Source organism: Mustela lutreola, chromosome 8 (assembly GCF_030435805.1).
Source record: "Mustela lutreola isolate mMusLut2 chromosome 8, mMusLut2.pri, whole genome shotgun sequence".
Classification (NCBI taxonomy): domain Eukaryota; kingdom Metazoa; phylum Chordata; class Mammalia; order Carnivora; family Mustelidae; genus Mustela; species Mustela lutreola.
Window position 1 is genome coordinate 13,984,785 of NC_081297.1, and position 252,075 is coordinate 14,236,859.

At 38.1% G+C, this 252,075-nt stretch overlaps 1 protein-coding gene across 2 annotated transcripts; it reads left to right on the forward strand.

Moving 5' to 3' along the window:
• Positions 1-1,844: 1,844 nt before the first annotated feature.
• ODAD2 (outer dynein arm docking complex subunit 2) lies at positions 1,845-188,868 on the forward strand. Of its 2 annotated transcripts, XM_059183830.1 has the most exons (20): positions 1,845-1,922; positions 5,598-5,860; positions 11,862-12,019; positions 14,167-14,359; positions 15,205-15,311; positions 15,493-15,629; positions 18,154-18,270; positions 31,153-31,355; positions 32,904-33,002; positions 35,880-36,027; positions 53,564-53,710; positions 54,110-54,319; positions 57,713-57,955; positions 58,284-58,394; positions 60,406-60,560; positions 62,127-62,369; positions 103,922-104,036; positions 136,453-136,641; positions 137,940-138,161; positions 188,398-188,868. In XM_059183830.1, the coding sequence occupies exons 2-20, from the start codon at positions 5,637-5,639 to the stop codon at positions 188,509-188,511; spliced, it is 3,135 nt and encodes a 1,044-aa protein (XP_059039813.1). In that variant the 5' UTR covers positions 1,845-1,922; positions 5,598-5,636; the 3' UTR covers positions 188,512-188,868. The 2 variants fall into 2 exon arrangements, with proteins under 2 accessions (XP_059039813.1, XP_059039814.1); XM_059183831.1 differs by lacking the exons at positions 1,845-1,922; positions 5,598-5,860; positions 11,862-12,019; ... (1 more) ...; positions 15,205-15,311; positions 15,493-15,629 and adding an exon at positions 17,854-17,934.
• The last annotated feature ends 63,207 nt before the right edge of the window (positions 188,869-252,075 follow it).

A 252,075-nucleotide genomic window follows, 5' to 3' on the forward strand; every position in this document is an offset into this window, starting at 1 on the left:
GAGGTAGCAAACGGGCAGTAAGACAGACTAGTCAAGACAAATCCTACTGGGAGACTTCTTTAGTTTGGGTGGTCAGCACTCTCTGAGAAGTAGTCATTTAAGCCCAGAGCATGGAGGAGGGGGATGGTTGGTGGTTGGGGTCTAGGCAGTCCACAGCCTCCAGAACTGAGGCATGCCCACTTAGAACTCCAACGAGGCAAGGTAAAACTGGAAGAAGCCAGCTGGGAATTCTACAGATATTATTACATGATCTTTCCTTCTTGCACAACTCAGGATTAATAAATTAAAATTTTGCCATCAGATTAAGCAATGGTAGATCATAACACCTGGCCTGAATTTGACAAATGAGGACATGGCTACTCAGATCTTGGTGGGTCTGGCTTTCTCCAGCTTTGCAAATCAAGGTCAGGTGTCCTGAATTTGTAGATCTCTGACTAATTTCTACGTCGGGCTCAGTAATGCTCTCTCACATAATACAGCTGGTTAAAATGTGCAAGTGACAGAAAACATCCAGAGAAATTTCTCTGCTCCAGGACTGTTTCAGCAACCCTCTGAAGGGTGGATTCTGACCCTCACCAATGTGTGACCTGCCTCATTCTATAAATACGGTGTTGCAGCTGTCTCAGAGTGTCATCTGTTCATTTCTGGAAGGGCTCCCTTCAGATTGTATACCTATTAGCATATAATCTTCCCTTCTGATTCACTGCAAGTCTAGGCTTTGTTGGAGGCAGAGGCTACTTTAGGCAAAATGATTCCACTTCCAACAAGTTTTACACTCAAAAAAGAAGAAGAAGAAGAAGAGGAGGAGGAGGAAGAAGACAACAAAAAAGAAAAGAAAGAAAGAAAACAAAAGAAAAAAGAAAACTCCAAACAAAAGCCTAATCTATTTCATTTCTCTGTGTGTCTGTGCAAAGGCTCTGCTTTTAAGCCAGGACAATACCCTAACATGTAATAACTTAAAATCATTTGTATCTGTGTCTTTGACTTTAGAAAAAGAATCTAGTTCTAGTTCCTAAACACACGAGCACCCTAAACGATCCAGGACACGTCTCTAAACACTCTACCCCTGAAGACAGTATACTGTTCTTGCTCGCTTTTATTTATTTATTTTTTTCTCCAAATAGTTTCTTTTTTCCACTCCTTCAGCCCCTTCTGGTTTTTCAGAGCTGGGACTCTTGTTGGGAGAAGTGTCTACAGGTGAGGCTAAGGCCATCTTGGTAAAAGGCATTTAAAAACAGGGGGAACCGTTCTCATTTCGGGTCAGTTCCCTGATCTTCCCTGAAGATCAGTTTCTGCTTCTGCAGGGAGTCTCGCGTCTGTCTACCGCAGGTGCTTTCCGGAGGAGCCCACTGAGGCCCCAGACGTCCGGCGAGAGCCCCTGCGTTACTCTGCGAACTCAGTGAAGGTTTAGGGTACACAGAACCCCGTATGGAACACGGCAGAACCCCTGTCCAGAAACGCGGGGACGCACATAAAACGGTGTTTCTACCGAACGCTATTTGCTTTCCGTCGCGTTCATCTGCGGCTCAAGCCCCTCGCCGCGGGGGGGCCTTCGCGAAGGTAAACGTTTCCCACCTGGTGGCGCGAGTCAGGACGCGTCCTGGAAGGAGGAGGTCGGAAGCACGGTTCCCAGGGGGGCGCCAGCGGGGAGCAGCGGCTGCGGGCGTCGGTGGAACCCCGCGCGGCAGCGCGTCCCCCGGGCCGGCGGCGGGGCGTGCGGGAGCGCGGGGCGGCCGGGGCGCACGCGGCTGCGGGCGGGGCGGGCTCTGGGCGCAGCTGCGCGGCGGGCGCGGCGCGCGCGGCGCGGTGGGCGGGCTCGGAGCTTCCCTCCGCGGGGCGGCGACGCGCGGCGCCACCGGGTGTTTACCTGGCGTCCTAGCAACGGGCCGCGCGCGGAGGGGGCGCGGAGCCTGGCGCTGCAGGTGAGTGCGGCGGGTGGGCGCAGGGCGGCCGCCCGGGGGGGGACTCGCCGCTGCTCCTGCGGCCCCGGGCCCCGCAGCTCGCGCTCGCCCCGCGCTGGGGTCCTTGCAGCCTAACGCGTGGTTCGAGAGATGGGGGCGTCTCCTCCGCCTCTTCGCTTTTTTCCCCTCGGGCCCGAGATCCGTCCCCTCGCCTTCTCTTTCCCTCCCGCACGGAGCCCCTGCCTCCCCGCCGACACCTGGCCCCTGCCGGGCCACGTCCTGCTCCTTCGCCCCCGAGCCCCCTCCCACCCTCGATCCCCCTGCAGCACCCCATCTCCTCCTTATCCGTTCTCTCTGCTTCTCAGGTCCACTCCCTGCCTCTCTTCCCCTTTCTCCTCCGCCCTTGCGCCTGTGCCTCCTTCTAGCTGTCCCGTCTTCGTGGCCTGCCCCTTCCTGCCCGTCCTCCTCACCCCTCATCCCTAGACACGGAGTCTCAGTTCTAACGCTCGTCACCCGCCTGGTGGCTGCCATCAGCGCGGGTTTCCCCATAGGGGCTGAGTGTACTTTGATTAAGAGCGCTCTTCATGCCAGTTCCTGAAATGTCACTTTTTCTGTAGCTTCATCATTCTCGCAAGGCCAGGGTGCGCCCTGACGCCCGGCCCATGTTACCAGCCGCATTTCTAGATCTCAGAGTGGAGGCTCACATTCCCTCGAGCCTCATAAAGAATTCGGGTTTGCTTCTGCTCAAATGTTACAGAAATTATTCACGGACGGGTTTCATTTTATTAAGGATAACAGGAAGCTTGCCACTAGCCCTTGAAAAAGAAAAATTCTTTACAGCGATTTGATTAGTACAGAAAATGAGAATTCGTAGAGAAAATGAATGTAAGTGATTTTCAATTTATGCAAACACATGCATAAAAACTTTTTTCCTGTTAATCATTAAACTTTTAACAATCGCACCTGAAAGATATGTACTATGTATTCACATGTTTTCGTTGCAACCATGGTTCTTGGGCCAAAAGGACACCTGGGTTGAAACCGGGGAACAACCCGTTTTGATAAAAAGTGTTTTGTATTTTTACCTGAATTATACTGACCATTTTTTAACACCTCTGGAATTAGTGGAATAAATGTTGTAGTTCTGGTTCTTTGGTAAATGAAACCATTAGAAATTTCCTAGACTTAGCATGAAAAACACTAGATTACCCTTTTTTCTTTTTAAAATTTATTCAGTTAAGCCTACAAAGTATTTTTTTTAAGCCTTTTTTTTTTTTAAACCTATCTTGTCTTGTTTGGGATTTTGTTCTATCCCCCCCGCCCCCGATAATATTTTATATGCCTTCTGGATTCTCCTAGGCCCCCCTGAAATTTTCTTGGAGCTTCTGCTAAACTGCCTTCTCAAATCAAACTGGTTCATTTTTGCAGCTCCTGGTTTACCAGATTTAGAGAAACAGTTTGAAATGATTCAAAAGTGCTACAGTTTTTTTACAGTTACTTTTGTATAAAAATTTATCATGATGAAAAGACCTTTTTGCATTTCTTAGCTCTTTTTAAAGTTCTCCCAGGAAGTTGCTGTCTGAGATGTTCACTGCTACATTCTTGGGTAATCTGTGTACGTCCACATTTTCCTTTAAGATAGTACAAGAAGGAAATGATACACACGCCATAGTTTTACAAAACCATTGAAACAAATGGTATAGTTAAGATTAAAAACAGAACTGTGCACCCAGGACTTTCTTACACAATAAACTTATTTGTACTTACCTTGCACTCTCATAATATTGGGCAAATCAACAGTGTTACGTATAAGATCAATATATGCTTTTGTGTTCTGAATCAAGCAGTAGAAACAAACTACTGGAATACTAGAATAAATGCACAAAAAAGTTTGTATTCTAGTTGTATACATCTTATTTTACTAGCAATATATACAGACATAAATATATATATATATATACAGATATAAAAATATATGCATATTTATATACACATATGTCAGCCATTCTCAGCCCTGAGGAGTATCATTTTTTATAACAAATGTCTTGTAATGCCTACTTTGCTACTCCAAAATCAAAATCCTAGATAATAATTCTACATACATGCACAGTTTTAAATGCTGTTAGTGTGCTGACTGTAAAATAAAGGAAAATTAAAAGGTAAATCATCATAATACAGTAGCAGCATGGAAATGCTCAGGTACCACTATACTAGAATATGCAATGAAGTAGTCAGAGGCTCCCTCCTTACATAGAATTACCTACTGTGAATGCAGTGGCTCCAGATGTAGGCTGATACAAACATGTCATTGAAACTTAAATGGCGTGATCAGCGTGGCCATCAATGGCATGCTTTTCCAAAACACTGAGCTCTTGGTAGACTTCCATATAAAACAAAGTGTGTACAACCTTCCTTTGACTTACATGATAGTGGCAATCCGGAAAATTCAGTGTATATCAAAACTATGGGGAAAATACTTTGTGATTATCTGTAAAGTGGAGCTAGGTTCTAAGCACAGGTATTACTTACCTGAAGTTTTTCACCTGCTAGATGCCTGGAGATTGTGGCATAATTCTTTCTGTCGTGCACATTGCTGGACGTCTTACATGCTTGGTCCTCATCATTAATGTCAATGATGTCCCCTTCTTATCACTTTGAAAATGAAATGTCTTTTATAACACTTCTGTATTATGAGTACTGCTTCCCTGGGAACCACTGATCTAGGTGTCCTGTTACTGGATATCAAGATTGAATACAGTGCAAACCCCATAATCTCCAAGTTATTTCTGTAGAGTCTTGGTACTTCTAAGCTTTAGTCATAATGACGGGGGGGCGGGTGTGTGAGGCAGGGGGGGACGGCTAATTCTATTCTATATTTGACTTTATAAGTGGTCTGATATTCGGGAAGGAGGGCTTTAATGATTCCTAAAGAGCAAAAAGTATAGACTATCAAGGAACAAAGCATTGAATGTTCACAGTGAGAACTTGCTTTCTAACTTGGCTCTTATTTAATGTTACAGATACTATTTTCTTTTTAAAGGAAAGTCAGTGCTGGAGGTGGGAGGGGTGGGGGGTGAGGTAACTGGAGGATAGACATTAAGGAGGGCCGGTGATGTAATGCGCCCTGGGTTTTATAGAAGACTGCTGAATCACTGACCTCTACCTCTGAAAGCAATAATACATTATATGTTAATTGAATTTAAATAAAAATGAGTTTTTTTAAAAAGTCAGAATAACAAAGTTCAGTTTAACAGCATGGTTCTCAACGATGAGCAGCCCTGGCTCGGAGGAGTGCTGTTCACCACCTCCGGCTCCCACACACCTACGGACCAAAGGCCTCCAGGCGACCACCCTCCAGTTCTTCCTTCCACCCTTGGAGTTCTCTAGTTCTGTTTGCTGCCCAGTGACTTGGATTTCCCCTCTTAGGCCCAGGGAAATGAGAAAGTAACTTAACTTCAGGGCAGACAGATATTGGAAAACCCAAGCGCCCCGCCCATCACTTTTCCTTAGATCTGGCTCAGTAACAAGGAACTATTTTATTGCATTAAAGAGCAATTCGAAGATTAAAAAATCAGCCACTACAATTAATAAGCAGAATGTGGGTTGGATGGCTTGAAAATAAAAGGCTTGAAAATGAGAACCGTTCTGGGGAAAAGGGGCTTGCGATCCTCTGTTTCTCTTTCCATTCCCCTGCAGTGTGTGTGCTAAGCTCAGATCGGAGCCTTGACGGATCCCATGGGTGTGGCTCTGAGGAAATCCGCGCAGTGGACTGCTGCAGGTTACGGAACCAGAACCTTGGAAATCACTCCTCTCAATGAGGCGATACTGAAAGAAATTATGATCTTCGTGGAGAGTTTTATCTACAAACATCCCCAAGAGGCAAAATATGTTTTTGTAGAACCACTTGAATGGAAAACAAACTTGGACCCCTCAGCGTTTGAATCGGGATATATAGTCAGGTAAGCCGGTGAATCGCTTCTAGCAACTAGTATCGTCATTGTACATATTTCTGTTAATGGGTTTGTAGGTTTCCGGCAAGTTATTTAACATCTGTGAATCTAAGAAATATTCTGACCCAGGGATGGTGGATGAGAGGCACTCAGGTGAATCTGAGGATATTTTGTTTGGCCAACACAGTATTCATCTAATTTTTAAATTTTTATCTGAATTTCTTTTGATATGGGATGCATTTCCCCAGGTCACCACACTCCCAGAATTAGCTTCTGCTTCATATTTGGGCGTTCTGCTCACCCATTCCACCCTCCAGGTGCAAGTAGCCATTGGTTTTGTGATCTCGGATAGAGACAAAATCCCCTCTGGTATTTAAATCTCCTAATTCCTGGGGCGGTGGAGAGAGAGTGGTAAATTCTGCTCACTACTACAAATTTTTGACAATTAGTATTGTCCTCAAATGAGAACCTTCCAACTCTGAGATTTTAAAAAAGATCCTACCTCTACCTCAAACAGGGGGCTGTCAACTTAGCTCTTGCAAAGAACATAGGTAAAATATATATGTATTTATGTAAATGTAATCATAATTATAAAAGACTGATTTGCATATGCATATGTAAATCTTTTCTGTTGTTCTGGTCAGCTTCAGTTTATTTTCTACTTTCAGACACTAGGAGCTTCTTTTCTGTCACCGTGTTCCTCCCTGGTTTTGCATGTGAGCTTTTATTTATTTTTTTAAAAGATTTTATTTATTTATTTGACAAATACAGTTCACAAGTAGGCAGAGAGGCAGGCAGAGAGAGAGGAGGAAGCAGGCCCCCTGCTGAGCAGAGAGCCCGATGTGGGACTGTATCCCAGGACCCTGGAATCATGACCCAGGCCGAAGGCAGAGGCTTTAACCCAAGGAGCCATCCAGGCGCCCCCCACATGTGAGCTTTTAAAGCCTGACCTTATCCAAGACCGGTCACTAACCAGCCTCAGCTCCCTAGAAATGCCTTTTCCATTTTTTCCCTTTGGGGTTATTTGTGAGAATAAACTCTGAATTTCATTCTTAGAACTGAAAAGCCATTCTTGAATTGCATTTCAAGAGCACTTTGGTTCTGCCCTAATGATTACCTTCTCTCTGAATTTCCTGGTGTCTTTTTTTTTTTTTTTTAATTGTATTTTATATCTATCTGTGCCTACGGTCACTTCCTCCCAAAGTGCTTGCCATTATTTAATGCTCCTACTTCAGTTCAGTCTAGTGTCACACATCGTTTTTCCTGACCTTTGAAAGATGAACTCATCTGCAAAACCCTGTAGTTCAAAAACATAGGAACTACTTAACACAAAGATGGATTTAAAGCAGATGTCAGAGGAATATCATGACTGTCATTGTATCTTGCCTCTGTCCTTATTTTGCATTGCAAGTACATGTATGACCATATCTATGACCTACTTAGGTGGTTATTACACACACCTCAGTTAAATCACTATTTCTCTTTTTTTGTCCTTGTCTGATTTTTTTTTTTTTTTTTTGCTCTATTTCCATTCTTATAATTCTGCATCCAGTCTTCACACACACTGGTCCCTATTAAGCAGGATGTCTCCACATTTTGGCACCATGTGTGTTTTGAACCAGCTGCCCCTTGATTATCTTCCTTCTGTCAAATTGGCAGGGCAACTTTTCCTTGTGCCTATATATCCATTTTCTATCCATTGTTCTTGTTTCTGGCCTTTATGGTTGATATCTCTGATGTTAGAAGGGAAAAGAAGGATCTTAGAGTAACACTTGTTGTATTTGAAGGAAACCATTCCTTTGTGGCTTGATGAAAACAGGTAGGTACTGATTGTCCCGAAGAAAGCAAAGGATACAGCTGAAATTTCGATACTAGTAGAAAATACCAAATGTTTACACATCCAAGTCTTGACCATTCTCCTTGCTCTACTCCCCAAATCAAAGAACTGTTAGCAACCCATAGCCACTTGGTATGTTGTGTCTAGTAATATAACAAGTGATATAGACCAGAGATGCCTTCAATGGCTGGAAGAATGTATGATTATTATTTTTTTAAATTTTTAAATTTTTTAATAAACATATAATGTATTATTAGCCCCAGGGGTACAGGTCTGTGAATTGCCAGGTTTACACACTTCACAGCACTCACCATAGCTCATACCCTCCCCAATGTCCATAACCCCACCACCCTCTCCTGATGCCCCAAGAATGTATTATTAAAAGAGCCCCAGCTGCCTCATTCTTTGCCCACATGCACTCTTCTTGCTTAGCTGTTGGTCCTTAGAACACTTTATATTCACTTATTTAAAGCAGGGAAACTGCTATCCTTTCAAATAAGATTCAGGTCTATAAGTCCACATAGATACAGATACCTTAGTCATCATAAAAGCTTTGAGCTTGGAGTCCCTGGGTATGTTTCTCCCAAAGCCAGAATGTTCTTGGGTATTTTAGAATATTTAGGCCAATTCTTCTTCTTGGGAATAGATATTCTCTCAGCTTCTTGTTCTAAAACAAGTTGGTTATATCTGCTTGGAAATTCTGTTGAAAGAAGCAAGCTACGCCCTTCTGTTGATGTCTTTTGTATTTATACGTATGGCCTGATTTCTCATTTGATGTTGTGCATCTCCAGATGCACTCTTTGTAACAGTCAGTAAAAGTGTGATCAGCCTTCTCCTGAATTAGTCTAACAAGCATCTAACGTCGAAACCAATCCACTCATCCGGCACTGGAAAGGTTTTATATTTCATTGCCCATCTTCTTTTGTGAGGGTCATTGTTGAGTAGATAGACACGTCACTTTCCACACGTTAGATGACGCGTTGTTTTCCTTTAAAATCATTTCCAATGTACAGCTCTTTGTCATTTAATAACACTTGTCATCGTCTTTATTCAATGTTTTGGGGAAAATAGCTCCACTTTCATTTTGATGGAAATCTTAGGTCTCCTTGTATTACCATTTTCAATTGCTTTTGTTCTCATCAGACAGGATGAGATTACTGATCTTTCTAAGGTACCTTAGAATGAAGCCTAAGTCCCTCTAAGCTAAGGACAGATGACACCCTCCAATGATTGACACGATCTGTTGGTGGCACACAGAGTTGAGTTGCTTTGACTCATTAGACTGGACCTTGGGAAATTTAGAAACCGTGTAAGTGTTCAGAATCACTCAGTGAAAATGTTACTACCTGTATTCTTCTCTCCTTCTTTGGGAGAACTATGATTTTTGAATCATATCGGCTTTAATCTTGTGGTATTTCAGACAGCTGAGGTCTCTCTCCTGTCTCAGTGATTTCTGAGTTGGGATAAAGTCCCCTTCTGGTAGGACTTCTGGGTGGATGAGAAGTCAGGCCCTGAGCACTGGCCCTGGTCCTGCCCACTTCCCTCTCAATTCGTGCCTTTCTGGTTTCTAGTTTTCTTTTTTTATTCTTCTGTAAATTTCCACAGGCATCTCTTTTAATGCTTATTTCCCATACTCCTTGGTAATGGGCATTGTTTGATCTTTTTGCCTTTTTGTTCTAGTTCTCTTATCAATGTCACGAAGGCTCAGTTACATGATCTCCGATCTTAAAACTGTATCAATAATTATTATGTCTTGGTAAAACTTCTTTTTAAAAGATTTTATGTATTTATTGGAGAGAGAAAGAGAATGAGCAAGCAGGGGAAAAGCAGAGGGAGAGGGACAAGTAGACTGCACTCAGCGCGGAGCCTGACAGGACTTATGACCCTGAGACCACGCCCTCAGCCAAAACCAAGAGTCAGACACAAGCAACTGAGCCACCCAGATGCCCCATATTGTGATGATACTTCTATGTCATGCTGTTAAGATCAATGGCCATAACTTTAGTTAGCTGAGCTCTTTGTCTTTCATTCCTGAGAATTACTAACTAGTTTCTCAACGATAGCTTCATTTCCCTTGTTACTATTTAGACTCATTTATTGAGTAATTACCATATTCTGGACACTAAAGTAGGCACTGGGGATGAAATAAATGAGACATTCTCCTCCTCTCTCGCTTTATAGTATGAGCTCTAGTATTTTCAGCGCCTTCCCCAATTCCAGTTTAAACGTCTTTTGGTCAGGTCAGTGGATTTCATTTACAGCACATTCATCTTGACCTCACGAGGCAGGTGCTGTATTTTTCTTTCCAGAGTGCTTTCTTCGGGCATTAGAAACTGTGAGCCCAGAAACAAACCTGCTCTTCCGTATCCTTATAGCTGGCGTTCAGGTCCTAGTGCTCTGCGAGCTACAGGTTTCAAGCAGTGGGAGCAATGAAATCTGTGTCCTGTGCCCTTGACTTCTCCCATTTCTCACCAGGAGTTTCACCTTCTCGGGTTCAGTGGCTTAATATTGTTGGCATTCAGTCGGCTTATAACTTAGTCTTGTCATCATCCACTTAGCATGCATGGCCAGCCCGGTACAAACCTTTAAGAAATCGCCTCGGTCCTCTAGACATTTTTCCAAAAGCTTCATTTTAGAGAAAACACACATTCTGTATCCAACACACAGCACTGGTCAGTCTAGAAATCTTTTACTCATTTATTCCTCTTCTTTTTATTGAGCTCCTTCTATGTGCAGTTACTATGTAAGTTACTGCACATACAGCAGTGGGTAAAAGTCCCTGTCTCAGCCTCCTTTTGCTGCTGTAATAAATTATCACACACTCAGTGGTTTAAAACAACGCAGATCTAATCACTCATGGTTCTGGAGGCGAAAGACTAAAATGAATCTATAGGGTTAACATCAAGGTGTCCACGGGGCTGTGTTCCTTCTGGGGGCTAGAGGAAAATCCATTCTTGCCTTTTCCAGCTTCTGGAGGCTACCTACGTTCCCAGGCTCCTGGGTCTGTGTAACTCTGACCTCTGCTTCCATGTCACGTGGGCTCTTCTGACTTGACCCTCCTGCATATTTCAGAATCTTCCCACCTCAAGCTCCTTAACTTAACCCATTTTCATAGGCCCTTTTGCCACATGAGGCAACACATTTATGGGTTTCGGGTTTAGGACATGGACGTCTTTGGGGAGCCACCATTCTGCACCCCACATTCTCTATGCTCTAGTTCCGTTTCTAGTGAAATAGTGCTCTTAGTAGATCTGAGTCTAAGCCTGTCAGGCTTACTGTTTCTGATGAACCGGCAAAATTCCACATCTGCTTATCTGCATTACACTGTGAAGTATGTTAGGTCAGGTCTTAAGATGAGAACAGTTTTGCCAGGGATATCCATATATAATAAAAACTTAGGCAGTTTAGTTAATGTTGCAAGTGGTAGAAACCTACAAAAATATGACTGCCATAAAAACATTTAATACCTTTTAAATGCCGACCTAAAAAATAATTAAAATGGACAGAAACACAAATCCAGGGGACTCAGTAACTTCTGATCAGGACAAGTCCATTTAGAAAAACTGCTTATTATCCTAAAGTAAACCAAATGAGGGGGTTTAGAGTAGGAAAAGCAGTCCACAGAGGGAATCTAGTTTGTTTCCTCTTTTTTTTTTTTTATAGCTTTTTTTTCATAAACACAGAGTAGCCAAGAAAATTCCTGACCACTAATTACTGCGGTGTAAATTTTATAAATAATATAACATTAGAAATCCCCAAAACATGAATGGTCCTGTAGAACCAGTGATTTTTTTTTTTTTTACAAGATCTCCAACACATTGTTAGAAAAACAAAAAACAAAAACTGTGATTGAGTTCATGTAAGTATTCCAGAAACTTGCTGAAGTTTTCCTTCCTGGATATCTTGTATGGCTCTCTGTGGTCACCAGTAAGGCTGAGAACTTAAGGGTCTGAGTGTGGCCAAGGTAGGAAGAGATGGGTTTCTCACCAGAAGTATTTATATTTTGTGTTTTTTAATGAGATCTGGGAATAATCTGTCAAAATGTCTTGCATTTAACTTCACTAGCATCTAGGTAAAGATTACCTAATCTTAAGCTTTCAATACACATTTATTTATTAATTTGTGTATGTATGTATATATGTATGCATGTATTTTTTTAATTTATTTTCCTAGTGAAACAACAGTCAAATCAGAAGAAGTTGACAAAGATGGGCAGCCCTTGCTGTTCCTCTCTGTGCCTCACATTAAGATCAGGAGCTTCGGGCAGCTGTCCCGCTTCTTGCTTACTGCCAAAGATACAAAACTGAAGGAAGCACAGGCCTGTATCGAAGGTGATATCTCCGCTCCTGTCTGTGATTTGATTTGATTTCTTTTAGAAACACAAACTTGGGAGGAGTTGTCATTTGTTACAGCCTCTTAGAAAAAGTTCCGTGACCTAAAAGGTTAAAAGTCCTATGTTCGACTTCATAAACATGTCATTCATTTTTCTTGGCTGAAGGTCCTACTCATATCCAGTTTCCACTTTAAAACAAAAAGGGCTAATACTTTGCCACTAGCAAGCTTCTAGATTTCTCTAATTTTAGCATGTGGTTTAAAGAGAGGCTTCCTAGCTTCTGTGAAGGACCGGTGGCCTGTAGCCTTTGAGGTCCACATGGGAAAGAAGGCAGATTAGCAAGGGCATCCCCGGAGGACCCCCTCTACTCTGCTCGGAGGGATGGTGCTGTGTTTCTTCTCCAGTGAATGTAGCAGAGATAGTGCAGAATAATCCCACTTTTCATTGGTCTCACTCCCGTTCCACTGTGGGCTACATAGGCTTCTGTGAATAGTTTCTTTCACTCAATGGGAAGTGTTTTTCCTCTTAATTAAAGATGTAGATTTCATTATTGTCTAAGCATCTAACATGAAAAAGGAATTGATCAATTGCCTGCTGTAATGAGACTCTCAATTTTTCTTATGATTAGAAATACCTAACGGTAGATAATGATGTCATCTACATGTTTTGCTTCTTTGGAATCGTGTGACTAGAAAGTCCCAAACATGAGGTGCCTGGGTCCCGCCTCCCCTCATTCTTCGCTGTGTCTATTCCTGTGACATGGCAAGATGATCCTTTAAAAAAAAAAAAATTAAGATGTGAACCTCAGGACACCACCCTTTTCTTATCTCTTGCCTACTCTTCTTTATTAGGCTATCTATACATCATAGCTACTCTGCTGAGGAGGAATGAAATCTTAAAAGTAAAGCTGAATTCAAAGGGATTGTTATTAGCATCAAATTCAATTTTAAATATGAAACTAATACATAGACTGGCTGTTATAGATCTGGTTTGGCTAAATGTGTATCCACTGCTGTGTTTTGTCCTTTAAGAGTTCTAGGTCCAACTCTCAGTTTTGGGTCTAAATTCCATGGTACATGGTAATTTGGAGGTCAGGTTTCTGTCTTTCCCCCAAATAATTCCATTTCCTTTTTCATGAGTCTTTAGGAAATGATTGCTGTAAGGGTAAGTTGAGATGCTCAGTAAGTGGGTGATTCCTAGATCTCCTTCCCCCGACCCTCCCCTCCTGTGAGCTTTTCTAAGAGGCCCTACGTCTTTTCTGCTATTTCCTGGTGCCACAGTCCCCTTCCTGTTGCAGGGCTAATGCACTTCTCTTCATATCAATCAGATTGAGTTTTCTGGACTAGTCCCATAGGCCCTTTCTCCCTCCCTGTCCAAATGCACACATACTTTATCTTACCTGAATTCCCCCTTCCCAAATAAGGCTTTGCTCCCTTCTTCCCCTGCCCTTCTTCCTCACTTGCAACGTCATGATTCTTTGGCTTTTACCAAATTCTGTTTTCAGCCTCTCTAGGGTGGACTTTCACACCTATGTCAGCCTCAATCATGAGTTAGGATTGAAGTTTTTCAGTGTAACTTGGTATGTGTGTAAGTACTGGCCAGACTTGTTTTTCCAACTCGAACATCAAAAGGCACTGAAAATATAAGCAGTTTGAACAGGTGGGAAAGGCTGGCAGTAGATCTGTTGACTGAAAGAAACACGCAGTTTTGGAAAGAAAGCATTTGTGAACACTGAGCACTGGTGCACGTGCACACACACGTGTATGTACACTCACACACACAGTTCTACTGATGATTCTCCTAAGACTAGTATTTCTCTATCTTCAGATCAATCCTGAATATGTTAATTGAATGCCCATTCTGCACAGTGTTCCATAGTCAACTAAAAAAAAAGGATGTCTTGTTCTCTGTCTCGTTAGATGATAGTTGGTGCTGCAGTAGGAGGCAGGGCCTCTCCAGGACTACAAAAAAGCTCCTAAATAGAGCAGAATCTGAAAAGTAGAGTTGAATTCAAAGTGGACCCATCAGAGAAAAGCTTAATGAAAGATGTACATTTGGGTGGGCTTCCGAGGATGTTGTAGTCTTTATGTTTCTTGCAACAGAAGACAAAGAGGGTCATTTTTATTTATTTACTTATTTGATCAGCTAACAGAGATCCCGTAACAAAAATCCTGGGTTTGGATTATAATGCGATGAAAGATGACACATCCGTAGTGAATATTCTTGATAAAATCACCAAAGATGGAGATCCCGAAAGTGAGATTAAGATGAAGCTTGGCGTACTGCTCAAGCACCTGGATCTGCACCTACTGAATCATTCTCTGAAACATATTTCATTGTGAGTCTTTTAGAGAAAAGAAACCTCTAACAACTAGTTACAAAGAATGCTTTCAGATTTGTTTTTTTTTTTTTAAACACACAAAAAATAAAGTATGGAAGTTATTGTGACTGATTTAACATTAATCTCTTCTTAAGATTTCTTTGAGAGAGAGAAAGAACATGCTCGTGTGCATGCGGGGGGCGGGGGATGAGAAGGAGACAGAGAATTTACATGAACTCCCTGCTAAGCTCGGAGCCTGATGCAGGGCAGGATCTCAGGACCCTGAGATCATGATTTGAGCCAAAATCAAGTCGAACACTTCACCAACTGAGCCACCAGGTGCCCCTTAACATTAAATACTATTGGAATAAGATTTTAGTTTATTGCATGGGTATCTCTAATTCGAAAACTTAAACATTTGCAGTTAGCATTGCTAAAACTTTCTGTGGGCGTTTACCTGATTTTGAGGACATGAAATAGCCTTGGTATTTTCAGACTACCAGATAAATGATTAAATAGTAATGCAGATATCACGTAGAGTTTGTAAATTTTAAAACTTGTTCATTTTTCTAATTTTTTCCCCTAGTATTCTAGTATTACCACTAAGAAATCAGGTGAATATTTAAATGAGTATATTTAATGTTGTGTTAAATATGAATCACTGATCTCTTGATGTTTTGAGAGTGTTGTAAGATTATAACACTGCTTAAAGCTAACTGCAATCTTTTAGTTGTTGTATAATTTTGACTACAGTTTTAATTATAAAAAATAATACACCCCCTCCCCAAAATGAAATATTTTCATGTGTTTTCTGGGGATTCTCTTGTAGAGTGTTAAAATGAATTTCTTACTGTTCATTTCAGAGAAATATGTTTAAACCCAGCAATTGTTAAGAACGATATAGAACAGCTGAAACATCTCTCAGGGAAAGGAGAACAAACCGTCTTGGAATCTATCGACTACACCTCAGGTTCATATTATTCTCATAATTTGTTGTGTGTTATGTACAGTAATGATCATTTATAAATGCTTCACTGGCTACATTAGGATTGAATATTTGAAAAAAATGAAAATATAATCATATTTATTTTTTTAAAGCCAACGTATTTTATTTTTGGAGCTCCTCTTAACTCATCGATGATTGGTTTCAGATTATGAATTTTCAAATGGATGCCGAGCCCCACCTTGGAGACAGATTCACGGGGAAATTTGTTATGTGGTGGTGAAACCACATGATGTTGAAACTCTCTGCATTACCTGTAGTGCCGAAGGAGTATTTTTAAATGGTGTAAGTAATTTTTTAAGAACCGTGTTGACTTTGGTGCTTAGCTCTGTCTCTGTTAAACGCAGGCCCGTCTCCAGCACTGAATCCCAACGACCACAGAAAATGCGATACTGTTCTGTGGGATTGACGCAGATCCCTTTGCTCTGTGTTTGCTGAGCAAATCCAAAATAGTTTGAGAATTAGTGCCAGTGTTCTCCATTGTAGGTCATTAAATCGGTCTTCTAAGAAATGCCTTTCAGAGGGACCCACGCCACTTTATAAAATGAAAACCTCCTTAACAGTCAGTTCACTGATTAGTTATATGAGTATTAGGGGAAAGAAAAGGAGGCCCGAGGTAACACAGGAGCCATAACCATAGCTTTTACCCTAAGAGTGGAGGGACAAAGGGAAGGGGAAGCATTACATTGTGGGAGTTTGGAGAAAGTGCCCTCTGAAGCTGGGACCCAGATGTCTAGTGAGGCGGCGTCACTGGGCTGTGCTGGAACCTTAGGATCTCAGAAGATGGACCTTGCAGAGCTGGGACTTAGACCTCTGAGCCGTAGACCCTGATTACATTGGTGATGGTCCCTTGGGAGATGGCCCTCCCTTCCCTACAGAACTGGGACCCATATCTGTGAGGAACGGTCACTTCCAGGCTGTGCTGGTCCCCTTGGAGCTCTGCAGGTCTCCATGAGCCCGGCACGCAGACCTCTGAGGAGAGCAGTGCCCCATTAGCGCTCCTGCCTTCGGGGCTCACAGGAAGATCTTTGCAGAACTGGCAGAGCTGAGACCCAGACCTTTGAAGATGGAGCCCCGGTCAGCTTATAGTGGTATTTCTGAGGGACCTTAATGAGGCAGGTTCTGGGAGTGTAGGGAAAAAACCCTGGGAACTTGAGCCAGCTATTGCTACTGGAAGCAGCAGCTGCCACTGCCAGGGCGGAAGAGCCGCTGCTGGGTTGAGGCTAACAGGAACAGTAGGCAAGAAGGAGGCAGCATGTCCCTTTCCTCCTCCTCCAGGTTTTCAGTCTCCCTTTTACTTCCTGCTGACCTAAGCTGGCAAAGGGGAAACAGCGCGACAGATTCCCAGCCCTGGGCAGCACTAAGCAGAGTGAGAGCCTTCTGAACCTTCTACATTAAAAAGTTTAATTTTGAGGCTCATACTTGCTCACTGAACTTAACTAGGAGCCTGGCTTTCTCCTTGGCCACACCCTGCCCTTGGTGTCTTCAGTGTAATTTGGGGCCGCATAGGCAACATCTGCAGGGAGAACCCAAATCCTGAATGGGGACCCTTTATCACAGAGGACTGTTTGGAGCATGGCTACCTCGTGGTTTGGTTTGTCGTCAAAATACTGGTGCCACTTTCTTTTTTTTTTTTTTTAAAGATTTTATTTATTTATTTGACAGAGATCACAAGCAGACAGAGAGGCAGGCAGAGAGAGAGGAGGAAGCGGGCTCCCTGCTGAGCAGAGAGCCCGATGCGGGACTCGATCCCAGGACCCTGAGATCCTGACCTGAGCCAAAGGCAGCGGCTTAACCCACTGAGCCACCCAGGCGCCCCCTGGTGCCACTTTCTTAATGACCAGCAGGCATCTCTTGTGACATGCCTTGTGCTTTTCTTCTCAGAAGGACACTGTGCCTTATGTCTGCACAGAGAAGGGAGACAACCTCAATCTGATTTTGCTTCCAGTTTGTTTTGATAGTCTAAGAAAGTGAAATTTCAGTTTAGAAAATCAGAGACTTTGACTTTCTAGAGTGGGGCAAGGAGACTTCGTTTCTATCAAAGTCTATTGACCTACGTATAACTGTGTTTCGGAAATCTCTAAGCGCTCCTCTTATTTTCAAAAATGAAAGGAACACAAAACTATTCAGTAATTACAACAAAATGTGTAACACGTGAGAGTTACATGGGTATGTATGATGTTTTGTATATATGTGGTTATGTATACAGAGAGTAGACTACAGTTTTTTATATATGCATTTGATTAAGGCAGAACCAAACCTTCCCTGTTAGGGTGGGCAAGCAAATGAAAATGAGGAAAGGAAAGAGACAAAAAGAAAGAGGTACAGACACAAAGGGTGGAGGGACAGATGGTTACATGGAGGCTCTAAGTCTAGAAAATACACCTACAGCAATGGCATTGCATACAGAGCAAGAGCAGAGTGTGACAAACAGAGGCTTTTCTGTGGTGGCATTCTAACCTTGGGGTCTTTTATGACTTCATCAGAGGTTCTTGAAGTCAGAATGCTTTTTTTGCACGAGGGGAGTACAGAGGGAAGAAAGCTCTTGATTCTTTGCTAACTAGCAAAGTGCCCTACATGCATATAGGAGGTACTCAGTAAAGGCATGCTGGATGGAGGGATGGATGGTTGGATGGATGGACAGACAGATGGATAATTTTAAAAGGGAAGGGTTTTGCCTGTATTTTTGATGTATAAAGACTACCACATGGATTGTTCATAGAAGAAAACAGTATGTGGGCTTGGGTTGTGATGTATTGATCAGGTTCAGTAAATAACTAATGATAGCACCAAAATTTCTCTCCCAAAGGGCAAAACAGATGATGAGGGGGGAATTAATTATGAAAGAAAAAGTGAAATTTATAAAGACCTTGTCACATTTTTAAAAGAAAAATCAGCAAAATTCTTGGAAAATATGTCTAAACAGGTAAGTTTATAGTCTTTTGAAATTTCATAGCATAGTGTCACTTGACTAAACTTTCTGTTGAGAGTAATTCTGGTTTTTTTTTTTTTTTTTTTTTGGCCTCTGCTTCTAATTTTTAGAATGTTTTCACAGTAGTTTACAAAATAAGAAATATTTTAAGTGGAGTACTTCCAGAAAATTTCTGATTCTCTTTAGGTAATAGGTGTAAAATATTTCAGATTGCTTCCTAAGTAGCACTTTTCATCTTCCCTTTTGAATTAATAACACTGAGAACAAAGGAGTCAGCCCCATTAATGAAGCCTAGATGTTTTGATTATTTTTGACCCTTTCTGGGCATCCCATGATCACTACCTAATTGGATTGTCTCAATAAGTGTGTCAACTGCATATACATAAGAACTGGGCTTCCTTTGTATCTTTCATGGTTTTTGAATCCGTGTTGGATGAAGAAATCAGCTAATATAGTTGTGAAATAAAATTTTGATTGGAGTTGATGTGGGTAAGAAACAATATGGAAGAAATACTAATGTGATACACTTAAGCTCCAGGCTGATTGTCAAGACGTGTCAGTTCCACAAACCCCGCATGAGATAATCTGCCCAGTCCATTGCTTTCCTTCTGACCCTGCCACTTCCAGAGCATTCTATTTTCTTACTATACTGCTGCTGCTCTTGTACTAAAACTTCTCTTTGTCATTGTGCTGTGACCTTTTTTTTTTTTTTTTTTTTTTTTTTTTTTTAATTTTCTGATGTTTGATCACCTATTTCCTGGACTCCAGTTTTTCTTTGTTGTTGTCATACAATACCTATACAAAACTAAATTTGCCATTTTGACCACTTTGTATATCACCAAGTGCCATTAATTATGTTCATAATGTGCAACAAATACTACTATTTCCAATTTTTTTTCATCATCTCAAACTAAAACTCTGTTCTGATTAAGCAGTAACTTCCTCCTTCCCCAGCTCCTAGGAACCTCTAGTCTCATTGCCTTTTCTAGGTATCTCAAGAAGTGGAATCATACAATATTTGTCCTTTGGTGTTTTGCTTATTTTATTTAGCATAATGTTTTCCAGGTCCATCTTTGTAGCATGTGTCAGAACTTCATTCCTTGGGGATATGACCACATTTTGTTTATCTATTCATTTACAGTGGACGCTTGCTTTGTTTCCACTTTTTGATTACAGTGAAAAATGCTATAAATATTGGCGTACAAGGATCTGAGTTCCTGTTTCAGTTTTGGAGGGTATATACCTAGAGGTGGAATTTCTGGGTCATATGGTAATTCTGTGTTTAACTCTTAGAGGAACTGCGAAACTGTTTCTGCCTAGACTGGACCATTTTATATTCCTGTACAAGGATTCCAGTTTCTCCACATTCTCACCAATACTTGTTATTATCTGTATGTGTCTTTGTGTGTTTATTATAGACCTCTTAGTAAGTATGAAGTGTGGTATCCTATTGTACTTTTGACTTGCGTTTCCCTAATGATTAGTGATGTTAAGCATATTTTCATGTGCTTATTAAGCATTTGTGGGTTTTTCTTTTTTTTAAGAAATGCCTATTTACCTCCTTTGCCCATTTTAAAAAATGGGTTGTCTTTTCATTGTTGAGTTGTAGGAATTCTTTATGTATTGTGAATATCAATCCCTTATCAGATAGAATATTTGCAAATATTTTCTCCCATTCTGTGGGTTGTCTTTTCACTCATCTTGATAGTGTCCTTTGACCCACAAACATTTTTAAGTTTGATGAAGTCCAATGAAAATATTTTTGTTGCCTGAATTTCTGGTACAGTACTTAGGAAACCATTGTCAAATCCAATGTCATGAAGATTTGTCCCTGGTGTTTTGTTGTTTTTTTTTTTTAAATTTCATGGTTTTTGCTCTTAAATTTAGGTCTTTGATTTATTCTGAGTTAAGTTTTGTAGATGGTATGAGTATAGTAAGGATAGAGTTTCATTCTTTTGCTTATAGATATTTTGTTTTCCTAGCATCATTTGTTGAAGGGATTGTTCTTTTCCCCATTGAATGGTCTTGGCAACCATGTTGCAAATCAATTTACCACAGATGTAGGGGATTATATTTGGACTCTCAGTTCTCTTCTATCTTGTCTATCCTTATACAAGTCCCATACTATTTTGACTACTATATCTTTGTGGTAGTTTTGAAATTGATAAGTATAAATCCTCAGACTTTGTTGGTGTTTTTTAAGACTGTTTTAGCTATTTGGGCTCCGTTTACTTCCTATATAAATCTTAGGTTTGGTTTTACCATTTCTGCACAAAACAGCATTGGGATTTTGATAAGAGATTATATTGAATTTGTAGAATGCTTTGTATAGCATTGTCATCTTAATATTAATTTTTCCAGTCATGAACATGGAGTGTCTTTCCATTTGTTTTTGTCTCCTTTCATTTTTTTTTCAGCAGTATTTTATAGTTTTGTGTCAAGCCTTTGCCTCCTTGGTTAAATTTATTTCTAAACATTTCATTCTTTTTGATGCTATTATAAATAGAATTGTTTCCTTAATTTCTGTTCTAATTGTTCACAGCTAGTGTGGAGAAAGAGAAATGATTTTTGAGTGTTTAAATCAGATCTGGCTTTTTTGAAAGTGAAATTCAAAATCAAATCTTGCAGGTTAATCATTGATTAACTCATTTTTTTAAATCTTTAAGTCTTTCTTTTTATTTACTCTTTTTCTTTTTTGGGGCTCCTGGCCGGCTCAGTTGGTTAAGCATCTGCCTTTGGCTCAGGTCATGATCTCAGAGTCCTGGGATCAAGTCCCACATTGGGCTCTCTGCTCAGTGCAGATTTTGCTTCACCCCCTCCCTCTCATGCACTCTCTCTCTTTCTCAATCTCTCTCTCAAATAAATAAATATGATCTTTAAAATAATATTTTTTTTAACGTGGACTCCACATGGAGCCCAACCCAGGACTTGAACTTATAACTGAGATCAGGGGTCAGACACTTGACTGAACCACCCATGTACCCCAGTCTTCAGTTCTTTCTATCTATAAGATCATGTCATCTGCAAACAGAGATAGTTTTACTTCTTCTTTTTCAATTTGGATATTTTTAGAATTTTTTCTTGCCTAATTACTATACCTTTTAGGCCTGTGTTGAATAGAAGCAGTGAAAGCTAGCTCCTTGTCTTATTCCTGATATTAGGGGAAAAATCTTTCAGGCTTTTGCCACTAAATGTGATGTTATCTGTGGGCTTTTCATATATGACCTTTATTATTTTGAGGAGGTTCCCTTCCATTTAGTTTTCCTTTTGTTGGTGTACCCCATAATTTTTGGTTATGCTTCCTGAGTGAAGAAGGCATATAACAGGGAAAAAATTGAAGGTTAACATGTGAAATATTTTTATTTCTCTCTCTCAGTTATTGTTTCTATAATGATAGTTCAAAAATAACTTTTACTTAGAATTTTAAAGGCATTTTTTCCCCACGTGGCCTGTCTGTTTTGACTTTTCTCATCTAAAAGTCTTTAGGATCTTCTCTTATTCAGGATGTTCTGTACTTTTCATGATGATATGGTTGGTGCTGGTTTTGTTGGTTTTTCATTAATGACGACATATGTCCTTCAGAACTAGAAAAATACTTTTTTTGGTATCACATTTTTAATCATTCTTTCCTTTCTGTTCTCTTTGCTCTCTTTTTGAAACTTACTAATTGAATGTTGGGCCTCTGAGACTCATTCTCTGATTTTCTTTTCTGTTGCCCACATTTTGTAAATATTCTTTTACCTTATCTTCAGAACATTGTATGTATCTTTAAAATTTAAGCTCTCATATTTTCAACATTTTGTTTTTGGGTGTTTTTCTCTACCTATCCTATGTTTTCCTTTCTCTTGGGTAAAAGCTAGGAGTTAAACAGCAAGGTCATAGGGTAGCTGTATCTTTAACTTCTTAAGCAATTCATAAACGGTTTTCCAAAGCGGTTGTATTATTTTACATACATACTGGCAATGTATGAGAACTCCAGTTCTTCTACATATTTGTCAATAATTGGTATGGTCAGTCCTCCGATTTAGACATTCTAATAGGTGTGTGTACTGGTATTCCACTGGGTTTTATTTTTTATTTATTTTTTTTTTTTAAAGATTTTATTTATTCATTTGACAGAGAGAGATCACAAGTAGGCAGAGAGGCAGGCAGAGAGAGAGAGAGGAGGAAGCAGGCTCCCTGCTGAGCAGAGAGCCCGATGCGGGACTCAATCCCAGGACCCTGAGATCATGACCTGAGCCGAAGGCAGCGGCTTAACCCACTGAGCCACCCAGGCGCCCTCCACTGGGTTTTAATTTGTATTTCTTGAATGCATTCTTTCATATGCTTATTTTGCCACTCTTATATTATATGTGATAATGTGTCTATTACAATTTTTTGCCCAGTTTTTTATTAGGTTGTTTGATAGTTGTGGAAGATCTTTATATATACTCTTGGCTTACATATTCTGTCAGATATATGACTTGTAAGTATTTTCTTCCAATTTGTGGCTTGTCATTTAATTCTCTAACCCATGTCTTCCAAAAAGCCAGTGTCCTTAATTTTGATGAAGTCCAACTTACTAATTTTTTCTTTATAACATTGTACCTGATAAAGCTTTGCCAAACTCAGAGTCACAAAGGTTTTCTCCAATTTTTTTTTCTAGACGTTTTCAAATATTAGGTTTTACATTTAGGCTTTTTAAAATTTATTTTTTGTACATGATATAAGGCATGGATCAAAGTTTTTTTCTTTTACATATTAATATCAAGTTTTTCCAATGCCATTTGTTGAAAAAAAAAATCCTTTCTCCATTGAATTACCTTTATGCCTTTCTCAAAAATCAGTTGTCTATTTGTGTGGGTGTATTTCTGTTCCAGTGATTTGTCTATTTTTATGCCAGTACCACAATGTCTGATTACTGTAGCTTTATAATAAATCTTGAAGTCAGGTAGTATAAATTCTCCAATGTTCTCCTTTTTCAAACTTGTTTGGGTATTTTACATCTTTTGTAACTCCATTAGAATGTTAGGGTCAGTTTGTCAATTTCTTCATGAAAAGCCTGAAAGAATTATGGTTGAGACTATGATTAGTCTATAGTTTAATTTGGAAAGAGCTAATGTCTTGACAGCACTGAGGTTTCCAATCTATGAGCAGAGTATGTCTTCCCATCTGTTTAGGTCTTTAATTTTCTCAGCAATATTTTGTAACTTTCAGTGCACAGCTCTTGCACATCCCTTATGAAACCTACCTGTAAGTATTTCATATTTTAGAGGCGTTAAAAAGAAAACTACAGGCTCAAAATGGCATCACTTAGGCCAAGTCAACATCCAAGAATTATATTATATTTTATAATATATATATTATTATATTATTTATACCTAAATAACTGCAGTTTCAGCCACCCAGGAGTATAACCCATAACCAACCAACTGCAGCTGCCTGGTCCATACGAAGAAATTTACTGATTTATCCCTTCTGCTTTTTGTAGGAGGGTACCCTTGCCTACCCTTGCCTAAACAATACATTCCTTGCTAATAAATTCCTTTTTTTTAATGCTCTCTGCCTTTAAAAACCTTTCTTTTGTTTAGTTCTGTGAAGCATTTCTTTGCTTGCTAGACAGGATGCTGCTGGATTCATGAATCAATTCATAAAACCCATTAAGTCTTCAAACTTACTCTGTTGAATGTTTATTTAACAAGGGCTATGAGTAATGGTAGTTTTAAAAATTTCAATTTGTGATATGTTTGTATTAAATAAAAATACACTCGATTTTTATATATTGCTTTCATATTCTGAAACACTTATTAATTCTAGTGTCTGCTTTGTGGATCCCAGAGGGTTTCCTATGTAGATGATCATATTGTCTGTGTATAAAGATCATTTTGCCTCTTCCTTTCCAAACTCAGTTCCTTTTTTTTTTTTTTTTCTTTCCTTAATGCACTAGCTGGAACCTCCAGTACAGAATTATATAGAAGTAGTCTCTTGTTCCCAGTGGAAAAGGGAAACCTTTCGGTTTCTTACTATTAAGCATGATGTTAACTATAGCTTTCTCACAGACGAAATTATTATTTGATCTATTTGATATTTGATATTGTTGAGAACTTTTATTAGGAATGTATATTGGATAAAAACAGAGAAGGAGACAAATCCTAAGAGTATCTGAACTGCAGAAAACAAATTGAGGGTTGCTGGAGGGGAGACTGGTGTGGGAATGGGGTAGCTGGGCGATGGCATTAAGGAGCGCACCGGGTGTTACATGCAACTGATGAATCACCTATTTCTACCCTGACATCAGTAAGACACTATATGTTAACTAACTTGAATTTAAATAAAGCCCCAAAAGAGTAATGAATATTGGATTTTATTGAGTGATTACCTATTGAGATAATAGTGTTTTTTTTCTTTTTTAGTTTATGTAGTAAATTACATTGATGAGTTTTCAAACATAAACTAACCTTATCTTCCCAGAATAAATCTCATTTGTTCAGGATATAGTATCCTTCTTATATTTTATGGGATCTAACTTGCTAAGATTTTAAGTTTCACATCTACGTAAGGTTATTTGTTTGTAATTTTCCTTAATATCTTTGGTTTTGCTTATCAGAGTGATACCGGCCTTCTAGAATGAGTTGGGTAGTTTTTTATCCTCTGCAATTTCTGGTAGAGATTGTGCAGAATTGATATTGTTTCTTTCTTACATGTTTGGTAGTGAAGCCATCAGGGCCTGGAGTGTCCTTTGTAGATAAGTTTTTAAGCAACAAATTTCAATGTCTTTAATAGTGAGAGCCATGCTGTTATCTGTTTCTTCTCGAGGGTGTTTTGATAGATTGTCGTTGTTTATTTTTTTGTACTGGGATAAAATACCCATAACCTTTGCTATGTTAACAATTCTGTTTTTTAATTTAAGTAATCTCTACCCCCCAGTGTGAGACCCCCAGTGTGGACATAAAACTCCAATATTAAGAGCAATGTGCTCTACCATCTGAGTCAGCCAGGCACCCTGGTCTTCTTTAAAGGAAATTCTCCATTTCATCTAAGTTGTCAAATTTATGGCCATAACCTTGTTCTAGTTATCCTTTCATTTTTGGCAGCTATTATTACCTCTCTCATTTGTGATACTGGTCGATACTGGTCATTGGTGTGTGTGGGGTTTTTTTTTGATCCATTTGGATAGAGGTATCTTGATTTTCTCAATTTCCTCGAGAGACTTAGCTTTTAGTTTCATTGATTCCCCCCCCCACTTCACTTTGATATTTATTATTTCTTCTCTTATTTTTACTTTGTAGATTAAAACGTGGTTTTTGATGTTAAGGTCTCCCACATTTTTGCTGATTTTCTAGCAGTTGTTGGAGAGAGGTTTTGAAACGTTTCAACTGTAATTGTGGATTTGTAGGATTTTTCTTTTAGTTCTGTTTTTGTTTTTCCAGCTCTGTATATGCATTTAAGATTGCTATATCTTCTTGATAGACGGATCACTCTATCATTATGTGATGTCCCTTTCTCTCCTTGGTAATTTTTCTTTATCTGAAGTCTACTTTTATTGGATATTTTTATAGCCACTCCACCTTGCTTTTAACTACTGTTTGCATGTTATATCTTTCTCCTCCTATTACTTTCAAGCTACCAATATTGTTATACTTGAAGTGAGTTTCTGGTAGACCACATTCAGTTCAGTTGTTTATAAAATAAATTTGTGGGGTGCCTGGGTGGCTCAGCTGGTTAAGCTTCTGCCTTCAGCTCAGGTCATGATCTCAGGGTCCTGGGATTGAGTCCTGCATCGGGCTCTCTGCTCAGCTTCCCCCTCTCTCTCTCTGCCTGCCTCTCTGCCTAGTTGTGATCTCTGTCAAATAAATAAATAAAATCTTAAAAATAAAATAAATTTGTGAAATTCTATTTATGTATCTGCTGGTGTATTTAGATCATTTATATTTAATTATTGATATGTTAGGGTTTACACTTGCTAGTTTACTTTGGTTTCTGTTCCATTTAGTTTTTGTTTTTGTTTTGTTTTGTTTTTTCCCTGCATTTCAGTAGATTACTTGAACATTTTTTAGAATTCTACTTTAATTTATCCATAGTGTCTTGGTATACCTCTCTGTATAGATTTTGTGCCTTTGTTTATTGTGGATATTGTACCATATCATGCAAACATAATTAATTATAATCTGCTGTTTGACATTATACGAGTTTGAGTGAAGCATAGAAACCATGTCTCCTTCAAATAGTAATTGCATGACTCAATCCCTTGCAACTCCTGATATGTCACAAAAAGAAAAAATGTCAACATACTCTTCCTTTGCAAATATACTCCGTGAGAATTTGTCATTTCTCTTTCAACATAAACTTGTTGCAAAAGCTCTAATACTATTATACTGATGAGACTGAAAAAAATACAATTTTAGTACCAATAAAAGGAAATCATATCTCCTTTTAAATCCTCTTACCCAGGGCGTTTGGGTGGCTCAGTGGGTTAAGCCTCTGCCTTCGGCTCAGGTCATGGTCCCAAGGTCCTGGGATCGAGCCCCATGTTGGACTCTCTGCTCAACGGGGAGCCTGCTTCCTCCTCTCTCTCTGCCTGCCTCTCTGCCTACTTGTGATCTCTCTCTGTCAAATAAATAAATAAAAATCTTTAAATCCTCTTACCCTCTCTTGTAATTGTCTTTATTTCTTCTATATACATTGATAACTGTATGAGACATTGTTTTGCTTTAACCATCAAACTTAGAAAATTCAAGAGCAGAGTGAAAGAATTTAGCACACTTTTATTCTTTTCCATTGTTCTTTTCTGCTGTTGTAGTTTTTCTTTTATCATCATGCGTCTTGGCATGGATTTCTTTGAGTTCATTTGTTTAGGATTTCCTCAGCTTCTTGCATCTTAGATTTATGTCTTTTACCAAGGTTGAGAAAATTTCAAATCTTGTTAGAATACATTTTTAGTCTGACTCTTTCCCTCCTTTCTTTCTGTTACTCTGATGACATGAATTTTGGAATTTTTGTTATAGTCTCACAGATCTTGAGGCTCTTTTCATTTTTTTTCCAATGAATTTCCCCCTTTTTATTCATACTGGGTAATTTCATGAAAGCTCATGGATTCTTCCCCTTTGTCTTCTCCATCATATTGCTAGGCCTATCCCAGTGAGTTTTATTTTAGCTTATACATTTCAGAAATTTCTTTTTGGTTGTTTTTCATATCTTCTGTTTAATTGTTGAGGCTTTCTAGTTTTTTATTTGTTTCAAGTCTTCATAATTGCTCACTGAAGCATATAAAATATGATGGCTGCTTTAAATTCTTATCAGATTTTTCCAACATCTATTTCATCTTGGTATAAGCTTTAACCTGTGCATCATCCTTTCTCCTTCAAGTTGTGATCTTCCTGGTTCTTAGTAGGATGAATGATCTTTTATTATCTTGGACATTTGGGGCCTTATGTTGTGAAATTCTGGTTTTTATTTAAATCTTTTAACAGGCCTTCTTAGGCACTTCACTGGCGGCGGAGTCTGGAGGTTCTGTGAAGTCTGAGTTCTTCACTTATTTTCCATTGACAACTCTGGTGGTGTAGGGTGCCTCATCACCATTGGAGAGGGGTGGAAATTCAGTTTCCATGAAACCTACTCTGACTCTACCCTGGCTGGGAGGGAGCGAGTGCCTTCTTACATTTTTTTCCATGGGGTTTCCACTTAACCCATGGGAGATGAACCCATTGCTACTTGGAGGTGATGACTTTATTGCATCTCTTGAGATGATCACATGATTATCCTTTTGTCTGTTGATGACCATTTACATTGATTTTTGTGTCTTGAAGTAACATTCAACCCTGGGATATTCAATCAATATCCCACTTGATCTTTATGGCTTACCCTGCTTGGTATTGCTGGATGAAATTTGGTAATATTTTACTGAGGATATTTGCATCTATAATCATGAAGGATATGGGTTAGTAGTTATCTTCTAATACCTTTGTCTGGTTTTGGTATCTGGGCAATGTGGCCTCAAAAAATGAACTGGGAAATAATTTATTTATTTTTCTTCTTTTTGGAATTCTTTGTGTAGATTGGGTATTATTTTTCTTAAATGTTTGATAGAATTTGCCAGTCAACCCATCTGTATCTGGAGCTTTCCTTGTTGGAGTATTTTTATACAGAGAATTTGATTTCTTTGATATATAACTATTCAGATTTCCTTTTTTTTTTTTTTTTGTTAAGCTTTGGTAGTTTGTGTGTTTTGATGAATTCATACATTTTACCTAAGTTATCTAATTTATTGGCCTCAAATACAACATTCCATTATTATCCTTTAATGTCTGGGAGATCTTTTGTGATGACCCCTCTTTCATTTCTAGTATGGGTCATTTGAGTTTTCTCTCTTTTTATTTTTGATTAGTCTGCAAAGAAGTGATTGATCTTTTAAAAAAGATTTTATTTATTTATTTGACAGAGGCAGAGAGACAGAGAAGGAACACAAGCAGGGGGAGTGGGAGAGAGAGAAAAATGTTCCCTGCTGAGCAGGGAGCCCGATGGGGGGCTGATCCCAGGACCCTGAGATCATGACCTGAGTCCGAGGCAGAAGCCTAACAACTGAGCCACCCAAGCACCTGAAGTGATCAATTTTATTAAAAGAACAGCTATTTGTTTCATTGATTGCCTTTATGTTTGGCTGCTTTCCTTTTTATTTCTGGTCTTTATGATTTTTTCCTTCTGATTTTTTTAGGTTTAATTTGCTCTTCTTATTTAACTGCTTAATTTTTAAGCTCTTAATTAGCCATTGACTTGAGATCTTTATTTTTTCTTATATAAAGTTTTATTCTGTAAATTTCCTTATAAATACTACCTAAACTACATCCTACAGATTTTGATATGTTTTCATGCAAATTAATGTATCTGAAGATTTTCCAGTTACCTTTCTTTTACTGATTTCTAGTTTAATTCCATTGTATTAAGAGAAGATGTTTTGTATGATTTTAGTTGTTTTAGCTTTGTGAATGTTTATTTTATACCCAGAATGTGGTCATTTTGGGTGATTCATTTTTTGTGTGCATTTGAGAAGAATGGAAGTTCTGTTGCTGTTGTGTAGTACATTGTATAACTATTTTGTCAATTTGGTTGATAGTATTACTCAGGTATTCTATATTATTAATTTTTTATGTACTTATTTTGTTGATTACTGAGCAAGGAGTTTTGAAGTCTCATAATTCTGGATTTACTTTTGCTTTATGTATTTTGAAATTCTATTGTTTGGTGAATACACAAAGTTGTGTTGACTCTGTCGTTATGTATCTCCCTCTTCAGGTCTGATAGTAATTGTTTTGAAGTCCATTTTGTTTGATTTTTAATGTAGTCACTCCTGCATTTTTTGATTGTTGGTTGCATGAAAAGTGGGTTTTTTAATACCACAAATACTTGGTTTTCCTTTTTCATCCAGTCTGATGATTTAACTGAAGTTTTAAAATCATTTTTATTTAATGTAATTAGTGATAGTTGAATTTATTTTATTTTTTATTTATTTTTTCTTAAAGATTTTATTTATTCGATAGACAGAAATCACCAGTAGGCAGAGAGGCAGGCAGAGAGAGAGAGGGAAACAGTCTCCCTGCGAGCAGAGAGCCCAATGCGGGGCTCGATCCCAGGACCCCAAGATCATGATCTGAGCTGAAGGCAGAGGCTTTAACCCACTGAGCCGCCCAGGTGCCCTGATAGAATTGGATTTAAATTTACTGTCTTCTTGTTTCTTATTTGTCCCATTTGTTCTTTGTTCTTTTTTCCTCTTTTTTTACCCTTTTTGTATTAATTGAGCTTTTAGAAATGATTCTATTTTATTTATGTTTTTTGTCAGTTATATTCTTAAAAGTTTCATGGTTGCTTCCCTCAGTTATTTAATGTATATCTCTAGTTTATCCTGTCCAACTTTAAATGCTATCTTACCGTTTCATGACTGGTTTAAGAACCTTACGCGGTGCACCTTCAATGCCTCTCCCTTCCCTTGCCATTATTGTCATGCATTTTACTTTTGCATGGTATTAACTCCTCAACACATTGATACGACTTTTTTATTATTATGTTCAATTAGCCAACATAAAACACATCGTTAGTTTTTGATGTAGTGTTCGACGATTCATTAGTTGCATATAACACCTAGTGCTCATCACAACACAGGTCCTCACTATTTTCGCATTAGAGAGTCAATTGTATTTTAGAATGATCAAAAACAGCTCAAAGAATTTCTACAGATATTCATTTCTCTGTGTAGATGTGGCATGATATTCCTTCTGAATGAAGAACTTCATGGATATTTCTCTAGGATGGGCCTTCTGGCAGTGAATTCTCTGCTTTTGTTCATCAATGAAAGTCTTATTTTGTCTTTATTTTTGAAAGCTTTTTTTTTTTATTTTTTTGTCTCTGTTTAGAATTTTGAGTTGACAGGTCTTTTGTTTTAATACTTTAAAGGTCTTATTCTCTTTTCTTTTGACTTGCATTGTTTTGGATACGTCTCTTTTAATTGTTTTGTTTCTCCCTCTGTGTTTTCTGTCTCTGGCAAGATATTCTCTTTATCCTTGGTTTCAACCATTTGTACGTGATGTGTCCCCTTCAATACACTGAGTTTAGATTTTTCTGGTGGTGGTGAGCAGGAATAGGTCCAGCCCTGCTGTTGTACCCTTATGTGCTGCAGCAGGGGGAGGGAGAGGCAAGCTTAGGAACATGACATTTCTGTCAGACTAGCTCCAACAGGAACCAGTATCCTAAGGTGGCCGTTCCCCAGTGTATGTCTTAAACAGCACAAGTTAGATGCGTCAATGACTTCCTTTTCTGAAGTTATCACCAGTGTTAATTTTCAGATAGTACCAGATAATTCAGAAGCGATATCACTGTAAAAATTATTTTTGTTTTTTGTACATAAAGGATGTTAGATTCAGTGAAGAATGGGACAAAGAAAAGGAGCTTAATGAGGCACCTAAAAAGGAAGAAGAACCCACCCTTCAGAAAGCTCTTCCTGCTTCAGCCAAGAGTGCGCTGGAGAAGAACCAAATTAATTTTGGGAAGAGTCAAATGACCAAAAGATTAGAGCCAAGTTTAAACTGGAAGGCCACTGTCGATTTCAAAGAGTATGTAGAAATTTGCACGAGGGGTTTTCAGATACATCCTCAGTAACCATGTTTGCCTAACTTTTAGCTTAGATTCATGTCAGAACAATAGCATACAGAGGAGATACTGACATCTCTGTCCAAAATACAGGTTGATCCCTCCCTGCTTCTCTTCATATTCCAGGTAGAAGGACTTGGCACGAAGAGGGTCACATGTGGGCACCAGAACCCAGTTCACTCAGGGCAAATGTCACGTGAAAAAGATGATAAAAGACACGGAGAAATCTCACAGGCCATGTAAACACAGCAGTAGGGACCTGATTAAGTAAGTTCTAGGAGAATTTAGAATGATTAAAATTATGTGAAGTTAATCAGGGAAGTCTTGAGAGAGACAGTGTCTTTTAACAGAACTTTTAAGTAAATACCATGGAAAAGCTAGAGCCTCCAAAAATCAACAGGCCTAAGAGAAGTGGACACTGATTTGATGAATGTCTGACAGATACAAGACTAGGTCCATTTAGGCCCTCTATAAATAGGCGCCAACGCACAGATTAACACCCAGTGTGACATCAAGAGCACTTTTTAAATTAGCAGAGAGGCTTACAAGTTTCAGCCCATTTTTAATGTTCCATGCAGTCACCTGATTGGGTTAAGAAAGAACCGTCTTTGGGGCGCCTGGGTGGCTCAGTGGGTTGAGCCGCTGCCTTCGGCTTGGGTCATGATCTCAGGGTCCTGGGATCGAGTCCCGCATCGGGCTCTCTGCTCAGCAGGGAGCCTGCTTCCCTCCCTGCCTGCCTCTCCGTCTACTTGTGATTTCTCTCTGTCAAATAAATAAATAAAATTAAAAAAAAGAAAGAAAGAAAGAAAGAAAGAAAGAACTGCCTTCCAGCTGGTCACAGGGGACCCTCACCTGCAGGGATTGAGAACCGCAAGCTGATCATGTTTTGCAAGCAAACCCAGAGAGCAGGCTTGAAGAAGTTCCGAGGAGAGAGATGCTCTCGCTCCTCTAATTCTCATAATCTTGAACTGTTTTATCTTTGTGACTCTATTTGAAGGAGTGGGAAAATGACACATAAATGGGCTGCTCTGTTACCTGGGAGGTGAATTTTTAAAATACCCTTTCCCAGGTGCTGACATTTTTCAATTATGAATTTACCTAATGGCGATGTACCAAGGCCTGTGCTAAACCTGGGAACAGCTGGACAACCAGATCCAGGCACTGCCGCGGAGTTGGTTGGAGACGGGAAGAGACCAGGCAGCTCTCTCCCAGGGCAGGAAGCACTGAGAGTAGAAGGCTCAGAGTGGCGGATCTGCACAGTGACAGCCGCCTGTTCCTCATAAAAGAAATGGGGGGCGAAAAGTTCCTCCACTATAGAAAGTACATGGCTGTGCTGGAAAGACAGAAGGGGCCTCACAGGTGTCAGATGGGGCTGGAACTTGTGTAGTTTTCTGTATTAGGAAAACACATCCTTGGGGTGCATGAAAACAGTGGGATCTTTGTATATATTTCTATGTTTAATTTCCTATTACTCCACATAAATTAATTTTAAAAAGTTAATATATTTGCAGTCACAAAAACGTACTGAGAGACACCCAAGAAGAAAGACACGGGGGAAAACTTGAAAGGTCTGGACCAATTGTTTCCGCAGGAAGAACACAGTTAGTCCGGTAAGTGTCTGTTAACATGAGCCCTTCTTTAAAGCCTGGCCTAGTTCACATGCACAAGACTAGTGTTCTTTCCATTAGAGCAGGATCCTCAGACACCTGTACTGACAGCTACTGGTTATAAAAATGATAATGTTGAAAATCTTTAAATGAACTTATAAGATAACCTCTTAGTGAAGAGTTCTTTGAAAGACAGGGAGCTATGGATATAACCCGGTGCTGTTGGAGTGTTCTAGAAGTGTGAATTAAATCACATTGCTTGGTGGTGTTGGTTTCTTCTATCTCCTAGCTTATTTTCAGTCTAATTGTTCCATAAATTAATGAGAGAGTAGTATTGAAGTCTCCAACTATAATGGCAATTTTTCTGTTTCTCCTTTTAGTTCTATTTTAGCTTCATGCATTTTGCAACTCTGTTGTTTGGTGTGTACATGCTTGGGATTGATACGTCTCCATGATTATGTAATTTCCCTCTATGTCCCTTGTCGTTTTTCTTTTTATTGATGTCGACTTACTCCAATATTATATAGCCACTTCTGCTTTCTTTGATTGCTTGCATGGTCTTTTTTTTTTTTCTCCTTTTCTTCAAACTAATAATATCATTATATTTGAAATGAGTTCCCTGTAGGTAGCATTTGGTTGGTTCCCTTTTTCTTTTTGGTTTATTAAGCTAAACTCTATCAACTGGTGTATTTAGATCATTTACCTTCAATGTCATTATTATTTTAGGGCTTGAATTTGTCATTATATATATATTTTTTTTTCTGTTCATTCTTTGTTTTTCATTCTGTGATTTTCTTTTTCTCCCTCCATTCTCTCTAACCCCCTCTTCCATGAAAGTCTTTTTAAATCTATTCCATTTTGGAGCATGGTAAGAGAATGGGTAATTTTTAACAATTTTTGAGATTCTATCATTCTCTTAGTTCTTCTAGATCTTATTGAAATCTTGGGTTTTAGCAGGCCTTCTGGGATACCACATTGGTGGGATAAGGTGTGTGCTGCCTCCTCAGGTGAGACAAGGAATTACAAGTTTTCAAGTAGGCCTTCATTGACACTTGGGGAGGTGGGTGAGGGGCTCCTTATTATTTCTTAGTGGTAAGGAAGTTCAAGCTCTGTTGTTACCACCCTGTCTGTGAGAGGGAGGAACACCCTGTTAATTTGTCAGTGGGGGTTGGGGTTGGTGAAAGTCCTGACTCGGCATTAGGCCTCCTCTGATACCACCCAACATGGGGATTAGAGAGCTTTGCTGTAGTCTGACAAAGTTAGAACACCAAGCTCTCTGCTTGGCCATTGCTCGCAGAAGTGGGGTTAGGCCACCGTGTTTTCTGTGGTGTTGACTAGAATAGATCATTTGTTGCCTAAAAGTTTTCTTATTAAGTTGCTCTTTTTCTGGTCCTCTGAGAAGAAAGAGCAGGCTTTTCTTAGGTCGTTTTTTTCCTGTGCCCACTGGTGTTTCTGCATCACCCTCTTCTCCAGGACCCAATCTGGGATACATGAGACAAAAAGAAAATCCAAGTAACTCACCATTGTGTTGCTCCTCCAGTCTGCAGATCTCGATAGAGTCTTTCTTCTTCTTTCTACCTGTTAGAGCCCTCTCATGTTTGTTTTATATGCAATATCCAGGATTTTTATGTACTTAGTGGGAGGATTAAGGAAAAGTATATCTACTTCATCTTTTCTGAAATAAATGTTTGGCCATAAGTGTTTCAATTTTAAATCAAATTTTAGTGAGTCAGAGAAGCCTAGAGTGATAGATAAGGGTAAAGGGGTAGTATATCCAAGCAACAACCATGACTCTGACAAAAATTAGAACTTCTCCATGTTTCTTCTTGCTTGAGGGGATATAATTATGTGGTAGAGAAGTATTTCTTAAGGTGGAGTCGCTAGCTCAAAGAAATATTGAGGTTTGCTTCTTTTTACCTCCTGAATGTATGGTTGCTGTGGGGCAGGACAGGATGGGAACCTTATAAAATAGGGAAAGCCATTTAAAGTTATAGGTCAACAGATTCATCAATGGAAAAAGAGAACAGCTTTCCTCTGGGGTACTGATTTTTTTTAATGTGATGTGGGGGTAAGGGGGGTAAACTCAGTGCACTCTGCTCTTAACTCCAGAAGCTTTTTAGTCTAAGGGAAAGTACATTTACAGATTCTCCAGGGAATACAGGTTAATTTAGAATATATTTCTATCTCATACCTTTGAATTACGTTACACTGATTCTTAAGTCAGCCTTATCTACCAGATTTTGCTCTCTAACCGATTTCCTGCCATTTGTTGAACCAGAGAATACATTACCCCGACACCCATCACATAGCTTGCTGAATTGAACAGGCACTTCAGTTCGGGACTGCAATTTCTCCCCGCTGTAGCCCAGACGGCACAACAGTGCCATTCTGCCTGACTCTCTCTGCCACAGCACCTTTGAGAAATTTTTTAAAAATCAGAGAATGTTAAAAACTGGTGAAACTCAATATTTAATTGTATTGTTTCAATTCAGTAAGCAAACGTCAATAAATACAAATACAATTCAATAACTAAATTTAAGTAAATATAAACACAAATAACCCAGGTTATTTAGCCACTATGTCTGGTGCTGCCCTTTTGTACAGCACAGCCATTGGACAAATACTTGATGCCCTTGTACATTTCTTACTATTTTCCTTACAGTTATTGCATGCAAAGCGATAATAATGACCTGTACTTGATATAGAGACAGGGGTTCATTTATCTCCTCACTTAGATCTTACCAAAGATCTTCTAGAACTCAGATGTTGGTATCTTTTTCATTGCTTATGTTCATATTGCTGAAATATTAATGATTATAACTACATCCATGTTGTAGCATAAATATATTTATTACATGTGGTGGTTGTTATTGCTCTTAGTAAGAGTGCTGAGAAGATTGAGGAGATTATCAGTGAGAGCTCCTCAGAGAGTGAGGAAGATGAAGAACCACCTGATCATCGTCAGGAAGCAAATGCAGATTTGCCATCGGAATATTGGCAAATTCAGAAGCTGGTGAAATATTTAAAGGTAAGACAGACCTTTCGTATTGTGTTTACAATGATTATTTTAATTCTTCTGCCAAAAATGTATATTCTGCTCCCAAGTTTATTATGTTTCTTTCAAATAAGGTGCATGGGGGAAGGTCCAATTACCCTGAAGATAGCAAGGTTAGTTCTCATGTTGCAGCCAGGCTGCCTGGTACCAGCCCTCTCCCCTGGGCCACAGTAGTGAGCAGATACTGACTTAACCACCATTTTACAACTTGTAGTATAGTGTGGCGGCAAGAGCTTGAATTTTTTTGAAGCTGGACTACAACTAAATTCTAGGCTGTGTCACTTACTAGCAGTATGGCTATTGGTTGTGGTTTTGAGCCTTATTTTTCTTAACCTATGGAATAAAGTTAATACCTGCCCTATAGGAATTCTTTAGGGTTGGAAACATATTTGAAAGATGTGGCATAATGTTTGGTACATTGTAGGTGCTTAAGATATGTATCAGTTCCATTTCATTTCTCTCAATGTAACATGTATGAAAACATGTTATATAATAATGGCCTATATAATGTATTTAAGACTTGAATATGAGCAGGGCAAGGGAAATGATTTGCCAAAACCCAGATTAATATTAATGGATAACTGATACTGGTGGTGTCTAAGGTAGGCCAAGTCTAAAGCTGTAGTTGAGAAGTACTTGTAAAGACAACATTTTTAGTTACCTCATAATTCCTCCAGCTTTTCTACGTCTTTGATCAAATGAACCAAGGGCATTTGCCAGTGGCTTTGCATATGTAAAGATATTATGTGGCTCTTAAATTACTGAAGGGTACTTTTCTGATGCCTTTGAGGTCCTTCAAAGCTGACAGGTAAAATAGTTTATATGCACATTTTTGTGAATTCAACAAACACCCTCTGCAGGGGACACAGCCTAGCTGAGAAAAATTCCTTTTGCAAGAAAAATATGCCCCCTTTCTTAGCATGACCCCAGCTGCAATTCCCTGCATTTCTCAGAAAAAAATTCTGTTTTCCTGAATCTTGAATCCAAGAAAAATTAGTCAAAAAATTGGGAAATTGGGAAAAGGTATTCTAATTCTCCATGGTGACATAGTCAATGGCCAAACCAGAACCTGAGCAAGCAAATAAAATATTTACATTGTTGGGCGCCTGGGTGGCTCAGTGGGTTGAGCCGCTGCCTTCGGCTCAGGTCATGATCTCAGGGTCCTGGGATCGAGTCCCGCATCGGGCTCTCTGCTCAGTGGGGAGCCTGGCTTCCTCCTCTCTCTGTCTGCCTCTCTGCCTACTTGTGATCTCTCTCTGTCAAATAAATAAATAAAATCTTAAAAAAATATATTTACATTGTTAAAAAAGGACAGGAGCTTCTATGAAGCAAATCCTAATGCCCCCCTTGGCTATACTTTTGAAAGCTTCTTAACAATTTGACCAATGTCAGTGCAAAATAAAAGAAATTTTTTGTGTGTGTTTGGAATATTTGTCGTGAAACAAAAATCAAGACCATTGGGATAGTTAATGTTTTGTTTTAAAATTTCATCTTATAATAATAATATCTTATAAATAGTAAATATTTTTAGATCATCTTTCAATTTTAAAATGGCTTTGACTTGGGATTTTGTGGTCATCTTGCCCTGTTTTAGTATTGTCAGATATCAGGTAGAGTTCATTTTTACATGTTATTGCAAATGATACATTTAAGGGTTTTTTTTATTTTTAATAGAAAATCTCTGAAATTTTTAGCATCTTGATCACAAAAAAATGATTTACTTTTTATTATTATGGAAAATGTTCACTATTATGGTCATCATTATTACCTAAAAGCATACAAATAAAATTTGAGAAAAGACATGGAATTAATTATTTCAAGAATTCCTGAGAATTTGGGGGAATTTTGATTTCTTATTCCAGGAGCTTGAATATTCATACCTATCAGGAATTTGGAAATTCTAGCAGGAGCACAAGCTGCAGTTCAGGCCCCATGGTCAGACACAGCCCCCTGGTAGGCATCTTCTCCTACAAACCATGCAGTCAAAACACTGGCCGAACCCACCACACCTATCACCAATGTCCAGACTCAGGAGACCTTCCCAATGGTACCCCTGCTCCTTCACTGAACAGTGGATCTTCCCATTCTCTCTTTTCTCATAAAGCACATGTCACTCTGGCAAGAAATGGCACTAGAAAACTTTGCCACCCAGCCTTGGAACACCTTGAGCCAGATGGGTGCTGCAGCTCAGACATCACCTTTTGGAAGAAGATTGTTAAGAGCCCTGGTGTTTATCCAAAGAATTCTGGTCTCTTAACTCTATTCCATTAGTCACAGGAAATAGTCAATGGGGGAAGAAGCAGGGATGGGCCAGGCGGCAGACTAACAGAGCAGTTAGAAGCATGACCTTCCATGCTAGAAACACTCTGCTTGAGTCCGTGGTCTGGCCTCTTACTGGCTCAGCAGCCTTGGGGCAGTTCACTGACCTCTCAAAGCTTCAGTCTTCTCACTGGTCAAGGTGGCAAAAATAAAAGTTCTCATGTTTTAGGATTATTATGAATTTCAAATAAAATCCAACACACGTTAAGTGCTTTGCAGAAAGTACTCAAGACTTGTTAGCAATAACTATGACTTCTATTACAAATTATTACTGTAGACAACATATGGCGTGGAGTCTTCTTGACTTGCACATCTGGCCCTCAATTTTTGCTTTAAATTTTCTAGTAACCAATAAAAGGAGGGAACTGTAGTGAGTTAATACAGTGAGGGAAAGGCTCTTACCCTCATAAGGTAAAAATAGCCCAGTTGGCAACGCATGTAACTGATCCTGGGACTAAGAGCAGAAAGAATTTTCTCCCCGAGGACTTAATGAAGCAGACAGTGAGTGTGGTAGTGAATGACCTCCTTAATAAGATCCTCCCAGCAAACATGGCAATGAGAGTTTCTCATAATAGCCTAACTATTGAATAACTGTCTTGAGTTTTTCAACTATTTAGGATAAGTCCATTTAATATGAAGCCAAAAAGGGATGCACTATTTCTGTCCCAGGACAGCTAAGGAAAACATTTATTGATGAAGTGCTACTTAAGCTTGCACAAGTTACTCATCAATAAATCATGTGCAAATGTGATACTTTTGGCCAGACAGTAAATTGCTTGGAATTATTATAGTTCCCACAGGTAGATATTCTTAACATAGCCAATAAAAGAAAAAGTATATCTACAAATGATTTCAAGCTTATTTGACACAGATAAATGTTTTATGTGGGGACACGAAAGGATATTAAAAGTCTATGAAATGCAAAATTCAATGTCTCCAGGTAATCTCAAAATAAATACACCTGACATTTTAATTTGCAAACTTGTGCCTTAAATGTAGGCTTATACTAGCAGAGAAATGTTAATGTTGACCTGACTTTCTACTTACCATTTTCCAAGTACAGCAATGTCTGATTGTTTAAAAAAAAAAAAAAATTGATGAGCTCATTAATACCCAAATAGGTCAACGAACTATAGCTTGTTATTTATCCAAAGCTATGAGCTCAGATCTTGGCATGTAAGTAAAGGGAGTTTGTATTTAATTATTTGGCTTTGACATACATTCATTTCAACTTACAAGTTTTATATACATATATATTCTTTTAATCTGGATTTTTAGAACACAGTTTAATTTTTAAACTAATGAAGACCTTGCATTTTTACTCACCAATCTTCCAACTTCTGTTCCCCCAAATGACTGGTGACACTGTGCCCTAATTCTAAATGAAGCAATAAACCACCTTTTCAACTTCCTTAGCGAGAAACACTTAGATTCTGCCTTCTGCTATCTTTATGTTTCAGTTTGTCTGTCCCGTCAGCTACGTGAATAGAAGGACCATATTAAACTCATTTCTGTGTCTTGCGGGGTGTCTAGCCAGTGAGCACAGGCCTACTTCTCCATCCTCTGCTCAGAATGTGTGAGGGGGAGAGAGTAGGTTCCTAAGGGGTGAGGCTGAGCTGTTCTTCATGCTCAGCTCCTAGAGAACTGTTTTTCCTCCCTCTGAGCCAGAGTCTTTCCTTCTGCTGTTGACGTCTTCCCCACTTTCTCTTACTCTTTCTCCTCCTCTCCTGTTCCCTTTCTCTTGTAGATATGCCGTTTTGTTGCTATATTTGCTAGCTTTCTGTGAATATTATTTTCTCCCCCTGGCCAGGGCTGCTTTAAATTCTCGCAATTAAAAATGTTTTGCTCTGGATCGATTCCAGTGATCGGGGAAGATAGTTTGTTAAGATGTATGCCCTACACTAATTCTGTGAGTTTTTGTAAAAACGCAGACATTTTACTCATTACTCAACCAATTATGTGGAGAATGCCTTTGTGAAATCAGAGAGTTGCAGAATTTTATTTTGTTTGGAAATGTAGATTAGTCACAAGTATTATAGTATTCTAAATTAGTACAAATAGGTTCTGTTCAGTAGAGTGAGAGAAAATGTTGAGAGGCTGTAACTCTAAGTAGATCTGCCTTTCAATCACAGCGCGTACACAGTGTACATGTCATTAAACTGAAGAATGAATTTCCGGACACAAGGTTGCAAGCCTACTGAAATCCATTTCTATGGAGGTTGAAGGAGGGTTGGGGATGGAACTTAATACTGTAGGATAAATAAATCCGAGAGAAAATTGAGGAGATTATAGAGTGATGCCCAGAATGCAGTTGGTCAAGATTTTAGGTAGTTTGGAGGGATGGCAGAGCGTGGGTCTAGAATCATGCCTTATCTCCCTTGTAGGCATTTCCTTGTCACTTGAGGATAAGGTGTCAGTCCTATCCTGACATCAGCTCCAGGCTCAGATGGGAGATTACTAGCCAGCAGCTTGTAGCTGTCTGGCCCTGAAGTGCTTCATTCAGCCACTCTTCTACCTGACTCCTTGCTGCAATAATGGAAGAATCTAGGGTTAATCCCCAGGGCTGTGTTCCCAGGTGTGTCTCCTCCCTGCAGGAGGCCTATTTCTACACCTGGGATTTTCATCAGACCTCAGCCAGGGGTCAGGACGATGAAAGCAGAGTCCAGCAGCAGGTGGTATGCAGAATGAGTCAGAGTGGGAAGAGACAGAAAGCCAGCAAGGGGAGGGGGTGAGGGGGTTGCACTGGGTCCTGGAATAGGATGATGTCCTTGGAAGCAGCAAAGAAATGGCTAGCAAAGAAAACAGGCCAGTTTATGAGGAGGCTTTGGTTTGGGGCAGATTAAGTTTGAAGAGAGTGAAATACCCAAAGAGAAACGCCCGTGCTGTAGGTAGAAATCAAGGACTGAGTATATGAGGCATGAATTATGCATAATGAAGAATAGGAGCAGGGTCTTCATTAGAAACCGAAGGACTGCTTCAGAAGCAGGGAAATGAATGAGGGGGTGGAGCCTCTGGGCTTGTTTTTGTCTTTTTATTCATGACCGAATATGACCTCTTTATACCACTTCGGACAGCGGCTGTCTCCCATTCGAGTTAGTGCAACCAAGGTAGTATTTTTAGATCAGAATTCCAGTGTTATCCCGAAGGCAGTCTTTCCTTAAGTATTCGTTTGCCATCTTACAGACTGCTTCATCAGCCTTAAAAAAAAAAAAAAAAAAAAAAAAAAAAAAAAAAAAAAAAAAAAAAAAAAAAATCTTAGCGAAAGTAACACTTTATTTGGTAATTTTATGCAACTAGCCAGTAGATAAAAAAAACTGATTAGAAAAAATTAAGCTAGAAAGTTTGAAGCAAAAAAAAAAAAAAAAAGTTCATTTTTAGTTTCCTTCCAGCTGAAAGCTCCTACACACTAAGACCCTAAGGATCTAGCTATGAAATCGGGAAACGATGCGCTGCTTACTGCCAATTCCCAGATGTGATTTCGTTCCTGAGTCTGTGATCTCTGCGATTTTCATCCCCGAGCCCCGGGGGATGGTGATGATGATGTCCGGACCCGGACCCGTGTCACTCAGTGGAGAAGGGCTAATGTAGGCTGCTGAGTGGCGGCGGGTGACCGCAGCTGGGCGTCGACACACGTTTATCCTCTTCCTGCACCCACCGTGTGTTGGTGAGGGGCAGTGCCTAATTGTGTTGTCGTATTTGACCAAACTCATGAAACACTGGTGTTGATTTCACCTTGCATGCGTGCCAGGAGTCTTGCTAGTTATTCTTCTGTTAGGGATCTACAAATTCAGATTTCTCAGGCCACGAAAAGTGAAGGTACCTGATGGCTTCCCCAGCAACCTCTCCCACCCCCCGCTTAGCTGTGACATCTACTTCATGACATCTCAAAGGCGCACATCAGAAATTCCACAAGACTTCCCAAGAGACACTGTGGGCTCTGTCCTTGGCATGTTTTGGATGTCCCCTCTGGAAAGGGATTCACCACAGAGACATTTTGAAACTTTAAAACCTTTGACTACTTTTGTGGTGTTCAGTTCCTTAATGATCTTTCAGGAACTGATTAAACACACACACACACACACACACACACACACACAACCATCTTAATTGGTTAAGGAGTTCTTCTAAGTGGTAACTGGGAGTTATAGGATTTTTCACTGCAGGAATTTGATGTACTTTGCAATCAATTACAGTTAATTAAATTCCTTTCCCATTACTCGGGTTTTGGGTATGGAGGAGCAGGTAGTGTGATCCTTGTTTCATTGGTGGAAAAGCTGAGAAATAGTTCACTCTGGGCCACACAGAAGGCGAGGCGGCTGTGGGCCAGGCTGGTGTCCAGGCTTCTATCTTTACTGCCTGTTGCCTGGTTATTCTGTCCCTCTGTCAAGAAACTCAGGGCCCAGAGGGCCTGCAGGCTTGGCTGTTGTGTGCTCCTATTTTCTCTCTCACTTGGTTTTCTTCATTTGAGTGAGAGACTAATTATACAGGGAGCATTTCTTTCTTTCTTTCTTTTCTTTTCTTTTTTTAAGATTTTGTTTATTTGTCAGAGAGAGCACACAAGCAGGCATAGTGGCAGGCAGAGGCAGAGAGAGAAGCAGGCTCCCCTCTGAGCAAGGAGCCCGATATGGGACTCTATCCAAGGACCCTGGGATCATGACCTGAGCTGAAGGCAGATGCTTAACCAACTGAGCCACCCAGGCGTCCCAAAAGGGAGCATTTCTTAACAAAGGACTTCAATGTTCATTTCTGGAAGGCAGTATGAGAATCTGCTCTTTTGCTAAATGAAAGAGTTGGAGAAGACGGTGATAGGACCGTGTTAGTCGTGTTCAGCAGACTCTTTCAAAAATGGAAAATAGTGGTCACTGTTTATATATTCAAATAAACGCCAGTAGTTAGAAAGGAAAATTACTCCCACCTTCGTGAGAAACAATGAAACAATGCACTGATGTGGGTTAACTTTAAAAGAAAATGTCTCCATGACAAAAAAGAGTTTTGTATTAAAAAGAAAAAAAAAAAAAAGATCCAAAAAACCACTGCCTGTCAGAAATCGTAAGATATTTTAAATTGCATCATCTAAAAAATTTCTTAGTAGAGTTTGCATTTATGCAAATGTACTCTTAAATTCTGCAGTGTATGTCATGAACACGTTTTAAGAATTTGGATTACTTGAGATGTGTGTAACTTGTGTGTTTATATATGGCCCAAAAGAAAATTATCCCTTTTTTTTTTTATGACAAAGGAGGTAATGGAAGTGATGGAGAGGCTCCTCATCTCCACAGAGGAATCTATACTCCACAGATAAACTAATAAGCTTTTTAGTCTTTGAGATATAAACTATTTTTGCCCTGTGGCTCTCATAAACAAGAGTGGAGAAAGGCAAAGAGAATTGGCTAAGTATGATAAAGTAACACTACTGAATCGTAACAGCTTATACTACCGTTAGCTAGCATTGTACAACCACATCAACTTACCTACAGAAAAATGACATTAAAAATCTCAAGGGAGGTTTCTGAAGCTTTAACTCATTCATTCATTCATTCATAAATGCATATTGTGGGCTCGTCCAGCTAGAGTATAGTGAGATGATATTGTCTATCCAGCTATTCATATGATTTTTGGTTGCAAAGAATTTTGCTATCTAAGTTTTATGTGGCATTCTGTTCAGTTTTATGTACTCTGAAAATGTATTCAATCTTTTGGGGGAATTTGTTCCCTGATGTGTTGGCAGCTACACTATAGTTTGTTCCTCAAAGTATGCTTTCCCCCAAATTTATTTGAGAGGCTAAATAAATTGTAGGAAAGGCGCATTGCCTAGTCCCAGTTTACATAATGCTCTAGTCTGCTTTACTTTTTATTTTAAAAACACATATTCATTTCCTCTTCTAGAAGCCTAAGCACACTGAAGAATTTATAAATATAAGAGTTCAGGAGTAAAAGGTACCAGATTTGGTATAAGTGATCTTTTCATTTTATATTACTTCCTGCATATACTTCTCTTGTACTCATTATTAGAAGTTGTGTATTTGTAGGAAAAGTATTAAGCTCCAGGTTCCTTTTTGGTCCACTAGCCTGTGCTACTCCACACAAGCAAGGGCTGCAGTTTCTTTCCCAGCTCCTACCCTCTGGGTGGATGTGGCTGGCTGTGGCCTCCTGATATTTCTGCGACATGCAGGGCTTAGCAGAAGCATGTGTTCCTCTTCTAGTCCTTCCTGTATTTAAATCAGTAAAATCTTATAAAAATAATACATTAATATATGCCCTTGGTAAAATTTAAGCCGTGCAGAAGAATAACAGGGAAAGCCCCCTTCCAGATGTTTCTGTGTATATACATACACATATATAATTATTATACACAAAATGAAGTCATACTACTTATGCGACATTTTGATTTTTGTATGTCTTATTGTATTGTATATACGTGTCTTCTCAGTGATCTTCCATATCCGCCTCAGTCCTTTTAATTACCACGTAGTAGGCTACTATATGTATCTGTCAATAACTCTTGTAACAGTTCCCTTACTGGTAACATTTTGCCTTGTCCCCCAAATTGACTTTTATTATTACAACATAGCTGCTGCAGATATTTTTTACATATTCTTTGGATATGTAGCCTATTTCTGTATGAGAGATTCTCTGAAGTGGAATTGCCTGGGTCAAATATGGGCATTCAAATTTTGATAGTTCTAATGGGGGGGGTGTTGTTAAATAGGTGCAAAGTTTTAGTTTCACAAGCTCTGGAAAGCTGCACAGCATAGTTAACAATATTGAATTGTATGTTTGAAATATGTAAGAGGGTATTTGATCTCATGGTAAGTGTAAATACTGCAAAAAGGAGGAAGCATAAGAAAACTTTTGGAGGTAATGGATGCGTCTGTTACCTTGATTGTGGAGATGGTTTCACAGGTGTATGCAGATGCTCAAGCTCATTAAATTGGTTACATAAATATGTAAATTTTTGTGTATCAATTCCACCTTAGTAAAGGGATTTTATTTTTTATTTATTTTTTTATTTTTTAAAGATTTTATTTATTTATTTAACAGACAGAGATCACAAGTAGGCAGAGAGGCAAGCAGAAAGAGAGAGAGGAGGAAGCAGGCTATCCGCGGAGCGGACAGCCCGATGCGGGGCTCAATCCCAGGACCCTGGGATCATGACCTGAGCCGAAGGCAGAGGCTTTAACCCACTGAGCCACCCAGGCGCCCCAGTAAAGGGATTTTAAACAAAAAAAAATATACGCACACCGAAGTTTGAGTACTCCACCAAAATCTTTTAAATTGAAAGGGAAATAATGAAAAGTAATCAACCAACCAACTTGGTTTGTATAAAAAGTTTTTGATGGCTCCTTACACAAAGTAAATGTCGATTTATACTTAATAAATATCAGTGATTTTCAACCTTGAATGCAGAGTGAAATCAGTCAGGTTCCTAAAAACAAAACAAAACAAAGACCCTGATGCCCAGGTAACATTCATGGAGGTTTTAAACAAATTGGTCTGAAATGAGGTCTAGGCATCGATGGTCTTTAAAATCTTTCCAGAGTATTAAAATTGTTTGTCTAGAAATAAGATTCACTGTTACAAATTCTCACTAACCTACAGTCTTTTTTTATTTTGGTCAATTTCAACTGGGGGGGGGGAATGTATCTTGTGTGAATTTGCATATTCCTGATTACTAGTGAGGTTGGTAAATATTTTTATGTGTCTAATAGCCATTGTATTGTATACCTCGCTTATTTTTCTGTGGTTGTCTTTTGATTCTTAATGCAAATTAATCCTTTGTTATATTATTTGCAAATATTTTCTCTTAGTTTGTCATGTCTTTTTATCTACTCTTCTCTTTGAAAACTTTTAAATTGTACATTGTACAACTGTACATTGTACTATACTGACTTTCCTTCATGGCTATATTATAAAGTTTTATGTCTTAGGAGCTAAGGAAGGTTTTTCTGAAGTCATTCTAAGATAACAAAAAATTTTCTATTTCTTCCTGGTAGGTTTATAGCTTAAAAAAAAAAATGTTCAGATCCTGAATCCATCTTGATGTTATTTCATAGGGACAGTGTGAGGTTGGGATCGAATTTTACTTCTTCTTATTCTTTTTTTTTTTTTTCTTTTTTGATGGGGAGTCCATTGTTTCAACACAGATTATTCATTCCTCCACTTTTTCAGTGATCTGAGATATTACCCTTATCAAGTATTGTCATCTCGTATGTGAGAGTTTGTTTCTGGATCTTTATTACATTGAGTTATTTGAATGCTCCCCATGCCAGTTCCATGCTGTTTTAATTACTGTAACTTCGGTGTATTTTATATTTGATTGGCCAGAGAGCTTTCTTAAATTTTTAAAACTACTTTTTGCATATTTTCCATTCCAGGTCATTTTTAGAAAAGTTGCAAATTGAATTAAAAAAAAAAAAACCCTCAAAAATGCTGTTGGGGATTTTGGTCAGTCTATATGAATTTATAAATTACTTTTAGGTAAATTGTAATATTTTTCAAGTTTTTATTTAAATTCCAGTTAGTTAACCATGGTGTAATATTAGTTTCAGGTGTACTACTTAAGTGAATCAACACTTACATACAACACCAGTAGCTCATCGCAACATGCTCATCCCCCACTCAACCCTTCTCTCCCTCCCACTGCCCTCGGTTAACCGTAAGTTTATTCTCTTAGTTAAGGCTCTGTTTCTTAGTTTTCCCTTCTTTTCCCTCCCCTATGTTCATTTGTTTTGTTCTCAAATTGCTTATATGAGTGAAATCACATGGTATTTATCTTTCTCTGACTTATTTCATTATACACACACACACACACCATGTCTTTATTCATTAATCAATGGACATTTGGGCTCTTTCCATAATTTGCCTGTTGTTGATAATGGAGAGCATGTACCCCTTTGGATCATATTTTTGTATCCTTTGGGTAAGTATCTAGTAGGGCAGTTGCTGGATCATAGGGTAGTTCTATTTATAACTTTCTGAGGACCTCCCATACTGTTTTCCAGAGTGGCTGCACCAACTTGCATTCTCACCAACAGTGTAAGAGGGTTCTCCTTTCTCCACATCTTCGCCAACATCTGTTGTTTCCTGTGTTGTTAATTTTACCCATTCTGACAGGTGTGAGGTGGTATTTCATTGTAGTTTTGATTTGTATTTCCTGATGATGAGTGATGTTGAGCACCTTTTCATGTGTCTATTGGCCATCTGGATGTCTTCTTGGAGAAATGCCTGTCTGTATCTTCTGCCCATTTTTAAATTGGGTTATTTGTTTTTTGGGTGTTGAGTTTTATAAGTTCTTTATAGATTTTGGATACTAACTCTATCAGATATGTCACTTACAAAAATCTTCTTCCATTCCATAGGTTGACTTCTAGTTTTATTGACTATTTCTTTTGCTGTGCAGAAACTTTTTATGAAATTCCAATAGTTTATTTTTGCTTTTCTTTCCCTTTCCTGGGGAGACATATCTAGTAAGAAGTTCCTACAGTTGATGTCAAAGATGTTGCTGTCTGTGTTCTCCTCTAGGATTTTTAATGGTTTCCTGCCTCACATTTAGGTCTTTAATCCATTTGAATTTATTTCTGTGGATGGTGTAAAAAAGTGGGCTACTTTCAATCTTTTGCATGTTGCTGTCCAGTTTTCCCAACACTATTTGTTGAAGAGACCGTCTTTTTTCCACTGGATACTTTTTCCTGCGTTGTCAAAGATTAATTGACCATATTGTTGTGGGTCTGCAAATTTTAATAACATCAGTTATCCTATTCAGCAACACGGTATGACCATTCATTTATTTTTAAATTTTGATGTATTTTAGTAAAAATTAATAGCTTCTTTTCCATATATTTTCAACACATTTCTTGTGAGATTTACTCCTTGATATTTTTGTTATTATTTTACCAATAGTGGCATAGGAATATTTTTCAAATTACATCTTTTGATTTATTATTCTTAGTATATTGGGAGAATTACTCATTTTTGAATGTCTTCCTTATATCCAGTCACTTTATTGAGCTACTTCTATTAATTATCATAATTATTCAGTGTACTCTTCTGAATTTTTTAGGAAGACAGTCATATTTGCTACAACTTTTTCCTTATTGCAGTAACTAGGACATTCCAGCAGATTATCTATTTCGGTAAATGTTCCATGTCTATTTAAAAGGAATGTGTAGGGAATGCTTGCATTGTTCCGTACCCATTCCCAATAAAAATTCTCAGCAAGCTTGTAATGCAACAGTCTGAGTCTAATTTCTTTTTTCTTCTGGCACAGCATTTTCTCATTTTCTTTCCTGGAGTCCTCTTGAGTCTCATCGCTTGAGTCTGAGGTTTATGAGTGCTGAATCATCAGTATAAAGTCGGTTTGCAAATAAACAGAAGGCAAAGCAATGCATTTTACTACCTTGACTTACGTGGTCATATGCAACTCACTTTGAGCATTGACTTTTTACTGTCTCTGACCCTGGGAGATGAAGAGTATCTGTAAGCCAACCTCTGTGCTGGGTGCCAGGCCCTCTGTCATCATCAATAAATAGTCACTGGCGGGCCTTCACTTTTCTTGCTCTCAGAGTGGCATGTTTGGAGGAAAAAACGCTGAGAACACTGAAAGCCAGCTGGATGGCTGTGTGATGGCTGTGTCACCTCACCGGGTCTCACCTGCTGCCCCTTGATTGCAGACAGTGGGGAGCACAGAGGGGTCCCCACTCCGGATTGTGCCTCTGCCTGCCTTCTTATTCTCACTGTTACCATATGGGACTCTGACGGGAAGCTCCGAATCATGGCCCTGTGAGCACGTAGCCCACCAGAGCTTTGTCTGCTAGCTTTATAGTATCCTTCTCTAAAGCACATTACTTGAAGTCTTTGTGACACATAATGAGTCACCTTGACCTCTTAATCCCAATTACCTCTTGTCCGGAGGGCTGCAGTGACCTGCATGGTCCCCACATGACCCATTTGTCCCCTCCTTGCCTCCTCTAGGCTCTTCCGCTGGAACGATCTTTTAAAAATGTGCTCAACTCATGTGAGTCCTCCCCCTCTTCCCCAAAACAACATCCTTGAATATTTCCTATCAATCTTGAATAAAGTTTAAAATCCTCCACTTGGCCTATGGGCCCAGCAGATTCCTTTGCCCGCCTAGTCTTTCAGCTGGTCTTGGACCATTTGCCATGCTCTGGGTCTCCGCCACACTGGCCCTCGTGAGGTCTTAAACAGGCCACGTTCCACGCTTCCACAGGGGTTTTACACATACTGTTTCCTCTGACTGGCATGTCTTTCATCACATCCCTCCTCTTCCTCCAGGGAAGGCTCCCACTCTGTCCACACCTCAGTCCAGACATGCTTTCCTCAGGGAAACCTTTCCTGAGGTCCAGGCCCAAAGTCCCCTACTGCAAGCTTCCATAGCCCCATGCTGCTCTCTGGATAGCACTGCTCAGTGTTTTTCATTTATTTGGATGGGCTTCAAAAATTAAAATCTTTCTTCTCCACAAAACTTGATGAGCTCCACAAGGCAAAGACCAGGTCTGTTTTTATCCTCCAGGATGTCTCTAGTTGCTGGAATCAGACTCGGTGAATAATAAGTGGGCAAATTTGTTGAATAAAAGAATTAAGAAGTGGTTGGAGGCAGCTGGCTCCCTGATTTAGTCTCAAATACATTCTTCATCTCATCTTTGTAAATGTTTATTTCTCTGTTGTCAGCAGTAAGGGGACTGGAGGGAGGTTTAAATCTATATACCAGATATGGTAATACTTTTTTATTTCAAAGATTTACTTAAAACAATGAGAAACATTATTTAGAAAAGTGTCCTCTACTGAACTTCTCTTTCTAAAAGAAATTTTGAGGAAAATGAAGGAAAGCAACATTCATTCAACTTTTGCGTGTTGGAAACGTGATTTTGACAATGAACATAAGCCTCCTGGTCCTAGAAAGGAATGCAAACTGCGAAGTGTCCGGAGGCTGACAGAGCCTCGAGATGTCTGAGGAGAAGCAGGGGCGGAAGACAACGAGCAGAAGACTTGTATTAATTTAAGAAGTGGAAAAGCTTATTGGAAGCATTCTTCAAAACCCTTCAGAAGCTAGTAAAATAATATTTTACTATGTTTTCTCCAGCTCTTTAAAGTTCACAAATACAAATACGTGATAAAATGTGAAAATAAGTATTGGCAACTAATTACATTCTCAGGGGAGATTTAATTGAAAAAATGAGCATATTTGCACTGCTTCTCCTTAGTAAGATGTTTATGGCATCTGGTCAAAGCAGAACAAACATTTGAAAATCCTTTGACATAGCTGGTATTTAAAGAATAGCAATTGGCTAACATTTGTGGCTCTGTATGTTGAATATTTTGGCTCCCATCCTCCTGGTATTCATTCTGAAAGATTTATAATCCTTTGGGGAGTGTGGTCAGTGACAAGAGTAGAACTAAATCCTGAAATGTGGAAAAACTAACTTTCCCTAATATAAAACTGTTCTAAAAAAAATCTCTCAAGCCTATGAATATGTTTCCAGATTTTCAGAAAAAGCTGATGATTTACAGAATTTTTTTTTCTATAAGGATCTAACTTCTTAATGATAAATGTAAATTTCCATCCTTTGGCTTCAAAATTGGCTTAGAGATAACTCAGGAAAATATAACCTCTTACCTTTTGGGCATCTACCACAATCACAAGACTCTTTAAAAATGTCGTATCATTGGTTATGATGCGTATGATGAAATAAAGTATGAAAGATAGAAATAATCTAGAAAAGAAAAATTTAAGAGCCCTCAAAATGAAATAGGAAACAATGACTGTGCCGAATGTGTAAGTAGAAAAATGCTACCAAAGAAAATACAACGCAAGAACAGCAGTCAAGAAGGTCCTCCATCACGTGGAACTAAGAATGTCGGGACAGCACATTCTCCTTCAGGGTTTGACATGCGTGGGTGGACTCTCTTGGCTTGAGTGAGGCATGACATGTTTTGACGTCTTCTCGCTTTCAAGTCACACTTGAGTCTGAAGCCACTGCCTAAAGAACTCTGTCTGAAGCTCCGCGTTTGCATTTTTAAACTTTTAATGTGGGAGCCCAGCTCTGCTCTTTTGGGTACCCCAGGGGAATTTCTGGGTTCCTTCTAACCCATTGAAATTCCGCAAAAGGGCCTTGTTAAATAATTGTCTCTCTCTGGCTCTCTCTCATTTTTTTTCTTTTTTCTATATTATTTTCTTGAATTTCGGTTAGCATTTAGATTCTTCTCTATGGTTTATGAAATACCTGTCTTCTGTTTTTCTAAAAGTAAGACACCAGAAGTGCTACTGTGTGTGTTTATGGGAGGGTCCTGTACCCCCAAACAAGGGAGATTATAAAATTGAAAGTAATAAGTGAAAGACTTACTATTTTTTGTTTCAAAACCAACTGTAGGACAATTGGCGGTGTTAAAAATTTCTTTCAATATTGAGAAAAAGTCATTAAAAGCTACAAGAACAAAACTCATTATTTTCAATGTAAATAAGAAAATGAAGGCTTTTGCCATTCTCAACTTAATCTTGAATGCAGAGGACAGCCTGGATTACCCAGAAAGAAAATTAGTGTGGTGTCTGCACATTTTTAGAGATGTAGAGGGACTTTTCTGGAAGGGTTAAGAGGAAAGGCTGAAGTCTGTACTTTTTCATTTTTTTGATACCTGCCCTCTAATAATCCCACTTCAGTTTCTTGTTTTAAAAGTAACACATTGTGTTGAATTCACAAGAGGATTTGCATGTGTGCATGTGTGATATGTAGGAGGGGTTTGGGCTGCTTGAATATAATTTCCATTTTTGTCTTAAGTGTACATACTATATCTATGAACATGTGTATATGATAGATATAACAATATCAAGTGATAATTAGCAAACGAGAATAAACATAACTTGTAGGCGTCTTTCCCTCCAAAAGGAGAGAGAGATATATTTGAGGCCATTCATACTATGTTTTGAGGTCAAGATCCAAGGCAGTCTTTCATAAGCACCTTTTACAGAAACAGTTTACTCTTAGCTCCATTAGAAATAGTGCTCTTGTGTCTTTTTTTTTTTTTTTTTTTAGATTTTATTTATTTGACAGAGAGATCACAAGTAGGCAGAGAAGCGGTGGCAGGGGGGCAGGGGGAGCAGGCTCCCCGCTGAGCTGAGAGCCTGACATGGGGCTCAATCCCAGGACCCTTAGATCATGACCTGCGTCAAAGGCAGTGGCTTAGCCCACTGAGCCACCCAGGCGCCCCCCCCTGCTCTTGTGACTTATGAACTATTTCAGCACTTACACTGGAACTCTTAGTTACCATTCAGTCTTAAAAGCAGGAGAAATAATAAGTACTATGCAGTGTCCTTCAGAAGGTTTTCAAAACATTAATGATGGGTGGACGTCACTCAAGAACTCCTGAAGTGAATTCTGATTATAATTTCCTGGCGGGTCTGTTTCACTGATTCATCATTCATTTTTTAAAAATCTCCCAGATTGTTTTACCTTAAAGGAGCCATTCCCCACTACCCTTGACATCTGGTGATTAGCTAAGCAGACGTTGATTGTGTGATTCTCTACATTGGGCCAGCATTGCGCTCTCGATACTGAAGGCTTCTTCTTCTTTTTTTTTCTTTCCCCTTTATCCACACACTGAGTCATCTGCTGTTCTTAATGGAATCACCTCCCCCTTCCCAGTCCCATGGCCCTTCTCCCACTTACTCCCCAGTCCCAGGAGGGATCACTGTACCACTTCCCACATGGTTTCCCTTTCTCCAGGTTTTCCCTGTTCCAGACTGTTCCACACACATCTGTGAGAATCATTTCCAGACATGGTTTGGACTGCACAGTACTCTGTTCAAGAACTACAGGGACTGCCTGTTACCTCGACATAAAACTTACATTCCTCCGTGGGTCTCTCAAGGCTTGCCCCTTGACTCTCTTTAACGTACTAATACTGCCTAATGCCCTCGCTGTGTAAAGCAGACAGACCACCTTTAAATACTGACTCTTAATTGGAATAATGTTTTATGATACTCTGTAAAGCTTTTTCATGCTTCAACTCTACATGATTCATTTAACAAATTATAAGCCACTCAGAGAACTTAAAAAAATTTAACGTACCATGTACGGGGAGACACATTTCCCAGTTCGTGGATTCATAGCCATTAAGTAAATTTCAATGGACGCGCGATCTTATTTAACCTTTCTGTGGCTTGGCTTCTTTGTAGGGAGGAAATCAGACAGCTACAGTGATTGCGTTGTGTTCAATGAAGGATTTCAACTTAGCGCAGGAGACCTGCCAGCTGGCGATCAGGGATGTCGGAGGCCTTGAAGTTTTGATAAATTTACTTGATACAGACGAAGTCAAGTGTAAGGTGAGTGGCTTACGTGATGCGGGTGATGAACCTCGTCCATACCTCCTCGTGCTTCTTTTTTTACTGATCTGTGTCTGTCACTTCTGCCTCATTCTTGACTTTGCCTGCTAGTCTCACTGAGAACGTGCTCCTTTGGCTATTCACCGCTCTTCTCTTCTTGGCTGTTCTTGTTTATCTTTTGGTTCTTTTCCACTAGTATGTGCTTCTTAAATGATGAATGTTTGTCTGCATAATTGGAGAAAAGGAAGGAGGCTATGGGTAATACCTGGGAATCGAAAGTATTTCCTTAAAAAAACGTCACTGGGGGAGGATTTGAGGCCAGCTTGGAATTTTTAGAACTCTAGCACTGGTTATGTATGAAGCCCTTATTTTCACCTCTAAATTCTATTTTCTCATTAGATTGGTTCATTAAAAATCCTGAAGGAAATCAGTCATAATCCGCAAATCAGACGTAATATTGTTGACCTTGGGGGCTTACCAATTATGGTTAATATACTTGATTCTCCACATAAGAGTCTGAAATGCCTGGCAGCTGAGACAATCGCAAATGTGGCCAAGTTTAGAAGAGCCCGACGGGCGGTGAGACGCCATGGGGGCATCACCAAACTGGTGAGTACTGCTGGCACCATCACCAGCACACCCCCGCCACCAAAATGTCACCTCCTTGCTGTCCTTCCTGGCCTCTTCCGGATGTTAAATATGTGTGTTCTGGGAACCTTCTTTTTGTGTAATGCCCTTGAAAATTATTGTTGTATATTTACATTAGCAACTGGCCAGAAAACATGTCTGACCTTCTTTTTCAAAGAAACATATGTTTAAAAAAGAGATGTAATTTGCACCTACCGCATTGGTGGGAATACATTTGTGTGTGGCACGTGCAAAGTGGGGGCGGGGGTGGAGACCCTGTTAGAAAGGGCTCTGGTCATCCATTTTCTCTGCTGTGGTGACTTCACTATGAGGTCTGCCCCCCAAGGAGACCATCAGACCTGCAGATGCTTAGTCATCTCATTGTTACTGAAAACAGCGTGTTTACAATATGAGAGCAGAAAGTCCCAGGAACAATGCCTCCAGGAAACATGTAGTCAGCTATCAGCATTGCATTTTTAAAGTATATTTAGTGGCAAGGAATAAACATATAAATAATATTATATAAAACTCTGACAGGATCAAAAACTGACTGACACCTATGAACAAAATTTTCAGAGACTTACCTCACAAGTCTGTAACAGCTTTTTTATAAAAATGTGAAATAAATACACAAAACTGTTCACAGCTCACAGTTTTTCACTTTCCTCTGAAATAACTATCAATTTTTCTCCATAATTTCCCACATTTGCCAATATGTTGTATAAGTGTTACCTATATCATTAAAAAAATGGTTCTATCAATAACTATCCCTGAAAGAAAGAAGTGAGCATTCTGCTCAACACTCACGTCAAGGAGATACAGGGCAGTATGGAAGTGCCTTTTCATCCGCCTTTGGAAGGAACAGTAGATCCCATGTTCCTCCTACAGCTTTTACCATACTGGACGGTCTCCACTTCTGTGCTCAAAGCTCCTTAAGAGGAGAGACATATCTTATTCATCTCAGTGTCATTCACAACACGTAGCCCAGTATCTTACACATATGAAGGGTTAATAAATATGTATTGAATCAATATGCATTTGAGGTGAATTCATACACAGTGACATGTCTTCCGAAATTAAGAGATTCTGTGTACAGCTCTTCCTTGACTCACAATGGAGTTATATGTCCCGATAAACCCATTAGAAGTTGAAAATATCATAAGTAGAAATGTATTTAATACAGCTAATCTACTGAACATCCTGGATTACCTTACCTGCCGTAAATGTGTTCAGAATACCTGTATTTGCCTTAAACATGGGCAAAATCATCTAACACAAAGCTGATTTTATAATGAAGTATTGATGTCTCCTGTGACTTATGGAAAACTGTACTGAAAGTGAAAACAGAATGGCTGTATGGGTGCAGGATGGCTGTAAGTGCACCAGTGTTTACCCTTGGGATGGTGTGGCTGACAGAGCTGAGGCTCACTGCCGCTGCCCAGCATCACAAGAGTGTAACCTGCATATTGCTAGCTTGAAAGATCGAAATTCCAAGTAGGATTCCTACTGAATGCATGCCACTTTCACACCATGGTGAAGTTGAAAAATAAGTTGAACCATTGTAAATTGGGGACCTCTGAATCCACATGTAATCTATGGAGTACTATAGAATATAATTATTTGCTTCAAAAATAAGACAGACTTATGGCTGGGTAGATGGATAAGTAGATGGTTAGCTATGTGATAAAACAGATATGACAATGTTAATTATAGAATCTAGGTGGTATAATACATGATTTGCTGCATAATTACCATATAGTTCTTTTAGCCTTTGTGTATGTTTGAAATTTTTTCATAATAAAATGTTGGGGGAAAGGTAATTATTACAGTGATTATCAGTATTCTGCTTAAATAATGAAGTCATACGGTTGACTGATGTGGCTGTTTAATGGAAGTTCTCACATTAAATTATAAGAATGAATAATGTAACTTAAAACTAAAATTTATTTTTATGGGAGTCTTATATATCACATTCAAGGAACTAGAATTGGACAACTGCACTTACTTAGTCCATTAGATAATGCCACATGTTTTAATATAATCTTAAATGATAGCTAAATTAGAAACAGGAAGCACGGTAATGGATCAGGCATTAATAGACTCATAATTGCTAGGTTGAGAACACATCTGAGAAAGACCAGGATTAGGGATCCTTTTTTGGTTTGCTAACTAAGTGAGGGTAGGTGACATACACACATGAGTCCCCAGCCAAAACTAGAAGTGAGGGAGGTCACTCAGTACAGAGCAGTGAGCCGGTTACAACATCAGAGCAAGGGAATGGAGGTCAGATCAGAGCAAGCAGGAAGGGGTATAGTGGCCATAGTGTTTGGGCACTTAGATGGGGTTGAGTCTCTGAAGAGACACACCCAATAGAAACTTGGGTGTCTGAGCAAGCGTGGAGAACACATCCAGGTAGGAAAAGATTTTAAGATTCAGTGTTGTTACCCCTGTGGCCATTTCCACATACCTCTGGATGTATGGTGTACTTGACCCTTTCACTGAAAACCATTTCAAACATTTATTGAAATGTCAAGTACAGAAACACAGGTGGCAGGAACATCAATATAAATAAACATATGTCCCTGACATGATGAATGTACAGCGGAGTATCCACCTGACTCAAGCCAGTCCCACCAGATTTCTCTCCCAGGAATTTGGAATTAGGAATCAGAGGTTCTACTCAGTCTGGACTACTCTTTTCTAAACTCAGGATTGGTGGTCACGATTATGTGGACATATCCATGGAACCTGGCCTGCAGAGGGAAAAGAATGGAGTAGACATGCATAGGATAAAAACAGCCCTGGAAGCCCCGACTTCATTTCCTCTGTGGAGCACCCTAACATCCTGCTGTTTCTATACAAATTGCCTTTCCCTTAAGGTCTCTGGTGGCTTTGGTTATTGGAAAGAAAAGAAAAGATTGTGGTGCTATGCCATGTGGATCGGTTGGTTTCAGTAGTACAGGTAGAGAGCCATAACCTCGGAAGAGGTCCCATGGTTTTGAGAATATACAGGCCATTCCGTTCTCATTAGAAAGTCCTAATGGCTTTAGGGAGCCTCATTTTGTGAGATACCAGGGCTGAGGATGTAGTATACAATTCTTCCTAACGTCAATGTTACAGCTATATTAGTACAATCTTGGCGAGATTAAATTTCTTGTAGGAAGGAAATATAAAGCCTCCCAAATCTGGAGGAAGGTATTTTGAAGGGTTTATTTCTTTGCTTTCACTGACTACTGTGTAGTATGAAAACTAATCCATAAAAGTATTCTTATGTTTGATGGAGGTTAGCCTGATAGCAGCCCTGTAGCTATTTGCAGGGTACATTGTTTTATTTTAAAGATTCCCATGTACATCATATATTATCTGTTCTTGTAGGTCGCTCTACTCGACTGTGCACACAATTCACAAGAACCGGCTCAGTCAAATCTGTATGATGCCAGAGACGTGGAAGTAGCTCGTTGTGGGGCGCTGGCATTATGGAGCTGCAGTAAGAGTTATGCAAATAAAGAAGCCATTCGTAAAGCTGGCGGCATTCCTTTGTTGGCTGGCTTACTGAAGACTTCGCATGAGAACATGCTAATTCCAGTGGTGGGGACATTACAAGAATGTGCATCAGAGGTACTCAAGCCAGCTCTGCTTCCCTTGCTTTCATTTACCTTAACTTTCTTTAGCTGAAAAACAATTCTTAAGGTTATCATGACTGCTAAGGATTTTTTTTTTTGAGAGTCAGTCGTCTTTTAGAAAGAGAAGCTAAAACTAATAGAACATTAAATTGGTACCTGTGTGATGTATTTCTGAAAATGCTGACTAAATTCTCTTACTATATAGTTGTGTTAATCTTGGACTTTAGTGTTTATTAAGAAAGTTTGTTTGGCATAATTATTAGTACATATAGATACTTCTATTCATGTATTATGCATGTCAATATTTAAATTTGTATTCCTAGGAAAACTACCGAGCTGCAATCAAAGCAGAAAGGATAATTGAAAATTTGGTAAAGAACCTAAATAGTGAGAATGAACAATTGCAGGAACACTGTGCCATGGCCATCTATCAGGTACGGCGGACTTTAGATAGTTAACGTGAGGTCTCATTCTCTGGGGATTGGAATCAGGAATCCTCATTTTTAACAAGAAACCCCAAGGGATTTTTCCACACATACAGGTCTGTGAGCCACTGTTCTGTGCTAATGACAGATGCCTGTATATGTAAAAGAGAAACCTGCTCCAACTTGTCTTGATTATTCACATTTCTGGAAGCCACTTCTATATCTTTGTCTCCTCAAACAAGTTACTTAGTGTAAAATAGCTAAATATATACATGGTGCCTTTACATTGCTGTTTAGTTATCCTATTCAAACATACTGGTCTTGGGAACTTGACCTTCTGCCAAAACAAGATGGATGGACGAATGAGTGTGTGCTTTTATTTTTTATTTTTTTATTTTTTTATTTTTTATTTTCAGCATAACAGTATTCATTATTTTTGCACCCCACCCAGTGCTCCATGCAATCCCTGCCCTTGAGTGTGTGCTTTTGTGTGGGGGTGTATGTGTATTCCTGTTTTATCCTTTTATTAATGTATTTTAATCTTCATTAACTTTCTGTGAGTTATGCATTTCATAGTATACGAGAAAACAGACGAAAAGATGGCTTTGACAAATTAGATGGCTGGTTATTGGTCATCAGAGGAAGTTTCTAGATTCTATCTATCAGAGAAAGTTTCCTAGAGGAATCCATTTTAAAACATGCACGGTGAGGGTACCCCAAAAAGACAGAGTCAGAGAAAAAGGTTCATGTCAGTAGAGTATTGTATTAGTTTTCTAGGGCTGTCATAGCAAAATACCACACATTGGGTGGCTTAAATAACAGAAGTTCATTTCCTTATAGTTCTGGAGGTTACAAGTTTGAGATCAAGCTGTTAACAGCATTGGTTCCTTCTAAGCACTTGGCTTATGGATGGCCATCTTCACGTTCACATGTTGTTCTCCCTCTGTCTCCACGTGTTCCTTCCTCTGTATCCTAGTATTTTCTTCTTCTAAGGACACCAGTCATATTGGATTAGAGCCTACCTCAGTGATCTTGTTTAACCTTAATTACCTCTTTAAAGACCTTATCTTCAATTATGGTTACACTCTGAGGCATGGGGGTTATATGATTCGACATATATCAGTTTTAAGGGAACGGAACTCAGTTCATAACGAGGATATATAGCCTTGACTTGCATATATGCCCCGTATGAGTAACTATAAAGGATTGGTTGGAAATAGGGATTAATTTTTTAAAAGTTGCAACTGAACCAAAACCGAAAGTCATAAATAGAAGATAAACATGGCAGATGCCTTGTGGTGCATTCCAGTGAGGATTTCTTCTGGTGGCCCTCAGGGATGATGCATCACATGCACCTGTATCATGTGGCTTCAGAGACCACTGTATGCCTCAGATGATAATATATCTACACTAAATTTATCATCTTTTTGCTCTGTAACCTGGGAAATGTGGTCAGCTGGGAATGTCTGTGCAGTACATATTTATTTCAAAGGATGACACAAATGTATGGATAAACATATGTGAATATAATATCATTTGCTATTGATATACTCACTGCTCTGAGCATAGAAACTCTATTAGGGAAATACTCATCTCTTAGCTTTTGGGGGTCATTGAAGATCAGACGAAAGCTTTATCACTCATGTATCTTCACTATATTTTCCTAAGACTGTGGGTTGCATGACTGCAGAAATCCTCCATCCACGCATGTGGCATTCTGGGTCTCTTACCAACCTCTCTTTCTGTCTTGGTGAAAGCACACACTACCTCAGAATGGCTTGGCAGAATTTCTCAGTATGTAAAAACTTCTAGACATTGCCAAAATCATGTAAGGGAAGAGAGACACTGTCAGAGAGCTGCCAGTACAGAGAAGAATTATATTTTACTTGGAGGCCCCTTCAGAAAATGATACTCTCTGAAAAGAAGTTTCATAGCCACTAGAATGACAGCCTCGTTAGCAATCACTGAAAGCTCGATATGCCCTCATCACTGACAGCCTCTGCCCTGACTTTTTGCGTAGTGTGCCGAAGATAAGGAAACCCGTGACCTGGTGAGACTTCATGGAGGACTTAAACCCCTGGCCAGTCTGCTCAATAACACTGACAATAAAGAACGGTTGGCCGCGGTCACGGGGGCAATATGGAAATGTTCCATCAGCAAAGAGAATGTGACCAAGTAAGAGAAGCCATTCAATTATTCTGTGATAAAAATATGGCCATTGAGGAAGAGCTGTATTCTTAGCTCACAGAAGCTACACTGTGTATCCTTCAACTAACGTCTTCTCTCATTAAGATATAAATGTTTCTAAATAAAGTGTAAATGCATAAAAAATATGGCCACTGAAACACATTCCTGTAATGTTATTTTAATAGAGTCAATCCTAATGCTACACCTCTAGTTTTCATACACATACATTCTAGACTAATTTGGCAGGATTAAGGTATTTTTTTTAAATGAAAGACTTCTATTTCCCATCCCACCACCTGGCAATGGTTTCTTGCGCCTCACTCAGTACTAAGTACTAAGGGACTTGCTCATGTAATCTATCTGTGTAAATGGGCTCTTTTTACTTACGGGCAGCCATATAAATGACAAGCAACTCTAATTGAAGAAGATGAGGGATGAATTTCCCACTGAATCTTTATAGATGGAAGTGGTTCCACTCTTTATTCCTTTTTAAAAGATAAACAAGATAAATCAGCGAAATGCTAACTAATCTGTTAAAGAACAGCCATTTTCAAATGATTTCATTAACTTTTAAAGTACTTGTAAACATTATGATCATCAGATTTATTTTTTTTTAAGATTTTATTTATTTATTTGACAGACAGAGATCACAAAGTAGGCAGAGAGGCAGGCAGAGAGAGAGAGGAGGAAGCAGACTCCTCGCCGAGCAGAGAGCCGGATGCGGGTCTTGATCCCAGGACCCTGAGATCATGACCTGAGCCAAAGGCAGAGGCTTAAACCACTGAGCCACCCAGGCACCCCCAGATTTATTTAATATTCAAATTTATCCCTGTGTACTTTTAGAGTTCTCATACTCTATGATGGATATTCTGAGGCAACTCTTTGTCTCAATGTGATGATTTTTTTTTCAAAGATTTATTCATTTATTTGAGAGAAAGAAAGAGTACACATGAGTGGGAGGAAGGGCAAAGGGGGAGAGAGAGAGAAACTCTCAAGCAGACTCCCCTCTGAGAACAGAGCCCAATTTGGGGCTCAATCTCATCACCCTGAGATTAGTACCTGACCTGAAAAGAAGAGTTGGACACTCAATTGACTGAGCCCTCCAGGAGCCCCTTAGTGTGATGATGCTAACAAGAAATTGTCTTATTTAACACAAAGTAGGCTTATGTTGTTTTGTTCCTGTTAAATAGTCTCTGTGACATGAGGAAACACCCATAGCATAGTAGTATATGTGCTGCTGAAGCGAGCACACCCATAGCATAGTAGAATCACTGACACTGATGTGAAGTTGTAGTTTTCTTAGAGTCTGTACCGTATAGAGATTAAAGGTGCAGATGGCCGGATATCGATGTCAGCTTCACTATTTACAAAGCTTCAAATTAGCTTTCTGATAGTGGGGATTGTAGTAGTACCTGCATCATAGGGTTTTTGTAAGGACTGAATGAGCGTATAGTTGTCATTCAGCAATTTTGTGCTATTAATATTAGCTAATTTTACACCAAAAGTAATATTGTTCTCCTCTTTTCCTCCCCCTTTTTCTTGTGATGAGCACAGGTTTCGGGAATACAAAGCCATTGAGATGTTGGTGGGACTTTTAACTGACCAGCCTGAAGAAGTACTTGTGAACGTGGTTGGTGCACTGGGGGAATGTTGTCAGGAATATGAAAACCGAGTCCTTGTCCGGAAATGTGGTGGCATTCAACCACTTGTGAACCTCCTCGTAGGAATAAACCAAACTCTTCTTGTCAACGTCACAAAAGCAGTTGGTGCTTGTGCAGCAGAACCCGAAAGTATGGCGTAAGTAGCCTAGCCACAGAAAGATTTTATTTGAGAGTTTTAGGGGAAATACACAGGTTGTCATAGAACAGTGTCATCACTTAGAATTGGCATGCACAAATGGTGAGAAAGTAAAGTGGATTTCCATATAAATAACCGCAAGTTGACCAATCATGAGTTAACAGAGCCAGATTGTTCCCTTGGATGAGCTAGAGGGCTGAGACTGGGCTTATTGGGAGAATTTAACATTCGCAGTAATTAATATCGGGAGGATTTAACATTCCCAGTAATTAATATCCCACCCAGAAACCTTCATACAATCAACAAAATTTTTCTCTGCTTCCTAAGGAAGAATTTTCTCTCTCTCTAACTGAGACCCTAGGTAGTACTAGGTTGCATTCCCCTAGTATCTTCTTTGTTTTTCAATTCAATTCAGCAAACGTATTTTGAGCACCTAACAAGAGCTGCAAACCAATGAGGGAGGAAGACAAAGGATTTTAAGCTGTGATCTTGGTCCTTGAGCAAATTCCTCTCTAATTAGGAAGAAAAGACTTAAATTTTATACAACTTGAGCATAATAGCAAGATTTTATACACACACACACATACACATAAACGTGTATTTGTGTATAGATTACATATATTTATAAGAAATATATGTGTGTGAAGTATATACTAATACTTCATATATATATGAAGCCCAGAAAGGGAGGAACCATATGGGCCAAAGTTATTGCATGAGGGTTCTCCAGAGAACCAGAATCAACAGGATGAGAAAGGTGGGAGGCATAGGGGGGACAGATTTAAGGAATTGGCTCACATGATTGTGGAGGCTTGACAAAATTCCCCCTTCTGATGGGGGAGGCTGACAGGCTGGAGACTCAGGAAGGAGCTTCATTTTGAGGTCAAAGGCAGTCTGCTGGCAGAATTCCTTCTTGCTTAGAGGCAGCCAGCCCTTTTCTATTAAGGCCTTCAACTGATTGGATGAGGCCCACCTACATTATGGAGGATAATCTGCTATATTCAAAGTCCACCAATTTAAGTATCAATCTCATCCCAAAAGCCACCTTCACAGAAATATACAAATTAACTTTTGACTAAGGGTATCTGAGTGGATCTGAGAGTTGAGTATCTGATTCTTGATCTTGGCTTAGGTCTTAACCTCAGGGTCATGAGACCCCTCCTCAGCATGGATTAGGATTCTCTCTCTCCCTCTCCCTCTGGCCCTCCCTGCCCTGCTGGCATGTGCTTTCTCTCTCTCAAACAAAAGTGTAACCAAATGTCTGGGCAGCCCTTAAACCAGTTGAAGTTGACAGATAAACATTAACCATCACATATCCATCCTTTGTCAACTTGGTCCCCATTCATGCATCTCCTTAAACCATGCTTAATCTCTATAGAGAGATGATAAGGCCATATCCCTGCCTAACACTAGATAACTATCCAGTGTGTCACTGAAAACTCACTAACCCTTTTCCCAGAGGAGGAAGCAAAGTTCTTAGATGATGTTTACTCTTCTCCTTGATGTCCTGTTACTTAAATACTCTGATGTAAAGTTGACCATTCTTAAAAACTATGACATAAAGTTAATATATCTTGAGTTACATGATAAAAGGATAAAAGAGGGGAAAAAGATATACACAGACATATTCATAACAAAATAAGGAAGGAATATTCATGACAATTACAATACTCATTCTGTAACTGGCCATGGAGTCATAGCTGGTATTTACAAGTACCCTCTTTCATTGCCCATTCAATATTCCCTTTGCTTTCAGCAAGCACTTTAGTTTATTGTGGTTCTTTACCTGGTGGGGTAACCCAAACCTTCATTCCTGAGGGTCTGGGCCATAAGTAGTCCTGCCTAGATGGGGTTGTTGTAGTTTTCCATCAACTGTAATCACAGGGCATGGTAATACTTAAGACGCCTTAAGGGATCTCCTCTTTTCCAGATACAGTGTTCTTTACCCCTATTGTGCAGTGGCAGTCCAGTTTCCCTTTGATAATTGGGATCAGAATCTCCAACCAACACAGTAACTCTCTCTGTTGCTTATTAGTTTGGAGGTATGGGGAGGCCAAAGTGGCTGGGAGGCAGATTTAACTTGCAGTTCACTGGAATCGTTGTTGGGTCTCCTGGTGGAAGCATTCCCTGCTTTGGAACCAAGACCTCTAAACCAGCAAAGTGTAAGGTCACAGGAACAAGAAGAAAAAACATTTGCTAGTGGGTCGCCAGTGATGCGAGTCAGTAGTAGGTACCACTCTCATTTCCATCCCTTGATTCCTGGACCCCCAGGAATCCTGGCTATGTAAGAAATAACACCACATTATTGGGCAGCTGGATGGCTCTACTGGCCTGTCCTATAGACTGAATCTGACAATCTTTCTTCATTTCATCCCATTTCTGTCCCCTTCAGTCCTAGCAGCGTTTCTTGAGATGGTTGATTGGATCCAGGAGTCACACCTGTAATCTTTATATGATATGATTCTCCTATATATCTCCTATACCATTTCATTCTGACTGGCTCATTCATTCAACTCTTCGGTGTGTGACCCGCACAACTCTAGGGAGCACCGTTCCCACAGACATATACCCAGAACCATACGTGGTGGGGCCATACATACAGCCCTGCTGATAAGTATCTTTTCCTATCTGTTTCACCATTTGATTGGTACAGGAAGCTTCTACCTGATGCCAGTAGTCTCTGGTCATGCCTCCTTCCATCTGCCCACTCTCCTGGCGTTTGTGACTCATTTGTATTTGGTCAGGTCCCCTTTCTTTACCGGAAGCCTGCAACTCTAAGACAGCCCTGGAGCTCTGTTAATGTGAGTCTCGTCTCACCACATGTCTGGGACAAAAGTGCTAAGGCCTCTGTAACTCTCTTCCGACTTGGTTCCTGGAGCCTGAGGCTCCGGTGTTTCAGACACCAAGGAACACTAGTCTTACTTGGGATAACTTCCAAGAGAAGAACATCCACTGTGCCTACAAAACAATTTTCTAATGTATTCATCTTTAAACACACACACACACACACACACACACACACATAGCATTCATTAGCATGTAATAATCACTTGTTAGAAATGGCTTTATATATATCTTTTGATCTTTGGCTCTTGCTTACTTTTTGTCCACTCATGTCTGCCAACACCACCAACTGCCTCTGAACATTTTTTGAATGCATCCTCTGGCTCTCTGCCTTCATTTGAGCTTCTGTCACCTTCTACCTGGACTACTGAAGCAAGTCTTGTTTGGTCTCATCTCATAGTTCTCCCCTTCCAGATCTTTCCTGAATGGCACTGAAATTAATTCTTCTAAACTGTAGATCTTATAGGGTTGTTTTCTAAAGAACCATCCGTGACCTCTCAAGCTTTAAAAACCAAACTGAAGGGGCGCCTGGGTGGCTCAGTGGGTTAGCCTCTGCCTTCGGCTCAGGTCATAGTCTCAGGGTCCTGGGATCTAGCCCCGCATCAGGCTCTCTGCTCAGTGGGGAGTCTGCTTCCTCCTCTCTCTCTCTCTGCCTGCCTCTCTGACTACTTCTGATCTGTCAAATAAATAAAAATCTTTAAAATTAAAAAAAATAAATAAACAAAAAACAAACTGAAGCTCCTTAGCCTGCTATTCAGAACATTTGCCTCCTGACCCCAGCCTGCCTCTCAAGCTTCATCTTTTCCTTGCAAATGTTAAATGTCTAAAGTTATATTGTTTATTCCTTATTCTCTGAACAAATATTTATCAAGCATTTTTGTGCTAGCGACTGAAAGTAGTGTACCCACAGAAAGAGGCTTTAACCCACTAGGTTTAGGGGTGCCTAAACTATAGGCACCCCTAAACTATAAACTCTTAAATAAAATGATATCAGATAATGCTGAATGCTATAAAGAAAAGAAAAGAGCATGACTGAAAGAGAGTGAATGAGTGGGAGGTGGTTACTTTAGCTATAGTGGAAAGAGGAAAGAGAAAGTGGGAGAGAGGACAGTAGTCCCTGGGAGGTTATCTGAATCAAGACCTGAGAGATGAGGGGCGCCTGGGTGGCTCAGTGGATTAAGCCGCTGCCTTCGGCTCAGGTCCTGGGATCTCAGGGTCCTGGGATCGAGCCCTGCATTGGGCTCTCTGCTTAGCAGGGAGCCTGCTTCCCCCTCTCTCTCTGCCTGCCTCTCTGCCTACTTGTGATCTCCTCTCTGTCAAATAAAATAAATAAAATCTTAAAAAAAAAAAAAAAAGACCTTTGAGATGAGACCACCTGAGGGATGAAAACACATTGACAAGGAGTAGTGAACACAAAAGCCCTAGGATGGGAGTGAGCTCTGCCTGAGAAGCCACCTTGAGGTATGTTTGCTTGTTTTTTTACATACATTTCATATATATTTTGCCATTGTCTGCCTTGTTAATAGTGTATGATTTCTGTATCACTGTGTGACTGTGTCATAAATCATCTTTTTATCTCTTGATGATTACTAATTTCTTTTTTACTAAGTTTTTAATTTTACTTCCAGCAGAGTTAATGTACAGTGTTACATTAGTGTCAGGTATACAATGTAGCAATTCAACAAACACTTGCATACATCACCTTGTGTTCATGATAAGGGCCCTTCTTAATCCTCATCAGCTGTTTCACTCATCTCCCCCACCCACTTCCTCTTTGGTCACTGTCAGATTGTTCTCTATGGTTAAGAATCTGTTTCTTGGTTTTTCTCTCTCTCTCTCCTTTTTCCTTTGTTACTTGTTTTGTTTCTTAAATTCTACATACGAGTGAGGTCATATGGTATTTTTCTCTAATTTCACTTAGCATTATATGCTCTAGCTCCATCAATATCATTGCAAATGGCAAAATTTTAGTTTTTTTATGGCTGAATAATATTCCAGGGTGTGTGTGTATGTGTGTGTGTGTGTGTACCATTCCTTCTTTATCCATTCATCTATTGATGGACACTTAGGCTCCTTCCAGTAGTTTGGCTACTGTAAACAATGCTACAATAAACAGAGGTGCATGTATCACTTTGAATTAGTGGTTTTGTATTTTGGGGGTAAATACCCAATAGTGTAATTCCTAGATCACAGGGTAGTTCTATTTTTAACTTTTTTGAGGGACCCCATACTGTTTTGCAGAGTGCCTGCTCCAGTTCGCATTCCCACTAACAGTGCAAGAGTGTTCCTTTTTCTCCACATCCTTACCAACACCTTTTATTTTTTTCTCGTTTCTGATTTTAGCCATTCTGACAGGTATGAGATGGTATCTCAATGTGGTTTTGATTTGTATTTCGCTGATGCTGAGTGATGTCGAACATCTTTTCATGAGTCTGGTGGCCATCTGTATGTCTTCTTTGGAGAAATATCTGTTCATGTCTTCTGCCTATTTCTAAATTAGGTTATTTTATTTATTTAATTTTGACTGTTGAGTTCTCTCTCTCTCTATATATATATATGTGTGTGTGTGTGTGTGTGTGTGTGTGTGTATAAAATTGTATTCAATTAGAAGGCATGTAGTACATCATTAGTTTTTGATGTAGTGCTCAACAATTCATTAGTTGTGTATAACACCCAGTGCTCACCACAACACATGCTCTCCTTAATACCCATCACCAGGTTACCCCACCCTCCTACTCCCCTCTCTTCTGTAACCTTCACTTTGGTTCCCAGAGTCTAGAGTCTCTCATGGTTTGTCTCCCTTTGATTTCTTCCCATTCAGTTTTTCCTTCCTTCCCTTGTGGTACTCTACGCTATTCCTTATGTTTCACATATGAGTGAGACCATATGATAATTGTCTTTCTCTGCTTGACTTATTTCACTTAACACAATCCCCTCTAATTCCATCCATGTTGGTGTGAATGGTGGGTGTTCATCCTTTCTGATGGCTGAGTAATATTCCATTGTATATATGAACCGCATCTTCTTTACTGTTTATTGGATATGTCATTTGCAAACATCTTCTCTTTCAGTAGGGTGCCTTTTAGTTTTATTGTTTCCTTTGCTGTGCAAAAGATTTTATTTTGCTGAGGTCCCAATAGTTTATTTTTGCTTTTATTTCCCTTGCCTCAGGAGACATATCTAGAAAATGTTGCTATGGCTGATGTCAGAAATCACTGCTTGCACTCTCTTCAAGAATTTTTATGGCTTCAGGTCTCACGTTTAGGTTTTTTCATCCATTTGGAGTTTACTTTTGTATATAGTTTAAGAAAGTGGTCCAGTTTCATTCTTTTGCATGTAACTATCCAGCTCTCCCAACACCATTTGGTGAAGAGACTGTGTTTTTCCCTTTGCATATTCTTTCCTCCTTTGTCAAAGACTAATTGAACACAAAATTGTGGGTTTATTTCTGGGTTTTCTATTCTGTTCCTATTATAAATAGTAAACATATCACATTTCATATATATAGATTAGAATTCATTCTTGCAAAAAAAAAAGCCCCTTCTTCTATTCTATATCTCAGATTTAATGTTTTCCACATAAGTCATTACTAGGTTATCTAGTTGACACCCACAAATTATTTCTAAATCTCATCATTACATTACTTTCACAACAAGCTTTCTTTTTTATTTTTTTTAAGATTTTATTTATTTATTTGACAGACAGAGATCACAAGTAGGCAGAGAGGCAGGCAGAGAGAGAGAGAGGAAGGGAAGCAGGCTCCCTGCTGAGCAGAGAGCCTGATCTGGGGCTCGATCCCAGGACCCGGAGATCATGACCTGAGCTGAAGGCAGAGGCTTTAACCCACTGAGCCACCCATGTGCCCCTCACAACAAGCTTTCAAACCCTTTTTAATATAACTATAAATTATTATATTTATTGATTTTTCACTTGACCCCATTCAAGAAAAATCTTGAGAAAACAGCTACGTGCTTTTCTTATTCCAAATCTTAATGTAGGTTTTGAAGCAACAAAATGTAATGAAAGAACAACTCAGTAATAAACAGTAGGCCTCAAGGAACTTTTGACTGAGTTGGGGAGACAGACAAGTAATTTTCAAATGCTAGAGTAGATGATGAAATGGCAGTAAATCAGCATTTATTTGTAAATACATGGTAGTAGTTTGAATAATTTTATAAAACATTTGATTTCTGCTTAATAATATGAAAACTACAAAAAAGAAGAAAAATAGGGGAAAAAACAACAACAAGGAAATCTCCACAGTTCCAAACCTTATGTGTGAAACACACTTTCAGAATGTAGGTAAATTACTGATCTGCATGTAATGTGCTGACAGCGAACACATGCCTCTTCGTATCTTGAGATTTCCCCCCAAATAAGTGTCATGGCTATGAAATGCATAGCCACCGTTTTTCTTTTGTCTTCATGGCAGAGACTAGGGGAGTGAATAGGCCTTGGTAGAAGTGAGAAATTTCCCATCAGAGAGCTAGTTTTGCATTACAAAACACCAGAAGTGGAGCCTAAGGAAAAGTCATGTGGACCTGTCATTTTATACTGTCTACAACAGTCTTCTAGCCCAAGGAGACTGCTGGAGACCCTTTGGAGTGAAAAGGATACTAGAGATGATGATTGCCGGATTGCAACACAATGAAGCTATACATTTTTAGAGGTCTGGAGTAAGCCAGATTGACTGTTTGAATGCTCAAAACTGAATGGAAGAGATGTGTTCACAAGGTAAAGAGAATTGCAGATTTTCATAGGATTGTTTTTGAGGTAATTCCATCATAAAAGGAAACAGATAGACTCAGACAAATAATTTCCCCACAATCACAAGGCTATTAAGGCAGTATACTACCTCTTAATAAAGAGCCAAAAGAAATCACATCAAATTTTACAAAAAGACTTTATAAAATAACAAATTGTTGTGACAAGCTAGTAGCCAGAGCTCAAAAGAGAAATAAAAAATTATTGAACTTAAAGCCTGAATATATGCAAAAGAAGTATGATAAACAATCGCAAACACAGGCATGTGGCATATAGGAAACATAAAATGAAGAATATATTAAAATTACAATAAAGGAGTTGATAAATACAGAACTCAAGGAGACCCAACTTAAACATAATGGGTATTCTTTTTTTTTTTTTTTAAAGATTTTATTTATTTGTCATAGAGAAGCAAGAGCAAGCACAGGCAGACAGAGGCAGAGAGAGAAGCAGGCTCCCCGCCAAGCAAGGAGCCTGATGTGGGACTCGATCCCAGGACGCTGGGATCATGACCTGAGCCGAAGGCAGCCGCTTAACCAACTGAGCCACCCAGGTGTCCCCATAATGGGTATTCTTTAAGAAGAGTTTGGAACCAATGGACGATGATCTTAATTAAAGTTAAGAATGGAAGAAAAATTTTTGTGTGAATCTGTAGGTCAGAAGACCCAAAAAGACCCCAGCAATATTGATACAGAATGGCCAATAGTAATGCATCCTGATAAATCTGCTTGCGTTTCAAAAGGAAAGGGAAAGTGAGTATAGCTAGGCAAAAGAACAAACCATGAGGACAGAAGGTCTTCACCCTTCTCCACAACTTCTTTAAAGGTCAAAAGACATTGAAGGGAGGATCAAATGCCTCAGATTAACATTCTGACATAGAAAACTATTACTCAAGAATGTTACATCCAAGTTGTTCTTCAAATATGAAGGTAGTAGCACATTCTCAATCACACAAGGAATTAGTGAGTTCCATACTAGCCCTTCTTGAAAAAACTGCGAATTACAGAAAGTCAATCAAGAAATTACTCAACGTCGGGGTGCCTGGGTGGCTCAGTGGGTTAAAGCCACTGCTTTCGGCTCAGGTCATGATCCCAGGGTCCTGGGATCGAGCCCCGCATAGGGCCCTCTGCTCAGCAGGAGGCCTGCTTCTCTTCCTCTCTCTCTCTGCCTGCCTCTCTGCCTACTTGTGATCTCTGCCTGTCAAATGAATAAATAAAATCTTTAAAAAAAAGGAAATTACTCTGCTTGACTTATTTCGCTAAGCATGATATGCTCTAGTTCCATCCATGTTGTCGCAAATGGCAAGATTTCATTTCTTTTGATGGCTGCATAGTATTCCATTGTGTATATATACCACATCTTCTTGATGGTATATATGGATATATATATGGATATATGGATATATGGATAAACGGTATCAGTGGAAACCACTGAAATTTAATTAAATATTAGACTAAGAAATAATGGAGGAGTTATCATTAGGGGAATCATCTACATTTTATAGATGCTACTAATAATAATTTAATAATACAACTGACAACAATAAAAACAAAAACAAATTCAAGGTGGGTGAATCAGTGTGCAAATTTTATCATCTTTCATATAAATGAATCAGGAGGTCTATATACAACATCTTATCTATTTGTTTATCATCTATCCATCCATTTTCTACCTCTCTTATCTACCCATCCATCCTGTTCTCCAGCTTCAGACATAAACAAGGATCCAGAATCATTTACATCAGTTATCAAAGATTATTATTTCTGAATGGAAGGATTTGTGATCATTTCTTTTTTTTCTTTCTATTTTTCTATATAATCCATATGGCAAATATGTATCATCTTTATAAAATCTCAGTTCTTGTTTAATACCCTGCACAATCCCCTTTTGTTCTGTATCGTATACTGATTAACAACACAGATTCCAGGGGAGCCTGGGTGGTTCAGTCAGTGAAGCGTCCAGTCTTTGGTTTCGGCTCAGGTCATGATCTCAGGGTCCCCAGATTGAGCCCTGAGTAGACCTCCCGTGCTAAGCAGCGGGTCTGCTTGAGATTCTTTCTCTCCCTCTCCCTCTGCCCTCCCCCCAAATAAAAAAATCTTAATAAAAAAGAATATTGGGGGGTGCCGGGTGGCTCAGTGGTTTGGGCCTGCCTCTCTGCCTACTTGTGATCTCTGTCTGTCAAATAAATAAATAAAATCTTAAAAAAAAAACAACAACAACAACATCGGTTCTGGAGCCATTGCTTAGATGCCAGTCTTACCACTTACCAAATGCTTCCTTTGGCAAATTATTAAACTACTTGGTGCCTTGGTTACAGCATAGATAAAATTGGGAATGGTAAGGACACCTGTCTCATTGGGGTGTTGTAATGATTATACGAATCAGTGTGTGTCAAGGACCTGATGCATAGTAAGTGCTGGGTAAATGTTGGTCAGTGTTTGTCATGTAGCAGTAGCTTTGATTAATAGCAATTTAAAATGATAATATGTAAATAGACAATTAAATCCAGACTGTCTAGTGTCTGTACTCATCTATAGATGCGTTCCTTGTTTCTGTGTTTTTTTTTTTTTGCATCAAATTTATCATGTTATTTAATTGGCTATAAATTGAGAAGAGTGACCCCTACCTGGTGAATAATTCACTCTAAATTCCAACCCGCAGTTAGGAGCTTGGAGGGTGTGACATTGACATTTTACATGTTTACATAGGCAGTTATAACTCAGGCTTTTGTATCATGGTAATACATATGTTTTTTATTTTAAAGTTGATTGAGTTTAATGAAGGGTTTTAAGTAAAACTTGAGACAAAGGGACATGTTAAGGGATCATTGCAGGCCAGAGGTGAAGGTGGCTTAAACTAAGCCAGTGGAATATAATAGAATAGAAAATAAAGAAAGCAACAGATTAAAGAGAAATAAAGGGAAAGAATGAATAAAACTGGGGCAATGACTGAACATGAGTTATTAAAGAAGAAGCGCAGGATGATATTTAGGTTTCTTTTTTTTTTTTTTAAGATTTTATTTACTTATTTGACAAAGATCACAGGTAGGCAGCAAGGCAGGCAGAGAGAGAGGAGGAAGCAGGATCCCAGGACCCTGAGATCCTGACCTGAACCAAAGGCAGATGCTTAACCCATTGAGCCACCCAGGCATCCTTTTTTTTTTTTTTTTTTAATTGAATAAATCTGATGTGTCACATTGTGTAAGTATAAGATGTACAGTATGTTACTTTGAGATCATATGCATAAAGGTTTCCAACTTTGGCAACTAGATGGATAACGGTATTACTTACCAACATAGGGAATATGCGTGCAGGGCTAGTGAAGGAAGAATGAACTTCACTAGAGGAGAAATGAAGTCAATTTGCTCATCATTATAGTGCCAGCTGCAGTCCTAGGCTCAAGGTAAGCACCCAACCAACATTTATTACATAATGATGGATGGTGAATTCAGGTATGTTTGGGAGGACATGGAGGTTCCCATGACACATTCACGTGGTGACGGTAACCAGTCAGTTGGATATTCGTGTCTAAAGCTCGGGACAGAGATGCTGATCAGACATAGTGTTATAATATTTGGTAACTGGAGTCTGGCTGTACATGAAAGATTGTGAAGAAGGGAAAGCAGAGTGAACAGAAGCCTGTTGAATCCAGTCTTTCAGGAAGAAGGAACATACCAAAGTACCTATAAAGAAACTGAGATGGATCAGTCAGAGTTGTGAAGAAAATTAAACGAGGTATTGAAAAAACAAAGAAAGTGTTTCAAAGAAAAAAGTGTTCAAGATTGACAAATTCTCTGAGAAGGCCTCCTAAGAGAAAGACAACATGGTCCTTCCTTGTGCAACAAGGTCGCCGATGGATCCGTTTGTACTTGTAAATACGGTTTTCCCACAAATGTTTTTAGAAACGCACTAAGGCAGTTTCAGAAAACAGTATTTTGAGTTTGGTAAGAATCCAAACAGCATTGCTCTTGGCATCATATTTCAGACATGGCTGTTCTTGCTAGATTTGCAGGATTTATTGCATCTTTGAGCTTTCCGTTAAAGCGTAAGGAAATGACAAACAATTACCTCTCCCCCATTAAGTCTTATGTAATTCATAGGTTAGGAACTTATTTTAACGACTAGCAGTTTTATGTTTTAGTGATTTGTCTGTGGCTGTGGCTAAGACTCAGGTCACATAGCGGGATAAACATGTACTCACAGTTTTATTAACTTTGTACAATAGAATGCATACCCAGTTCTCCTTATATATATTTTTAACAAGAATCAGAAAGATCTTAATAATAACAGTTTAGCTACTGAATCAAAAATGGTTTTTAAGAAACCAATGATTTCCTAAAGCTCTGTTGACTTTTTTCAATACTTCAATTCATTGCTTCTAGAAACTCAATATAAATCATTTCATATTGGGAGTGCCCAAGTGGCTCAGTGCTTAAGTGTGTCTGCCTTAGGCTCAGGTTATGATCCTAGGGTCCTGGGATCGAGCCCCGCAGCAGGCTCCTTGCTTGGTGGGGAGCTTGCTTGTTTCTCTCCCTCTGCTATTCCCCCTACTTGTGCTCTCTCTCTCTCTCTCTCTGTGTCAACTAAGAAGATAAAAATCTTAAAAATAAATAAGTAATTTCATATTGATTATGCCCTTCCCTAGGATCTAAAATGGAACAATAGGTATTCTGACACACTAAGTTCATGAAAAAGTAGATTTATTTGTGCTGAATTTTCTCTTCTTGACTTTTAATATCTATTTTAAATATATAGAATTCTTCTGGAGGTAATCTGGCTTTCAGGTATATGAAATCACACCAACATTGCAAAAAACACTTGAGTTTTGGGGAAAGTAATTTTCTATTAAAATACTATAAAATTCCAAACTAAAAAATATGGAAGCTAAAAACTTAAGAAATCTATATGATTTAGGGGCGCCTGGGTGGCTCAGTTGGTTAAGCCTCTGCCTTCGGCTCAGGTCATGATCCCAGGGTCCTGGGATCAAGGCCCGCATCGGGCTCTCTGCTCAGTGGGGAGCCTGCTTCTTCCTCTCCCTCTGCTGCTCTGTCTGCCTGTGCCCTCTCGCTTTGTCAAATAAATAAAGTCTTTAATATACATATATATATATATATATGTATATATATATATATACACACACACACATATATATATATACACACACACACACATATATATATATGATTTATTTCTACATGTCAGGAACTTCACTTTTAAAAAATATTTCTTTTTAACTTTTATTTTGTCGTAGCACCAGACTTAAGGACGAGTTGCAAGAAAGAGGGTACAGAGTACAGAGATTTCCCATTTACCCCTCATCCAGCTTTCCTTGTCATTCTCCAGAGCCATAGTGAAATCATAGGAACTCTTCATTTGTTGAACTTTCATTCTTTCACTGTGAAGAGTAGTTTCCTTCATGTGGATTTTGTTAATTTTTGTGCGGGTCATTCCTACGTATTTCATCGTCTTTGTTGATGGCATACATGTTTTTTATTCTGCCATTTTGTCCCTCAATTTATTGTCTCTATGAACACTACTGAAGTTTATATATTAATTCTATATGCTGTTACCTTACAGAATTCTCTCATTTGAGTTCATTTTATTGTTAATTGTCTAAGTGCAGTGGTTGACACAATATAGCCCTTGGGCCAAATCCCATCTTTTAATAAAGTTTTACCAGATCTCAGTCATGCTCATTCATTTATTACTGTTTTCAGCTGCTTTTATGCTACAATGGCAGTGTTGAGTAGTTGTGACAGAGACCAAATGACCCACAAAAACTAAAATACTATCTAGCCCTTTACCACGAAATCTGCTGACCTCTGCTCTAGAGCATTCCAGAGAAAATTTGACCTCTTCTTTATAAATTCTTATTCTTTAAATTTCTCTTGTTAACTAATTTCCTAGCATAATGTTGGATCGTGATATAGTGGTCTTCCTTGCCCTATTTATTCCCGATTTTAGTATTTTTCAAGTAAGTAAAATAATGTCTTGAGGACTAAAGTATATATATTTTATCATATTAAGTTTAAATTAAAATCAATTTTTATTTTGTTACTTTTTAAAATTAACAGATAATGTATTGTTTCAGAGGTACAGGTCTGTGAATCACCAGTCTTATACAATTCACAGTACTCATTTTTTTTTTAAAATCAGAAAAGTATTGAATTTTGTCAAAGGCTGTTTAAACACTTATGGAGATTATGCTCTATATGCTTCATTATGATTTTTCCCTTTTATCTACTAATATGGTAAATGCTGTTAAATGGGTTTCCAAACACTGAACCAAACTTGCATTCCAGAAATAAGTTTCATTTGGTTATAATGTTCTGTTTTCTTGGTATGATATATACTTTTGTTTCTTAATATTTTAAGACATGACTGATATTGGTCTTTGGGTTTGTTTTTGGGTTTTTTTTTTTTTCCTATAAACTCTAGGTAACAATGTTATACTTGCTTCACAAAAGGAGTTAGGAAGTTTTCTTTCATTTCAATACTCTGCAATAATTTATTGAGCAATGGGACCAGCTAAGTTTTAAAGGTTCAGTGGAAGTCTACTATGCAATCATATGACCCTACTCTGTGTGTGTGTGTGTGTGTGTGTGTGCACGCGTGTGTGTGTTTAGTTCCTTATTATCTTTCTCTAGTTCTTCTACAGAATCTATTCTATTTATGTTCCCTACTCTAATGGTCATTTATGGCAATCTGTATTTCCTTATAAAATGATGAATTTCATGGTGCTATCAAATTTATTTGAGTTAGTAGTCTATGAAGTAATACCTTATGATTTTTAAATTTTGACTTTTTTCAATGGTTATTCACCACTTATTTCTTTGCTTTTGTATATATGATCTTCCTTCTAGTATTTTCCTGATCTAGTTGTCTAGTATAGTGTTTCTATTTTTTAAAATAGTTTATTAATTAGATGTACCATTCTATGCCTCATAAATTTCTTTTATCTCTTATCTTTATTAATTCCTTGTTGCTTCCTTTTGGTTTATTTTGTAGTTTTTTCCTAATGTTTTGAGCTGGGAAGTTATGTAATTTATTTTCATTCTTTGTTTAAATAATAAAAGTAATTTGTACATGAATTTTCTTTGATATGCTTTAAATATTCCTTGTATTACTGATATAACGTGATTTCATTATCTTTTGGGTTTTTTAGAAATTCTTTTATTTCAGTTTATATTTTCCTAATTTTAGCCCAGGACTTATTAATAGTTTTTTGTTTGTTTGTTTGTTTGTTGTGGGGTTTTTTTTTTTGGTAATTCTACAAAGAAGAACATTTTTATTTTTTTGTTTTGGTTAGCTATTTCTCATTATATAGGTATCACCCACTATATGAAAAGTAACATGATGCCACTTCACGTTTATGAAAGACCTACATTAGTACCTGTTTTCACTAATCAAAAGGAATCTGAAGATTTTTGCTTTTATGGGAAAAGGTAGAAAACAAAAATAGCATTCAGCATTTGTTTCCTGGTGAGCCCTTACACAAGCATTAAGAATGGCAGCATCAAGGTTCTTCCCTGGGAACCACACTCAGCATCTCAGCATCAAGCCATCATATCTTTGAACTGTGTCTTACGAACATCTCTGTCATATCTCAATTAATTTGGGGCATCTGTTAGCAAGATGTATCCTAAGGAATCACAAAAGCCTAAGAGAGGTTACTTTGGGATCTGAGAATACTCAGAAACTTTTTCATATAAATTAATAGTAATTCTTTGCTCTACACCTTTTTGGCTAATGAATGGTTTCATAGGAACACTCTAATTTTGGATAACAGGAGAAACTTCTACCATGTTTTGGTCAGACTGTGTTGATTTTTTCAATTTCTACTTTTTACAAAAGTTACTTATGTTTTATGAGTTAATACAAAGTAAAATTTTTACAAAGTATGTATAGGTACTTGTAAGGAAAATATATTCCCTGTTTACAGAGAATAGAATTTGATGTGTATTCTAAAGATCTATTTTATTATGATACTGAGCTCTTCTATCTCTACTTGCCATTTTTTGTTCATATGATCTATTAAAAATGGTGTCTTAAAACCTCTTGCCATTAGTGTGTTTCTATCTTATTTTCTCACATCGCATAAAGTTTTTACTTCTTAAGGGTAGGTGCTATATCATTGGGTCGACAAGTGTTTTTTTTTTTTTTTGAGCTTAGAATATAATTATGAATATAAAAAGCAAGGGGCAGAAGGTAATAGTGTAGTACCATTTTTACAAAGTTCTAAAACAAAGCCAAACAACATAATTTGGGGACACATAAAACTGTTTTAAAACAAAAAGGGAAAATGATAAACACAAAGTTCTGGCAGCAGTTACATCTAGGTAGAAAATAAATAGATTGCACAGGTGAAGAAAACATAAGTAGATTCAATAGTAATAATTTATATTAAGTTGGATGATGAAGTGTTTTTAATAGTTGTGAATTTTGGCTTTTAATATTCCAAGGTCTCAATGAGTTTGGGCTTGATTTTGACTTTGATATCAGGATCTTTAGTTCTGCTGTCTAACTTTTTGTATTTTCCTGGGATATCTTGTCAACCCTTTATTTTTAGTCTTTCTTGACCCATTTTCTTTTAGATATTCCCTTTTAAACAGTATATGGAACGACCTTGCTTCACAAGCCAAATTAAGAATATTGTTTTTGTTGTTTTTTGTTTGTTTGGTTGGTTTGGTTTCTTAGTGAGAGAGAGCATGCAAATGGGGTTTAGCAGGCCCCATGCCCAGTGGGGAGTCTGACACGGGGCTCAGTCTCACAACCCTGACATCGTGTTGGACACTCAATGGACTGAGCCACCCAGGTGCCCCAATGTTGGACACTCAATGGACTGAGCCACCCAGGGGCCCCAGAACACTTGTTCTTTTAATGAGTTAAATATAGTCACACTTACTGATATGACTGATATGTTTGTCTCAACAATGTAATAATATTTCATAATCATTTACATTTTGTTATATTTGCTTCTGCTTTATAAGATTTGTGGTCTTTGCTCTCTAATTTTTGTTACTTAAGCTTTTCATTTTTGTTTTATTCTAGTTATTGTCTTCCACCTATACATTTTTCTACTGCCCTCTTTTAACTTTCTGTTATATAGTTATTTGCTATTAAGTTTCTCAGTTTTTATTGGTTATTTTTTTAATAAGTGTACTTTTTTTTTTTTTTTAAAGATTTCATTGACCTATTTGACACAGAGAGAGAGATCCCAAGTAGGCAGAGAGGCAGGTAGAGAGAAAGGGGGAAACAGGCTCCCCGCTGAGCAGAGAGCCTGATGCGGGGCTCGATTCCAGGACCCTGAGATCATGACACGAGCCAAAGGCAGAGGCTTTAACCCACTGAGCCACCCAGGTGCCCCTATTGGTTATTTTTTAACTCCCGCCTATTATCTATATAGTAGTCAATGGTCGTATTCTGTTTTTTCTCTTTCCCTTTTTCTTTTCCTTACCATCCCTCCTTTTTTAAGTAGACTCACAACCCTGAGATCAAGAGTCAGATGCTTAACTGACTAAGCCTCCCAGGCACCCCCTTTCATCCCATTTTTAAGTGCATTATTTCTACTTTATCATTACATATAACATTTGAACATTATTCTACACTTCCCCTTGCCCCCCTTGTTTAATCATATATGTATGTGTATATACACACACATATGTGCACACACACACAAACATACACCAGTTTTTTGCTGAAGTTTTAGTCATATTTTAGTTGAGAACTCATCCCGTAGTAGAATACAATAAACATACACCAGTTTTTTGCTGAAGTTTTAGTCATATTTTAGTTGAGAACCCATCCCGTAGTAGAATCTTCATAAAGGGCTCATGGGTGCAGACAGAATTCTCTAAGTTCTTAAATGTTTGAGTATTTTCACTTCTTTCAAGTTTTTAGAGATAGAATTGACAGTTTTTTAAGTTGTGTATATTTAAGATGTACAACATGGTATTTTGATACAATATACCTTGTGTAAAAATTCCACAATCAAGCTAACTAGCTAACTAGTGTATTACCTCACAGTTACTAGTGTTTTGGGGTATGTGGTGAGAACATTCAAGATATATTCTCTTAGCAAATTTCAAATATACATTATTAATAGTATATTTATCGTGTTATACACTATACCTCTAGAACTTATCCACTTTATAACTGAAACATTGTACATTTGACCCATTTCCTCCACCCAACCCCCAGTAACCACCATTCTACTCTGTTCCTCTAAGTTCAACTTTTTCTTTTTTAAGTTTTTTATTTTAATTCCAGTGTAGCTGACCTTGAGTGTTATATTGGTTTCAGGTGTACAATATAGTGATTCAACAGTTCTATACATTATTCAGTGCCCACCACAATAAGTGTACTCTTTAATCCCCATCACCTATTTCACCCATCCCCCCTTCCACCTCCCCTCTGGTAGCCATCTGTTTGTTTTCTCAATAGCTAAGAGTCTGTTTCTTGGTTTGTCTCTCTCTCTCTCTTTTCCCCCCTTTGTTCATTTGTATCTTAAAATTCCACATATGACTGAAGTCAGATGCTATTTGTCTTTTATCTTGCTTAGTGTTATACTGTCTAACTCCATCCACGTTGTTGCAGATAGCAAGACTTCATTCTTTTTATGGCTGGATAACGCTCCATTGTACATATATACTACATCTCTTTATCCATCCATCTATCAATGGACATCTAACTTCAACTTTTTTAGATTCCATATACAAGTGATATCATGCAATATTTGTCCTTCTGTGTCAGGCTTATTTAACTAAGCATAATGTCTTCCAAATTTCCACATCACAAACTACAGTATTTCTTTCTGTTTTAAGGCCAAATAATATTCCATTATGTTTGTGTGTGTGTGTGTGTGTGTGTGTGTACACACTCACAATTTCTTTCCATTCATCTGTCAAGGGACTCTTAGGTTGTTTCCATATCCTGGCTGTTGTGAATAATGCTGCAACGAACATGACAGTGCAGGTATCTCTTGAGATATTGAATTTATTTCTTCTGCATATATACCCAGAAGTGGGATTGTTGGATCATACAATAATTCTATTTTTCATTTTTGAGGAACCTTTATACAGTTTTCCATAATTACTGTACCAATCTACATTCCCACTAACATTGTGCAAGGGTTCCCTTTTCTTCATATCCTTGCCAACAATTTTTTTTATCTCTTATCTTTTGCAGAATAACCATTCTACAAGGAATGAGACAATAGTTCATTGTGGCTTGGGTTTGCATTTCCCTGATGATTAGTGACGCTGAACATGTTTTCCTATACCGGTTGTCCGTTTGTAGGTCTTCTCTGAAGAGATGTCTGTTCCATTCCTTTGCCAATTTTTTAATCAAGGTGTTTGTTTGCTACTGACTTATATGAACTCCTTATATATTCTGAATTTTAACTCCTTATCAGATTTATGGTTTGCAGATACTTTCTCCTATTCCATAGCTTGCTTCCTCACTTAATTTTTTCCTTGCTGTGCAGAAGCACATGTGAATATCCAGTGAAGCTATTTTCCTATAAATACTCAAAAGACAGCTTTGCTAGATATAAAATCTATATTCCCACTTTTTTCATTGAAGTAAAAAAAAGTGCTGCTTCATAACTTTTCTTTTTGAAGTCTGATGCTAGTCTGATTCTTTTGTTTTTGTAAGTTATTTGACCTTTTTTCTGGAGGTCTTGAGATTTGGGGGGATAATCTTTATAAAATAATATTTTTATTAGGTTTATCCCAGAGTTGATTGCTAACTATCTGGTTAAACTGAAATATAGGGGCCCTGGGTGGCTCAGTCATTAAGCACCTGCCTTTGGCTCAGGTCATGATCCCAGAATCCTGGGATTGAGCCCCACCTCATCCCTGGCTCCCTGCTCAGCGGGAAGCATGCTTCTCCCTCTCCCTCTTCCACTCCCTCTGCTTATGCTCCCTCTCTCTTTCTGTCTAATAAATAAATAAATTTGTTAAAAAATAAAAAACTGAAATATAGTTAATACAGGAAAGGCAGCAGGATAAATGCCTTTCCTTCCTTTTGAAAAAAGGTATATGAATTGTTAGGAGCCCTAGCAAACTCTAGTAGTGACAATAAGGGCTGCTCTAGGGATTTATTGTGAACTCAGGGGTTGTCATGATTTACTTCAGTCTCTACTGTTCTTTTATGTAAAATGCCTGGCATATGTAATTCAAAACATGCTAAAATCCTAATGCCCTAAGCTTTTCATTACTTCAGAATAACCTTAAAATCTGAAGGCCAGCTTTCAAATATAAGTGCCTGCCTACAAAAAGGTTGAATTTCATGTTCTTTAGAAGATAAGAAAAAAAATATATTTCTATTAATATTTTGTAAATGCCCAGGATTTTCAGAAATTTTACATAACAATCTACTTCAATAATGTACTAATTGCCTACAGTTTATCCTATAAAATATTTTCCTTCCACACATTGTAAAATAAACATTTGCTGAACTGATTGTTACATGGTATAGTGTTATGTGATCATGTAATGAAAGACTCTTTTATAAAACATGTACACAAGGATAGAATTAAAACCTACCATGGAATCTGTAACTCTAAATTTCCTGTCTTCTGTGGTTTCAACATAATTATGTTGCATTCACATAGTTTTTTTTATTTTTACATTGGGTTTATTTGTTCTTTTTAAAAGAGGAGGGAAAGTAAAGCTACGCTTGTTTGTATACAAAAGAGACTTAATCTCTTTGTGGCTGCCCAGATATTTCTTTTACCACAGAACCAGTCTTTGTGACCTTTTAGGGTTTATGTAAGACATAAAATAGCATATGTTTTATCTATTTTTCCTTCCTTTCACGTTCTTTTTGTTGTTTCTCATCTGCATACTTTTAAAAGCACGTGGATTTACCTGTGATACCAAAATGACAAATGCAAAGTAATTATGTGAATAATTTCATCTTCTAGGTCTTCATTTTCTTATTTTAAAACAAGCTCTAGGGGCTTTTAATTTGAGGATGATGTGGACTTTATTTACCCACATTATGTCTTTCATCCAGCCAGCTGTGATGTGTGCTTAGTTTAATAGCTGAATTAAATGAGTTGTGCAGTACCATTTCCTGTGAGAGAGAGAATATATACGTGTATGGAAATTAAAACACATTTTTAAACATTTATTTTGTGAAATGTAATATTTATAAAGGAAAGCACATGATGCAGATGTACATATTTGTAAATTATTCAAAAGGGAAGATTCATATAACTGCAGCCCAAGCCAAGAAGTAGAATTTTGTCATTACCCTAAAAACTCCGGCTATTCTTCCTTACTGTAGGGTACACACTACGACCTCTCTTCTCTCTGGAGAGCGCCCTTCTCTTGCCTTTTATGGCAATTCCTATCTTGCCTTGTTTTCATAATTTTATTCTTGAGAATGCCTCCACATAGAGTATAGTTTTGTGCTGTCTCTATTTGGAAACAAATAGAAGCCTATAGTATGTGTTTGTTTTGTCTGACTTTTATTTTTGTTCAAAATTATAGGTTATTGTAACACTTAATAAATGTTGTTAGGAAACTATCTAGATCAATTTAGAAAGAATGGAAATCTTAGCAACATTGAGACTGCCAATCCACTAACATGGCATGCATCTCCATTTACTTGGGTCTTCTTTAATTTCAGCAATATTTTGTAGCTATCAACATAGAAGTCTTAGATATTTTTCATGACATTTTTTTCTAGGGTCCTGCTTATTTATGCTTCTGTGATTGCTAATTATTTTTAATTCATTTTCCAGCTATTTGCTATAAACAATGGAAATGTAAGTGATTGTTTGATACACCTGTATATATTCAAGTGTATCTTTGGGTATTCTTACAACCTTGCTAACTTCATTCTTTCTAACAATTTTTATAGATTTTGTAAGTTTTTTACATATAGAATTATGTTATCTACAAATAGTGACAGTTTACTCTTCCCCTCCCCAGTCTTTATGTTTTTTATTTCTTTATCTTTGTTGCATAGGCCAGGACCTCTGTGAAGTGAGTGGTTAGACATCTGTGTGCTGTCCTGATCTTGGGGAGAAAATACTCAATTTCTTACCATTATGTATGCTATTTGTAGCATACATTTGGTTTTCTTTCTTTTTTTTTTAATTTTTTTAAAAGATTTTATTTATTCATTTGACAGAGATCACAAGCAGGCACAGAGGCTGGCAGAGAGAGAAGGGGAAGCAGGCTCCTCACTGAGCAGAGAGTCCGACTGACACGAGGCTCGATCCCAGGACCCTGGGATCATGACCTGAGCTGAAGGCAGAGGCTCAACCCACTGAGCCACCCAGACGCCCCCATTTGGTTTTCATAGATGCTTTTTATCAGATTGAGGAAGTCCCGTTTATTCCTAGTTTACTTTGAAGTTTGTTTTTTTAAACCATAAATGGGTTTCGAATTTTGTAAAATGCTTTTTCTGCAGCTTTTAAGAGTATCAGATAAACTTTCTTTGTTCTTTAACAGGTGAATTATATGAATTGATTTTTGAAGGTCAATCCTCCATTTTTTGGGTAAAATCACTCTGATCATGTTGTATTACCCTTTTTGTCTGTCCTTGGATTTTACTAGTTGGTGCTTTGTATTCTGTGTTTATGTTGATGAGGTATTCTGATTTATAAACTTCTTGTAATATTTTTGCCAAATTTTAGTATATGGGTTATGCTGGCCTTATAAAACAAGTTGAAAGATCGTCTTTCCCTTCTATTTTCAAATAGAGTTTGTGTAGGATTATTTCTTTCTTAAATGTTTGCTAGAATTCAGCAGCAAAACCATGTGGACTTGGGAGTTCTTTGTGGAAAGGATTTTTGTTGATGGTGATTTATTTGTTTTGAGTGTTAAAGGTAAATTATATGTCTTTAATACATATGGTATTTTTAGGTTTTCCATGTCTTCTTGGGTCAATTTTGATAATTTGTTTTTCTCAATGATATATTTGTTTTCATTTAAGTTTAGCTAATTGGTGTACTAATTTATAATGTCCTTGTATTATTATTTCTATTATTTTATCACTTACAAGTTCTGTAATAATAGTAATTTGCATTCTCTCTCTGTGTTTCTTTTTCGGTCAGTCTTTGAAGCAGCTCATGGTTCATTTTTTTTAATAACGTGAGGTAAAAATGGTTTTTACATTTTTAAATATTTACAAAACAAGAATATGCAACAGAGATCATATGTTGTCTACACAGTCTAAAATATGCACTCTTTTACACAGTCTAAAATATGCACTCTTTACATAAAAAGTAAAGAATAATTGCTCTAGTGTTTTATTAGTATTATTCATTTCATTTTTATTATTTTATTTATTTTACTCTTCTTGGGTTTAAGTTTTTGCTGCTTTTTCTACTCTCTTTTTTTTTTTTTTTGGGGGGGGGGGCAAGAGGAGCACTGAGGAGGATATCCAACAGTGCCAATTTTATTCCACATCTTACAATCATTTATAAGGCAGACCACAATAGAAGGAGTAATACATCAGTATCTAGTCAGATGACCGCATTAACTACAAGCAAACCTCGTGATGCCAGGTAGTCACGGCTAATGCCATTAGCAAGACAATCAACCATGGAGTGGGTTATGGGAGGTACAGGAACAACAAGGACCACTAAGAATTCATGACCCTGACCACATTGTTCCCTTCTGTAGGGAGAGCATGTGGGAAGTCACGTAGGCAAGTGCACGACACATAGCACAGACCCTTCCTCAGTGTTACTCAACTTTCCTGTCCTTAACCCCTTATCAAGGCATCCAGACTTTAAAGGAGACACAAGTCAGGGCCTGGTTTGATCCACGACTCCAACCATGCCATAGCCTCCAACATCATCGTGATGGTAAAATATATTTTACTTCTTTTTCAGGTGTTGCATTCTTAGTATGTAAAAATACAGCTTGTTTCCATATGTTGATTTTTATATATTGCAACTGTACTGACTTTGTTAATTACTTCTAACAGATTTTTTAGTTGTTTATTACTTTCTAGATATAAGGATATATCATTTACTGGAAAAATAATTTTCCTTTTTCCTTTTTGATTTTGATGCCTTTTATTTCTTTATCTTGGCTAATTGCTCTATCTAGGACTTCCAGTACTATGTTGAGTAAGAGTAGTGAGCATGGGCAGTCTTATCTTGCTCTTGATCTTAAAGGAAAATATGTTAACTTTTCATTGTTTAATGTAATGTTACATGTGGGTTTCTCACTTATGGCCTTTATTTTTTTTTTTAATATACTTTTTTATTTTTTATAAACATATATTTTTATCCCCAGGGGTACAGGTCTGTGAATCACCAGGTTTACACACTTCACAGCACTCACCAAAACACATACCCTCCCCAATGTCCATAATACCACCCCCTTCTCCCAAACCCCCTCCCCCCAACAACCCTCAGTTTGTTTTGTGAGATTAAGAGTCACTTATGGTTTGTCTCCCTCCCAATCCCATCTTCTTTCATTTATTCTTCTCGTACCCACTTAAGCCCCCATGTTGCATCACCACTTCTCATATCAGGGAGATCATATGATAGTTGTCTTTCTCCACTTGACTTATTTCACTAAGCATGATACGCTCTAGTTCCATCCATGTTGTCGCAAATGGCAAGATTTCATTTCTTTTGATGGCTGCATAGTATTCCATTGTGTATATATACCACATCTTCTTGATCCATTCATCTGTTGATGGACATCTAGGTTCTTTCCATAGTTTGGCTATTGTGGACATTGCTGCTATAAACATTCGAGTACACGTGCCCCTTTGGATCACTACGTTTGTATCTTTAGGGTAAATGCCCAATAGTGCAATTGCTGGGTCATAGGGCAGTTCTATTTTCAACATTTTGAGGAACCTCCATGCTGTTTTCCAGAGTGGTTGCACCAGCTTGCATTCCCACCAACAGTGTAGGAGGGTTCCCCTTTCTCCGCATCCTCGCCAGCATCTGTCATTTCCTGACTTGTTGATTTTAGCCATTCTGACTGGTGTGAGGTGATATCGCATTGTGGTTTTGATTTGTATTTCCCTGATGCCGAGTGATATGGAGCACGTTTTCATGTGTCTGTTGGCCATCTGGATGTCTTCTTTGCAGAAATGTCTGTTCATGTCCTCTGCCCATTTCTTGATTGGATTATTCTTTGGGTGTTGAGTTTGCTAAGTTCTTTATAGATTCTGGACACTAGTCCTTTATCTGATATGTCGTTTGCAAATATCTTCTCCCAGTCTGTCAGTTGTCTTTTGATTTTGTGAACTGTTTCCTTTGCTGTGCAAAAGCTTTTGATCTTGATGAAATCCCAATAGTTCATTTTTGCCCTTGCTTCCCTTGCCTTTGGCATTGTTCCTAGGAAGATGTTGCTGCGGCTGAGGTCAAAGAGGTTGCTGCCTGTGTTCTCCTCAAGGATTTTGATGGATTCCTTTCGCACATTGAGGTCCTTCATCCATTTTGAGTCTATTTTCGTGTGTGGTGTAAGGAAATGGTCCAATTTCATTTTTCTGCATGTGGCTGTCCAATTTTCCCAGCACCATTTATTGAAGAGGCTGTCTTTTTTCCATTGGACATTCTTTCCTGCTTTGTCGAAGATGAGTTGACCATAGAGTTGAGAGTCTATTTCTGGGCTCTCTATTCTGTTCCATTGATCTATGGGTCTGTTTTTGTGCCAGTACCATGCTGTCTTGATGATGACAGCTTTGTAATAGAGCTTGAAGTCCGGGATTGTGATGCCACCAACGTTGGCTTTCTTTTTCAATATCCCTTTAGCTATTCGAGGTCTTTTCTGGTTCCATATAAATTTTAGAATTATTTGTTCCATTTCTTTGAAAAAGATGGATGGTACTTTGATAGGAATTGCATTAAATGTGTAGATTGCTTTAGGTAGCATAGACATTTTCACAATATTTATTCTTCCAATCCAGGAGCATGGAACATTTTTCCATTTCTTTGTGTCTTCCTCAATTTCTTTCATGAGTACTTTATAGTTTTCTGAGTATAGATTCTGTGTCTCTTTGGTTAGGTTTATTCCTAGGTATCTTATGGTTTTGGGTGCAATTGTAAATGGGATTGACTCCTTAATTTCCCTTTCTTCTGTCTTGCTGTTGGTGTAGAGAAATGCAACTGATTTCTGTGCATTGATTTTATATCCTGACACTTTACTGAATTCCTGTATAAGTTCTAGCAGTTTTGGAGTGGAGTCTTTTGGGTTTTCCACATATAGTATCATATCATCTGCGAAGAATAATAATTTGACTTCTTCTTTGCCGATTTGGATGCCTTTAATTTCCTTTTGTTGTCTGATTGCTGAGGCTAGGACCTCTAGTACTATGTTGAATAGCAGTGGTGATAATGGACATCCCTGCCGTGTTCCTGACCTTAGTGGAAAAGCTTTCAGTTTTTCTCCATTGAGAATGATATTTGCGGTGGGTTTTTCATAGATGGCTTTGATGATATTGAGGTATGTGCCCTCTATCCCTACACTTTGAAGAGTTTTGATCAGGAAGGGATGCTGTACTTTGTCAAATGCTTTTTCAGCATCTATTGAGAGTATCATATGGTTCTTGTTCTTACTTTTATTGATGTGTTGTATCACATTGATTGATTTGCGGATGTTGAACCAACCTTGCAGCCCTGGAATAAATCCCACTTGGTCGTGGTGAGTAATCTTTTTAATATACTGTTGAATCCTATTGGCTAGTATTTTGTTGAGTATTTTCGCATCTGTGTTCATCAAGGATATTGGTCTATAGCTCTCTTTTTTGGTGGGATCCTTGTCTGGTTTGGGGATCAAGGTGATGCTGGCCTCATAAAATGAGTTTGGAAGTTTTCCTTCCATTTCTATTTTTTTGGAACAGTTTTAGGAGAATAGGAATTAGTTCTTCTTTAAATGTTTGGTAGAATTCCCCCGGGAAGCCGTCTGGCCCTGGGCTTTTGTTTGTTTGGAGATTTTTAATGACTGTTTCAATCTCCTTACTGGTTATGGGTCTGTTCAGGCTTTCTATTTCTTCCTGGTTCAGTTGTGGTAGTTTATATGTTTCTAGGAATGCATCCATTTCTTCCAGATTGTCAAATTTATTGCCGTAGAGTTGCTCATAGTATGTTCTTATAATAGTTTGTATTTCTTTGGTGTTAGTTGTGATCTCTCCTCTTTCATTCATGATTTTATTTATTTGGGTCCTTTCTCTTTTCTTTTCTCTTTTCTTTTTTCTTTTTTGATAAGTCTGGCCAGGGGTTTATCAATTTTATTAATTCTTTTAAAGAACCAGCTCCTACTTTCGTTGATTTGTTCTATTGTTTTTTTGGTTTCTATTTCATTGATTTCTGCTCTGATCTTTATGATTTCTCTTCTCCTGCTAGGCTTAGGGTTTCTTTCTTGTTCTTTCTCCAGCTCCTTTAGGTGTAGTGTTAGATTGTGTACCTGAGACCTTTCTTGTTTCTTGAGAAAGGCTTGTACCGCTATATATTTTCCTCTCAGGACTGCCTTTGTTGTGTCCCACAGATTTTGAACCGTTGTATTTTCATTATCATTTGTTTCCATGATTTTTTTCAATTCTTCTTTAATTTCCCGGTTGACCCATTCATTCTTTAGAAGGATACTGTTTAGTCTCCATGTATTTTGGTTCTTTTCAAACTTCCTTTTGTGGTTGAGTTCTAGCTTTAGAGCATTGTGGTCTGAAAATATGCAGGGAATGATCCCAATCTTTTGATACCGGTTGAGTCCTGATTTAGGACCGAGGATGTGATCTATTCTAGAGAATGTTCCATGTGCACTAGAGAAGAATGTGTATTCTGTTGCTTTGGGATGAAATGTTCTGAATATATCTGTAATGTCCATGTGGTCCAGTGTGTCGTTTAAGGCCTTTATTTCCTTGCTGATCTTTTGCTTGGATGATCTGTCCATTTCAGTGAGGGGAGTGTTAAAGTCCCCTACTATTATTGTATTATTGTTGATGTGTTTCTTTGATTTTGTTATTAATTGGTTTATATAGTTGGCTGCTCCCACGTTGGGGGCATAGATATTTAAAATTGTTAAATCTTCTTGTTGGACAGACCCTTTGAGTATGATATAGTGTCCTTCCTCATCTCTTATTATAGTCTTTGGCTTAAAATCTAATTGATCTGATATAAGGATTGCCACTCCTGCTTTCTTCTGATGTCCATTAGCATGGTAAATTCTTTTCCACCCCCTCACTTTAAATCTGGAGGTGTCTTCGGGTTTAAAATGAGTTTCTTGGAGGCAACATATAGATGGGTTTTGTTTTTTTATCCATTCTGATACCCTGTGTCTTTTGACAGGGGCATTTAGCCCATTAACATTCAGGGTAACTATTGAGAGATATGAATTTAGTGCCATTGTTTTGCCTGTAAGGTGACTGTTACTGTATATGGTCTCTGTTCCTTTCTGATCTACCACTTGTAGGCTCTCTCTTTGCTTAGAGGACCCCTTTCAAGATTTCCTGTAGAGCTGGTTTGGTGTTTGCAAATTCTTTCAGTTGTTGTTTGTCCTGAAAGCTTTTAATCTCTCCTTCTATTTTCAATGATAGCCTAGCTGGATATAGTATTCTGGGCTGCATGTTTTTCTCATTTAGTGCTCTGAAAATATCATGCCAGCTCTTTCTGGCCTGCCAGGTCTCTGTGGATAAGTCAGCTGCCAATCTAATATTTTTACCATTGTATGTTACAGACTTCTTTTCCCGGGCTGCTTTCAGGATTTTCTCTTTGTCACTGAGACTTGTAAATTTTACTATTAGGTGACGGGGTGTGGGCCTATTCTTATTGATTTTGAGGGGTGTTCTCTGAACCTCCTGAATTTTGATGCTCGTTCCCTTTGCCATATTGGGGAAATTCTCCCCAATAATTCTCTCTAGTATACCTTCTGCTCCCCTCTCTCTTTCTTCTTCTTCTGGAATACCAATTATTCTAATGTTGTTTCGTCTTATGGTGTCACTTATCTCTCGAATTCTCCCCTCGTGGTCCAGTATCTGTTTGTCCCTCTTTTGCTCAGCTTCTTTATTCTCTGTCATTTGGTCTTCTATATCACTAATTCTTTCTTCTGCCTCATTTATCCTAGCAGTGAGAGCCTCCATTTTTGATTGCACCTCATTAATAGCTTTTTTGATTTCAACTTGGTTAGATTTTAGTTCTTTTATTTCTCCAGAAAGGGCTTTTATATCTCTCGAGAGGGTTTCTCTAATATCTTCCATGCCTTTTTCGAGCCCGGCTAGAACCTTGAGAATTGTCATTCTGAAGTCTAGATCTGACATATTACCAATGTCTGTATTGATTAGGTCCCTAGCCTTCGGTACTGCCTCTTGTTCTTTTTTTGTGTTGAATTTTTCCGTCTTGTCATTTTGTCCAGAGAAGAGTATATGAGGGGGAAAGTAAAATACTAAAAGGGTGGCAACAACCCCAGGAAAATATGCTTTAACCAAATTAGAAGAGATCCCAAATCGTGAGGGGGGAGAAAGGGGATAAAAAGAGGTTCTAAAAGGAAGAAAGGAAAAAAGAAAAAAAAAAAAAGAAAAAAGAAAGAAAAAAAAAAGAAAAGAATTTTTTAAAAAAAGAAAACACCTAAGAAAAATATAAAAAAGAAAAAATATATGTATTAGATAAACTAGTAAAAAATCGTTAAAAAAGAAAAAGGTAACAGTTAAAAAAAAATTTTTACCCGAAGGCGAGAAAAAAAAACAAAAAATGAAAAAGAAAAAAATTAAATTAACCGCAAGACTAAAAAAAATCACAGGGCAAAAGCCATGAGTTCCCTGCTTTGCTTTCTCCTCCGCTAGAATTCTGCTGCTCTCCTTGGTATTGAAACCGCACTCTTTGGTAGGTGAACTTGGTCTCGGCTGGATTTCTTGTTGATCTTCTGGGGGAGGGGCCTGTTGTAGTGATTCTCAAGTGTCTTTGCCCCAGGCGGAATTGCACTGCCCTTACCCGGGGCCGGGGTGAGTAATCCGCTTGGGTTTGCTTTCAGGAGCTTTTGTTCCCTAAGCACTTTCTGTAGAGTTCCGGAGGACAGGAATACAAATGGCGGCCTCCTGGTCTCCGGCCCAGAGGAGCCGAGAGCCCAGGGCCGCACTCCTCAGTGCGCGCTCAGAGAACCGCGCCCAGTTACTCCTGTCTGCCTGACCTCCGGCCGCACTCCGAGCTCACCGAGCCTGCGACCGGTTCAAGGTCACCCTGAGCTGCGAGCTTACTGTCGGCTCTGTCTCTGTAGCCGGCTTTCCCGTTCCAATACCCGCAAGCTCTGCGACACTCAGACACCCCCGATCCTTCTGTGACCCTGCGGGACCTGAGGCCACGCTGACCCCGTGTGGGCTTTGCCCCGGGTAGCCTCTGGAGCGATGTCCCTCAGCGGAACAGACTTTTAAAAGTCCTGATTTTGTGCGCCGTTGCTCCGCCGCTTGCCAGGAGCCGGCCCCTCCCCCCGGGGTCTATCTTCCCGTCGCTTTGGATTCACTTCTCCGCCGGTCCTACCTTTCAGAAAGTGGTTGTTTTCTGTTTCCAGAATTCCTGTTCTTCTTCTCTTCGATCTGCCGATGGATTTTCAGGTGTTTGCAATCTTTAGATAAGCTATCTAGCTGATCTCCGGCTAGCTGAAGTAGTCTCGCCCTCTACTTCTCCGCCATCTTGACTCCTCCGCTTTTTCTACTCTCTTGATGTAGAAGCTGTGATAATTGATATTATAGGTCCATTCTTTTGCCAATGTATTTAAAGCTATATATTTCCCTCTCAGACTATTTTAGCACATTGCACAGATGTTTTCTTTTAATTTGATTTAAAATATTTCCTGAATTTCTTTCTGAATTCTCTTTGGCCCAGGGGTTACCTACAAATGTTGCCTAATTTCCAAAAATTGGGGTATTTTCCAGAGGCTATATCACTATTGATTTCTATTTTAAAACCATGTCAGAGATTATATTCTCTGAGATTTTAACTTTATCACATTTAGTTTTATGGCCTGGCCACATGGTCCATTTTTGTAAATATTCTGTTTGCATGGGAGAAAAAAATGTGTATTCTACAGGGTTTTTTTTGGTTTAGTGTCTTTAAAATGTTGCTTAGGTCAGATTGGTTAAGTGTGTTGTTCAGTCTTTTGTATCTCTACACATTTTTTTCCTGTTCTATCAACTCTTGAGAAAGAGATGTTCAAATTGTCCACCATGGTTATCCATTTATTTCTAGTTTTTTCTATGTATTTGTAATTTCCTCCATTGGCAGTAAGAAACTGACTCTCATCTGTACTTATTAGACCCGCTTCCCTGTATGTAACCAGCCCTTCATGTTCAACCCTCTCTTGTCCCCTTTGCAGTTGCTATCCTCACCCTGCTTTAGCTCCTATTCAACATGCTGGATGGCCCAGACTTCTGCATATTCTCTTTATCCTATTCAGGCACTGGTACCTCATGCCAGGTCACCTTCCCCTTGTATGTTTTCACTTCTCAACCTGCTCAATTCCCATGCCAGCCTGCTCCTCTGTGTTGTTACCCTCCTCACCTTGTTCAGGCTCATCATTACAGAACAGGCTGATGCTCAGGGGAGCTATCCTTCTGCTGGGGTTCTATCTTCCCATATTGAGTTGCACACCTAGAGGTTGCTCAGATAACCTATGCCTGTTTTACCCTATCCTTAGAGATTCCCTATTCATCTTCTTTGGCTCTAACACCTCATGTGCAGCCACTAAAACACTTTTACCTTTTTTCATTGTTCTCCCACACATAATGATTTGGGGGCTGAATTATTCAGGAGGCACAGAAGGGGTTTTACCATTATTTTTGAAAGATATTTTTATTCAGTTTAGAAGTCTAGATGAACAGCTATTTTTCTTCTACCATAATATAAATGCTATTCTGGTATTTTTGCTTTCATTGTTTCTGTGAGAAGTCAGCTTTTGTTTTTATTTAAATTCCCTATACCTGATATATCTTTTTTTCTTTAGCTGTTTTTTCTTTTCTTTCCTTTTTTAAAGATTTTATTTATTTATTTGACAGGCAGAGATTACAAGTAGGCTGAGAGGCAGGCAGAGAGAGAGAGAGGAGGAAGGAGGCTCCTGCTGAGCAGAGAGCCCAATGCGGGGCTCAATCCCAGGACTCTGGGATCATGACCTGAGCCGAAGGCAGAGGCTTTAATCCACTGAGCCACCCAGGTGCCCCTAGCTGTTTTTTCTTTTAAAGATTTTATTTATTTGTTTGACAGACAGAGATCACAAGTAGGCAGAGAGGCAGGCAGAGAGAGAGAGGGGGAAGCAGGTTCCCTGCTGAGCAGAGAGCCCGATGTGGGGCTCAATCCCAGGACCCTGAGATCATGACCTAAGCCGAAGGGAGAGGCTTTAACCCACTGAGCCACCCAGGCACCCCTCTTTAGCTGGTTTTGAGATATGCTCCTTAGCTTTGGATTTCAACAGTTTGATTTTGACATGCTGAAGGTGTGGTTTTCTTTGTATTTTTTCTGTTTAGTGTTCACTGAGCTTCTCAGACCTGTGGACTCATGTCTTCCATCAGTTTTAGATCTCAGTTATTCACAAAGATTCTTTGGTCTCATTCTTGCTCTCTCTTCTCTTCCTAAAACTCTAATTGTACAGATATCATTTCATTTAATATTCCACAGACATTGGACTCTATTTTTTTTTTTTTTACTTTTTCTCCTTATTTTTCAGTTTGGATATACCTTTTCTTAAAGTTCAAAGATTCCTTTCTCTGCTATTTCCAGTTTGTTCTTAAGCTCATCTAATAAATTCTTCATTTCTCACTGGAGTTTTCAAGTCTAGCATTTCCACTTAGTCTTTTTTAAAATAGTTTTCCTGTCTCTGGTTGCAGACTTTTCTTTCTTTTGAATTTATTATAAACATTTAAAAAATACATTATCCTAATCAAATTATGTAAGTGCCTCTTAATCAGGAAACAACTTATTTTATACAATGAAGGGGTACCCATTTGGTAGATTATTTTTCAGTCATTAGAACTCATATTTGTACTATTAAAAACAAATGAATAGAGGCACCTGACTCTTGATTTAGGCTCAGGTCATAATCTCAGGGTTGTCTTAACAACCTGCATGGAGCTCCATGCTGGGCATGGAGCCTACTTAAGATTCTTTTTCTCCTTCTCCCTCTGTCCCTCTCCTCCCCCCAAAATAAAAGAAAACAACTAATTGTGAAGGTATGGACAGATTAATGGAACACAATAGATACACTCAATATATATCTACATACATCTCAATATATGAAAACTTAGGTTACTATGACTGGTATGAGGTTATATGTCATTGTGGTTTTGGTTTGCATCTCTCTGATGATGAGTGATATTGAGTATCTTCTCATGTGTCTCTTGGCCATCTGGCTGTCTCCTATGGAGAAACGCCTATTCAGGTACTGTGCCTATTTTTTCTTTTTATCAGATTATTTGTGGCTTTTTGGTGTTGATTTAAATTTCTTTAAATATTTTTTATATTAATCCCTTATCTGATACATTTTCTCCCATTTAGTAGGTTGCCTTTTTGTTTTGTTGATAGTTTCCTTTGTTGTACAAAAGCTTTTTAATGTCCTAATATTCATTTTTGGTTTTGTTTTCTTTGCCTGAGGAGAAAGATCCACTATACTTAAATTTTTTAAATTTGGGGATATTATCAGAGTGATTGTAAAAAAAAAAAAAAAAAGCTGGACACCTACTTCCTTCTTATAGAAATTTCAGGTAATTAACAGATTTAAATATAAATAAAATGTTATAAGAGAACAAAAGAAATATTCCAGTTTTATTATGTTGGGATGTGGACTGCATAAGTAAAAGATCAAAATCATTAAAGAAATAATTGATAGATCCAGTTGTATAGGATTTTAAATACTGAAGAAGAATGAAAGAGAAAAGAAAAATCTCCTTTGCTTCCACTGGTAATGACCATTATAGTAACTCCTTACTGAACAAATTAGTAACTAAAGGGAAAGAATTAAACATTTATTCTGCCTTTCTATAGGATAACTAAGCCCCCAGTTGATGAGAGGAAGCTCTTCTTTATAAAAGAATGCCAGTTAATAAATAGAGTATACAAAATTCAAAAATCACTATAATTCCCAATAAAGTACTTATTTTAGGCAAGGATAATTAATAGATGCCAAAACTTTAAGGTAGGGAAAATGTTATTGGGACAGGACCTTCTTAGAATGACAAAGTGTCACCACACAGATTGTTATTCAGTGAAAATAGAAAGATATATCTTTATAAGGAAGATACATAGTGGTTATCAGGGTAATTAAATGACCAAACTTGGCATCACTGAGTGGGACAACTGATATTATGAGCCTCTGAACGTGTTGTGTGATGTGAGGTACATAACATCAACTATGATGTATTGTGCCCAAAATATGTAATTTGAATCAAAGTCAGATTTTAGTTCTAATTTCCTATTCAGAGAAAACACAGAGAATAGAAGGAAAAATTTAATGATACCTTGAGAAGGCAAACAAACTCTGTAGCACTTGATGTATTTAAAAAGTCAATGTCATAAAGATGTTCTATAATAAGAGAGACTAAGAAGACATATCAAAAATATAGGGCACAATCCTTGTTTGAAACCAGGTTTTATTTGTTTATAAAGCTCTAAAGGATGTTCTGGGAGCAACTGGAAATGACTCTGAACTGGATACTTGATTAAATTACGGAACTATTTTTAAGTTTCTCAAGTATAACAGTGGTACAATGATAGCATAAAAGGTCATACGTACTTTAAAAGATGAAAATTTGAGTTGTGAATTGTTCTAGCTCTAACTTACTTGCAAATGGTTTAGAAAAAATGAATACACACCTACTGATAGATGATACAGACTTATTAGGTTTTGAATGTTGTGTCTATTGGTGTTTATTTTACCATTAAAAACGTAAGTATGTTTGGGATTTTCCATAATGACAAGGAGAAGAGAAATTAAGACAAAAAATTGAAGTTTTTGCTCTTAATGGTTAGTTACTGATGCTGGTAACTAGTGTTCTTATTATCTGTGGATGTGGAATCAAACTGCCATAAATTTTATGGAGAACACTCTGTTTTGTATTAAAATTAACATATATAGAATCTTTTCTGAGCAATTCCATTCCTCAGTATTTGTCCTCAGAAGATAATCAGTGCATTGCAAAAGGATGCAAGGATGGCCTTTGCAATGTTATTTTTATTCCATTATTATGAAAACCAGAAGGAACCTAATTTCAATTAATAAAGGATTGTTCAAATATATTATAGTACAGCAATACTATCTTGTCATTAAAAATGATTATTATAAAAGAAAAAATGAAAGAAGATGGGATCAGGAGGGAGACAAACCATAAAAGACTCAATCTCAAAAAACAGACTGAGGGTTGCTGGGGGTAGGGGGGACGGGAGAGGGTGGTGGGGATATGGACATTGGGGAGGGTATGTGCTATGGTGAGTGCTGTGAAATGTGTAAACCTGGAGATTCACAGACCTGTACCCCTGGGGATAAAAATACATTATATGTTTATTTAAAAATGATTATTATAAATCCATATTCTATGTCATATTCGTTGACATAGGATTTCTGTTACATATATTGAATTAAAAAGACATTATAAAACAAGTTATAGTGAGTGGAACGGGTGTCTCATCATTGTGGTGACCATAAATATTAATATTTGCATTGGTACATTTTGCTCTCTGTTTTGGGTAAACCATACCTCAGCTGCCTTTAATGAACTCATCTAAATCATGCATATTTTTTTCAGAGAAGAAAGAAAAGATAAATTATGTTTTATTTGTTTATACAACCAACACATCATACAGGCTTGGTTAGGCACTCTACTTCCGTTTTCTCATCTACAACAGTAGATGTTCTCTAAGATCCAATACTAATACTGGATGAATACAATGATGACTGCATAACTTTCATTTAGTGTTGATTGAAAAAGATGGTTCTCCGTGCCAGGGACTACCCCCAAGGACCAGAGTACCCATCTTAGCTCCACGCTAGCTTTCCTCACCCCTTCAGGGTGACTGTCACATGTCACTGTTGCATGGACAGTCTCCTTCACCCTCCTAGCTCCATCCCACCACACTTTTCTGGTTCATTTTTCTCCAGTCACCTTTCAACATTTCATATAATGTGCAGATTTCACTTTTATTCTATGTCTTTTCCCAAAAGAATATTAGTTCCAAGAAAGCAGGGATTTTCTGTTTGCTTTCAAGGTGGAAAAATCCCCAGTGCCTCAAAAATTAGCTGGTACCTGATAGGCACACTTTTAATATTTACTGTAAGAGTGATTTTTTTTTTTTCTGAGAAAATGTTTCTGGGACTTTTCTAATCATATTGTTTATACAGCTATGAAAGGATAGATTATCATTCTGTGCTTTGAGGGCCAAGAAATTCTGAGACATAGCTTTCCAGAGGCTGTCACACTTATTTCTTTCCTTCAAATTTGGTCTCCCATAGAGTCTTTAACATAATACCTAGAGAGGTAATCATAAAAATGTAGAGAATCATTATAAAAAAGTAAAATTCTTTTCTAATTATAGCTTTTCATGGAGATGATCATTTCATTCTGACATCCTTTTTATGTTTCCATTTTTACTGAGTTGCCAACTTGGCTTCAAAATGTATAGATTTCAGCTGCATCCATTAATGTGGTGTAAGAATATCATGTTTTCCCAGGCTAACCACATTTAGTGGGAATCACTGTCAGATAATAATATTTATCAGTGAACTTCTCAATGAAAATTGTGAAATTTTTAGAAATGATATAAAATTATAGTTTCAAAATAGTTGCATTGACATTGCCAAAAAGAAACTCTACTGTGGCTGTGCCTATTGTGTGGGCACAAACTCTTCACTTTTCTTCATATATATGTCCTCAAGGAGCAGGCAAGCTAGCCAGACTTCTTAACAATCTTAGCAAATGTTATTATAACAACAACAACAACAAAACTGAGAAAGATAACAAGCAGCTACATCATTTTTGGTTTGTTTGGGTTTGCTTAATAGCCAGAGTATGAATATGTATTCATCCTTCTAGAACTATTATTCTGCCAGCCACACAGTTTGACTTCTATGATAAAATTGAAAGTTTTGAAAAAAATTCAGTTTTGTTTATAATGTCAAAGAATTAATGTAAAATTCAACTGATAAAAAAAATGGGAAGAGCTTACCTACTACTGGAAGTGAATTCAGAGCAAGATGCCAATCAGATTTTTAAAACTATACAAAAGGAGATAAACCTGTTGCAATGGACAGTGGGTGTTAATTAATGCCACCTATAAGCCCATTGTTGTATATGAAAAAGCAATAGAATTATAAAGAAATTCTATGAAAATGCACTTTCAACTAAAGATGACTTCAAGTGAAGACTTACTCTAATGGTTAGATTTAGAACTTGAATAGGTACTTTGCAAAAATGAGGTTAGAAATGAATGTATTTGTGGTGGGAGAGATTTTTGATTCATGGAGCAAAGTCTATCTTGTTTCATGTCCATTTAACCAATATTCACTGGCTGTGGTAGCATGCTGGAAGTATAGTAGGTGGTACATGAGTTCTGCAGTCAAGGAAATGACACAATAATTATAACAATAAGGGGGGAGGTGACAGGCATTAAGGAGGGCACAGGATGTGATAAGCTCTGGGTGTTATATACAACTGGTGAATTATTGAACACTACATCTGAAACTAATGATGTTCTATATGTTGGCCAATTAAATTTAAATCAAAATTTTTTTAATTTTAAAAATTTAAAATTTAAAAAATTTTAAAAATAATAATTAAGGGGGAGGTAAGCATACACACATGGCTACAAGGCAAAGCACTGTGTCATGAATATCAGAAAGGGGGACAGCAAAACTCAAAAGAGGCTCAAGGTGGGAGAAAGCAGAGGATCTATGGGAGACGTTTTGTTACAGACCTTACAAGACGGACTATTACAGCAAGAGGGAAACAGCATAGGGAAAGGCTTATATTTTGAGAGAATTTCTGTAGTCCATGAGTAGTGTCTCCCCTTTGTGTTCTGATGGAACCCTGTGCACCCATCTATTTTAGCATTTATCAAAATGGAATATAATGGTTTCTTTGTCTCCCACTAGACTGTACTTTCCTGAAATACTTAAAATCCTCTGTATTTGAAGATTCTGTATTTGTGAATTCATATCCCAGCAAAAATGTATTGGTAGACTCCAAATCAATACATAGATAGATACATAGAGCACTTTGGCTGTTATTCACAGACCTGTGCAGAGCAGGGAAAAATCTGAGTCTTCTCATGCAGCTGTCCAGCTGACGGTGAACAAGACTAGACTCTCTCTTGTTTCAGCTCTTCTACTGCAAACAAGTGTCTTTTTACAGCCTGTGAAGTGCCATATGCTTCACATGTTTGTGTTTTGAGTTGGTGGTTTTGCTGTTTAAAATGATTCCTTTTTATTTTTTATAAACATATATTTTTATCCCCAGGGGTACAGGTCTATGAATCGCCAGGTTTACACACTTCATAGCACATACCCTCCCCAATGTCCATAACTCCACCACCCTTTCCCTACCCCTGGAAACCCTCAGTTTGTCTTGTGAGATTAAGAGTCTCTTATGGTTTGTCTCTCTCCCAATTCCATCTTGTTTCATTTATTCTTTTCCTACCCCCCAAACCCTCCATGTTGCCTCTCAACTTCCTCATATCAGAGAGATCATATGATTAATGTCTTTCTCTGATTGACTTACTTCGCTCAGCATAATACCCTCTAGTTCCATCCATGTCGTCACAAATGGCAAGATTTCATTTCTTTTGATGGCTGCATAGCATTCCATTGTATATATATACATACCACGTCTTCTTTATCTGTTCTTCTGTTGATGGACATCTAGGTTCTTTCCATAGTTTGGCTATTGTGGACATTGCTGCTATAAACATTCGGGTGCATGTGCCCCTTCAGATTATCCAGTATTTCTGTATGCTTAGCATTTATGAGCAAACGCCTGAATATTGGGAATGAGGAGGAAAAACCAGCTCATTGAAAATGTTAAAATACTGAGTTTAGGAGTCATTGTTGTTGTTGTTTTGTTTGTTTGTTTTTTAAAGATTTTATTTATTTGACAGACAGAGATCACAAGTAGGCAGAGAGGCAGATGGGGGTGGGGACAAGGTTCCTTGCCAAACAGAGAGCCTGATGCAGGGCTCAATCCCAGGACTCTGAGATCATGACCTGAGCTGAAGGGAGAAGCTTAACCCACTGAGCCACCCAGATGCCCCCACAGGAATCAGGGTTCTAATACCACACAGGTAATGGGAAGCCATTGGAAATTTTCTCCTGGGACTGCAAACATTGATTGAATGTGCCAGATGGTGTGATGGAGAGAATATAATATACCTGGGGACCTGCTCTCAAAGAGCTACTACAGAAGCTCCAAAGGCCCTTTAGGAAGATTAATTTCACAGGAAATCATAGGATGGGTAGAACTGAGAGAAACTGAAGACGCGAATCCAAGGATATTTCTACCACCACCATCCTGACATGATGTGATAAAGACCAGAACTAGGGTGCTGGCAAGGGGGAAGTAAGGGGAGACTATCTGGCATTCTTTTCTTTTCTTTAAAGATTTTGTTTATTTATTTGAGAGAGAGTACACACAGGTGAGCAGGGGGAGGACAGAGGGAGAGAAAATCTCAAGCAGCCTCTGTGCTGAGTGTGGCCCCACTATAGATCTTGATCTCATCTCCCTAAGATCATGACCTGAGCCGAAATCAAGAGTTGGCCACTCAACCAACTGAGCCACCCAGGTGTCTCAATACTTGGCTTATTATGAAGTCAGCAGTAAATAACTTGATACAGAGAATGAAGGAGATGGAAGGGACAGAGTTAAATTCCGTAGTTTGCTACCCCCGATTTTGTTAGCTCCTGTGTAAGCAAATGTCTTCCAATCATGTTTCCCTCATCTAAGTTTATTACTCTGTGCTGTGCTGAGTCTTTTAAGGCATCTTTGATGGGGTCACAATCCTCCTCTGTTACAACTAAGCATCCGATGAGTTAGTTGCCTAGGGTTTGGGGTGATGACTGTGAACAGTAGATGTAGTTTTACAATCAACAGTGAATTTTTAAAGTTAATTGTGAAATTTTGCCTGGGGGGAGGTGGATCCACACTGAATTATCCCTTCAAAAAAAAATCTGGAAATGTGTGCCATGCAAATGACTTCTGCTCTACTGTGAAGTTATATCCAACTCTGTACAGTTAAATATTACTAATGCAAATTTTACTGCTACATTTGCAAGAAGGGAGGACAGACCTATTGTTCATTGAGAAATTGCATGTGAAAAAATACAGAGATCCAAGATCAGCAATTATGCTTTCAGCACTATATGTAAAGCAGTAAGGTGGTTGACCTTTGTAAAGTAAATCCTTCATTACGAAGTGCTCAGTATCATTCTTTACAGTTTCCATCAGTTCAGAAATAAAACTTTCTCTCTCAGCTTGATATTGACAGCTTCAGATTTGGAAAGTTATTTAGTTAAACTTCAAGTTAAAATACTTTCTCAATGTGTTTTTTTCTTACTAAAAGTCATTTTCTAAAGAGACAATCTGTACCTTACTACAAGTTATTTGCATTACCAACTAATTTATAAGGTTATGCAAAGCTGATTTCATACTTGGACTCTTTGAAATAGCATATTTTTCCCCCTGGCAAACTCATCTCAGATAATCAAGAAATGTAGTTGTCTTTATGTCAATTTTTAAGAAAGAATTTGAATGGCATTCTAAGCTAGTAGTATTTATTCTATCTGTGGCTAAATACTACATGTGTTTAACTCAACCTGAGATTAAAAGTCAAAGGAGTTTTGATGCTCTTTATCATTTTTCATCTGCTTTCAGTTTAACATATCTTTCTGAACAAAGCCATGTTTGTAAAGGATATTAAGTTTCATTTGGCCACCTTCTCAACTGCAAGTGTACTCAATGGACCTTAATGCAAGGTTATGCTCCCTGGACTGATTGATATATAAACAGAAGACAGATGGTGTAGAGATGACTCTGATGATAATTCATTTTTCAGCTAGTCATGAAGATATTTTGATTACAGTGTGTTTAAGTAATTATAACACAGTCTGCAATGTTAGTCTTGCTGAGAAGGGAGCACATGGAAAACAAGTTACGTGTTATCCATGCCTAACAAAGGGTGCACTGTGGTGTAATGATTTTAATTCCTAATGCTAGATTAGGACTGAAGGAGTTTAAAATATGTCATACAGTAAGGTAAGTCAATTAAACATAGACCAAATAAAAAATGTAACTTCACATTTTGAGGCATAAATATTTGTTTTGGAAAGTATATAGATGTTACTATATGAAAGAAACCAGTATTTTGACATTTAGGTAACAGTCTGTGTACAGCTAATTAAAAAATTACATGACTTGATTTTAAGTTTATGTGAATCGTAATTATCATGGAGCTTGCTTTCGGTGTCATGAAATTAAAACTGAAATCAGAGAGCTGACAGTTCAGTAGCACCTCTGTTCCTGCTGTTGTTAGAGGTTTTTTTGTTTTTTGTTTTTTGTTTTTTTAAGTTGGCTCCACACCCAGCATGGAACCCAATATGGGGCCTGAACTCAGACCCTGAGATCAGGAACTGAGCTGAAACCAAGTCACCCACTTAACCGACAGAGACACCCAGGCTCACCTGCTGTTGTTGAAGTTTTTAAAGAAAATCTAAGGGGCACTGAGGTGGCACTGAGATGGTTAAGCATCTGCCTTTGGCTCAGATCATGATCTCCAGGTCCTGGGATGGAGCCCCGTGTTGGGCTCCCAGCCCAGCAAGGAGTCTGCTACTCATGCTTTCTCTCTGTATCTTTCTGTCTCAAATGAATAAATAAAATCTTTTAAGAAGGTCTAAAGTCAAAATGTCAAAAGGAGAATAATTAGAATTGTATGGCTAGATAGGCCATTTAAGTTTTCATTTCTACGTACTAATTACAGTTTTTACTTCTTTTTTGGTCTCACAACAGGATAATTGATCGCTTAGATGGAGTTCGTTTGTTGTGGTCTCTGTTGAAAAATCCTCACCCAGATGTGAAGGCCAGTGCAGCTTGGGCCCTCTGTCCCTGCATCCAAAATGCTAAGGTAAGAACAGACTATAAATCAATCCCTTCTAGAATCTCTAATACTATATTGAATAATGTCACCACAAGTCACTACTTGCTTTTGACTTACTTTTGGTCTGCCCTACGTGGTAGAAAAGAGTGTTGAATGTTTGTGCCAAAATAATTTTTGAGCAATTCCTTTTCCTGGTTAGTTTTTAAATGCCAAATGAAACTGGGCTCAGGTGGCAGTGCTTAACCAGTTGTACCTGGCTGGTGCAACTGAAACAGGTATGCCAGTCAAGAGGAAGAGAAGTTGACTGTTCTTATCTCTTGGGTGATCAGAAAATTGTATTTACCTGCTACTTTAAGAAGCATAAAATTGCCTGAAATTTGACAGTGAAAGATAACTAAGTTCTTTGTTACCTTGAAAAAGGAAAATAATTTCATGAATCCCACTTTTCTTTATCAGTAAAGACTAGCTATAAAATCCATAAATAAAATTTTTACATGACAAAAAAGAGATTGAACTGGAAGAATTTTAGCTCTTCATTTGTAAATTTTATTATTTTCTGTAAATAACTCTTTTCAACCTCTTTCTATTTTCTTTAAAATTTTTTTTCTGTTGATTTAGAAATTGCCTTTTCAGATCCTTGTTGCTAGAGATATTTTTCTCTGTTGAATATTTTTATCTAAAAGGATTTTACTCCTATAATCAATTTAACATGACTCTAAATATCATCCTAAGTATTTGTGACTGAAATAATCTTTTGTAAAAAGTGAATTGTTATGTGTACTAATAATAGAGGAGACCTATTACAAATTAGTCAATAGAACAATATTTTTATAATAGCAAAATAAATATAAAATATAACATAACAATATTTTATAATGTAAAAATAAAAACACCTCAAATGTCAACCTACAGGAAGATGGACAACAGGATGATTCTATGGTCATATAATATCATAAAGCGCATATCTCTCTCTCCCCCTCCACACCTCCACACCAATAAATGAATCAATAATATACAATAAATTTAATAGAAGAGACTAATAGTAGGTCTGACTGAGTAATTATCTCAAAGATAAAGTCTAGTAAATAACTAAGAATGCAAAGTAAAAGTAAAAAGAAAACAGGACAAGAAAATACATGAAAGGAAAGAAAGCAATTGGAAGGAAGAAAAATAGTTTAAAAAAAAAATGTGGAAAGTTTCTGTAAATTAAAGAGTTGAAGAAAGATCCTAGTCTTCAGATTGAGAAGACCTACTTAGTGTCAAGCACGAAAAACAAAGAAAGTTATCTATACCTTGATATAAATTCAAATTTGACATTTCCAGAAAATTAAAGGAAAGGAAAAAGCTACATAAGAACTAGGATCATACCGGTATTAGATTTAACATCATTCACAATAAATTGTAAAAGAAAATGGAACAAATCCTTTACTGTCTTCAGAGGAAAGTATTTTTATCCTGGAATTCTATATCCTATAAAAACTAGCATTCAAATGAGTGTGGAGTAAGGACAGAATAAAGACATTTTTCTTTCAGAAATGTCAAGACTCAGGAAGCTTATTCCCCATAAAACTTTTCTGGAAAAAAAAAATTTAGACTATTTTCCACCAAAACAAAAGATTTAAAAAAGAGAATAACATTAGTTATAGAAACAGTAAGAAGCAAATAACTCACTGGAATTAATAGTTAAATATAAATTTGTGTTGCTAATATGGCTCTCAAATTTTAAAGAAAGAATTTTAAAGTAATGGCATAAAATAAAAATAAAGCAGATAGTATTATCACAGTAACAATCTGAATCTAAATTTCCAGATGAGTCCAAAAATGTATTAGTGTAAAGTATTGGGTAAATACATACTAAAGTTCTTTTCTTTTCCTGGAGAAGGTTGTTATAGATACTGGTTCATTCTCAATCATCATGAAAATTTAAATTTAAATACAGAACTTAATTTTGTTTCATCAGTGAGATACTATTTTGTGTATAGAGAACATTTCTACACAGTGCTGTTATTATATGTAAATTATATCCTTTATTCTTATGGATTTTAACTACAAATCTGCCTATTTACCTATTACTACCTGTTATAATACATTCTGTAAGAGACATTCCAATACTGTCATTTTCATTATCCCTGCCCAGGATTTCTGTCCTGAATATCTGACAATGCCAGCAACCTAAACTGAACCACACTCACACTAAACACAACCCAATATGTGTTGTTTAGCCCTTGGCCCCAAGGCCTCCACTGGTCCAAGTCACCATACAGGGACATGATATCTGCTTGCTCACTACTTTTACCAAGAACTACACTCCTCTACTCTATGCATTATCATTTAGGTAACACAAACATCTGAACAATTTTAAAACAAGAAGTGATGTGAGCAGATTAATTAGTTAGAAGATATGAGCGGGTGATTAATTAGGCTTGTGCAGTGGCCAGGTGTAAATAATTAGAATCTGACCTAACACAGGAGCAGTGTGGGCAAAGAGGAAGAGTCAGTATAAGAAATAATTGCAGGGGTGCAGGGTGGTTCAACTGGCTAAGCTTCGACTCTTGATTTCGGCTCAGGTCATGATCTCTGGGTTGGGAGATCAACCACCCTGGGCATGGAGCCTGCTGGAGATTCTATCTCTCTCTCTCTCCCCTTCTGCCCTTTCCCCACTCTGTTTCTCTAAAAATAAAAAGGAAAGAAAATGCTTGTAAAGTAGATTCAGATATTGGTGAGTGATTGGTTGTTGGCTGTGAGAAGGAGGTCAAGAGAGAGTTTGAAATTTCGTTTTTGTTGTTGTATTTTAACTTTGACAACTAAGAAATAATAACTTTACAAAACATGAGTAGAACATGATGTCAGGCAAAGATGGTGGATTTGTTTTCATCCAGGTAGAGATATCCAGTCATTTGAGTATACGAACCTGGGTATCTGGAAGGAACTCAGGACAAGAGATGGCTACGTGAGAATTATCAGCATGTCAGAAGTAGCTGAAGTCTGAAGAATAGAGGACAGGCAGAGGGTGGGGAGTGAGGAGAGAAGGACAAAGAGAAGTCATAGAGGACTAAAGAGTGATAAGATAGATTTCTATCACGGAGGGTGACAAGAAAGCCAAGAAAGGAAACAAATTCAAGAATGGGGGGGGTAGTAATATTCAAAAATATGATTTTCCCCGGAGGTCATTTACCTTTGAAAATTGAAACAAGTACATTAAATATGAGAAACGGGGTCATTGTTCATAGACATTTTAATTGAGAAGAAAGGATTTAAGTCAGATGGCAGTGGGGTGAGAAATTAATTCAGGGCAGAAATAGATATAAAGAAGGTTAGTAGTTCTTACCAGAAATTCTTACCAGAATTTAGTAGTTCTTACCAGAAAGTTAGAAGTTCTTACCAGAAATAGATATAAAGAAGGTTAGTAGTTCTTACCAGAAGTTCTTACCAGCTGTTAAAAGGAGACTGTATGAAGTCCAGAAGATACCTCAGGTTTAAGGGAATGATTAATATGGGAAAGGTATGAGAGAGAGGGAGAGGGTATTTGTGTAGCAGATCTAGGAAGGGAGGGAGGAAAGAGGAGGAGGGAGGAAGGAAGGAAGAGCTCTAAATATTCCTTAATTTTACAAGCACATTGCTCTGTGTAGTGTACAAAAACTTGTGGAGTGCCAACCAAAAGGACAGTCCTAGAATGCATAATTCCTACGAGTGAGTCCACTGAGAGCAAGCCAGGAGAACTCCGATAAATACTGAAAACGGCAATGTGTTATTTCATTCAGGTGACATATACATAAACAACCTCCAGTCTGTCTGTCTGTCCTCACTGAATTTAAAAGTCAGAAAATTGTCAAAAAGATCTGTATTAATACCTTTATCTAAATTTTAAAAATTTAAGTCAGACTTTTCCTAGTTGACAGTAAGTATAATTTGGATGATTATTTTAATGAGGACTGGTATTTCTGATTAGGTAATATAGAAGACATATTCATAAATTGAATTAACTAAATATTCAAAGTAAACATTTTGATGACCTATATGTCAGAAAATATATCTTCTAGGACTGAATTTATGGTGAACAGTTTTAGATGTCAATTTGCAATAGAGAGATACATATCTTTTCAAAAGTGCATTGGGATATGTGAGAAAAAAAATTTTTTTGAAGACTTTATTTATTTACGGGAGAGAGATTGAGTGAGAGAGAGTACAAGCAGGTAGCAGCAGGCAGAGGGAGAGGGAGAAGCAGACTCCCCACTGAGCAGGGAGCCTGTTATGGGGTTCCATCCCAGGGTCTTGGGACCTGAGCCAGAGGCAGATGCTTAACCAACTGAGCCCCCCAAGTACTCCTGTGAGCAAAAATTTTGAAGATTGTTTGTCTCATATATCAGGTATGGCCTGTGAAATTAGAAGGAAATTTAGAACATCTTTCCTCAAGAAAATAGCCTGATTTGCAAGGCTCTTTTGTCTTTTTGAAAAATCCTATTTTCTAGGATCAGGGTAAATGAATATTATATTGGTCTCTCTCCTTGCATCTTTATAGAACAAAACTCATCTTCCCAAGGTAGAAGGATATCTCAGGGGTAGAGTATAGAAAAGGTCATGTTCTCAGAAAGGCAAAAGGAAGAATGCACATTTATAATATTGAAAAATAGCATCTCATTACATATACAGATCCCAATTTATGATTTAAGATAGCTCTATCTAATAGAACTTTCTGTGATGATGGAAATGTGCTCTTCAGAATGGCAACCATTAGCCCTCTCTGGCTACTGAGCACTTGAAATGTAACTAGTATGACTAAGGAACTGAATTTTTAATTATATTAAGCTTTAACTTAATTAAATTATTCAAATTAACTTTAATGAACTTAAATAGCCACATGTAGCTAGTGGCTGTTGTTTTAGATAGCCCAAATCTAAGATACACAAATAATGGAGGGTTGTTTTCTTTAGGGCAACCCCTACAGAGAGCTGTAAACCTCAAGATTTACATGGTTACGTATGGTTACATGTTCACTATGTAAAATTTAGAAAGTAAATAAAAACAAGGAGATTTATGAGTTTATTCTCACAATTTAAAAATGTTTTATAATTAAAAGCAAGGGAAAAAAAAATACCCGTAATTTCAGTACTTGGGGCTAACCATCATTAAGAGTTAGACAGGGGTTTTTTCCTTAACAATGAATTGTGAACATCTCTCTTATTCTCTGCATATGTCTTTCCATATCCCTGTCTAGTTTCCTTGGCTGTATAGTATTTTGTTGTATGTCCACATCATAATGTTTTATGCAATCAGATTTCCAGTGTTAAAGAAGAATGGGGTTAGTGAAACAAAAATTTTAACTTAAGCTTTTCTAAAATATTCTTTTCACATAGAGAGAAAATTAAGTTACCTCTGATCCACTGGTAAATCACAGTTTCCCACGGTTTAATCCATGGTTTCCATTAAATAGTTAAAAAGTATGGCCCCACAAAAAAGAAGACACCACAAAAAGAACAACAGGCCAGTATCTCTCATGAGAATAGATACAAAAATATACAACAAAATACTAACAAACCAAATCCAACAATGTATTTTTAAAAATCATACGCCATGATCTAGTGGGATTTATTCCTAGGATGCAAGGGTGGCTAATATTCACAAAATAATCAATGTGATATGTCACATAAATAAGAGAAAGCATAAAAATCATATCACTTTAAAAGATGTTTTTTCACATTCAACAAAGTACAACATCCATTCATGATATAAATTCTCTGCAAAGCAGGTCTAGAGGGAACATATTTCAACATAATAAAGGCCTTAAATGAAAAGCCCACAGCCAACATCATGCTTATTTGAAACACTAAGCACTCTTCCACTAAGGTCAGGAACAAGACAAGGATGTCTTTTATTCAACATGGTACTGGAAGTCTTAGCCACAGCAGTTAGACAATATAAAGAAATAAAAGGCATTCAAATTTTAAGAAAGATTCCACAAAAAAAAAATTACTAGAACTGATAAATGAATTCAGTAAAGTCACAGTATATAAAATGAATGTACAGAAATCTGTTGTATTCCTATATACCAGTGATGAAGCAGCAGAAAACAAACCCATTCACAATTGTACCAAAAATAATAAAATATTTAGGAATAAACTAAATCAAAGAAGTGGAAGACCTGTTCTCTGAAAACTATAAAGTAAAAATAATGCCCGAGTGGAATATGTTGTAGTTATTAATAATTAGCAAGTGGACTGGGTTTATACTTCTCAATCACTTACATTTGAGTTTTTTGCTTGGAAGAGTTTTGTGACAATACATGAATAGAATAAAATTAAAAGTTAAGATCAATGTAATATAATTAAATAATATTAAAAGTTAGTGATTTCACTTAATCTCCAGGCATATCAAATAACTTCATTAAGTCAACAATATTATTTAGCATTGTTCGCCAAACCCTATGTAGGTATACATTACATTTTGTATGCCTTTTTAAAGTCATCTTAACATGAATGCATAGCATTAAGCAATTAAGTTTCTCAGTGTTAAACTACAGAATGAGGTTAGAAAAAACAATTGAGCCTTTCTAGAGTGTTCTTTCACATACAGAGAGAAAGTAAAGTTACCTCTGACCTATTGGTAGAAATTCAAACGAGTAGGTCAGGGAGTGTTTTATAATTGACATTGTGTCATAAGTTAAAGGGCACTGTTTTCCATAGTGGTATGTAAAATAATTGTACATTTTATAATCAACAGCCTTTTGGGTTAGCTGAAATAATATGGGTAAAGATACTTGTCAATGCCTGTATGGGAGGTTATGTGTACTTGGAACTCTTGGAGTGTCATGTGTCTTATTTTATAACACCATCCAAAACTTATCCCACTCAATTATATTCAATTTAGCATTTTCAAGTAGCAGTTTGGATACGCAGTTGTTTTTAGGTGAATTAAAGTTGTTTTCTAATGAGATTGTAAGTTCTGAAGGAGAATAGAGGCAGGACACATTTTTTTTTTAATATGCTGGGCATCCAGCTTGCAGTAAAATAATGGAACCAGAAGAGATCTTGCCAGATATTTTGGTCCATTCTTCCCTCCTCCTCCCCACCCTTCCCCTTTACAGGTAAGTTAATGACTCAACTTTCAAGGAAAGATTGCCTTTTATTTTTAAGAAAGGATTTCTACATTTTTTTTCACAGAAGATGTTTTGCAAGTCATTTAGGCTGATTAACTTTTATGAATGATAGGATTTGGCACCATTCTGAAATAAAGAACCTCCTTTCTGGATTAACAGCACTGACAGAAATGCGGCAGAAATCAGCCATTGTCAGTTTGGCTAAGAGCACCACAAATGGGAAGAGAGCACAAGCCAAGCCTTCAGACAAATTATGGCTATTTCAGGGTCCCTGCCACGTCTGTCAGGCATCATGAAACCTAAGCACACTAGGTTTGAGTCCATGTGGCATGGATATGGTGAAATGTCAACTGTTCAAAACAGATGTTACCCATTTTTTTATATTTTTAACAGCAAGTATATTAGAACACATTTTCAGATCTATCTGTTAAGAAAATGAGATGTGAAAATCAGTCCTAGTGAATGTATTGCATCTTTTCTCACAAAGGAATATTTAAAGTTACTGATAAGGGAATGAGAGCGAATTGTGGGATCATTGAGACAAAGATTCATAATGTAATTTTGCATTGCTGCTGCCTTATAGTTGTTAGATACATAAAACAAATGGAATGTGGTAAGGAGTTTGGACACTTTCACCACTAGACCAGTGTCTTAATTAGAAAGCATAAAATTGTTCTTCATTTTTGAGAAGGTTAGTATAAAATAGTTATACTATTTTATAATAGTAAAAAAATAGTAAAAAAAGCTTCCCAATGGTAAAGAAAATGTGCTTGGTGAAAAAGGTACGTTTGGTAAGCTTAATAATTATTTGCCCATTCTTTATATGACTGGGAAATCAGAATGTGAAATATGAATCAGTTTTATGGTCATATATAAAACTTGAAACACTAAGACAGAAAATAAGCATCGCGTGCCAGAAAATTACCTAGTGTTCTTCAATCTATCGAGAACTGAGGAACAGAAGGCTGAACTAAAGTGAACTAACCACAAAAAATTCACTGCATATTTTTCTAAGTCATTTTATTTAACCATGTACCATTTTAAGGGGAGTTTTTTGTGTCAGGCTTAGGGAAAGTTTGTTGTTGGTTGTTGTTTTTGGTTTTTGGTTTTTTTTTTCCCAATTAAGCTTGCTACAAAGGATAGAGAGCCTAATGACTTCTATAGTAATGTTATTTAGTAAATTTCATGAGTCGCAAGTATGGTTGCAGACAATTAAGTACTTTGTGAAAAGTGTGAAAGATTTGTAAATGGAAGTGAAAAGCTGTTCCTTTCAAGCTGAATGATCAAACACATTTTTTGGGAAAAACTGGTTGAACAGGTGTTCAGTATTACAAACTTGTGATGTAAAGAATGCAACAGCTGAGTCTGGCAAAAATCCATGCATTAAATTCTTTGTTCTTAAGAAGCAAAACTCTGCTGCAGAAAGTCAGCTCAAATTTGTGCTCTGTGAACAATAAGGTATTGAAAAATACAGAAACTCATATGAAGAATATATAATTGATATATCACTTCTAATTACTTTCTTGTCTTCTACCAACGTTTGTAAGAATCATTTTCTTTCTTAAAATATCATTGCATTTTTATGTTGTTTGTTTGCCTTTTTATAAGGCAAATTATATTAAAATATTATGTTATAACCACCACTTAAAAATTAAATAGAAAACGGGTATTCTCATTTTAGAATAAATACCCTGCATGTATAGTAAGCCAGTTGTAGAATTAAGAAGAAAACTCAATCTGTCTTCCAAATCAGTAATATATCCATGAGATCATTTGGCTTTGTAACTTTCCTAAACTTAATTTTGCTACTTGTTTAGAAAATAATGTCTGTTTCTGAATTTTGATCTTGGAGGAAAATAATTGCTAGTAATTTCAAAACCAGTGGCCTAAGGATCTCCTCCAAGCAGAGCAGCTAATCAGAGACATTTGAGAATGATTCCCCAAAAGAGAAGAGAAAAAGTTACTTTCTGTGAGATTGGAATACATGCTTAGGTAATTTTAACCAGGAATGTTGAGTCGTGAGTGTGGATGAGGCCAGCTTCCTAACTCCAGGTGTGACAGAACACAGCTGATCAAACAGGACAGAAATCTGACATCACTCTTTGTTTAACTTCAGCCGTCCAATGACCCATGCCCAATCAGGAAGCCAAAGAGAAGCTGGAGAAGGCATGTGTAGGGGTATAGTTTCATACTTAAGAATACTGCCATAAGCACAGTTTGTGAGCTTTGATTTGATCAGGTTTGGGCCCTAGAACGTAGAGCTGTCCAACAATGTGCCAAACAGGCTGCACTGTTCTGTTTTGTTTTTTTTTAATTTAAAATCTCTTTAAAAGTTATCTGAGTTTGTGTTCTGCCTGCTTCGTTGGGGTCTGCTATCATTTTTAAGTCACCAAATCGTTCAAAATATACTTATCTGGCCCCCAGTTCTTAAAATCCTAAAAGATTAAAGTGAACCGTATTACAAATATCTTTTCTGTATGCCAAATTTTCAAGTGGGGACATGAAGGACCAAAACAATAGTGAGGGTGTTAAACAGCTTATTTTCAGAATACAGCTGGAAGAACCATCGTCTAAAGTCAAATCTGTTGCTTACACCTGGATTCTTCTCTTGCTCTACTATTGCTCTCTCATTCCATGTGCTTCTCAGACCCTACTCCAAAAAGGGCTGCAAGGCAGGTTGCTGGTCCCGGAAAGGATGGAACTGACAGAGGTATTAATACACCAAATGGAAAGTTACAACCAAAGCTATAACCTTTTTTTTTTTTAATTTAAATTTTAGTTAACATACAGGGCAATATGGGTTTCTGGAGTAGAATTCAGTGATTCATCACTTACATACACACCCAGTGCTCATCAAGAGTGCCCTCCTTATGCCCATCACCCATCTAGCCCATCCCCCAGCCCTGTCAATTTGTTCTCTATCATTAAGACTCTCTTGTGGCTTGTTTCCCTCTCTCTTTTTCCTCCCCATTCCCATATGTTCCTCTATTTTCTTTCTTAAATTCCACATATGAGTGAGATCATACGGTATTTGTCTTTTTCTGACTGACTTATTTCACTTAGCATAATACACTCTAGCTCTATCCACATCATTGTAAATGGCAAGATTTCATTCTCTTTGATGGCTGAATAATATTCCATTCTCTATCCATTCATCAGTCAAAGGACATTTGGTCTCTCTCTGTAGTTTGGCTATTGTTGATAATGCTGAGGTATAGCCTATTCTAAACAGGCATGTACAAAATCCTGCCAACAGTTAGCTATTTGTGAAACCATTTAACCATCTTATTTTGAAAGTATAGTTATTAATTATGAAATTAAATTAATTTATTAAATTATTTTATTAAATATTATTAAATTATTAATTAAATTAATGATCTCATCCATTAAATTGATCATCATTATGTCCACCTCAGCCAGAAACTCCCAGGATCACATTGTACTTTGTTGCCATCAGATATTGTACCATCTCAAAATTCACTGACTCAGACATCTGAGACCCAAGTTTCTAGTCACAAGTTTAAATCCCTCCATTTCTCTAGACACACATCATCATATAAGAAGTAGCCACAGGGACACCTGGATGGCACAGTGGGTTAAGCCTCTGCCTTCAGCTCGGGTCGTGATCTTGGGGTCCTGGGATCGAGTCCTACATTGGGCTCTCTGCTCGGCAGGGAGACTGCTTCCTCCTCTCTCTCTCTCTGCTTGCCTCTCTGCCTACCTGTGATCTCTCTCTGTCAAATAAATAAAATCTTTAAAAAAAAAAAAAAAAGAAGTAGCCACAGGCAGTAGTTAGTAGTAATGTTTTCCTGCCTCCTTTCATGAATGTGGAAGCCCTTGTGTACTCCTATTTTTAAGAAGTGAAATAGATCTGAGTTCCATGCCCAGAATACTTATATTATCCTGCTTCTAGACCTGAACTCAACATGCTCATAACTTTAGCTTCATTGTCCTTTCGATTCTTTTCTCCTAGAATTTTTATCGTTCAGTCTTATAACAGGTCCTTATATCAGGTCCTTTACCCATTCTAATTTTTTTTTTTTAATATGGTAAAAGGTTAAGGTCCAGCTTCATTCTTTTTGCATGTAGATATCCAATTTTCACAATACTATTTGTTGAAAAACTGTCCTTTCCCCCATTGAACGGTCTTGGCAACCTTGTCAAAAACCATTCGACAAAATAAATACCTAAGGATTTGTATCTGGGTCTCTATTTTATTCTATGGTCTACATGTCTGTTTATATGTCAGTACCTCACTCCTTTAATTATCATAGCTTCGTAGTAAGTTTTGAAATCAGGACATCTGAGGAGTCCAACTTGTCTTTCTTTTTCAAGATTGTATTGGCAGTTCAGGGTCCCTTAAAATTCCATATAAATTTTAGGACGAATCTATTTATTTATGCAAAAGAATGGGCTTTTGGTAGCGCTTGCTTTGAATCTATAGATCACTGTGGGTGGTATTGACATCTAAACAGTATTACATCTTCCAATATATGATCATGGATATCTTTTCATTTATTTGTATCTAATTTCTTTAGCAATGTTTTACAGTTTTCAGTGCAAATCTTTGGCTAAAAGTTAATTCCTGAGTATTTTATTCTTTTAGGTGCTATTGTAATTGGTACTGTTTTCTTAATTTCCATTTCATATTGTTCATTATTAGTATATAAAAACAACTGATTTAAAAAAAAACAACTGATTTTTACATATTGATTTTGTAACCTACAGTGTTGCTGAATTCAATTATTCTACTAGTTTATTGTAGAATTTAGGGCTTTCTACATAGAGGATCATGTCTTTTGTGAACAGAGATAATTTTTTTCTTCCTTTCCAATTTGGATTTTAAAATTTCTTTTTCTTAGGGTGCCTGTGTGGCAAGTTGCTTAAAAGTCCAACTCTTGGTTTTGGCTCAGGTCTCGATCTCAGGATTGTGAGATCAAGCCCCTCGTGGGGCTCAGCATGGAGTTTGAGATTTTCTCCCTTTCCCTCTGCTTCCCACATTTGAACACACACTCTTGTGTTCTCTCTCTCTCAAGTAAATATTTTTTAAAAATAAAATTTCTTTTCCTTTTCTAATTGGACTCAGGTAGTCCAATTGGCTAGGACTTCCAGTATTATTTCAAATAGAAGTGGTGAAAACAGGCATACTTGTGTTGCTCCTGATCTTGGAAGAAAAATTTTCAGTCTTTCATCATTGATTATGATATGAGCTATGAGTTTTTTTCTATGTGGCTTTCATTATGTTGAAATAGTTTCCTTTTAGTCTGAGTTTGTTGACTTTTTAAAAATAATCATATAAGGGTGGGACACCTGGGTGGCTCAGTCAGTTAAGCATCTGCCTCCAGCTCAGGTCACGCATGATCCCAGGGTCCTTGGACTGAGTCCCACTTTGGGCTCCCTGCTCAGCAGGGAGCTTGCTTCTCCCTCTGCCTGCCACTCCCCCTGCTTGTGTTCTCTCTCTCTCTCTCTCTGACAAATAAAATAAATAAAATATTCATATTCCTTCATCATTTGATTATGATGTATTAGGTATGTATATCTGAGTTTATCCTACTTGAAATTCATTAAGATACATAAATATATAGGTTAAAGTTTTACATCGAATTTGAGAAGTGTTTGTCATTATTTCTTCAAGTATTCTTTCTGCCCTTTCTCTCTCTCCTCTTTTTCCAAAACTTTCATATATGTATGATGGTATGCTTGCTGGTGTCTCGGATCTCTGAGGATGTGTTCATTTTTCTTCATTCATTTCTTTTGTTTCCTCAGATTGGATAATCTGGCCCATCTGCAAGTTCACTGAGTGTCTTCTGCATGCTCAATTATTATACTTTTCAACTCCAAATTTCTAACAATTCTTTTTTTATATGTTATTTCAATCTCTTTATTTATTTATTTATTTATTTATATTTTCAGCATAACAGTATTCATTATTTTTGCACCACACCCAGCTCCATGCAATCTGTGCCCTCTCTAATACCCACCACCTGGTTCCCCCAACCTCCCACCCCCACCACTTCAAACCCCTCAGATTGTTTTTCAGAGTCCATAGTCTTTCATGGTTCACCTCTCCTTCCAATTTCCCCCAACTCCCTTCTCCTCTCTAACTCCCCATATCCTCCATGCTATTTGTTATGCTCCACAAATAAGTGAAACCATATGATAATTGACTCTCTCTGCTTGACTTATTTCACTCAGCATAATCTCTTCCAGTCCCGTCCATGTTGCTACAAAAGTTGGGTATTCTTCCTTTCTGATGGAGGCATAATGCTCCATAGTGTATATGGACCACATCTTCCTTATCCATTTTTCCGTTGAAGGGCATCTTGGTTCTTTCCACAGTTTGGCGACTGTGGCCATTGCTGCTATAAACACTGGGGTACACATGGCCCTTCTTTTCACTACATCAATCTCTTTATTAATATTCCCTACTTCCCAGGATATGGTCTCAAACTTCTATTGTTAAGGTATGGTTTCCTTTAGTTCCTGGAATGTATTTTTAATAGCTGATTTAAAGTCTTTATTAAGTCCAAGCTGGTACAGATTTCCTTAGTGTCCAGTTTTATTGACTGTTTTCTTTCCTTGGTTATATTTTGTGGTATATATTCTTCTTCCTTTGTATGTCTCACAATACAATAATATAATATAATATAATATAATATAATATAATATAGAATCTCTGGAACTCTATGTTCCAGATGTTCCCCAGCTTAGAGGTGTATTTTTGCTGTTTGTTGCTGTTTTTGCTGTTGTTTGTTTGTTAGTGATTTTCCTGGACTAGTTCTATAATCTCTGTGTTCTTGTCATTGTGGCCACTGAGATTTCTGCTCAGTTACCTCATTGGTCAGCTAATGAGTTGACAGAGAGTTTCTTAAATTCCCTGCACCATTAGGTTTCTCATCCTTTGGTGAGTTGTTCTGTGTGTGCTTTATGGCACACATCAAACACTCCAATAATTTACAGCTTTACCCTTCATTTCTGCGTGTAGAGCCTCAAGGTCAGCTAGAGGTGAGCATTTAGGGCTATCTCAGTTCTTTTCTGCCTATGCCCATAGCCCTGCACTTATTTATGGTATTTCAGATCCCTACAAATAAGTTGGAATTTTTCAAAATCCTCTGTGGATATCCCATTTTTAATATTTTCCTTTTGGGCGCCTAGGTGGCTCAGTGGGTTAAGCCGCTGCCTTCGGCTCAGGTCATGATCTCAGGGTCCTGGGATCGAGTCCCGCATCGGGCTCTCTGCTCAGCAGGGAGCCTGCTTCCCTCTCTCTCTCTCTCTCTGCCTGCCTCTCCATCTACTTGTGATTTCTCTCTGTCAAATAAATAAATAAATAAAATCTTAAAAAAAAAAAAATATTTTCCTTTTAACTATGTTTTAGCCAGCCTCTTATTTGTCCCAACTAATATTACCATCTCAAACAAGTTTTATGTTAAATAATCGTCACTGATCTTTTTAATGACATGCCCTGAGAATAAGACTTTCCTTAGTGAGACCTGAAGTAAAGACAAGCCTTAGGAGCTTTTCTTAGAAGTTGTCTTTCAAGGCAAATTGCAACCATTCTGTTGGAATGGGGGTTTTTGGGAGGAGCTCCAAACCCATTCTTACCCTCCTATGGCTGCTAGGCTGAAGGTTTTCCCAGAAGCATGGTTTCAAGGTTACTACTAACCTGAAGTGAGAGAGATGAGAATAGGGAAAGTTTTTAAATGCCAGAAACTCACTGTTCTTACTGAGATTCAGCCATTTTTGTTGCATAAACACGATGAGTTATAAGCTTTTCATTAAATTCTAGAGTTCTGAAAAAATTACCTTTGCTGAATTTTGCTTGTGTTCTAATTCTTGTTAGAGAAGATTCCAGAAGTGTCCTCTCTCCTCTAGTTTTAAACTAAATGTGGGCACTTGAGATCACCACCAATGCTCTGACCCTGTAAGTAATAACAACACAATCTGATTTGTGCACATCAATTATTCTCTATTCTAGATACACCTTACCTTCAAGAGTTTTAAAAAATATATTCTTATGCAAGAGCCCCTCCCCATTCTATATATATTCTATATATTGAAATTGAGGTCTAGGCATTCATACTGCTAAAAAAAAAAAAAAAACTCTCCAGGTGGGGCGCCTAGGTAGCTCAGTCAGTTAAGTGTCTGACTCTTGAGTTCAGCTCAGGTCATGATCACAAAATCCTAGGACGGGGCTCTGTCCTCAGTAGGAAATCTGCTTGAGATTCTCTCTCTCCCTCTCCCTCTACCCAACGCCCCACCCCACATGTGCACCTCTTTCTTTTGCTCTCTGTCTCTAAAATAAATACATAAATCTTTTTAAAAAATTATTCCACGTGATTATAATGTGAAACCAAATTATTTATTTTGAATCCCACAACATAAAATAATATCTTACTATTTCTGAGGGTCCTAACTTGCCAAATGAATGAATGCATGAATGAAAGTGGTTTTGATGATATAAATAAACATAGATTTATTATCTAATAATAATCAAGAATGTACTGTAAAACCCAACTCATTGTTTGGGTTTTAAACAGGACTGAACATGTACTAATTGTGTTGCTAAGCTATGTATATTGAATATATTCATAAGGGTAAATGACTTGTGAAATCAAATAAATTCCAAGTGGTTATTCCTTAATTTGATATTTTGTTGTGCAAACTATCAAAGTATTAGAAAATATAATAACAGTAGGAACAGCTATTATAATATGCCAAGCACCTTGTTATATGTTTTATATGTATCCTTTTAACAACCCTCAAGAGAGAAATGATATTAGCTCCATTTCAGAGATGAAGAAAGAGAAGCTTAGCAAAGTTACATAGCTTGCTCAAAGTCTTATAGCTAATAATGATGAAACTAGAATGTGCCCCCAGGTATTCTCACCATATGACTTAAACTTTTAAACCAGTGGTTCTCAAACTTTGGTGTATATTGGGGCCACCTAGAGCTATGTATGGATGCTGGATCCCCACCACGATAATTCTGATTTAATTGGTATGAGGTCCAACCTGAGCTTAGAGAAAGTTAAAAATTTCCTTTGGAATCCTAATGTACAACACAGTGTGAGAACTACTGCCTCAAAAACTATATTTTATATCTCCCTAAGGAATTTTTTTAAATGTAAGAATGCTTAACTAGTAGATAAACTAGTTACCTCAAAATAGCCAGGTGGCTTGCTTAGTTTCTCTAAGTTTTACATAGAAATTTTCTTTTACAAAGTGAAATTTACATCTAAAATCTTATCTATTTTATGTAAAAATTGTTCAATCCAATTTATGCAATAAAAGGAAGCTGGAAATCCCATAAATGCAGGATGTGGGAGTACTGGCTGCATAATAATTCACTTAGAAAAGATATAGGTATTTGGACTGACTTCAAAGCTTAATGTGAACAAATAGGGTAATGTAATTCCTGCAATAGTGCATGTGGTTGGCCACACTAGCAGAAGTAATGTGTCTACTTCATGAAAGATAAGAATTCCAATGTGCTCTGCTCTAGTCAGACCACATCTGGAATTGTGTTAAACTCTGGGTGTGTTTTAAGAGAAACTTTGATAACAGAGAAGGGAGACCTAAGAAAATCATTTTACGTGAAAATTGGTTAAAAATACACATCACAGAAGATGAGAGAGACAAGATATCTGGCTTCAAATATTAGAACATGCATGACAATGAGGATTGGTTATAGTTAGTATGTTATATTTTAGGTTCATTATGAGTTAAATGGATTCTTATTTGTCAAACTGAGATATTAACCACATATTTATAGAAAAGTGTGATATAATAGACCCAACAAGTAAACTTTTAGAAAACAGGCTCTCCATAAATGGAAGACTATTGGGTCTTTTAGAGTATAGTATTTCATATAGTTAGACTTTTTTTTCTGTCAAGATTATGGTCTCAAGTGTTGTTCTTAGGCTGGTCAACACAACTTGCTCTTTGGAGGCATCTGACTGGATCTTGACCTGAAACTGCTTAACTCATTTTAATTTGTGTGTTATTGAGTACAAGTGGGAAAAAGTTCCCAATATATTTAATATTAAAAAATTAAGTAGGGGGAGGAGCAAGATGGCAGAGGAGTAGGAGACCTAAATTTTGTCTAGTCCCAGGAATTTAGCTAGAGTTATCAAACCATTCTGGACACCTACAAACTCAACAGGAGATCAAAGAAAAGAAGAGCAGCAATTCTATGAACAGAAAAGCAACCACTTTCTGGAACATAGGACATGTGGAGAAGTGAATCAGGGGTGACATTTGGGAAGACAGACCATGGTGCGGGGGAGCCTCTGTCAGCAAGCTACCAGCAAGTGACAGAACAGCGGAGCACAAAATTGGAACTTGTAGAAGTCTGCTTCATGGATGGATGTCGCTCTAGTGGCCAAGTGGGAGAATGAGAACTGCAAAACTTCAGCACTATGGGAATACAGCACATAAAATTCTTGATGTTTCCCCCATGGTTCTTTAGTCTTTCAAAGTTAATTCTTTTAATTTTTAATTTTTTAATTAATTTAATTAATTTTTAATTTTTCTAATTTTTTCTTGAAATTTTCTTTCCTATTTTAGCCAACATCTTATAAATTCCTTTCCTAAAATCTTTTTTAGTTTTCATTTTTACAGTCATATTCTATCCCTTCATTGTATTTAACCTTATATATATAGATATATAGATAGATCGATATAGATATACACACACACACATATCTATCTTTCTTTCTTTCTTTCTCTCAAAATTTTGGGATACAGTTTCTTCTAACAGACCAAAATATCCTAAATCTAGTGTATGGCTTTTTTCTAGACTCCTGCCAGATCACATTCTCCCTTTCTTTTTTCTTTCTTTATTTTATCAACCAATTTACCAATTCCTTCTTTAAAATATTTTTAAATTTTCATCATTATGGTCATATTCCATCCCTTTGTCATATTTACCCTTATTTTTGTATATTTATATAAGTTTTTCTTTCAGTTTTTGGGAGGCAGTTTTTTCTAAAAGACCAAAATACACCCAAACTCTAGTGTGTGGCTCTGTTCTCTTCGCCATCCTGATCATCTTTCTTTCTTTCTTTTTTTTCCTTTCTCCCACAACGACCCTCCCCAGTTTCAGGTCTCTTCTGATTTGTGTAGTGTATATTTTTCTGGGGTCATTGTTACCCTTTTAGCATTTTGTTCTCTCATTCTTCTATTCTTTTCTGGACAAAATAACAAAATGGAGAAACCCACCTTAAAAAAAAGAACAAGAGGCAGTACTGACTGCCAGGGAACTAATTAATATGGATATTAATAAAATGTCAGAACTAGAGTTCAGAATGATGATTATAAAGATACTGCTGGGTGTGAGGGAAAAAGCAAGGAAGATACTAAAGAATCCCTTTCTGGAGTAATAAAAGAACTAAAATACAACCAAGTCAAAATGAAAAAAGCTATTAATGAGGTGCAATAAAAAATGGAGGCTCTGACTGTTAGGATAAATGAGACAGATACAGAAGACCAAATGATGGAGAATAAAGAAGTTAAGAAAAAGAGAAATAAACAACTACTAGATTATGAGGGGGAGAATTCGAGACAAGTGACACCATAAGACAAAATAGTATTAGAATAATTGGGATCCCAGAAGAAAAAGAAAGGGGTGGCAGAAGGTATATTGAAGCAAATTATACCAGAAAACTTCCCTAATTTGGGGAAGGAAACAGGCATAAAAATCCAGGAGGCACAGAGAATCCCCCTCAATATCAATAAAAATAGGTCAATACCCCAACATCTAATAGTAAAACTTACAAATCTCAGAGACAAGGATAAAATCCTGAAAGCAGCTTGAGACAAAAGATCTGTAACCCAAAACAGTAGAAACATTAGACTGGCAGCAGACCTCCACAGAGACCTGGCAGGCCAGAAAGAACTGGCATGATATATTCAGAGCACTACACAAGAAAAATATGGAGCCAAGAATACTATATCCAGCTAGGCTGCCATGAAAAATAGAAGGAGAGATTAAAACAAAACAAAACAAAACAAAACAAAACTTCCAGGAAAACAAAAACTAAAAGAACTTGCAAACACCAAACCAGCCCCACAAGAAATATTGAAAGGGGTCCTCTAAGCAAAGAGAGAACCTAAAAGTAACACAGACTGGAAAGGAAGAGAGACAAGATACAGTAACAGTCACCTTATATAGGCAATACAGTGGCACTAAATTCATATCTTTCAAAAGTTACTCTGAGTGTAAATGAGCAAAATTCCAATCAAAAGACACACGGTATCAGAATGGTTGAAAAAACAAGACCCACCAAAATGCTGTCTACAAGAAACTCATTTTAGACCCAAAGACACCTCCAGATTTAGAGTAAGGGGGTGGAAAACAATTTACCATGCTAATGGACATCAAAGGAAAGCTGGGGTGGCAATCCCTATATCAGACAAATTAGCTTTTAAGCCAAAGACTATAATAAGAGATGTGGAAGGACACTATATCACACTCTACAAGAAGATCTAACAATTGTAAATATCTATGCCCCTAACATGGGAGCAGCCAACTATATAAACCAATTAATAACAAAATCAAAGAAACACATCAACAATAAACATTAATAGTAGGGGACTTTAACAAACACTTTACTGAAATGGACAGATCATTTAAGCAAAAGGAAATAAAGGCTTTAAATGACACACTGGACCAGATGAACTTCACAGATATATTCAGAACATTCCATCCCAAAGCAACAGAATACACATTCTTCTCTAGTGCACATGGAACATTCACCAGAACAAATCACATCCTGGGTCACAAATCATATCTCAACTGGCACCAAAAGATTGGGATCATCCCCTGCATGTTTTCAGACCACAATACCTTGAAACTAGAACTCAGTCACAAGAGGAAAATTAGAACTAAAATACATGGAGTTTAAAAAGCATCCTACTCAAGAATGAGTAGGTCAACCAGGAAATTAAAGAATTTTTAAAAATCATGGAAACATATGAAAATGAAAATACAATTGTTCAAAATCTTTGGGATGCAGCAAAGGTAGTCCTGAGAGAAAGTATATAGCAATACAAGACTTTCTCAAGAAACAAGAGAGATCTCAAGTATACAACCTAACCCTACACCCACAGGAGCTGGAAAAAGGACAGCAAAGAAAGCCTAAACCCAGCAGAAGAAGAGTAATAATAAAGATCAGAGCAGAAACCAATGAAATAGAAACCAAAAGAACAGTAGAACAGATCAAAGACACCAGGAGCTTCTTCTTTGAAATACTTAATAAAATTGATAAAGTCCTGGCCAGAGTTATCAAAAAGAAAAGAGAAAGGACCCAAATTAATAAAATCATGAATGAAAGAGGAGAGATCACAACCAATACCAAAGAAATACAAACAATTATAAGAACATATTATGAGCATCTATACACCAGCAAATTTGACAATCTGGAAGAAATGGATACATTCCCAGAGATATATAAATTACCAAAACTGAACCAGGAAGAAATAGAAAACCTGAACAGACCCATAACTAGTAAGGAGATCGAAGCAGTCATCAAGAAATCTCCCAACAAACAAGAACCCAGAGCTAGATGGCTTCCCAGGGGAATCCTACCAAACATTTAAAGAAGAATTAATATCTATTCTTGTGAAACTGTTTCAACAAATAGAAATGCAAAACTTCCAAATTCATTTTATGAGGCCAGCATTACCTGGATCCCAAAACCAGACAAAGATGCCATCAAAAAGAATTATATACCAATATCCCTGATGAACATGGATGCAAAAATTTTCACCAAAATACTAGCCAATAGGATCCAACAGTATATTAAAAGAATTATTCACCATGACCAAGTGGGATTCTTTACTGGTTCAACATCCACAAATCAGTCAATATGATACAATATATTAATAAAAGAAAGAACAAGAACCATATGATACTCTGAATAGATGCAGAAAAACCATCTGACAAAGTACAGCATCCTTTCTTGATCAAAACTCTTCAGAGTGTAGGGATAGAGCATACATACCTCAATATCATAAAAGTCATCTATGAAAAACTCACAGCAAATATCATTCTCACTGCAGAAAAACTGATAGCTTTTCCCTTAAGGCAGGGATGGCCACTCTCACCACTGTTATTCAACACAGTACTAGAAGTCCTAGCCTCAGCAATCAGACAACAAAAAGAAATAAAAGGCATATGAATCAGCAAAGAAGACAAACTCTCACTCTTTGCAGATGATATGATTCTTTATGTGGAAAACCCAAAAGACTCCACTCCAAAACTGCTAGAACTCATACCGGAATTCATTAAAATGTCAGGATATAAAATCAATGCACAGAAAGCAGTTGCATTTCTATACACCAACAGCAAGAGAGAAGAGAAATTAAGGAGTTGATCCCATTTAAATCGCACCCCAAATGATAAGATACCTAGCAATAAGCCTAACCAAAGAGGCAAAGAATCTGTACTCAGAAAACTGTAGAATACTCATGAAGGAAATTGAGGAAGATATGAAGAAATGGAAAAACATTCCATTGGAAGAACCAATATTGTAAAAATGTTTATGCTACATAGAGCAATCTATATAGTTAATGCAATCTCTATCAAAACACCATCAACTTTTTTCATAGGAATGGGACACATAATCCTAAAATTTGTTTGGAACCAGAAAAGACCCCAAATGGCTAGAAGAATGTTGAAAAAGAAAACCAAAGCTTGTGGCATCACTGTTCCGGACTCCAAGCTCTACTACAAAGCTGTAATCCTCAAGACAGTATGGTACTGGCACAAAAACAGATATGCAGATCAATGGAACAGAATAGAGAGCCCAGAAATGGACCCTCAACTCTGCGGTCAACTAATCTTCAACAAAGCAGGGAAGAATATGCAATAGAAAAAAAGTCTCTTCAACAAATGGTGTTGGAAAAATTGGACAGCCTCATGCAGAAGAATGAAACTGGATCATTTCCTTACACCACATACAAAAAATTGACTCAAAATGGATGAAAGACCTCAATGTGAGATAGGAATTTGTCAGAATCCTTGAGGACAACATAGGCAGCAAACTCTTCAACCTCAGCAACTTCTTCCTAGAAATATCGCCAAAGGCAAGGGGAGTAAGGGCAAAAATGAACTATCAGGACTTCATCAAGATTAAAAGCTTTTGCTCTGCAAAGGAAACAGTCAACAAAACCAAAAGACAATTGACAGAATGGGAGAAGATATTTGCAAATGACATATCAGATAAAGGGCTAATATCCAAAATCTATAAAGAACATATCAATCTCAACACTCAAAGAACAAATAATCCAATCAGGAAATGGGCAGAAGACATGAACAGACATTTCTGCAAAGAAGTCATCCAAATGGCAAACAGGTGACAAAGTGCTCAACATCACTCGGCATCAGGGAAATACAAATCAAAACCACAGTGAGATACCAACTCACACCAGTCAGAAGATCTAAAATTAACAATTGTGGAAATGACAGCTGTTTTCCAGGATGTGTTGTTGGGAATGCAAGGTGGTGCAGACACTCTGGAAAACAGTATGGAAATTCCTCAAAAAGTCGAAAATATTACTACCTATGACCCAGCAATTGCTGGGTATTCACCCCAAAGATACAAATGTAGTGAACCAAAGGGCTTTATGCATCCAATGTTTATAAAGGCAATGTCCACAATAGCCAATCAGTATTATGCCGTCATCAAAAAATGAAATGTTGTCATTTGCAATGATGTGTATGGAACTAGAGGGTATTACACTGAATGAAATAAGTCAATCAGAAAAAGACAACTATAGTATGACCTCACTGTATGAGGAATTGGAGAGACAAGACAGAGGATCATAGGGGAAGGGAAGGAAAAATGAAATAAGACAAAACCAGAGATTGAGACAAATCATAGGAGACTTTTAATGTCAGGAAACAAAATGAGGGTTGCTGGAGTGGAGGTGGGCAAGAAGGATAGGGTGGCTGGATCATGGACATTGATTGGGAAGGTATGTGCTGTAGTGAGCGCTGTGAATTGTGTAAGGCTGATGAATCACAGACCTGTACCCATGTAATGAAAAGAGTAGACCAGCAATTCAAAAAAAAATTCAATATATATACATATAAGCATAGATATAGGCACACGCAGATCTATGTAATAGCTATTTCATAATAAAATGACTTACATTTGTTCAGCTCCTTGTACTATTTATACGCTTTTTTCAAAGACAGCATTGGTGGGGCAACTGGGTGGCTCTGTCATTAAGCATCTGCCTTCTTCCTCAGGTCATGATCCCAGGGTCCTGGGATAGAGTCCCACATCGGGCTCCCTGCTCGGTGGGCAGCATTCTTCTCCCTCTTCCACTCACCCTGCTTGTACTCCTTCTCTCGCTGTTCTCTCTGTCAAATAAATCAATAAAATCTTTTAAAAAAAAAAAAAAGACATCATTGGTTAAGAATGTCTTTTAATTAACTCTAAACCTCTGGGTACACAATAGTTTCTCACTATGTAGACCTCCTCATTAACAGAATATTGTATCTAAAACGGTATCAACACAGGACATAGGAAAATGGAAAAAATCACAGTTCTCTATGATGCCTAAGAAAATTATCTTTTTTTAAAAAATTTTTTTAAAAGATTTTATTTATTTATTTTACAGACAGGGATCACAGTACGCAGAGAGGCAGGCAGAGAGAGAGAGAGAGGAGGAAGCAGGCTCCCTGCTAAGCAGATAGCCCGATGTGGGGCTCGATCCCAGGACCATGGGATCATGACCTGAGCTGAAGGCAGAGGCTTTAACCCACTGAGCCACCCAGGCGCCCCCTAAGAAAATTATCTTAAATTAGGCTAGAGAAGTAAAGAAAATCAGAACCATTACATTTATTCTCTTTATTTTTTTTGCGATTTGATAAAGCCACCTTCAAAGTACAATGCATTTTCACCTATGTAAGTCTACACTATGAGTATTGATTCATTTATTTTACCTGAAATTAATTTACTTTTCCTTCAGTTCAGAATGAAAAAGGTAATAAATGATATCCTAACTCTGATTTTTGAAGAACTACATTTGAAAATGTAAGATAGTTCTAAATGAGTAATTTGTTTTAAGCTGTGGGATTTGTTTAACTCCTAGAAACAGAACAAGGATCTTACTGTAATAGAGCTAGACAAACGGTCTATTCTTCTGTATATATGTTGTATTTAGAATTTTAAAAGTATTTGATAGAACGAATATACTTTTAGGACAAGATTTGCCAGTTCAGTTTTGGTTTCTCTGACATGCTGTTCCAATGTGAATGTAGCATTTTTGGAATTTTTTATATGCAATGTGCTAAATTTAAATCTTTTTCAAATACTGTATTATGCATTGTATGGTTTCTGTATGGCATAAAACAGTGTTTTTATAGCCCTTCTGGTTAAAAATTTTTGTTCTTAAGTCATGTTACGCTTGCCTTGTATGTGCTTTAAAGTTGCATTATGTATATCTCACCTCATCAGAAAACTGCCAGTTCTTTTCGCTGGAGGCAAAAGAAGGAATTTCATACCCACTAGTTTAATTGCTCTATGCCAAAACATCCAATTTTCTGTTTTATTCATCAACCTGTAAATAAGGACTTAATATTTTCCTATTAGTTGAATTTTAACCAAAAGTATTTTGTTACTTTACATTTTTGGTCCTATTTTGTGTATTTGACTTGATTTTGGTTAATTTGAATGTGACACATTTTCCTACTTACTCACCCATTCCAGCTTTACTTGAATAACAGTATAAAGGTGCTTCATATTCTCTCTTTCAGTTACTGTTTTTGTTTGTCTCATGAACTGTCATTGGCAAAATAGCTTCATCTCTTTGGTACTATTAGCCCTCTAAATTGTGAAGAGTCTTCTGTTTATAAACTAGGTCTAATCTGGTAAATCGAATTGTTGGCACTTCCAAGTCTAAGCACACAGTATAGAGCGAAAATGAGAAATCAGGCAACATAAGGTTAATTTTTAGTTTTGTTACTAATTATCATAAACCTTGACCCTTCCCATCTGTAAAATGGGGATTTCATGCCTCCCGAAGGCAGAGGTGTGAGGATCTGAAGAGATACCTATGTGGAAGGCCTTTGTAAACTGCAAAACGCTGGACTGTTATCATTATTATTACTATTATTATTCTATCTGGGGGGTTTTGCATTAAAGATGAAAATTTGAATTGTGCACAACCAGTATCGCACCAGTGGCAAATTGGCAAAGACTAGTTTTTAAGATATGTGAGAAGGTGGAAAATGTGTTGAATATGCCCAGTCGTTTAGCATTAGTGAAAGACAGTTTTGGCAGAATAATTACTTTTTCCATCCTCAAATATACTGTCTCCCTTTCCATAGAAATTATGTGAGGCAAGATGTCATGTGTTTAGAATCTTTAAATCTAAAAAGTTAAAAGAGAGAGAGAGAGAAAGAAATGTCTCACCTTCCAAACAAATAAACAAACTTTGGCAGGACCCGTGGGCTTGAGTCTAACATTTCACTGTCCCAGATTGTAAACATTACAAGACCTCGGTGAGCCGTGCCCATGATCTCATTGTGACTTTGGCTTCCTCTATCTCATACCATGCACCTTAGGAAGTTCTTGGAGCAGAAGCAGATGTGATCACTTTTGTTACTTCTCCCAGTACGTCCTCAGTGCTGTGACTCACTGTCTCTACTGATAAAACAGTGAGACAACCAGGAAGTCACTGGACTATGGGGTTGAATTGGCCTTACCATTTATATTTCTTTTACATAGTTACATTATTAATACATAATTAATGCTTTTTTTTTTTTTTTTTTTTTTTAGCACTTGGGACTGTGGCCAAGGATCTTAAAGTCATAGTCCCTCATTACTTTTACTTTTTCACAATTCACCAAACATTTATTGGAGTCTACTGTGTAACAGACACCAGACCATATTCCAAATGAGAGTCAAAGAACAAGACCAAGCGGCTCTGTTCTTGAAGAGCTTACAAATTCATAGGGAAAGGACCCAGTAGAAAACAATTACAATACAATGAAAAATGTGGCTACAGGTTGCCTTTGGTTTTAAATGGACAAAGCAGATTTTGGGCCTGGTTGATTCAACAGCTCAACAATGTCATCAAAGACCCAGGCTGTTTTCTTTTTTCTGCTCTGCCATTATCAGTGTGTCCTGTGATTAGTCCTTAAACTTCTAGAAAATTCCTAGGAGACATCATCTCAGAACTCTCTGGCCATCATTGGGCCATATCTAGTCCACCACTAAACAAACAATGGTAGAGGGAATGAGACTTCTGAGATAGGCTTAAGCCAGTCGAGTTTTACCTATGGGGTATAGAAGCACTTTTTGCAGGTGCTTCTGTGTGAGAGTTAGACACCCAAACAAAATCAAGCCTTGGCAAATGTGAGAGAATGAAGGAATGAATTTTAGAGAAAAACCTCTATAGGAATGTGCAGGGGAGGGAGTGAACCATACTGAGAAGGGGAGGGGTGTGGATTTTATGGAGGAAATGTTATTTAAGCTACTATTAAAAGGAGTCAGTTCAGGACTGAGTAGGAATTTCTAGGAGTTTAGAAGGGCACCCAGGTAAAGAAAATGATGTAGTCAAAGATGTACAAAAACATGGCACTTTAGGGAACACCAGTAATCCTAGGGACTGCAATATAGTTTATATAAAAACGTACAATGGGGGTGTCTGGGTGGCTCAGTTGGTTAAGCCACTGCCTTCAGCTTAGCTCATGATCCTGGAGTCCCAGGATCCAGTCCCACATCAGGCTCCCTGCTTGGCAGGGAGCCTGCTTCTCCCTCTGACCCTCCCTCTTTTCATGCTCTCCCTCTCTCTCTCTCTCTCTCTCATTCTCTCTCTTTCAAATAAATAAATAAAATCTTTTTAAAAGGGTGGGGGAGGAGGGTACAATGTGAAACATGATCAGAGGGTGAGGTTGAGCCAAACTGGGAAAATACTTCAATCATGCTAATGATTTAAACCTCATCCAGAAGGAAATGAAGCCAGAAGGGCATTTTAGGAAAACTGCCATCCTTCTGTTGATGTCTTTCTAGTCTCTTTGGAGAGCTGATAGTCAATTTTGAGTTGATTTCTCAGAAGGGCCTGTGTTAACACATCCCCTGAAGTCTTCCATGTTTATAACAGTTTAATAGTTGAAGGTCATTTGGGCTGGATACTAGAACATTGATTCACATTTTCTCTTGAGGTTGCTTACATACATTACTCCCTTTCCCTCTGCATAAAAACACTGCTGCTGAAAAGGCTTAAGATAATATCTTATCCTTTCCCTGACAAGTAACTTGGTCTTTTTGCCTAGATGAGCAAATAATTTTTTTCTTTTTTATTAATGTCCAGCAGTTGTACTAGAATATTTCTCTATGTTAGCACATTCTTAGCACCCCAGGTATATAGGGTGACTTTTAAATATACTCTCAGGTTTTATTTATTTCAGGAGAGAGTTTTGAATCATAGCTTTAAAATTTTGCTCTATTTTATTGCTCTGTTTCCTTCTTAAGAACTCACTATATGCATGCTATTTTCTCTGCCTAGTCTTTGAATTTTTTGTTAGCTTTCTCCCCATCATTTCAGATTCTTCACATATCCTATTTATTTAAAGATATTACCCATTATGTATGCTCATTTTTGTACTTCTTCTAATTTGCTTTTCATTTTCAAAATGAATTTTCTTCCATTGCTAACTCTTTGTAGATGGGTTTCACCTGCCTTTAAAAACTGTTTTTTTTTTCTTGATTAATCACTTAACTTATGAGCTTTGATAATTCTAATTGATATTTTCTTTCCATTGCTTCTGTGATCTTCTTTCAGCTAATACTTTTTCGTATAACAATTCTATATGGAAATTGACCATGGTCTTTTTGTTTTGCTCATTTTTAAGTGAAATAAGTTCACATGTTGTTTTAGGAGGGAGATGTGGGCCAGAGTTTCATTTCTAATTTCATGCTTCTCAAGATCCCACTTCTGTTATTTTCCCAAGGATGGAGAGTAGACTCAGACTCGTTTGCTCCTCTCCTTTCTTTTTACCTGAACTCTATCATTCCTTCATCCCACTGTCCTAGCCTTGTTCTGTTTGGATGCAACTCCCAGGAGTTCCTCTCTGGTATGGGGCTTCAACCCAGAAGGAGCCTTCAGTTGGTAGTACTGCGAATGCAGAGAACTCAGACCATAGAATGCTCCAGCACTGTCAAACCTGAGGGCATTTTGGTCTTATCCATTAATCAGAGCCTGGTAAGTCCACTGTGCTATTCCTGAGCTTTCCAGGGAAACCTAATGGCAGACTGAGCTCCCTGGTTCTACAGCCTTCACAAGTCATTTTGCCTTCTCTCTGCAGTCTTCTGATTTCTTAGACCATGTAGCTTTGGTGGTTTGTCCCAATCTGTTTGTGCTTGAGGGTCCATAAAGATAACTTGTCCCCTAGCATTTCTGTGTTTTTATTTTACTGCCACTAATTCCTCTGTTTTCTTAGGGAGATTCAAAGAATATGCCACCATCATCTTCCTGCAATTTCTCCAGTCTTTCTTGAGAAAAAGAATTTGTTTTGTAATTCCTTAACTGACAGCTTACTGACACAAATAACATCATCTGAAAAGTGGAATTCAGGGGCTACATTTTGAAGTTCCCTGAAATTCTAAAAGCCATTTTTTTCCCTTTGAGTATCCATGTGCATCTGGACCAAGAATATGGTTAGAATTATGATTTTTATTTCACCTGGGCCGAGTGTGTGGTCGGGATTCACATAACTGCAGTATTGTGGAGTGGCTTTGGGGTCAGACAGACATGGATTCAGATTCTTCTCTGCCATTTTTCATTTCACTTGTCACATATTAATTTATTTCTCTAAGATTTTCCTTACCTACAACATGGAAAGAGTACTACAACAACTACCGCTAAGCAGCTAAGCACTAAGTGCTTCAAAAGGGCCGTTTGGACTAAATTATTTGGGCTATTTGACTGAAGGTTAATAGATTAACTCTTTCAATCTTTTGATTTGGTTGTATCCTAGTGTACAGAAATGTAGTAAGGTGGCAGTGTAGAATACAATTGAAAGTATCATTCCTTTTGTTTTATATAAAAAGCTTTATTGTAGAATTTTAGGGGAAAATGGCAAATATTTTCAAAATAGTTTTATTAATACATCAGAATATAAAAGTTTGTCTTAGCAGAGATTGTATTTAAATGTGATACTGAGATCAAGGACCAGTAATATTGCTCACACACTTCCCATAGCAATCAGGAGAGGAAGCGTGTTGTGGAGAAGATGCTTTCTACTTATATTTGGGATGAGCCTGCCTGGGGTCTATCATTCACCATACACCAGAACTTTGGTTTGGTTTGGCTTGTTAGGTCCTTGGCAAAAGCTTCCTTTTGTAGCTGTGAGTTTACAAATTAAGTCAGTGTCGTTTCTAGAAACTGGCATAGAAACTTTCAAAGAAACTGGGCATACAACAATAAACAAGACAGAAAAGTGTCCCTGCCCTCCTGGAATGTATGTTCTAGGTCAAAGGCAAATAAATAAGCCACTATGGCAGACAGTAGGATGTACTATAATATAGAACAGCTCAACCCACTCTCGAAGTTCAAGGAAGCTCCTTAAAGGGAATCGTACCCTAGTCAGTAGCTGAGACCACATGGAAAGTCCCAAATTAGTGGGAGAATAGACCAAAAAGCCATATGCAAAGACATGGAGATCTGCAAGTGGCATGTTTGAGGACATGAACTTGAAGGACTGATGCTTAAGCAATGTTCCCAATACCAGCTGAAATTTAGAATCACAGGAGAGATTTTTTAAATTTAAAAAAAAAAAAAAATTACAGGCCCTACCCCAGACTTAATGGACCATATTCTCAGAAAATGAGTGTTGGAATTCTGATTATTAACTCCAGGGTTGGGGGTGGGGAGACCCTGTCTTAGGGCTTGTGTGTGTGGCTAGAGAAGGGGGATCAAGGCATAGAAGGTGAGACAAGGAAGCCAGAGGCACAAACATCATGTGGAGTTTGGATTTTATCCTAAGGGCAGGGGAGAGCAGTGGAAGAATTTGGAGGTTATGGGGATGAGATGTTCAGATTTATGATTACAAAGTTCACTAAGTTTACTATAACATGGCCCCTTGAGGGATACAGTCTATGTGGTTCAACATCTTTGATACCTCAGTTTTTTTAATATAAAATGGAAATAATATCTAACAATTTATGCGAAGTACCCAAGATATAATTAGCATTCAAAAGATATTAAATTTTGTTACTTGAGAAAGCTATGGAGCCAAATAATTGGACATCACCAGCCACCATCATACATTAGGGGAGGTGAGCATTTCCGAGCAACAATCTGTGTTCAGGTTCCTCTGACAAGTTCCTTTCCTGCCCACACTTGCAGCCCTGGCACAGAGAGCCCGCTTTTCCCTCACTCCCCACCTCTCACATGCATTACTTCACTTACAGTCTTTATGCTGACGACTTCCAAATCTATGACTCCATCCTGGTTTCCTTTCCTGAGCTCCAAACACATAGATCCAGCTGACTTCCTTCTGGCTGTCTCCGCATAAAGGTTTTGCAGGCACTTCATCCAATTTGGGCCCCTGATAATCAAGTACCATCCTTTCTCATCCCAAGAAAACAAAACAACACCCTCTCTTTCCAACATTAGCGCCATTAGGTCAAACCAGAAACAGGGGACTCATCATTGAGTCACTGGTCCTTATCTTCTCCAGTCAGAGCACACAAATCCACACCCTTTCCTGCAGGTCTAGACCGTAACCTCCTTCCAAACTTCTACCACCTCTTATCTGAACTTCATGAAATAGCCTCCGAGTTCCCAGCACCAGGCTTTGCCCCAAACTCAAATCCAATTCTGAGAGATCTATGGTGATACAAAATTGATAAAATCCCCTTCCCCCTCCCCCCCCCCACTACACATACACTTAAACCTTTTCAGTGGCTTTCTTGTGCCCTTAAAATGAACTCCATAGTTTCTACCAAGGCATGCAGCGAAGACCCATCAAGATCTCAGGAAGTCTCATTTTCTCCTTTTCTCCCTTTCTTATTTATGCTACTCTGCACTAAGAAAGAGAAAAAAAGTTCCCTCCTCTCATTCTCAGGTCTGTTTCATGATGATTTCTCCACCCTGAACCCCCTTCACACTGGTAACTCCTCACCTTTTAGACTTCATTTACAAACATCCTCTTGGGGAGCCGTCCTTGAATCTTTCCTCTTAGTGTGCTGTTCATTATACATATTTCTTTATTTTTAAAGACTTATTTATTTATTTCAGAGAGATAATGGGAGGAGGGGCAGAGGGAGAGAAATTCGAGAAGACTACCCGCTGAGTGTGGAGTACAATGCAGGGCTCTATCTCATGACCCTGAGATCATGACCCGAGCCAAAACTAAGTCTGTCACTTAACAGACTGCGCCACCCAGGTGTCCCCATTATACGTATTTCTTAATGCCCCCACTGCCCACTGGACTGCAAGCAACATAATTGCCCAAGAGTATACACAATCAATCCATATTCTTCATGTATTTGGTTTGGGAATTTTTGCCTACTTGCTAAAATCTTTGTCATCCCCAAATCAATATTCACAACACCTCTGTGGTCATTCTTGAACATGCACACAGAGATGAAAAATTTGAGTCATCCAAAATGCATGTTCTCAGCTGGGGCTGAAAAAGATGACACTCTATCGTTTTAGCTCTCATATTATTAATAAGCATCCACTCTGTAGTCTACTTAAAACCAATTTTTCATATCTTTGTGGGTTTTGTTGGTGATTTCACTATTTGACATGGAACACGCATGTAGTACCCAAGTGCTCTATAGTGTTCCTAAGTTCGGGTGTTAGATAAACCCCCTTTAGGCATGACTTATAGTATGGTGTCTATGAGTTCAATGTTAATGAATTAACATTATTTGAGACAAGACATCTTTAAGCAAAAACACACAAAATACAAGCTTATATATTGATCAGTTGACAAATTGTGACCAGAGGCTCACAGGAACCTAATGCTGCATTTCCCCTAGAAATAGTGGTTTAGTATTTACTATTTCAGTTTTTGTGATGACTTTATACAACAGAACTACAACAAATAATAAGACAACTGTATTTTACTAATTTCTATATCCCCAGCAGTTAGCATAGTAACTCTCACATAATAGTAGTTCAATAAATATCTGTTGAAGCTGAATTGTGCATGTATACATATACCTACATACATGCATAGAAATCACATATAATAAATAAACTGAATTTGTTTTTTATGCCAAGGGTATACCTCACAGCCTTATCATTACTTTTTGCTTAAAAAAAAAAACGCTGATCATAAAATTATTTTTGATGACATCTTTTGTTTTTAATTTTCTCTAGGATGCTGGAGAAATGGTTCGTTCCTTTGTTGGTGGTTTGGAACTTGTTGTCAATTTACTGAAATCAGATAATAAAGAAGTTTTGGCAAGTGTATGTGCTGCTATTACCAATATAGCAAAAGATCAAGAAAATTTAGCTGTAATTACAGATCACGGAGTTGTCCCTTTATTGTCCAAACTAGCAAATACAGTAAGTAACACACCCTTTCATTTTAAATGTGTTTTATCACAAGATATCATAAGATATCATGGTGTAGTGGTAAAAACAATAAGCTTAGAGTCCAGAGACCTGGATTCAAGCTTAATATCCATGACCTATGAGGTATGAGATTTTGGTCACCTCATTTAATTTCTTTGACACCAGTCAATGTGGAAGTGTATTCTAACGGTACAATTTAATATGCAAGATCCTTAGAAAACAGAGGCTGTTTCTTATTTGTTACTGGCAAGTCGTAAAGTGGTGGCAAATATAAATGTTACTATAGAAGTGTTAACTATCCTTTTCCATCACCACCTGTTCATATAGTTGGCACTGTTCATGCCAACTAGAGAAGTTAAAAACTCCTCCCCAGGCTTAGCAAGCTTGGACTGAAGGCATTCTTGGGCTGGGAGACTTTGGTAACCAATGTATTATTTATCCAAAGCTGTGCCAGATAGAATAAGCAGCCTTGAGAGATAATGACTTCACCATGACGAGAAGTATTTGAGCACAGCTTGGGCTACCTCTTGGCAGGAAAATCATAGAGCAGAAATTTAGTCACTGGAAGGATGCTTGGTTTAGAAGACTTTTTAGGGCCAGTCTGACACTGAGTTCCTAAGAATAACTGCCAGATTCAGTTAAGGACACCAAGTTGTTGCCTCAATCAAGAGAACAATACAATTAACAAATAGAAAACTGTATTGTATTTAGTTATATTCTACCCATAGAAGTTAATTACATCTAAAAAGAAAGGATATAGTCTGGACAAAGGCTACAGAAAGGGAAATGGGAGACTCAAGCATGTCATTGTTTGCTGCACTGCCTTCTCCCTGTTGGGAACCAAGGTGTATTACTGATGTAGAAGTATTCCTGGGGTGAAGGTGTAGAATTAATGCATGTATCCCAGTCAGATGAAATGCTCCCTTAAGAATGTCCAATATTTTTTTACCTATTTTTTTCCCTACAGCCCCTTCTCCAAAAGGAATCAAGCCTTGAGCAAATAACAAATGCTTGACATTTTATCATGTTTGACTGTATTGACTACATTCAGTAGTCAATAAAAAGAAATTAAAAATATTTGAAGTCATAAAAAGAAAACTCGGGATTGAACCTTGGTCCAATTAGGAACCACCAAAATACTCATTTCTTTCAAGACACCACCTGAATAGCCTCCTAGCTGCTCTCCCTTAACTCCTTGGCCTTTTATTGGGTAATAAACATCTCGCACAGAAACATGACCTCACACGTTCATTGCAATGCATGTACCACTATCCATTTCCTTTGTGCAGAATAATGATAAACTGAGGCGCCATCTAGCAGAAGCTATTTCACGCTGCTGTATGTGGGGGAGAAACAGAGTGGCCTTCGGCGAGTACAAAGCAGTGGCTCCATTAGTGCGTTACCTGAAATCAAATGACCCCAATGTACATCGAGCGACAGCTCAAGCCTTGTACCAGCTCTCGGAAGATGCGGATAACTGCATCACCATGCACGAGAATGGAGCAGTAAAGGTACTGTTGATTGATCGACTTTGGGGTTCAGTCCAAATGAGGTATATGGTGGTTGGAAAGAAACTTCTATAGCAATAAGATTTCACTGATGGGGAGTATTTGGACACACAAAACTGCCTTTTTGTTGGGTCATGGCGGCTGTTGAGCCATGTGTTAGCATGGTGTATGCAGCAGGAAAGTTGGAGATCGATTTTTTTCTAAACTGAAGAGTATAAGACACACTTAGTTGAATAATTGCTCCATAATTTGAATTTGATTGAAAAAAATGTACAGTGCGTGAATAATCAGGGGCATTCACAAGTCTATTTAATTTATTTACTTAGGACTTAAATAACAAAGGCACAAACTACAGCAAAGGAGCTGACTGAAACAGCTAGATGGCAACTTGATGGTCTTAACTGTAATAGCAAAGGACCAATTCAAAGACACTTTTTTTTTTTTCCAAAAAAATTGTGCATCAGGATTTTCTTTGCCTTTAATCAACACACAGGTAGGAGAGCTTCTAGAAGCACAAAGACTTTAATATATCTATACATTCTCTTCCTGAACAGGACTTGCCCAATCTAACATTCCATCAGTAGGGCCTTTAAAAAAATGAAACTGTAAAACAATTAAGCAGCCTGATATAGCGTCTGATATACAACATATGCTTAATTGCCAGTTAGTTTAAGAATAGAATTTCTAGGCTACTCAAAGTTTTAAAGTTTAATAAGGTTTATCGTTTAATTGACATAAAGCTCAGCTGCACATGTAATTCTGAATCATTTCTTCTAAGGCAAGTCAATGGATAATCCAAAATCACTTAGGAATTGTAGGCTACTATGTAAAGGTGATGAAACTCTGTTCACCCACCCACACATCTTATATGTACTAAAAAAAGAAGGCAACCAAAATGGACAGGGGGAGGGGACAGGAAAAGGAAAAGCAAAGAAAGAAAACTGGGTTTGTTCGGCCGTAGGCCCTTTCCCCCAACATCTTAAGGTCTCTTTAGGGCCTCTCCATCTCCCCTGTTTGCCTTCCTAACTGCCTGCTATTTCTACTGACGAATAACTACAAAGAACAGGATTTGTTTTTTGTAAATGACTCTGTCATAATATAAAGACAAGCCTAATCCTGAGCTCTCCCTCTTGGGACCGTGGGGGCAGCAAATGGACCTGTGTGTCCTTTCTCTGGTTTTTTCATTTCTTTTTTCCTTCTTTTCTTTTTTTTTCTTTCCATTCATTCATTCATTTATTTATTGAGAGAGAGAGAGAGTGCATGCAAGCAGGAGAAGAAGGAAGGCAGAGGCAGGGAGAGAATCTTAAGCAGGCTCCAGCCCTGATATGGGGCTTGATCTTAGGACCCTGAGATCATGACTGGAGCCAAAAATCAAGAGTCAGACACTAACCAACTAAGCCATCCTCTGGTGTTCTTTAAGGAGGAAAGAAATGTGGATGTGGCAAGTCGGTGTCAGTGGATTAAACAGGGTTTGGTGTCGTGCTTGGCTATGGGGAGTAAGGAAAGGGTTGAATCAAAAATGACTCCAGCTTTGGGGCTGGGTGAAGAAGAAGATTCCAGAAGCCAAGATCATGCAAGAGAACATCTGGCACCTTTGGATGGTTACAATACCTGTTCTGAGTATGTCACAACGTGTAACTGCTAACATTTCTGACTCCAAATGCTTACAAACTATCCACTATTTTGGCAGATCCCTGTTTGTTTTCATTCCTAATTGCTACTGTGCTTTCCTAGTAGAAAGCTTCCAGTGTTATATCCCAGTCCTACGTACAAGCCCGCTGCACCTACCCACAGGCAACACTGACAATTACCAGAGTCATCCTGTCACCCAGGTCATAAGTAATTCATTCTAGAGTTAGTTCCTTCATCATACAATTTCCTTGACAGCAGCAGCTGATGTTACACAACCTGTCTCGTGCCAGCTGATGTTTATTCCATAATAATAGTAAGCAGGCTTGAGGGTCTGGAATAGATTGGTTTCACTTTCTACTGTGTTCGATTTAAATGGTCAGTTTGAATTTCAGGTCTAGAGAAGGGCTGTCCAGTGCAAATGTAATGTAACCCACGTATCTAATATTAAGTTTTCTAGGAGCTAGAATTTCAATAAAGATAAAAAGAAACAGGTGAAATTAATTTCCATGATATATTTTATTTAACCCTATATATCCAAAATATTTTTACTTCAACATTTAATCAATACTATTATATATATTATATATAATGAATATTATATATAATACATATAATCAATACTATTATATATAGTCAATACTGTTACATATATAATCAGTACTATTATGTATACTATTATCTGTGTATATATATTGTATAAACTATTATCTATCTATCTATCTAGTATTTGTGTTTTATACAGTCCAAATCTCCATTTGGACTGGCCACATTTCACGTTCTCACCAGTGGCTAGTGGCTTTCTTATTGGACATCACAAGTCTAGAGGCAGGAGAAGGGAAGATTGGGAAGTATCAGTGAGAGCTAATAAATCATGAACAAGGGTGGACAAGTTGTTTTTGGCAGAAAGTTTAGAGAAGCCTGGGAAATGTCTGCCTTTACATTTGCAGAGCATGTAGGCTAGGAGGAAGAGCTGTCAGAGTAACTTCAGGAAGTTAACAGGTTACCCAGGAGTTCTAGAATCCAGAGGAAGAGGAAGTTTCCAAAGGGTTTGTGTTTAAATGCTGCTAAGCAGGCAACAAGGATTTCCTGATTCAGTTATGTTGAAAAATAATCCTGGTGTTAGAGTCTTTCCAGGTAGGGCTCTCTTCTATATGAACTAATAAATCCCCTGCCCTAGTAAATGTGACATGAGAGGAATAATGCAATCTTTTTCCTCTTTATGATTTTACACAGATCGGACTTGTGAACACAGATGCCGATCTGTTTGCAACTCTGTTGAAAGCATGAGGACTCTAGGAGATATACCAAAGTTACTGCTAATTATAACAAAGCCATAACATAAGAAAGTAATACAAGGAGGGAATGAAGTTGCAGGAAAAACTGAGCAAGACAAGCCCTTTCCTAAGACAGAAAAAGTGATCAGATAGAAAGACGATGAGCACCTATGAAAGGCATTAAGTTCCCTTCCCCATGGTGACATTGGATTTGTTTTGCAAATGTCTATACCAGGCAGGTGAAAGCTACATTAGGGCCTTATAACTTTCTGGAAGGCAGGAAATTGAAGAGATTGCAGAAAATACAACCAGAAGTGGGTCCAACGGAGAGAGAGAGGAACAGTTCACATTGGGTGGAATGGCAGAGGCTGTCTTGGCAGCCTCCCAGACTGAGCACATGAAATGGCATTCGGGAGAGTGGGGAAGATGAACCCAAGGAGCATACACACCCCATAGTCTTTGAAGCCTGGCACCAAAAAGAAAAATATCACTAACACTTTTGAGCCAAGTAAGTGGACTTCAGAGGCTGAGATCACCCAAGAACCTTCAGGGTCTATCTGCAGTCCACATGCTTGTTGTTTGATCAAACAATAGTATTTTGTTAATTAATACTCTTTCTGCATCTTTATGGTCTTGTGTACTTTTCTTGCAGTCCAGATATTCCCTGGAGTGCTGGAGATAGTCTCTTGGTGATACGCCATTAAATTACTTAGCACTATTAGGTTTCAGTAACTATACTCTGATACCAGTCATATATAAACATGTTTCTGATTGACTTTTTTGGGTTTTTGCATTTATCCTTCAAAGTGAGAAAGATTTTTAAGAATTCCAGTGAGATCGATTTTTAACTCTAATATTATATACACATCAAATGTTTTCCTTATTTCATTTCTAACTTAAAATATGTAATAGTTTTATAATTGACATACACATGCACATATCTAGAGTGTTGATGTGACAAATTGTGCCATATATATATATGCATAACCACAAAGCCATGATCAGATCAGGATAATGATTTTCATCTCCAAAGTAGATAAAGTCCAATTAATATTGTGGGTTTTTTTTTAAATGGACCATGCTTTTGGTGTTTATGTCTAAGAAAGATTTGCATAACACATGGTCACAAGGATCTTTGTTTTCTTCTGGAAGTTCTATAACTTTTGGTTTTACATTTAAGTCTATGAACCATTTTGAGTTAATTTTTGTTTATGATCCTAGGAATGAATTACAGTTCATTTGGGGAGCATATGAGTATCCTTCATTGAAATAATGCCCTTTCCCTGCTGAATTTCTTTTGCAATCCTGAAAAAAAAATAGTTGAATATATGTTTTGTTCCATTGTTCCGTTTATCTGTATTTACACCAATACCACGTTATCTTAATTACTGTAGCTTTATAATAAGCCATAAAGATAGCTTTATAATAAGCCATAAAGATAGGTATCAGGGTTCCTATCTTTTTCTTTAAAGTTATTTTGGGGGTGCCTGGGTGGCTTAGTTGGTTATGCGTCTGTCTTCAGCTCAGGTTATGATCCCAGGGTCCTGGGATCTAGTCTCTGGGCTTTCTGCTCTGCAGGGAGCCTGTTTCTCCCTCTGCTTCTGCCTTTCTCTCTCTCTCTCTCTGTTTCTCATGAATAAGTAAATATTTTTAAAAAGTTATTTTGGCTCTTCTAGTTTTTTACATTTCCATATGAATTTTTAAATCAATTTGTTAATTTCTACAAGAAATACTTTCTGAGATTTTGATTGGGATGAGCATTAAATCTATACATCACAGGAGAAAATTGCCATCTTAATATTATTGTCATCTGAATCACAAAGAAGGAATATCCATTATTTTTATGTTAATTTTTCAGCAATATTATGTGATTTTTGTCACATAGGGTTTTTTTTGTACATCTTTTATCATTTACTCCTATATAAATATTTTTGATGCTACTCTAGATTTAATTTTAAAATTTCCATTTCCTGATTATTCACTGATATATAGAAACTTAATTGATTTTGTGTATTTATCTTATATCCTACAACCTTGCTAAATTCATTTATTTGATCTAGTAGACTTTTGGAGATTCCAGCAGATTTCCTATATAGGCCAGGGTCAGCAAACATTTTCTCTAAAGGGCCAGATAATAAATATTTTAGGCTTTATGGACCACATAAAGTCTCTGTTGCAGATTCTTCTTCTATTGTTGTTGTTATTATTTACAACTGTACAAAAATGTAAAAACCATTATTCATTTTTTGAGCCATACAAAAATAGATTGTTGATTGCCAGTGTCTTACATAAACAATCGTGCCATCTATGAAGTAGGACTTGTCTTCCTTCCTTTCTAACCTGGATGTCTTTTATTTACTCTTCTTGCCTGATTGCATGGGCCCAAAACTCCTATGCAATACTGAGAAAAAAGCAATTAAGAGCAGATGTCCCAGTCTTATTCCTTATCTTGAAGGTAATACATTTGGTCTTTTACCAATCAGTTTACTGTTGGGTATAGGTTTTTGTTAGGTAACTTTTTGTTTTTAAGCTCCATACTTTAGGCTCCCAGCATGGGGTCTGAACTCACAACACCCTGAGATTAAGACCTAGGCTGAAATCAAGAGTTGGACATTTAAGCAACTGAGCTACCCAGGCACCCCTGTTAGGTGACTTTTATCAGGCTGGGTAAGTTCCCTTCTACTACTTTGATTAGATTTTTTTTTTTAAATCAGGAATGGATACTGCATTCTATTGAATGCTTTTTACTCTATCTATTGAGATTATATTATGATTTTTCTTTTAGAATTTGTTATTATGGAGAATCACACTTATTTGGTTTTTAAATGAAACCAACCCAGCATTCTTAGGATGAGCCTACTTTGTTACAATGTGTTATCCTTTCTATACATTGTTGACCCTAATGTACCAAAATGTTGCTTGGAGTTTTACACCTGTGTTTCTGAGGGATGTTGATTTGTAGTATTTTTTTTCTTGTAATGTCTCTTGTTTTGCTATCACAGTAATGCTTTAGTAAATGAGTTGCAAAGTGTTCCTTCCTCTTCAGTTTTCTGGGAAAACTTTATAGTGCCAGTATTATTTCTCCCTTAAATGTTTGGTAAAAATCACAGGTGAAGCCCCCTGAACCCAAAATTTTTGTTTTCAGGAGGTTTTAAACTTCAAATTCAATTTCTTTACTCAAGATAGGGCTGTTCAGGTTTTTATCTTCTTGACTGAGCTTTGGTAGTGTCTTTCAAGGAGTTAGTTCATTTCATCTAAGTTATATTGTCAAATGTATTGGCATAAAGTTGTTCATAACATTCCTTATTCTCTTAATATATATTTATAATCTGTAGTTACGACATTTTTTTCACTCTTGTTATTGGTAAGTTTTGACTTCTCGTTTCCTCTTGATCAGTGTGGCTAGATATCTATCCATGTTATTGATCTTCTTAACTAGATTTTGTTTCCTTATTTTTTTCTTTTTCTATTTCACTGATTTCTACTGTGATCTTTCTTATTTCCTTTCTTTTGATTACTTTGGGGTTTCATTTGCTCTTCTATGTCTACTTTCTTAAAGTAGAAACTAACATGATTTGATACCTTAATCTTTTCTAAAAACGATTCTTAGTCGTATAAATTTCCTTCTAATACTGTTTTAGCTACATCTCAGAAATTTTGGTAAGTTACGTTTTTATTTTCATTTGGTTAAAAATACTTTAGAAGTGCATTATTTAGAAGTGTTATATTTAGCTTTTAAGTATCTGAGGATTTTTCATTGGCTTTTATGTTACTGATTTTTAATTTACTTCCACAGTAGTCAGAGAGCATACATTATATACTTGACTATTTCTTTTTAATTTTATTTACTTATTTGAGAGGGAGAAAGCCAAGAGCACAAATGGGTTGAGCACAGAGGGAGAAGCAGACTCCACACTGGGCAAGGAGCCTGATGTGGGGCTCAACCCCAGGACCTGGGGATCATGACCTGAGCCAAAGGCAGACGCACAACTAACTGAGCCACCCAGGCCCCCTCCTTGACTACTTTTTAAAATCTTTTTTTTTAAAAAAGGTTTTATTTATTTGACACAGAGAGAGAGATCACATGCAGGCAGAGAGAGAGCGGGAAGCAGGCTCCCCGCTGAGCAGAGAGCCTGATGCTGGGCTCAATCCCGGGACCCTGAGATCATGACCTGAGCCAAAGGCAGAGGCTTAACCCACTGAGCCACCCAGGCGCCCCATCCTTGACTACTTTTTTAATGTGACGTTTGTTCTGTGACCCAGAATATGATTTAACCCATTGATGTTCTACATGCACTTGGAAAAAAAAATGAGTTTCTGATGTAGTTGAATAAAGTGTTCTATAAAGCTTAATAAGGCCAAGTTGGTTTATATTGTTCAGTAATATTTTACATCTTTGTTGATTTTGTAACTACTTGTTCTATTATTTTGTGAGGCAAATGTGTTAACCACTATACTACAGAAATACCCCAGTTGCTGTGGATTTACCCACTTTTCTCACCGTTCCATCTCATCAGTTTATCTTCATGGATTTTGAAACTCTTTTGTTAAGTGCATAAGTATTTAGGAATAGTATGTCCTCTTGACAACACCTTTATATGTATGAAATCGCCTTCATCCCTTGTCATATTCTTTGCTTTGAAATCTGCCTTTTCTCCTTTCTTTTGGTTAAAATTGCATACTAAATCCTATAGTTCTTCCTAAACTTTTACCTCATTTGTGTATTTTTATTTATTAACTATCGGCAGCACTTAGTAGGGACTTGTTTTTTTTGTTTGTTTGTTTTTTTTTTTTAAATCCAAATCACGAATTCTGCCTTTTGAAAGGAGGTTATGGGGTATCTACACTATTTACATTTAATGTGCTACTGACATGATTGGCTTTAAATATGATTTTATTTGTTCCCTCTTTTCCCCATCTATTCGTTTCTTTTTGTCACCTTGGCTTAATTAAAATTTTTTTAACATTTTATTTTATCCTTTTTGTTTTTATTATTTATTGTTTAGTTTTTGTTAGTTATGATTCTTTGTTGTTCCTTTAGTGCTTGCTTTAGAGTTTACAGTGTATGTGTATATATCTATATAAAATTCAGCACAGTGTATCTTCAAGTTCTATTACACACAGAAACATACAGTTTAAGAATCATACAGCACTAGAGCGTATCATGCTTAGCGAAATAAGTCAAGCAGAGAAAGACAACTATCATATGATCTCCCTGATATGAGGAAGTGGAGATGCAACATGGGGGCTTAAGTGGGTAGGAGAAGAATAAATGAAACAAGATGGGATTGGGAGGGAGACAAACCATAAGTGACTCTTAATCTCAAAAAACAAACTGAGGGTTGCTGGGGGGAGGGGGTTTGGGAGAAGGGGGGTGGGGTTATGGACATTGGGGAGGGTATGTGCTTTGGTGAGTGCTGTGAAGTGTGTAAACCTGGCAATTCACAGACCTGTACCCCTGGGGATAAAAATATATGTTTATAAAAAAAAATTAAAAAAAAAAAAAGAATCCTACAGCACTAAGCTTCCATTTGTCTTCCTGGCTTTTGTCAAGTATTTGACTCAAATGTATTATAAATTCCATATTGTTCTTGTTTTTGGCTGTAAATAATCAATTATCAATTAAAGAGCTTTAAATAAGTAGGAAAAAGTGCTATTTATTCCCTTCTGTAGATTCAGATTTCCATCTCGTCTCATTTTCTTTCTGCCCAAAGAACTTTTAAAATTTCTTTTAGTATAGCTCTATTGACAAATTCTTTCATCTTTCGTATGTCTAGAAAAGGCTTTGTGTTTGAAAAATATTTTTGGTAGAGAGAATTTTATGATGACATTTTTCCCTTCAGTAAAACATGTTGCTTCATTGTATTCACACTTGTGTTGTTTCTGAGAAGAAATCTGTCATTCTTCTGCTTGTTAACGTGTATGTCATTTTTTTGTACTACTGCTTCTGAAATTTTATCACTTTCCCTGATTTTGAGCAATTTGATTATGATGTACCTTCATACTATTTTCTTTATATTTCTTATGCTTGGGCTTATTGAACTTCTTAGATAAGCTATAGTTTTCAGCAAATTTGGAAAATGTGGAGCCATTTTTTTTTTTTTTTCAAATAGAAAACTATTTGCTCTGTCTTCTCTTTCTACTGTCCTTTGGAAACTCTGTTTTCACCTATATTTGGCTACTTCATGTTTTCCTACAGCTCCTTATGGCTCTGTTCATTTTTTCAATCTTTCTTTCCTCTCTGTGTTTCAATTTGGAATGTTTTTATTTCTATGCCTTTAAGTTCAGAAAATCTTATTTTTTTCCATGTTCAATTTACCTTTATTTTACGTCTCAGCAGAATTGCGTCTCTCAAAATTAAAGTTGAGTCTTTCTATATCTTTCATGTCTCTCCGAAACATGCTGAGTCTTTCCTGTAGCTCATGAAATCCAGTTCTAGTAACTAGTGTCGTTTCTGGTTTGCTTTCAGTTGGTTGATTTTTCTCTTTATCATGAGTCATGTCAGACACTGACCTTGGGGCAGAGGAGGATTTTTTATTTTTCATTTTCATTCCAGTGTAGTTAACATACAGTGTTGTATTAGTTTCAGGTGTACAATGCAGTGATTCAGCACTTCCATACATACACTTCCTGATGTCCAATGTCTGGTGCCCATCGCAGCAAGTGTCCTCCTCCATCCCCATCACCTGTCTCCCCCATCTCCCCACCCTCCCATCTCCTTCCTGCTAACCATCAGTGTGTTCTCTATAGTTAAGAGTCTGTTTCTTGGAAGACACCAAATTTTAATGTGTCAAGTGCTAGAGAGTTTCTGTAAATATTCTTGAGTTTTTTCCTAGGATGCCATTATGTTACTCATAAACAGTTTGCTCCTTTCAGTTCCATGTTTTGTTAGCAACACTAGAGTATAGCTAATTCTTACCCACTACTGAGGTAAGAGACTCACAGTTACTCTGCATGAAACCCATGAATTAGGAAGTCTTTCAGACTGGGTGGTGAGATTAGGCATTAGTGGACCTGTATGAGCTTCAGAGATTGTTCCAGATGATCTGTCCTTGCGTCCGTGGTTTCCACACACACAAGTGCTCGTCTGATCTGCACTGAAGTTTCAGGGGTACTGACAGCAAATCTCCAGAGTTTGGTGCTCAGAGAGTTCTTGCCCCTCCAGTAATCTTGCTTGAAGACTCCAGTCATCACAGATCCCCAAGCTTGGCCTCCCAGATCAGGGAGCTGCTGCACTTCATTGGGCTTTCCTCTCTCTGTGCTACAACTTGCTCCAGGCAGTAGGCTGGGACAATCATAAGACTCACCTCCGGAGTTTTCCTTCTCTTGGGGATCACAGTTGCCTGATGTCCAATGTCTTAAAACCCATTGCTTTACAGATTTTAGCATTTTTGTCTCAGATGGGAAGATAAATCCATTCCCTGTTACCCTGTCTTGGCATGAAGAAAATTAACTTTCTTTTCCTACTTTCTTTATACAATAAATTCAAGGAAAGTGAGAGCAGATAGAGGTGAGTTATCCATTTTAAACACACATTTTGCAGACAAGGAATGTTAAGTCCCAGAGATCAGTGAGGTACCAAAAACCACACAATCAACACATGGCATAACATCATAAATGATTGTAATGTCTAGTTTAGGGCTGTTTCCACTAGATGAGCAAATTTCAAACCATGTCTTGTGGACTGTGAGGGTTCCCCTGGGAGACATCAGGGCCTAGTACTCAAGGCAAAGGGAGAAGCCAATGCTTGGTGTGAGGGGCAGTCACTTACTTTACTTAGACCAGCTAGTTTTTCCATTTTATATATTTAAATTATGCATGGGATCTTGTTTCAAAACAGCTTTTTGCTGCTTTAGAAAGAACTGAAAATTACTGTATTAGGCCATGCTGCCCTTTAATAGTTGTTTATGGAACACAGTAGGAGTCATCTTTTTCATATTTATTTAGCACTTGGCTTTGACAGAAAGGTTTATAAGATAATCTTTTCAGGAGGAATTAAGAATTTTAATCTTAATTCTTTGCATCTTATAAGTGTAGTGCATCTAAAAATCTGATACAAGAATGATTCTTTAAAGCCACTTTATTTTTTTCTTTTTAAGTTTTCCTTGGAGAACTCTAGGCAATGCTTTTGCCCTTGAGGTGATTCAGTCTTCTCAAATATCCAAGGAGTCTTTGGAAAAATCAGATGTGTCTAGGACGGTCTGGGCTAATAGAATATTTGTCTCTGCTTCACTATAATGAATCCATCTCATGCTTTGGCTACGTCACCACTGCCACATCCCAGAAAAATACATTTCCCTCCCTTTCTTGAAAGCTAAAGGCGAGAAAAGATGAAAAACAGAGCTGCGTGTAAGTACAGCAAAAGAGATAATAATGAAAGTAATACTATTTTCATTTTATTCGGCTTCCTCAGTGCCTAGCCACCATTCCAAAAGCTACATTCACACAAATCCCTTTATTTAGTCTTTTCCATTTTCCAGTGTGATGGGAATCATCTCCATTTTGCAGATAAAGAAACTGAGTTACATAGAAATTAAGTGATTTGCCCTGAATCACCCCTCATAAGGAATGAACCCAAGAAATCTGGTTCCATAGTCTGTTCTCTTAACACCCACTGCAGGGTAAAGCAGGAGGGTCTTAATGGCACGTGTGTGGGTGTGGGTGCTGGTGTGTAAGGCTGTGTTTGGAAGACTGAGCCTGGTTGAGAAACTGCTGTAGGAGACAGAGCAGCTGTCTGGGAAAGCACACAGGGGGAAGAGGACTTGGCAGAGATCGTACTTGTTTTATGGTGGAATGCTGTGGTCCTTCTGCAGCCCAAATGCTCTCTTTCTCTCCTTAGTTTTCAGGATTTTCTAGCCTTGCTTGCTGTGTTTGTAGCTTCTGTGTATTCTTGATTTATGCCCGTTAAACATTACTAGTAAGAGTTATAGTATATGAAGTTAAAACCAGATGATTTTGTGTTTTTTTTTTTTTTCAAAATAATTATTTCTATTATTTCATGGACTTTAAGAAGAGTAGCTATATTTTCCAAAGGTAGTGATATATTAGTTAATCTTAATGGTAAGTTATGTTGTATATGTTTGTATGTGTATGTATATACACATATATGTATATATTTGCATTTTTAGAATTAAGAAAATTGAAAGTAGAAAACCTGAATACAAGAGCTTTGGCTTAATTTAAGCCTTTTACACTAATCTATGTCAATTTTCTATAACTACCACTTACATGAGCTCTATTCTAAAAGTCTAAGATCTTTGTAACTACCCACCTTTCATGTATCTTATTTTTATACGAAAAACACCCCCCATCACCAAAGGACAGACTTCTAGGTACTATAAATGCCATTAATTATTATACAGTGAAAAGAAAATCCCCTAGCTAAAGAAATTAAATTAAAAACCTAAGTTCAAACCGGATACCTGAGACAAAAAGCTCATGCTAAGCTAAGACCTTGTAACTTCTTACAAGTCAGAGCTTTCATCTCTCATTACACAATACTCTTTATTATGGAACATTCCCAATAGTTACTCCTTGGCCATGCTCATGTACTCTGGTCTGATGCAGCAGTGTTTCTCAAAGGGTGTGGTCTACAATTCACCTGTCAAAAGCAATACAGAGCTTGAAAAAAGATAAATAAAGGTGGCTGGGCCATACCCTAAATTGACTGGCTCAGAGTCTCTATGACTAAAACCAAGAAACTATTTCAACCAAGCTCCTAAGGTAACTGAGAAGCACACAAAAGTTTAAGAGCCACTGATCCCCAGGAGCCATTTACATTAGTTTGTCCATGATATTGAATATAAGGGAAACAAAAATCAACCTTCTCAAAGGAAAAGATGAAAGAACACCAGAGGATGATTAAGCCATTGCATTGAAAACTAATCCACCTAACAAATACAACTCTGCGTGGAAGAATGTTCCAGTGTATGATGTCATGCTGAACAGCAGAAGGGTGGCTTGGGCCCCTGTGGAATTGTCATGGGCACAAAGTTGTAGAATTGTGCTTTGCGGCACCCCTGCGAGTGTGAAGACAAAGTCCCTAGAGCACTTTCGTTGCTCCTCATCAAAGAAAACAAGAACTTTCTGCTAATATTATAAAAAATGTAAGTTCCTATATGTGAAAGAAGACAATTGACATGTTAACTTGTTTAAAATACTATCCTCAAAGCTGTAAACTTTGAAAATAGGAAGACCTGACCCAGTATGCCAGACCCAATCCAACTGTTACCTGTGAAAGTGTATCAAAATCTATGTTATATGATTGTCTTCTGCAATGCTGCTTCCTAATCTTTTCCCTGTCAGCATGAAAGCATGGAATATTTTAGGGAACACTGGGATAAATGAACAAAGTTGCTTGTGGCTTGGAGGCAACTGCTCTGGGGCCTTTTGTTTTTGGTCTCTCCCAACAGCCCAAGGGCTCAGGACTTGCTATTCAAAATGTGGTCCCAAACAGACAGCAACAGGAGCACCAAGGTGCTTTGTTAGAAGTTCTGAACCTCAGACTCCACCCCAGACCCACTGGATCAGAATCTGCATTTTAAGAAGACTCCCAGATAGTTCATATTCATAGTAAAGTTTGAGAAACTCTGGATAAGGAATACACTTAAACTTAGAAAAAGGAATTGAATACTGCTAAAATATTCCTTCTGTGACTGCCTTTATTAACTATTCAAATTTGATATGGTTTTAACATTTTCTATAAAGTTTAGATGGACCCTAAATTTTTACACCCTCATAAAACTTTTTATATAAATTGCTAAAATTCCTGATTTGGGATCGGATCATATGGTCACTATAACTTTTCTAACCCTTATTTATTTCATAGTATTATCCCAAACCACCAGTTAGAAAAGAAAATCCATAAGTCTTCTACTTTGAGTGTAAAGCAACTTTTTATTTGTCCTTACATTGCTTGCTTCATATTTCAAGGGAACATTATTCTAATATCCTGGATTCTGATGAATTAATCCACATTTAGCCTATTTTTAAAATTAGTTTATTAAGTTTAGATGCTAAGTTTTATAGTTATCTCCCCAGTATCTTCATCAGCCAATTGCTTTTCTATTCAGTCATGCTGGGTGACCACCACAACGTCTACCATAATTGTATTCAAATTTTGTATATTTACTCAGATTACTGGAGTGACTTGTAAATTATTATTGATTCAGCTCTATCTTTCCTAACCCTCGGCATATCTTTGCACTGATTTGTGTGCAGGCATGTTTGTTCCTGCTAAGTCTTAATATTCCATAAGTGGCTTCAACCTTTTATTATTTAAACTATGACACCAGTTTCTAATTTATTCTAGATACTGTTTTCTAATTTATTTTAGATACTAGTTTCTCATCTGTTCTAGAGAATATACAATATGTTACATGTAATTGCAGATTGTTTATAAATTATATAGTACATCTTCAACATTCTGAGAAACTTAAAAATGGATAACTTGAACAAGACTCTTTCTAAATAATCTTCTATATGTTAAAGTGAGAATAAATTAGGTCTATTAAAATAGTGTTGCAAGGAGCAGTCTTGACATGATTTTTGGTGGACTTATGCACTGACCAATAATTGGTTTTAATAATTATTACTAAATGATTATTTTTACCATACTGACTTTATGTCAGATGAAAGTTTAAGTGTAAAAGTTGGATAAATATTTTTTGTTCAGAATTTTAATCAGTTGGCGCAGGGGTGGCTCAGTTGATTAAGTGTCCAACTCTTGATTTCAGCTCCGGTCCTGATCTCAGGTTTCTGAGACTGAGCCCTGCGGGGCTCGTCCCTCACCATGGAGCGCACTTGAGATTCTCTCTCTTCCTCCTTTGTTTGCCCCTCCCCTTGCTTTCTCTCTCAAATAAATAAATAAACTTTTTTTTTTTTTTTAAAGAATTTTAATCACTAACTGACTTGGCTTTCCCTTTCAGTTTACCATCTAAATTTATTTAAAGACTTAGCCACAGCAAATTATCTTTTAATTTACTTTAAGTTAATCTATCTGGAGATAGCCTATGGCTTTATAGAATCCATTTAAAGATAATTTTATATGCTTCTGAATTTCCCTTTTAGCAAATTAATCCTTCAAATGCTTGAATATTGATAACTCTTTGTGAAAAGAGGTGATTCCACCCTACTTTATTCCTATATGCCATATACTGGTTATTCACTTACTGAAATCAGAGGAAAATATGCAGCTAACGGGCACAAGACCTCTTGAAGATATAGCCAAGAATGACCACATATGATTAGTGCTGATCCAGGAAATGACTCCTTCTTCACAAAGGTATGCCTTTGCAAAGGGGTAGAATAAAGACACAGCATATAGATTCTCCACACAGGACTTGACCTAGTCATCCCTCCCAGAATTCAGGAAGAAAGAGGAGGACCAAGGGACTCATAGCTTTCTCAAGCACCTTAAGAAGGGACAGGCCAAAAACAAATAAATGGACAAAATAATTACTAAGTGTATGGACTGCTATGAAGGATACAAATGAGGTTGGATGAACAATAACAGAGAGTTAACATACTTTATACCAGGAGGTCAGAGAAAGCATCTTGGAGCAGGTACATCTACACTAAGATACAAAGAATGAAGACAGGAGAAGAATTTACAGAAAGCATGTGCTACGGTCATAAGGTGGGAATGTGCTTAGTGTTTCCAAGGACCTGCAAGAAGATCAAGGTAGTGCAGGCTGAGTGGCAGAATGGGAGAGGGACTCAAGAGTTGTCTGGAGAGCTGGCGAGGTGGGGGCCTGGATTACAGGGGCAGTGCCAGACCTCAATAAAGAACTGAGATTTTGTTCTACTGTACTGAGAAGCCATTTTAATGGTAACAGTGCTATGGTCCCATTTTTGTTTTTGAAGATCACTCTCGGAGGTGCACAGGGAGCAGGTCAGAAAGTGCGTTAGCAAAAAGCTCCCTAGGAAGGTGGTGAGCTGTCAGTGCAGGACAACATGGCAGCCTCAACAGGACTTCATTATAGATTAGATGAGAGAATAAGGGAACAGGAAGAAGTATGGATTTATTCACAAATCTTTTTTTCCCCCCAAGGTTTCTACTATGAAGAGGGAAATAACCATAGTGATAATAGCTGTCAGCAAGCCCTTTTCATTTTAAATTTCACCAAATATTTTGAATCACCCATTAAATGAATAATCAACAAATATTAGAATATTAAGCTTAGTAATAAGATATTGCAGAGCTTGCCCTTGACTAACAAGTATGTACTATAGATAGCAGTATGTATTTTCTAAACTGTAAATTACAGGATAATCTCTTTTTAAAATAGCAGCCGATTGCTGAGTGGTCACTGCTGGGCTAAGTGCTTTATTTCTTATTTTGTTTAGTCTTTGCAATAACCCTGTGATACAGGCATTACTGTACCCATATTAAAGATTGGGAAGTTTTAGTTCAATAATCTAAGTGATGTGCCCCAAGTCCCACAGATAGAGTACAGGACCAATAAGAATACAATAAATTGCAAGCAACATAACTCAAATAAGCTTGGGCACCAAAGAGAATACATAGATGGTTGACAGATCTCATGAGCAAGAAATCAGCAGAGCCATGGGAGCACCTGGGTGGCACAGTCAGCTGAGCACCTGACTCTTAGCTTTGTCTTGGGGAAGGAAAGAAAAAGGGAGAGAGAAACAGAGGGAGGGAGAGGGAGGGAGGAAGGAAGAGAGAAAGGAAGGAAGGAAAAGAGAGAGAGAGAGAGATTTAAAAAAGAAAGAGAAAGGGAAAAGGAAGGAAGGGAGTGGGAAGGAAAGGGAGGACTGAGGGAGAGAAGGGAGGAAGGAGGCAAGAAGAGAAGAAAGCAGGCAGCAGAGCCCAGAAGAAGTGCTGGGACAGAGTTTCATAGGTTTTATAGCACATTCTTCTTTTTTCATCTGTCCTCTGTCTCCATTTCAATTTATTCTTTCTCTGTCAGTTGTCTTTCCCTGTTTCTCTCCATGGTTTTCTCCACGGTGTTCCCCGGCTTCACCCTCTAGTCACCCCAGTGAGGTCACATACTATTCCCACCTTCAATTCAGAAACTTCAGGGAAAGGAATCTGATTGGCCCCATTCAGGAAAAGTACCCACTTCTCATCCAGTGTAGATAAGGAAAGAGTGTGCTGTTTACAGAATGGCTTTCAAGGATTGCCCTGGGGGTGAGGGACAGGGATAGCCCAGTGCCTCCCTGATGGGCTGGGAAGACAAGGTAAAAGGTGTGCACTAATGTGACCAGCCAGGATTTTGATTTCTGGACCAACTAACATGAGAAACTGTTAGGTCAGTTGACATTCACTGTCTTTTATTATCATGCTGTTTCTGAGAGTGTTTTTTAGAGTTATATGTACTTTAGTTGAGAGGTTATTATTGAAAATCCTTTAAAGGTCTACAGAAGTCATTCTGCCCAGTATTTCTAAAGTGTTGTACCTTGTGCTCGCTTCGGCAGCACATAAAGTATTGTGCCTTATTTGTTAAAATTATAAATTCTTGCTAACTGCTTTTAGCTATCTCTATTTTATTATTATTATTATTATTATTATTATTATTAAAGAACCCATTCATGAAGCAAACTTTGTAAGATAAATAGATGTAAATATAAAAAGTGAAAGGTAATTATTTATAATTTTTGTTGAAAATATTTCAGAACTACCTATTGCCAACTGCTGGTATGGATTTCACATTCTGAAATTTAAACAGTGACTTTTGGCATTTATTTATTTATTTATTTTTTGGTCAAATACTTTGTGATTAAATGAGGTCTATTATTATACTGTCATCTTAAGTTTAAGAAATAACACTGCCTCAGCATTTTGAATCTATGCAAAATAGTCTTCATTTTATGGATGTATAAACCTGTGAAGCGTTCACATGTTGGTTTTGGGACTTTAAACTTGGCAAATTACAGATTCTCATTTTTATATCTGTCACTATTGGTTCCAAACTTTAAATTGAAACCACAGGGTTTACCTGGCACTCTCACCAAGCTAATGCTTTTCCCTTGCTTTAAATTAGCTGCTACTTACTGATTAAGAAAGGGTGTATGAGATGGCAAATAACATTAGAGCAATAATGTACACACATCACTGCCAACTATAAAATGGCTGCTTGAATTTTTGGCTGTTTAAAAAACAAAACATGTCTTTTGTATTGCATTCAGAAATTCACAGCAACAGGTAGACACCCTAATCTTGTATTTTTGTTTAATGTAGATGAAACCAATGAAAGGTTAAAAAAAAAAAAAAAAAAAAGTCATTTCCATCGGAGTTTGAATAAGAGGCCTACCAGGTGGGAGCCTTTCTTCCCTGAATTGGTCCTTGCTCCCCGGCATCAGATTTTCAGAGATTGCTACTTACCTCTCCGAATAAGTTTAATTCTGTATCACTGCCAGATGAGAAAAAAAACTTTTAGGGTTAAGAAGTGTTGGAGTCCATGAAATTTAGATTTGGGGCTGGAGAGGTACTCTTTTTCTTAACATAATCATGTTACCAAAATTAGGAACATCAGGCCACATTAGAGCTTTTCTGATCACAAATACAAGAAAATGACAGGACCGGGTAGCTTATGTTGTCTAAATGGTACAGTTCAGGATTCCTCACATTTACACAGGTTTGGATATCAAGGCATTAGGTTGGCATGAGATGCTGTTGGCACATGGTAAAGCATCTTTCGGTCCCAGAAAAAGCCACTTTTCCTGCCGAGCTGTAGGTTGGAGCTGTTCAACAGTAGCTGTGCCCTGCAGCTTTTTTTTTTTTTTTTGGTGATAAATGATCCGTTTCAAATAAACGAAGTTGCAGCCAACTCTGCAGAAGGAATCACTCTTTAAAAAAGAGAGACAGTTCTGGAGGGTCAAAAATGCACAAACAGTATGGTAAAATAAAGTATATGCTACTCTTTTTAATGGAAAAGATTGTTACTGGTTACATTTGCCAAATTCAATCAGTATGCCAAAAAGTCGAGGAATCTGGCAGGGACTGTAGAGAGCAGTTCCATCTTTCATCTATATTTCTTCTCTGTATTTATCTAGCTTCAGAAAATGCCGGGAATGTCTTTTCCTTCCGACTTGGCCCTTTTGCTAAACCACAGAAATACACCGGGTGGCTTCTCGTAATTGTTTGGTTACTTATAGTGGAGTCAGTCTTTAAACCTGTGAAAAATATATTCTTTCCACTGGAAATATATGAAAAGCACCAACAACTGTTTGTTTTCATTTTCTGAAATTTATCCCAGGAACAACAACAAAAATATCAGTTTTATTCATTGGCAGCTACTTGACTCAATACACAGAGGCAGGAGGCCAGCTCATTATTTTTGGCCTTCGGCTGACCCAAAATGGTTTTCTCGTATAAGAAGCTATTCACAGATGCTAGACGTAAGAATTAATAATAATAATAATGGTATTTCAGACTGCATGAATGAGTAGTTTTTGGCACTCAGAAAATATCTTCTGTTTTTCACTTGAAAACAGCAATCCTGTTATATACAAAAAGTAAACAGTGTTTGAATTAGCACGTCAGAGTCTTTAATGTACCAGAAATATGCATGCATTAACATTCCCTTCTGAGGCTCCCTTTTTTTCACTTCCTTCTGGATCAATCAGTTTTTGTTATTAAAAGAAAAAATACAAAACTCTTAGGTTCTTAGGAGCTGTGTTCTCTGTATTTTCTAACCCATTGCCATGGTGCAAGATGTCTTTTTGAAATATCTTTGGACACAAATTTAAAAGTACAGGTGCTAAACAAAAGTTACATTTTTAAAATCAAATTAATTATAGCTTATACAGATCAAAATCAAAGCAACTATGTCTGTGGTTCAGGAGTGATCAAACATAATGGCTTATCCTTATGGTTAACAAGTCAAGACTTGTTTATAATGTCCTAGTTTGCAATATGCTTTTGGGGAAAAGCACTTCATTCTCTAGGTCTTTAGTTACCCATAAGTAAAAGTAAGAAAAATATTTTTAACGTTGAAGCTATTATTCTTTATAGCCCAAGTTTAAAGTTTGAATCCCCAAAGAGGGAAAAAATCAGAAAAGCACCCCTAATTTTCCATGTATGGCAATGAAAACTGACATGCAGTTTGAGGCGGTCTCTTTATGACATGGGACTTAGTATTTTTACCTCTGCTTATGGTAAGAAGTAACTTAAAATATGCACACTGACTACTACAAATGTTGATACTTTTGTGACTGGGGGGGAAATCTGATCAAATTTCTGCGAAAATAAATTCCTAAAGGTATTTTTTTTTTCTCAGATGATCACTTGTCAGTACAACTACTTATAAGAATGTTGACTGGATCATTTTTACCCCCACTTAGCATAGAGAGAAGTGAAAAGGAAAATCTCTTTGAAAATTGACATCTTTGCCAAAGAAAAGTAGAAACACATCTAAGTTGTGTTGCACTATCAGCCAGGGCCAGGTCTGGGAGTGCCACATGGTGGACATGCAGCGTGCTTACTGAGACCAGGAGAGGCAGCAAAGACACTGCTTTCCTTTATGGTGAAATGGCATGTTGACAACCAATGGTTGTAGGTCTGGATATCTATCTGGATGAATATACTTTTCTTGCACCAAAATGTCCTCTCAGTTTTGCTGGTACAAGTCCCAGAAATCCTCACAGTGGAGGAGTTTGGATCTGGAAGTGGGGTACTCAAGATCCTGACTTGGGTAACACTGGGTTCAGCCAGCTCTTTTGCCAAACTGGAGCACAAAGTCTCTGATTTTACATACATGTATATGTGCTTTTACATATCTGTCAGTGGACTTGTATTCAAGTTACATAAAGAATTATTACAACTCTGCCTTTGGCTCAGGTCATGATCCCAGGGGATAGAGCCCCACATTGGGCTTTGTTCATTGGGGAGCCTGCTTCCCCTGCTTGCTCTCTGTCTGCCTCTCTGTCTACTTGTGATCTCTGTCAAATAAATAAAATCTTTTAAAAAAAAAGAATTATTACAACTCAATATCAAGATACACAACTCAATGAAAAATTTGCAAAATGTCTGATAGACACTTCAGCAAAGATAGACCAAAACCACTAATCATCAGGGAAATGCAAACCAAAACCTCTTGAGACACTGGCACATGTCTTTTGGAATGGCGAAAATTCCAAAGCCTGACAGTACTAAGTGCTGACAAGCATGTGGAGGAACCAGAACCCACACAATGCTCCTACACTAAGGATATAACATGATTCAGCCACCTTGGAAAACAGCTCGCTGGCTTCTTGCAAAATTAAACATGCACCTACCATATGGCCCAAACCCTCCGCTCCCAGGTATCTATTCAAGAGAAATGAAAACATATGTGTACCACAGAAACCTCTCTGTGAATACTTACAGCCGCTTTCTTCCTAATCACCAAAACACAGAGAAAATCCACATGTCCCTCCACAGGTGAATGGCTGAACAAAGACAGGTACATTCATACGATGGAACACTACCCAGCAATGAGAAAGAAAAAGCTGCGGGCACATGCAACAATGCAGACGAATCTCAAAAACTGTTGGCTAAAGGGAGAGAAGACCCATTTCCTAGTTTTGAGGCTTAGCTTTGATTCACTTAACTCTCCTGGTGAGGTTTGACTTTTGTTAAATCAGTCCTCTGTGTTTTAGCTCCATTTGAAGTTTTAGCTCTGCCAATTCAATTAATAATTGATTATTAACCAGAAATTATGTATTAATCAGTTGATAACATTAGTAATTAAATCACCACCACCACCACGACTTATCTGTATTTTTCATACTCATTGATTGAAATCCTAAAAGAAATGATGTCCTATCATAAATAGAATGATTTGATAATGAAGCTTTAAGACAAGGGTCCAGACAGGCTATAGGCACTAAAGCTTGCCACAAGCCATTTTTTTAAAGAAGAACATCAGAATTTTCCAATGTACTTTTAATAGGATATAGCCAGTGATTTGCATGTTAATTTAGGGAGGTTTTGAAAAAATCATTTTAGACTATAGACATATATAATACATTAATTTAGACAGATGTCCCCAAATGAATCCATTGATCCAATTTAGAAAATGGATTAAAACTGAGGAAGAAAGCTACTAATTAAATAACCAAAACAAGAGGCAGGGAAATGAGCATGTGTTTGGTGGCAGACATAACTGGGTTTGAATTCTGGCTATGGGTGAAGCTGCCAACGCACCCAGCTTCCCCAGGCTCTGTGGTTCTATAAGGATGATAATATGTAATTCAAATAGTTACCAAGAGGATAAAAATGACAAGAATATACACATACATACATATATACACAGACACACACACACATATATATATTTATATTCACATTTACATTTATACATATAGAGAGAGACCCTCCCTCACAGTGGGTATGTCAGAATGCTGCTGTCCTCACAAGAGTAGAACTCTACCAAGTCAAGGCTGTGGGTATGGGACAGGAGGCTTTCTAACATGCTCCTTCCTGGATTCAAGTCCAGTTCCTGTATCCTGAACCAACTCAGACAGCAGCTAAGTCTTTGGCCCCGATGTTTCCAGTGTAGACAGAATTTGGGTGTTGGCCTGAATGCCATGTGGATGGTCCTGTATCTGTGGTGGGATTTGATGCTCCCCAGAGAGGCTGTGGGCAGGGCCATGCCCCCTCGAGGTGGTTCATCTCTCCTGTGGCTTGACAACAGTGCAGAGGCCACACTTGTATCTGCAGATATGAATGTGCTGATGTGGCCACCTCTGCACTGTGGCTTGTGTGTTCTGCTGGGAGCTGCTGACTATATGTAAACTTAGAGCACATTTTACTGTCACTGACTGTATAAAGCTGAATAGCACAGGATACTTCAGGTTTCTGTCCCTGTCTACACACAACTATCTGTTAAAAGCTCACAGTCCATTTCTTCAGAGACCATATGACTCAGATATGTGTCCCTTGGACGTGAATTTGGGTTCTTGGTAAACAAGGATTTGTGATAATTAAGTGGGAGAAGCTGTGGAAAACCTTGGCATGTGTCTGCCCTGATCAATAAAGGCTTTTTTTGCAAAGCCTTTTCTGTGAACAAATACTGTACTCATAAATCTGCTGCAGCCCTTTTAAAAAACACTAATGTGGTCTCCTTTGCTCTGAACAAGGCCTCATGGGATCGGACTCCTGCCTGCCTCTCTGCCATTGTGCCCCTCCCCCTTCCCCCACTGCCATTGTGGCATGGACGGCTGCACGCCCACCGACAGCCCTCCTCCACTCTTTGAAGCCAGCTTTAGCATACCACCTGCCTTCCGGCCACAGAATACATCTCGCAGCCTCCCCTGAATCTTGGTGTGACCGTGTGACTAAGTTGTCATGAAGGAGAAGTGAGAAGTGATGCACACTACTTGTGTTTCTCACCCTACATAAAGAGATGCATGTATATCCTCAGGCCCCATCCCTATTCCTGAAGGCTGAAGGGTAGAGACCACGGGGCAGCTCTGGACTCAGAGATTAGCCAACCCACTGAAGGTGGCAGAGCCCTGTTACTAATCCTGGGCCACTTACGGTGCTGCATAAACAGAAACAAACTTCTAGGTTGTTTAAATCACTATGTTTGGGGGTCTCTATGTGAAAATAGTTTATCCCGGACCCAAGTTAACATACTCCTAGGAGCTGGCTGGTTAAGCATGCTACTCGTGTGGAGAGAAACACGGTCTTGGGTGGGAGACACTGGGAGAGTGTCACGATACACAAGTTGAGAGAAGAGCGGGGGGCTGAATGCTACTCATCTCTTCTGTTGGCACTTCTGTGCTCTGTACAAACCACAGATCCTTAGTAGGTGGCGCCCCTCTTCTTCCTGTGTCTGGAATGCTCTCCCAAGGCCCATATGACGCTTTGCATTGCTCACATCCATCCTTTGGCTTCAGATTCACTCTTGCTCCTCGGGGAAGTTTGCACGTACCCCTGCATCCATCTGTGCTCCCCTAAGATTGCCTCCCCTCCTCTGTATGGACATCACTGTTTGTTCAGGAGACTATAGAATTCCTGAAGGCAGATGCTAGGCCTGTCTCATGTACTTATGCACTTCCAGCCCAGTTCCCGCCGCCAACCGGAATATAGTGACTATTTGTTGAATGAAACAACGAACGTCTCCCCATTTTTAGTACTACCACATAACCATAATATCCTAATATCAAAATACTCTGCCAATGTGCAGACAAACTAAGTAGCATTTGAGGAGGGATACATATTTATGCTATTTTTCTTCTCCGTAGCCACATCAGCCCAGTGCCTCAGTTTTTTTTTTTTTTTTTCTTTTTTTAAACAATACAGAAAGGGGCTGGGATCCTATCAGGCATTTGATTTTTCAACTCTGTATTTTCCCCACTGCTAGAGAAGTTTAATTTTTCTCTGTGATTTTTTTTTTTCCATTCGTACCCTGGAAAAGTAAGGTGATAAATACAGGCAATCATTGCAAAGTATGACTATTGCCGAGCGCTAATGTTTTTAAATTGCTGATGATTTTTAGGGACACCACAAACTGGCCACACTGTCAGAAGCATTTGGCAGAAGCAACTGGCAGCAGGAAATCAGACTGGAAATTTAGAAAGCGTTGCACCATATTTGGGAATGCACCTCAAAGTCACCTCCAAATATGTCATGGTCCTGTAGCTGGGGTTCAGAGTGAATTTAACTATCCCTTATTATGTATTTTGTGGTACATGAAAAACTTCAAAAAGCACTCCTGGGCAAGAGAGAAAGCTCGTCTGTTGCACTGAGGTAAAAATTTCATCACAGATTTTACCTGCCATTGCCAAGTTAGGAAAACCATTTTGCAATGAGACTTTTTTCATATACACTTGACTTTACTGAAATAATTTTTAAACTATTAGTTAGTTACACTTATAACTTTAGTGCTCATTAAGATAATTTTCACAGTAATGGCTTATGTCAGAGGAAACTGATAGACTGAAAAGAGATACATGAGAGCTTTTGATCATGGAGAGGGTAAGATTCGCATTATGAGTGTCCCCACTTGGAATGCATTAAGTAAGTCCTTTAACCCTGTATGAAGACATAAAGCTCAAGGAGGAAAAATTAGCTTTGATAGTTACATGTATTCTGGTAATTCACCAAAGGTGCTTAGGGCTCCTCGAGTGCCCCAGAAGGTGGACCAGTAATCTTGTAAGTTTCTAGGATGTCTGTGTTTGTTGAAAGCATTAAATGAATTGGCATATAGAAGGCATTCTGAATAATACCTGAGACCTGGTAAACACTAATCTTTGTTGAAATGTTAGCTGCTATTATTAGCCCCATCCTTCTCAAGTGATACCCATCCTCCCTGCCTCCCCTGGGTCTGTAATGGTGGAATGGGTGAGGGAATGCCATTTCTGGTGGAGACTAGGTAATGATCATCTTAGACAGCCTGCCTGAGCTCTCACTTATGTCCAGCCTGGGCTTTGGTGTGTAAAGACAGAGATCTTCCCCCACACCCATCCAGAGTCACTGGGAACAACCACCACAAAGTTGGGCAGTCATCTGTCTCTGTCTCCTGGGGCCTCCACCACAAGGCAGAGAGGGAGCTGCTCCCCTGGGCCACAAGCTGCATCGTACCTTGCTCCTCACCCTGTACACTCCTCGAGGGCTAGACTGTGCCTTCCTTGTAGTGTCTTTCACATCACATTACAGGTGATCACCAACACCTCTGCCTGACTGACAAAGACCTGCTCAACCTGCTTATCACATCCAAAGAGATGTAATAGAGAAAAAATTGATTTAAAAGTAAAATCTTTCCAGAAGTGTAAGATATATATTTAAGAGTGTGGGTTAACATAAAGTAAGTATTGATACAAATGAGCTACTTTAGTAACACAGTCCAAGTAGATTTTAAAGTAAGATTGAAGGAATGACTTCATGAAAATATTTAATCAGGATCTCTGGGCCGGTCCTGGAACCGGCTTCAGGATGTGACCCATTCCAGTTCTCTCAGGATACTGAGACAGGCTAATGTAACATATAAATCATTTTCTACATATACCACTTCAGGAGGGCCCAGAAGACTTTCCTAAAGGGAACACTTTTATTTGTGCTGCCTAAATGTATTGCTTTGGCGTATAATTTGAAGTTCTGTAAACTAAGTATTTGGCTTAAAAATTATTTCTCTAAAATTTGTAAACACAAAGTTATGAATCTGGGAAGAGTAAGCAAGGCTATCCATCATGTAAAACTCAATAGCTACGTGTTTGAACTGTGTTCTCCCAAATGTCTAGCCGAGACTATTGGAATGGAGGGACTGAGTTTTTGGGATTGTGGTGCAGGTGGTGGTTTGGGGCAGTTTTTGGAAGAGTAAGTGTAGATTGGGCAGATCTGTGTGGAATGAACACACTGTGAGCGGACTTATGTCACCAGTTGAGGTTACTCCTCAACTGAGGTGTTTTGTAGTGAGAGAGAAATTCTAGGAAATAGAGAGCCATGGAGACCAAAGATTGGCCCTCTTCCTATCGTGAAGATGAGGGGTTTTTGTGTGTATCAGAGAATCAAAGAAGGTACCATGAGAGTCTATATGAAGAAAAAGAAATAGGCAGAGTTCTAGGAACCCATGCTTTACTCTCTCTTCAGATGTTCCATTTTATTTTATATACATATATTTATGTATATGTGAATTTCATTTGATAGCTAAGGTTATGTTTGAGGGTAGGGGAAGAAAAGATTTTCACTGCTGAAAAAAAAATTTTAATCACTGGCCTACATACTATGCTTAGGGCCAGCCCTAAAGTTCTAAATAGCTAACCTGGCAAAAAATCATGCGAGATGGGTATGATTTTGAACACAATCTTTGCCAGAGAGGAAGAAAGCTCATTCTGTTATAAAATTAGTTCTGTTTCTTTCACTGGAGTTGGAAGTTCTTACACAGATGACACTAAGAAGCATCATTTCATATAATTTTAGCTAAAAAGAGAAGACTAAAATTAATATTTAGGTATATATTAAAAAAACTTTTAAAGGATTATGAAGGCTTTTGTCAGAGTTGGTGGAAACATTACTTTGTAAATTTTATGGTCCTATTTTTTAGTTTGCATTTTTAAAAATTTTAAACATTAGAAATAAGATTTTAAAAGAGAAATTAAGTAATTAAGCACAATCACATTTGACTTATTCCTTCCCACAAATTGTATCAGAAAAGGAAAACACTTCCCAAGGATGTAGCAAGTGACGAAACAGACTTTTCAGGCACACTTGATACCAGGAGGGTGCAATGAAAGGAAGAGCAGAAGGGGCCTTGAGAATGAGGTTAAGTCAACTGGAGTTTAAGAAAAGCAACCATTGGGCCAAAAGAATCTTTCATTTAAGGTTATTTCCCAAGAAATTAGTCATTTATTTTCATCCTTAAGAGCTTAGTTCCAATTTAGTAGGAGCAGGGAAAGCTATTTCTTTGACATTGAAGAAGAAAAACTGTGGTTCTTCTCTCCAGCCTTTTGCTTTATTTTTTCCATATTAAGCTGCTCTTGAAGCTGAAAAGAAATCAAAATAAAATTTGGGAAAGTGGTTTCACTAAAGGTTTTTAGGTTTTTTTCTTCTTTTTTTCTCCCCTCTTCTCGCTTCTTTAGCTTCATCTCTTCTGGATATCTTTCCATTTTTGCTCCCACAGGGGATGAATTCTATATCCAGTAAAGTATTTTATATATTAACATGTCTTTGGTTTTGAATTCCTTCTACTAATGTGCCAGTTTTTGGAGATAAATATAAATGCAAACAATATAACATTAATAATTCAGGCCGATTCTCGTATTGAGGAATATTGTGGAAATTATTAACTATTTTAATTTATCCATTTTGAGATAATGCTTGGCCTTGTTTTTATTTTAAACAATTTTAAATTTTTTCCTAGCTTGGCAAAATTTAATTTTATAGTTTGATGTCAGATTTTTATAAATTCTTAGCATTTCCTAGAGCAAAGTTGTAAACCAAAACAAAATCTTTCCAATGAAGATTTCTTTAGGTAATTAAGGTAAATATCTTCTTATAAATAGTGCATATCCTTAATGTTTTAAAATATCTCTATGTGAAATTATCAATTACAGACCTATTTATTAAATAGGGATATTACTCACATGATCTTGTATCAATTACAGACCTATCTATTAAATAGGGATATTACTCACATGATCTTGTCTTCAAGATTAAAAAGAAAATTGAGGTTATTGGCAGAAAATACTCTGACTTCTGTCCTACACCTACAACTTAACTGTAGCTACATTCAGTCTATACATCTCTCTGGTCTTTGAGGGTTTCTTCTCCTAGCTGTTCTCACCCACTGTACTCATTATCTCATTTTATCTCCAAAAACTGGAAATTCTGACATTGACTATTCTTTCTAACTTCTGCATATTCAATCTTAATGTCTTCTTGCCTACTTACTCATTTCCTAATGCCCCATCAACTGATCACATCCTATGGAACCCAACCTTTCAGAGGAGTATCATTCTCTGGAGATCCTCATTTCTCCCACTGTCCCCGACTCTTCAGATGATTGTCATTGGCTTTCACCTTCAAAAATTCAGAGATTGCGCAATCGATAATTTCTAGGATTTCCAAGTGTCCAAATCCAAGGCAGTCTTTTCAAATTACTTGCTCTCCCCAAGTCTCATTATAATATTGAGCCTACCATCTTCATGAAGTGCCACCCTTCCTTAGTTCCTTTGATTCCACAGTCTCCTGGTCCTCCTCCATTCTCTTTGTTGGCTCTTCTTCTCCTTTGCTTGTCTCACTTCTTTCTTGCTAATCCACTTGTTATGGTTTTTAAAATAATAAAATAATGAGAGTAGGTAACATTTCCTTTGGAGAGTAAATACAGAAAAGAAAAAATGAGAGAGTTGATATGATATCCTAAGTCACAGCACAATGGGCAGAGAAAGATTCTACAAAACGAAACAAAAAAAAATATACAACAACAACAAAAAAAACCCAAACAAGCAATTAGAGTATTAAAGAGAAAACAATCAAAACAAATCAGGAAAGTGCTATTTTAAGGAAGTCAAGAAGAAAGATTACTTTGAGTGCAAGGACAGGATCAACTGAAAAGGGAAGAAAGATAGTAAAAAAAAAAAAAAAGTGTTTACTGGATTCGGAGCAAAGCAATTCCTAATGATCTCCGAAAAAGAGGTGAGGAAATGAAGACAGCAAGAGAGGCCACTCTGAGAAGTTTGGTGGAGAACAAAAGGGAGCAAGAATGATAGCTGAAAGGGGAAGTAAAGGCAATTGGGTTTGTTTGTTTTTTTCTTTTGTTTGTTTTAAGTTCAGAGACAGCGGGACATGAGTGTGCTTATGTGTTAATTGGCAAGAGCAGGAAGAGAGGGGAGACAATGAAAATATCAGAGTGGGAATGATGGTGGAGTAAGCTTCCAAAGGACTAGAGAGGTGGGGGAACACAGAGCTTGAGGGCATGGAGATGAGTTTAGCCTGGAGGAGAGACACACCTTGTATATGACAGATGGCAATGGGGAAAAGATGGGTACACTTGCAGTGGGAATCTGTACATGAGATGGCAGGGCGTTGGGCAATTTCCCTTTTTGTGATTTCTATTTTCCCCATCAAGTAGGAGGCAAAGGCACAGGCTGAGAGCAAGGAACTGAAGGTGGTAAGTTAGGTAATTTGAGGAGAGTAGAGAAAGTTTTAAATAGCTGCTGCAGAGAAAGCAAGCTGATGAGAAAGAGATCTACATGTATTGCCAGAATGGAGAACCAGTTGAGATGAGAGATCATGAACATTTGTGCATTACCCAGAATCCTGGTTGAGATCTGGGATTTCAATCTGTAGTATTGGCATGATAGGAGAACAGTAGAGAAAAAAGAGCTAAACCTAGAGACAGAAAAGCAGCTGACACGGTGGATCACAGAAGGTAGGCAACAGGAGGGAGACTGCATATACAAGTGTCTCCTGTGTTCTCAATCCCAGCCTGTCTCTTCCAGAACCTGGAGCTTCTGCTAGAGGGCAATCAGAGGCAGAGATGAAACAGCTGCTGGTATTAGGAAGGCCCAGGTATGACCACAAGAATAGGTGACTAGTTGATACGGCGTAGGAATAAAAGTCAATAGAACTGAGGAGGTCAATTTCTGAGGCTACAGGTGACATTATTGTTTGGATCACACTTAATTTTTTTTTATTTTGAGGTGAGATGTCATCGTTAGATACAGTTTATTCATGTTACAAAAACCAAAACAAAACCATATTCAGTAGCTCAGATGTGAGCTAAGGCTGCCATTCCCATAACCATGTAGGAAATACTGGCTCAAACGTCCCCCTGCTTTCCATACCCTGGACAATGTCTAATTTAGAGGGAATTCTATGTATCACTCAGCATCTGATGATTTGATGCAGATTATGGATTGTTTCACTCTTGTAAGCATTTTGTTCCTGTATTATAGAGATCTGGCATAGACTTGGAATTCCACCCTTTTATCTTGTCCTCCCCACTAACTTCTACCTTGATGAAAACAACAAACAAAACAAGTACATTGTTATAAGGTCATTGTATGCAAAACAAAAAAAATTACTTAACTAAAAAAACCAAAGATTTGTAGCGATTGAAGGGAATATATATTGCAGCAATGCCAACAACTTCCAATTCAAGTATTACATTTGGTAGTTCATAAAAAGTCCTGTGGCCATTTCTGAACTAGGCATTCATTATCCCAGGATCTCTTTACTGTTTCTTCTCTTCTCTGCATTTTCTTCTTAAAAAAGAAAGACTCTCCCAAATTGTCAATCTGAGTGACTTAGATTTCTCTAAGTTGTACCTTTCAAAGTCAGGTCCAGGTTTTCTTGCATATCAAAAACTTGGCCTCATCCTTAAATCCAAGCAGACGATGGTGGCTCAGGTCATAGCAGTGGAGGTAAAGAGAAGAGGTCAGATTCTGGGTACATTTTGAAGGTAAAGCCAACAGGATCTGTTTATGGATTGGACAAAGGCAGTAAGAGAAAGAGAGAAATCAGGGATACTCAAAGGTTTCTGGCCCAACCAACTGAGAGATGAGCTGACATGGACTGAGGTGGAGAAGCCATGAAAAACAAGTTTTGGAAGAAAGGATTAGGAGTTGAGCTCTCTTCATATGAAACCTAGTATATATCCAAATGCATATGTCAAGCAGGCAGCTGAATGGTCTGAGCTAGAGACTCATATATGTATGTATATGTGTACATACAACCTCCGTCCAGAAAATTTATTTCTAAATATTCTTTCACAAAACTGTTTAACAGAGGTGCCTGCATGGGTTAAAGCCTCTGCCTTTGGTCATGATCTTAGGGTCCTGGGATTAAGCCCGGCATTGGGCTCTCTGCTCAGCGGGGAGCATGCTTCCTCCTCTCTCTCTCTGCCTGCCTCTCCCCCAACTTGAGATCTCTGCCTGTCAAATAAATAAATAAAATCTATTTTTAAAAAACCAAACCTGATCTAACAATAGAACACAGACAACCACATAGACTTTCAGACTCTTTTCATGGGAGATAATCCATGTTAAATGCAGGCATTGTGTCCAGAGTTGGTAGCCAGGGCATTTTTCCTGGAGTCTGGAGAAAACCTAAAGATGGTCCCAAGTACAGTAGCAGATTAAACTCCTGAATCTAATTTTACTTCCTTCTGAAATCTAACATTACAACATTACACTCAAGGGACTTAAAAAGAAAAAAAAAAAAAAAAAAAAGGACCAACAAAGACAGGGAGAATTGGAGAGGAGAAAATAACAAAATTTTATAAATTGAAATTCAGTGGAAGAGTGACAAATGCCTAGCAGACTTCAAGAATCAGAATGCAAAGCCAATAGTGGGAGAAACTGAGAACAAACCCAGTGTGCAATGCGGAAGTCTCAAAATATTAGGACCTGGTAGCCCTAAGTGCCTCTGGAATTGGTTGGTATGGTTCAGGAAGGAGGCTATAATGAGGAAGACTGAGTAAAAGGGTCCCTTCCCAATTCCACATGAGTCACTGCTCTTCCCAACTCAGCAGATGCCCAGAGAAGATAAAACAGGGTCTCTTGACTGCAGGACAACAGCCACTGTGAGTTAAGGATATTCTACTGAAGATGGGAGATTAAGTGACCACTGAAAGCTGAATGGACTATCGGCTTTACTCAGTCCCAAACTCCTATAAACCAGTCCCTTACTCTATGTTTGAAAATCTCTTCCTTGGAGAAGTTGACTAGCTCAACACAAAAGATTTCAAGATATTGACCTGGGGAGAATTCCAGCTAGCCTTTCCAGGGTCTTTGATGGCTTATGGGAAACTGTTGTGTGTGAATTAGAAAATGATGTTCTTTCTGGACAGATGTAGCTTTGCTGGTGTTAGACTTAAAAAGGAGATAACATTTCCCACTTTTGTGGGAAGAAAAAGCCACCCTTCTTCTAGGAAGATGTAGCTCCTAAAAAGCATTCATGAATTGGTGAGCAAGTGAGATCTACATTTTGGGCCCCTTTAATTTGTTGTCTTCATGGAGAGCACAACTCTGAGCAGCCCTGAGACCACACAGATTACCCTGCAGTAAAATATACAGTCGAAGTCGACAAGCCCTATGTGCTCAAACTTTCCATTCATCCAACAAGTAAGTCATATATGAAGGATGTTTTGAACAAAGAAGACAGAAACTGAAAAAAATAGAAACAAATCAGTCCTCAGAAGAAGCAGAGTGTAGCAGAGAGAAGAAAAAGAAGTGAACATAGAAGTGAACATAGATGATGTTTACTTCTATGTTCAAAAATGAACAATAATGTTCATTATTGCATCTATAAAACCAAACAGGGTTCTATAAGAAAAAGAACATTCAGGGAGCACAAACTGAATAGAAGAGCTGGAAGATAAATTTCTAAAGAGACATCAATCCCTCAAGAAGATATATTATATGGGCGCCTGAGTGGCACAGTTAGTTAGGCCTCCAACTCTTGGTTTTGGCTTAGGTTGTGATTTCATGGGTCATGGGATCAAGTCCTACATAAAACTCCATGCGCAATAGGGAATCTGCTTGAGAATTCTCTCCCTCTGCTCCTCCCCTTAATCCCTTGTTCTCGCTTTCTCTCTAAAATAAATAAATCTTAAAATATTGTGCTCCCAACATGAGAGTACCCAAACATATAAGTCAATTAATAACACACCCACTGATAATAATACAATAATAGTAGGGCACTTTAACACTCCACTAAAAGCAATGGACAGATCATCTAAGCACAAAATAAACAAGGAAACAATGGCTTTGAATGACACACTGGACCAGATAGACTTAATAGATATATTCAGAACACTTCATCCTAAAGCAGCAGAATGAATACACATTATTTTCAGGCACACATAGAACATTCTCCAGAATTTATCACACACTGGGTCACAAGTCAGCCCTCAGCAAGTACAAAATATTGAGAACATACCACGCATATTTTCAGACCACAATACTATGAAACTTGAAGTCAACCACAAGAAAAAATTTGGAAAGACCATAAATATATGAAGCTTAAAGAACATCCTACTAAAGAATGAATGAGTTAACAATGAAATTAGAGAAGAAATGAAATAGTACATGGAAGCAAATGAAAATGAAAACATGACAGTCCAAAACCTTCGGGGTATAGCAAAGGTAATCCTAAGAGGGAAGTATATTACAGTACACACCTACCTCAAGAAACAAGAACAGTTTCAAATACACATCCTAACCTTATACCTTAAGGAGCTAAAAAAGGAACAGCAAACTAAGCCTACAGCCAGCAGAAGAAGGAAAATAATAAAGACTAGAGCAGAAATAAACAATACAGAATTTTTAAAAAAAAAACCAGTAGAACATATTAATGGAACTAAGAGCTGGTTCTTTGAAAGAATTAATAAGAAGAGACAAAGGACCCAAATAAATAAAATAATAAATGAAAGAGGAGAGATCACAATACCACAGAAATACAATTAGAATATTATGCAAAATTATATGCCAATAAACTGGGCAAAATGGAAGAAATGATAAATTCCTAGGAATGTACAAACTACAAAAACTGAAAGAGAAAGAAATAGAAAATTTGAACAGATCCATAGCCAGTAAAGAAACTGAATCAGTAATCAAAAATTTCCCAACCAACAGAAGTCCAGGACCAGATGGCTCCACAGGCAAATTCTACCAGACTTTTAAAGGAGAGCTAATACCTGTTCTTCTCAAATTGTTCCCAAAAAACAGAAATGGAAGGAAAACTTCCAAACACATTCTATGAAGCCAGCATTACCTTGATTCCAAATCCAGATATAACCCCATTAAAAAGAATTACAGGCCAATATCCCTGATGAACATGGATGCAGAAATTCTCAGCAAGATACTAGCAAATCAAATCCAACAGCAAATTAAAAGAATTATTCACCACAATCAAGTGGGATTTATTCCTGGGCTGCAGGGTTGGTTCAATATTCACAAATCAATCAACCTGATAGATACATCACATTAATAAAAGAAAGGATAAGAACCATATGATCCTCTCAATAGATGGAAAAAGGCATTTAACAAAATACAACATCTAATTTTGATAAAAACCCTCAACAAAGTAGGTATGAATGGAACATACCTTAACATCATAAAAGCCATATAGGAAAGACCTATAACTAATATTATCTTCAGTGGGGAAAAACTCAGAGCTTTTCCCCTACACTGAGGAACAAGACAGATAACCACTCTCATCATTACTATTTAACATAGTGCTGGCAGTCTTAGCCTCAGCAATCAGACAACAAAAAGAAATAAAAGGCATCCAACTTGGCAAGAAAGAAGTCAAACTTCACTTTGCAGATGACATGATTCTCTATGTAAAAACCCTGAAAGACCCCATCAAAAAATTGCTAGAACTAATATATGAATTCAGCAAAGTCCCAGGATATAAAAATCAACATACAGAAACCTGTTGCATTTCTATACACCAGTAATGAAGCAGCAGAAAAAGAAATCAAGGAATTGATCCCATTGACAATTATACCAAAAACCGTAAGTTAAGCAGGAATGAACCTAACCAAAGGGGTAAAAGATCTGTACTCTGAAAACTATAGAACACTTGAAAGAATGAGGAAATGAATGAAAGAATTTGAAGAAGACCAAAGAAATGGAAAAACATTCCATGCTCATGGATTGGAAGAACAAACATTGTTAAAATGTCTGTACTACCCAAAGCAATCTACACATCTAATGCAATCTCTTTCAGAGTACCATCAGCATTTTTCACAGAGCTAGAACAAAACATCTTAAAATTTTAAGGGAACTACAAAAGACCCTGAATACCCAAAACAATCCTGAAAAAGCAAAGCAAAGATGGATGCATCAGAATTCTGGACTTTAAGCTATATTACAAAGCTGTAGTCATCAAGACAGTATGGTACTGGCACAAAAACAAACAGATAGATCAATGGAACAGAAAAGAAAACCCAGAAATGGACCCACAACTCTACGGTCAACTAATCTTCAATAAAGCAGGAAAGAATATGCAATGGAAAAAAGACAGTTTCTTCAACACATGGTGTTTGGAAACTCGAAAGCAACATACAGAAGAATTAAACTGAACCACTTTCTTACACCACACACAAAAATAGATTCAAAATGGAAAGAAGACCTAAATGTGAGACCCGAAACCATCAAAATCCTAGAGGAGAACACAGGCAGCAACCTCTCTGCCACTGGCCATAGCAACTTCTTACTAGACATGTCACCAGAGACAAGGGAAACAAAAGAAAAAATGAACTCTTGGGACTTCATCAAGATAAGAAGCTTCTGCACAGTGAAGGAAACAATCAACAAAACTAAAAGGCAGCCTACAGAATGGGAGAAGATATTTGCAAATAACATATTGGATAAAGGGTTAGTATCCAAAATCTATAAAGAACTTATCAAACTCAACACCCAAAAAACAAATAATCCGGTTAAGAAATAGGCAGAAGACATAAATAGACATTTTCCAAAAACATCCAAAAGGCTAACACACACATGAAAAGATGCTCAACATCACTCATCATCAGGGAAATACAAATCAAAACCATGATGAGCTACCACCTCATTTTAATTAATAATTAACAACAAGGGAACAATAATGTTGAAGAAAGGAGAACCCTCTTACACTGTTGGTGGGAATATGAACTGGTGCAGTCACTCTGGAAAATAGTATGGATGTTCCTCAAGAAGTTAAAAATAGAACTACCCTATGATCCAGCAATTGCACTACTAGGTATTTACCTAAAGGATATAAAAAATACAGATTCAAAGGGGTGTGTGCACCCCAATGTTTATAACAACATTTTCAACAATAGCCAAACTATGGAAGAGCCCAAATGTCCATCAACTGATGAATGGATAAAGAAGAGATGGTATATATATGCAATGGAATATTACTCAGCCATCAAAAAGAATGAAATCTTGCCATCTGTAATGATGTGGATAGAGCTAGTGTATTATGCATGCTAAGTGAAATAAGTCAGTCAGAGAAAGAAAAATACCATATGACTTCACTCATATGTGAATTTAAGAAACAAAACAGATGAATATATGAATATATGGGAAAAGAGAGAAGGAAACAAACCATAATAAACTCAACCATAGAGAACAAAGGACTGATGGAGGGAAGTGGGTGGGGAATGGGCTAGATGGGTGATGGGGATTAAGGAGGGTACTTATTATGATGAGCACTGGGTGCTGTATGTAAGTGATGAATTGCTGAATTCTACTCCAGGAACCAATATTGCACTGTATGTTAACTAAGTAGAGTTTAAATAAAAATTAAAAAGACAAAAAAAGAAATCTTTCAGAAGGTTGAGAAAAAAGGTAGAGATGAAAATAGGAAAGATAAAAATGAGAGAACCAGTGTAAAAGATCTAACTTCAGAATATTAGTTCCACAAAGAGTAACTGAGAAAATGGAGACGAGGAAATGAAATGAAATAATTTGAGAGAATTTCCCAGAATTGAAGTGCATGAATTACCAGACTGAAACCGTGCATCAGGTATCCTGTATAAAATGGATAAAAGCAGACCTATCACAAGATATAGCACTGTAAAATTTTAGGACATTAAGTATAATACTCATAAAAAGATTCTATAATCTTCAAAAGAGAAAAGAGAGAAAAAGAAGATAGTGAGCAAGAGAAACCAAAACTTGGGAACATTTTGGCCTCCTCAACAGTAACACTGGAAGTAAGAAGAAAATGGAGCAATGCCTTCAAAACTCTTCTAATTCTTCCAGATTGTCAAATTTGTTGGCATAGAGTTGCTCATAGTATGTTCTTATAATTGTTTGTATTTAAAGGCAAGGGAAGCAAGGGCAAAACTGAACTATTGGGATTTTATCAAGATCAATAGCTTGTGCACAGCAAAGGAAGCAGTTAACAAAACCAAAAGACAACTGACAGAGTGGGAGAAGATATTTGCAAAAGACATATCAGATAAAGGACTAGTGTCCAAAATCTATAAAGAACTTAGCAAACTCAACACCCAAAGAACAAATAATCCAATCAAGAAATGGGCAGAGGACATGAACAGACATTTCTGCAAAGAAGACATCCAGATGGCCAACAGACACATGAAAAAGTGTTCCATATCACTTGGCATCAGGGAAATACAAATCAAAACCACAAAGAGATATCATCTCACACCAGTCAGAATGGCTAAAATTAACAAGTCAGGAAATGACAGATGCTGGCGAGGATGCGGAGAAAGGGGGACACTCCTACACTGTTGGTGGGAATGCAAGCTGGTGCAACCACTCTGGAAAACAGCATGGAGGCTCCTCAAAATGTTGAAAATAGGACTACCCTATGACCCAGCAACTGCACTACTGGGTATTTACCCTAAAGACACAAACGTAGTGATCTAAAGGGGCACGTGCACCTGAATGTTTATAGCAGCAATGTCCACAATAGCCAAACTATGGAAAGAACCTTGATGTCCATCAACAGATGAATGGATCAAGAAGATGTGGTATATATACACAATGGAATACTATGCAGCCACCAAAATACTATGTTGCCATTTGTGACAACTTGGATGGAACTAGAGGGTATCATGCTTAGTGAAATAAGTCAAGTGGAGAAAGACAACTATCATATGATCTCCCAGATATGAGGAAGTGATGATGCAACATGGGGGCTTAAGGGGGTAGGAGAAGAATAAATGAAACAAGATAGGATTGGGAGGGAGACAAACCATAAGTGACTCTTAATCTCACAAAACAAACTGAGGGTTGCTGGGGAGAGGAGGGTTGGGAGAAGTGGGCTAGGGTTATGGACATTGGGGAGGGTTATGTGCTATGGTGAGTGCTGTGAAGTGTGTAAACCTGGCGATTCACAAACCTGTACCCTTGGGATTAAAAATATATGTTTATAAAAAATAAAAAATTTAAAAAAACACCTCTCCTAATTCTTCAAAAATTACTTCTAACCTAGAATTCTGTATTTAGACTAACTCTTAATCCAGTAAGAGAAAAGACATGTGAATCTTAAGTTTACCTTTTTTGCACATATTTCATGAAGCTACGGGGGGATGTGACTATGCCAATATCATTAAATCTTCAAAGAGAATGTTGAGTTATTCTAACTCATACTTGATTTTATTTTGACCACATATTGATGAAGTTCCTGACTGCTTTATGTCCTAGATCATTTTACCACACAAAAGTTCTTTGACCTACTACAATAACCAGAAGAAAGCCACAGTGAAACCCAAGGCAGAAAATACAGTGTCTATTCCTTCTACTATGTTTCCGTGGGACCTATAGTAACCTGTCCATATTACAACCTGCCAGGGGTCCCAACTGCTGTGAGCCCTGTCTCTCATTTATCCAGAAGGGACTCTTAGAACCTACCAATGAAGCAGAATTTCATAGAGACTCAGAGAGACTTCCCTGCTGACCTTCCCCTGTGGGCCTCTTGCCATTCCTTATAGAGGTGCCACCCACATGACTCTCAGCCTCCACGGGTAGCAACAACCTGACCTCTTCATGAGAGGACATCATGCCAGCCAATACAGTGCTGGACATGTTTTGTCACGTGCCACTTGCTATGAGCATCAAGACAAGTGGACAGTGCTTGTAGTATGTTTTCTATTGGAAAAATAATGGCGAACAAATAGCAGTTATTGTGAGCCAACCCTTGATCTGAGATTCTTACAGATAAAATTTTGCCTCCTTTATGTACAATATTATAGATAATAATAAACATGGGATTATCATAGGTGGCTTCCCCATTACATTCCCCTTGGCCCTTATCCTATACTCCATCTTTTCCCAACTTACTGTCTTCCTCTGAGAGCAGGCACAACCTGGGTGCAAATATTTTTCTTATCAGGTCTTGGAAAAGTCAGGCAGGGGAAGAGATTAATATTAGTCATTTAAAATATTATGAGTGTATTTCATTTCTGTATGGTCTTCTCCATGTTCCTTTGCTTAGACTGAATTTTCTAACTTCAACATTTTCCAGCCCAACAGACACAAGCAGAAAACCTGACCAAAAAAGCATCTGCATTCTGATCAGACTCATAAATGAGTTTATAGGATAACCTTTTCCAAGAGGAAAGTAGAGTAGTTTTATTCAATTAGTCTAATAGCAAAGTAGGTGTGAGTGAACTCTGGTTCTCTATAATATAAATTAGTAAATAATATAGTTTAGCCTTACCTTTTTGTGAATATTTAGAATTCTAACCACTTCCCTATTCATCCAACTTCTTCCCCCTTGCAAACATATCCCATATCTAATGCTTTTATCTCAACTTTATTAATAGCTACTTCATGCCTTTATTTACCCATCAGGGCTGATGTCCTTCTGGACTAGAGACTGAAGCAGGAGGGAACTGTAATTTGAGGAACTGATCAATCTATGACCATGAATACAGAGTTGTGTTAGTGGTACTTTCTTACCTTGTTTTTTTCACTTCACAGGATGTGACAAGCCTCTCTTAAAATATTCTCAATATAACTAGACCAACATTGCTTATTTGAATCGATCTGATTGGAACTCAAGCTGACAAAGTGAGCTGACAGAAAAATAATAATTATTTTATTTTATTCTCCCTACCCTACAACAACCTCCAATACCAGATAATACCAACGGTGGTAACTAATAACGATCATCGTGCATGAGCATGTGGAACAATCCTTTTACATTTACTATTTCATTTAATCCCACATCTATCCTGTTAAGAAAGGTACTATGGGCAATCCTAATTTTACTGATAAGAAAACTGGGGGTCAGGGAGAGAGTCACCACACGTCATACACGGTTAGAAGCAGCCAGGATTCAGACCCAGACTATGAACTCAAAGCACGCACTCACAGTCACTACACTCCATAATCCATAAGAACATACTATTTGGTTTTTGTTTTTTTTTTTTTTAACTTCCAGAGAATTGTCACTTTGAACTACCCAATAGCAAAATGCAATCCTAAACAACCCTATCCTCACAAATCTTTTTCTCCACTCCTAGCCTATCATTTCTATAGCATTCTTAGCCATGGAACTCCCATATACACAAATATTCTTTATAATTGATAGGGGGAAAAACATCAAAGGGCAACTTGAAGCCATTCCGAAGGACACCACGAACTTCCATGGAGGGCGCGTGAAGATTTACCGTTTCCTTTTCCTCCAACGAAGAGCGCAGGGTCCTGCAATGTCCTGATGCTGCCAGTCATCAAGGCATTGTCCATTTCTAGAATTTCTAGCATTCTTTAGACGGTGGTTAGGGTTCTCTTTATTATACATCCCCTTACTACTTCCCAGTACTGTAGGTCCGGCACTCGTATCTGCGCATGCGCGTGCGTAGGTGCATGCGTGGGTGCGTGCGTGGGTGCGTGCGCGGGTGCGTGCGCGCGTACGTCCAGGCGCAAGAGCTCTTTACTGGAAGGCTCCTGGAAAAACAGCGTGGAAGAAAAACCCGAGGGCCAACCTACTCAAGTGTAAACGTGCATCTGCACAGAGGCCCCACCAGATCAAACCAGTAGGCCGTGCTTTCAAGCTTTGCGGACATGAACCTCAGATGGTGTCAATAGGGCACACGCTCCTGTCACCGGGAGGCAGACAGACACCACTAAAAGGGAAGCCCCTTGATTCACTTCACTGACCAAACAGAATCAAAGGTTTTGCCCCAACCAGCAAATGTAAAATGTGTTTTGAGGCCCACGGCTCTGGTGAGCTGTCATATGAAATGAATTACCGGGGCTCAAAGGCGGGCGGTGAGAGAAACCACGGTGGAGCCTCAGCCAACCTGGAGAGCCGGGAAGCCACTGTGCAGGGCAGCCTCGGTGCGAAGTGTTGCCGGGCTGCACGTCAGTGCTACAACCACACCGCAGTGCCCCGTGAACTGGAAAACAGCAAAACAGTCCACAGTTCAAATGAGCTCTGGGAACTCAAGATCTTTCTGGAAAACCTGCTAAGCTTGGTGTGCATGCAGGTATTTCCGAACTCATCCGGCTCTAATTAAAATTCATATTTCCAGTCTGTGTTCACCCAAACAATGTTGAGTCAAACCACAAGAAAATCTGTTATCACTCAAATGGGTACATATTTTTCATACAACTGAAATATTATAAAAAATCATGAACTGTTAGATATAAAAGTAAAAATTGAATGCAGACAGCAATCCCCATGCTACCTTTATCTCACCTTCCCAGGGATGTGAAACGTAGGTCACAGCTGCGTCGTCAGGGCATGAGCCTCGAGATCAAAGCCTTTGTCTCTGGAGGAAGTATTCGTGTTAGCCTCATCCACAAACCATGCTTTGTGCCCCTCCCCTTGTCCTCGTTCACGCCAACGTTATAAAAAGTAATGTGTTTGAATGATGTTTTAAAGTGCTCTATGCAATTAACTTTGAAAGCAAGGGGGCTAGCTCTCCTTCAGTGTATGTATGAAACTCCCAATAAATTTAAGGTCTTTGGGTATGTTTGGGGGAGGGAAAGATTAAAAAGAGGAAAGTTTTTGAAAGGAACAAACACTTCAAAAAGGTAAACCTGAGGTGTTTTTCCCCCTTGTAATATGAAAAATGCTTTTATAGTTGGAAAATGTCTACAGATCATTTCTACCCAATTTGCATGTCACCTTCCCAAGAAAAGTGCCTTTTCTGTAATTATCGCAAAGTATTAAAAACTGCCCTCACCTTGCCCCGTGTGTTAGTGATTGGAAAACACATGCTGCTCTTTATTTTCTGTTAGCTGCCCCTCAAATGCAGAATTTTGCACCAAGTGTCTATTATGTGAATGTTTCTGTTCATTTTAAAACACTCCTCTGAGTGCCTTGGTTTGCTTACTATGCTCTTAAGAAAAACAAAAGCATATAATCCTGAGTCTGATTCAAAACCAAGACACATATATAGTACACATTATTCAGATAATGGTTTGGCCAAGTAGCACATCCTTTTTCAATTTGTAAAGCAGAATTATCAACACAGCCTCTGGGTGTATTAACAAAGCAATGAGTAACATTCACTGACAGCTATAAATAAAAAGCAGGAAAACCAATAAATTCAGAAAGCAACATCACCAAAAGAGAGTCTCAGGAGCGCTTCTCAAATATCAAGCCATTCATACCCTGAGCACACAGAATATTCTACACTTCCAACACTATACCCTTGATTGAGAATGTTCCTGGCTAAGGAAAATGGGTAGAGCAGGATAAATTAACTAGTGATGAATAAATCACAGTGCTTGGCACCTAGTGGGCTTGGTAGCTAATAAAATCATTTCACATGGTATGAGTGTGTTAGGTAACTCACAGGCCTGATGCCAGAGAGTCACTCCAGGTACATTAAAGGAAGAAACTCTCACTGCCTACCACAAGTACTATTCTAAGACATCCTTTTCTCCTTTTATTTATTTTTAATTTCACCCTTGCCTCTACTTTAGGCCTTTAAGATACTGGACAGCTGTGTTCTACTAGTTGAGCTTTTAGATTAAACATTTACTAACCACTACACGTGATACAGAATGAAACCTTGTGGTTCATGTAAGAAACTGAGGCTAAATTAATTCCCCAAAGTTTGGTAGTCCTCTTCTTGTGTTCAGGGGTAAAAGTTTCTCAGGTCCTAGAAAAAGTCATTTACAGAGTAGAGTCATAAAAAGGGTCTTGCATTGATTTAACATTCTGTTCTAATGTAAAGCATGTGAATGAAAAAAGAGATCCTGTCCTCTGCAACCTTTATCTTGCTGACTCCCGGCAGAGCCAACATGCTACAGGCTCGCTGTGAAACACCGAGATGCCAACAGCCTGCCAAACATTATGACTAGTACATTTCACACTCACAGTTCATTAGTTTATGTAATATGAAATTATATAACTGGCATCAAGGGTTTGGGGATAAAGGCAACTGACTTGGAAAGCCAGAGGAGGGGGAACCACAGAGCAAAAACAAGATCTGAGGGATACTGGGCAAAATGCAGGTCCGGTTTGGGCAGGTATCAGGCCAAAGGGCTGCTTTCCAAGGGAACCATGTGAAGCGTGGTGGCAATGGCTGATGACAAGTGAGGCCTGGGCCATTGGTGCCCATAGGGGTCTACCAGAGATGAGGTGGGGACTGCAGCAAATGCTGACAGGGCTAGCCTGACCTTAGGGCCCAAATTCCTGCTTCCTCATTCCTCCCAAACTAACCAGGGCTAGGCTCCAGGGAATAGAAGCCAGAACCAGACTTTAGAACTGGCGAAATAATCACCATGATAATGAATACCACTTATGGAGCTCTCACTTTGTGCGGAGCATGGGTTTTTGTGATTCAACTGCATAACCCATATGAAGCCAAGCGGCCTCGTGGTCTAGTCCTGACATGGAAATGCAGTCAGACACAAAAGCCTGGCAACCAAAGAGCAGTTGAAAGCAATTTTAATCCTAGTTGCACTCTTTCTTGAAAACAGCACAATCGTGCACTGTTAAACTTCTTTTAAAATCCTCTTATCTTTTTTTATACTCAGTACATCTGTCTCACCCTAAACTTGCTCCTAAAATAAGCCCCCCCATTCCAACTTTTCCAAACTTTATTCAAAAACAGGGTGGAAGCTCTTCCCTCTCTCCACCTTCCTCCTCTACATGTTGTTTCTTTCTCTCCCACAAGGAATCCTCCACCTTTCTGGTGTGCTTCTGCAGTTTTTCCTCTCTCACCCTGCATGGTCAGATCCAAACAAGGCTCCGGGAACAGTCAGACAAAATGGGAAGCGGAGAGCAGGGGAAGCTGCTGATGTAAAGACAGGAAGAAGCAATGAATACAGGTGTTCACACATTTTTTTCACGGTCTCTATTATAATTTCACTCATCTTCATAAGAAGCCTCAGAGGCAGGTAATCCTCTTAAACTTAGAAGAAGATCGGGTTTAGAGGTTCAGTAACCCAACCAGTGAGTGGAAGTGTCAGGATACAAATCCAAGGAGCTATGACCTCAAAACCCAACTCCTTGACTACTGTTTGCCTTTCCTAGAAAGCAGCTGAACTGCATAAGGCAAGGGTCTAGTTCCCTGCTCAGATAGCCTGGGTTGGTTCACAGCTAGAATTCTATTTCACCTCTTGCTAGATTTAAAAAATACCAACAGATACCTCCAGAATCTACTGGAGGAGAGATCAAGGACCAGGGCCAAAGCAAGGCAGGCTGGCCTTGTGGGGTAGACATTAGCTGGGGTTGTTGGAACTGGCAATCTATATTCCTCCAACTTGCTGAACAACATATACAGAGAACTCAGACAGTAGAAAACCAATTCATCCCAACAGCTTGTGGAAATCAAGCTTTTCATGTAGCCTCAGGCCTTCCCTCATCCAGGGCCCAGAAAAGCATACAGGTAATCACACATTACTCATTATAATGACATGTCTGTAATAAAAAATTAATATAGTGGTAAATATTGTCTATTAAAGTGACTCAGACTGTTGGAAGAGTTTAATGCTCTATTTATAAAACAATAGAATCAATGAGGGAACTGATGAATTCTTTTGGATCATCATATACTTGGGAGAAGGGAGAAGAAAATACATTATGTAAAGGGAAATTATTAATAATTTCTTCTAAAATCCTCAAGGGATTATGTAATTTACTCAAAAAATTGGAATGTTTTGTTTTGATTAAAGAACCAATTTAAAGCTTGGAAAGCAGAATTGAAAGAAAAAAAGAGGTCCATCTGAGAATGGAGAAGTATTAATATCAGGCTCCCTTGGCGTCAAGAGTGGGACTGCTCTTTTTTATCGATTTTGTAATGATGCAAAGGAGCAAAATCTCCACATTTATAGCTCATACTCAATACTCAAGAGTGACAGAAGGTTATAAGGAGGGAGGTAGACAACTAAAATGTGTACGTGTGAAAAAAGAGTGGTGGGTGAAAGTCCATGTTAAGTCTATATTTAGAAGAAATAGTCTAAGCTTTGTATCTGCTTTAGCAGCTTTTATAGGACAGTACAATGAGGTATAAGCAAATAAGTTGATAAAAATATGGAATTATAGATCAAGAGTTAAAAGTTGCAAGCTAGAAAAGGGACTTAAGGGTGAGTTACAATACCGAGACATCTAAGCCACGTGTTACAGTCACCAAGGAGAGAGCAAGGAGAGCTGGCTACTCTGTTCTTCCTTCTCATGATTTTTCTACCTTTGCTCTTTCTGCAGAAAGAGAGAAAATGAGAATATAAGTTAAATAAATGTGTTCATAGGGTTGTATGTGTCTGCATGTTTGTGTGCATAAAATTGCCTAGGAATCTTATATGGACTATGTTCCCATGGTCACATCCTGGACCTTGTCAATAACCAAGACAACTTTATCTGTAGATAAAATCTTTATCTTAAACTCCAGATAATCCATTTGCGGACTTTAATGTCCTGTTTTTCAACTTCTTCTTGAGCTTCAATTCTGCTAACGTTGTTTTCTCACTTCACGGAGATCTCCTTTTCTAATTTTTCCAGACGATCTCCCAGATTATCAGTAGCCTTCTGTTTGTACTTCCCTTCTAGCCCAGCTCAGACTACAAGGCTATTCAAATGAACGACAATCCTACAACCTATTTCCTCCATCTTACACTTCGGTTACTGAGCAAAACACTCAGTAATGCTATTAAAAGGTAAACCGAGGCATGCTTCAAACCAGCAGTACCAAACTGAAAGTGGTGAGGAGTGCTCCACCTCCAGGAGCTAGGGGAAGGTTTTTAATAAAGAACATACAGAAGGAAAGCAAGGAAATTATTTGATTGGCAGGTAAGGTAAGCAGTCGCCGTATATAGGAGAGGCTCGTTGACTATTTGTAATTCGTTGGCCTCAGGTTTCATTTTCTTAGATTTTAGTGTGTTGACTCTGGGTTAGATTTTGGTTTGCTTACATCAACCATCAAAGCTTTCGAGCCACCTTGTCTAATGGCCTCCTTTTTAAATTACTTTAACAATGCAAAACTCCCAAGGCAGGAGCTCCCCCAAACAGCCCTCATTCCCTTACTCAGAAAAGAATATTTGCTTTCTTGAATCTCAGAAAACTGATCATGTCTTATTCCCTTTGCTTCTCCAGAATTTCGCCCCTTGTTGGTGAACTTCACAATTTAAGACACTATTCTGGATGCAGTACGAATGATTGATTGGGGACCAGGCAAGAGAGGGTGCAAGGACAGTGGGGAGACTGCTGTAGGCTTTATAGGGGTGGTGACAATGAGTAAGTGTAGACAGTTGAATTGCAAAGATATGGTAATTGTTGGATGGAATGCAGGTGGGAGTGAGTGTGAGGTGAGGAGATTTCTGGCTTGAGGAACTAAGTGGTGATATCTTCACTGATACAGGAGAATATTGGGGGGGGGGGGAATCCCAGGTTTAGATAGAAAAAAAAAAAAAGAAATTTCACCTGTAACATATTAAATTCAAGACAGTTCTGAGGCTGTCTAGTGGAGATGTCTAAGAAGCACTGGATATGAGGGGTGCTCTCCAGAAGAAGGTTCTAAGGTGAAGACATAAATTGAGAAGATGACTCCATATAAATGATACTTGAAGGCAGGTAGTGAAAGAAACCTTTTAGGGAGAGAAAACAGAATGAAGACAGAAGAGGAATTTGTTCTAAGGAGCTTAACAATTTATGGAGGGGAGGAGGAGAAAGAACCATCCCTGAAGAGTCAAAAGATGAGGACACATGGGTATAAGGACAGTGTGATATAAGAAACCAATGGCATAGACCATTTCAAAAAGGAGAAAATGATCAGTTATATCAAACATTGTTAAGGCGTCAAATAAGATGAGTAAAAAATGTCTACTGTTCTTGGCAAGATGAAAGTTTTTGATGACCTCGAGAGGGCTGTTTCAGTGGAGAGATGAAGTCAAAAGCCAACCTAGAGTGAGCTGAATAGAACTTATGACTGGAGAGAGAGTCCAGAAAACACTTTAAAGATGTCTGGCTAGGTGGCTCAATTGGTTAAGCATCCACTTTTGATTTTTGCTCAGGTCACTCTCTCAGGGTGGTGAGATGGAGGCCTGCATGGGACTCCACACTGAGCATGCAGCCTGCTTAAGATTCTGTCTCCTCCTCCCACTGCCCCCCCCTTCTCTCTTAATAACAATTTTTAAAAAATAAAGAAATCCTGCTATGAAGAAAGGAAAAGGAATCACAGTGGTGGTGGGAACAGGGGAGTGGGGAGGTTAAGATACAAAGACGTGGTTTAAATGATGACAGGAAGGAATCAGTAGAAGAGAGAGGTTATAGATAAAGTAAGAAGGAATTGGTACATGGTTGTAAAATGTCCTAAAGAGAAGGAGACTGGATAGAGAACACAAGTGGTGTGGTGAACCTCGGGTAGTAAGAGATATCCATTATGACTGGAAGGAAGAAGAAAAAAGTGTGGTAAGATGCAGGTAGTTTTGCAGATTTGGTTGGAGTAATTCCTATCTGATGACTTCTATCAAGTTCATGAAGGAACCCTTCCACATTATCTGTTGAGAATGGGAGCTTTAAGGAAGAGTTGGAGATTGGAGAAGAATGAAGAAGACTTGAAATAGGCCTTGACAAGGGTAAGAAAGTGACGTACTTAGAGAGAGATATATTTAAACTGTAGAGCAGTGATGAAAATCGAGTAGAGGTTGGATTTATATTGTATTCATCTGCCTGCCTCCAGGAGGGCTCAGTTATTGGTGGTGGAATGGGAGGAAAACAAAGCTGGATTTATGCACATTTACAGTTACAGTTTTGCCAGATGGATGTCATGAGGAGGTTTAAGACACTGGTAAGAGAATGCCAATGAAAAGATGGTCTGTGGAATCTAAACCAGTTCTTGAGGAGGAGAAGACAGGAGATGCTTAGAGAAAAAAATATACAGGCCAGTGGACTGGTGGAGATCATGAAGAAGACAAGTAGGAGCTATTCAATGGCTAGATCACAGAAGAAACAGTGGTCAGAGAGTTTGGAGATGGGAATGGTAGAGTGATGAAAAATAAGGACCAGGCTGTGTCCCTGGAAGTGGGGTGCAGATGGGTGGTGAACATCATGGACAATGAGGAGGTCAAGGACCTGAGAAACCAGACATACTTCAGTAACTCAATTTTATCAGGGTTTTCTTATCTATAACCTTACAAATGTTTTATATTTTTCCTTCCTTATTTCAACCATTAATCCACCTGGACATGATGTAAGTGTATGATGGGAGATTGCCATCTTTATTTTCTTCTATTTGGATAACCAGGTATCCTTGGGCCATTTGTTGAATGGTTTAACCCCCAAATGTCCTTCAAATTCATTCTGGCTGCACTATGCCTGGGTCCTCCCGTATACAGTCCTCATCACCTCTGACCTGAAGGGCTGCAGGATCCATCAGTTCTTTTCTCTACATTCCATACTCTGCATGGTGCTGTGAAAGTTATCTTTCTAAAATACAAACGTGACCATGCCACTCTCCTGATTGAAGTGCTTAAATAACTTCTTTTCCTTTCCTACAGAATGAAAGTCCAACCCCTAATCCCGCCATATTTAAGAGGTTTCACAACATTTCTCTTTACAATATGTCTTTGCTTGTCAAGTCATCCTTCTTTTCTTTCACTATCAACATTTGTACCCAAATGGTACTGTGTGGAAAATATACAACTCAAATGTTCAAATCCTTTGTCAGAACCACTCATCGGAATCATAAGTGATAGATTTTTAAAGTTCTAATTCATTTTTATGACATTTAGCATCCACTGTGTATCAGGCACAGTATGGTATTATAAATTTCAGAATTTACAATCAAAAGGACAGAAAACATTAATCCAAATATCTGGGTTTAAAAGAGAAGATATAGGGGTGCCCCGGCTGGCTCAGGTGGCAGAGTATGCAACTCTTGATCTCAGAGTCATGAGTTTGAGTCCCTCGTTGGGTGTAGAGATTACTTAAATAAAGAAAGAACAAAAATTGAAAAAAAATAAAATAAAAGGGAAGATACAAGGATAGTAACAGGCATTTGAGTAAACTGCTGGGAGAGTTCTGATGAGGGAGATACAGTAATCTTACTTGAGGGAAATCAATTGAGGCTTTGTGGAAAAGTTAACTAGGTTGTGAAAGATGGATAAAATTTAGAAAGTCAGAGAAGAGGCTGATAGAGACTTTTAGGAAGAGGGATGGCATCAACAAAGACAAAAGAAATGAGGAAGTGTGTGACCTTGGAGTACAGGATACAGCAAGAGAAAGATGCATGGCTAGAAAGGTAAACTGAGGTCAGAGCACAAATATCCTTTAAAGGACAAGTTAACAGACTGGGCTGTAGTTATTTAGCCCTGGGAGTCAGTGCATTTAGGGGACTGACATAATTAGGTTGTGACATGATCAAGTGGGTTGAAATACAGAGAAATTAAATCTAAGGGTGCACCCTAATAGTCTAGGCATGGTATGCTGTTCGCTTGGCCTGGAGGCAGAAAAGCCAGAAAGAATGAATGCAAGAGAAATTTCAAAGCAGGATCCAGAGCAGTTAGATGACCACCCCCCCAAAAAAGTGCTGGGGCACCTGGGTGGCTCAGTGGGTTAAGCCTCTGCCTTTGGCTCCGGTCATGATCCCAGGGTCCTGGGATCAAGCCCTGCATCAAGCAGGGATCAAGCCCTGGAATCAAGCGGGGCTATCTCCCCGCCATGGGGGGAGCCTGCTTCCCTCTCTCTCTCTGCCTGCCTCTCTCTCTGCCTACTTGTGATCTCTGTCAAATAAATAAATAAAATCTTAAAAAAAAAAAAAAAAAAGAGGGAGAAACAGGTCTAGCTCGGCTCCAAACCAATAAAAAGGTAAGTGTTTCAAGAGAAATCCCTGCACCTGGTTAAGTACCATTTATATTTGCATTTCCCTAAATGGAATTTCTTGTGCTTTTTCTCTTTTGGTAACTTTTAAAAGACATTTAATATTGAAAATTGTTTTCAAAGCCTAACTTTATGCCTTGAGGTTAATTTAATTAATTAATTTATACTTGTTTCCCTTTTTATCCTCTTTTACATGTCACAGCTTCTGCTGGATATGGTTGGGTCGCCAGACCAGGACCTCCAGGAAGCCGCTGCCGGTTGTATATCCAACATACGCAGACTGGCTCTTGCTACAGAAAAGGCAAGATACACTTGAAATGTGATCAGATGTTAACAGCTACCAAATTTTACGTGACAGAGAACCAGGCAGTCCCATGGCCAGGGAGCCTAGACCAGGAAGCAGTGACTAGCAAATGCTTTTTACAAACAGATAAACGTCTGGATGAAAACACAGGAACTAAAAAGTCAAAGGGTGCTATTCACCCACAAATTGCATAGGTATTTGTGTCCTGTTTAATATTTTAGGGATATGCCATATAAAGAAATGTAAAACCAATAAATTTGTGATAATTTTCCAAGAATTTGAGAATATATGTGTACAATACATATACTTATTTGGGAGGATACTTTTGTATTTGTGATGATTTTAATAAAAGATATGGCTTTCCCAGTGTGCAGTTCAACAGTCATTCAAGAATGTCTTAAGAATTCCCCTTCTGTTAAACCTATCTGACTGCTCTGTCATTACGGTTTTGTCTGTTTGATCACTTGCAACCCACGGGAGAGCGCTAAGGAGACGTGCTGATTTCACGAACTGTTATTAAATAGAATTTAGAGTCAAGCAGCGGGACCTAGAGAGATCATCCTGAGGTCATCCTATCAAACATTAGAGAAGATAATGTGTGACTGTCACTGTACCAGATACTGCAAATCACAAAAACATAAGCAATGAGTAGGATCTTTACTTTTAGACTGACAAAGCATAAACAATTATGTTTTATTTCCCTCACAGGACTGACCAACTCTTTTATTGAAGAATTAATTTATGCTGCTCTAAGGATAATATTACTTCACATAAAATTGCTTTGAATTTTTGAACTTGCTTTTAGCACACCAAGTACCTTTTTTTAAAGTGGCCACAAAATATTAATAGCATTTTATCAGGTTATGGAAACATTAGAGGCCACTTAAAAGAATCGCCTATGTAACCTCGGTGTGCTAAAATGTTTGGGAACTGACTGTCCAAAAGTATCCAGTACTAGCCAGGAAAATAGCTTTGCATGCATCAGTTCCATAAACTGACAATTTCGGTTAATTCTTTGAAGAGCAGTCTATGCGGTTTCATTAAAAAATTACTAAGTACTGTCTATGTTTGTCATAATTTGCAGAGGATCATAAACTTAATTGAATTAAATGTAAATAATTTGTATGAAATGAAAAGCCTGTACAGGATGAAAATTATAGTACTGATAGATTCTCTGATAAAAAGATTAGACATTTCTGAGCATTTTAAGGTTTTGTAAAACACCAGTTCATCTTCTCTGCTTTTCAGAAGAGGTTATAGAAGATGATAGGAACAAGGTAATTAATTCTAATTAAGAACTGAGTTTAAAAAACAAAACAAAACAAAAAGAACTGAGTTTAAATAATAGTATAAATCCTTTAACTTTCAACATATTTCTAATGTTAAAGTAACTGTTTTACCATGGTTCACGAACATTAAAGGTACATCTCAGAAATCACAAATTAGGGGCACCTGGGTGGCTCAGTGGGTTAAAGCCTCTGCCTTCAGCTCAGGTCATGATCCCAGGGTCCTGGGATCGAGCCCCACATCGGGCTCTCTGCTCGGCGGGGAGCCTGCTTCCTCCTCTCTCTCTCTGCCTGCCTCTCTGCCTACTTAGGATCTCTGTCTGTCAAATAAATAAATAAAATCTTAAAAAAAAAAAAAAAGAAATCACAAATTATGACTGCCATAGAAAATGAGCAAACATTATTGTTATATTTTTATTAAAGGAAGCTTTTATCACTGTCTTAAGATTTCAAGATCTTCTTGGAATTATGGGGTCCGAGGATCCACAGGAAGTAGCAGGTAGAAAACAGCAGCATAGAAAGAATTGCAAGTGAATGACTGTTCCTTTATAATATGCTTCACAGAAAGAAGCTGGGGTTTATGGTTTTTTATGATTAATAAATGCATAAAAGGAAAGCAACGTGTCATTTGAAAGGAAACTAGACATTTGGAAACAGATCAAGGAAATTAACATGAAAATAATCTTGTATGTTCCTAAGAATTTTTTAAATTCTAAATTTTAAACTCCAGAAAAATACTACCAGAAAGGTAGTATTTTTAGGTACCACAAAAGAGAACCTGAGGTTAAGGGCAATTTTTGGCTCTGTTTGTGTGTGTGTGTGTGTGTGAGAGAGAGAGAGAGAGAAACAACAACACAGAAAACTCTGATCTCACTAGAATAATGTCAAAGACAGTGAAAGTATTAAAGAGGGCACATGATATGATCAGCACTGGGTGTTACACGCAACTGATGAATTATTGAACCCTACATCTGAAACTAATGATGTTCTATATGTTGGCTAACTGAATCTGAAAAAAAAAAAAAAAAAAAAGAAAGAAAGAAAAGAAAAGATAGTGAAAACACCCAGAGCTACCCGAGAACAAGCATGGGAACAGACACACCATCTCTTTGTTACTACATGCTGTGATAGAACTTGACTTTTCTTTCTTTTTTTTTTATTAGTTTTTTGTAAGATTTTGTGTGTTATAATTTATTTTCTGTTATTTAAAGCTGGCAAACTTAATTCCTTATAAGTTTTCAGCAACAGTTCTTTTTTAGGTTTTATTCTTCCCCAGGACATCCTAGGAATCCAATATACTCTTGGGTGATAGCCGGGTTTTCAATTTGAAAGGGGTTTAAGGAGGAAGGAATTTTAAGTAGATATTCTTTGATCTTCCACTGTCTTTGGTTTGCAGGGCTTCCTTTTAGAATTCCTTGCCATGACTATTTTGCTGTTCATAGTGAATGTTCTTTTGCTACTATCGAGATGACTTGCACTAAAAATAACTTTTTTTTTTAAATTTAATAGTTTTTCATTGTCCCAAGATTCATTGTTTATGCACCACACCCAGTGCTCCATGCAATATGAGCCCTCCTTAATACCTACACCAGGCTCTCACAAACCCCCACCTCCCTTCCCTCCAACACCCACAGTTTGTTTCTCAGAGTCCATAGTCTCTCATGGTTCATCTCCCCCTCCGACTTCCCCTAACTCACTTCTCCTCTGCTTCTCCCAATGTTCTCTGTGTTATTCCTTATGCTCATTTCTTTTTAAGACTTTCCTAGGTTCTGACAGTTAACAGAATGTTGGTTTCCTTAGGGAATGGCATTGCAAATCCTGTTATTCTGATAGACTTTGGTATTATCATTATGCCTCTCTAAGCCTTTGCATGGAATTAAGAGACTATGATCCAAAACACTCCATTATTTCCATGTAGGAAAATGAAAATCTCAGTTGTTGATAAACAGACAACCGAGATTCGTTGAGTAAATCTTTTTTTTCTTTGACCTAATGGGATTAGGTTTAAAAGGTAATTTCACAGTCCAAATAATTCAAGATGTTTAATCTCATTCCATGGAAGACTTGGGAATGGAATAGGCTATGTTTATACCTACAATTCAGCAAAAACAATAGGGAAACCCACTAATTTAAGAATCTCAGTGACTCAAATGCACTAAATGCCCACCCAAAGAATACTTTCTCATGTACCCAAATGTAGAAGGTAGAATTCTGTCTCTTAAGGAGACTGGAGTAGAAAAAGAACCAAATTGTACATAATGCTAATACATGCAGGCACTGTATTATGTACTTCCCACTTATGATCTTATTTAAAATACAGAATTTAAAATACAGAATTGGCAAAATAGAGGCTCTCATATCATACTAGGGTCTATCTAAATGGGTACAATCATTCTGCAAGAGCAATTTGGCAATGCACACCAAAAACTTTATAACTTTGTGTGCCTTTTGGATGGTACCCAGTTAATGCTACAAGACTCCTTACCACATCATTGTTTATAATGGTACAAATGTTAGGGGAAATTTTGGTTAATTCAATTATGGTCCAACCACATAATGAAACTATGTTGTAGAATAGTAGCTAATGACATAGAAGGCCTTTCGTAAAATATTGTTAAATTGGATAGCAGGTTCTGAAGCAGTATATACACAGTGGGGGCACATTTTTAGAAAATTATACACATGTAGCTAGTCACAATGAAAGAAGATACAATTTCAATATACCAAACTGTGATTAAACAAATGATTATATCTGAATGGTGCAATAAGAATGGTTTTTGTTTTCTCTCTGCTCATCTGTTTTCTAATCTGTTCACAATGAACATGAATTACTTTTTTTCAATAAAAACACTCCCAGTGAATTTTACTTTTTTATTATTTGGATATTTCTAAGGCAGGCGTTCTTCCTAATACTAATTTTAAAAAAGAAATCCTCAGTTAACAAATGGAATACACAACTCATAGATAAAATAAATGAGCAGGGTTGTTGTTTTTTTTTTTTTATGAAATAAGAATTATAGCTTCAACATCTAAACCACTATCAAAATATTTTTCTTCTGCAAAATGCATATTTGCAATAGCTCTCAACTACAGCTAATTAACAGTATGGTATAATTGAAACATACTGGGGTGGCCCGTAGTAAATTCTGAACATTTTCTTACTTGGTTTTTGTAAATTAAGCAGATGAATTCTATTTTCCAAGCATGTAGGAAGCAGATAAATGAAATAACTGAAGAGGTCATTGATAGATTGCTTCATAAAACATTGTTTTGTTTACTCTATTATAGATACCTAAGGCAAACAATACTGTAATTTACTAATATATTTTTCCTGTATAAATCTAATAGAAATACACTCCCAACAAAATTATGCCCACCAGTAAGTAAATACAGTAGACTATGAAAGACTTCTCATTTCCCCTTTTGTGTGCTCTTCTTTTATGCTCTAATTGTTCGATTAATTTCCTTGCCCTCTAGCAATTGTTTTCCTTTTTTCTCTGCATTCAAATCTCTACGTCTTCGGCTTCCGTTCCCACTTATCTAACAAATGGTTATTACATTTTCTGCCTCTTAAAGTTTTATACTTTAATTTCTATAAATGCAAGATACAAAGTTAGCATTGCAATATGTTTTCCATGCACAACTGTCATGGCTGACTTGAAATCATGTAACAGATGGAATCCTTATAACTCCATTATTTTCAAATTTTCAAGTAAAAATAATTTATTCTTTATTTGCATCTGTCAAGACCAAAGGGAGATTTTCTTTCTTCAGTTCATGCCACCCTGATTAGTTGATAAAAAGACATCCTTTGCAAATTACATAATTGGCTCATGATGTTCAGAGTTAAGATTTGTCATTAGTTTAGATTTATGCCCCAATTTATTTTTAACGATTGAAAGGTATATTAGTATATGTCATATGGTTCATACAGGCTTAATCTATAGCTGGTTGGCTTGCTCACAGAGAGTGACTATAGATCAAAAAATGGAGTTCAGATATGTGCATAGTTAAACGCAAATCCCTTTTCACTACTGGAAAGAAAACTGACCTTCCTCAGTAGATCTATTACATTAGGAATTATAAACCAACGTGTTCACAAGAGCTAGACAAGTAACGTAAATGAGTAGAGAGAGCTAGATATGTTGTTTTTGAAATATAGACATGAAGTGGGTTGGGGGGATGGGGACATAGGTGATGGGGATTAAGGAGGGCACCTGTCGTGATGGGCACCAGGTGATGTGTAGAAGTGCTGAATCACTATATTGTACACCTGAAACTAACATAACACTGTGTGCTAACTACACTGGAAGTACAATTAAAACAATAAAAAATAAGTAAGAGAAACACAACTGGCAACTGACCTTCAGCCTACACATCGAGGAGACAAAGGGACTGGTGGAAACTAGAGAACTAGAAAGTTCTCTCAGACGAATTACTGCTCATCTCTAGCTAAATTTTACAACTTCTCAAGAGAAATTCAGATTTTTACAGGCATCCTCCCAAACTTTAAATATTGGCTATGGTATCAGTCTGCTAAGGCTGCCATAACAGAATACCACAGTGGCTTAAACACCAGACATTTATTTTCTCACAGTTCTAGGGGCTAGAAGTGCAAGATCAGGCTGCCAGCAGGTTGGTTTCTGATGAGGCCTTTCTTTCTGGCTTGCACACAGATGCCTTCCTGCTATGTCCTCATATGGCCTTTCCTCTGTGCATGCAAAGAGAGACCAGTCTCTGGTGTCTCTTTCTCTTCTTACAAGGACCCTAGTCCAGTAGGTTTGGGCCTTGCCCCCTAACCTCATTCAACCTCAATTACCTCCTTAAAAGGCTATGTCCATATTTTGAGATTAAAGGTTAAGAGCTTCAACATGTGGATTTTTAGGAGACAGTCTGTAACAGCAAACACACAGAAGAACCAAAATGATTCTGTGAACGAGATATGGTTTACAAATCTGCAACATCATAATCTTTATCTATTAGAATGGGAGCGTATTTGATTAAATCCTGACCATCGCACCCCCCTAAAGATGCCTAGAATGAATCACTAGAAAACCAAAGAAAATAATTTGTGCAAAAGGGCACATGTCAAAATATCTTGGTCTGTGTAGATTCATATTATGATAGCAGTACTACAAAATGCAGTACTGAAGAGGCTGACTTCCTCAAATTCATATAGAAACCTGGAAAAATTATGCTGGAGAGGTAGATTATCATAACGGTAAGTGTAGGGTTATAGGATAGCAGTGCTGGAGACGTCTTCAGGGCCAAATCACTTGCCTTAATTAGGCAAGTATCAAAGCTACTCAGAACAGAAGCCTATTTTCTTCCAGTGGTTTTCTAGGTATAGATTCTTACCATTCTCCCTCAGACAGATTGGATTAGCCAGATTATGAAGGTAAAAAGAGTCTTGAAACTTGCTTTGAGGAATCTGAGCTTAATCCTACAGGCTATTGTTCCTCAGACCCCCTGCTTACAACAATCTGGGGTACCTGTTACAATGCAAAGTCTGGGTCCCACCCCAACCGACTGATGCAGAATCTTTGGGAAATCCAGAATCTGCAAACTCCCCAGACTGTAGTCACTGGGTTTTGAGCATAGAAAAAAATAGCTACACAAAGATTTCCTAAAAGTTAATCTGGTAAGGGTATAGCAAATAGATTATAGGATAGGAAATCAAACCAATAAACATTTGTTATACAAGATCCAGTTTAAAGCTGCAGAGGATCAAGACTGAGGAATAGGAATAGACAGGAAAAAATAAAACAAGACAAAATCAGAGAGGGAGACAAACCATAAGAGACTCTTAAATATAGGAAGTAAACTGAGGGTTGCTGGAGGGGAAGGCGGGTAGGGGGATGGTGTACATGGGTGATGGACATTAAGGAGGGCACGTGATGGAATTAGTGTTGGGTATTATACAAGATTGATGAATCACTGACCTCTACCTCTGAAACTAATAATACATTATATGTTAATTAACTGAATTTAAATTTAAGAAAAAAAAGAAAAAAAGGAATAGAAAGGAACAAGTATGAGAAAAAATGTTAAGAAAACATTGGCAGAACTGACAAAATCTTTAAAGTTACAAATAACAGTCCCTTATACATTAGAGAATGAATCCACGATCATGAAATGAACTCTACCTCTATTCTGTTATCCTAGGAAGAGCCCTGGTATACTTCTACAGCAGTGCTGTTCCACAGAAATAAAAGACAAGCCACCCTGTATTTTAAAATTTTCTGCTCAACATCACTCACAATCAGGCAAATGCAAGTCAAAACCACAATGAGATATCAGCTCACACCTATCAGAATAGATAGTTTCAAAAAGATAACACATACTGGTGAGAATGTGAAGGGAACCCTCCCGTGCTCTTTGGTGGAAATAAAAACTGGGAAAGTATATGGGGTTTTCTCAAAAAATTAGAATCAGCAATCCCACTTCTGAGTATTTATCTGAAGAAAACAAAAACACTAATTCAAAAATATAAACACACCCTCATGTTCATTTCAGCATTTTTTATAATAGCTGAGATATGGAACCAAGCTAAGTTGTCCATTGATGGATGAATGGATAAAGAAAATGGTGTGTGTGTGTGTGTGTGTGTGTGTGTGTGTGTAATAGAATACTATTCAGCCATAAAAAAAAAAAAAAAACAGTGAAATCTTGCCATTTGTGGCAATATGGATGGACCTTGAGGGCATTATGCTAAGTAAAGCAAGACAGATGGAGAAAGACAAATACCATATGCTCTCACTTCTATGGGGACTCTAAACAACAAAACAAAAGCCCAAGCTCATAGATAGAAAACAGACTGGCGATTTCCAGAAGTGGAGAATGGGTGTGGGTGAAATGGGTGAAGGGATTCAAAAAGCACAAACTTTCGGTTATAAAATGAGTCATGATGGGATGTGATGTACAACATAGTGACTATAGTTAAAAGTACTGTATTTCTGGAACACTGAAAAAATTTTTAAAAAATAAATAAAATTTTAAAAATAAAAAAATAAAAAGAAGTATTTATGAAAAAAAAAATACTGTATTGTATATTTGAAAGCTGCCAAGAGAGAAGATCGTAAAAGTTTTCACAACAAGAAAAACTCTTCTGTAACCATGTATGGTGACAGATGTTAACTAGACTTATTGAGGTGGTCATTTCACAATATATACAAATACTGGATCATTATGTTGTACCTCTGAGACTAATGAATGTATGTTAATTATAGCTCAATTAGAAAGTAACAAAGACAGATGCCTGGCTGGCTCAGTAGGAAGAGCATGTGACTCTTAATATTGGGGTGATGAGTTTGTGTCCCACATAAGGTGTAGACTTTATTTACTTAAATAAACAAATAAGTAAACTTTAAAAAAAGTAATGAAAACATAAATACATGAATAAAATAAAATTTCCAGTAGTCTTATTTAAAAATGTTAAAACAGGTGAAATTAATTTTAATCTGTTTAAACCAATGCATCCAAAATATTCTCCTTTAAACATTTAATCAATATAAAAATTGAGATACATCACCTTTTCTTTTTCACTAAATCTTTGAAGTCGATGTGTATTTTACACTTGCAGCACAGTTCAATTCAGACCAGCTACAATTCAAGGGCTCACTAGTCCTATAAAGTCAAGGGGGTACCATGTTGGATAAGTCTTAGCCTACGCACTTGGTTAGGCTAAAGGGTTTCTTTCATCAATACTGGTGTTCATTTATATGAGTTTTCATTATTTCTTTGGTTTATGTCAGATCATTGGCTGTCTTGTCTGAATGCTGCTTTCCCTCTTGACAGATTTCTCAGAGTCATGCTCTTTCTACTGGCATGATGACTTTTAAAATTCTAGTTTGTATGAATTTCAGTGCAATTCATCTAGAAGGCTATAGTCAGCATTATATTTGGGGTACAGTTATCTTTTTAGAAGATTTTCTTTGAGAGAGAGCTTGCAGGGGGAACAGAGGGGCCGAGGGAGAGGGAGAAGACTCTACTGAGCAGGGAGCCCGATGTGGGACTCGATCTCAGGACCCTGGCATCAGGACCTGACCGAAGGCAGATGCTAAACCCACTGAACCACACAGATGTCACAGGTACAGTTATTTTTAAGTGTTTTTTTTTTATTGTGATAAAATATACATGGCATAAAATGTACCAGTGTAGCCATTTTCAATGTACGGTCTCCTGGCATTAAGTTCATTCACACTGTTGTGTGACCATCACCACCATCCATCTCCAGAAACCCAAACTGAAATGCTACCCCCATTACACAGTAACTCTTCCTCCTCCCTCCCCCAGCCCCTGAGAATCTCCATTCTACTCTCTGTCTCTATGAATCTGACAGCTCTACGAATGTCACAGAAGTGGAACCAGGCAGTATTTGGTCTGCTGTGTTTGGTTTATCACACTCAGCCTGTCTTTAAGTTTAATCCATGTTGTGGCAGGTGTCAGAATTTCCTTCCATTTCATGGATGGATACTATTCCATTGTAGGAGTATACAATGGAATATTCACCCACTGATGGGCATTTGGGTGGTCCCCATCATTTGGCTATTTCTCTGAACATAGGTGTACAAATATCTGTTCAAGTCCTTGCTTTGAGTCCTTTTGGGTTTAGACACAAGAGTGGAATTGCTGACTTGGATACAGTGATTTTGAAGACCTAACTCTTCAAATCTATAGTGAGAAATGGTGGTTGCGGCATCCTTACCAGCAGAGTCAGTGGACTTGAGGTACACTCAGGCCGTCTCTCTAGAAGGACCTCTGTTCCCTAAACATTCCAACAGCTTCACGGTCACTGACTCATAGACAAAGAATCCCCTCAAGCTGCTTCAGTAGGTTTAGTATATTTTAAATTCTGAATGAGCCAAGTTCTCCCAGTGTGTGATTCAGTGAGTGCAAATTAGGCATTTAAGAAGGTATAGTCATACTTTTGGAAAAATAGTAAGGCCCTGCAACTGTGCCACTAATAGTATCAAAATGGCCTTAAAAATATGAACATAACTCTCATAAGTTCCACTGTGTGATGTTTAGATTGTGCTAAAAGGCAAATGTGTCTTTTCTGCAACCACCGTGTACAATACTGCACTTGTAGAGAGAAAAAGAGGCTGAAGGCCTCTGAAAACTTAATGCTGGAGCTCTCAGAACTCTTTCTTCAGTGGGTGCTGCCATGAGAATTTGTGCAATTTGCATTGTGGACGCAATCCAAATTTAGAAACAAATAGGCCTGTAGAGACGGTGAGACTGGTTTCCTGACTGCTTGCAAAATCCGCTATCTGCATCTGCTCCGGCTTCCCTCCTGCTTTATGCCCCTCTGCTGCAGGGCAACGGCAGCACCAGCCAAACCTTGTTTTGCTGGCCTGTCGCGCGCACATCAGGAGGATTTCACAGCTAGCCCCAGGTTTTCCCTTGAAGGAAATGTGTCGCTTTTTAAAGCTTTGGTGGCTGTTTACAACCTTCTCTTGCACGGTGCAAAGCATAAAGGGATCATCTCAGTTATACCGTCTTGTTGAAGCAGTGAACGCTGATTTAAAACAGAAGACAAGCCAATGCACTGTAATCTCTGAGGTCAATTTATTTGGGTTGTTCTCTTAATCTGAACTAATTATGAGCTAAAACAATAAACTTGAAGGTGTAAAGGAGACTCTTTTCTTCTCTGCCAATGAATACATTAGACAAATGTGCAGGACAGATGTGGTCCTGCCAAGATTTGCAGTCCATCTTCTCAGAGCTGGGCAGATTCTGCTTGTGGGCCCAACGGAGCTCAAACGGGCTTGCCCTGGACTGTAGCTGTGTGAGATTTTCATTTTTGGAAAATACTGTGAATAATTTCCTGAGAAAGAATATTTCTCTTTATGCCCTTTAGGCAGAGGACTGATGTTCCAAAGAAGGAATGAGAAATCCCTTATGAACATTGGAAAGCCCTCACTTTATTCTTTTTTTAAAAAAAACAACTTGAGTTTTAATTGAGTTTTAATTAACATGCAAATGTGTACAATTTGATGAGTTTGGACATATGCAAACACTCATGATACCGACACCACGGTCAAGGTAATAAAACATACTCGCCTCCTTCCAAAGTTTCCTTGTGCCATGTTTGGGTGTGTGTGTGCGATTAGAACTCTTAACATGAGACCTACCCTCTTAACAAATTTGAATTATGCATTACACTATTGTGAACTATAAGTGACTTGTATAGCAGTTTCTGGATTTTATTCATGTAGTATAACTGAAATTTTATACCACTGACTATCTCCCCATTTCCACCCAGCCCCATCACCTGGCAACTACTATTGGTTCTTCTGTTTCAGTGAATTTGACTGTTTTAGAATAGTCATGGAAAAACGTCACTGTGTCCTTCTACGACTGGCTTATTTCACTTAGCATAATGTCCTCCAGGAAAAAAACTTTCTTAATAATAACCTTATAAATAAATATTCTTAGATTATCCAAGGTAGTCCTGGTCCTTCTGCTCAGATATTAGGGAAACTGACCTAAATGTCTTTGATTTCCCTTCCCTTAAAGAATACTTTAGTATTCTAATTTCAACTCATCTCCCCAGTCTTCTCTCCCACTATTCTCTTTCAAATATATTCTATATGTACTCTGGTCCAAAAAAAATTCACATATGTTGATTCAGATGTGCAAAAATTTATGTAACTTCCTTTGATTTTTACATATTTTTCTACTGACGGTTGAAAAACTTAACTCTGCCAGTTGAAAGGGTCCAGCCTCTCCTGATTTAGAATAGCTGCTCCATCTTTCAGGCTTTACCCCCTTGAGTGCTCCCTGACTTTCTCACCTCCTTCCCACATTAGTACCTTGTAGGCAGGGGACTCCTGGGAGGCAGCAGGTCAGGAGCCTCGAGGTAATGTATGTTGCTCTATTTGTCTCATCACCAGACTGCCTCCCTGTACACTGCAGGGAGCTGGGGCCATCACAGTCACTGTGCATCTTGTTTTGGTGGCTGCTGACATATGGCTGGGATTTGGGGTGCTGTGATGACAACTGTGCTGATGCCTGGAGTCCTCCATGGATCCTGGCCAAGAGGCCACCATCCCAGGAGCTTCTCTTGCAGACACCTGGTCTCTTGTGGCATCCCTGTTACCCCACTGCTAGGCCTTCCCAGAGGCCTGGGATGTGCTGGAGACTTTACCAGCACCACAGAGCTGGGAGAGGATTCTTGCAAGGCTGCCCTAACATCCTCCCACCCCCACAGACAGGTATGCTGGGGCATCTTCCTAATGTGCTTTGCTGACACTGGAAATTCTCTAAGACAGGCTATCTCTAATATTTTTTGTTTCCTTCAAAATCCCAAGTGGGCCAAGAGTTCACAGACAACCTCTTCTCCTTCTCTTCCTTGCATTTTCAAGCATCTCCTCCCAAAGTAGAGGGGCTTTATTCTCCTTAGTAGGGCGGGCACTTTTTCTAATGATATTCTTCATCTTTTTCTGAGGCCACCTCTCCAAAGATTTTTTCTTTAGATAAAAACTCTGCTCCAAGAAGTTTGAGAAGACATGCTTCCACTGCTTGAAAGTCTATTTTTTTTCTCTTGATTATTCCTTCGGTTATTTATTTATACAAATAAAACTGCCTAGCTCAATGAATGTTCTCATAGCAAACACATTCATATAAGATCAAGACCATACAGATCACTGAATGGGCATCTCCAGCACCTCAGAAGTCCCTTTCGGACCTCGTCTCAGTCACTGCACAAAAGCCACTACTCTTTTGACTTTCTAGCACTGCAGAGTATTTCAAAGTCTAATTTTTTTTGAGACTATTCTTTATCTACAGACTTTATTTTGAAAATCTAGTCTGAAACCCAAAGCTAAGCAAAGACTTTGTTCTGGATAGTGTTCAGTATCCCTTTCGCTGTAAAAAATTATCTTCAGCTTCTTCATTTAATGGAGGGAAGGCTTCAGGGTTTTCAAAACAACCAACTGACCAAACAAACAAATTAAAAAAAAAAAAAAAAAACCAACTCTGGAAATAATAGGGAGGAAAAACACATCATATGGTATTTCAAACAACTGGCCACTGTAGTCAGCCAAACTAAACTGCTTTTCTTCCCCCAATATGCGGGACTGTCCTGCCTCTGCATCTTGCCTGCACTGTTCCCTTTACCTCAAATACATCCAGGAATTCAGTTTTAACTTCACACTTGTTTTGTTGTCACCTGACTTTTGGTTGATGAGCAGATTTTTTGTTGTCACCTGGTTGATGAGCAGATTTCTCTTTTGATTCCAGATGTATTAAAAGAAAAATTAGCAATGAATCAATGAAAATGACTTTATATCCATGCCAGAGCTGCATTAGTGTGCCATACAATTTTTTGGCAGCTACTTTATACTTTTGAAACAAATGATGCATTTGCAACAAATGATGTATGGTAGACACAAACTATGTATAACCTGATGGCTCTGGTTCGTGGGGATGGTGGCTGAAAGTTCTCTGGTTCGTGGGGATGATCTTATGCACTAATTAGATGAAACTGACTTGATCTGACATAGAGCAAAAACAAAGATAAAAACAAAACCCATTTAATATTTCCAAGAATTCTTGGGTGCGACATCTTTCCAAATTACTGCATGATTCTCGTCATTGCTTGGTTCCTCTGGATGTTCAGCTCACCCAAGTCTCGCTTCTGACAACTACTCCCCTTTCCTTCCTCCCTTCATACGCTTGTGATCACAGATATGAAATACAACCCGTTTTCTTTGATTCTGAAAAATACTACTCATCCAAGGCAAACATGAGTGGGAGTCATTTGCGGAAGATTCTGGGGTTAAGGCAGGACTAAAGAAAGCTTACTCTGTAATACCAACCTCAGCTCTGCTTCCCAGACATTCTCACAGTCAACCTCTCACTTACATCGCCTGCCCTGTTGGGCTCTTTCTTCCTCCCCACCGATTTTCCTTTCCCATAGCTTCTCCCCATTCCCAGAACCTCCGCGCATGATGCTATCCTCAGAGATTTAGATATTTCTATATCGATTAGCTTTTGTTGTTTAACAAACCATTCTGAACAATCATTTATTTAGCTAGTGATTCTCCTGGTCAGCAATTTGGGCTGGACTCAGCTGGGCACCCTCATGCCTCTACTGTCAAAAGGAGGTTAGCTCTGCTTTTTAGTAGTTGGGCTCTCTCATGTGTAGGGCCTCAGTGGGACAAATGGGCTGATTTGAATCTGTCATGCAGTCTCTCATCCTCCAGTAAGCTAGCTAGTGTTTGTGCACATGGAGGTTGGGCTGGGTTCTAAGAGCACAAGAACACGTACACAGGCTTCTTGAACCCTAGAATAACTAGTATACCATCTCTTCTGCTGCAAAGCAAGTCTTCACAGAGTGAGCAACAAAGTCACATTGCAAAGAGGTAAGCATATGGCAGGCAAGGGATGGAGTAGGGATTAATTACAGCTATTTTAGCAGATAATTTATAATTCCTTGTTTCTCTTATATAGAACCATTTAACTCTCTGTGCCTCAGTCTGAACCCATCCAGTACAAATCCTAAGGACTATCTTTCTACAATCAATGTGATCCTTAAATTGTTTTTAGTAAAAAGACATTTCTCTCCCCTCAGAAGAATTTTGCAGCCACCACTTAAACAGCTGGGTTCCCGCCCCACCCCCCCCCCCCGGAACACAGAGAAATAATGTCAGCATGTGAGTGTGTGTGTATGGGTGGGGGGTAGGGGGAAGATGTGTAAAAAAATAAAAGTCATTGCTTTGGCTCTTGGGATTATGGTAATTTTTATTTTTCAAAATGTGTTGCTAGAGTGACTTTAAGATAAGCAAACAATATAAACATATATTTACAATTGCTCTATTTTATCCATCACAAGAATTATATGAGGACAGGAATCCTAATATCCCAGCATGGTGATCAGACAGGTTTCTAACTTCCCTGATATTTGCTGTAGAAAATGGGTCAACCACAAATTGCAAAATAGATTTAAAATACACTGGAGATAAATACTTGTTAAAAAATGAAGCATAAGGCAAATCCTTTTTAATTCAATTTTCAATAATGGCAGGATTAATAAAGACCTAAGAGAATTGAAACTTCTGTGAAAGTAATAAAAAAAAATTTCTTTCCTAAGGAAAAGGAAAGAAACTGATGAGGGAAAAATAATCAGTTCTGGGAAAGCAAATTTCAACAAGTGTAGGGCACAGATGAGAGGGGAAAAAAAAAAAAAAAAAAAAAAAAAAAAAAAAACAAAAACCTGATGGGAAGAAAGGAGTCCAGAAGAGCTGGATGGTCTTTAAACAAACACTTTTGGCAGGTGAACAAACTATATGGGAAGTGCAGGACAGCGAACAGCTTGCCAAATTGGCGAAGCAGAACTGTACAAAGTTCTGAAAGGCAATTTTGAGAACCAAGGAAAGATGTCCAGCCAGATCACCAAGGATGAACAAAAAGAAGGAGCACAAATGGGTAGGGGACCACATCAAAAGTGAGAAAGATAATACAATGTAGGGTAGACACAAAAGACATCAGGAAGCAGTTAATCAGCTGCAATAATAAAAACCAAGTTATTATTGACTATGTTACCATGTGGCTAAATAACCAGTTCTGGATTTCATATATTTCTCTGCAAGCCTGTTGCCTGGCACCACAGTCAGCACCGACTAAGGTGCATTAAGTTGTGGAGCAGAAACCCTAACTCAAAATGGCATTTAAAATAAAGGGAATTTATTGGGCCATGTAACCAAAAGTCCAAAGGTAGAATGATCTTCATGTAAACTTTCATCTGGGTTTGAATTTTATTGTCTGAAATTATGTTGGCTGTCCCTCTCCTGTATGTTGGCTTTATTATCATCAGGTTTCCCTCATGGCTACAAAACAGCTGCAGCGGTTCTGAAGGTCATATCCTCATACCACTCCATTCAGAAGAGTTTCACTTCCTCAAGCCACTGAGTAGACTGTCTGGGCTTCCTGCTGATGGAACTGGCTCAGGTAATGACAACAGAGATTGCCTTAGACCCAGCTATATCCGTCCCTGAGGAGCTATGTAAGGAGATGGTTTTATGCTGATTTCCTCAGGTCCTACAGAGACTACAACATGGGGCCTCCATTGCACCAACCCCACGTAGTGGGGAAGTGTGCAGTGGAAGGAGCCAGTAAGACCCGTCCTCGGGTAGTGCAGGTGACAGGAGGGTAGCCAGGATAGATTGTCCTTTACTGGGCTGTTCTGGTTTGGGTGACTAAGTAGATAAATAGTAAGAAACAAGGCTATAATGTAACAACCATGGCAGGTTAGAGAACACAGGGGGTAAACTTCAGCCTGGATCTTTCCCACTTCTGCCTTAAAGAAGAGCAACAGTTCTGTATATTAGAAAGTATAATAGGTATTACACAGTCTTCTACTCTTCTCAGTTATTGTACCACTAAACGTGGAGGTGTGTGAATACCCACCTCACAATGGGTCTTTGGGAGGGTCAAATGTTCTTGTGCTTCCAGCTCAGTTAAAAATAAAACTGAAAACATTTCAATGCAAATAGTTGTCCTGTAGGCAGTTATTATCTCACTAAATTCTATTTTCATTTCAGTGAAATGTAATTGGTGAGAATAAATGTGTGGTGCATTTTTTCTTATATTAACAGTAACTTTGGTTCTATAAAAAACATAACTTCAGCTTTTTCCTATAATTACTAGTCTTGATATCTTTGAGATTGCTAGGGAAAAAAAAATTATTTCTTAAGGAAAATTTTTAGGGGCGCCTGGGTGGCTCAGTGGGTTAAAGCCTCTGCCTTTGGCTCAGGTCATGATCCCGGGGTCCTGGGATCGAGCCCCATGTAGGGCTCTCTGCTCAGCAGGGACCCTGCTTCCCCTCCTCTCTCTCTGCCTGCTTCTCTGCCTACTTGTGATCTCTGTCAAATAAATAAATAAAATCTTTAAAAAAAAAAAAAAGGAAAATGTTTAGAGTACGCCTCTAAAGATCATTGGCAAATAAGAATGATCACACTGATGTTGTAGGATAACATGAGGATTAAGGAGCTGACATACGAGAAGTATACAACAGTGCCTGGCATATTAATGTAATATCATTGTATAATATAATTTATTAATATCATTTAGTAATACACAATGTCAATATAATATACAATAGTACAGTCATTATTACCCCATTTTACCTATGTTTACTCAAGTCTTTACTCTGTCCTTAGTCTAGACCTAGAAGGGTCAGTGTTATTTTTTTAGTCCATTTTACAGAGGAAACTGAGGCATAGATAATAAATAGGGCTATTGGTTTTCTGAGGTATTGACATGCCATGTTGGCAGGATTTTCCTGGTAAGTTATAGAGTAAGAGTCACACCTTAAAAATAATTTCAGACTGGAGCACTTGGGTGGCTCAGTCAGTCAAGCATTGGGCTGGTGATTGCAACTAAGGTCATGATCTCATGGGTCATGAGATTGAGCCCTGCGTTGGACTTCTGGGCTCAGCAGGGATTCTGCTCCGGATTCTCTCCCTCTGCCCATTTCCCCACTCACTATTGTTTCTCTCTCTCTCTCTCTCTCTCTCTCTCAAAGAAATCTTGAAAAAAAAAAAAAAACAACTTCAGATTTACTATTCTTTTATTTTCCTTGAATTCGCTTTTTCTACCCTACTTATTTGGTTGAAACATAGCAAATATATGAATGAGAGATTCTCTCTCCTAGTCATTTATGGGCAAAGTTACCCTATAGGGCTTTTATTTTCTAACCCTTCTATCTTCCAGCCTCTTTTTTTTAAAAAAGATTTTATTTATTTATTTGGCAGAGAGAGAGATCACGAGAGCAGGAACACAAGCAGGGGGAGTGGGAGAAGGAGAAACAGGCTTCGTGTGGAGCAGGGAGCCTTATGTGGGGTTCGATCCCAGGACCCTGGGATCATGACCCCAGCTGAAAGCAGTTGCTTAACAACTGAGTCATCCAGGAGCCCCTGTCTTCCAGCCTCTTTTGTTTTTAGTATATAGACTATATAATCTTACAGTTAAGCTTAAATATTTGACCTTAAAATTAGACTCAAAAACCTGACATTTAGTAAGTAGTCACTAATATTTATTGAAGAAGGAATGAATGAAACACAACACTAAAGAAAAAATAAACTTATAGTAAATGTAGAAATGCTAATTCTTACACCATCACTCAGGCAAATGATAGAACCAAAGGAATATAAAAATAGAAGAAAGCCTGAACTAGTTGTGGAAACTAGGAATGCCATATATATATATATCTATATATATATATATTAGGAATGCTATATATATATATATATATGTATGCCATATATATATGGCATTTACATACCAGGAATGTAACAGAATTTCTGCTAAAATATAAAGGGAATGGGAATAAACTATAGGAAGTCACAGAAGGTCAACTGTACATAGAGTTTTATAAACTGTTTTTATCACTATGCCTTAAAATTTTTTTCAGGTGAATATCAATATTACCATTTCAATTACTTATAAACATCTTATTATGTGTATACATAATTATTTATTTCATTCTTGCTACCATTTAAATGTATCAATTTTTGCTTTTACAAAACTGGTGTTGAACATCAAGAATTTTCCTATTTTTAAAGACCCCTGCTTGCGGAATGAAAAACTAATTGTAATTTTCAAAAATTATCAAGAAAAAAGCAAATAAAACCTAATACATTCGACAAAAGATTAAAACGCAAAAGAAATTGCAAAGAAATTGAAAACAACATAGAAAGTTACACATAAAAATTAAAAGGATAAGAGTACCTGGGAGGCTCAGTCAGTTAAGCATCTGTCTTTGGCTCAGGTCATGATCCTAGAGTCCTGGAATCGAGCCCTGCACTAGGCTCGCTGCTCAGCAGGAAGCCTGCTTCTCCCTCTCCCATTCCTCTTGCTTGTGCTCTCTCTCTCTCTGTCAAATAAATAAATAAATAAATAAAATCTAAAAAGATTTTATTTATCTGACAGACAGATCACAAGTAGGCAGAGAGAGGAAAGCAGGCTCCCTGCTGAACAGAAAGCCTGATGCGGGGCTCGATCCCAGGACCCTGAGATCATGACCTGAGCTGAAAACAGAGGCTTTAACCCACTGAGCCACCTAGGTGCTCCAATAAATAAAATCTTTTAAAAAATTAAAAGGATATACAAAAAGAAATTAGGCAAATGACTGCATGAAGGATCTGGGTGCTTTCTGCCTCTCAGGTCTGACATCCCCGTGTTGGTTTATAGGCTTGTAACTATATGATCACAGCCTTTCTGGGTGTCATACCAGAAACAGCAACATCCGGGTGGAAATAAGAGACCATGGCTCTTGTTCAGAAGAAAGACACTTTCCCAAAGGCTCCCTGCCTACCCACACGCTTCATTTTGGCCAGCGCTGGATCTCATGCCCAATAATCAATCAACTGGAAAACACAATGGACTCACCCTTAAGCCAGTCAGACCTTTACCAGAGACACTCAGCTGTGTGAGAAAGAGGTGTACCTGAACAAGATGGATGCCCCCAGTAAAGAGATGCTGGTTGAGCAACCGGTGATGATCACGACACCAGATAAATATGAACCAAAGAAAAGCTCATACAGACTGAAGAGATTTATGCACAAAACAGCATTATTAAGAATCAAGAGCTACAGAGTGATAAATTTACCAGGAAGACACAATTATTCTGATTCGGTATCCACCTGAAAACATAACCTCAATATATATGCAGCAAAAAACAAGCAGGAAAAACAAGACGAGGCAGGCAATGAGGTGAATGGATCATAGTGGAAAGTCATATAGATCCTAGCGGAAAAGGGTTAACAACACACCTTTCTCAGAGACAGATCGAGTAGATAAAAATTAAGTAGAAATCCAGAAAATCTGACAATGGAATTATTAAGCTTGGCATAACTGATACATACATATGATACATACATAACTGATACATACATTGCATATGTATACAGTCCTGCAAATAAATATGGAATATACATATAAATTTCAAGCACGCATTGAACATTTTCAAAAATGTATCAACCCTTGACCACAAAGCACAACTCAACAAAAAACAATGCACTCAAATTACAGATGCAATCAATAGCTAAAGAGAGCCAAGACATCGATAAACCCCCAAATTTTAATACCCACTTCTAAATAGTTCATGGGTTAAAAAGAAATCATATTGAAAATTACCAAATAGAACTGATTGGCAATGTAACCCGACATATTAAAAACACACAGGATTATTTTCAGGGAAAATTCTTTCTGAGCAAACTGGAGCTAATCTTTTTCCTACAGCATATTTCCATCCAAAATGCTGACAGTGATAGAAAAATTTAGAAAAACATCTTACTTCTTCCATATACATTGGAAAGACTGCCCTTTGTTCTTTTCTTCCCTGAGTGTTTTCATGAAGCCTCAACCGGAGTCCATATGCTGTTCATTTTCTCTTTATTAAGCATTTTTGTGGCAATTTTATACAATGGCCAATCCAGTAATGGTCAGCCTTTCTGCACTGCCACCCCACAGAAAAATGTTTTCCTAATTCTATCCAGCGGCTATCAAAAGAGTGTCCTACTCCTCTCTTGTCCCCTCCACAAAGAAATTGAAATTGCCTTATCTCTTTGTGGACCCTTCACAACTCTGCACATTGGTAACCTCCTCTTCCTAGAACCCCTGAACATGAATTTAAAACACTATAGACAGGAGACACATTAGTTCAAAGCCATGCAACATTTTCCCTTCTAACAGTACTTCAAATGAATTACATGATCAAGCTGATACCAGGAAGGAGGAAGAAAGAAATCAGCACTTCTGTATGTGCATTCTACACAGAGAGAGTGTGCAAAGACGGTCTCACTTGACTTGTCAAATGGGTATGATAATAAACCCAAATAAGGAAGATGAATAGAATGATTTCAGCTTCCAGGTATATCATTAAAAATAATACATTACTATTTTACTTAAAATTGACTTGTTCTCATGGGAATCTAAAAATGCACAAATATTTTTACGGATCATCTGTATGGTAAAGAGTGATTTTGCACATGGCTGCATTAAGGAAAACCCATTTTAGTTTCCTTTGACTTCAGTCTAAGATCCCCAGTGTTGGCCCTCTTACCCGAACAAAGGATAGACTTCCTTAAGCATGTTTCATGATAATAGCTTTCATTTTATTTTGGTTGGCTAGATGTATATTGCCTCTCCAAGTCCTCAATTATATAACCTGGGATTTCCACATTGTTTTTGACAGAGAAGTAGAACAAAAATAAGTTATGCAGACAAAATTTGAAACACATGATATGGAATTGAAAGGACTTAGTGATGAAAAAGTTGTCTGAGTTAGTGGTAATCAAATCTTGAAATAGATTTCTTCTTAAACAAGCAAACAGTTCAAAGCCTTTGGCTTTGCATGACTGTTTTTTCAAACCTGAAAAGATTATATTGCTCCATTTTTCAACTATAGTATATTTACAGCTGGACTTCGAAACTGATGCAGTAAACATCAAACTCTTATTCCAGTCTTGAGTTTTACTCTCCATTAAGCAGCCGCTGCAAGGCTCTGGCTTCAGTATCACAGAGAGCAAGCACAACTTTGTACCACTGAGGCAAAAAATAACAAGGTTTTGAAAACCATGGGCTGTTGCAACAGATACTCCGCTTTTGTCATTCCAAAAGAATTAAGCTGTTTTAATCTTTTAGTAGTATAGAGCCAGGTTGTGTTAAACTCTTATTTAGCACCTATTATCCAATACCTTATAGGCTCTTAATCTATTTTGGGGTTGGGATGCTTGTGTGCACCTGATGAAAACTACGGATCTGAATCCTCCAAAATTTTGAACTTCATTTCAGCAAGTGAACTCATAGACTCATAAATTCATTCATGGACCCCAGTTAAGAATCTTAACCCTAAGGAATCTGGAAATGTAGGCTCTGGAGAAAAGAAGTCATTTTTCTTTAGCTTTTGGAACACAAGTTCTTCTTATTAGACACTGGATGGACATAGGGGTCATCCATTTTAGGTAATTTTTTTTAAAGCATTCATGAGACTATTAAAGAGAAAATATGTAATTGTTGGAAAGATTTTAACATTTGCCATCTTTTCACCAAAAATCTTCATCAACCTCAAAAATGGATAGCTAAAGTGTTAGATTAGGTTCCAAGTTCAAATGGTATTATTTTTCATTCTTTATTATACCAGATAAGAAAATTCTAACTCACGATTTATAGGTCATCAGAACTGGCAGAAAGTATTTTATGGCTCTGACAAAAAGCCCTGGGTATTTGGATTGAAAATATGGAGAAACTTCCAATTGAGGACAACTTTCAGCATTCTGTCAAAGACTAAATCAAGGAACATACCACACTCAAGAGCTGGACAGCTGTATGCTTCGAGTTGGAAGTTAGAGGCAAATGGTTTCCATTCTTTGGTTCCATTTGACTCTGGAAAGCATTCCCACTTCTGTTACAGCATATGTATGTGGTTTTATAATGCGCCCAATATGATGTCATTATTTTTTTTTCCTCTGAAGATGGAAAAAAATTGAGCATTTGATGTTTGAAAAGAGTTATATACACCATGATAGAGCTGTTTGCACCAGAGTTTGATTTTCTTAAGAAATTCTCTTTTCTTCTCTTGAACATTAAAAAATTAAGTTGTTTTTGGCTCTGAAGCAATAGGATCCAGCCATTAACAAAACTCACTCGACTGCAATACAAGCTACTTTGGCAAACCTCTTAAAATCATGGAAACATTCTTTATTGGCATTTTTAAAGAAAACTTGAAATATATAATATTTTTTACTGAAGTTGAGGGCCGTCCTCTCACTTTCAACGTGTGACAAAACTGAGTATCATACACATTCATTGTTCACTGAGCACACTGAGCACAACTCATTAACAGCAGTTCTAATCTGGTTATATTTCAATTTTCCACTGTTACCCCCATACTTAATCAAGAATAGAAAACATTTTCATGGCCACTATGTCAGATAGGACATAGGTACTGCTGTAGGTTAAATCAGAGTTTAGAGCAAAAGAGAAGCTTATTTTTCTCCATCACACAAGGATACCAAGGGTCTGTCCCATAAAATTAGCGATTGGCTATGTTCCTTCTCTTTTGGCATAGCGCTATTCTGGAGTGTTGCCCCTGTCTACACCATCTAAGAGAGCTCACTAGATCCATAATTAGCAATGGCAAGGAATAAAAGGGAAGGGCAGGGTACAAACCTTAAAAGCTGCCCATATCACTCTACATGTATCACATCCAATTGCTTGTAGTCTATGGCCATACTTGGCGGCAAGATAGGCCAGAAAATGTTGCCTTTATCCTGGGTGGCCATGTGTACAGCTAAAATAATCCAATACCATATAAAGGGGGGAGGGGATGGACATTGAGTATAAATCGTAGTCTCTGTCAAGAGTCACTACCTGGTGAATCAAGCATTATGGATTTGACTTTCAGTTGAAATCTTTTATTCCCACGCACCACTTTTCTTACATACAGAAATTGAGCTCCATCAGATTAACTCAACTTTTCCATAACCCAACTTTTTTCCTGGTCTTCATGATGGGAGCTTTCACAATTGTTAACTAAACTATAAAAAAAAAAAAAAAAAATTAAGTTAGAGGGTTTTCAATGATAAGTGGAATTTCTTCAAAAAAATGAATACTTTCTCCTAATCCTTTCATGGCACATATTCCTTTTTTCCTTCTAATTTTTTAAATTAATGTATAATGTATTATTTGTTTCAGGGGTACAGGTCTGTGATTCAGCAGTCTTAACACAACTCACAGCACTCACCATAGCATACCCTCCCCAATGTCCATCACCCGCCATCCCATCCCTCCCACCCTCTCCACTCCAGCAACCCTCAGTTTGTTTCCCGAGATGAAGAGTCTCTTATGGTTTGTCTCCTTCTCTGTTTTCATCTTATTTCATTTTTCCCTCCTTTCCCCTATGATCCTGTCTTGTTTCTCAAATTTCTCATATCAGTGAGATCATATGATAATTATCTTTCTCTGATTATTATTTTGCTTAGCATAATACCCTCTAGTTCCATCCACATTGTTGCAAGTGGCAAGATTTTGTGTTTTATTGTTGGCTGCTTAATATTCCATTGTATATATGTGCCAAAACGTCTTTATCCATTCATCTGTTATGGACATCTAGGTTCTTTCCATAGTTTGACTATTGTGGACATTGTTGCTATAAACATTGGGGTACATGGGCCCCTTTGGATCACGACATTTTTATCTCTGGGGTAAATATCCAGTAGTGCAATTACTGGGCCCTAGGTTAGCTCTATTTCAACTTTTTGAGGAACCTCCATACTGTTTTCCAGAGTGGCTGCACCAGCTTGCATTCCCACCAACTGTGTAGGAAGGTTCCCCTTTCTCCGCATCCTTGCCAAGACCTTCATTTCCTGACTTGTTAATTTAAGCCATTCTGACTACTGTGAAGTGGTATCTCATTGTGGTTTTGATTTGTATTTCCCTGATGCCAAGTGATGTTGAGCACTTTGTCATGTGTCTGTTGTCCATCTGGAAGTCTTCTTTGCAGGAATGTCTGTTCATGTCTTCTGCCCATTCCCTGATTGGGTTATTTGTTCTTTGGGTGTTGACCTTGATACGTTCTTTACAGATTTTGAATATTAGCCCTTTATCCGATATGTCATTGGTAAATATCTTCTCTCATTCTGTCAGTTGTCTTTTGGTTGTGTTGACTATTTCCTTTGTTGTGCAAAAGCTTTTGATCTTGATGAAGTCCCAATAGTTCATTTTTTTCCCCCTTGCTTCACTTGTCTTTGGGGATGTTTCTAGGAAGAAGTTGCTGTGGCTGAGGTCGAAGAGGTTGTCACAGCACATATTCTTTAAACAGATTACTATTAAGCATATAAGTAATTTAATTTACTTGTACAGCAAACTATCTGCAGGCACACATATACAGTTAGGGAGTTTTCTTTCAGTCCAACTCAAATTGGGTATTCGTTGGTTTTGGTAGCAAAGACTTCAAAAAGGATGATACTGGCTTTCAGCACAAATTGTCTAGAGTCCACACTTGGGGAATAGACATAGAGATATGTGTCAGTTAGAGGGTTTTTTGGCTTTTGGTTTTTGGTTTTTTGTATTGCAAACAATAGAAACTGACTCTGGCTGGCTTCAAGGGAAGAAAAAGGAATGTATCACAATGAAATGGGAGTTGCTCATAGAAAAGAAGAGAAAGCAAAGGACAGGGTCTCATGAAGGACAGAAGTCAAGTCAGGGCAGCCCTGGGTCCTAATGGAAAGACCCTCCAACACACCCTGTCATAGTGAGCCAGCTCGTGCCATGTTCTGGCCTTGGTCACTGTGCTCTGGAATCAAACTGTGGGACAAGATTCTGAAGCTTTTTGTTATAGGCTTAATTGTGCCTTAATTGTGCCCCTGCCCCAGATTCATAGGTTGAAGTCCTAACCCCCAATATTTCAGAATATGACTGTAGTCATTGGAGGTTCTGAGAAAATATATAATGGCTTAAATATCATATGGAGCTGCCTAACAGTATAAAATAGAATCAACTACCTTATAATAGTAATTAAAACAACTATTATCATTATTATAAGCAATGTTTATTGAGTACTGCCAAGTGCCAAGAACTGTAAGGGACACTTTTCTGCATCATGTTATTTAATGCACCCAAAAACTTCTTGAGCAAGTAACCATTACCATCCCCATTTTTTAAATGATGAAACTAAAATTAGTAAGTGATAAAACCAGATATTGAGTCCAGGCCTATCTGAATTTAGAGCTAGAATTCTTATTCTAGCAAGCAATGCTACCATTAAAATTATTCAAACAGCAGCTCAACCTGCTATGGGGGCAGAAATCAGAATTGCCATTTTCCAAGCCTAAAATCTTTGTTAAAGTTCTTCATTTCTAGAGGCACTATACTTTCCTTTTCCAGCTCTGGTTAGTACCTTCTTAGGGGAAGTAGACTAAGGGCTCAAGGAGCAATTGTTAATGAAAGGCTTTGGAAAATTAAGAGATTCTTGAACTGTGTGCTCTACTGAATAAGAGAGAATAAGACAGGCAGAAATTGTTCAATCAAAACACATGCTGACAGCAGAAAAAGACATTAAGGAATCGATCCCATTCATAGTTGCACCAAAAACCATAAGATACCTAGGAATAAACCTAACAGAGGTGAGAGAAAGACCTTTACCCTGAAAACTATAAAACACTGATGAAAGAAATTTAAGATGATGCAAAGAAATTGAAAGACATTCCACATTCATGGGTTGGAAGAACAAACATCCTAGCCAAAGCAATCTATACATTTAAAGTAATCTCTATCAAATACCAACAGCATTTTTCAAGGAGCTAGAATAAACAGTCCTAAAATGTGTATGGAACCCTAAAGGACCCTTGAATACAAAAAACAAAACAAAACAAAACCTTGAAAAAGAAAAGCAAAGCTGGTGACATGACAATTACAAGCTTCAAGTTATATTACAAAGCCAGTTATATTATCAAGCCAGAATGTGACTGGCACAAAAACAGACACATCGGTCAATGGAACAAAACAGAAAACTCAGAAATGAACCCACAACTCTATGGTCAGTTAAACTAAAAGGCAGCCTAGAGAATGGGAGAAAATATTTGCAAATGACCTATCTGACAAAGGTTTAGTATCCAAAATATATAAAGAAGTTATAAAACTGAACATCCCCCAAAATGGAATATTACTCAGCCTTAAAAAAAGAATGAAACCTTGCCCTTTCTAGTGATATTGGTGGAGCTAGAGAGTATTATGCTAAGTGAAATAAGTCAGTCAGAGAAAGACATATGCCATATGATTTCACTCCTTGGTGGAAAAATGAGAGAGAGAGAGAGAGAGAGAAAGAGAGGTCAAGCAAGAAACCGACTCTTCACTACAGAGAACACACTGATGGATTGGGGATGGGGCGGGGATGAGAGAAACAGGTAATGGGCATTAAGGAAGGCACTTGAGATGCGCACCAGGTGATGTGTGGAATTGTGGAATCACTATATTCTATATCTGACTCTAGAATTACACTGTGTGTTAACTAACTGGAATTTAAATAAAAAGCTTTTTTAAAACCCTATGTGCCAACAATGTTCACAAGATAGTGAGCTCAATCCTATGCTGAAAGCAGAGGCCTTCCAGTCAGTGTCCATATGTTTCATGTTTTACACCCATTTTGCTCTGCACCTCGTCACCATAGAATTGGCCGAGCACTACCTTTTTTTAAGGAGCCCACTTTTTGAGGTCAGACTGAGATGTTTAACATTATCTACCATATAATGTAATCATTCCTCTTAGGCTAATATCTGCCAGCCTGGGCTACACATTAGAAAACCCAGAAAGTTGATAAACAACATATAAACCTGGGCCTCATTCCCAGAAATGGCAATGCAGATGGTCTGGGATCGGCCTGAGCATGGGCATGTTTGGAACTCTCTCTACCCCATGCTTCTGATGCAGCCAGGGCTGAGAACCACTGCCTTGTAACTGTATCATCGAACTGCACTGCAAACTAACAATGAAACTCCACGTTTCTTTAAGACGCCTACCTGAATTGATTCAAGTCAGAAAAGCACCACCCCCTGTCTCTGGCTTTTAACCTTTATTTATTTATTTATTTATTTATTTATTTATTTATTTGACAGAAATCACAAGTAGATGGAGAGGCAGGCAGAGAGAGAGAGGGAAGCAGGCTCCCTGCTGAGCAGAGAGCCCGATGCAGGACTCGATCCCAGGACCCTGAGATCATGACCTGAGCCGAAGGCAGCGGCTTAACCCACTGAGCCACCCAGGCGCCCGGCTTTTAACCTTTTTACCCTAAAAAAAGTTCTGGTGGTATTATTCAATCCATCTTGTCAAACAATATAAGTATTAAACTTTTTCTTATTCACTATCAACAGCACAGGGGATTCCTGGCATACTTGCAAAATTTGGCTAATGATGTCCGTATCTTTTTGTTCTAGACCATTCTAACTTTATAGTCTGTTTAGTTTAAAAAAAAAAAAAGTTGTGTACGTGAAGGGAAGTTGCTCAGAAACAGGACTTACTTAGTGTGTCCTTATCTACTGTGGCAATAACTTGCACAACAAACAGTCACAGACTGTCACTGACAGAGAATGTTGTGTTCACTGCTCATGCATCTGTGGGTGACTTGAGGATGGGCTGAGCAGTTCTGCTGATCTTCGCTGGCCCAGTTCAGAAAACTGGGGGTCAGCTGTCCAGTGCCTGATCCAGATGACTGGACATGACCAGGATGACTCTGGCTCTGCCCACATTTCTCATATCCTCCAGCAGGATAACTCAAAGATATTTTCATGGTGATGTCCAAGGTGTCAAAGAACAAGCCACAGACACCCTTTTTAAGACTTGGCTTGTGTCAGGCCAGCTGACATCCCATTAGCCAAAGCAAGTCAGCTGGCTGAGCCCGGGACACTAAGGCATGGGAGCAGTCACTCCACTCACTTGCAGTGAGATGGCCAAGGGTATGAAGACAGGCAGGGGGACAGAACTAGGGCCATCACTGTAATTCTACAACTGCTGGAAATACAGATCCAATGAGATCAAGCCCTGAAACTGAGTACTGGAACTAAAGAAAGATGGTGAAATGACGCAATAAAATATTGGAAAAACAGAATTTTTAAGCAGAAATGGGAGACCAGTTGTGTAACCTTGTCAGCTTGCAATCTGCTAAATACCAGAGAATATGAAGAAAGAAACTGACTCCTGCTTGCTACTGTTTCTCTCCAAACTAAGAGATGGCTATTAGACTCTATGGAATATGGACAAATTATAATGTATTTAAGAAAACTTGAATAAAAAAAAGTCACTCTGAGTGTATTTCAAACCAAGCACTTAAAATATATAAAAATATATCAATGAATTCACTGAAATTATCAGGGAATAACTATGTTTGAGTCAACTGCTAAGAAATACATTAATTAGGTACAACAAGCCATATCCTTAAATCTCTTAATAACTTGAAAATCAATTTTGAGATGCTTTCCTATCAAATTTCTTATTATTTGTTTACCTGATTTTAAGCAATAAAACAGATGTTTGGCAAAACATTATTAAAACAGGGAGCCTGGAATCTTCCAACACCTCCAAACCACAGTTCCCTTGATTTTCTCAATTCCAATTAGGTGTTCCTTTAAATGATTTCATTTATATACAAATCCAAACAGAAGTGGTTCCTAGACCTTTTATGATCCCCAAATTTGGCCTGGCTCTTGATCTGAACAAGCAGAGTTTTTTAAACTTTACAAAAATGCCTTAACTGACTGAATGATATTTGGTGAAATGATCATATTATTTTGAAGATTTAGAATACAGAAGATGAACTTACATATAAATGCTTAAACCTCTTTCTCTTTGGATCAGAGCAATCACAGAAACAAAGGAGGGAGTTAGTAGTAACCACCTCCACATAAGACACTGAAAAATAGAAATCTGTGCTAAAATTTTAAAATTTGGCATAGCTAAGATAATTAGAAATTATAAAGTGTGTATGGTTTTTTAATGTTTAGCTATCATTTTCCCACATTAAGGCATACTTTTCTATAAATGTGTTTTTATATATATGTATGTGTATATATATATATATATATGATATTGGAACATCAGTATATATTTTAGACAAAAACATTTTTGTACTTGAAGGAAATTTAGAGGGCAGCTTATTTAGCCTCAATATACAGAACTGGAAAGTAATCCTCAAACAAGTTGAAGTGATTTGCCCAAAATCATGCAGCAATTTAACCATCATCATGATAATAACTATTACTTACGTAGTTTACAAAGCATTTTACATTCACGATGTCTGTGAATTTTAATAACAATTTTATTGAAGTGTATAGTGTCGTTTTCATCTTTTTTTTTTTTTATGAGTTAACCAAGGCGCAGAGAGATTAAATAATTTATCCAGCATCACAAAACTATATAAAGGAACACAACAATTCCACTATATCACTGTGCATTCTTAGAACACCAAAGTAGCACTGTTAGAAATGCAAGTTAAAACCACAGTGGGATGCCACTACATATCCATTAGAATCACAATGTCTGAACTCAAAAAACCTGACCATACCAAGTGCTGGTGATGGTGTATAGGAAATGGAGCTCTCATACCCTGCTGGTAGGACAGGACATGGTACAGACACTTGAGATAACAGTTTGGCCATTTTTTTAGAAGTTAAGCATTTGACTTTTCACTTATAGGTATTTACCCTAAAGAAAAGAAAGCCTGTGTCCATGCAAAGTCTTGTTCATGAATGTTCATAGCAACCCTCTGGTAATGGCCTCAAACTGGAAACACAACAATATAGATGACTTTCAAAATAGTTACACTGACTGAAAGAGCCAAACAAAAAAAAAAGTATGTGATTTATGATTTAAGTTCATAACTCTACAGAATTCAAAATAATCTTCAGTGACAAAAAAAACCAGATGGGGGTGGGAGTGCCGGAAGGATCTGGAAAGAATACAAAGGCCAACAAGATGCTTAGAAGTAATGGAAATATTCTTTATCTTCATTGTGCTGATGGTTTTATGGGTCTATACATACGTCAAATTTAGCAAATTGTGCACTTTAAAAAATGCAGTATACTGTATGTTTCAGTATGTATGTCTACCTCGATAAAACTGTTGAGAACAAAAGAGACCGAGCTGAAAAGATTCTGAAAAATCTACTGAAGTATACCCAAACTTGCTAGATCACACTGATCCAACATGCATCTTTCTACTCTTTTCAGTGAAATGTAAACAGTAATCATCAAAAAGTACACAGATACACAAAATAAAGTAACAATAGCTTTGTCACACCTTTAGGCCTTTTAAGGCCATTGCAATTAATTTTATGCTGTTTCTAACTCATAGTGCTATAAATTCTAACAAGAAGAAGTTAGTTATGTGTTTTGTTGTTTGTTTTGCTTAAATAAGAGCAAAAATCTAATCAGAGAGGCATACTCAACCCATGCTGCTGGGAGCGAAAGTGAGAATAATCTTCTGGGGACAAAATTTGGCATAGATGTTTCAAGGACCTTAAAAAACAACGTATTCTTTGGTCAGATAACTACTATCTGGCAGTTTAACTTAAGGAAATGATCTCAAAACAAAAAGATTTATGCAAAAATTTCTCTTCTGAGCATTATTTATAATAGCCAAAAAGGGAAACAAACTTAATGTCCAAATATAAGGGAATTTTGGAACAAATCATGTTCCATTCACTCCATGGACTATTAAATAGCAATTAAGGAAATAGTTTGTAACTGTTTTTGGAGAATCACCTGAAGAGTTTTTGAAAAAACAAAGCCAAATCACAAAATGTCCCTCCCCTTAAAACTAATAAAATGAGCAAAAATAGGCTACAAGTAGAAGGAAAAAAGCAATGCTCAGAGAGAAAGCCAACTTCATATAATAATGCTTGAAAGGTGGCAGTCAGGGCAAGAAAGAGACCAGTAAATTATGTCATTTGGATGAGCTCCTAACTTTCCATTCTAGAACAGTGGGAAGTGAGAGGGAGGAAGAAGGTGAGTACATGAAATCCTAAATATTCTTGTGACTCCTACGCAGTTTGGGGAGAGTCTTATTTGGAACAGAGGGAAGCAGTATGGAAGAAGAAAAGCAGCAGATTCTTGTAGAAGGGAGAACACTTTTGCCCAAGCCTGTGTCTCGCCCATAACAAAAATGGTGACTCACCATTCCTGTTCTTTTTGACTAGAAACATAGAGGGGTCTGCAGAGCAGTCCCTTGTGAGGCACAGACAAATAGCCCAGTGATAAACAAAGACTTTCTGGAACAGAAAGCAAAGGAGAGTGGCACCCAGGTGGCTCAGTTGGTTAAGCTCTGATTCTTGATTTCAGCTCAGGTCATGATCTCAGGGTTGTGAGATCGAGCCCCACATCAGGCTCTGTGCGGGGCATGGAGCCTGCTTAAGAGTCTCTCTCTCCCTCTCCCTCAGCCCCTACCCCCACTTTGTGTTTTCTCTCTCTCTCTCTCTAGCGCTCTCTTAAAAAAAAAAAAAAAAAGAAGGGAGGAAAAGGGAGGAATGGAAGGAAGGAAGGAGGCAGAAGGAAGGGAGTGAGGGAGGGAAAGAAAGAAAGAAATCAAAGAAGAAAGAAGGCAAATCCATTGTTTGAGTGAGACATGGGGCACAGAGGTCTAAGGAAAGTCCCACAACCCTTCCCTCCCATACCCCAAACCAAGACTGCCTGCATCAAAATCTGTGGGATGTTCCCTCTCTTTTTTTTTTTTTAAGATTTTATTTATTTATCTGATGGAGAGAGACTGAGCAGGCAGAGAGGCAGGCAGAGAGAGAGGAGGAAGCAGGCTCCCCAACAAGCAGAGAGCCCGACGTGGGACTCGATCCCAGGACCCTGAGATCATGACCTGAGCCGAAGGCAGAGGCTTAACCCACTGAGCCACCCAGGCGCCCCGGGATGTTCCCTCTCTTAAAACCCCTGAGACGTAATAGCCAAAAAGTAGAAATAATCCAAATGTTTATTAACTGATTATGCAAAATGTGGCCTACCCATACAACAGAATAAAGAAACAACTTGAATACAGAAAATGTGGCATATAAATACAATGAAGTATTATTCCGCCTTAACAAAGAGAAGAATCCTGTAAGACGTGATAAAATGGATGAACCTTAAGGACATTATGCTAAGTTCAATAAGCCAGTCACAGAAGGACAAATGTTGCATGACCTCATTTCTATGAAGAATCTACCATAATGGAATTCATAGAAATGAGGAATAGAATGGTGGGTGCCAGGGGCTGGGGGAGGGGGAAATGGGAAGTTGCTAATCAATGTGTATAAATTTTCAATTGTGGAAGATGAATGAGTTCTAGAGATTTGATGTACAGCATCATGCCTATAGACAACAAAGCCGTATTGTACACCTAGAATTTTGTTAAGGCTGTAGCTCTCATAGTAAGTATTGTTACCATCATTTTTAAAAAAGTATATGGATAGGAGCACCCAGATGGGTGGCTCAGTCAGTTAAGTGTCCAACTCTTGATTTTGGCTCAGGTCAGGATCTCTGGTTCATGAGATCAAACCCCATGTGGGCTCCACATTGAGGGCAGCCCATACTCAAGCCTCTGTCTCCCCCTTTCCTTCTGCTCCTTCTCAACTCTCTCTCTCTCTCTCTCTCTCTCTCTCATATACTACATGGATGAACCTTGAAAATACCGCACTAAGAGACAAGAGGTCACATACACTATGATGCCATGTATAGTCAATGTCCGGAATAGGCAAATCCATAAAGAGTAGACTGGCACTTCCCAGGAAACTAAGGGGACTGGGGAGGAAGACAGCAATGAGGAAGGACTGCTAATGGGTAGGGGGTTTCTTTTTTGGGGTAATGAAAATGTGCTAAAATTAGATAGTGCTGATGGTTCCACAGCACCGTGAATATACCAAAAACACCGAATTGTATGCTTTCAAGCAAATAATTTCATGTATGTAAATTTTATCTTAAAAAAAACCCAACCTATTATTTAAAAAAAGAAGCCAGAGAAGAATGTAAATTACTGCTGGGGAGAACTGAGGGAAGTGAAAGAAGCGACTCTTTGCTAAAGTGTTACAGCTTGAGTTGAGGGAACAATGTGAAGCTTAAAGAAATTACCTAAGGGAATAAGAAATGCCATGCCTGTATATAATGAATCCCATCACAGGGCTTGAAATTATAGAAGAAAGATCAGGACTCATTCACTAAAGATGAGAACCAGGCTTCCAAAAGCATTTGGAACACCAGCACCTTGCCCTCGAATTCTGAGGTTTCAGATAAATGAGAAGGAAATCAAGACAATTCACTCACATCCAGATGAGAGAGAACACCTTGGTAGAGCTGCCTACAGTAAAAAGATAACATAGCGAGGATAAATAATTACACTGCAGCAAAGAACATAGTGGAAAAGATCGTGCAAAGATAAAAGGTGAGCAATCATTGCTTATGGAAAGCACAACCCCCCTCGCCAAATAAAACAAGCCCAACCCAAGGACTACTAGAAAACCCCATAAAAACAGAAAAATGATATGCTATAAACAACACTGAAGGTCATATCAGACTAAAAAAATTAGATTTTAGAATCATGAAAATTATGACTTAAAAAATGACACTACCATTATTACAAAGCAAGCAATAACACAAAAAAAGAATTCTGGTATAATGCTAAATAAAAATGATATACAGGGTCACCTGGGTGGGTCAGTCTGTTAAGCCTCTGACTCTTGATTTCGGCTCAGATCATGATGTCAGGGTCGTGGAGCGAGCCTCAAGTTGGACTCTGCACTCATTGGGGAGCCTGCTTCTCCCTTTCCCTCTGCTCCTGCACTGCCCCCCACCCCATGCTCTGTCTTCCTCTCTCTCTCTCTCAAAAAACAAACAAACAAACAAAAACCCCAAAAATGATACAAAAATATATACATGATTACAAATACTTAATAGAATTACAAGAAAATACCCAGGTCTGATAAAGCTAATTGTTTCAAGGTGTTTGGGCAATGGCTCTTTTCCCCTTCTTTTCATGTTTTTGCATTTTCCAGGGTTTCTGTAATATGCATCTGACATTTTTTTAATGTATATCTTAAAAGGTAATAGTTTCTGAATTCCGTAGTTGTGGATGTGCTTGTGCAGGGGTCAAGTTCTATGCGCACAATGCATAGTAGCACCAGACTAAAATGGTAGGCTGAACAGATTGAAGGAAGTTTTATAACTCTTCCTCCCAAAGTCTCATTGAAATTTCCAAGGAGACAAAGAGTTAAAGAAATAAATCCCACGCGCTCTGATGAGCACTGGGTGTTATATGCAACTAATGAATCCTTGAGCACTATATCAAAAACTAATGAGGTACTATATGTTGGCTAATTGAACGTAATAATAAAAAAAATAAAATAAAATAAATCCATTAAGTGCTGGAAACCAAGGACTGGTAGATATTGTGATGAGGTTTTATAGTACAAAAGTAAGACCTGTACCCCTGGGGATAAAAATATATGTTTATAAAAAATAAAAAATTAAAAAAAAATAAGGTTGAATTTATGAAGAAACCAGCGCCAAGCGAATGGCTCTTAAGTCCAAGCACATATGGAAGAAGACTGCCAGAGAATCACATCACTATCTTCCCAGCAAGAACCCTCTCAGCCACCTAGGGTAGAGTCAGTAAACCCATGGGGCCAAAAAGCATCATGCATTGGTGGACGAATGCCTACTTAAAACTTTGAGGATGTACTAGGCTAGTGCTCCACAGAAAATGCAGCATTTTCAGCAGAATAAAGCCTGGAAAACCATTCCCTAAATAAAGCAGAGGGGCTGTAACTGTGGGCTCCTTGCAGAGCCAGAGGCTAAATATGACTATTGGTGGGGGGTGAGGGGGAAGCACGGGTAGAAAACACCACACACTTAAGAAACACAAATTTTCAGATGAAGAGACATCCTGGGCCAAAAAGGGCTAAGCAAGGAGAGCAAAAAGAAGAGCAAGAGAGACAGCTAGACATAGCATACTTTTTGGAAAACAGAAAAAGAGGAAAGGCTACCCAAATCATTTTATGAGGTTAGCACCTTTAATACCAGAGCTAGGCAAGACAATAGAAGAATAAGGAAGAAATCCATCTCACCTCTGAACACAGGTATAAAATCAAATAAGCAATGTATAAAAAAAATAATCTAGAATGATAGTAAAGATGTATCCTACTAATAACAATGTGTGTCAGAATTAGAAAAACCTAGGAATGTAATCCAACTCATTGAAGGAGAAAAAAGTTACATTTGTTTCTATAATTGAAATGATATTTGATGAAATTCAAGTGTACATCATTTTTAAGAACAAAGCAAAGCAAGAGTGGAAGGTAGAAAAAATAATTTGTCTCCCCATCTGTCACCCTCATTTCTTCCCTCCTTAAAGAACTGCCACCTTTATTCACTCTTCTCTGATGGTAATTGTGATGGTTTTGAAATATGTCCACAACTTTTTTGATACTGGTTTCTGCAAGAGCCCAATTGACAGAGGAATGGTTAAATAAATTCTAGTATATATAATACTATATAATTTTTAGAATAATGAATTGAATTTCATAAACTGTTTTGGAAACAATGTCAATGAAAAGTAGGGGGAGATAACTTGTTAAAAGTCCATTAATGGGGGTTCCTGGATGACTCAGTCAGTTATGGGGGTGCATCTGTTTTTGGCTCAGGTTTTGATCCCAGAGTCCTGGGATCAAACCCTGAATCCAGAAGCTCTGTGGAGAGTCTGCTTCTCCCTCTCGTTCTGCCTCTCCCCCTGTTCATGAACATGCAAGTGCACTCTCTCTCTCTCTCTGTATATATATATACACATACACACACACACACATATATATATATATCTCAAATAAACCAAGTCTTTAAAAAAAGTCCAGTTATATTTGGAGGTGTGTGTAATGTCTGGGAGAACATACATCAAAGATTTAAACTGTTATGAGAGATACTGGATATTTTTTATGTATCATTAAATAATTTGAAATACTTCAATAAAAAAGTTTTATTTAAAAAATTTTATTGAAGTATAATTAACATATAATATCATATTGGTTTCAGGTGTACAATATATTGATTCACCAGTTTTATACATTTCTCAGTGCCCATCACGATATGTCTATATTCTTTTTTTTTTTTAAAGATTTTATTTATTTATTTGACAGAGCGAGATCACAAGTAGGCAGAGAGAGAGAGAGGAGGAAGCAGGCCCCCTGCTGAGCAGAGAGCCCGATGTGGGACTCGATCCCAAGACTCTGAGATCATGACCTGAGCCGAAGGCAGCGGCTTAACCCACTGAGCCACCCAGGCGCCCACGATATGTCTATATTCTTAATCTCCTTTCCCTCACCCACTTCCACTCTGGCAACTGCCAACTTGTTCTTTATATTTAAGAGTCTGTTTTTTTTTTTTCTGTTTTCTTTCTTTATTCATTTATTTCTTAAATTCTACATATGAGTGAAGTCATATGGTATTTGTTTTTCTCTGTCTTAACTTATTGCATTTAGCGTAATACCCTCTAGATCCTTCTATGTTGTTGCAAATGGCAAGATTCATTTTTTGTGGTTGAGTAATATTGCATATATATATCTTCTTTATCCATTCATCGATGGATAGACATGTAGGTTGTATCCATATCTTGGCTATTATAGATAATGCTTCAATAAACATAGGGATACATATACCTTTTCAAATGAATGCTTTCCTTTTCTTTGGGAAAAACCCAGTAGTGGAATTACTAGATCATACGGTACTTCCCTTTCTAATTTTTTGAGGAAACTCCACACTGTTTTCCAGTGACTGCCCAATCTGCATTCCTACCAACAGTGTAAGAGGGTTCCTTTGTCTCCATATCTTTGCCAACACCTACTATTTGTCTTTTTTATTTTCGCCATTCTGACGGGTTTTAAGGTAAAATCTCTTTGTAATTTTGATTTGCATTTCCCTGATGATTAGTGATTTAGAGTTTCTTGTCATGTGTCTTTTGGCAATTTGTATGTCTTCCTTGGAAAAGTGTCTATTCAGGTATTTTGCCCATTTTAATGAGATTATTTGTGCGTTTTTTGGTGATAAATTGTATAACTTCTTTGCATTTTTTGGATATTAACCCTTTATTGGACATATCATTTACGAGTATCTTCTCCTATTCAGTATTGCCTTGTTTTGTTGATGGTTTCCTTCACTGTGCCAAAGTTTTTATTTTGATGTAGTCCCATTAGTTTATTTTTGCTTTTGTTTCATCTAGAAAATTGTATCTATGGCCAATGACGAATAAATTACTCCTATGTTTTATTTAGAAAATTTTAGTTTTTGAAAAATAAATTTATTAAAACTGATTCATTTTCCTGATTTAAAAAGAATTTTAAAATAAAAAGAATTACTAAAGATTAAGGATATGTACAGTAGTCTACGTAAGATATAACTATATCTAATTTCAGATTTATTTATTAGTAATTTGTCACATCTTGTCAGATATCTAACAGTCACTATAATCAATTCACATTTAACTTTAGGATTAGAGAGAACAAAAAGTCTAATTCAATTTAAAAAATTAGACATGTCACTTCAGGCCTTTGAGAGTATTTTGATATTTCATTTAATTGATAAATTCAAATATTTTTTAAAATTGGCAAAATCAGTGTTTATAGCCATCTTGCTCATATCAATTTGTCTTGAACATCTTAGCTCAACGTGATTTTTTAAGAAAAACTATTACAAAAACTGCATCGAGAATAAGATCCATACCCTCACTCCTTCCAAAATTGTAACCATTTTCCTTTTCCATGTCTACCCCATGACACAAAGAATTGGATTAGTACCCCCCCCCAAAAAAAAAAGAAGCTGGGAGGAGTGTAGAAAAGGAAAAGGTGGAAATAAACTGGTCTTACCTATGATCATGGAAAGAGGCAATAAAGATAACTGTGCAAGCCTACATTTGATAAAAAATCTGTGAATTTTTTTGATGCAAATTTAATTTGTCTGAAGTATTATTTTCCTCACAGTGTTACAGACCAGAATTTGACCTTGCTCAACAGCTGCTCTCTTTGTCCCCAAGGCCATCAATGACAAAGAATCCTGGACACAGGATTCTCAGCACCTGCTGAGAACCTCCAAACCAGAGTGACCTTCCCAGGACCATGAGTTTGTAAGAGAGACCTTTCTAAGAAGTGTCCCGTTGAACCTGAACCACTCTGCGTTATTTCCTGAAAGAGACCCTGCATTTATGGAATAACCATCCTTCTCTGATTCCAAACTGCTCCCGAAGCAACTGTGTCCCAGCATATCATATGAAGGAGGTGAGTTCTTTTCCCAAGAGATGGCCAATGAATTCAGAAGTGGGCGTGTTTTGACGGCTTTCAGAAATGAAGTTTTCTAAAGTGAGAAAATTGATTATTGGTGGCTGGAGGTAGAAGATTTAATCTCCTTTCCTTATTAGTTTTTCCTTTTCTTCTTTATACCGCTTTAGTATCTCCACAGCACTCCTTGAGGAAGTAATCCTCATAAACAACACATTCTTGTGATCTGCTTGCCTGTGTGACAGCACCCACATAGCAGACACTGGAGCTGCTCTGGGTCTGTGGCCTTTTGGTCTCTGCTACCCAAAGGAGGCAGTGACTTCAGGGATCAAGGGCTTTCATCATGGTGTGACTGATCATGGGCTTCCGAATGGCTCATCTTATGGACAGTTTGTTCAAACCCCCAAGGAGCTTTCACATTTCTTCCATGTATAAAAAGGTTTGTTAATAATAAGCCACATAAAAACATAAATCGCTGGGGTGGTGGGAGTGGTTTCACCCCTCCATGATGTGATTAAGGTCTGACGCTACTCAATTTACGGTCTAGTAAGGAAAACTTCAACAAGAAAATCTCTTCCGAACACTAGAAGATTCTACTTTTGTAGAATGTTTTGTAATCTGCATTCTTATTCCCCAGTGGCCTCTCATCCCTCGTCTGATTCTGCAGGATGCTCTTTTTTTCAGGCAGCACACGTTGATGTTGGTATCAGCCTTATTAGTGGATGGTCCCAAGTTTGGTCCTATTTGAAAAGAGGAAGATTGGGAGGCATATAGGGGTCAGCTGGTCCTTTGACACTCTGAAGCAGGAAGGTATTAGCCACTTTCTCCACTAGGGTAGGTAAAGTCCTTTATTAGGCCCTGGCTCTGCTCCCTGGGAAAAATGCCCCTGTCCATTGTTCTCCATGGCCATGCTCTGCCTCAAGCATGACCTTTCTTTTCCACCCTTCTGGGCCACATCTAAAATCATATCACAGAATATGAGCAGCTCTCTCACCTACTTGCCACCTGTAGAAAGTTGGCAGCCCAGGGCTCTTTCGTCCATCTCAAAGTCAGTCTCTTAATCCAGCACAGTGGTATGTTTGCAAACACAGCTTTCAAAAACCTGTTGGATTTTTGATACAGTCAATGACAGCCAATCCATGTGCCAAAATCCACACTGTAATTTTTGTGAGGCTTGTCTCTCTCTCTAGACTCAATTACTAGTACTTTGGGTTCATAACCATTTTTCTCAAAGTCATTTTGTACAGGTGAAAGTATCTACTGCCAGACATGGCCTTAAGGTTTGTCTTAACAAGGTTGTGCCTGGATTCTGCCATTTCCATGAGGCTATTTTAGTAGGTTTTTCAAACACAAGGTATTTTTCAATATTATCTTTCACTGAAAGGAAATGAGAAACAATTTTCTTTATCAACCCTACAGCTTCTGGAATTTCTAGGTTCTCTATTTTGTCTATAAACTGGTCAATTTTCCTAAGCTCATCACTTTCCTGTTATATATTTTCTTATGCTGCAAACTGCAGCCTGTTCAATGCCACAGGTTTGCTGGGTACATTTTTTTTTTTTTTTTTTTTTTTTTGCCTTTGTGCCATTGAAAGCAACCGTCTCACCAAATGTTTTGCTGCCACATAAACAGGCTGCCTTTTTTCCAGCTTCCTATGACATTCTGCCTTTTCTAGCAAGAAGTGCTTCAGAGTCACAGGACACAATCTTGGCTATATGATGGTAGAATAGTAAAAGAGTGAAAAATTGGGAAGAATAATTCAATTTGCCACACTGATATAAATCAACACATATTTGTAAATTTGTTCAAATACTCATAAAAACAACAAAACTCAAGGAAGCAGCATTAACTGTGATAACATTTTCTTGTTTATACCAAATCACAGCTCAAATGTTAATATTGCTCTGATGCATGTTCTTTAGAAGATGACTTTACATCCATATGCCAGATGATGACTCAAATCTCTTAGACCCATTCTGAATTTGAAGTCTTGCAAAGTCATCACTCATGTCATACAGTATGAGGTCTTTTAGCCTCTACTTGGTAGACACATGTCATTTACGTAGCAAGTCTGACTTTGTGCCTTTCTCATTAGACTACCTCAATTAGGGTGGCAACGAGATACGGTGTGACACTCTGGTTATAATTATTTGGTTATAAGATGATCCTTCTGATGATCTAGAACATGTTCCTGTGTTTCTGCCAGCTTCAGCCAATCGTTAATAATGAGTTGGGCTGGAAATGCCCAAGGCCAATTACCTGGGCCCATACTACTTACTGCAAGCTCCCGGAGACGTTTTCCCTGGCCAGAGCCAATGTTTACGGCTGTACAAGCCATTGTGTTTTCACAATTGAAAGACGCACCTCAGTAACAAACATAAGGGGACTTTGGGGTTCCTGGAGAGTATACAGCATATCCAGAGGCCACACATAGTGAGGTCATAGGTAGAGAGGGAGGGAAGGTGGACCTGGAGATTTGACTTTATTGGTGTTCGAGTGTGGGTCCCTAGTGTCTGGGGTTCACTCTTTATTGGTGAATTTAGAACATAAGGACATGACTGAGGAGTAGGAATGAAAAATCAGGGTGACTCAAGCAGTCAGTTTCAGGGCTTTCTGAAAAGGGACCTTCGCAGGTGGGGGCAACCTCACTCCTTACCTTAGTTGTTTAGCTAGTAGCTGTGTCATACAGCTGGCAATATGTTTATTCGAGATGGACATATTTGAAATGGATCCCCCAGCACTTACAAAACAATCAAAAAAGCTTAATGTCAGGATATCGTGTTAAACATTTTCATGTTATTTTTGGTAGAAAAACACAAGCATTTTTCAATCTCAGCACTCACATACTACTGAGAATATGGTCCGCAGATCCCCAAGCCGAGAACACTGATCTGAAGGGTTACGGGGGTTTTAAATGACTCGACATTGTTTAAAGAGCTTAACACAATACTGAGTAAGTGCTCAGTAATTTTCAGTTTCCTTCCCTTCCCTTTTCACTTTATAGATTAGACTTTCGTAGTCCGCTGTGAGCATTAATTTGTTCAGCTCTGCCTTCAGGTGGAACATCTGCATAAATCCAGCTTTGTGAATATTTTTAAACTGAGAGATTTTCCATCTGTTTCAGAGTTATAGCAGGCCACATTATCCTCACTTGAGCTCTTAATGATATATGTGTGATGGAAACAAGACGTTTTAACGTGTAAGTATTCATTGCTTCCTCATTCCTGTCTCTGCAGATTCTACTGTTCCCCCACCACCTTGAGCAGGTCTTTCTTTGCCAGTCCTCGGTCTTGGTGTTTTTGTAATGCAGAATTAGAAGACAGGGAGAGCAATTGGGCCAGAGCTACGTGAAGAAAAGGGAAAGGATATTTGCTTTCTGGGTCAGCCCTGAGTTCTTTCTTGTGGAGAATCCAGGTAATGAGCAAAGCAGAAATGAAACCATAAAAAGAAGTGCAATTCTAAATTGAATTGAACTAAATAAGAAAGAGCTTGAGGTGGAGGCAGGAGGAAGAAGACAGAAAAAGCCATAAAAGGTGGGTGTCAGGGGAAATGGGGGATTGTAAGGAGACTCTGGAACAAATACGGAGTACGAAAGAAGTGTGGAGGAGAGAGGACATTTTTAAAAGTATTGTTGTGGGCTATGGCACAGATCTCCTTAACAGTTCTTGAGAAATGCACATAAACTATTAAAATGTCTTTTTATTTATGTTGGGCTGCTGGAGATATATTTCTTCAAATGAAATGTTATGCTTAAATTGATTCATCTGAACCCCACATATACACACATATACACACTTTATATTTGGATCAGACGCAATCCTTCCTAACTAAACAGCCAGCATCCAGATTACATATTCTCTTTAAACTCAGTCTGGGTCTGTACCTGATCTTTTGCCCACCAAACCCAGGCCACCACCTCCTTCCAGTCTGTGTGTGAGAGAAATATACTTCTATTATGGTTGAACCAATGATTTATAGAATCTGTTATTGCAGCTTGGCCCATACCATAATCAATACATTTAGAATACTTTGCTTTCAGGTTAAGGAATTATTGGTTAATGTACTGTAACTTTCTTTTTTGTACTGTAACTTTTATATACCACTCTCTGTAGGCAAACAATCCCATGTCGTAAAAAAGTTCAATCATCAGAGGAGTGCCATTCACTGGTATGAATTCCCGTACAATTATGTTGTAATTGATTAAAATAAAGTTCAGTTTTACAAAACTAGAGTAAACAATTGTAGTGAGCCTGCTGATAGCTATAAATTCTTACAGCGTTTATTCACTTATTTATTAAAACATTGAATAGTTTCCAGTTCCAAGTCAAGCTCATAAGGGGCTTGGGAATCATCTCTCCTACCCACCCCCCAAAAAAGCTGAATGAGCTGAAATCAACAAAAATTCTGGGATCCATCCAAGAACTGAGGTCATAGGGCAAAGCTCTGTCCCTGAAATTATAGAGACAGGTGAATCCCACCAAGAAAAACTTCCTGGGAACCTAGCAATAGGGTAGGAAACCTAAGTTGTAATTGACAAATCCCTGGAGGCTCTGGGTCGACAAGTTTGAGAATTAAATCTCCAGAGTAGGATCTGGCCTTGGGAAGGTGGGAGGCACTTTTATGAAGCTTTACCTCCAAAAGCCCTACCAGGTTCTCACAGCAAATATCAGAGAAAATTGCCCTCTTGTGTCTGGCAGAGAAACCGAAAAAATATTGAACACTTACTATGTAATGTACCAGGCAATGTATTTGTTGGAGTTACAGTGGTATTAAACAAAAGCTCTCCCTTTGGGGGGCTTTTTTTAAAATGTATTTATTTGAAAGAGAGAGAAAGAGTGCACAAGCAAGAGGAGGGGCTGATGGGGAGGGAGAGGGAGAGAATCTCAAGCAAATTCTGTGCTGAGTGTGGAGCCCACTGCAGGGCTCCATCTCACAACCCTGAGATCATGACCTGAGCTGAAACCAAGAGTGGAAGTTCATACAATGGAATACTATGCAGCCATCAAGCGAAATGAAATCTCGCTATTTGCAATAATGTGGATGGAACTAGAGGGTATTATGCTGAGTGAAATAAGTCAATCAGAGAAAGACAATTATCATATGATCTCTCTGATACGAAGAATTTCAGAGACAGGGTGGGGGAGTCATGGGGATGGAGGAGGAAAATAAAACAAGACGGGATTGGGAAGGAGACAAACCATAAGAGACTCTTAATCTCAGGAAACAAACCGAGGGATGCTGGGAGGTTGGGGGGCCGGAGTGGGGTGGCTGGGTGATGGACATTGGGGAGGGTATGTGCCATGGTGAGTGTTGTGAAATGCATAAGCCTGATGATTCACAGACCTGTACCCCTAGGGCAAATAATACATTATATGTTAATAAAAAAGAAAAAAAAAATCATACTAGAAAACCATGAATCAATGTTGAAATTAGCCTTATTGGATAGTTGATCCAACTCTTTGAAGGAATAACCAACTCTGTAGTTTACTCTTCACATCTGCTATAATAAATGGTAACCCTTTGCAAAAAAAAAAAAGAGTGGAAGCTCAGCTGACTGAGCCAGGCACCCCTCCCTTCACAGAGCTTATATGCTAGTGAAGACAAAGGACAATAAGCAACATAATTCAAATAGTGATAAGTGGTATGAGGAAAACAAGGTGAAGCAAGGCCTGGAAAGTAATGGGAGAGGAAGGTAATTGCTACTTCAGATACGGCGGTCAGGGAAGATCTCCCAGAAGAGGAAGCATCTGAGCTGAGGACTACAGGGCCTAGAAGCTCGCTCTGTAAAAGCAGAGGGACCTATATTCAGTCCACTCGCATTTTTCTTCCTGACTTTCTAGACATGCATGGACACCAAAGGTCCCAGAGAGAAGCTGACAGAAACAGTCTGACCCTCAATGTATCTGTAAGGTCAACTGCTTGATCTCTAATGCCTAAGATTATTACAGGGAAAAGTTTGATGAGGAAAAAAAGAAAGTCATTAAATTCCTGGATGAAGCATGCCATAGGTCTCTTCCCCCCAAAACCTGTCACTCTTTCAGAGAAGACCCTCTGAATTTTGAGAACTGTTTGTTGAGATTGCTTTTCATGGGCTGATTAACTAGTTACGGTGTACTATCATAATGCTCTTTATTAAATGAAATGTTCTGAGATTGGTTAATACAGCTCCCATTTATTTAAATAATATAATTTTATTTCTATTGCTAATCAAATATACTGTTTCTAGGCTGGTTAAATACAGTGTCTGTAGTAATTTGTATTTCAGGAATTGGGCTTTATTTTATTTTATTTTATTTGACAGAGAGAAAGGAAATATGAGCAGGGGAAGTGGGAGAGGGAGAAGCAGGCTCCCCACTGAGCAGAGAGCCAGACCTGGGGCTCCATCTCAGGACCCCGAGATCATGACCTGAGCTGAACACAGACGCCTAATGACTGAGCCACCCAGGCGCCCCATCAGCAACTGGGCTTTCAATCAGGCCCATCTGTGCCTATTTTAACATCATTTCTATTGAAAAGTCAGATTCAAGTGATACCCAATTGTATCACTTGGACAAACAATGCCATTTCCAGAAAAGGCTGGATTCCATATTATAATAATTTCAAAACCTGAAAACGGTGATTTTCACACTCTTTCTGAGTAGTACAAGTTGTACGTGTAAAACATAAACTCAGGGTTGTTCTCAGTGAAGGGCAATGAGAGATCAACACCTGCCTTCCCCACTCCCATTTACCCGTAAAGCAATATACTCATTTTTTATACAGTTGTTTACACGCCAAAACCAGAGGAGAGGATACTTGAGAAGCCCAGAGTAACGGTTTATAAACTGTACCCCCAGAAATCGCTATGTGGAGTTGCCTGGGGAGGTGGGTAGAGAGTGGAGAAAAAAGAACAGGCATGGAGGCTGGCATTGAAGGAATGAGAGGTGGTGGCAGCAGGACTTCAGGCCCATCTCAGTCAAGAGAGACAGGCGATGCTGTGACGGCCTATGATCTCAGTGGCAGCATGCCACAAAGGTTTCTTTCTCTCCCCACAAACACCACTGCAGGCCTTCTCTTCCATCTGGTAAGTCTGTGGTCCAGCCATCATCACGGTGTGATGCTACCGTATCTATCTTTGGACTCCACTGCTGCCGCGATGGAAAGAAAGAAATGAGGAAATGAGGGTCCATGGGGCTTTTAGGGCCAGCTAAGTGACATGTATCCTCGGCAGGAATGCCGTCACGTGGTTGGCAACCTAACTTCGAGGGAATCTGGAAGACTGAAGCAAGTGCCTGAAATAGACAAGGAGCGCAAACTCTTTCTGGCCCTACCACTGCTTTGATGAGAGAAGTAGTTTATCTATTTACTCATGCATAATGTTTCCAGGGGATATTTTACCGGAAGAACACGTTTTCTGGCTAAAAAAAAAAAAATACATGCAGACACCGATCCAAAAAATAAAAATGCCTATTTCAAATCTAAGATTGCCTCATTCTGGTATACTTCTGAGAACAGAAAATTTTTATGGTTTGACCAAGTTCAGGAAGACTGTGGATAGACTGATATACTGACTTGTCAGAATCAACAAACAAGGACATCATCCCCTATAGATGCTGAGCTTCCATTCTAGAACAGGGCATAAAGCTTTGGTGCCCGCCATTCATTCCATCCTTTTCCTAGTTGGCCTTCTCAGGCTACCGAGACTAGACACATAAGACCCACATTCTCCAGACGTAGCTTGCAGCTTGGATTCGAATGTGATCTAGATTTGACAAATCACAGGCACTGTGTGGGATTGGGCATTTGGAAGTAAGGTGGAGGGCTTGCCTTGGCAGTGGTGCCATGTCTTCCTATAGACCTCCTCCCAGAGACAGTTGAAGTTTATCATGCCTTTCTCAGCAGATGTTCCAAGCGTCCACACACAAGTTCCATGGGTCCACTGTGTCCTGAGGCACAGTGAAGGACACAGATTCTGTTGAGTGAATCACAATTCTGGAGCTAGAGGCATGGTGGCTTTTTAATTACGGCAATTCCTGACTACAACACAGGGCTGGTGGTGGTCTGGAGCTAGTAGCTTCCTGATCAGGGACGAGATGGAAGCTCTTTTGGTGGTCCTGCTTTGCAGTGAACTTAGAGAGCTGTTTTCTTAAAACTCAACCCAGAATTTACTTATTGAGCCCCTCTCCTGCCCACTCTTAAGCTCTTAATGATTTTCTATGTCATTTAATTCCTTCCTGATTAAACCAGCTAGAGTCGATTCGTTTACATCAATTAGGTCCTGACTGATACAAGACCCAAATGTGGAACAGTTATAAATCTTGTCTTGATGAAATAAAGAAAAAGACAGTACCATGTGGGGACATTTTTAGAAACTTACTCAAATGGTCTCCCCAATGTCCTGTACTAGGATATGTACAATTCTTACTCAAACCCTGTTTTCTTCGCATTTTTAAGGCACTAGTGGTTTTTATAAATGAGCTAAAAATTGGAGCACCTGGGTGGCTCAGATGGTTAAGCGTCTGCCTTCGGCTCACGTCGTGATCTCTAAGTCCTGGTTCAAGGCCCATGTAGGGCTCCTAGCTCTGCAGGGAGTCTGCTTCTCCCTCTGCCTCTCCACCTCTGTCTCTCTTCCTCTACCTCTCCCTCCCTTTCATCACCCTCCCCCTGCACCCCCTGCATCTCCCTCTGCCTTTCCCCCTCTGCTTCGCCCCCTTGCCTCTCCCCTTCCCCCTCACCTCTTCACCTCCTCCTCTGCCTCTCCCCCTCCACTCTTGCTCTCTGTCTCTCTCTCAGATAAAATCTTAAATAAATAAATGAGCTAAAAATTGAATAAGGGTCCTAAAAAAGATAACAGAAGCTGCAGGTTATCCTTCTTCTTCTTTTTTTTTTTTTTTTCATAGCAGGGATCAACAAACATTTTTTGCAAGTGACCAGACAGAAAATATTTTTGGTTTTGTGGCCCATATGCTCTCTTTCACAACTACTCAGCTCTGCCGTTGTGGTGTAAAAGCAACAACAGACATTATGTAAATGAATGGGTGTGGTTAAGGCCTAATAAAACTTTATTTACAAAAATAGGCAGTGGCCAGATTTGGCTGGCAGGTCATAGTTTGCCAATCCTTCTTCCACAGTAATAATATCCTAAATTTTATAGATGGGCACCATGGCCACTTGGAATGAAGACTGCGCTTCTCAGCCCTGCTTGCAGCTAAGTGTGGTCATGTGATTAAATGTGATATAAGGCCTACAAAGAGTAGTTTGGGGGCAGAAGAAGCATGCATTTTTGTCTCCTTTTCTCCCTTTCTGCTGACTGGAATGTGGTCACAGTGCTGAAAACTCCAGCAGCCATCTTGGATGAGGTAGTAACTCAGGACAGAAAGACGTGCCTTAGAGGAGTAACAAGACAGACAGAAGGTGACTAGATCGTTGACATCTGGGAATGTCAGGCAGACACTTGAATATATAAGAAAGAAGTAAACTATTATCTAGTTTAAACCACTTGGGTTTTTTTTTTTTTTTCTGTTAATCACAATCAATCCTAACAGATCAAGCAAGAATTCAAAAAGCACAGTAAGTAAATAAGGAGCTGCTCAATAAATGATTTTTACTGAAATACTAAACAGCCATGAATTGAAATCAGCACTATATGAAATGAGGCTATCGGGTTGGTGCAAGCGATCTAAATGTCAACCCCCCCCCCTTATTTTTTTTGAGAAAGAGACTGAGCTCAGGCACATAAGGTAGGAATGTGGGGAGGGGGGCTGGCTGGAGGGAGAGAGAGAATCCAAGCAGATTCCATGCTCAGGGTGGAGACCAACAAGGGGCTCAGCCACAACCCAAAGATCATGACCTGAGCCAAAATCAAGAGTCGGGTGCTCAACCGACTGAGCCACCCAGGTGCCCCGATCTAAATGTTAATTTTAATTACAAAATATAAAAATGTACTTGGTTTCTGATATTTGCAATACCACATTTCTGTATATGGACTTTCTTGTAGAAAGTAATTTCATTTATTCATGATATGAAATAGAGAAAAATTAATTACATCAAAAGGAAGTAAAACAAGTCTAAATCTAGTTATATAGTGAGAATTAAAAGTTCATAACTAAAAAACTCACCAGTTACAGGATAAGCCTCCATTATATATAGTATTCGTATTTATATCACAGTTTAGTCACTGTGCTACAGAAATAGCTTTCTTAGTTTTTACAAATGCTTCTCTATACCAGTAATACCATTAAAATAGTTTTCCCATCTCTATCCATCTCCCCAACACTCCCTATAAAGGGAGTATCTCATTGGGTACTATTTTTCTTTCTAGGTTAATAAAAAAAATTCGGAAGTAAGCTCTAGCTAAACTCTTTACAACCTTGCTTTTCAATGTATGGTCCTTAAAAAAAAAAAAAAAAAAAAGGCAAACAAACAAAAGGGCAAAAGTAGATCTGTAAGTATGGAAAACAAGCTGGTAGTTGCCAGAAGGGAGCGCAGCGAGAGATGGGCAAAATATATGAAGGGGAGTGGGAGGTCTAGGCTTCCAGTTACAGAATGAATAAATCACAGGGATGAGAGTTACAGCATAGAGAATATAGTCAGTGGTATTGTAATAGTGCTGTACGGTGACAGATGGTAGCTACTCTTATGGTGAGGAAGGGTAACATATCAAGTTGCAGAATCACTATGCTGTACACCTGAAACTAAGGTAACATTGTGTATCAACTATACTTCAATTTAAGCAAGCAAGCAAGCAAGCAAGAGTATGGTCCTTGGACCATTGGCACCACCTAGGAGCAAGTTAGGAATGCAGAATCTTGAGCCACACTGCATCATAAGCTGATTTTTAATAAGATCTCACAGGTGACTTTGTATGCATGTTCAAGATTGAAATACTGCTTTTTAATTATTCTGTATTGATATTCAGTAGCAAATATCCTTTAACTTTGTTAGCTCTTTCAATCTCAGAAAAACCCAACAACCTAAGTGAAATACTTCTGTATTAAAAAGAAAGAAAGAAAGAAAGAAAGAAAGAAAGAAAGAAAGAAAGAAAGAAAATAAATACTTCTGTATTCCTAAACTACCCACCAAACACAATAACCAAGGTCAAATATCAGGAAGCCAGAAAAAGAACTAAAATTAGCATATATGTCTCATAGCATCAGATTCTTTCCCTTTTGTGATCTCAAAGCACTTTTTTTTTCTTCCCAGATATTTTATTTTTATTTATTTTTAATTTTTTATTTTTTCTAAACATATATTTTTATCCCCAGGAGTACCGGAAAGATAAAAGGCTTATTATCTCAGGTCCTGAGGATGAAGAATGAGATTTTAGTCATAAATCCTTAATGATAAGATGCCATATCTGTAAAGCTACTTGGAGGTTCTACAGAGTCTATTAAACTGTGACAAATAAAACCAGTTCTTGAAACATCAATTTATTAAGAGCCTGATACAAAGGCTATTATATTATACTATTCTCACTACAAATATTTCAGTTTCATGGAACTATAAGTGAAAGAATATAAAAACTCGTCTTTTTTTATGATGGTTAACACACCCAAATATACGCTTTGGGGATTTGGAGGAGAGTACAGGAGCGTACAGATGTAACCCAAGGTTTAAAAGTGCAAACTCTGAAGAAAAGTTAAAAGCTTCTAGAATTAGAATACCTAAAGGAAATTGAAAAATAATCTAACCTCTGTCAAAGAATGGTTTCTGGCTATTCGCAATCTCCAGCACCAACCAGGGGAAAAAAAAAAAAAAATTAGTTCCATATAAAGGATGAGAGTTTCAGGTAAGGCATAAAATTAATAATGGAATATTTCTTTCTTTAATGGTATTTAAAAATATATTGGGTAGAATCCCATCCTGATCTAATTGTGGCCTTGACTAGAAGGGGAAAGATAGATTCTATGACTCCTCGAGGTCTTTTTCAACTTAACATCCATTAAATAGTCTCTGCATAAATAAAATTCCATAGTGAAAATCAACTCAAGCCCCTGTACCTTCCGCCATTCCATTTTCTAAGCTTTGGCTGAAGTACTCAGAAATACTGGCAGCTATATTACTCCTTCTGAAGAAGAAATAAGTAGTAAGATTCTTGATCCCTTTCATACTGGCAGTTTTAAAGACTTTGAGTGCATTTCTGATACTTCTTTGAATTCATATTCTAATGTATGTAATAAATTCTTTTCCTGCCCGTTTGACATATCAGTTTATGCCTGAATTAAAAGCCTTATTAAATGTCTCAGTCAAGAACAGGAAGATTCATTAGGTTCACCTTTTGCTGAATCCCATGTGATCTCTACACAGCAACTACGATGACCAACCCTCCCGTTTTCCTGGGACTGAAGAGACTTTCAGTGCTGAAGTCAAGACTATGGGTAACTCTATAATTTAATAATATATCTTTCTGTGTGTGTGTGTGTATGTGTGTGTGTGTGTGCGTGCACACACTCCGGTGCACATTCACCTGTGCCTGCTCATACACATAATTTTCATGTTCTTCTAGATTTAACTTTACTTTAGAATACAGAATAACAAGCAAATAAGTACATGTCTCTTTTCAAGGTATGGGCTATGGAATGAACTGTGCCATTAAGCTGGTAGTTAGCTGTTTATCAACTCATTTTTTTAAAGGATAAGAAAAAAAATCTGACGATGAGTATCAGTATTGAAAAAAAGAAAGAAAGAAAGAAAGATCCCCCAAATAGAGACATCTTGACTATGGTACAAGTGAACAGTTATTGAAATGGTGCTTCCCTTTTGGCCTTGGTAAATCCATTTTTCCAAGAGTGAATTCATTTTCATCTTGCAAGGCTGACAGACAGAAATTCACACACTGCCATGGGCGGAGGGCATACTCTGAGCCAGGTGGCTCGTCATGTGTAATGAAAGGGATTTTCACCATCTTGTCAATCTCATTTTTTCAAAATATTCATAAAATGGTAGAAATGTATCTGTTTCTTCAATAGCACGGCAGTGTAAAGCAACTGATGCTGAATTACTCAACTTAAAATTTTTAGACCAAAAAAAGTTTCGAGGGTATAGAAACATTGATTGAATCAATGAAAATCCATGAATCGAGAATGATACTTAAAAAAGAAAAAGCCCTCTTCCCCTGGCCCCCGCAATCAGATGCCATCATTTGAGGCAGTTACTAAGTAAGCTTTTTCCTTTGAAAACATGTATCTAAGAGGGAATATTAAATATTTATTCCACCACTCCAGTTAGACTCTATTACAGAGTATCCCAAACAACCCCACTTGATGAGGAAAAGCTTTATCTCATAGAAGAATGTCATCGACTAAGAGAAAATGAAGGACTGAATTAGATTTTAATCATTGTTGATCCCTAATGAAATTATTGACCCAGCCAAGGACTGTCAAGTAGTGTTAAAAGCATTAAGTGCATGATTTATGGGGAATCTGACTTTCGCAGAGCGCCAAAGTAATACCACAAAGATTTCTTTCTAGTCACAGGAGAAAAACATAAGTGTACGGATTTTCATCACCCGAATCCGGTGTGCAAATTTAGCCCTATGAATGGCAGAGCCATCAAATCTCCTGATGTAGCACAATGAACTACAAACCATCACCTATGGCATCTCCTAGCCAAAATGTTTAACAGGAGTCCAGCCAAAGTTTAGACCTAACTTTCAGCATAAGAAAAAAGTGTGAATGGAGGAAGTTCAGTGATAGCACCAGAAGGCAGCCAGACAAAATTAAGATGAATCATTCTGTTAAGATCCTTGGTCTGGTCTATTCAACAAGTCAGTGTATAATGGGAAAAAAATTAAGGATGATGCTAGAGTAAAAGAAATCTGAGAACCATAAAAACTAGATTCAATACATAGGACTCATTAGCTCTAAAGGGTATTATGAGGATAACTGAGAAATCTGATTGGGGATAGACTATTACATAAGATTAAAATTTTAACTCATAAAGGGAAAGACTATTAGAAACCCAAGATACAAAACAACTTGCAAAGTATTATCTCATTTTAACAAAAAATACATCCATAAGTATAAAGTATCTGAAAGCAAATCAAAAGGATATTTTTTTTTAAAGATTTTCTTTATTTATTTGACAGAGAGAGATCACAAGTAGGCAGAGAGGCAGGCAGAGAGAGAGAGGAGGAAGCAGGCTCCCTGCTGAGCAGAGAGCCTGATGCGGGACACGATCCCAGCACCCTGAGATCATGACCTGAGCCAAAGGCAGCGGCTTAACCCACTGAGCCACCCAGGCGCCCCTCAAAAGGATATTAAAGATAATCTCCACTAGTAGGAATATAGAGCTTTTCTTCTCTTAATTTTTGCTTATCTAATTTTCTAGCTTTCTCAAGGTGCTTATACAGTATTTGGAACAATAAGACATTTCTTTATTAAAAAAACTGTAAGCATTACACAGTGAGAGGGATTGTCATGATTCAACGTCCTTAGAGTTTTAGACCGTTCTAGTACCTAGCAGTGATTACTGCAACACTTTTAATCCCTGGTAAGGATTATTAGAGAAGACTTGCTCATCCTCCTTTTGTTTAATGCTAATAATATGTCTTCTAAACATAAGACAGTGATTCTGTTTTAAGGAAGGAAAGAATTAAGAAAAAAACAGAAAGGCAGGGCGCCTGGGTGGCTCAGTTGGTTAAGCGACTGCCTTTGGCTCAGGTCATGATCCTGGAGTCCTGGGATTGAGTCCCACATCAGGCTCCCTGCTCGGCAGGGAATCTGCTTCTCCTGCTCTTCTTCTTCTCTCTCCTCTCATGCTCTCTCTCTCTCAAATAAATAAATAAATAAATAAAATCTTAAAAAAAAAAAAAAAGCAAAAACAGAAAGGCAATGAAAGGAAATTTGTGAAGAAGGGAACGGAGAAGGACAGACGTGAGAAATGAAAGAGGAAACACCGTTATCTATTTTCAAGTACTATGATATACCCATGAATGGAGCCTCGTCAGCAGTCCCTACCCCTCCACCTGGTAACTTCTGTCTTCTCAGGTCAGAGCCGTTCTAGCCCTATAAACAATTTCAATTACCTACCCACTCACCTCTTTCTCCCTAGACTGGGAGTAAGGGCTGGTTTTTGAAACCACTGAAACTGGAATAGAATGGATGCATATATGTCAACTCATTCAGAAGAAACGCTCCAAGAAAACACAAACTAATACTTATAATATTAGAAAGTGCTCTATAGCCACTACTACTACATCTTTATACATCACAGAAATTAAAGAAACACATTCTGAAGTTGATGATATCCAAAACAACCAGAGAGAGAGAATTCCTGCCAAGAAGGCTGAAGACGTCAGGAAATCAGTGTTCCACGGGATCAGCAGATGATTTCAGATATTGTAGCCTTTGCTCTGTTTGCAGACTTAAGATTGCAGATGGCACCTGCAGCGGGAGGGAGGTCTGCTTCCTGGGTGTGTGGCATGCAGTCCCCAGACCCCCTCTAGTATCTCTTCCATCTTACTGGGAAGCCAGAGTTGAGTCATAATTGTAGGTCCGGGGCCAGACCTGCATTTCAACTCCTCAGGTCTGCAAACAAAGTCCCTAAACTTGCCAGATTCTTGGCTCCATTATTTAGTAGCTATATGACCTTGAATACAGATTCCTCGTCCATAAAAGCCCGATACTAGGACTGTGCCCATAACATTGTGTAGTAAGAAAGTGGTTCACCCTGCACAGTGCCTGATACCCAAATTTCCATAATTATCAACTCTTGTTACTATTCTTTTTCTCAGTGAAGGGTTCCACTACGCCCCTAGTTACTCAAGGCTGAGGTTCATCCCAGGGGCCTCCCTGCCCCTCCCACAGAATTTGGCCACATCCACAATTAGCATTTATGACTGCTCCATTTTTAGGGAATACAAATGAAAGCAGTGGGCATAAAATACAGGCCTCCCAATATCTAGCCTCAGCCCACTTCTTGGCAGGCTCATGATTTTCACGATTCCCTTTACACTTCCAAAACTTTAGCTTTAAGCCATGGTCATTTGTTTATCTTCTTGAGGATGTGACTTTCGGTGGGAATCTACCTTACTGTTATTTAAAAACATAAAACACTCTTCATCTGCCCCCTTCAGGTAAAGATGACATTTAACAATAATTGAGAAAGTAACTGCTTTCCAAATGACACTCATGATTTAGAAATGTACCCATCAGTGTGTGATTTTTGTTCCTAAAAGCGACTTGTATTGCCTACTGAAACTCCTATCATACTTCAAAAAGTTGGAAACAGAATTTTCATATCTATTTTAAAATCTCTCAGAGTTTCAGTGAATTATTTAAAGTTTTTAAAAATTAAAATGTAACGTGTTGTGATTAATTTACAAGAACTGGTTGATATCAGGGAAGACCTGTAGGCATAATTTTAAGCAAACACCTTCTGTAATTTGTGGATGGGCTGAAGACAAATGGTAAATATAGCCAGAAATCAACCTGTCCTGTGTGAACCTGTCTTGTCTTGAAGTATCTTTTTTAGAGATGACATGAAAAACAAGGCTCCGATTAACCCAAACTTGAGTCCCAATCCTTAAATTATTATCAAACCAAGATTTTTTATTTTTTAGTTTTTTTAAGATTTTATTTATTTATTTGACAGAGATAGACACAGTGAGAGAGGGAACACAAGCAAAAGGAGTGGGAGAGGAAGAAACAGGCTCCTTTTGAGCAGGGAGCCCCATGCGGGGCTCAATCCCAGGACCCTGGGATCATGACCTGAGTGGAAGGCAAATGCTCAACTGAGCCACCCAAGTGCCCCAAGCCAAGATTTTTTAAAGTATGAAGCAATTCAAACTATATTCCTTTCACTAAAAATAGCCTGGTGATCACATTAATATATATTTTTCACTAACAATTACATTTTGCTAGAAACAAAAAATATTTTTGTATCAATGAGAGATAAAACAATTATTTTAAAATATTGTTTACTTTGCCTTTTAAAAAAGTTTCTGTTTGCGTTTTACAGTTTACATGATATAATACCACAAGAGTGCACATACACATTTACAAATAAATGATTATATATTAGAGATACCAGCCCACAATATTTTTACTAATCAGTGTATATAACTTAAAAAGCTGAGTGCCGTTGTCTTAGATCAATTTTTTTTCTCAAAGCATGGTTTGAGAAACACAGTTGTCAGCATCACCATGGGGCCTAAGCCCAGAAAACCTGACTTTCATCATATAGTTGGGATCTGGAATGTGCATTTTTTTTTTAAATTTTTTATTTTTTATAAACATATATTTTTATCCCCAGGGGGGGAATGTGCATTTTTAACCAGTACCCTTGCTGAAAGCAGTTCATAGTCTACATGTTGAAAAACATGGTGTTGAAGGAAATAAAAAGCATTTTGTGGAGCTAATGATTGCCTATGAATAAGGCAAGTAAGTGATAGCCAGATGCAGTGCCCATAATCAGCTGTCTCCTCTTTCCTCTTAAGGGGAATACTTTGCAAAGTTGACTTCGCTCAAGTGTATAATCCTCCGATCCTCGGGGATGACATTATGTCTGAAAGGATAGCTCGGTAATAATTGTTCATTAAAAAATGTGTTTCGCTGGCATCCATTTACGATCCTAAAAATGTCATTTCAGGTGTTGCGCTATGGGTTAATCATCGGAGGATACACTGATGGAAAGGTTTTGGTAAGGGTGATTCTTTTGAATTCATCAGAGGGCCCAAGTTTAATAAAGTAGAAAAAGATCAATAAATAAGTAAGTATGTAACTAAACAAATATGTAAAAACTGAAAAGTTCAACTTGAAACCCAAAAATCTGCCATCGTGACCAACACCCTTCGGGGCCCATAGAAATGCTTCTACACCCTCTTTGCTGTGTGTCCTCAAAGAAAAAGTGATCCCATCCAAAAATGGTAAAGGTTTGGGTTATCCTGCTAAGAATACTGGAGGTGAGCATTGCTTCCAAGAGCAAGGAGAAAAGACGAATTGATCACCGCAGCAAATCCCATGAGTGCAATCTAGACTTACCTCACGAGGTACTTATTTTCCAGGAAGGCTGGCCATCATTTTCTTGCTTTTCCAATACATGCTTCCATAGGTATTCAATGTTTAGCCAATCTCTTCAATGATTGCAACCTGGCAGTGAAAGGACATTTTGTAATATTAAACAATTCATATCACTCAAAGATTAGTAAGTGTGTAGATCTACACAAACCATTCACAAAATCGGATACCAGTGCTTTACACTGATAGCCAGCTATGCCTTGAACACTAGCATTAACAAATAATTTATTTATATAAAATGTTCTTAATTTTTCAAAATGTTAAATAAAATTTCAGCTTTATTTAAAATCCTATATTAATTATGAATTTTTCTTTTCTATTTGGATGTTATATACAAAGTAGTTTAGAATAAAAATAGCACTTCATAATGATATATATTAAAATAAACTTAAAATTGTCTATATTTGTTTTAATGTACATTCTTGATGAAAATATATTCCTATGTTTCATATATTTGACATATTTTGGACACTTTTCATAAAATTACATTTTATTTGAATTCTTTCAGGGCACAAATTTTGAGAGAATATTGATTGCAATAACACAGTGATTTTGATTGAAATGAAGACCTGAAAAATAAATTTGATTAAATAAATACACAATAAATTACGAATTATGTCTCTTTCATTTTATTACTCATCCAACATTGCCAGTTCAACAACAAAACATCCAGTCAAGTGCAGTAACAATTAAACCAACTTGTCTTTGATATTTTCCCAACAAAAATCATAACTTTACATAGTTTCCGATTTTTCCTTATGATAGTATAGTTGTCAAGGCAGAGGGATGTGATGTATTTTATTTAACAGTGGTTTAGCTTGATTTGTAACTTCTAAATATTTAGACATATGGTGTGTAGGCGTTCATTTGTACTCTTGCCTTGGACTACACAAACGTTAGAGGCAGGCCTAAAAACTGTCACAAATGAAAACAAGACAAAACAGAGACAAAACAACAAGAAGCTCATGACGTCGTTGGAGCCACTATCATCTCTGTAGGCTTCGCAGTCAAAGCTACTGGTTTTGACCCCATTTGAGATACACTACGTATAATTGTGCTGTGTCTACTCCTGCAACAAAGCAACTTTTCCAAATTGTTGGGGCTATTCCAAAGCATTTTTTTTTTCATTGCTGAATCACTTTCCTGCCTGGTAGGAAGGATGTTCTCCAGATTTAGAGAACCCACAGAAGAGTCAGCACTTACAGCTTTTGCGTATGAACCCACACATGAAGACGAACAGGAAGTACAGCCTTTTACCATGATGTCAGAGCCATGCAAAGTCATCACAGCCTAGGTGACATTGAGATCCCACCTGCTCCCCACCTAGGAAGAAAGTCACATACAGAAAGAAAAGCTAACACATTGGCATCCAATTTCCTGCTGGAGCCAAGTGTGCAACCGCATGTTTAGTTGTGCCTACAATTATGCAGTCAAGTACTGAAAGTGCTTTCTCTCTACCCTCCACATGTACCAGCAAAGAGGCAGCTAGTTATAGTTAGGTGATTCAGCAAACAGGCTCTGGCCCCTGTCTGACTGCATTCAAATCCGGACTCCACCAGAGATCAGCCAGAGACTTAGGGCAATTCTATCCCTACCTGTCCTTTTCTATCAAGTGGGCACCAATGGGTGCCTACTAAAAAGGGTGCCTGTGAGAATTACATAAGTTAAGTGCCTAGAACTGTACATGGGTGTGTAGTAAGTGTTGTGTGCACATTATGTAATTTTTAAAAAAAATCCATAATTATGTCCCCAGTTACAAGAGTCCAGAAGAGCTGTATTAGGACAGTCTGTTTTGAGCTGACTGCTACCGCACGTCCAAGGAAAAAACTGTGACATTTGGATATTGCAAGGCTTCTCTTATCCTAGACTTTGGGCTATTTAAATTGCACAATTCACTGGCATACACACCTTTTTTTTTTCCTTTTCCCTTTATTGTGTAGTCCACACTCCTTTCTTAACAGGATTTGTAACAGCCGACAGCATCAAAGTACACTTAGCAAAGATCAATGAATATCAAAACAAACGGATGGCTAATCAGTTACTTAGGATCACTGCATAGTTCTAGATGTAGACCTGACTACATCCCCAAAACAGTTTCTTGGGCGGGGGGCTTTGGGGCCCAGATACTTGGGCAAGAATTAGTCTCCTCAAGCTAAGGAGCGGTGGGGGCTTCTCTCTCGAAGCCTCAAGAATGACCTCACTGCCACGTACAAGTTTATTCACAAAACTTCTCTCCTCTATTCCTCCTCTCCCTTCAACAGTTTTCCAAAGGCATGTAAAGGTGGAGGGCCAGAGGCAGGTTGCAGGAAGTCCTGGACAAGGGAAGGAGGAAGGAAAGATCATGAGCTAACCCATGTGTTTACTCTTCCCATATAGTTTTTTCAATGGAAGCCCTAAAAATCTCTCTTGAAACGCAGAAGTTTTTGGCATAAAACCTGAAAAAGTCTGATGTAAGAGGTGAAAATGCTGTTTTTCAATCAGGCTCAAATTTCTGAAATAATGATCTTTTTGCATGTTTTCGGGAAGGATGTTGGTAATATGGTCACGAAATTTTTAGCAGACACATAAAATGGCCCTTCTATCGTCTTCAAGCTCCCTCATGCATTTCTACAGATGATTTACAGATTACTGGATTCAAGCAATCTTTATATCAGACACCTTTGAACATTTTAGATGAGGTATGTTTGTTTTCTGGGGCTTTCTTAACAAGTTTGTAAGCTAGGCAAGGATCATGTCTTTTAAATCACATTCGATGCAGATCTTGGCACTGCAGTTTGCATGCAGGTGTCCCTAAATATTTACTGTTGATTATTTTTAAAAAAATGAAAAAAAAAGTATGAACTTTGTGGGGTTTTGGGGAGAGGCAGAAGGAAGTGAGCCAGAAAACAGTAATCCTTATATGTTAAACACCGTTTTCCGTGACATAAAAAAACATAAGCATCAAAACCCAAACACCAATACCGTGCCCAAAGGCATATCAATACCCTTTTTTTTAAAAAGGGGTTAAAATAAAAAAAGAACAGCATCAAAAACATTGTAAAAATAATTAGGCTAATTCTCTAAACACATGTAATGCATTGTCAGGAAGAGAGGGGAGAAAGCACGCTTTCTTTACATCCCCTTTCCAGTTCTCTTTGTTTGTGGAAGTCTCTGGCCATCTAAAAAGCACTTTGCTTAAGCCCAATTGTGGTAACTTCATACACGTGCGTCATGGAGGGTACAGGCTAAGTTCCCTTGGCAAGGGAACCCCAAAATTCAGTGACTTCAAGAAGGGGAAGTCTCTTTTCTCTCATAAGAGTCCAAAGCTGAGTAGCCCAGGTCCAGGCGGCCAGCAGATATAACTTCCAGACCAATCTAGCCCGTTGTCTGTTTCTGTTTCCAAGGTAAGAACAGTTTGTATACATATTTAAATGGCAGAAAAAAAAAGTCAGAGGCAGCACATTGTGTGGCACATGAAAATTACATAATATTCAATCTTCAGTGTCCATTACATAGTTTGACTGAAACGCAGCATTGACTCATTCATCGTCAAGCATTATCTATGACTGCTTTCGCACTGCAGTGTCAGAAATGAACAGAGACCTTATGACCCACAAAACCTAAAATATTTACTGTGCAGCCCTTTCTAGAAAGAATTAGCTGAGCCCAAGCCCAGAAGCTCTTGCCCGTGTGGTCCATTCGAGGCCCCAGGTTCCTTTCATCTTGTGGCTCTGCTGTTCTTTGAGTTGTTACCTGATCCATGGATGTGAGTCACTGCCGCATCCGTGTTCCAGTCCTTGGTCACAGGGAAGAGTTAAAGAGGAGGACAAGCGATTTCTTTTTAAGCACATTAAGCAGAAGTTGAACACATCACTTTTGCTCACAGGCATTCCTTTGATGAACTTTTTCAAATATCCTACACATAGATGAAAACAGGATAAAAAAGAAAGCAGAAAGGAAGGATGAGGTGGGAGGTCAGCCGAAAGCTTGATACACCATGAAGTACATATAGAAATTAAATCTTAAAACTCTATTGAGTACTTGAAGTCCATTAGGTTCCAAACAGCGAGTCATACATACTAGCTTGTGATCAAAAGTCTTCACTGTATTAATTCAAATGGTCATGTTTTGATGTGCAAGCAAATTGATTTTCAAGATAGAACAGTCTCCTGGGAGAAATTCTTGTATTTCAACGTACCACTTGAGGACAAAATGTTCTCCAGATTCCCCTCTGGACCCTAGTACATAGTATATTTTCATGTGTGTAATGGAGTAGAGACTCCAGGATCATTGGTGGCTACTGGAGATATTTTGGAATCAAGCAAAAAAATGACATAGTAGTGTCCTAAGGTTACTTCAGGTCCTGTGTCCAGCTCTGTGAAGTAGAAAAAAACATTAACCCCCCCACCCCCGGATCTCAGCTCTACTGACTGTTTATGATTTGAAGTTCTGTACTTTTATGTAGCTAATGTTTTAAGGAAATAGTGGCAACAAAATATTTGCATTTTTGTCCAGAGTGAAATTGACTAATATGCAATCAGATCAAAGGTTCTCATCTTGACTGGTTGCTTTATGAAAAAAAGTAATTCACTTTCCATAAAGAATTGAGCAAGAAAAAGACGACGCATTTTACTTTTCAAATCATGGATGGCAAGGACTCATCACTTTGACAACTAACCTTATATTGCTTGTGGCCAGTGACCACTTGGTTATGTGATGTGTTTGCAAAGCTCTGTGCAGCCCGTACTCCACTCTGGAGAATATGGCTGTCTGAAACTGCTCTCCTGCTTCGAGCAGGACGACGACAAAATAAACGGCAACTTTGTCCTAGAACAGTACTGAATTAGCCTTCTAAATTAGAACCATAACCAGGCCATGCATATTACTATTTTGATACTTGACATGCTCTGAAATTAGAAACAGAATAATATTGGAAGTCTTTGGCACGCAAAATGGTTTTAAAATTTTGAAGATTAAATTTATTACAGTCTATTGGGTGTTTTGCAACATCTCTTAAAGCCTTCTTAGACCAATCTACACATGGAAAGGAATTCGCGATGTGTACCAGAAAAGTAATTTCAAATCAATGGGGGAAACTCCTTATTAGTCACCATAGGAATAACTGGCTATTCAATTGAAGAAGAAGAAAAAAATCAAATTACATTTCTACCTCACAAGATATACAGGTTAATTCCAGGGGGATTAAAGAGCCAAGTGAAAACAATTTTTTAAAAGAATTGGAAGAAAATTTTTTTTTATAAAAAGCTTTTGTAAGGAAGACACAAAACCAAGAATTCATAAAGGAAAATGCAGACCTATTGACCTATATTTAAGTTTAAACCTTCTGTAAGACAAAAACAAAATAGGCTAAAGGCAGACGTCAGACCAGGTAACATATTTGCAATACATAAAGCATATATATAATGGAAAAATGACTTATAAAGGACCTTTATAAAATTACCAAGGCATCTGATATAGATATGTTTCTTCAATTAAGAAATACAAATGGCTCATAAACAAAGGAAAACAAGTGAAACAAATGAAAATAAGACATTATTTTACTCATTGGACTGACAAACATTATGAAATCCAAACATAAGAAATGCGGTGTAGCATGTCAGGGAATGGGGGTACAGGTTGGAAGGAAATTTGGAAATATCCAACAAAATTTTAAAACCACATCTCCAGCCCAGCAATTCTACGTCTGTATAGCTATTCCTGGAAAAAAATGTTTACACAGAAATAATCCTAAACAGGTGTTTAGGATAATCCTAAACAAGGTGTTTAATGTTTATAATAGTGAAAACTGAAAAGGCAGCAAGGAGGGTGGGGAATGGCTAAATGGATTATTGGCGCATTACGTAACAGTTAAAAATACGGTATTACATCTATATGTCCTAATATGAAAGTTCCCTATGAAATTGAATGACAAAGCAAGCTTTAGTTTAATTCTGGATGTCTGTGAGTGTGTACATCTATATAAGGGTACAAGGTATGGTCTCATCTATTTCAGAAGGTCATAAAACTAAACTATAATGTTTTGTTTGCATTCGCATATGTGAACTCACCGAAACAAGAGTCAAAGTCTACACATCAAACCAGCAGTGGCCGCCTCTTGGTGGTTGCCGCCCAGGAACGTGATTGGGTGAAGCTGGCAGAAGAGGAACTTTCACGCAGACTCTGTCCTTTGATTGTGAGTGAATTTATGGAGAAGACCCTCTCTGAGAGGACTTATCCTGTTATTCATGCAATTAAAGCTAAATTACAATCAAAGCACAAGTGTTTTGTGAGAAATTGGGAGGCCCCCCGATTCTCCTGGTTTCCCCACAATGTTTCTGCAGCTGTGACTTTCACTACTTGTCCGGTTGTTCCACTTACGCATTTCAACATGTATCTCTACAAGTCACACTGGCCAAGTGTGAGGTGAACCTTCTATTTTTTCATAAATTTACTATTTTATAACATTTGGACGGAAAGTGACAGTCATTCCCTGGCTTTGTAATTTATTTCATTGCCTATAAGTAAT

Bases quoted from the DNA above. Each gene is read 5' to 3' on its own strand.
- ODAD2 (XM_059183830.1), top strand. From the start codon at position 5,637: ATGGGTGTGGCTCTGAGGAAATCCGCGCAGTGGACTGCTGCAGGTTAC. The intron at 54,320-57,712 runs GTGAGTACTGCT...CTGTTCTTGTAG, and splicing joins ATGGGGGCATCACCAAACTG to GTCGCTCTACTCGACTGTGC. The intron at 136,642-137,939 runs GTAAGTAACACA...TCCTTTGTGCAG, and splicing joins TGTCCAAACTAGCAAATACA to AATAATGATAAACTGAGGCG.